The 283,823-nt window shown below is 41.8% G+C and overlaps 18 protein-coding genes across 29 annotated transcripts; 14 read left to right on the top strand and 4 right to left on the bottom strand.

Annotated features, from left to right (window-relative positions):
• Positions 1-2,252: 2,252 nt before the first annotated feature.
• On the bottom strand, positions 2,253-13,177 carry zgc:162171 (uncharacterized protein LOC565931 homolog). The gene is made up of 4 exons (XM_041964546.1): positions 12,524-13,177; positions 8,267-8,397; positions 7,201-7,350; positions 2,253-5,204 (listed from the first exon to the last, which is right to left on the bottom strand). The coding sequence occupies exons 1-4, from the start codon at positions 12,714-12,716 to the stop codon at positions 4,995-4,997; spliced, it is 684 nt and encodes a 227-aa protein (XP_041820480.1). The 5' UTR covers positions 12,717-13,177; the 3' UTR covers positions 2,253-4,994.
• Positions 13,178-14,684: 1,507 nt separating this feature from the next.
• rab39bb (RAB39B, member RAS oncogene family b) lies at positions 14,685-28,364 on the top strand. Of its 2 annotated transcripts, none has more exons than XM_041964548.1 (4): positions 14,685-15,098; positions 19,397-19,664; positions 24,053-24,197; positions 25,154-28,364. In XM_041964548.1, exons 2-4 carry the CDS (start codon positions 19,450-19,452, stop codon positions 25,397-25,399), a joined length of 606 nt encoding a protein of 201 aa, XP_041820482.1. In that variant the 5' UTR covers positions 14,685-15,098; positions 19,397-19,449; the 3' UTR covers positions 25,400-28,364. The 2 variants fall into 2 exon arrangements, with proteins under 2 accessions (XP_041820482.1, XP_041820481.1); XM_041964547.1 differs by having other exon boundaries at positions 24,053-24,233.
• Positions 28,365-31,875: 3,511 nt separating this feature from the next.
• On the bottom strand, positions 31,876-37,336 carry vbp1 (von Hippel-Lindau binding protein 1). The gene is made up of 6 exons (XM_041965245.1): positions 37,230-37,336; positions 35,385-35,509; positions 34,994-35,060; positions 34,716-34,814; positions 34,297-34,435; positions 31,876-32,746 (listed from the first exon to the last, which is right to left on the bottom strand). The coding sequence occupies exons 1-6, from the start codon at positions 37,308-37,310 to the stop codon at positions 32,670-32,672; spliced, it is 588 nt and encodes a 195-aa protein (XP_041821179.1). The 5' UTR covers positions 37,311-37,336; the 3' UTR covers positions 31,876-32,669.
• Positions 37,337-38,773: 1,437 nt separating this feature from the next.
• On the bottom strand, positions 38,774-44,691 carry LOC121626222 (E3 ubiquitin-protein ligase TRIM39-like). The gene is made up of 8 exons (XM_041964571.1): positions 44,554-44,691; positions 42,079-42,669; positions 41,786-41,881; positions 41,010-41,243; positions 40,518-40,665; positions 40,332-40,358; positions 39,845-40,020; positions 38,774-39,680 (listed from the first exon to the last, which is right to left on the bottom strand). Exons 2-8 carry the CDS (start codon positions 42,664-42,666, stop codon positions 39,309-39,311), a joined length of 1,641 nt encoding a protein of 546 aa, XP_041820505.1. The 5' UTR covers positions 42,667-42,669; positions 44,554-44,691; the 3' UTR covers positions 38,774-39,308.
• A 2,404-nt stretch (positions 44,692-47,095) lies between these two features.
• Positions 47,096-51,899, top strand: LOC121626223 (macrophage mannose receptor 1-like). Of its 2 annotated transcripts, none has more exons than XM_041964573.1 (6): positions 47,096-47,157; positions 47,905-47,943; positions 48,653-49,036; positions 49,962-50,276; positions 50,393-50,484; positions 51,720-51,899. In XM_041964573.1, the coding sequence occupies exons 1-6, from the start codon at positions 47,118-47,120 to the stop codon at positions 51,843-51,845; spliced, it is 996 nt and encodes a 331-aa protein (XP_041820507.1). In that variant the 5' UTR covers positions 47,096-47,117; the 3' UTR covers positions 51,846-51,899. The 2 variants fall into 2 exon arrangements, with proteins under 2 accessions (XP_041820507.1, XP_041820506.1); XM_041964572.1 differs by having other exon boundaries at positions 49,923-50,276.
• Positions 51,900-57,294: 5,395 nt separating this feature from the next.
• Positions 57,295-66,456, top strand: LOC121626281 (E3 ubiquitin-protein ligase TRIM39-like). The gene is made up of 10 exons (XM_041964698.1): positions 57,295-57,360; positions 59,634-59,868; positions 59,966-60,338; positions 60,508-60,603; positions 61,841-62,074; positions 62,198-62,345; positions 62,531-62,557; positions 62,787-62,851; positions 64,413-64,535; positions 65,784-66,456. Exons 2-10 carry the CDS (start codon positions 59,642-59,644, stop codon positions 66,168-66,170), a joined length of 1,680 nt encoding a protein of 559 aa, XP_041820632.1. The 5' UTR covers positions 57,295-57,360; positions 59,634-59,641; the 3' UTR covers positions 66,171-66,456.
• An 8,777-nt stretch (positions 66,457-75,233) lies between these two features.
• On the top strand, positions 75,234-79,322 carry LOC121626315 (zinc finger protein RFP-like). The gene is made up of 10 exons (XM_041964759.1): positions 75,234-75,339; positions 75,822-76,050; positions 76,141-76,522; positions 76,759-76,854; positions 76,954-77,187; positions 77,281-77,428; positions 77,538-77,564; positions 77,669-77,733; positions 77,950-78,072; positions 78,175-79,322. The coding sequence occupies exons 1-10, from the start codon at positions 75,324-75,326 to the stop codon at positions 78,574-78,576; spliced, it is 1,722 nt and encodes a 573-aa protein (XP_041820693.1). The 5' UTR covers positions 75,234-75,323; the 3' UTR covers positions 78,577-79,322.
• Positions 79,323-82,241: 2,919 nt separating this feature from the next.
• On the top strand, positions 82,242-86,073 carry si:dkeyp-74b6.2 (cerebellin-1). Its single transcript, XM_041965424.1, has 3 exons — positions 82,242-82,547; positions 84,544-84,663; positions 85,819-86,073. Exons 1-3 carry the CDS (start codon positions 82,242-82,244, stop codon positions 86,014-86,016), a joined length of 624 nt encoding a protein of 207 aa, XP_041821358.1. The 3' UTR covers positions 86,017-86,073.
• Positions 86,074-89,518: 3,445 nt separating this feature from the next.
• ripk3 (receptor-interacting serine-threonine kinase 3) lies at positions 89,519-100,480 on the bottom strand. 3 transcript variants are annotated; one of them, XM_041965636.1, is made up of 14 exons: positions 100,360-100,480; positions 99,742-99,821; positions 98,707-98,870; positions 98,461-98,629; positions 97,204-97,359; positions 96,462-96,610; positions 95,932-95,981; positions 93,951-94,112; positions 93,639-93,721; positions 93,453-93,516; positions 92,640-92,701; positions 91,672-91,723; positions 91,339-91,535; positions 89,519-91,043 (listed from the first exon to the last, which is right to left on the bottom strand). In XM_041965636.1, the coding sequence occupies exons 3-14, from the start codon at positions 98,862-98,864 to the stop codon at positions 90,828-90,830; spliced, it is 1,518 nt and encodes a 505-aa protein (XP_041821570.1). In that variant the 5' UTR covers positions 98,865-98,870; positions 99,742-99,821; positions 100,360-100,480; the 3' UTR covers positions 89,519-90,827. The 3 variants fall into 3 exon arrangements, with proteins under 3 accessions (XP_041821570.1, XP_041821569.1, XP_041821571.1); XM_041965635.1 differs by having other exon boundaries at positions 99,742-99,825; positions 100,360-100,476; XM_041965637.1 differs by lacking the exon at positions 100,360-100,480 and adding an exon at positions 100,010-100,250 and having other exon boundaries at positions 99,742-99,825.
• Positions 100,481-103,157: 2,677 nt separating this feature from the next.
• Positions 103,158-116,280, top strand: khnyn (KH and NYN domain containing). Its single transcript, XM_041965097.1, has 9 exons — positions 103,158-103,631; positions 105,488-105,764; positions 107,481-107,615; positions 109,184-111,024; positions 111,694-111,824; positions 113,258-113,354; positions 114,242-114,349; positions 115,317-115,418; positions 115,600-116,280. Exons 2-9 carry the CDS (start codon positions 105,525-105,527, stop codon positions 115,970-115,972), a joined length of 3,027 nt encoding a protein of 1,008 aa, XP_041821031.1. The 5' UTR covers positions 103,158-103,631; positions 105,488-105,524; the 3' UTR covers positions 115,973-116,280.
• A 5,043-nt stretch (positions 116,281-121,323) lies between these two features.
• LOC121626182 (adenylate cyclase type 4-like) lies at positions 121,324-138,635 on the top strand. 2 transcript variants are annotated; one of them, XM_041964499.1, is made up of 26 exons: positions 121,324-121,461; positions 123,549-124,919; positions 126,073-126,270; positions 126,403-126,564; positions 127,366-127,515; positions 128,264-128,418; positions 128,694-128,805; positions 128,905-129,032; positions 129,714-129,872; positions 130,019-130,178; positions 130,723-130,899; positions 131,272-131,303; positions 131,669-131,722; positions 131,986-132,049; positions 132,209-132,306; positions 132,582-132,666; positions 132,762-132,899; positions 133,013-133,090; positions 133,457-133,632; positions 134,186-134,270; positions 134,429-134,587; positions 134,964-135,110; positions 135,237-135,344; positions 135,446-135,560; positions 136,028-136,152; positions 137,049-138,635. In XM_041964499.1, exons 2-26 carry the CDS (start codon positions 123,984-123,986, stop codon positions 137,181-137,183), a joined length of 3,936 nt encoding a protein of 1,311 aa, XP_041820433.1. In that variant the 5' UTR covers positions 121,324-121,461; positions 123,549-123,983; the 3' UTR covers positions 137,184-138,635. The 2 variants fall into 2 exon arrangements, with proteins under 2 accessions (XP_041820433.1, XP_041820432.1); XM_041964498.1 differs by having other exon boundaries at positions 121,324-121,563.
• Positions 138,636-138,848: 213 nt separating this feature from the next.
• On the top strand, positions 138,849-149,848 carry si:cabz01101003.1 (ubiquitin carboxyl-terminal hydrolase CYLD). Its single transcript, XM_041964500.1, has 17 exons — positions 138,849-138,921; positions 139,167-139,387; positions 140,313-140,430; positions 140,729-140,886; positions 141,295-141,804; positions 142,111-142,216; positions 142,469-142,932; positions 143,484-143,649; positions 143,900-144,041; positions 144,451-144,573; positions 145,527-145,618; positions 145,806-145,869; positions 146,840-147,044; positions 147,160-147,268; positions 147,381-147,499; positions 148,030-148,237; positions 148,330-149,848. Exons 2-17 carry the CDS (start codon positions 139,223-139,225, stop codon positions 148,512-148,514), a joined length of 2,934 nt encoding a protein of 977 aa, XP_041820434.1. The 5' UTR covers positions 138,849-138,921; positions 139,167-139,222; the 3' UTR covers positions 148,515-149,848.
• A 614-nt stretch (positions 149,849-150,462) lies between these two features.
• On the top strand, positions 150,463-155,131 carry emc4 (ER membrane protein complex subunit 4). Its single transcript, XM_041965232.1, has 6 exons — positions 150,463-150,598; positions 151,413-151,584; positions 152,446-152,560; positions 152,880-153,033; positions 153,176-153,336; positions 154,279-155,131. The coding sequence occupies exons 2-6, from the start codon at positions 151,454-151,456 to the stop codon at positions 154,312-154,314; spliced, it is 597 nt and encodes a 198-aa protein (XP_041821166.1). The 5' UTR covers positions 150,463-150,598; positions 151,413-151,453; the 3' UTR covers positions 154,315-155,131.
• A 1,940-nt stretch (positions 155,132-157,071) lies between these two features.
• Positions 157,072-166,056, top strand: lpcat4 (lysophosphatidylcholine acyltransferase 4). Its single transcript, XM_041965104.1, has 13 exons — positions 157,072-157,532; positions 158,321-158,684; positions 159,900-160,012; positions 160,344-160,404; positions 160,692-160,750; positions 162,156-162,190; positions 162,644-162,698; positions 162,933-163,015; positions 163,765-163,890; positions 163,968-164,124; positions 164,407-164,499; positions 164,681-164,816; positions 165,385-166,056. Exons 1-13 carry the CDS (start codon positions 157,443-157,445, stop codon positions 165,552-165,554), a joined length of 1,542 nt encoding a protein of 513 aa, XP_041821038.1. The 5' UTR covers positions 157,072-157,442; the 3' UTR covers positions 165,555-166,056.
• A 5,778-nt stretch (positions 166,057-171,834) lies between these two features.
• On the top strand, positions 171,835-173,903 carry nop10 (NOP10 ribonucleoprotein homolog (yeast)). Its single transcript, XM_041965411.1, has 2 exons — positions 171,835-172,027; positions 173,488-173,903. Exons 1-2 carry the CDS (start codon positions 171,974-171,976, stop codon positions 173,626-173,628), a joined length of 195 nt encoding a protein of 64 aa, XP_041821345.1. The 5' UTR covers positions 171,835-171,973; the 3' UTR covers positions 173,629-173,903.
• A 1,104-nt stretch (positions 173,904-175,007) lies between these two features.
• Positions 175,008-198,715, top strand: LOC121626172 (solute carrier family 12 member 6-like). Of its 4 annotated transcripts, none has more exons than XM_041964479.1 (29): positions 175,008-175,131; positions 178,008-178,819; positions 182,489-182,583; positions 183,219-183,347; positions 184,853-184,999; positions 185,079-185,133; positions 188,812-188,942; positions 189,381-189,622; positions 189,719-189,846; positions 189,929-190,114; positions 190,252-190,416; positions 190,833-190,931; positions 191,243-191,300; positions 191,419-191,593; positions 191,727-191,845; positions 191,960-192,058; positions 192,142-192,261; positions 192,523-192,627; positions 193,524-193,692; positions 193,879-194,074; positions 194,191-194,360; positions 194,459-194,590; positions 195,076-195,183; positions 195,738-195,794; positions 196,530-196,553; positions 197,088-197,162; positions 197,306-197,541; positions 197,639-197,772; positions 198,317-198,715. In XM_041964479.1, exons 2-29 carry the CDS (start codon positions 178,606-178,608, stop codon positions 198,406-198,408), a joined length of 3,660 nt encoding a protein of 1,219 aa, XP_041820413.1. In that variant the 5' UTR covers positions 175,008-175,131; positions 178,008-178,605; the 3' UTR covers positions 198,409-198,715. The 4 variants fall into 4 exon arrangements, with proteins under 4 accessions (XP_041820413.1, XP_041820415.1, XP_041820416.1 ...); XM_041964480.1 differs by having other exon boundaries at positions 175,038-175,131; positions 178,005-178,819; XM_041964481.1 differs by lacking the exons at positions 196,530-196,553; positions 197,088-197,162.
• A 2,260-nt stretch (positions 198,716-200,975) lies between these two features.
• tox4b (TOX high mobility group box family member 4 b) lies at positions 200,976-211,528 on the top strand. Of its 4 annotated transcripts, none has more exons than XM_041965462.1 (10): positions 200,976-201,092; positions 203,305-203,373; positions 204,594-204,644; positions 206,163-206,450; positions 206,542-206,802; positions 207,047-207,367; positions 207,611-207,691; positions 208,549-209,187; positions 209,305-209,459; positions 210,209-211,528. In XM_041965462.1, the coding sequence occupies exons 1-10, from the start codon at positions 201,087-201,089 to the stop codon at positions 210,264-210,266; spliced, it is 1,929 nt and encodes a 642-aa protein (XP_041821396.1). In that variant the 5' UTR covers positions 200,976-201,086; the 3' UTR covers positions 210,267-211,528. The 4 variants fall into 4 exon arrangements, with proteins under 4 accessions (XP_041821396.1, XP_041821397.1, XP_041821394.1 ...); XM_041965460.1 differs by lacking the exon at positions 200,976-201,092 and adding an exon at positions 202,374-203,105; XM_041965463.1 differs by lacking the exon at positions 204,594-204,644.
• Positions 211,529-212,182: 654 nt separating this feature from the next.
• On the top strand, positions 212,183-225,563 carry supt16h (SPT16 homolog, facilitates chromatin remodeling subunit). The gene is made up of 24 exons (XM_041964844.1): positions 212,183-212,564; positions 213,724-213,816; positions 214,353-214,523; positions 215,614-215,766; positions 215,862-216,008; positions 216,821-216,972; positions 217,413-217,585; positions 217,726-217,816; positions 217,908-217,981; positions 218,094-218,206; positions 218,433-218,498; positions 218,854-218,952; positions 219,345-219,460; positions 220,551-220,704; positions 220,826-220,953; positions 221,092-221,354; positions 221,434-221,552; positions 222,393-222,631; positions 222,757-222,832; positions 224,155-224,324; positions 224,472-224,601; positions 224,689-224,815; positions 224,944-225,018; positions 225,336-225,563. The coding sequence occupies exons 1-24, from the start codon at positions 212,499-212,501 to the stop codon at positions 225,431-225,433; spliced, it is 3,093 nt and encodes a 1,030-aa protein (XP_041820778.1). The 5' UTR covers positions 212,183-212,498; the 3' UTR covers positions 225,434-225,563.
• The last annotated feature ends 58,260 nt before the right edge of the window (positions 225,564-283,823 follow it).

The raw sequence follows: 283,823 nt of genomic DNA, 5'->3' as shown, positions 1-283,823 counted from the left end.
TGCAGACGTATCTGAGGACCCACAGGTAGATGCTGCCGGTCAGCAGGACGGTCAGGCCCAGCAGCAGGAGGCTGATGAAGGACTGAGGGCTCATACTGAGCAACGTGACGCTGGAGGCGTGAATGGAGTCATCGCTGGATTTCTGGGCTGGAGAGAAAAAAGTCACAAAGAAGAGACTTTACTGAAGGCTGTTATGAGGTGAAGCAGGTGTTCTGGCGGAGGTCTGCATTCTCTACGATATATTCTGAGTATGACATCAAAGTCCATGTCATGTCCATGCCATTGTTGTTGACACGATTCACTCAAAAACCACATGCCATGTGGGCTCCAGAGGAGAAGGGAGGGAGTCATCTGGATTCATCATCTTGGTACCATGAATGTGTGCTGATGTTTGTGGCAATACATCACGAATCACACCCATCCATGGACCCGGAACATCCACCCAAATCCAAAAATCCACCCGATAATTGTTCAGTAATTTCACAAAAATGTGTAAATATCGGCCTCAAGATGGTGCTAGAGGGGCAGAATCACCAAACTCATTGTGGGTTCATCCCCTGGGGACATTAAAATTTCATTCAATCTATCCAGTAGTTCTGGAGATATTTGGACTGGACCAACTGACATCCATAGAACCACACGGCTGGCCAAACAGTTTAACCCTATAATGCCATGGGTATCATATTTGACACATGCATTTCTGAAACATTTTGCATTATCATATGGTAAAAACTTTGCTCAAAACGATACAAACAAAAAAACATACTTGCTAATATATATATTTTTTTAATTAATTGTTAAAGGGCAAAATAAAGTCTTCAAATAAAAAAAAATAGAATTTTCTGTCCATTATTTCTTGGGTCAGGCATTATAGGGTAAAAGAGCTGTGGCAGAAAGAGAGAGATGACAATAGCAAGAAATTCACAAAGAGAAGGAAGGAAAAAAGATTGAAATTGTTTTTATGCAGCATGTGTTGTGAATGCTACCATCTACTCAAGAGTGTCTGACATTCTTGGGGTGCGAGCACACAGGCCCTCAATCGCTGTATTAGAAAGGTACTTGAAGATAACTGTGCATACACAACTGGTCAAGTAGGCTTGTTTTTGCCCTGAGGGCCTCCTAGCAGGTTCACCTAGTCTTGTGATCTGGTGTTAAATAAGCTCTCACCAAGAGAGTCAGAGGCGACAGAAGACCGGTTTCTCAACGCTGCTGCAAAGTGGAAGCATGCCCGCTCATGTGCGGACATGCAAACACATGCAGACACTCTGGTTTCCCATTTCCTATTTCATTCTGCAACGTTCACAAAATGAACTAGTCACTAGTCAGAAAACGGAACAGGAAAAAAATAACGTTTATTCAAATGTGTTTTTCCTGTTTGATTGTTTAATAAAAGAAGAAAACGACACACGGCAGAACCGTAATTTCTAAAATAAGTATTTAACAGACCGAAGATGTTTATGGCACTGACACAAACCCTGTCGTTTGCCACTGACGCTTCAGAGAGTTGAATATCTCTCAGCTCCATCTTAGAGGAAAATAATTGCACTTTGTGCTGCAGGAATGAGAAAAAAATGCTCCCAAACAAGAAAAGTGACTAGAATTCAAGATTCATCGCAAAGGTGGTTCAAGTGCTTTTTTGTTAGACTGGTGGACAAGTGTTAATTTACATATAAACACACATTTCTGGCAATGTCAGTATCTCGACTACGATTGGATGGACTGCCATGAAAATTTGTGCTGACGCTGATGGCGCCTTGAACTTGAACGCTTGTGCTGCGGTGCCATTTGAGTGAAACGCAGGCGCAATTATATCCGCGGCTGTGTTACTGCGACACAGTGAGCACACGGACTTCTCGTCTTGAGCCTTTCGCTCATAATTAGCAAGCTAATAATCTTCCACCAGATCAGACACCTGGTGGGCGACCTCTCCAGAACGACCCGCGCTCTGAGCCACTCACCTCTGCTAGAGTGCAGGATCAGCAGCAGACTGAAGAGGATTTTAGCAGCAGCGGCCATCTTCATGGACTCAATTCACTGAGATAAGACATGAAACACTCAGGAAGAAGAATGGTTTGGAAAAGCAACAAATCAACCTGCTATGAATGAACTGAAAACCTGATTCTGACACGGTTTTAAGAGCAATTTGCAACAATTTTTGACAAATTTGTAATCAACAAACTTTTATTTAAATAGTGTAAACACGTGCATGTCATATACTGAACTAAACTGCAGATAAACACAACAGGGGAATAAGTAAAGTTATTAAAAAGTGCTTCCGTCTGGCACATGATGATAAACATATGAGGCATGAAAAACATCAGTTGATGATAGAAGGAGGATTTTTTCGGAATATCATCCTTATAAAAGCAGAATATGGAAAAGTCTAAACAAAAGGGAAGCACGACTGAAATTCAAACCACAGTTATTAACACACAGCTGAGAAACACACGACCGGCTCACTTTTCAAACACGCGATCATAACCAAGCCACGTGGAAAGTAAAGTGAAGATGCAAAAGAAAGCAAGATGGAAGTGTGAGAAGACGGATGGAAGCAGAAAAAGATTTTGCCCTTTTGTCCCGACTCACGGAAGAAAAGCGTGATTCCCGCGCTGCTGTCAAAGATGCAACAGTTTCCTCAAGAAGAAGGCAGCAGAAAAAGGCAACAGTGATCCGTTTCTTCTCAGGAGGACTGAAGGAAAAGCAGTTCTGCAGCCAGCGTCTGCACAGATACGGCGAGACCACCTGAGGAGACCCCCCCCTCCTTTCAATCACTGTCGTTCCCTGCTTGCCTTTTGCATCGATTTCACTCAACCTCGCTTTGCCAGTGGGATAACGGGAATCGGGAGGGGATGTGAGAGACAGCGAGAGGGAGGAGGGGAGCTTACATCCCAAAATAGAAGCTATTCAGCAATAACAGGCGTCACTGCTACACCAGGGGAGGGGGTGGACATGAAAGCAACATCCAAACATGAATATCTGCGGTAAATTGTCCTCACACACACATAGCAAACACAAATTTCAGCTGGATGTCACTCACTTTTGAGTGCTTGTGGCTCCCTCTACTGGTTCAAACTGCTCTGAAACGCAGCAGGTTGCTTTTCAAAAGATGACAAGCAGGCAGAGGTAACAACAATGCACATGTGGTCTTATTTAGGGATGCGGGGGCTGATGTTTACAACCTAGCTGCAGCATCTTTTGGATTGTAAAGTAAATATTTGAGGGTGAGGTGATGGCGATCCTGTTGGCTGCAATCTGCAAGCCGACCACTAGATGGCTCTAAATCCCACACTGGATCTTTAAACTGTAAAATACATAGATACTTACAGTATTGATGATAACATAATGTCTAGCAGGTAGAGCTTGTCTATGCTAATCATCTTGGTTTAGTGTGTTAGCATGCTCACATTTTATACACATAGCACAGGTGAGGCTGCTGGGAATCTAAGTGCTTTTTCAGGTATTTGATCATAAAGTGTCAGACAAATTGAAATTTTGACCTGATGATGGCGCTAGATGAACAGTGAAGGGATCAGCAAAGTCATTACAATTCATTCTGAGGGGAAACATGAGTGTCAGTACCAAATATCACTGGACTCTAGCCAGTCAATGTGGACCAACATTGCCCTCCTTAGAGCCGTGCTGCAGGAAAATATGAGCCTCACGTCTGTCTCTCCATCACGTATCAGGTCATTTTAACTTGATTCGTTTTCTGTCAGTCATTTCAAGCACACTTAAAGTGAGCCTTTTAAGACTGAGAAGGGCTGTGAGTGCATGCTGCGGCATGAATGAAGCCCATTGATGGAACAAACGGAAATTTCCCTGAGAAGGTTGGTATTGTGCAGATTCTGCTCCAGTGAATGGGAATATTCACATGGGTGGGCGCAAAATTATAGTGCAAACCCATCAGGGAAAACAGGGATAGAGACAACAGCTGAGCCGAACACACACACACACACACACACACTGAGAGAAACACATGCTGCTTTTGACAATGTTCCATATAATTAGGGTTAGTTTGCAAGCTTAAACTACAGAGTAATTATGGCTGTGAGAAACACATTCAGAGAACAAAGACAGCTTAAAAAAGGAACGAGAAAATTAAAATAAAAGCACGTTAAAATGAGGTTTGAAGGAGCTTTTTCTTATTCTACAGCTGTTGTAACTTTTGTTCCTTTTTTTTACAGCCAGAAGACGAGTGAACGATGACAGAATGAGCAAATGCTGGACGTGCGTGATGAAATTCCACCTTATGAAAACTGTGTTTGTGGCTCCAGCCATGACACTGAAAATCTTTCAGGTAACACTAAGCTGACACAACAAACTCTTCCTGGTGCTTCTCTGTCCAGATCTCACTCCTGCTTCCTGCAGCAACTCTCGCGAGACTTCGTAACGAGACTTCTCCTTGAGCGAGATTTGGTTAGACACAGGGTGTGCTGCAGGGTTCTCGATCAATACTGGACCAGTTTCAAAAATTACTGCCGCATTAGTCAATTAAATACAAAAACATGTTGAAATAGTCTCCAGCTTGAAGAAGTTTAAATTTAATTATGCTGTTTTGTACAAAAAAAAAGCATCAAAGCCAAAAAAAAAGACTTTGGAAATGTTCAGACAAGAGATGGAGAAGGTGTGACTAAAAGTGCACTTTTATGAATATCAACAGTTTTATAATTAGTTTGTTAATCTGATATTAAATGTTGTTATCAATATGTTATCAAACAAGTCCTGTAGACAAAATCTTTCAATACTTTCTTTAAAATCCATAAAAACATTCCAGTATCACCTTTTTCCACATTAAGGAAAAAACACAACAATTCCATTGTCCTATTAGGATTTTTCAGAAAAATCCCAAAGTGTTAAACTGTTTCCTCTAATGTCCCTGAAGAAGGGGAGGAAGAGGATGCATCCTTCAGTTAGAAAATATCAATCATTCAGAAAAAACAATCGCTCTCCTTTCGGTCTCCTTCCAGTCTCTTGGTTCATCCATCCGTCCTCGTTCAGTCGTCTTTGGCTTTAAGCGAGGAACATCCTGAACATCCACCGAGTTCCTTCTCCTTCCTGTTGTAGTCTAAGCGAGGCAGAACCAGGACGCTGCCTTCGGCTTCGGTCTTGGCGGCGGCGGCAGCGTCGCTCGAGGCTCTCTCCTCCTCCGCAGACATGATGTTCTTCACCAAGCAAGTGATGGCAGCGTCGATGTTGGTGTTGTCCTGGGGAGGGAGAGGATGGAGGCGAAGGGTTAGAGAAGGGTGATGGAGGTGGAGAGAGCTGTGACGACAGACCGAGCCTGCACCGAGCTAGCTACATTTGAAAACACTATTTACTGAACATGAGGGACTCAAACGCCCCGTGTGCACTGGTCCATCCATCATGGCCATCACTGACCCCCCAAAAAGGTGTTGAAAATAAATGTCACTGTTTTTGTCCAAATTATCCCAAGACAAACATCTTGTCCATATGCAGAAGTTAATGCCAAACATGCTATTGTTGTAAAAATAGAGATTTGGGGATTTGTTAAACAGCATTTAGGGCCACTTGTTGGCAGAGTGAGAAGTTGTAAAGACAACACTGACGTATTATCATTTTGTAAAGTTGATATGGTGAACATGTTAGCACACTTTGAGCAGATGCAGAGCAACATTAGCATTCATTTAGAGTCATGTTTCTGTCCATATGATGAATCTAAGTCCAATATTTACTCTCTTTTTAATTCTGTGCTCTCTTGGCTCTTAAAGGGCCAGTGCGTATGGTTTAGTGACATCTAGTGGTTAAGTTGCAGTTTGCAACTAACTGAATACCCCTTGCCCCGCCCCTTCCTTTCAAAGCGTGCAGGAGCAAGCCTGTCTACTAGAAATTACCTTTATATACAACTCATTTGCATTCATCGTTGTCATTGCTTGTTGATGTTTGTATAACGAGGTGATGATTAATTGTAAGATTGCTTATTTTGGAGGAAAACAATTGAAAAACGTTGTCAGTGAACATTTCACTGACATGATATGTTAAATATAAACATTTTTGCAACTTGCCAGATATGTTAATTATCATTCCCTCATTATGTTAATACAAAATATAATTTGGTCGGCACTACGTTTCTTTCAACACATACTTGCTTTAGCTAATTAGCTGTATGTACACATAATTTCTAGTAGAACGGCTCATAGAAGAAACTCTATTCTAAAGGTGCTCTCTGGAGTCAGTGTTTGGTTTGTCCATTTGGGCTACTGTAGAAACATGGCGGTGCAACCTGGCAGACTCTATAAGTATAAAGAGCTCATTCTCTCACCCTCTGCAAATTGATTATCTTCAGTTAAATGAAACATAATTAAGCTTAGCATGGACTGAAGTTATTGCTCCACCCAGTAGTTGTGCATAATCTATAAGTACAGTATAGTATAGACATTGGCTCAGATGACATGAGGCATTCAGGTTTCCCTCTTTTCTTCTTCGCTGTGAAGGAAGTTCCCTCTTTGCAGAAAGAGGACTAAAAAGTGACCAGAGGTCAGAAAAGGGTCATGAAAGCAGAGACAAGACAGCGATGCGATGAAGGTACGTCATTGTGCACCATGAAAAGCTTCCTCGCACTTCTCGTGCTTCAAACAAAGATCGACTGAACAAGTCGACGAATCGAATCTCGTCAGCCAAACACAAGAGATGCGCCACAATAAGCTCTTTGTGCACAAATCCTCTGAACTTCTCCGCGGCTCGTGGAGGTCACAAATGAAAATGCAGTTTACGGTTTACTGATGCTAATTTTAGCTGCAGCAAATAAATGCGTTGCTGCACATGACCAGCTGCAGGACTTCATTACCCAGAAACCAAGGAATGTGAGTAAAGGGCACTTTACTGGACGCTAAACTTGAGTTACTTTGCTGGCTGTGGTTTGGAGGCAACTTTGCTTTAATTCTGAAGTGTAAATGTGCTACTTCCTGTTCTAAAGACTCGCTGCTAGTGACCAGACCAGACAACAGAAATGAGTTTATGTCAAACTGTTGATTAGTGCAGCTTTTAAAGAGGAGAAACAGCCACTGAGAAAGAGAAACTGCAGTGAACATAGAAGGAAAAGAGGAAGCAAGTGAAGAGGAGGAGTGTATGAGACAGAGGGAAAACAAGTGTCATGGTGACAAACATGCAGAGACGTTTAAAGACGATTTACAGAAACAGGAGAAGAAGACGACGCTCAAGCAGACGACGACCACGTCTTACCTTGGCGGAGGTTTCGTACCAGCCCACGAACCCGTACTCCCTGGAGAAGGTCTCCAGTTTGGGCAGCTTGGGGCACAAACCGTGCTGCCGCTGGTCGCACTTGTTGGCCAATAGAACGGCTGGAACTGACCGTCCGTTGCTAAGGGCCACCTAGCAGAACCAGGAAGTAGACAGTTCCTCAGATCATTCAATCACTTACTCTGACGGCCTAGAAACTAAATACATTTACTCAGTACAGTTCTGAGGTACTTGCACTTTACTTAAGTACTTAAATTTTATGCTACATTACACAGCTACTCCATTACATTTTGAAAGATAATACATGTTTTACTTGTATTCAGTAAATTTAGTTACTAGTTACTTTACAGATTCATATTATAAACACATAATATTAATATCAAACAGTAGATGTATTAATGCATAGCTAATCCAGTTATTATATATTATTTAGTCTAAAAAGGACCCTTCTGCATACAGAGCTACTTTTGGTACTTCAAGTTTACTTTGATTCTAATACTTTTCTACTTTTAGTTAAGTGAGATTTATGTTGAATGCAGGACTTTTACTCGTTGCAGAGTATTTTTAGACTGTTGTACTCTGACCACTTCTGTGTATTTCCAGCACTGCTGCAGTTGGTTTTTATGATCATGTTTGCGTCTACACATTTAATTACGCAGGTTTCCATACTGACGGTTTCCCCTTTCAGAGACGATAAAGTCAGTAACTAAAATACAGTCAGTGGGAAAATATCCCAACAATGCATCCAACACCAGTTTGTTTTACTCTGTTCTGGTGTAGCGTGCAGGGAAACAAGTTCATCTTTGGTGTGTCGAGGTTATTAAAAGACTTTCCGGGTAATGTGGCGAATCATGACTGAAGCAGAAGTTGGCGAGTGATGAAACAGAACGCTCCATCAGGGGGGAGAGAGCTGCTTCATCCACCCAGTCTTGTCTCTCTAGGTTTAAAACGACAGTAAACCAACTGAGGACTGTTTTTTTTTTATTTCTCTTCACTTCTCTCCTTCACTTCCTCCTCGCGTCCTCCGACCTTCCTCTATCACGTTTACCTTCGAGTCCAGGTCTCCCTTCCACTTGAGGACGGCCTGAAACGTGGACAGTCTGGTCATGTCGAAGACCACGAGGGCCCCCACCGCCTCTCTGTAGTACACCCGGGTCATGTTGCCGTAGCGCTCCTGCCCTGTTAGAAAAAAACAGAGAAGTCATCGGGTTTTGTGAAGCATTCAGGAGCTCCAGAGACCAGAGTCCATCTGAGACGTCATTAAACCTGATTAGATTCCTGGAGATATTCTTATCCCTGAGCTAAACTTGATTACAGACCAATTTAGATACAAAGGAGACTTCTGCTAACTTGTAGAGAGCCTTTCATTCTGGGCTCAAAGTCAGCTGATTAGAAATTAATTTATTTTAAAGTTTTCTGCATTTGTGCCTTGATTTGACAGTGAGAGATGAAGGAAGAAGAGGTACGACGAAGGTCGCCAGCTGGAAGAGAACTGGTGATAGTTGACGCCATGTGGCACGGAACCATTCTGCAGCCAAGGCGCTCAGATTATGAGTTTTGTATCAAACAGAAACGAACAGCATTGTAATTCTTTCAGACATGACTCTTTGGTATCTTTGCAGCTTTTGAATCTGAGGATTTCAGGCGGCAACGGACAACAAATTTTGTTTTACTGTGTTTAAACTGTGGTTAAAATTCAAAACTATTTTACTTCACAAAATATGTAAATATCAGTCTGTAAGTCTTCAGTCACTGCAAGTTTTATTTGTGAACGAACCAATACAAAACTTCCACTGGAAATCTGCTAATTTAGAAATTCCTGAAACCCAAGGTAAAAAGTTTAAACCACTTGTTTTGAACCACTCAGTGATATTCAGATATGCCGAGAAAGCATCAGATCTTCACATTCAAGAAGCTAGAACAAGCATATTGTCTGGCATTTTTGCTCTGAAAATCCCTTAAACCATCATGTGATCGTGAAGACAGTTGCCCTTTACTTTCGTCGATCAGCTAATCCATTGATTGGCTAATCGCTGCAGCCCTTGCCATGTGTGCATGCAGAAAAATGTTGTTGCATGCAAATATGTGTGTTTCCACATATGAGTGTGTGTGTGTGTGTGTTTGTAACTGAATATATGAATAAGTCTCTATCCTGGACGCTAACTTCCTCCACATGATCCTAATACGGTGGTGAATCAGAGTAGGCGTCTGATACACACATACACACACACACACACACACTTGCACATGACCTGTGCAGCAAGACAACAGCTGACACAAAAACTGAAAACACTCAAACACACAGTCCGACAGTCGTCTTCCTAACAGCAGATTCTATCTTCGTCTGTCACTCACCAACAGTGTGAGACAAAGTCAAATCAGTCGTCACACACTAAAACAACACATAAGGCATCTGTACAATCAGCAGTTTTGTTAACTTCCTGCATGCTGGTGTACATGATGGTATCAACCTGAATACCAGTCAGCTTCACTCAGTGGTAAATTGGCCGATTTCCAATGGAAGTCTGGCATTGACTTGGGTTCTGGGTTTTTCACGAATATAAATATCTGCTTCTAGCGACTACACTTCGATTATGACAATTTAGTGCAATAAAATGATCTCCACTGATCACATCAAAAATAGACTTTTAACTATATTTGAACCATGCAATCAATTAAAGCTATAGAGTCGACATATCAACTGGCTAGATCAACATTTTGGTAAATATGGTTATTGCTTTCTAGCCAAGAGTCAGGTGAGTACGCCGATACCACTCTAATAAACATGCAGCTACTGCCAGGATGCTGTTAGCTTTGCTCAGCATAGGTTAGCTAGCCAGCTAGAATAGACTAGAAATGGGAAAACAGCTAGCCTGACTCTGTCCAAAGGTAACAACTGTAATTAAAAAAAAAAGAAGTTGTGATTTTATGGCGGGTTATGTGTGCTTGCCCCTGCCTCCACTCTTTATGATAAGCTAATAGCTAAATGTCTCCTGGCTGTAACTACATAGTGATTGTACAGGCATGAATGGGGTATTAATCTTCTCATCTAACTCTCGGCAAGAAAATTAACAGGCCTAAGTGTATTTTCCAAAGTGTCAAACTATTCTTTTAATATAAGCTGTAAAATATTATATATTTGTTTTACTGTAACTGTACTGTGCGGTATTTTGGGTTCAGATATCATCTTTCACCTTTTGGAGATTATCTTAAGATATCAAAATATGTGAACATCAGTTTGTAAAATACAAGCGACATAATGGTTTTCCAATTCAAAACCTCCATTGGAAATCAGCTAATTTAACCCTGACTGAAGCTAACTTACAGGTTTTACTGACAAAAAGATGTCAAAATGACTCGTGTTTTAAACAGCATCTCTGATTGTGTAGACAGACCTTTCATTGGTGCTTTTGTTTTGATGGTAGATAAAACTGACTTGACTTAATGATTTTATCTTGATACCTGCAGCTAATAAAATATATAAGATAATAGATAAAGACCCATTCTCTTACTCACACAAAACTGATGCAATCATCACTTTGATGCATTTAATCTGAACACACTGTGGCGTGTGTGCATGTGTTTGTGTGCGTAATACCCACTGACCCAGTTTAAAACCCAGTGTGACGTCATCACTGGTTACCGGTCTAAAGTCTAACTGACTAACAGCCTCAGCCGGATGTAAATGATAGATTTTATCACCCATCATATCGTTCAACACCCATATGCTGAGCCGGAGGAAGACAAACTACAGTGTGTGCTGATGTGTGGGAGGCAGCTGGTAGAGGTGCTTCCAAAAGAACATCAAATTACGTGCAATTAGGGAGGCCTGATGGGTTTTATAAGCAGAACACAACACGCTTTTTTTTTTTCATAAAATACCTAATCTGGTAGGTAATGGGATGCACTGAAGGAAAACCTGAACATTCATCGACAGAAAAAGAGGTTTACCACATTTTCTAGGCGGTCACTTCTTGTATTTTGCATCCTCATGATTGGATTCATCAGCAAGACGCAGCCAATGAGTGAGAAAATGCAGAATACTATATGTACTATACTATAGAATATAATGTCTTTTATTTTCACTAATCAAAATTCTAACTTAAGATCTCTCTAATTACAGATTAGCTGTTAAATGTGCTTAAAAGCCAGAACAGAACGGAAAAATTAAACATGCCTAATTCTGTTAAATTTTGAACCCAATCCATAGACAAGCCAAGCTTTTTCTTCCTATTTTTTGCCTAATTAATTGGTTAATAACTGTTAGTTGGAGTCCTAAACCTGACCCACATACAGAAGTATGATTTACGTGATTATAATCTCACACAATGTTTTGTTTGGTATCATATTTGAGTCATTCATGTGTGTTTCAACACATCAGTCTTGCGCAACAAGCCAGTGGTGAAATGTAACTATAATATAATAATAATAACTCAAGTACTCTGCATGAGTACAAATTCGAGGTACCTGCATTTTAATGAACTATCTACTCCGCTGCATCTCAGGGGCAAACAGCCTTTTCACTCCACATTTGTCTGACAGCTTTAGTTAACGATTACAATATTTCATACCCTTCCTGTCCAGTGAAAACCACGTATCTCCGAATTTGAATGCTTCTGATAAACTATGGCATGAAGTGTTTTAAACATGTATCTTGTATTTGAAAGCCTCTTGGATCAGCTGGGACAGGACAGCCACGGTGCAAACATATGTTGATCTTATAGAAAACGATGAATTGCTGCAGATTAAACCAGGCAACAGTATATAAAGTAGTTCAAATGAGCTCAACCTGAAGCATCTACAGCAGTAAAATGCGGCATTAATGCAGCAGTAATATTAATCCACAAGCATCAGATATGATAGAAAAACACTGACAGGAACATTTTACTGCAACATGAACACTTTTACTTTCATACTTTAAGTGCATGTTGCTGATAATACTTATACTTTTACTTACGTGAGGTTTTAAATGCAGGACTTCTACTATTTTCACAGTGTGGTTTTAGTACTTCTACTTAAAAGGATCTGAATACTTCTTCCACTACTGCAACTGGGCTGCAAGTACTGCATGCATGAACAGTGCCCACGAACATTTACCTGTGCACGTTCATAACCTTGATGAATAGTAATCAGAATAATAATTAAACCTAGTTTAAACATTATTGTTCTGACCTCAAACGGACAGTGAGCCACTGCCTCTGCAGCAGGTCCTATTACAAGACATTCTTTAACTGCAGGAGGTGTTTCTGGCCTGCAGGAACACACACTCTCACACACTCCGTCATGCAGCCACACTCTGACGCACCGGCGATGTCCCACAGCTGCAGCCGCACCACCGTCTTGTGATCCCAGCTGAGCACCTTGAGGGCGAAGTCCACCCCGATGGTGGCGCGGTAGTGCTGGGAGAACACCTGGTGCACGTAGCGCTTTATGATGGACGTCTTGCCGACCCCGAGGTCGCCGATGACCAAAACTTTGAGCAGGCGCTCGTGCTGCATCGTCACCGCTGCGGCTGAGCGCGCGCTGACCGGACGGCGCAGTGAGGTCTTCGATTAGCAGCTCCGGGTTCCGCGCGGAGAGGAGCCGCCACGCGCGCAGGGTTTGACCAGGGGGGGTCGCTCCGACGGCATGAGTGGAGGCAAACAGCTGGAGCACCGAGGGAAACGTGGAAGATTTGTTCTTAAATATAAAATAAGCCCATAAAGCTCTCTCAGCAGGTAAAAACGCTAAAAACAGTCCTGGATACAAAACGCGGCCACGCAGGAAAAGCTTGTTTAAACGTTGCACTTCAGGACGTTTTACCGTCCCGTGATGCGTTCAAGGGTCCCGGAGCTCCGTGCAAAGTTACCAACAGTGAAAAGCAGAACTTGCTGCATGTGAAGCGCCGTCGTGTCCGAGTCAAGGCGGGACAAGTGTTGTCTCTCCGGCCTGCAGTCTGCGTGCGCGGCCCCTCTGTTGCAGGTCCTCACAGGACGAACTGCGACCAGAGGGCTGATCAGCAGCTAGTGCTGGAGCTGACCACGCCCCCATGCTGTCTCTCTGTGTGTGTGTGTGTGTGTGTGTGTGTGTGTGTGTGAGAGAGAGAGAGAGAGAGAGAGAGTGCGTGTGTGTCGAGTTTATTAGGTGCACCTGCACTTCAATGAAAGCATTAGTGAATCATGTGGCTGTGTCGTGCTTCAGTTCAAAGTTTGGATGTTGTGATGCACAGAGGTTGACACAAGCAGAAACATTAGAATACGAGCTTCATTAAGTTTTTGTTTGTTGAAACGGCTTTTCTCAGCACGTGCAGTTTTCTTCCTTTCATGTTCTTGATAAATTACACAAGTTTTCGGGGTTTGCAAACTCCAGGAAGAAATTATTTGCTGAAATGATAAAGCAGATGTCAAACAGGAAATATGTGACTCGATTATTTCTCATTAGCAGAGTACAGAAAGTGTCTCCAATCGCGGTGATATGATGGCTGTTCCACCTGGCTGCACCATACAGGTAGATCTAATAAAGATATTTCAATTGTTAATGCATTGTCTGACCAGGTGTGTCTTTTATGAAACAGTATTAGGAGTGGTATTTTGTTGCTTCCACCGAATGTGTCCCTGATGTCAAGCATGATAATAATAAAAAAAAAAACAGAAAGATGGAGAAAAATGTGCATCACTTAAAGTAAAAAAACTTCAAACAAAACACAACGTCACATCATTCTTGAATATTAAACCTGTTTTTTGCCACTTTAGGAAGCAGGAAGCAGCAAAAAAAAACATCCTAACTTCACATCTCTGACCTCAGCTGGCCCTCACAAGCGCTGAAAATACAGCAGGCACACACAGGAGCCTACGTTCAGTGCCGCGCGCGTAGAAACTACACCTCCCACCACGCCGCTCGTCCGCTTCCGCTCCTGCGCACTGGCGCATGCGCGCAGGGGCGGCGCACTGGCGCAGTGAGTGTGCAGCTTCCGTCTTGTTGCTACAAACACAACAGCATCAATTAATAAAAAAAATTAAAAAATCAAATTATATTACTGACCTGAAGCAGAGCGTTTGTGTCTTTAATGCTTTTTCATTATATTCTGTCACCAAAGTCCGCTTTTATTCATTTATTTACTCAATTAAAGATACTGAAACACATTCAGGCCCTTGGCACACTCAGGTATCATGTCCCCAAAATCATACTATAGGAATTTCTATTTCTTTCTCCGGAAACTGACAACAACAACAGCAGTAATAATGAAAATATTAATAGTATCCACAATCTTCTTATTATTTCGTTGCACTGATTATTTTCTGTTTTCTGTCTGTTTCAGGTTGTTCTTCCGTGTTGCGCCTCTTCACGGTCCTTTACGGTAGTGGTACTGATGCGGGATGAGTCAGGCTATAGGATGCTGCTGCTCCTGCTGCCATTTCATCAGCAGCGACCCCCTCACAAACACACAGCCAGCCCAGAAATGAAACGGCGGGGTTCCCCTCCGACAGCCAGCATCCTGCCCCTGTGAACAGAATCTCTCCTCGGGGTGGAAGCGGAGACGAGACGCTCGCTCGCGGTTTTGCCCGCAGGATCCGCTTTTTTTCTCTTTTTTTGTTGTTTTCATCGCACCTGCTCTGGATGCGTTTTTCTTTCAGGTCTCGATCGGGCCCGACGCCGAGGAGGAAACCAGCCCTGACTCCAGGGCCTGCTGCCGCACACCGGCCTCTGCTCTCGGGGCTTTGAGACAAACATCGACTCCCGGAGGTTTTGAGAGAGTTTCGGTGGTTTTGCTGCGCCCTGCCGGATCGATCCAGCCAGACTCGTCGGTGCCATGGAGCCCACATCAGCCTGGTCCTGATCGGCTCAAGGAAGCGGCGTCAAGAGGAGCAGCCATTCTGGCCTAAACTCCACTCCTGCTCCAAGTAGGCTCATTTTTAGCATATTTATCATGTTATTAACCCTAAAAGTGTCTCCTCTAGAAAACATAAGGCCTGCTAATCAGCCATGATGTGTCTAATAATAGCCTGCAGTAAAACATCTCTGCTATAAGACGTTTATGTGGAGTGATCTTTATTAGACTCTGAAAACATCAATATTCATATTTATAAATGAATATTATCACACTGGATGCTCACAAACGCAACAGCGAGATTAAAAACAGGTAAATATCAGAGATGAGACAGACGTCCATGTGTGGACACATCGATGCTGGAGCTCCACACATCCGGTGTGGGAGCCCGTGAGGCTGCTATTCACCGGGGATCGGGCCACTAATGTTTGCATACCGACCGAGCGACGCAACCCGACTCCACAGAGGGGCTGATGGGAGGCTGCGTGCGTCTGGCCCCCTGCCCGCCTGCTCAGGCAGAGCTGGACCGTAAAGATTTACAGCTGGCACCATGTGTTGAATGGCAGCGCTCAGAAAACCTTCTACTAAGCAGAGAAGCACGCAGATCTTGTACTTACAGTAAGTACAAGTAGCAAAAATACTGTGTGAACAAGCAAAAACCCTGCATTCAGAATTGTACTTAAGTACAAGTACAAAAAATATTAAAACTACTAAACGTAGCAGCATTATATTTAGCCTTTTCCATTATTGAATAATACTTATTGATGCATTAATGTGTACTTATCACTTAAATGTTGCAGCTGGTAAAGGTGGGGCTTATTCTTTACTCTATACTCTGCTGTAGTGTGTGAATATCAGCAATACAATCTTTATCAATAATAACAACATCACTGTCAGATCTATAGTTAGATGACCCTTTTTTTAAGATGTTTTTGTGACATTTAAGACAACCTGATTAAAAAAAAGATGGGACACTGTGTGACACATCAATTATTTTTGACATTTTCTCAATTGAAAACAGCACAAAGTCAATATATTTAATGTTTCAGCTCATCAGCTTCATTGATTTCTGTAAATACCTGCTTAGTCTGAATCTGATGCAGCAACATGTTTCAAACAAGTTGGGACAGGAGCAACAAAAGACTGGGAAAGATGTGGAATGCTCCAAAAACACCTGTTTGGAACATTCCACAGGTAAACAGGTTGATTGGTGACAGGTGATAGTATCATGATTGGGTATGAAAGGAGCATCCTGGAAAGGCTCAATGGTTCACAAGCGAGGATGGAGCGAGGTTCACCACTTTGTGAACACAGTCAGGCTTGTATGTGAGCAGACTGCTGCACTTTGCCCAAGACAATGTCCCCTTAGCGACAATAAAGCTGATTCTAATGTATTTTTATATATATATATATATATATATTCTGTCTTTGTTTTGTTATTAATCTGATCTGAAGTAACTTAAGGTATCAGATAACTGTATCAGAGTAAAAAGTACAGTGAACGTCTCTGAATTGTGGTGGAGAAGAAGCCTAAAGTAGCAGGAAATGTAAAAACTCAAGTACAAGCAGTATAAAAAATGCACTTAAATACAGTACTTGAGTAAATGTTCTGGAAAATCACATCATTTCATGGGTTTCCTGGATCACAAACACAACCTTGGGTTAAAATGTCATAAATAAACTGATAAATCATTAATGTGAAGGGCAGCATGGCAACATGTAAGCTATATTTACCGTTTTCTATTATCAGAATCAGGTTTATTGCCAAGAAGGTTTTCACATATGCCTCTGTGCTTACAAAAAAAGAGAAAACGAAAGTACTGCAAATCAAGAAGCATAAATAGAAAAGTGACAATAAAACATGAGAAGTATTATAAAGACAATTACAACAGAACATTTTTATTTAAATGAGCACAATTTTGCAAAGTATTGACCAGGGAGCTTTTTTCATGCATTTTCACCTAAATGTTACGTTTTAAGAGTGCTTTATGTGGTAATGCTAGTGTCTTTTTGTTCTTAAGTAAATTAACATATTCTTTGAAGTATTCAGAGCCTTTACCAAAGTAAAAGTATACTTAGAGTACCAAAAGTAGAAGAAATGTTCAGAATGACCCCGTTCACATTCAAAAATTCTGCTACAGTCCAAATATGTAAGCAAGCCAACCGGGTCACACGTCCAAAAGCCAAAGTCTCGTATCAAAAAGGGGCATTAGGCGGCGGCCGTTAATCCAAAAAGCTGGCTTATTAAAACATCAATTGACGCCATCGAGTGACGAGAAAAAGCGTAAGAGGATTTTCTGATATCTCGTGGTTTTAATTGAATCACGCACCGAAAACAATGAAGCACAGTAAGCCAGTTATGTGTGTAGGAGGGGGATGTGTGGGCAAACAGCCAATTAAAGGTTATATTACAGTCAGTGAGTCAGGGGACGGCTAGTCCAGGAATATGTATTGTCTTAATATGTTTTGGCCCCTGTGACTCCTCAGGGTTTGGAGTCAGTAGTAACAGTGATGCTGCAGCAGGTTTGGTGTTATTTTGCAAAGAATATGTTTATTACTGAGGACTGAATGCACAGTCGAAGTCATGGGGATGTATGTTAGTGTTATAGCTCAGTGAAAAACAATAAAATAAAAGATTACAAGGCTGTAAAGTTATTATTAGTGGCCAAAGACGACCAGACTCAACGTGTATTCTGTAGGAATGTAATTGAGGTAGAGGACGCAGCTGAATTATTATTACAGCTATGATAGAAGATGCAGATCCATAAATCACTACATGTTAGAGTCACATTGCAAAGCTACTGCTTTACTGTATTGAGTTTTTTAGTTAGAGGGACATTATGAATATAAAAAAAAATCACCTAAAAGAGCCCTGAGAGCTCAGCGCACTGCAGCTAAAGGCAACACAAGACTGAAACAGACAAATCCCAAACTAAGAAAACGCAAAGTGAGAAAACAACCACATACAGAAACTCTGCAAGTTTCCGGGTGACGCTAAAAAGTGATGCACACGGCTGGAACATGCTTTGTGTAACTGGTGGTGGGACAACAAGCAGAGAAATATCATCAAACAAAGAGCACGTGACGGGAACATTCGGCTGCATGTTTCCTGTTTTTTTAATAGAGAGGTTACAGGAAATCATATGAATGTTAGGAAGTAGCATAATATCAACATTAAGTCACTACCACATGCAGTATAAATCCCTATATGGTTATGATATTATACACAGTGGTGGTGTAGATATATTTTAATGCTACAGCATAGAAGAAACACTCTTATGAATCCAAATCTGTGTAAGAATAAAAGCATGAGCATCAAAATATACTGAAAAGTATTATATGCAGAACAGCCCATTGCAGAATAACATATGCACTAGTGAATTCATACATGCATGTTTTCATCACTTTAATGTTGCAGAGCTCATTTTTATGTCTTTGTACACTGCTGGGTAGCTCAGTCTATAATAACACATCATTCACTCATCAGCTGATTAGACTGTATTAGTAATTTAAATGTACAAAGTAACTAAAGCTGTCAAATAAAAGTACTAGAGTAGAACTATGCAGTAGCATAAAAAGGAAACGCTCAACTACATGTAACTCAAAATTGTGCCACAAGAATAAAAGTTGGCCTACAGTTGCCTCGTAGCCGGAGTGGCATACAGTTTTGGTTCATCCAAGTATGCCCACCGTGCGTAAAGACGCACACAACTCATTCAGCGATACCGTTAGCTCTCCTCTAGATAACCATCTGTTTATAAAAATCCACCTGATATACACATGAACTGAACACACAGTCTGCACACCATGCCCAACGAGGCGCCATCGGTCTGCCCAAAAAATCTTCAATCCGTTTTCCGACATTTTGCCAGACAACCATATTAGGCCTAGTTGGAAACGTAATATTACAGTAAAGGTCTACAGTTTTTTTAATGATTAACTAAAAGAGCAAACTCATGCGCAGTGGCAAAAAGTCACTGGATGCTCTAGAAAAGTGTTGAAAACGCGCATGAGCCTCTGGCACATCCGTGTTGTTGAGTGAGTCGTGTGCGTCTTTACGCGCGGTGGGTACACTTGGATTAAGACCTGCCGTAGCTGCGTGTTAGTGGCCTACCTGTGCGCTCTAAGATAACACGGTTATCTCGTGCACCCGAATGAACCGAAACGTGGGAACGACTTGTATCACGTGCGCGCAGAACAGCACTGCGAGCGCTCGACGTCGTAAAACGTGGCCTCGAGATATGTTTTTGTCTCTGCGGCCACACCTTAGCCAAATATTAGGAGGAAGAAGATAAACATAGAGAGATGAATATTCTAATGCTGTTCGTGTCTCTCGCTCTCTCTCTAAATGCACGCGCTCACCCAACGCAGACAGACAGACAGACAGACAGCGGTGACGAGCGACAGACAGGCGCAGCCAAGTCATGGAGGCGATATGGCTCTATCAGTTCCGGCTGATCGTCATCGGGGACTCCACGGTGGGCAAGTCGTGTCTGATCCGGCGGTTCACGGAGGGCCGCTTCGCCCAGGTGTCGGACCCCACCGTCGGCGTGGACTTCTTCTCTCGGCTGGTGGAGATCGAACCGGGAAAGCGGATCAAGCTGCAGATCTGGGACACCGCGGGGCAGGAGCGCTTCAGGTGAGAACACCTTCAACAACGTGTTTGGCGCGGTGTTGTGAGTCTATACTGAGTTTAATGCACAGTAATACCTGAGGGTTTTACTTCACTGTATTACTATAAAATGCCATTAGTGGCCGCAGAGCATTGTGTGGTGTGCGTGGTACTATGTGGTGATTTGTTTGCATGATATGAGGTGTTAAGTGTTAAAATCCTTAAGTGAAAGTAACTGTAGCACACTATAAAAAATATTCCACTTCAACAGAAATATTCAAGTAAAGTACAAGTACCTCAAAACAGTACTTGCAGTTATTAGATGCATTTATTTACATCCCACCACTGTGCATGGGCACATTATAATATTATGTAATATTTCAGTATAAAGACATAGTGGCAATGTGCTGAAGACAAAGCAAACGTTTTATTTGCGTTATGCTCGGGAGGTTTGCAGAAACACGATGTTAAAGGTGGGCCGAGTCATTTCGGAGAAAGAACATGCAGTTTTTGTAGACAGCCCCGGCTCTGTGAATGGGAAACAAAGAGGCTCAGAGAGCACCGCACGACACCATTCCAGCCAATCAGCAACAGGTGGCGTGCATGCTGGTGCACAGGGCGACGGCAAGGGGAAATAGGGATGTTAGTATAGAAAATAGGAGGTGCTGCAGGTCTCTGCAGCAGCAGCAGGTATTCACAATATGCTGCTGCGCTGCCAGGTGATCTCTGGGAAAGGTAGTGCAGAATGAAGGCCTCTTAGCACCACAGATGTCCCCGGACACAGAGGGAAACGAGGAACTTGTGGTTCATCCCTTTTAAATCTGATTAATTTGGAAACCGAAAGAGTGAAATGCTTCCTCCCATCTTGTAGGCATTTAATCGAAAAAGAGTTAAGATTTAAGAAAAGAAAATCACGATTAAAAAATTTCCAGGAAAGATTCATGTGTCTGACGTAGAAGTGATGTAGTTGATATCTTAAAACTGGATGATTAGCACTTTATGTTAGGGAATACATGTGAAGTGCTTACAACTGAGCCTGGAGGTCTCAGAACTGGAATTACTACCCAGGACTCGCTTGCTCAACAGAAAGAGCAGTTATTCAAACGAGGCTCGGGGTGAGGAAACGACCAAAGGGGATGTTTCTCATGAGTAAACAGGTGAAGGCGCTCCTAATAGCGTTCACATGATTCCGCCTAAGGAGGAATAAAATAAACCCGTTTTTGGGGTTAAAGGTCTGAAGGGGAATCTTTATTCAAACATGGTTTTGTCTCACATTATTAAAATAAGTCATTTAAAATGAAGCGTTGGCGAGCCAATCAAGTTGCAGTTTACATCCATGTCTGTCCAGACTCAGATAATGAGCTGAACAAAAGGTATTGTGTATATTTTTTGGTGAAGTGGAAGTTCTCACCATATCGACTCCAGTGAAAAACATGCAGCACAGAGGGCTGATAGAGAGCGTCATCACATGGTGCAACAACAATCACCTGTAGATCGATATCGGCGGGATGCTAAACCCCGACGTCGTCACTTCAGAGTACAGGAAATGCAAATATGTCCTCACCAGCGTGCTGAGGGTGTGACACCGATGTGCATCTCAGAGCCTGAAAAGCATCTTTCACACATGCTCGCACACACGCCCACTCACGCTCGTCATCTCGACAGAAGGGGACCGGTCTCACCTGTCGGCATGGTTGGCGTCTCCATGGCAACCGTGACACCCCCGTTTCAGTTCTTTTTTAGGAGCGCTGTTAAATGACATAGCCACCATTTAGAGAAAGGCGGTATGTTTGATGTGACACGTAGGTTAAATGAGCTATCGTGTCGTCTGAAGCTTTAATATTCTTTAAAATACTATAGAATAAAATTACTTCTTGTCCTCTGTTGTAGTACACCAATAATTTGGGGATTTTTGGACGTTAATTGGACAGAATAAGCTTCATGAAAACATCAATTTGGCCTTGAGGAAATTATAAAAGCATCGTTCAGTTTTTTCTGACACCGAAAAGACCAATTGATTAAGCCAGAAAATAATCAGCAGTGATCATAACTTGCAGTTTGTTGAGCTTACCTCACATTTGTTTGAAGATGTCACTCTCGTCTTTATCACCCGTGAGTGTAGTCTTGATATTGGCCCTTTGGAAGAAAATATGACATTGGATATTTTTCTCTCTCCATGAAAAGAAAACAATGATTTGATTTTATCACTGAGCTGAATATATCTGATTCCTCTGTGCCATAGAGCTCCTTTGTTGCCCAAAAACTATTAAAAACACAAGTGAGTCACGCTGTCGCACTGGCTGATGTTGCTTTACTCCAAAAGTGTGTCAATCTGCGACGGAAAATAGTCCCCAAGTCCCCCACTATTCTACTAGTAACATTTGATCAAAAATTTTAGACATTGCTGAAAGCATCAAAACTACATATCTGTGAGCTGGTTTTAAAGATTAATGTCTTCAGTAGGAACAAACGGGCTTCGGAAAGCGTCGCAGAAAAGCAGATCGAGCCAGGCAGGAAGTCAGACACAGGAACAGCGTCGAGAATCCAGGAGATTTTCAAAATAAAACACCCTGTGCAGACTCCCACTCGTACATCAACAATAATAATAAGTTAACAACATTTAACTCGAACGCGGTATTTATTTAGTAGGGTTTAAAACTCCCAGCATGCTTTGAGCCACTGAGGTGGCCATTTTGACTCATGTACTGTAGCCATTTTGGGGAAGCATTCAAGTTCCAGTAGTAATGGCATTTTTTACGTATTTTTATTTATGACACTGCAGTGTTCCTCTCCACTGATCTGAATCCACCTCGTCTCCCCTGTCAGTTCTCGTCTCCTACTGACGACGCAGATCTCGTCTTCGTCACTGCTATTAGCTGTGTGATCCTTCCTTCCATAGCTGTGTGTGTGTGTGTGTCGAATCAAATGAATCACTGGTTCTAAATATTTGCCACCTACTCCTCTCTGACTGCTTCCTCTCCGTCGACTAACCCTCCCCTCTTCCTCTTTCGCGGCACGTCTCTCTTTCTGTCTCCAGCCGAAGTCTGTAATTTTCCTTCTCGTTATATTTGTGTCGACGCTCCTCTGTGAGGATGTCGTAGGAAGACAGACGCATCATCGGAGGGTCGGCGTGTCGGGGTGTCACATCTTGTCAAAATCTAGCGCCGCTTTTCCTCCCAGTCGGGCTCCGCTGATACAAGCTTTTAATGGCTGGCTGCTGCATCAACGTTGCCAATGTTAGCAGTTTTTGTACAGTTATTCTTTGTAGATGCATGTTGGACGAACAGTATTTGCCATTTAATTTATTTAGAATTAGTCAGAACCGCCAAGAATTGGTTAAACATCAATTAAAATCAAAATCAGGCCACTCAAACAACTTTTTAACAAATTGAAACAGCCATTTCAATAATTATAGTACAATAATGTGGGACTATTGTGCGATTTAAATCATCAAAACTGGTCACAACGGCTGGCACAAAGATCTTTTGGGCACAATCCTTCGTTCCGCCTACGTCTTCTCTCCATCTAATTTGATCCCAGCTTCTCAGCTCCACCGTTTGACACCTCCATCACCTCTGCTTCTTTCACACCCCCTGTCATCACCTCCCTCCTCCGATTAGCTTTTTCCTCTGGATGTATCGTGGCTTGTTCCTCTTCACATCTCCCCGAGCAAACAGTTTTTGTCTTTTCCAAAACCTAAAAACCTAACAGCAGAAGTGTAAAGAGTCCGTGTGGTTTTTGGCTGTCAGCTGCAAATGTTAGCACGGCCAGCTAACTACTGTTGTAAGCTAAGCTAGTGTTACCTCAAAGTTAATTCCAAGGTATTTTGTTTGCTAACAAAATGTTAAGATAATAAAACCTCCACTAAGAATAGCACATAGCTTAGCATTTCTCTACTGTGTGGATGATGGTTCTAGATGGACTAGCTGGACTAGATGGAGTGTAGGCTAATGCTAGTGGGTCTGTGCTGTTCTTTATTATCCTGGTTTTGGGTAAATTTATACTTCAGCATCTCGGTAAATGAAAAGTGGTAAAGTCTGAGCTTTAGCTTCAGTATTTTAGCATGATAGCATGTGTGCAACCGTCAAGTACATGTTTAAGAAAATTCTCGTTTTAAAACAATTTAGCTGGAAAGAGCATTTTCAAGGAGCTAGCGCTCAATTAGCAACATCTACAGCTGATGAGCCTTTTTTTGTTTATCTCTGAAATCAAGGGCTCATTGTTTGAAAAATTACGGCTGATTTTGAATGCTAAACCTGCTAACATTAGCATTAACATTGTAAACTACAAAAAGCTTCATAGGTGTAGCAGCAGTGTTAAGTAGTCATGGCTCAAATGGTCAGTTTGCCTGTCTTCCTTCTTCCTTGTATCTGGAGCTGATCTTCATCTTCCCCTCCGTTCTGCACCCTCTGCAGGTCCATCACCAGGGCTTACTACCGTAACTCGGTGGGCGGGCTCCTCCTGTTCGACATCACCAACCGCCGCTCCTTCCAGAACGTCCATGATTGGCTGGAGGAGGCTCGCAGCCACGTCCAGCCGCACAGCATCGTCTTCCTATTGGTGGGTCACAAATGTGACCTGGAGGCGCAGCGCCAGGTGTGTACAGTGTAAAGACGAATGGAAATGTCAACACAGCCGTATTCACAAGGCTTGAGTTGGGTTAAGATTCGTTGCTGGGGGCAGTGGCTGTTACGAATGTTGTGTAAGCCATAATTTACCAAAGTCTGCAGCATTAAAAATAACTTTTCGTTCACATTTAGATCAGCACACTTGGGATCAGAGGCAAGTTGTCATCGTTGTTTGAGCAAATCTCTTGGGGCAACTGGCAGACTGAAAGCGAAAATATCACCATTGAAATGTAGACATTACATGACAGCGCAAAACGCTCTGCACAACAGTGTGTCCACACTCATGCAATGTTGCAGGAGTCAAATAAACCAGGAAGTTATGTCGCCTAAGGATTCCCACCTTAGCTGCTTCGCTCTGATCTTGATCTGTTCACTCTCAGCACTTAATCCTGAGCTGGAAGGTTCGTTTAGAAGACGCTGCAATATTTGTAAGTGATGCTGCTCAGTCCAGGTGATTTGATGTTTTTGTTCAGTCCCGTGTGGTTTGGTTAAACTGATCTTTATCAGTCTATGAGTGTGCAGTCTGCCTTATTTCATCATAACCAAAATGCTGATTGAGACACTGTCTAGCAGCTTTGGAAGCAGCGTGGTCACGCACACGGTTCATGCATTACTGCACTCAGTGGTTGCAGGATGTGTTTCATTCATCTGGAATAAATACCGTTAATACCAATATTTTGCATGAAAAAAAGTGTTGATTATAGATTGTTTTGTGCAGGATCCTACTTCAAAAGAAGCTGTTTTGGCATGATTTTGCTTATAGTGGATATATCTCTGATCAAAACAACCACGTCGGGACCCTTTAAAGGGAAGTGGTCTTGGCCCAGTCGCAAACGAATTCTGGAGCAGTTTGAGTTGTGTTTCATCTCATCTCATTTGATCTTCCAGGTCACCCGTCAGGAAGCAGAGAAGCTGGCGGGGGCGTATGGGATGCGCTACGTGGAGACGTCGGCCCGTGACGCCATAAACGTGGAACACGCCTTCACCGAGCTGACCAGGGACATCTTCGCCCTGGTGCGGTCTGGCGATATCACGATCCAGGAGGGCTGGGAGGGCGTGAAGAGCGGGTTTGTCCCCAATGTAGTTCACTCCTCGGAGGAAGTGACCAAGAGCGACCGCCGCTGCCTATGTTGATCTGGGAAGAGTTTTGCGACTGAAGGTGGAAAGGGGAGGGATCCAGGAAGGATTCAGAGGGGAGTGGCTGTCGGACTGAGGTGTCAGCCCTGACTGAAACTGTTGGTAGCCCTCTATTGCTCTTTCTTCAGACTGGATACAGAGGAGTTTCAATGAAAAGACTGGCAGAAGGCGGAGAAGAACACCTTGAACGTGGGTGGACAGCTGAAGGGTTGTGCCCAGTTCTGTATACCTTTTATTTCTCAGAGAGGAGGGATCACAGATGCTCATTTACTCGTGAGGGCTCCCATGATTCAATTCCTTTAGTTTTGTTTTGGGCATCTTGCCTGAAAAACCATCCCTCCAAGTCTCAGAAAGGCCTTAGAAAGAGGATCCATTGTGGTTCTTCGCCAAAATACGATGATACTCTTGACTTGATTAATCCTTCTTTCTCCTGTCATCTCTTCCTTCACGTCTACTTCTCAACCTTCTCCTCCAATATGCAATTACATGATCACATATGAAACGATCACTTTTACGTTGGTGCCCGGCATCCTCCTAGCACATATCATAAAAAAAAAAACGTTTAGTCAGCACTGTTAGGTTCAAACGCCATCGTTAATAAGAGTTGTTTTTCTCTTGTGCTGACATTTTGCTCCACATTCCACCATCAGAGCTCAATGGAGGAGTCCTGGAGGCTCTAAATGTAACGAGGGGGGGGGTGATTTCCTTCCCGGAGCTGTGATTTTGTTGCCAGAGACCACATTATTTCTGTTTAGGCCTCCAGTGAGCTCAATGACATTGACTACATGGTTACGTCCACTATCATTCTGCTAAATACAACAAACCATCGTCACCCATCCAGTTCCTATTGGACTCCTTAAGCAGGAGGAGACAACGTGTACAGCTTAGATGACCGGGGCGGACTTGTTGGACTAGCTTAACACCTCCTAACTGTCTGCCTTTAACTGGGGACTTGTTAGGGTGGACCAGTAGGAACGTTGGATCCAGAAAGCACCTTAATAGCCAAGTCCACCTTAACTGTGGAGCCTCATTTGTGACTTTTGAAGGGTGCTAAACAAGTTGTAGATAATTTATTTGATGAAAGAGAAAGAGAGGGACCAGACCACGGACTCCACAAAAGAACCACATTATCCACAATGCACGCATAAGGACAATATAATCATGCAAAGAAAGTCCCGCTGGCAGGCATTACAGATCCAAGCACGGGGGGAACGACACGGTGAAAATCTGTTCTCAGCAAGTGATTTATATCCTTTTTATGTGTGTGCGCAAGTGTAATATCTCATCGAACCCTTATTTTCATTTTATTACACTCCAATGCTACAGGTCGATGTAACCGGCATAGCTAGTTGGGAATTTTCTGCCCTGGACGGTGGTTTTAGATGCTGAAAAGGTGTTAATGCATCTGTCTTGGAGAGAATTACACTCAGCTGCCAGTTTATTAGGTACACCTAGCCAAAATGAATGCAGTCTAGCACAACAGCCGTGCTGTAAATCCTCCTCGGAGGTCGTTATGTTCATTTTTTGCTGAAGCTGTTTTAGAAAGTTGTTGATTCAACTTTATGATCGTTTTGGAGGCTGCAGTTTGTGCTGCTGTTGAATTTGATTGCGTTATACTAAGAGCTGTTTCTGTTATTTAGCCTACGCTCTTGGATAAAATAGTATAAACACCTCCGATGCAACATAATTTAACAACACCACAAACTGTAGCCTCATTAAATTGAATTGATGCCGCTCTAAAACAGCTCCAAACAAAAACTGAACATTATGCTCTTTGTGAAAGTGGGATTTATTGCCGGGCTGTCGTATTAGTCTGCATTCATTTTAGACAGGCGTACCTTATAATGTGGATACCGGGTGTGCAAAGTCTTCATTCCTTCCCAGTGTGACTCTGTCTGAACAACAGTGTCCGTCCTCATTGGCGGCAATGAGCAGACCCAAACTGTGTCACATTGGACACAACACCACTGCTGTGGTAACGAGACGAGCAGCGAGGTCACAGCAGGTGTTTGCCATCACCAATTAAAGACATCGCTGTTCGGGCGGTGGCCAACATGCTTAAAGGTCTAAATCGCCACTTTCAGCCCTGCGTGGTTCTGTGTGCGTTCACCTTTTACTTTACTTTTGCTTCATTAATGTTTTCACGCTTTCACCCAAGACGGCAGACCAGTTAACTGACGTTTCTTTAAACCCCAAGGAGAATCAATCAGAGGCGGTGAAGGTCGAATGAGTCGGCCGGTGACGCGTCAGCTCAGCGGTAACACCTGTAATCTATCAGTAGATCCCCGTTCAAACAACATGTTCTCATGAGATTAGCGCTTCTCCAAATGTTTTATGTTTTCGTGAGCCACATCAAGATACTTATTACTGACAAGGAACAGAGACTTTTAGCATTGTTAGCAACTACATGTACCTTAACTTATCTACCTTAAGTACCTGGATGGCTTGGTGTAGATTCATATTTCTAAGCACCTTTTTTTGCAGAATCCTTAAACATTTTTTTTTCCGGATGGATCCAGTGTCGGATCCTTGCTTTGATCTCTGCCATATTTCTTGATTTTATCCGATGCCTTTCATCATTAAAGTCATCTGTAGATTAGCGTGGAAACTGTAAGTGCTTCATTTTCTCACGCTGTATGCCTTCTTTTTACACGTCTCCAAAGAGTTCTGCTTGTTTTGTCTTATTTTTACATGAATGTATCAGTGGGGTGGGGGGGGGGGGATTTTACACCGAGTTGTCATGTAAGAAATGTGTGAATGAGAAACATTTCCAGTCAAAGCGACGCACCCTTTCCTCTTTGTACTTCAACAAAGGTGATCTGTTTTGAGACTTGATGGAAATTATTCAAATGACAGTCCATTTACACTGCTGTACACACTGCGTTACTCCTAACCGAAATGAGATGTTGCCAGACAGAAAAGATTGATCTGCATCAATCCTTCCAGGAATAAAAAAGAAAAAAGCCTGACTTCTCCCCGATGGCCTTGTGTTTTTGAAATTGAGCACTGAAGTTATATTTTATCCCACAACCCCTTTAAAACACAGTCTGCTTTCCTTTTCGCTGCTCGCTGTATGGACAGCGTTGCTTTCTGCTGAGACACTTTTAAACGTTTCCAAGTGGCCGTCATGGAGTGGACGGTTCAGAAGTGTTAAGGTCTGTGTGGGCGGGTGTGGATGCAGTCTTGTGTGTGTGTGTGTGTGCAGATCCTGGTGGCTCTGCTCTGTTGCAGCCTGCAGCACCCAGTCGGATATCTCTAAGATCTGTACTTCTTCTTCTGAGATGTCGTCTTAAACAAATACAGTAGTTGGGAAATGTGCTTATTTGCTTTCTTGCTGAGAGTTAGCTGAGAAGATAGATACCACACTCTTGCCTGTTTGTTAAATATGAAGCTACTTACTTAGCTTAGCATAAAAACGTCTAAAAAAAAAGGGCTAGGGGAAAACAGCTAGCCTGATTCTGTTCTAAGGAAACAATATCTACTCACAAGCATATCTAAAGGTCAATTAACACTGTATTCTGCACAAAAACCAAAGAGTAAAAATGACAAGCCATGGTTTTACAGAGAGTCGTATGTTGGATTATTTCTGCTAGTCCACTGGTTTGCCTGGCAACCTTCTTAAAGCCATGTAAAACCAGGTTTGGTTATTGTACAGAACAAACGAGACATAACGTGTTAATTCTTTACCTTTAGATGTGCTAGTTGGTGGGTTAAGAGTTTTTACAGTAGTTTTTATGCTAAGCTAAGCTAAGCAGCTGTGGATTGTAACTTCATTTTTAGCGTACTCTTTTTAGTGAGAGTGGTGTCAGTCTCATCGAACTATCAGCAAGAAAGCAAAGAAGCATACTTCCCACTATTCATTTAAGTAGCCACAAAACAAAAAGCTTTTAAAATGTCATGTTTGGAGTTCACGTTTGACTCCCTCTGGACGTATTAATTTCACTTTGACACTTGATTCCATGATTTCTTTTTTTAAGAGATGAAATTACAGAAGTTGGCTTAAAGCACTCTGACAGAATGCAAAAAATATGCAAAAAAAAGAATGTGAGGGAGTGAAAAGGTGATTCAGATTTCCTTTGCACTTTTTACCCTTTAGCTTTTGGCTGCTAACCATCGCTGTCCACTAAAAACATTTATCCCCGAATTTGGATATTTTTTCACAAAAATAAAAGATAACATATCCCTCATGAGTTGAGAAAGCTCTGCTGCTTCTTAGGCTAAATAAACAGTTTTAAAAACCAGTTGGACTGTCTGAAAAAGCCTTGTCACAATACATGGTTGTATCAGACTGCATCTTTAATTTTCTTCAAACCAAATCTACTCAAATTCTAATCTTAATCTTAAATTTAAATTTATGTGTTTTCATTGAGTTTAGATGCATTTCAATTTCCCACTTTCAGCGCTGTTAGTGGTCAGCCAAACATTAAGCCCAAATGAAGTCTTATCTAAATAGTGATGAAGTGTCTCTTAATAACATTAAAATTATGGATTTGTGTTGCTTTCTGACAAAAAGATGCCATCGTTCAACACATTTTCTCCATCATCTCTCTGTATTGTGCTAAAAAGTGCCCTGAATGTGTAATATGGACCAAATACACGTCTTCTAACAGAGTCAATCAGCCAAGTCAGGCCGGATCCTGAAGCGTGTTCAGACAGCTTTCAGCCTATTCCAGTGAAACACGCTTCAAATCAGATGTTGAAAATGTCCTTCTAGAGCTTCAAGGAAAACTAAAAGTCCGTTAGAGGAGCCTCTTCTTTCCAGCTTCTGAATGTCTGGAAGTGGTTTTTACTTTGAGTGAAGCCAATCAGCTTTCTTCCCCGACTCCAGTGAGTCACATGACATGACTGGACTTGAAAGAAGCCACTTTGGCCGACTTGGCAGCCCACTCTGTCGAGTTTGTCCCATTTTTCACACAAGCTGCTGCAGTCTTGAATAGATCTGAGGCCTGGGCGCAAACAGACGAGGAAATTCAGATTTGCGGAGAAAGTCAACTCAGGACTCAGCAATCTGCTTTTTGGCTTGTTTGCAGAGAAATGAACGGGGTGAGTTACATTTCCTCCCAGGATGCTCGGCAGCGTTTGGCTGCTGTCACACACAGAAAGCACGAGACTGCTGGACTCAGCGAAGACGTCGCTATCAACAAAACTGCACCATCACCCGAGCTGGAAGAAGACTTCTGTCGTAATTCTGTTTGTTTCAAAGCACCAGTTTGACACTCACTTCACTCGGCGCTGAGGCATAATATTTGAGGAGTACACAACTATAAAAAATGCTGCTATGTGGATGCTGCATTTTACTGCTGTAGATGTTTCAGGTTGAGCACATTTGAACTACTTTATATACTGTTGTCTAGTTCAATGCATCATATTCTGTAAAATCATATGCTTGCAGCGTGGCTGTCCTGTGAGAACCACGTATCTCTAAAGCCCGTTTCCAGCTGATCCAAAAAGGCTTTTTAAACATCTTATTCAGCTGAAGGAGGAGGAGAATGTTCTCAGGCCATAAAGGAACATGCCTTAGTTTGTTAGGCAAATTGAAATTCAAAACTGCCTAATTCAGAGATGCGTGGTTTTCACCAGACAGGAAGGGTATGAAAAATTGTATTATAAAAAGTAACTAGTAACTTAAGTTGTCAGATAAATACAGTGGAGTGAAAACTACAGTATTTGAGAAGGATACAGTAGCATAAAATTGAGATTTTCAAGTAGAAGTACCTTTAGTTTGTACTCAAGTAGAGTAATTGAGTGAATATACTTATTTGTATTCCACCACTGCCAGCAGTCCCACTCTCTGTCTTATAGGTTTAGTTAGCCATGCGCTGCGCTGTAGTTCCACATATTGCCACTGGGTGGAAGCACCTGCCAGTTCCTCATGGCATAACTGCACAAATACATTCAGTTCCTCTACTCGCCGGTCTCTGTGCAAAGCTGGAGGGGGGGGGACGAGATGCATGGAAGGAGAACAGTCACAGTTTGTGGGAGGAGGGGAAAGCCTGAGACAAAGCTGCAGAAGGAGGAGGAGGAAAGGGAGGGATGAACTGAGAGGAAGAAGATCTGCAACACGTGATACAGCAGAGGTCAACTTCTTACTGCGCTGAAGGAGTTTATAATGTTGTTGCAGCCGCATATGGAGGACCACAAGTGCCACAGAAATAAAGAAATTACAAACATACTAATCCATCAATAAACAGGTCAAATTAAAAAGGGATTTATATAAAATAAGTCAATTTATCAGTTTAGTGATGTCATCTTTTTGTGGATTCATGCTTTCATAAAATGTTTTAATTATTCCTGTTTATTTTCCAATTAGTGAAGTGGTTCATAATTATTTATATGATACTTGTGTTCCTCCACATCGTCCATCTACTTCAGTGTGAACAGATGTTGCTCTTCTGTCCATTCTCCAAACACCTTTTCTAACTCGCCTGTTACGACATCTCATCAGAAGAAGAATAAACACACAGAGCAGCAGGTAAAGGTCTCACCTCTTTGCCCAAATGTTCTTCTTTTACTTCAGTCATCGTTTAATGAATACAGTGAGAGACAAATAAATACAGGCAGAACAGCGGCTAAAAGGGGAGGAGGAGGAGGAGGAACCGGAGAGGAGAGGAAGAGGTGGTTGAGTGTGGAAAGTCAAAGGGACGGAGGAGGAGGAGGAGCAGGTGTGGAGCAGGTCTACATTTGATCCCTCTGAACTCCTTAAAGTCCTTGTCATATTCTGCAGTCTTCTGTTGTGATCATCCTACAAGCCTGATTCTACAGAGTACGATGGCAACCGTGCGTTTCAAGAATGAACAACTCAAGTTAAAACTCAAACAGCTTGAGCTTGAGGACAAAAAACAAACCAACACAGTTGCAGGTCACTAAGGAGGGAAAATGCAGGAGAAGAAAAGACGAATGGCGAGAACCCTAACTCACAATCTGCCAAAGATAACATACTGAAATCATTAAAAAGAATACAAAAACTGCCTCGTTGTCTTTTGTTTTTTTTTTGTTAGATTTACTTGAAAAAATACTTTAAAAAGTAACAAATCAACAGAAAAGAGAAGTGGTGGAAGTCGACGGAGGGGCATATTTATAATCAAACACAGAATGGTGAAGTGTGCACGCGTTCATTCAGCCCACTGCGACAGAGGAGACCTCTGACAGGCGCCCTCCTGTCTGTCGAGCTCTGGCGTGAACATACACATGAGTTGGGGGGTCTGTCTGTTTCTGACTAAGGAGAAGATCGTTAGCAGGAGGGGACGTGGACGCCGTGCTGTCGATATTAAGACTTGTCTGCTGATTTGAGGAGGTTTTCTTTGCTCCTCCTCTTCACGTCCCAGTTGTAGACTCGCGCCATGTCTGAGGGAGCAGTGAGTTAAAGAAAAGCAGTAACGCTGTACTTGAACTGTAAAACTATCAACGCTGAACTCATTTATTTAACAGGTTAGCTTTATGCTTAAACATTTAACCGTGTTATTTTTGTTTTTCTTACCAGTTGCTGCGCTGACGTTTTATTACCAATGTCAGATTGGATAGAAACCTTGGAAAAGGTACGGAAGCCCTGAGACGTCAAGACGCGTCAACTTAAGGAATCACAAGCAAATAGACAAAACACAAGCAAACGCAGAAAACTTCTTCGCATGTTTGAGGATGTGCGCAGCACTTAGAAAAAAACAAATACGGAAACGCTGCATGTAGCACAGACAACAACAGACACTGTTTCCAGGGGACACCAAAAACTGATGCACACAGCTGGGACATGCTTGTTGTTGCCATGGTTTCTGACTCCTGAAGTTACTTAAAGGATAACTTTCGTTTTTTACAACCTGGACCTTATTTGTAGCATTAAATACGACCATTTACTCACCCAGACAACTTTGGTGGCATTTAGAGTCGTTTTGAAGAAATTAGCCCCAGAGGAGCGGCGCGTATATCCGTATAATGCGAGTACTCGGGGCATCCATGCACAGCCTCTATATAACGCATAATCTGCGGCGAAACTCGTTCATATTCCAATATTTTGTTATGATATGCTGGTGCTATTCCCCTCTGAGCCCGTGGTGGCATGTTATCTACATCTGGTGTCTCTAGACAACTACCTCTGACGTGGATGATGTCATTACCGAAAGCCGCGCGCTGCGAGCAGCCAGCCACAACACGGCTGACTCTGCGGCAATCAGCTACGAATACGCAATAACGAACCACAGCTGTGCCAAACTACAGCTAAACTAGCCGACCGCCGGCTCAGAGGGGAATAGCACCAGCATATCATAACAAAATATTGGAATATGAACGAGTTTTACAGCAGATTATGCGTTATATAGAGGCTGCGCATGGATGCCCCGAGTACTCGCATTATACGGATATACACGCCGCTCTTCTGGGGCTAATTTCTTCAAAACGACTCCAAATGCCACCAAAGTTGTCTGGGTGAGTAAATGGTCGTATTTAATGCTAGAAATAAGGTCCAGGTTGTAAAAAATGAAAGTTATCTTTAAAGTCAGCTCCATAGGTGACATTAGAAAACGACCTGAAAGAAAAGTCTTTTGGTGGGACAAGCGCATCCAGACATGCGCATTACCTTTTAGTGTCCCCTGGAAACAGTTTCTTTGCAGTTTATTTGCAGCGTTTCAGTTTGACTTGGTTCCATTTTCTCATTTTGCATATTTCTTAAATGCTGCGCTTGAGGACGTTCTCTTAATTTGCTTGTGTTTTGTCTGTTTGCAGTGCGTTGAGCTCCGAATGCCACCATAAGAACCAGTGATGCATCTTCATGTGATGTCTCAATCCGGCCTCGTTACATCATTGGAGGTCGTCACACACGCGTGCTCCCGAAAAGTGCAACAACCTTCTGTCACTCTGAATCCGCAGTGAGGCCGACCTGTGCGGACTACACGCTGGAAGGATACTGACTTCGGTGGTGGTGAACTGGTCTCGCAGGAAATCCAGATCGTCCTCGAGTGTCTCTAGGTTACGGGAGGCCGTGGATAGATTCTTCTCTAGGAGAGCCTGCGCTTCATCGATGTCGTACTCTAACATGACGTTAGCCTTTGGGGGGAAATGTTGGGGTGGGATAAAGATGTAAAGAGGACTGGAGTTATGGCCTTCACCCCCAAGATAGGAGTTTCAGATAAATGACAAAAACTGGCATGATGACAACTGATTTAGCCTGAGCATCACCGTTACTTCAGCCATTCTTACAGGTTCTTTTTTTTTGAAGGAAGTAAGAAAAACTTTATAACTTCTGTCCAAATATCCCACGCTTTCTACAATTTCACAAAGACTACAGACAGTAAATAAACCCGACTTTAACCTGAGCTCTACTTACCCCTAACCATAGGCAGACTTTGTCGGTGGGCGGCACTGAAGCCTTGCAGTAAACATTGTCAGCCAATACGAAGTGTGTCTCCATGGGCTTTGTGGTCTCCTAGGAAGGCAAAAACATTACTTAGCAAACTGGTTTTTAGCCCTATATCGTTCATTTTTCTATCAAACTCTGCATCAGGAATTTTAAAGGAATCTTTAAGTTAATCAGAAATACTAATTTAATTTATACTGTGATATGTATCAAGAAGGACTTCCAAGCTTTACAAAGACGATACACACCTTTTTCATCTGCATGTGTCGGAGGATTTCTAGTGTCTGTGTGATTTGTGGGATCTGGTTGTTCAACCTACATATCGATGGGAAGGGAAGGACGGCATTAATTACATCAACACAATCTCAATCTTTTTCTTCATGACACTAAAACCACACAGTCTTCTATTATTTCACAGTATACTTTTAGGTGTTTCTAGTGCTCATAAAGAACTTGAGCTCGAGACAAACAGCATCTCGCCGTCTAAGGGATGATTCAAAAACTTTCAAAATAGTTAACAGCCAATTTACTTCATAGTTGACAACTTATCAACTAACAGTTGCAGCTCTGACGCGTTAAAATCCAAAGAGACGCGGTGAACTCACTCGCCCAGGGGCACACCGTGTATACTGATGTTACCTGAGTTTCTTCTGAGACAGGTTGAGCTCCATGTATTTATATTTCTGGTACTGTTCGTCCAGCTTTCTCAGTGCTGCGTCTGCCGTCTCGTTGCCCGGCTGCTTCATAAAAGAGTCGACGTCCTCCTGTAAAATCCAGCAGAGGAGAGAGCACACAGTGAGCCGAGACATTAAAGCCTGAGCGATAGCTGAAATTGAGTAATGAAGATTCAATAACATTATATCTGCTTGTTTTTTTACTATAAACATCTAACATAAAACCTTTGATTAGGATCCTTTAAATTAAATTTTTTTAAAGAACCGTGGCAAATGCCTGGAAGCAGGAAAAGTAGAATTGTCAGTGCCCTCTGGTGGAAAAACTATGTTACTGCAACATTGTTTGTAAATTAACTCAAACATATCTTAGACATGTCTGTACTGAAAAATATATATCTGTCTGTGATAAGATAATATCGGGGAATAATATGAGCCCAGCCAATGTTTCGGTCTGGCTCTACATCACCAGCAAAAGTAGAAGCCTACATCAGCAGTTCACAACCTTTTTGGCTTGTGATTCCATATTTACATACTCTTTACTGAGGACTACAGGTGCAACTACTAGATAAGGTTTTTTCCATAATCATTTGGTCTATATGATGTCAAAATAGTTACATATGCACATCACATTTTCCTGCAGCCAAAGCTGATATTTTCTAGTTATATTGTCAGATATCAGATTATCATCACAGAAGATGAAGAAAACTATGCAAACATTCAATTTGATAAGATGAAGCCAATGATTTTTTTGCATTTTTGTCTAAAAAAAATGCGTCAAATGACAAATCAAATATGTTGGCTAATTGATTTAACTTTTGTGACAGACTCATCTACTCAATAACTGATTGATCACTGTAGCTTGACTGTCGACATCAGGTTCAAGTTCAACCAATACAAGAGTGATTTTTCCCTCTCGTATTTTTTACTCATTATTATAAACATGACTTGGATTTCTCTGATGACGTCTTACAAATGGCATGCTTGTACATGGAACATGTCAGAAAAAACTTCATCTTATTTAATTTCTTGGGTCGGACCCTCAGGCAGATGCTTAGGTGAGAACTATTAGACATTACGTGCTCACAAACTGACTAATATTGCTTTAATCTATATGGGACAAGACATCAATATACTAATCTCATACAAATAAAATTATGTTTTATTTTTTTAATAGTTGCTCTGTAATCAACCTTTGACCCCTCAGACTTGTCTTGAGACCCCTTACTGGGCCCCAAGCCCAAACCTGAAAAGGGCCAGAGGAGCATTATGATGTTAATAACGTATTTTTAGGGTCATTTTGACTCCGTGCAATTTGTGTGTTTAAACGAGCACAATATCCAACCTGTACTTGAAACACTAACATAAATTAGGCCTAACAGTCTGTATGCATTGTTGGACTGCGTTTTCCACAGCATTAACATTATTTCAATTAATTAAAGGGGCATGAGAAGAGGAGGCTAACGCTATTTCAAATGACAGCAAGAAATTTATTAACAAAGCAGCTCACGGCTAGGCCACCTGGCTAACGTGTAGCTTACTAAAACCAAAAAGATATAGGAGGCACCAATGTACACTGTAAATCAGAAGCCGCTAGCACAGACACTCTTATGTCCATACATGGACGTGAGCAGCCGCCCAGCCTGCACACACAGCAGGATTAAGTGAGTTAGCGCTCTTGCTAATTTAGCTAACTAGCTCGTAGCCTCTATGACGCGCCCGCACGCAGGCTACAAGTACAAATGTGTTTTCTTCAACTGCCTAATCTCATCGTAAACACGCGGTAAAGTGAGAACTGTCAATGTGTACGCACCACAAATACAGCTTCGGGGATCCCGAGGTGCTTTTTCTTTGTCGCCTGTACGGCATTGCTGTTGTCTATGGTCGCCGCCATCTTGGAGAGAGGCTACTCCTTCCTTCCTTACGTGCAAGTCTCAAGAGGAGAGAGGATGCTCGGCTGCCTCTAGTGGTCACAGGCCGCAACTGCTGCTGGTACGACTACTACCCGCACCAGCCCTGCTGTATTTGCTATACTTGCTAGAGAATGGTCCTTGGTTTAAGTTTTCGTTCAGTTTCAGTTTATTTTATTAGCTTATTTTTATTATACAGAATTGCACAATGAAAAGAAACTGTCGCACCCTCCAAATTACACACAAAGGAAATGTATAAACAATAGATATATAATACATTTATATAATAGATTGCATCTACAATAGATTAGTTCAAATAAAACAATAAAGGGGTTAGAAAATATGACAAATAACATAAAAATTAGAGCGTATGTATATACATGTATATATGTAAACACATATACACACAAATCATGCTAAACAAAAAGTACAAAATATGCATTATCACTGGGGTGCAAGTTCTCATGCATAGACTTGGCATCATCAGAGCTCTTAGGATACAACATCTGGACACCATGATTGTTTTGGCCTTGTTGATGAAGAAGTTTTTAGAGTTACAGATATCTTAGTAAGGATTGAGAGGAGCATCTTTTAGCACTACTGAATTGTAAAAGAATAAAAGAATGTATGAAGAAAATCACACACTGTTTATCTTCAGGGCAAATTTAGGAAAAGAAAGTAGCATCAGTCACACTATTATTTATTTCATCATCATGTAACTGTAATGATGATAAAATTCACCTGTGATGCAGAAAGCAGATTATCTCTAACAGAATCTGGAGGCAGTCTTTTCTTTTTCCTTTTGAACAACACAGCCCATCAACTCACTGGAAATTCAGTCCTGCATTCATGCTAATGTTGCTCTGTAACTGCAGAATGTGTAAATAGTCGACTATTTGCTAACACGTTAGCCATCACAACTCTATAAGGCGATAATATGTCAATTTTGTGTTTACAGCTGCTGCACTACTGCCCCCAGTGTTTATTTAAGTTGCTTGTCAAATGCTTCCTTCTCCATCCTCCTTGCATGGTTTGGAAAATGGCCTATAAGAATGCAAAGCACATGGAAACGTGGTTTGTCTGGACTGATGCAAAGTTTTTGCAAAACAGAAAAGATTTCTGGGCCAAGAGTAAAGTAAGTCATCCTTCCTTATTTCAAAAACAAATCACTTCAGAAACAGACGGACATGCTGGTTCAGCCATTATTGTTGTTTTTGATAGATCGGTAACATTAATTGATCATTGAGGATAAAGCTGTAACAAAATGTAAATTAACAGCCCCTAAATGCTTATGTAATGTCTAAATTCAGTTAAAAATCTGCATTGCAAATACAGGGTAAAGCTATCCTAAGCCTGTAGAGAAGTGTACATAATGGTATGAGGTGGGGTTGGGATGTAAAGGCTCCTTAAATTACAAAGATTAAAAAAAACAACACATCACTCAATGTAGTTTGATTTTATTTGTAGCTGCAATATTTTTCATTTAATTTGAGATTAGTCCAGTGCATAATAACACAAACAACCCTGCAAGACATTTGAAAAGTAAACCAGGCACACATCAAGACAAAAAAACAAAGAAACATACTGCTTTGAAATCTTTACTAATGCAATATTTTTTATTACTATCAAGACTATAGTGAAATACTTTAGGGAGAAGTTTTAATTATTGAAGCAGCTGCTGGTGTTTTAGTGTTCTGATTGTGGTTGGCTGTGTTTTATCAGGTTGTCTGTGAGTCTGTGATGTCGGCCTGATGTGAGCTGTACTTCATATTTAACATGGTTTCACTCTTTACTGAACCCCGATCCATCAGTAGCATCTATATCATGGTCACCAAAAAGGGTCAAGGCCACGATACCTTGTGTTGTGTGGGACATTACAGTCTTTGAGAACTGCTGGTGTATGTTCAGAAGAAACCAACATACTTTCCTATTAAATACTGGATCAGTTCTTGCAGTCCCCATCCAAAGGCTCATCCTCAAGCCTATGTCTCATGATTAACAGCTGCGATAATCAATGGCGCCTTATTCTTCCCTTCATCGCAGACACCCGGGCTGAAGAAGGGGAAGATCCTGTCGGAGAACAGACACCCAGTGAAGGTGTAGATGTGAGACCTGGCGTCCACGTCAAAGAACGACACAGTCCCCTCCTCGTAATCCGTAAACACTCCGACAGTCTGTGGCTTCTCCTTTAGGGAAAGAAGGACCGAGGGGGAGTCCAAAGCGCGGTACTCGTTGCCACTCCGCAACCGCACCGTCCAATAGCCGTTCTCCGGCTTGGAGGTGATCATCCCCTTCCTGTTGACGGACTCTCTGACGACGCCCAGGTCCCAGAATGTCTTTGTTCCCACCGTAACCTGATTGACGAAGCACAAGAAGATGAAACACTGAACGTGAAAACTTGAAACTTGAACACTTTCAAGTAATAACTTGATTCTGAACGCTGTAGCTGTGCTCCGGCTTCATCTCACGGCCACTGCGTTTTTTTCAAAATGAATCCATCAACAAACAAAACACTGACCTGGAAGTAGAACCTCCCAGACAGGAAGCCTCTCTTGCCCATAACGCAGATGACAGGGTCGAAGCGTTGGGGGATGTCGGGCACAATGTGCAGCAGCTCGCCGCGGCCCGCCTGCTTTCCGTCATCTGACAGGACGATGTTTGGATGGGCCGTGTCCGGGTCTAAAACCACGTCAACTAGGGAGATCACATGGAGAGAAGTTAGATTAATGCAAAATCTACAGCAGATACAAACATTCTACGTCCACGTCTGCCGCTACTGCTTGTTTCCTGATACTCGTGCATAGATCCCTGGTCTAGTCATATGGACTACAGCACAAGTGGTAATCCTGAATAAACTGGGATTGGAAGAGATTCATTTAGTCCCTGCTGGTTTGACCCCCTATAGGTAATTATTATTATTAAAATATTGCTGCAGCAATCCAACATACTTAAATGCATTTCACCCTAACTTTGAAACACAACAGGTATGTTGAAGGAGGTCTTACCTGCATATTTCTGCATCCTCTTCATCTCTGTCAGGAGGATAATGTTGTTAGTTTTGGCAGTTTCAATGGCACATAGAGAAGGCTAAATCAAAACATGTCTCATGTTCGGAGCAAGTGTGACAAGGTTAATATCCGATGATTAGCACGTGCAATCCGTGTCAATGCTACCCGGACAGCTCACTTCACCTTCCGTCTTCTGACTGTCCAGTGCATTTTTCAGGGTGCTGTCCACTTTGGAGAGTGCTCTCCTCACCGTTCCCACACAGAGTTCAGGGTGGACGCTGATCTCCATCCACTTCCGGGTGGGTGGAGGTGACATCAGAGAGGGCGACCTCTACGGAAGGGATAAACAGTGAAGAATCTGAATATGATTGTATGAATTTAAGTAGCATGTTGTTTTAGGAACAGGGCTGCCATGCATGTTAACATGCTATATACACATACAACCACTGCTGATATTTTTGTACTAAGGCCTAAAGGCTATATTTTCATGCATCTTTAACAGAAAGCTACAAATTAAAAAAAATGTATTCTTAATCATGGTGAAAAAACCATGTTAACAAAAGATGTATTTTTGATCTATTCTTTCCTTTAACCTACCTCCAACACCTTAACTAACCTTAAAGGCCTCATAAGTTAAAACCTCCATGGTCACCACTGTATAAGGTTGATTGTAACCTGTAGGAGGTGCAGATGGTCCTCAGTGTTCCTCAGCTCCTCCAGCTCTCTGTTCCTCCTCTGCAGTTCAGCGATTTCCTTCTGCAGCTCGCCAATGAGCTCCTCTGACCTCCTCTCGGTTTCCTTCTGCTTCTCCTTGATCTCTCTGCGGACTTCGGTTTGCCTCTCCTTGATGGAGCCGATCAGAGATACAAAGAGACGGTCGCTCTCCTTCATCTGCTGTTCTGCACTCGTCTGGGCGGGGATAAAAATACATAAACATGAATCTGCAAAATTAAAAAAAGAAATACCTTCAATTGTGTTCAGCTAGTTCCTTTGATCTACATTGTGTACTTCTCTACTCCATTATCTGTTCAGAGAGCAGCACTCTTCAGTCTGTGTGTGAGGATTCAGACTGAAAACAACCCAGCATTAAGTCAGGGCAATTTGCGATGCATTCTGGTCTGGACACAATCTGATGTGGCCAAAACTGGAAATATCTTGATGATGTCGCATCACTACATTTGTCCAGTAAAGAAAGAAGTGACTGTGCTTGCGTGTCTAACCGATTTCGAGCCTCTTAGCACGGTTGCTAAAACTTGTGCAAAAAGCTTTCAAAAGCACGCACTTCCAAATGTTTTTAACATTAGGTGCTGGACAAAAGTACACGTACAAATGGAAAAATAAAGTCTGCACACTAGATGATGCTCCCATGAACATTTATTTGCATACCACCATGTGACATTTCGGGCACAATCCCTTCAGACAAAAGAAGAACTAGGACCAGTAGGACTCACTGTGCAGAGCTTCAGACAGTTTTTGATCTCGTCCACTTTCCTCAGTCGTTCCTGGATCATCTGCTGAAAATCTTCCTCAGTCGTCTTCATGTGGACCTAAACAGGCGGAACAGAAATGACGACCTTCAGATGAAGACAGACTGTAGACATGGAATTAGACGTACACATGCATGCAGAAATGGGACAATATTTAGGATTTCATTAAATATCACACATTTTCCAGAGATAGATTGATTTTGCGCTCCAGAAACCATATTACCTAAGCCTTGTAATACAGAATATACTCAATGTACCTTTCTCTTCCCACTTTCGTCCTCTATAGAAACAGTCTGGTGATCTTTGTGCTCGGTCTCGGTGCAGAACTGGCAAACACACTTCTGTTCATCCCTGCAGAACATCTCCAGCAGCCTCTCGTGCCTCTTACACATCCTGTCCTGCAGGTTCTTCACCGGCTCGATCAGCTTGTGGAGCTTCAAGGTGGCAACCCTCTGGTGAGGCTGCAGGTGGGCTTCACAGTACGAGGTCAGACACACCAGGCAGGACTTCAGAGCCCTCACCTGCAGGGACGTCGCAGCACAGACGTCACACACCACCTCACCCGGTTTGGCTGCAGACAGCGGCGAGGCTGACGAACAGACTATCATGTTCCTAAATGTGTCCGCCAGCTCTTTGAAGGCTGTGTTGATGCTAATTTCAGGCCGGGGGGTGAATGATTTGTTGCACGTGGGGCACTGGCAGACCTCGCTGCTGTCCCACGTGCTCTGGATGCAGGCCTGGCAGAAGTTGTGCCCACAGGGAATGGTGACCGGGTCGGTGAACACTTGCTGACAGATGATGCACTGGAACTGTTTTTCCGGTAACATGTTACCTGAGGAGGCCATTGTCTGCGGAAGAGTAAAAAAATTTAAAAAGGAAGTTAGGGGATGAGTCGCTCAGGAGGATCTTTGAGAGAGGAAGCACAAAGATTTCTATCCACACAGCTAACACAAAAGAATTGTCTAAAAAATCTGTGATATTGTTCTGGCACATTTAATGAAAGGTAAACAAAGTAAAAGCACAGTTAATGACTCTCTAAGTCTTAATTATCTAATCCAATAACTGTGTAAATATGTGGAACTCTGCACATCTTGAAATTCAGGACTCATACACCCTGCACTTCCCACAGAAAATATCCGCATCATTACATGAGCCCATCCTCACCAGAAAAACGACCATACCCATACATGATTTACGTTTATTGTCAGGCAGCGACCTCTAGTGGCTGTAGTGCACACGAGGATGAATGGGTAAAGCAAGCACAAGACTTTCACGCAGGAGAAACCAAAAGCCAACATTGACCTGTTTTAAGTTACGTACTTACATCACGTACGTAGTAGTAACATCGCTCTTTCAACCCATGGTCTTATCTTTGACCCTAACCAAGTCTAGTGTTGTTGGCGAAACCATAACCAAGCATTCAAAGTACTTTTGGTGCCTAAGCCTGAGCAAAGTCAACTTTTTCACAAAGTTAATGACATGACAGCGAAGCCCCGCTACCTCGAAGGCAGACCTTTGTTTTGGTCATTTCGGCTGAATCACTCCAGAGCACCAATTCCCAGTTACCAAATTATAAAATGTTTAAAAGAAATCCTGTTGCGGGACAATAAAGATCAGATTTGGTTGTAAATCCATTCCTACAGCAAGTTTGTGTGTATCGTCTTTCTATCGTCACTACTAGCTAGTGATTTAATGAATCAGGTTGCATAAATGATGTGAAATGTTGTAGTAAGTCAAGACTTTAGTTGTATATAAATCAATTGCTAGCAAACATTTTTATGTAAACAAACAGCAAGCTACTTTAGCATCACAAGCTGTTACATAACTGCTATGTATTAGCAAGCTAGTGAAATTTTTGTCAGTTAGCTTACAGCTAGCTGCAGGTTACTGGGTGTAAATAACAACTAAATCAATAAAAGTGTATTTAGTGAAGTGTAAATCTCCATTTAGTAAATGCTAGTGGGGCAAATTATCAATGCAGAACTGGTGGAACTGCAAACATATGCTAGCTAGCTAACTGAACAGAAAGGCTCAGCTACAGAAAAGTGACTCTGGAAGTAGCCTTGCTCAAGGGTAATTCAACAAACAGGAGGCTGCTTATTCATTTCTCAGTATGAAGCCACAGCCAGAAGCCATTTATCTTAGCATAAATACAGAAAGCAGTGGGAAGCTAGCCTATTCTGTCTTAAAGTAACAAAATTCACCTGCAGCAGCTCTAAAACTCAAATATTAACACATCTAATTTTTTAAAATGTTAAAAGAGGATTTATTATAGTTAAATCCTTGCATAGATTCCAGTAAAAACAGAGTAATAAGGCGTAAGCCCTCACATAGATCTGATGCCTGTCCTGACTGTAGGACAGCGCTCATCATGCACTCCCACAATAACCAGGAAATGTGGTTTGTACAGTCTTATCAGCTCAACTACTGGTCCAAAGCTGCTGCTGTTCAGAAGAAAAACAAGTTCCCCAGCACAAAACTGAAACTGGTTTGATGCGACACTCACAAAATAGCGATCATAAAACCTTTTAGATTACCCTGAATGTTCGTAACATTTTAAAAAACTGCATACATTACATCAGTCTGTGTGTACATACACTATATTTGCAGTGCAGGCTGTCAGATATGTGGCAACCCATTCCCAAAGCTATTTAAATTGATTAACTTCACTAGCTTTTCTACAACACTATAGATCATATTATCAGCTCTTTTTGCATACTGCTCGCACTTACAGCCGCTTCCCTTGGGTGAAGCCGGTCAGTCACACTTCTGTGCTCAGTGACGGCAGATGAGCTGACTTCCCCGCTGTATGGATGAGTATGAATACATTACCGAGCTAGCTGTGAAACAGGAAAATGTAGCGTCAACACAGTTATTCATCAGCCCGGCCCTCCCTCTCCCGAGCACAGCGCTGGTATCTGCGCCTGTCCTTTGCCATAATTATCAGATCTTGAAATAATAGCATTTACGGGCACAACCTACTATTAGTTATTGTATCAGTACTATTATGTTCAACGTCGTGGCACAAACTTTGTGTGCATATGATCATGGGAATACATAACAGTAGCTCTCACGCAGGGTGTGTTTGCCTCATGGGTGTGGTGTCGGAGTCCAATGGTTAACATTTTCCAGTTATGACACACCTGTGTGGTGTAGGATATAGCCTGCTGAGGACACTAGCCTGACATAAGGAATGCTGCCGGTCTGCATTGCATTACAAATACACAGTGTTTATGGCGTTGTTAGTGACATGTTTGGCTTCAGATAAGAGCGTTATCAACACGCTGAATACGTCCGTACACTTGAATTGATGGCCACGAAGAAACACATGAGTGCACAGTAAAAGCTTTTCCCTCAGAGTTAAATGTAATCTTAAGTAGGAGTAGGAGTCGTCATACACCCAGTTTGCCTGTCAGGTAATACCTGGAACCAGATCAGCTGGCCTTGATTGGTAGCTCATTTGCAGATTAGAGACCATGTGACATGTGTGTGATGGAAACTTTTACAGGCCCACAAAGTACAAACAGGATGTGCAGTAACTGACTTTAGTAGCTGATGAAAATACACATTTAACTACAAAATGTGTGTACTTTACTACCCTACACTGCTACATTTAACCAACAAATACATTTCTGTACATTTAGAGCTATCGCACACCCAAGGTAGAAGCTGATAATATTGCAGCAATTTCCATTTTATGGTGCAGTCAGAAAGAATATAGCAAATAGGCTTTGACGTTTCACTCAATGTGAACATTTTATTGCTTCAGAGTTGAAAAAAGCACACACAGAACAGTATTTTATGCTGTAGTGATATATCTACAAACAGGGACTGATTAGCTGTAACATTAGCTTTGCTACTGCTAAAATTTATACGTGTTTTTGCCCTGTCTAGCAGCCGATGCTGTGGTGTAAGTTGGTATGTATACTGTGTTTTTACAGGGGCAATGCATATTGATCAACACACACTACTGTAACTGTAAATGTGTCTGTGCTAGCCAAAGGGCTAAGGCTGGGCTCCAGTAGCGGTTTTTGTAGAAGGATCGCGTTCCAGGTTGATAAAATCTCTAGATTAAGATAACAGGAAGCACTTTCTTTTTAGATATAAACAAAGCAGGCCTCTCACTTCTCGCAGACAACCATGGATTTTGTCAGATAAAATGCTGATGAGTCTTGCCAGCAGACAGATTTTTGAAAGTGTTGCTAGCTAAAGTAAGCTAATGCTAATGCTTAAACTCTGTGAGTCAGCTGAGCAGTTCGTCTCCAGCTGACGTTTTCTTGTGACACGTTTTAAATCCTGTAAAAGGGTCTGAAATATTTACTCCATGGCTGATATAATGCTAAAAGACTGAAGCTACATGTCTCAGGCACAACATCAGCATCTTCACCAGGTGTTGATCCATGTAGTGTATACAAGGATCAAGCTTTGTTTGTGTAGTTCAGTGTAGAACTAGTTCACCCCATAGCATCGTATTAAAAATAAAATGTAAAAATAATCAAATGTAAGCTAATTAAAATGTACTGATCTTGTTCATTGAGCTCTGATTGGTTCTCTCATTTGAATGTGCAACAATCCTAACCTGACAACCAATTAAAAGCATTAACAAGAAGAGGTCTAGATAATCCATCTAACCAAACAAAGTCAGTCTCAACAAAGAAGGCAAGTAAAGTGCCATGTGTACTGTAGATTTTGTTTCAAAGGTAGACTCACTTATCCAAACGAGGAACCAGACAGAACCTCATGTTAGCATGCTGTTTGCATCAGGTGAGGCCGCGTGGTTTTGCATCTCCTTTGCATCTTTGAACACAGCACAAGACCACAGCAACATTTTCTCAGCCATCCATGACCTTATCCAACACTGTATGAGCAGCACAGTTACCTTTACTTCTACCGCCTTGTGCTATAGTACAACATTTTCCTCAACTGTGGCTCATTTAAACTTGTAGAAACCAGTAGAAACACTGTGCAACATTTTTATAGAAGTAATATTTCACTTCCGGGAAGATCTGAAATTGTCAATCTCAAAATGAGATGTTGTTCTCTTGATAAATACCTCAAATCTTACTGTTATTCTGATTTTAATTCTCAATGTGATTCGAAGGACTGTGAGATGCAGGGATGGGACAGAGGCTTTAATCAATGCAAGGGCTATAAGAGGAGGTGCAACAGATCACATTACAGCTGCCAGGAGCTGAGATGGTCATTGCTTTGCATATCTTGGGATTGAAAAAGGGACATAAGAAGGCATGGTTGCAACATTTGCCCAGGTCGTACTTTGCAATTCGGCGAGATTTAGATGGACAAGATGTCACCAGCCTGCAGTCCAGTATGTCCAGGTAAGAAATAAGACAAGACTTTTTATCTTGAGATCTTATCTGTCTTTCTGTGTTTTATGTATCACTTCGCCTCTTGTGTGTTTAGTCCATGTGTTTTCCCTTGTTTTCAGCACTCAGGTCGTCTCCATTTGTTGCTTGCCTGTATTCTCGCCTCATCTCTTCGTATAAATATGGTTTATTCTTGCCTTAGCTTGCGTCCTCAGTTTATTTCTACATTATTATTATACTGAAACTTTTGCAGCTTACCTCACACTTATGCACTGCTTTTAAAATGTTTTTGGATTTGTACCTATATTTTATTATTTTATGCTGCACTTTGATTTATCATTATTTTTATTTTCATCCTTCTTATCATTATTATTTTATTAAGTAGGTTTTATTCTGCATCTTATTTTATATCTTTTTTTAATCTGTTTTTATGTCCATTCTGTCTTTTCTATGTAAAACACTGACTTGGTGCATGTGATTTCTTTCTTGTCAAGCACTTTTAGCAGCAATTCCTGTACAAAAGGTGCTATACAAATAAAGTTTATTATCAATATTATAGTAATATTATTATTAAAGCTTACATTTATCAAAACAAACTGGCTTTGGCTGCCTTATAACTAACTGAGGAGCAAAATATTCACATTATTGTTATTATTAGTTGAAAAACTGCATTGACTTTATGGCTAATTGTATTGGTCATCCTGCATATGTTAAACAGTTCATTTACAGTTTGATTTGAAGAATGTTTCTCATCCTCAGGTATTAGCAGGCCCATGTTGTTTGTTCTGCTTTTATCAGGTCAGTCCGCATGTGTATTCATGTTTGTGTTGTGTTTCATTTGAGAGAAAATGTAAAAATGGTGGTAGTGAAAAATCTTTAGGCTTCATCCACAAAAATAAAAAAACGTCAATCCAGCTGTGAAGATATTTTATAGACACATAGGTGTCCATGTTCAAATAATTCAGAATGTCAAAAGAAAGAAAAAAAGAACCAATAGACGAGGAAACTCAATCAACCGATAAGAGTCTTTCATTTCATTTCATTCAGCAGCTGTTTTTTTCGGGTGCTACCTGAAAACGCAGCCCTATTTGGCACTTTCTCACACAGAAAGTGAGAATTTCTGAAAATTTGACCACTGGACCTTTTGTACAGTGTTTATTTGACCCAAACAAGCATTACAGCAGCTGCACAGATGTGAGTTCGGTTCAGCCTCTGACTGAACTCAGTCCTCACCACAAACCAGTTCTGTCTTTCATCTTATTCTCCTTTTGGACCCATCTTTCCCCGTGGATTCATGTCTTTCCATTGACTTTATATGCGGCTGTGTTCGTCAAAAGTTTCCATGTGTTCTCTGAACACATTTGTGTGTACTGGACAACTCCGTAAAGTGTGTTTCCAACCAACAGTCAATGTTGGTCAGTCTGGACAGACATGGATGTAAATGCAACTTGACTAATTGGTGTCACCCTGCCGTTGATTACCATGAGAAATTTTCCTTTGTCTTCAGGCCTCTGTTCATGCCTTCATCGCTACCATTTAATTGAGGAACTGAAGACGTGGTGGGAAGCCCAGCAGTACTGCAGAGAAAAGTATAAGGACCTGGCCACCATCGACAACATGGAGGACATGGCACAGCTGATAGCGGCTGCTGGTAGTTATGAGGGAGAAGTGTGGATAGGCCTTCATGACAGACCCCTGAGCTGGACCTGGTCTCTGCAAGACTCTTCCTTCTATGGAGATACCGGGAGGATCTTCAGAATGTGGAGCGATGGTAGCCCACATACAATGGAAAACATACAATGGTTGTGTGTTGCTTTCCAGGAAGGTGTCTGGAAGGATCACAATTGCCATGAAAAATACCCCTTTGTCTGCTATAACAAAACGGTAGAAGGTGAGTGGCACATTGTGGGTCTTGGTGTGTTGAGTAAAAGTACCAATACTACAGTGTAGAAATACTACTGTTAGAAGTAAAAGTCAAGTTCAATTTCAAGTGTTTTCTCAATTGTCCGGTGTGTAGGATTTAGTGGCATCTAGTGGTGAGATTGCAGATTGCAACCAACTGAACACCCCTCATCTCACCCTCCCCTACTGTGGCCGTGAAAAACACAACAGGCCCACTTGCTTTGTTTGTCCATTCTGGGCTGCTGTAGAAACATGGCGGTGCAACATGGCAGACCCCGTGAAACAGGACCCACTTCCTCTGTAGATATATAGAGCTCATTCTTAAGTAACAAAAACACAACTCTTTATAAATAAGTAAATCCCCCTAAATCCTGCACACTGGACCTTTAAGCAAAAGTACTACAAGGTATTAGCATCAAAATATTCTGAAAGTACGAAAAATAAAGCACTCACGATGCAGAATGGCCCATTTCAGAAGAATGTGTATCATGGTACTGGATTATAAGGATGCATTCATGTGTTTGTCACTTTAAAGTTGCAGCTGGTAAAGGTGGAGCTAAATTTTATTGCTTTATATACTTAAACTTGTGAATCCCCACCCAGGACAAATAAAGTTTATCTTAACTTATAATATTACTTCATTATTTATTTTATGACTATATTTTGTAGTATTAATCTGACAAGTAACTAAAGTGAAATGTCTACTTTGATAATTAGGTGTAAATAGTAGTTTATCAAGCAGAAACGCTTCTAAAATGTGAAGATTTGCTGCTTTTCTCAGTTTTATATCACTGCAAAAAGGAATATTTGGGGTTTTACAATCTATTGTTTTTTATATGCAAATAATTCCAACTAAACATTCAAAATTCTTTCAGGCTTGGCGTCCATGTCCATTGAGAGATATGTTTTTATAGATGCCGAACAGACTTTTTTTGAAGCTCGGTCCTACTGCAGGAATCACCACTCAGATCTGGCCAGCGTGAGGAACCATACTGAGAACAGCAGGATCCAGGAGGCGGTACCGAAGAGACAGCAGGCTTGGCTCGGCCTGCACCGCGGATCCTGGATCTGGTGGTCAGATAACGCTCCCTACCTATTTGGAAACTGGGCAGAGGGACACCCGTTAAACATAAATAACAGCTGTGCTGCCAGTGTGATTAATGCCACTCACCCTGGAAAGTGGGTGGAAAAGCCCTGTCATGAAAAACTTAATTTCATGTGCTACAACGGTGAGTCCATCTCGCCTCTACGCATCGCATTGATCATGTGGCAGCATATTTCTAACCACAGATATATTCTAATCTATTTCTATTCCATTTTATCTTTAATTCTATTTCACTACCAGATAAGACGCAGTTGTTTACGATCAAGCTGACTGCACTGAAATCCACAATCGACCTGAGTGACCAAGCTGTGACAGACGCCATCTTGAATCTGGTAATTGCCGTGAGTGTAATTTTGCATCTCAAACCCGAAGGTCAGATGGGACATGCCGAGCACCAAAAAAAAAAAGATTTTTTGCAAGCATGTTTAAATTGTAATGAATGATTTAATTGGAGCACATAAAAATCTATTCCGCCCTCATTAAATGGATTTTGCATGTTTGCTATACTCACACATTTGCTCTCTGTCATCTTCCCGGATCTGTAAATATAAAATGATATGATACTAGAAATAATCTGGAAGGACAGGCCGTAAAACTGAGGTTGAGATAAGGAAGTGCGTGTCTGGGCACTTAGCACTTAGCACTAGGCTTACATTCGCATTTAGCTTGCGAATAGTAACAGACACATAGACCTTGATGATCTGTGACCTACTTTAACGAAAAAATGCTGAAAAATGAGGAAAATGCACCGAGTATAAACAGCCTGTGAAATGATCTAATTATTAGTTTTTTGATTTAATCACATTGGTTCCTCACGGCCAAACAGCAAGCGTTTCCTGGACCGGCACAGGTCCAAGGACCAGGTGTTGGGAGATCATTAACCCATTTCCAGCTCTGGGCAGAGGAACAGTTAAGCTTCACATAAAGAGTAATAAAATACTGCAGCCAGTCGGGAAAATTAATGAGTAACATCTAACAAGTTGGAGCAGTGAAGCTCAGTCAGTCAGTGTTACATTCAATGGAAACCGATCCGTCAAACACAAAAACCAGTAACCCTTTCGAAGGCACAAATCAAACATAACAGCTTAAAAGCATAGAAGCTTGTTCTTGAGTGCTGACAAATTAGTCGATCTTGTTATCTCAAGAAAGCAAAAGTCCGATTTCTTGAGCTCCAGAGATAATTTCAGTCGCCTCATTAAAGAAGACGATCTTGTTTTATAGCAGCCATCAGCTCCCATCTCTGCGCCAGCCAGCAGCTGCTCAGATAAAGAATGGCATAACAGCATGAAGACATTATTAAGGCTGTGTATTCACATGAAACAGGATCAGTCTGATGCATTGATCAATACTGGCTACTCCTTGATCTTTCTTGGTAACAGGTTGATTATGTCGTTATCTATAAAGAAAAAATTAGCGCATGATTTTGAGGCATTCTCGGCTTCTACGCTTCAATCAGTGTGTACTGACATTTACCAATCTTACAACGCTTTTAGCTGTGCTTTCATCCGTTTTTCTGATAAAAATCATAATCATCATTATTATTGGTACAAATGTCCTTGTTTTCCAGGTGGAGGAGAAGATGAAAGAGAAGGGAATTACGAGAGACTTCAAAATTTCCTGGATAAAGAAGCAGAACAAAGACATCTTTCACAAAGTGAAGGCGACAGTGGATTTAGTGAAGACGGACCTTTAATCTCCCACCTTGTTTACTGATGCAGTCCTACAGACTAATTATTATCTGATTTGTTACCGGATGTCAAACTATCATAGTGTATTTATAAGATATCTTGCTATAAATTTAGTTTTAAAGATTTGTATTATAGTTTTGAATGTGAATCAATATAAGAGCTATATTAGAGCATCCAAATAATAATAATGAAATAATAATAATAGTTAAAAGTGAGTCCAGATTTTATGCAGCACGTTTGAACATCCCCACATTTTACTGCCAAAGCGTGCTCATCTTTCATTTAACCTCTCTGTGCAAGAATTGATTCGTGAAGCCTTTCAGCTCTGTTGCATGTGCCAGATTTGTGCATCAGAAGCTCAACAGCTGCCATCAAAGACACAGGTTCACCACATCAGTCTTTAAGGCTCGCACATAATCCGATTGGTAAATCTTGCTGTCAATCAACAGATCAATAGCTTTGGTCCCTCTGAAGAAAATGAACCGGCACACTTGGTTGTAACCTCTTGTTGGGGGTTGTTGTCGGGGTCCAAGCATCACTTTTGGTGGTTGGCTTTTGGTAAATAAATCTTAAGACACAAGCAGTCCTGGTTATTCTGAAAAGCAACATGTGCAAGACTGTGGGAGGCTGATCAATGTATCGTTAAATTTATCTAGTAGAGCGAAAAAACTCTTGTTCTGGGACTGAAAGGGTTAAGTTTTCGTATATTATGTGAAATATTTGGTACTTATTTGTCTTGTGTACATGTGGCATGTCATTGGAAGTAAACTGCAGGTGTGTGTTTTGCTGTTATTTAATATTGTAGCTCTGTTAGATGTGTATGAATTCTACTAACTGCCCTCTGTGGTCATTAAAGTGAATTTCTACCTTCTTCTGTATATTTCACTGGCTGCACATCATAGTCGTCATAAATTAAAGTGTGGCTGACTTGTATCTGTCTCTTGTATCAAACCTCAAAACGGGTAATCATTCCTTAATTTATTATTATTGTTTTATTTGCAATTAGGCATTTAGTTTACGAGTTTCTATAACGTGCAATTAAAAATGTCAGAAATAAACAACTTCAGCACATTTTTCCTCCGTAATTTCTTTTCACCTATTTCTAAACTTACAGGATATGATATGAAGATATAATGATATTCTGTATTTTTGTGAATGACCGTGAATGAACCAAATGTGTATCAATCCACCGCTAAAAGTAGTCCCCAGCAAATACACTTTTTACCCCTGTCTGAGTAACGTTTGCTAAAATCTGCAGTGCCCAGCTTTCTCAAGAGATGACTGAGAGTCTTTAAAAGATGAAACTACATATTTGCTACCAGATTTTAAAGACTGATGGATTGAGCAGGAGCCAGAGCGAATAGTGAAGTCTGATAGAAATGAATGGCACTGCTGGTTTAAATGAAGCATGGATTGAAAGCTTTTTTTTTTCCATGATCCCAATGAGCATTGAGGATGCAAAACAGATTTAAAGCCATGCTATCATGTTTAACGCAAACTGACAAGTGTCTTGTTTTAGCACGAGTGTGCGAACCATAAAATAAAATACCTTAAAATCAGATTATACTAACAAATGTTCTGTCACAGGACTCTGGCTGTGATGTGAGACAACTAGTCAGTCAGAGAATTACAAAGCTGGTCTTATAAAAGAAGTATAAAAAGGAGTATGTTCAGAATTACCTTCCAAAAAACATAATCTAATTAAACACATTTTCATAGAAAGCATTTCCTGTAATGTCCTGACTTCTCCACTTGGGGACAATAAAGTACAAGGCAAGCAAGCGTATCTCTTTCTCAAACGACAGTCTTTAGTCTTCTGGTAAATTCAGGATAATTACTGAGAAGGGACGCCGAAATGTGATGTAATAAAATATGATTACTAGTTAATTTTTTTAAAAATCTCAGTGCAGATATCAGACAGCATACATTTAATAACAAGGGCATGCAGACAGTGTAGCTTGTATGTAGTGATAAAGGTTCAAACACTAGGAACTAAAAATAAACTTCAGCCAAGAGACACATCACAACACTGCTTCCTGTTAACTTGCATCCAACACTCAAATTTAGCTTAATATCATAATTGATCGTAATTAATGTCATACATTCGTAGCAGAATTTTCTTTTCTATGACATTTGCAGCTGCTCAGTAATCTCTCCTTTTGCATGTGAACACAGTATTCAGATCCCAGAGTTAAAGTACACTGTACACTGTGAAATTACTCTGTTGCAAGTAAAAGTCCTGCACGGAAAATGTTATTTAAGTAAAATTCTGATCAAAGTATAATCAGGAAAATGTACTTAAAGTACTCAATAGAGAAAACTGTCCCTCTGGGACTGTTCTACTATCACATATTGTATCCGTAGATTTCTATTACTGTTGGTTTTACAGTTGTAGTTGGTTGAGGTGGAGCTCAGTTTCATCAGTTTCGTGCCGGACTGCAACTATTGCTAATTTTCATTCTGGATCCATTTGCTGATTATTTTCTCCATTAATCGATTATTTTCTACATTGGTTTGCGAGAACAAACTTAAAATGATTAAAATAATTCAAACCGAAAATCCGGACAGCAAATATCGTGTCGTAAACAAGCTAACCATTAGCATTCTGGGGCTAGCGTGTTCCTAGTAATCATTATAGGTTAATTTATTAGTAAATAAATTACTGTAGCTTTATTTATATGCTAACTCAGTGCTAAATATCCGCCTCCCTCCTTGTAGTCTCGGTCGTGTTATGTCATACTGCTGAAATGCAAATGTACTTAGGAGGTGTAACATAAAAACATTAATTACATTTAATCTTAATCCCACATAGCATTGTTTTTGGCGTAGACGTGATGCTCGTCTGCAAGGTACGACTGTTAAAACTGTACGTTGTGAACGAGGATCTCATCTTTGTTAGCATTTAGCAGTCGGGCGGGACTATCTCCAGCAGAAGAATGTGATTCTTCGCTCGACAAAATGTTTACGAGATGATCTGCGATTCTTGCATTACTCCTTTTACAGCTGCAGGAAGTAGGAAAGCAGCACTTGCATCAAACGTTATCGGCTCACAGGACGCCAACAGGGCAGGATCATTTACTTGGATTTCAGTTTTTTTTTCTTTCTCACCTGAGTGCCTGCAGGACTTTTTTAATGATTAACTTCCTCCTCTGCACAGGCTGGAGATAGCGCCAGGCTCAGCGCAGGATGTGGTACTGTAAAGACCTCATTACAGGACTCTGACGCTGGGGTGCGTTTTGACTGATGTGCCCGCACCTAATGCAGTTACACAGTCGTAAATTTCTCTCATGTCCCACAACGAACTTGTTAAAAGTGTTTAAATCGCCCCTGCATGCGCTGGGTGATGTGTAGACGATGCATATTCCCCCCACATTATTTGACCCCCCCTGGCTCAGAGTGCCTTCGTGGAGCGCTCCTGTGTTCAATCAGGAAAAGGAAGTCGATTTACGAGCAGCGTGACTCACAACCTGCAGTAAGTGTCTCAGACTCATTATGCGAGCGAGCAAAAAGTGAGTCCTTCCCTGAAAAATCGCGGTCAGGGTTACGCGAGGTTGTTCCGTCGTGCACGAATGGCATGTTGGCGTATGTCCGTACGTGTCAGTGGTTCTCTTCTCAAGTGTCTGGGAAACACAGCTGGTATTTTGGCCAAGGTCGTGCCAGCTCTTTGAAGTCACTCAACATCACTGTTGTTGATCCACCTCAGTGCTATGCTTGAAATTCTTCTTCTTCTTCACTTATTTGTGTACATGTGCATGTATTTCTCCTTGAGTCCTAGACTGTGTCCTAGCTTCAAGGAGGGCTTCCTGAGGCCGGCGCTCACCTCTTAGGCAGGATGTTGGGTGAAAATGACACTGTAGATCGCGAACTCTTCAAACTTGTTTCCCACCAACGGTACCTTTGTTCTGCCAAAGCTAGAAAACAGGTTTTTCTACTGAAGGTGGTTTCCTTTCCTTTAAGTCATTTTAAATGTCTGTAGCAAACCAAACCTTAACCGTTGAGGCACCAGATCAGAAAATGCTCATAAAGATAATTTCGCAGTGATGAATGAGACATTTAGTCATTTTCAATGGAAGAATTGTTGCCAATATGTGAGCAAAGGGTCTAAAGCAGGCCTTCTCAAAGTCCACACATCTGGACCGAACAGCAAGTCAGTCCAGACCCAGCCCATATCACCAACTGGCCACCCAGTCACATCCATCCCACTGCATTCACAATGTCACTCACTAGTAGAAAAGGTTCAGTCCGTCCTGAGAGTGATATCTTACAACCCTGACAGTGAACAAAAAGTCTTCCGACATTAACAGCTGGACACAGCGTTGTGTGTGCTGTGTGTGTGTGTTCACACATTAACGCTACAGCAGAGAATTTGCTTTCAGCTCCGTAGTCACAGATACAGGATCCTTTTCTCTAATACACAATAACTTGTGTAAATGGTGTTAGAAAAATCTGTCTAAGTTAGAAGTAAATATGGACTAACTGTCTGAGCCTCGTCTGGCCAATCAAAACAGATGTGACTTTGATTGATTGATTGATTGATTGATTGATCGGTGGTTTAGACCTTGATGGCGTTTCACTCAAATTTGTGACGGCTTTGCTGACTCGGCATCCTGCACAATGAAAAGATGCAAAGCAACAGCCTAACTGTTATATTCCACTACTGCTTTTCACCAAAATCATGTTCACATATCACCTCTGCAATAAACAACATTTTTATTAGCAGCTTTAATCAAATTATATAGTTGTTTTCAGAAACTGTTATCAATTACAGCAAAAGTGGCATCTTTTCATTGTGATGATGGTGACACATCAGGCGATCAGATCTGATTGGATGTCCACTTTGATCCAGGTAGGCCCCAAACTCATACAACGGGGGTCATACCCAGGCTGGCGGGGTGCCAACGTCACCTTGCTTCTATGTTAGACACGACAGTCATCCATGTTCAAGAGATGGAGTTGTAAACAGATAAGAAACAGCCACTGTGCACCCCACTCTCATCCCTACCTGTTTATTAATTCAGCATCACACTGTCATGACGATTCAGTGTCTGCCAAGACAAATGCATGAGCCCCCAAACATTATATTGGTGTGTTTATGATGAAGTGACACATGCATGCTTGAGTTCAGCTAAATTTTAAATCTAGATCACATTTTTCGTGACATTTACGACAGACAAAAGCTTGAATAAATATTTGAGGCCACCAGAGGCGAATAAATGATTGTTGAATGAGGTAAAAGGGGACAAACTTATCACACGTTAGCTAGTTATCGTGTTACATGTTGCATCTCCATGTTTAATTAAACTGTAGGCAGGAGCTGCAGCGACAGTGAATGCCACTTGAAACGTAACGTTAAATCCTCGCGACGGCTGAGCAGGAGAACCAGAATTACCTGCTGAGCTCTTTTTGACAGATGTCAGTGTGGGAGGAGCTTACGACTAATTTATTTTGGGAAGAGTTTGTTTTGACCACAATCATACAACTGCTGGCAACACATCTGTTTCGGAGTGTCGATCCACAAGGGTAAGACATTTTTTATACTAAGCAGACAGCTTGAAGAGTGAGAACAAACTGTACACTATGAGATATCAGCAGATAAACTGACTTTTGCCATGAATGGAAACAATTCCAGCAATGTTTCACAAGAGGAAAATGCTCAGAGGTGAGACAGTCGAAGTGGGCATGATGGAAACAGCCCTTTTTTTTGTTACGCTGCTACTCTGGTAGTAAAGGAGGAAGTCAGGTGACATAGTGGCAAGAAAGTCCACATGTGTGATTTTCATGTAAGAAATGTACTCATCTAACATCACGTATGTAATTCAACTTAACTAACGTACTTATTTTAACCCAAACCTATCCAAGCAGTTTTTGTGTAAACCTAAACAAGCTGCAACTGTTTCACAAAGTTAGGGCCTGGTACGCAAGGCCCGTTCCCGGCACACCTGTCGCTGGTACCCTCCGATGTTCCTACGTGTATGTCCTTTGGGGAACGGTCGTATATGTTGGGATTCGGGCTTTGGGATTCGTTAGCAATCGATCTATTCAACCGTTTAGTTCTGAGGGGAAGTTGACAGCAAAATGCACCAAAAAATGCAGAGCATAAAATTTTGCTTTATCTATGTGAGGAGCCTGGAGTGGACATAGAGAGAAAATTGGTCTAGTTGGTGTTGATAGCATACCTGTGTGTTCAATGTATACTTTAGGATATACACTTATTTCATGTGCACGAATGAACCAAAACATGGAAATGGATTGCATCATGCGTGCACGCAATAGCATTTCAAGCGCTAGATGTATTAAAACATTACTGTTTTTATTTGAGGTACTTACATGTATTTTTATGCTCCTGCTTACAGTTTGTGTATCAGTAACAAAACAGTAGAGAGCAGACATGGGAAAAGTCACATGCAGCATTCCCATGTCACATTCAAACCTATAATATTACAATTACCTGGCACTGACCCATGCCAACGGCACCATTAGAGCACTCCTGTTCCTCATAAATGTTTTCTAAACTGCTTATCTGTTCTCACCTGTGCAGCAGCATTCCTTCACTATACATCTGATCTGAAGTTTTTGTCTCGACAAATCATCCGAGCCTGAGAGTCAGCAGGCTTTAATTCCAGTCAAAGCACCGTGATGGGCGAGAAAGCCTTTCTGGATAAAAAGGAAGTTGGTTGCTGTTCTTGCAGATGTGCAGAATTTACCGAAAAACATGAAGTTAGATTCTGCTGTATTAAAAATACAGGAGATCCTAAAGACCTCTGTAATATTTAAATGCTATTGAAGGGTACAGTCAAATATATAACATAATTTTTGTCACTACATTTATTTTATTGCTTATTAGTAACTCTTAGTAAATAAGTAACTGTATGAAAACTTGAAGGCAAAATGACAAATATGAAAACTTCTGAAAATTGACGAGGGCCAGACGCAGTTCGAATCAGTTAAACTTTTCTTTGTTGCAGATTTAAACTTTTTAATACGCCTGAAAATAAATGAAACTGTCATGTAAAAGATTTATTAAAGAAACCTATAGGTTCAAAGGGAGAAATAAAGTGAGTTCCCACACTCAGTGCTCAGATGGTAGAACAAAAATGACAAATTACGGGGACACATGTTATATTAGACGGAGTAATCTTAGTCTATTTTAGTTTTAATGTCCAGTTGAGTCTTGTGCAGGATTTCTAGTTTCGAGGACTTTTTGTAAATGTTTAATGTCTTGTTTTATACATGAAAACTATGTTAGTGCATATAGTGACACATATATGATAACAGCAGACATATAAGGTAAAAAGATGGGGAAATGTTAAAGCAATCGCGGGGTTTGGGGGTATTAAAAGTATTTGTTTGATACTTGCATATAATGACATATTGTTGTTGTTGCCCACTGCACTTATCCAGTTATTGTTCTGTACTATCATCACCGCATGGCCGCTTCCTTTCACCTCACATCATACTGAACAGTTTATTTGATTTCAAGGTGAAAATTCAATTTGGGATTAAGCCTGGCTATGGACCAATTTGTTTAATTTTAAATCATCTTGTTGGCTTGTACTTTTGTAAATTCTGGGCAAATCCAGTTCTTTTTTTCTTACCATCTTATTATAATGGATACTACTACCTTTGACAATTAAGCTAATGTAGGTTATGCAGGTATTTATGTATGAAATACTTGTACAGTAAAAATCTAAGAAAAAACTTTTTTTATTCAAAGGCATTTTACATAATATGTACAAGAAATCCACACAGTTTTGGGTGGATGGGTGTATAAATAAACTGATATGATTCTTCAGTCAGAAAAATGGCCTCTGCATTGTCCGAGGAACAGTTTCGGTGCAGCATCTGTCTGGATATCTTCAACAACCCTGTCTCCATCCCATGTGGGCACAATTTCTGCCTGGGATGCATCAAACGCTTCTGGGATACGAGACATAAGTCGGAGTGCCCACTATGCAAGGAGGTCTTTAAAACACGCCCTGAACTCAGGATCAACGTAGGCTTAAAAGACATCACGGAGCAATTTAAAAGGTCTGTGGATATATTCTTAAACCATGTCTTTAATATCAAATAACAGATCTTTTTTCATGTCTGACTTCAGTTATCCACATTTGTATTCAATCAAAAGGTCTCTGAAGGACACACCAAAATATAAGCCAGCTCCCACAAAGAAAAGAACCCCAAGACAACTTTCTGTGTCTGATGACGTTCCCTGCGACATCTGCAAGGGAGGCGAGATAATGGCGGTCAAGTCGTGCCTCGTCTGCCGCGAGTCCTACTGTGAAATTCACCTGACACCTCATCTGAGGGACCAGCTGATGACGAAGCACATGCTGACAGATCCGGGCACCTTCACCACCAGTCACCTCTGTAAAAGGCACGGCAAGCTCCTGGAGAAGTTCTGCAAGACAGACAGGGCGCCTGTTTGTATGAGATGCACAGAGAGGGACCACAAACACCACGAGATTATCCCCATGGAGCAGGAGAGCAGGAGGATCAGGGTGAGGTTTAATTTTATGTTTATCAGTCCATGCCCCTGAAGGTTTACGCTGCTGAGTCTGCCAATACACTGTATATTTTCTCCCTGTACAAATTATCATTATTTATTCGGTTATTCTAAGAGTTATATTACAGTGGTCTTGAAGATGTACTTGTTGTTCACATTTGCAGTCTCAGATCAAGAAGATTGGAACAGAGTTTCAACAGGTGATCCAGGCCAGAATCAGACAGTTTGATGAGATTAAGACGTCAATGCAGCTGACCAAAGTAAGTGTTTTATTTTCATGTTTTTCAGTTACAAGCAACAGACACTTGTGTGTTGCCCCCCTTTAACTGTAAATGCTCTGGCTCACAGTTATCATAAATATAATCTAGAGATATAATCCATAATGTAGGAGGAAAAGCAACAGTGTTCCCAGATAAAGTACACAATAGGTTACAACAATGCTATGCTTTTAGCCACACTAGCAATATAGCTGCAGGGTTGGCAACATTGTTAGCTTAACAAGCTAAGATGACGAACATGGAAAATATCAGCATGTTATCTTAACATGCTAAGACGACGAACGTGGAAAACATCAGCATTGTTAGCTTAACATGCTAAGACGGCGAAAGTGGAAAACATCAGCATTGTTAGCTTAACATGCTAAGACAATGAACATGGAAAATATCAGCATGTTAGCTTAGCATGCTAAAACGATGAACATGGAAAATATCAGCATGTTATCTTAACATGCTAAGAAGACGAACATGGAAAATATCAGCATGCTAGCTTAACATGCTAAGACGACGAAAGTGGAAAACATCAGCATGTTAGCATTGTTGTTTTTAGCGTGTTAGCATGCTGGCGTTTAGCTTAAAGTGTCACTGTGCTAAGTGCAGCTTCATGGCAGCAGACTTGTTTATAAAACCACCAAGGAGCTACACTGGTGAATCTATTTGCATCGCCCAACAGTGCCAATGAAAATCAAAGGTCATCATTTCTCATCAAAGAGGAAAAATTCTTATTACCCAAACAAGGAATTAATTTTGATTTAATTGCAAAATAATGATAAAAACAAATAAAAAATATTTTATTAAGGCCTGTGTGAGAATTCAGAGCAGTCTTCTCTTGTGGTGTCCTTGTTTGACACACAGGCCTAAATAATGGATTTTTATTCTAGTGTCTGAAGCAGTGCTGCTTCCTCCTGTGAGAAGAACAAACTCTCTTTTCAGTCCTTTGTGTCCTCAAATCTGATTTTTTTTTTTTTTTTATTAAAGATGAAAGCCACTACTGCGCCTGGATAACTGAATTCATGAATTTTGGCTCGATTTGTGAAAGTGCAATGAGTGGATGTCGTGAATATGAATGTCCTTGCAGTTTTAAAGACTGAGCAGGGACACTGTGATTATGCTCCAGGCCAACAGCTGACTGGAAAGTTTCCACAGTTCATTGTCATGTTGCGTTGTCTTATATTTGCATAATTTTACACAATAATTAACAGCGATTTCTGGATATCTGCAGATAAATAAAGAACGAGAGATCCAGACAAGTGTTAAGGTCACCAGCATGGTGATAAGCGCCATTGAGGGGAACCAGAGTTTGCTCCTCAGTGAGATTGAGCAGCGGCAGCAAGCAGCTGAGAGGGGAGCGGCCGAGCTTCTCAGCAAGCTCCAGCAGGAAATTGGTGACCTGCAGAGGGGACACGGCGAGCTGCAGCAGCTGGAGGACTCCGAGGACCCTCTTCATCTCATACAGGTTAGGAAGCCCTGAACACTCAAGTTATTTTTAAAAATTATGCTGAATTCATTTAATAAATACAAGCACTTAATAAATGTGCTCACAAGCAGTGTGTGTTGCTGTCGTCCTGTTTCACTATAGTGTTTCCCCTGTCTGAGTTTTCCACTGCCCTCCAGGGACTGGTCCAAGGTCACAGTCCACTCAGACAACTATGTAGGAACAGTGAGGAGAGCTTTCTCCAAGCTGGTGGACCTCTGCCATGAACTAGAAAACAAACTGTCTGCAGAAGGTCTGTAACTTCTGCAGCGTCTTATTACCTGTCGGATAAATAAGCATATCGTGTTTATATGTCGCAAAATACCAATATATATCCTCATAACAGCTCCGTACAGTTCTACTGCACAAGGGCCATTTGCTAAATGTTGTTTCATGAAATAAAATTAACAACTGACAACATTTTCTTTTCCTTTGTAGAAGTGATTAAAGCGACTCAGTATGCAGGTATGTGCATGAACTTAATAGTGTCACCAAGTTTGCCTAAAAATAAGACCAAAAGTGGCCATCTGTATTTTTCCTGGAAGAACTAAATAATCCAAAAATTACTATAACATCACTTATACAACCACTACTGGAACACATATATCACATATATTTTAAGAGATATGAAGGCAGAGGGACTGCATTGGTGTAAATATTATACTTCTCATCCATTTATTCTGTTCCTCGTTAGCGGACGTAACTCTGGATCCGATGACTGCTGCAGGCTGGCTGATTCTGTCCCCAGATGGAAAAGAGGTACACTGTGATCGTAAATTATATGATTACTGAATGAAATATGTGACAAAACTGTAAGCTGCTCTTTTTACAGCTGGTTCAGGTTATACCTCCCTGATGACACTTCACTGTTGCTGCTTATGGTTTAAAATCAAATCCTCAAATGGTTGACAAAGGTGTCCCTCAAGGATCAACATTAGGCTCACTGCTATTTACTCTGTACAAAAATATTTGTTTTCCAATTCAGCACTGTGATATTCATTTTTATGCTGATGACACCATCAAGTACCGTCTGTAGAAATTTCATAGCAATAGATAGTTCATGTGCAGCCAATTAGCAACAGCAAATATGCTTTGAGGGTAACGTAATGACGTAATTAACGTACCTCGCAAATCACATACAGTTGATAGTGAACGTTTGTTTACTGACAATATATTTCATTTGCCTTCTCCTTTGAAAATAAAAAAAACATTGTACTGTCCATCATAATTCAGTTCAATACACAGGACAGCTGCCGCAGTCAACACTGTGAGTAAGTGTATGAAAAGATCGGATGATTATCGTTGGCATCTTGAAGGCATCATTATACAGGTTGACTTTAAGAGTTCCTCATACCAACTCTGAACTGGGGATGGCCGATGATTTTCCGTGCTATGCACCTTACTACATGAATAATCTGCAACACAGCCTGAAGTCCTCTGAGAGGGTTTTATTAGATTATATTTCTGTTTTAATTGGTGGGGCTGTGCGTGTGATGTTTTTTTTTTTTTTTTTTTTGAATAATTGTCTTGCTGTCAACTCTGTGCGTAATTTGTTCTCTGGACTCTTTTGAAAAAGGGATGTTGAGCTCAATGAGATTTCCTGAGTAAATAGATCTTAACTAACTAACTTATGCAACACTGTTGTGGAAAAGGTCTGTTGTCTGGTTTGGTACCGGTAACACAACTGAACAAACCAACCCAACAAAGTGATCATGAAGACTACAGAAATCCATTACTTGAGTCAAAGTATAGATACTCCTGGTCAAATATTACTTCAATGCAAGTTAAAGTACTTGAGTACTTCCTTTTAAAAATACATAATATCTTTGAGGTCAACGGATTGTTCATCAAACAAATATTTACATGTCTCGACATGCTTTCTCAGGTTGGACACTGAATTCCTCCTGGCAATGCTGAAGTTTGAGTTAAACAAAGCAAGCATTTAAAACTGATTTGACTGTTCAGACGTGGACTTCAGATATGGCCACGGCTGCTCTGGTGGTAAGAAATCCTCGGCGTTATCCGCCGTTGCCATCGTCGCCACGACCAGATTCAAGTTGGACTGTTCAAAAAAAATGCAGGAAGCATTCTGAGCTGAACGATTAGTTTTTCCCCTGTGACGAATCACATTTTAGAAAATAGTTAATCTGCTGATACCAGAGCTGTGCTTCAAAATAAGGAGTAACAGGAAGTACAGCACTCAAAAAAATATACTTTGTTACTGTCCGCCCCTGATTATGTAAGAATGATGATTACTGATAATGTCCCTGATTCCATCTCAGTAGTTGCTGATGATGATGATGATGATGATGATCCACAGGTGAGCCTTGGCTGCCAGCAGAGGAAGCTCGCTGTCCCCGACGACCCTCGCAGGTTCGACTCCTGCGTCTCCGTTCTGGGGAAACAAAGCTTCACCTCTGGAAAACACTACTGGGTGGTTCAGGTAGGGAATCAGGCGCCTCACTCCAGTTAGACTTTACACTACTGACTCTACGTCAGCCGACCCCTCCTTACAAACTCGTGCTCGAAATCTGAAGCACAGCTACCTTTAGCCTTTAAATCAAAGTCAAGATAAAATGTGTCTCAAGATTCCCACAGTCTCGAATTTTTATGTATTTCAAATAATGACGCAACCATAAAAAAAGATTCTTGGATTATTGTAAGATGGGCATGGCTTTTATAATGTGACAGAATAGCAGAAACAGAACAGAAGCTTAGGAGAAAATGTTGGACTTGGGTCCACAGAACAGATCCATGAACTCAGAGCTTGGCCTTAGCGTTAGCCCCACATTGACAAACTGAACAATCTGGTGACGACTGGAAGGTCGAGCTGGGGTTTATACTGCAGGAGGAGTTGATGGGTTGCAGGGATAGCAGGAGGAGGAAACTGAGCGCCACGCCTACAAAAAACAGACACAGAGGGAACAAACAAGAACCACAAGGGAGGGGTAAACAGCAGGAACGCAAGGATGGTCCATGACGGACCATGACCCCAGGAGAAACTCAAATGGAATGTTTAATCTGAGACTACAGTGAACTAAAAGAACTAAACAAAACCAAGTTAATGCTAACAAGAGGCAGATGTGTGCACAGAAGGATGAGGGAAGTCTTAATGCCCCCTTATCCAAAGTGGATTCACAACTGCAGAACGCCCACAAGAAACTATACAGTGTCTTTAATGAGGCATAAAATGGACGTGGTCTTAAATTATCTTGGGGGGAGCTGGACTTTCAGTCAACATGTTTTTAGCAATGCTCATATTCCCTCTACTCTTTTATTATTAATGATATTGTTATGTCTTATGGCAACCAATTATCAGTCAGTGAGTTACAGTGAAAATGTTTTGTTCTGCTTGATGAACTTCCTGTACGTCAAAATCAAGGTTGCCAGCAGCTCTCAGCTGCAGGACTCGTCACGCCCCCTTGTGGCTGTAGAATGTGGAGCTGCAGTATGTTCTGCTGTGGTGTCCAACAAACACTAGAGATTACAGCGTAACACGACTCCATCAGTGACTGGAATCCTGTGAATGTGGATCCGACCTTGACCAAAATGACAATTAGGTCAACTCGCAATACAATTCCTGCTGTGTCCCAGACCGAAGAAAACAGCTGTTATCGGACTCTTGAACAGCAGCTCTTGATGCATCATTAGTCTGCTTGTCTAATTCTCTGTTCTGTATGATGTGCTCCAGGTTGGAGATAAAACAGACTGGGATCTTGGCGTGGCCAGGGAGTCCATCAACAGGAAGGGGGCAATCACGGTGCGCCCTGACAACGGCTACTGGGCGATCTGCCGGCGGAAAGGTGGCAATCTCAGCGCCTGTGCCGGCCCCTCCGTCGCCCTCCACCTGCAGGAAATCCCTCAGAAAGTCGGCGTCTTCGTGGACTACGAGGAAGGGTTGGTGTCCTTCTACAACGTAGACGCAAAGACTCACGTTTACACTTACAGCGGGTGCGCATTCACTGAGGCTCTCTATCCGTACTTCAACCCCTGTCTTCATGACAACGGGAAGAACACCGCCCCATTGGTTATCTGTCCTGTTGAGGTGTGTTACACTGAAGAGACTGTAGCATTTTGAATGGGAGACTCAGGGCACACTTGTCCATGCACATTTCCTTAGCTCTTGTGATGCACATTACATTCCTGTACAGTCTACCGAATCTCACGCATTTAACCTCTGTTGAGTAATTCAAACCTAGAGACTTTTGGGTACACGGTTTCACCTGGTTGTCATGGAGTAAAAGAACAGTGGCGTGCACAGACTTTTTGAAGGGCAGGGGCGGAAAGGAAAAAAACATATATAGCACACATATAGCGTGTCCTCGCCACTGAAGAGGGCACTTTGGCACCCGCTTTGGCTCCCAGGGGGCACTTTAGCGCGCGTTTTGGCGTCCAAGAGGGCACTTTAACACACGTTTTGGCTCCCAGGGGACACTTTAGAGCGCGTTTTGGCGTCCAGGAGGGCACTCTAGCGCGCGTTTTGGCTCCCAGGGGGCACTTTAGCACGCGTTTTGGCTCCCAGGGGGCACTTTAGCACGCGTTTTGGCTCCCAAGAGGGCACTTTAGCGTGCGTTTTGGAGTAAAAGAATGTAAAAGAGTACTGTAGTACTGTAAAAGAATGTACCTACCACCCAGATTCCAAAAAAGTTTTTTACCTGTGTTTACCAGCAACAGTTTTATGAAGTGTTCCTGAGCCGATGTATTAAAATCCTTTATGCAATCATGAGTTCACAAAGTGGTGAAGCTCGCTCCATCCTTGCTTGTGAATCACTGAGCTTTTCCTGGATGCTCCTTTCATACCCAATCATGATACTATCACCTGTCAACAATCAACCTGTTTACCTGTGGAACGTGCCAAACAGGTGTTTTTAAAGCGTTCCACAACTTTCCCAGTCTTTTGTTGCTCCTGTCCCAACTTGCTTGAAACGTGTTGCTGCATTAATGCAGCACATTAATCCACAAACATCAGATATAATAGAAAAACACTGAGAGGGAACGTTTTACTGCAACTTTTACTTTTCATTCTTAAAAGTTAATTTTGTTGATCATGCTTACATACTTTTACTTGTGAGGTTTTGAACGCATGACTTTCACTTGTGGCGGAGTATTATTAGTACTTTTACTTGAGTAAAGGATCTGAGTAAGTAAATTAAACTGAATACTGTTTGAATGAAAGATGTTTTCAAGAATCAGAAGATGTGAGTTAACAAACTGGTGAAAATGCTTTTTGCTTATTCTTTATTAGTTTAGATGGTAAAATACATTTTAAATACTGGATTGTACACTCTGCATACTTTCCAACAATGCAATGCACCTGCACTCTGGGAACAGATCGTTTGGCTTTTCCTGTTAGTCATCAGCTGTCACGTGTTAAGTGTTGATTTGCCAGACTTCACTCACTGCAGACAAATCCTGCCAACTAGCAGTCATTGTAATGTGAAACAGCTGTGAAGGATTGTTTGTCAAAGTGAGTCACTGTCTGTGAGGTATTCATGTTGTCTCTGTTTTCTGATGATGTTTTCTCTTACATATTTGAGTACAGAGTGTGGGTTTGTTTTTTAGCACTGATTATTGTAAAGTACTGCTGCCCCACAGCCAGGGCATCACTTGTTTTTTATTTGCTTGTTTGTTTGTTTTTACCTTTTTATCATCATTATTGTACATAATTGATTTATTCTTGCTTGCATGTGTGAAGAAAAGTGACAAATTACAACATGGTTTTTCGGAGTGTGTAAGCTTTCAGTGTAAAAAAGACTGTATATACTTTTGCTTTGAATAAATAAACCTTATAAAACAAAAAGAAAATATCATATTTTGTTTTTTTCTTAAACTTTAATTTGGTCTTAATGCCCTTATTTTGAAAAATGTTTTAAGACTGGTAAGGATTGAATTGAACTGTCTGAACTCTAACAACATAGGGTGCATCTCATTTCTCAAAATTGTCGTGTCCTCGCTCCTCGATCCTCGCTCGAACCGGAAGTACTTGCCGGCCGTCCCAAAGAGCATATTGCGGCCCTGAGGAGCGAGGAGCGAGGAGGGCTCTCCGAGGAGCCACGAGCGAGGATACATGAGTGCATCCTACCCGGAAGTCTGTCAACTGAACGGTATGAAGACTCCGCCCCCACAGCTGTCACGTTTGAACAAGGTGGAGGAGAAAGTGGCCTGTATCAGTACCCTGCAATGAATGGCTGTAATTCAGACGAGCCTAACTGAACACTACGTTCTCTAAAGAGCAATAATGCAAGAACATGAATAATGCATAGTGAGCAGGAACCATAGAAACCTGCTCACTATACATTATCCCGCTTACAACTCTGCTTACTACTAAAGCATTCAATAAAGTGACACAAAATAGTGATTAAAACATATTTTATTGATTAAAAATCTCTAACTCTCTAATCTCTCTCCTTGAGTGGTTTCCTTGTGGAAAAGGCGCAAGTGAAGGAAACGTGGATGCAATTTTGAGAAATGCGATGTGCCCATAGTTTTTATTTCTAAAATTGCATTTCTTTAAATTGCCTCTAGGAGTCACTAAAGTCAAACTTTACAAGCATAAACTGAGTTGACTGTGTGATTTCCAAAAGTGACAGGTTAGTGTTTCAGCTGCAGCCACCATGACTGAGCCCTATCTGCTGTGAATCAAAACGCTCACCAGGTGGCGTGTGCTATTAAAGAATACGTGAGCCATTTAAAGCGAAAGTTCTTGAAGATTAGTGACGGCGCGCTGAGCCTGGAGTTGGTGAGCATGAGGGTGAGTCAGGAACCGGTTGTGCAGCATCAGCACACAATAATGAATGGCGAGCACTGAGCTGTCAGTACTGCATGATTGATTGCATTTTAGACAAAGCAGCATTGCTCAGCCTTACATTTAACAGCGCAAACATGTTTTGGTTTCATTTCCAAATCCTTTGTTATCTTCTCAACACATTCTGGTGACCACCTGGGTGCAAATACCCATGTGACATTCCATTACTTTATGATTTGAGAAGCAGCGCCTAATTGCCGCATCAACAACTGTCTTGCACACCAAAGATTTTGAGGAACTGAGGGCTGCAAATCTGACATTCCAGTTGTTATAAATCTGGACAAAAGAACTCTGCATTTGGAGGAACCTTTGAAATGGGACATACCTCATGAGGCCCTGAACTGGGATGCACCAGCTATGTCTTGACTGGCCTGGAGAACTGGCTGGCATCAATTATTTAAGTTTAGTTTGACCCAGACTCAAATTGATTGAAACTGAAATTGTAAAAATAAATTGTAAAAATAATTTATGACTAAATTCTTGCAAAACTAAATTTCAACCAAACTCAGCTAAACTTCATGTGGCCAATTAGCAAACATTAGCATGCTCACACATTGAGCTAAGATGATAACATTTAACATTATAACATGAACATTAATCATAACATTAACATTAACACTGAACCGAAATAAATAACAGCAAATATAAATATCAGCGCTCTGGTACTGTTAGCATATTAGCGTGCTGATGTCAGCATTTACCCCAAAGCAACTCTGTGCTGAACTCGAGCATGACAGACTGCACAGCCACGGCAGCAGCACGGCCTCGTTTAAACTAGGTCACACTTACATCAGCTTTTCCAGTCATAAAGACAACACGGGTGCACAACAGAGGACAACTTCTAGTAACCAGCAGAACAGAAACAGAGGAAAAAGGGACAAAGCTGGACACATAAGAAAATGACTTTTACATCACAATGAAGAAAGTAAAATGGACAACAAACATTTAATAAAATGTCTTTTTATATTTCTGTTGGTCTGTTCCTAAACTTTGAAGACTGGTGCTTTCTGCTTCTCATATTTGGGTACGTGTGGGTGAGCACAGTGGTGGACGCATGTACTACCTCACAGCTTCCTGTGATAATATCAGGTGTGTCAGATGCTTCAAAATAAAAAATATATATATTAAAATATAAAAACAACAAAATGTAGGAATAAACTAAAATAAAGTTCAGGTAAGGCATCACCAGCTGGGCACTGTAAACGGGCATTTATGGGGGACTATTTTCAGCTGCGGATTAATACAGTATCCATGTTTACTGTACAGGAACAAGTCACCCAGTGTGTTTTTAGTAGCCTGACAGACTACAGGTAGCTAGGTTTAAGTATAATTTGTACCTAATGTGCAGCTTTTTTTGACAAATTTTGTTAGCTACGATGATTCTCCTCCCAAAATATGATGAATTCATTCTTTATACAAATGAAAAATGTGATATAAAAAAAAATACCAAATACCATATGCCTCACAGCTTTTGTCCAGTGCACTTTGCTTCATTCATGCCTTCATCAGGGTGCTGCCTGGGTTTATGTGCAGTATAAATACAGATACTGAGGACTTATAGCAACATTAGCATAATTAAAAAAAAAAAAGTCTTTACAAAATACCACATTGACTTCTCGCTGATGCAGAAATTCACAAGAGAGATAGAAATATGTTGTGAACAAAAACTGTATCCAGTGTAAGAAAAAACTGGTGAGGTAAAAAAAAAAAACAGGTTTTCCCCCTGACCTGATTAGCTCAGCTTGTTTTGATGCTGGTAGAAGACATGCTCGGCTGCAAACCCTAATCTGGATGTGGACATGATGTTTTCACACGTGAGAGTAGTACAGGTTTTGCATTCGTGTTGTTTATTTGATATCGATGTAGGACGCATCGCTTCCTTGCGTCTGTCAACTCAGGAGGCCACCGCACCATGAGGTCATGAATGCAAAGAATGCGTGCAATCTTGATACTCAGGACTGTGTGTGTGTGTGTGTGTGTGTGTGTGCATCTGGGTGGGTGGGTGTGCAGGTAGAACATGTTTCAGTGATGCCTGCGCAACCGAGACGTACACCTGTCAACAAAAAAAAAAAAAGACGCAATAAGTGATTTCGCTATCAACACTACATCAATACACTCCATTTAGCAACCATAAGAAACAGGGCAGATAAATACAATGAGACCAAAAAACACCACAGTCACGCTGTTCCAATAGAAACAGAAAGCTGAAACTCAGATAAAATAAAAGAAACACAGAACCAATATATACATGCAAGCTGGTGAAAGAATAGATGCATGTAGAAATATAAGAAAAAAGTTACCATGACCATCATCATACAGTGTTTACATGCAAGTGAACTGTTTCTGCAGACAAATGCAAATAGTGCAAAGAAACAAATATCAAATGCCTATAGTAATAGATTTATACGTGGTTGTGTGCATGCACATATAAGCATGGATATATATACATGTTAAAGCCCAGCATGTATTTGTAAATATATACTTTATAGTAAATGGTTATTATTTATAGGCACGAAAATTAAGGTTACTACCCACAACTGATGATACTACCCTTTAAACATGTTGCCTTCCTCTGCCTCCAGAGGAATGCAACGTCTTGACACCTGACTGCCTCACTGGGTTTCGTTCGTGTTGTCTTTTCGATCCAACAGGTGACCTCCCTGTTTTGAAAAGGGGAAAGTTTTTTGAAAAGCAGGTCTTAACATTTATCAGTCCCTTCAGCAAGGGATTAAGGGATTATTGAGGGAAATAACCACACACAATAGTGCTTATTGTCTTGGTCGAGTTATTGTCTGATGTGACAGCTGGATCACACGTGCCGGCTCATTCACGTGAAGTCGCTCTCGGAGCTCGTCAGGATGCGCCAAGTGAACGAACACATTCGACATACATTTAGCAGTGACGGGATGCCGGTTGTGTAGTTTAACATTAAAAAAAGGACTTGTTTAGATTTATTAAGTGACTTATATCTATCTTATCTAAAATGATAATGTAAAAATCTGAAACGTGTCATGCATAGTGATGGACTTACAGAGAATTACCACCCAAATCTGCAGCTCTCCTCCGTTTTGCAGAGCTTTATACCAAGTTTCAGCTCATTGCTTAGTTGTCCGCCACCAGCTTTATGATTTTGGCTCGCTCTAATCAGTCCCCACCACGTAGTGTCATTTTTAGCCGCAATATGAAATCGCTTTCAGTGGAAAAGCTCATAATGGAGTAATTAGCTGCTAAAGCGGTGAATATTTCTTTCAGAAGTTGGTGGAGACCAAAAACAGAGCTAAAAAAAAAGTGAGTATTGGGGACGTGACTCCAAATGATTGATAATGAACTTTTTGCTAGCATGTTCGCCATAACTTAAAGCGCGATTATGTCAGTGTCTTCTTTCCCCAAGTGGCCAAAAAAATCAGTTATTGCAGGTTGAAGTAGAATTTTGCGGTGGTCATACTTTACTTTGATTTCATGTCATGCTCCTTTTACTTCATTGCACATTAGTCGTGTTCCCACTAACATCTTGTTATGGGAATTTTGAAGCATCGCCAAAAAAAAGGTTGATGGAAACTGCAAAATTTGAAAAAAACTTCCTCAACTGACCCTTCGCTAAACCCGTCCTCCAAATAGCAACTATCCAGTCATAGCTTAGCAACTGTAATTTGGTGTGCATGAGGCTCGGTGTCACAAGTCTGGAGGGTGGCGTCTTTTTTCTAGTCTTTCAAAAATCCAAAACAAAGTGCAAACATGTGAGGAAGAGATTAAACCTTGCCTTCATCTGCTAGTAACGTAAACTACAAATGTTAGCTTGTCTGGCTAACCAACTTGCTAACTACAGTGCAGCACAAATCAAGGGTTATGCTTGTACGAATAAGATTTTATATTTGGCTTCTATCATATCTGATGTTTGAACTACTTTACATACTGTTGGCTGGTTTAATCTACAGTAATGCATCATAGACCATCATATGTTTGCAGCCTGGCTGTCCTGTGAAAACCACGTATCTAAACCACAGCTTTGTTTTGTGTCTGTTCGAAAAAGAGATGATGCTCTTCATGCCAGATGGGAACGCTTTTTCCAATCAAGCTCCCGTTTGCTAATCAGACTTCTATGTCCATTGGAGCATTTTTATTTTGCAGTATTCCCACTTTTGCATAAGTGAAGGAGCTGAATATTATGAGAGAGTCCGCCGAGGGCAGATTCTCAAGAGAAAGTAAAATGTCTGATGCAAAGAGGCGACATAGCCATATTTGGTGTGCTTCCTTCTGTACTGCACACCATGCATGGACTGATGTTGCACCATATGACTGGTCCTGATTGCGAGGTGTTTCTTTTTCCACTCTTCTGAAACAAAATAGTACTTCTTTCCTTATTCCTGCGTACGCTTCAGCACAGAGAAGCACATTCATGGGTCCACTCAGACAAAACAAGTAACTCTTATCAGATATCATTCAACACAATGCGAAGCTTTGGTCATTGTTGAGCGCAGCCCACACACGTTGTGAAAGAGTCAGAGAACAACGGACAAGGCTTCAGAACCTGATCGGCGTGTTTCTTGACAGCTTTCGCTGATAAGAGGCATCCGTGTACAGCGATGAACTTACACCTGAGACACGTTTTTACGTCTACACGACTCAGCCGTTATGACGTCATGTACGAAACAGAATTAAGCACTTTGATGCGTATCAAACAAATGTTTGGCCTTGAATCAGTTACATTTTGTCTTGTGCCATTGATGTTCGAGTGTGTGTGTGTGTGTGTGTGTGTGTGTGTGTGTGAATGGGCGCATGCGAGGCAAAAACTGTAAAGTCATATATACATGAAGCCAGTCACCGTCATCTTAAATTCTCTGGCCATTGAGGTTGGCTGATTAAAAAAGAGGGGAGACAGATTGCGTGAGCTGTGTAGTTTCGGAGAAGTGAAAGTGTGTTTTTCTATTACATCTGATGTTTGTGGATTAATATTACTGCTCTCATGGAAGAGTGGTAACTTTTCATCTCTCAAGAAGTGGTAGTGGTGGTCGAAGTATTCAGATCCCTGAGTTAAGTGCTAAACCACACTGTGAAAATACTCCACTACAAGTTAAAGTCCTGCATCCATAATCCTACATAAGTAAAGTATTTAAGTATTATCAGTGGCTTGCCTTTAAAGTATGAAAGTAAAAGTGTTCATGTTACAGTAAAATGTTCCTGTCAGTTTTTTTCATATCAAATCTGATGTTTGTGGATTAATATTGCTTTAATGCTGCATTTTTCTTTCTAGATGGTTCAGGTTGAGCTCATTTGAACTACTTTACATGCTGTTGGCTGCTTTAATCTACAGCGATGCATCATATTCTATAAGATCATCATATGTTTGCAGCCTGGCTGTCCTGTGAGAACCACACATCTCCAAAAAGTCAACTTTTCAAAAGTGGAACAGCCTGCTTTCAGTTTTGTGAGGGTTTTAAAATAGTTTATTTGGCCTCAGAGGTCAGAGAATTTTCTCAACCCATGAAGGAACACTTCATCGTTCAGTTAAACAGAACTTTTGGAGAATTTTTTGGAGATACATGGTCTTCACTGGACAGGAGGAGTATGAGTAAGCTGTACAGTATTTGCCTCTGAGATGCAGTGGGGTAGAAGTATAAAGTTGCATAAAATGCAAATACTCTGGGACAAGTACCTCGATTTTGTACTTGAGTGCAGGATTTGAGTAAATTAGTTACATTCCTCCACTGACAAACAGACAGACTTGTACCTGTACACTGCAGGAAGTCTGCCGTCTCTGCAGCTCATTGAATACCGAGCGGAGGAAACGAACATGAGCTAGAGCATTTTAACCTGTGTGAGGTGAGTCATCGGTATTTGACAACGTGCAATGTGAACGTGTTGAAGCGCTCGTGTGTGTCTGTGTATGTTCTTGTGTGGGTGTGTGTGTGACACAAAGACAAAGGTCTAATTCATTTATTTATAAGGGACACTGTATAATGTGGAATAGCTTCTGTCAAAGGAATTACATGCGTTTAATCCTGATATGCTCATGATGGTTCAGTGCACGTGGAAAACGCTTGTACCTGTTATTATTACATCAGGTGATTTTATATAAGTTTTATTTTTATGCACAAACACACTTATTATCCTGAGCAGCTGATCAGGTTTCGTCAGTTGTTGAAACAATTGCACAGTGGTTTATTATGCAAGGATCAAACCGCCAGGTACAGTATGTAGCGTCTGCGTTTGGTGAAGTTTTTTATAGGACACATGCCACAGTCAGTGCCAAAGGACCAGAAATACAAGAATTCCAGCGTGGCGAGGGCAAACAAATCTGAGCCCTGCAGGGAGGAGCTCGGTAATAATGAGCGGGTGACTAACCCAGGTGCAAACAAAGCGTCACTGCGAGTATTTAAACCTCCGCGCTACGTGCTGCATCTGTTGAGCGTGATCAGAACACTCAATATGACAACCCACCAAGGTAAGAGGGTTTCAACATTACTGCTACAACACCAAAAAAAAAAAAAAACTAAACAATGAGATCAATGCTGTGCAAAGCTGCTGCTCCTTCACTTTAATTCATGTTTTGCGGAATTTAAAACAAAACCTGATTTCAAATTATTCAAAAACAGATTTTGCAATTGAAAGCAAACTTTTTTTTGCAAAATGTACCAAAGATCTATTTACTGTTTGATGTATAATTCATGGCGTTGTTGTTAATGATGAGAAATAATTAAGAAATAACAAAATAAACAGGTGTTACGGAATTAGTTATTTTATTATTCATCAGTATGGTGCAATCCCGGAGAAATGTTCCTTTGCTTATGTCATTAGTCAGATGTTGCAAATCATTCTGATGCTATCACAAGTGAGTAATAGTGAGTATCAGTGTTCATGTCGTTTTTTATGTTTAATGCTGTGAAGCAATACTGGAATATGAGTAACATGATGTGTTTTTCTCAGCCAGAAACATGGCCTCTGTTCCGGTACAGTTCCGGTGCTGCATCTGTCTGGACACCTACACCGAGCCCGTCTCCATCCCATGTGGACACAACTTCTGCCTGGACTGCATCGAAGGCTTCTGGGATACGAAGGACAAGTCGGAGTGTCCGCTGTGCAAAGAGACTTTCGGGACACGGCCAGAACTCCGGATCAACCGAGGATTTGCTGATATCGTTGAATTCTTTAAAAGGTTTGAATCTTCTTAAAGCTTTTCTTTCAGTTGCTTTTAAACCATATCTGAAATATCTGAATTTAACTGAGGTTTAATTCAAATCAAAAGGTCTCAGTCGGCCTCTCCAAACCAAGAGGAGGATGTCGACGTTGAGAGCAACACAGACACCCCAAACCAACCTTTGGAGGCTGAAGAAGTTCTCTGTGACGTCTGCCACGGAAACAAGTCCACATCGGTCAAGTCCTGCCTCATGTGCCAGGCGTCCTACTGTGAACTTCACCTGGCGCCACACGTGAGGGATCCCGCTCTGCAGAGGCACCGGCTGACGGATCCGGCCACCTTCCCCAATAGCCACCTCTGCAGAAACCACAACAAGCCGCTGACGATGTTCTGCAAGAAAGACCAGATGCCTGTTTGCGTGAGATGCACGGAGAGGGATCACAAACACCACGAGACCGTCTGCACGGAGAAGGAGAGCAAGAGGGTCAAGGTGAGGAGACGCAACTTCCTTTCAACTCTGCCTAAAATTCATTTGTGTAAAGTTAGAAATTTCTACCTGATGTCCTCTTGTGCAAATCATTCTGTTTTTGGTTTTTAAGTGAGAAAATGAACTCAATCATTAATTCAACAAATTTTCTTTTAAAGCCATTACCTCTAAACTCTTGCTCTTTCTTGTATTTTCCACCTCATTATATTAAAGAAGTTGTATTTTTTTACCTATCGCAGGGTCGTTTGAGGGAGACAAAGGCTAACATTCAAGAGATGATCCACGCCAGACTGAGAAAAATGGAGCTGATAAAAAAATCAGTGGATCTAAGCAAAGTGAGTTTGGCACTGATGTGAGAACGCGCGTTTGTAAAGAGTTAACTGGTCTGCTGGTTTTTGTTGTGAACTTACTTGCTGTATCGTTTCAATTGACAGAAAATCACAGAGAGAGAGATCCAGAGCAGCGCTCAGGTCTGCACCATGCTGATAACCGCCATCGAGAGACAACAGGCGAGGCTGGTCGAGGAGCTCGGCGGGAGGCAGGACGAAGCCGAGCGGACGGCAGAGGAGCTGCTTGCCGAGCTGCAGCAGGAGATCAACGACCTGCAGACGAGGAGCAGCGAGCTGCAGCGCCTGGAGCTCCCTCAGAGCCCTCTTCACCTGCTACAGGTGACATAACTGAGCCGCATTTCAAAATTTTTGCAGTCCAGCAACATGTCAAGAGCTGTACTCATGAAAACACCCGTGTCCTCCCTATTCTAGAGTTTCCTGTCTCTGAGTAAACTCCCGCCCTGTAAAGAGTGGTCTGAGGTGGCGGTCCACTCAGATAACTGCATGGGGACGGTGAGGAGGGCCGTCTCTAAGCTGGTGGACGTCTGCCAGGACCTTGCGGACCAGCTGTCCGCAGAGGGTCAGTAATCTTTCAGCAGTCAGCTGCTTCACAAAACGACCAAATCTTTGACAGGTTATTGTGAAAATCAATGCATGAAAATAAACTTTTTTTTTCTCCCTTTTTGCAGAAGCAGACAAGATGAATCAATATGCAGGTATGTTCACAATCAGACATCCGCTGCTTGCGTCAGTAACCTACTTGGAGCTGGATTCGCCCCCTTTTTTTATCACCTGACTCACTGTTTCTTTGTTTCTGCAGTCGATGTCACTCTGGATCCCGAGACTGCTTCAGGCTGGCTGGTCCTGTCTCCAGACAGGAAGAAGGTACTGTCTGATTGTATGTTCATTGATTTAAAGAGAGCACAGTCCTTCTACTGGAAGCTAAAAGTTCTTCTTAAATCCTAATAGATAACGGGTTGTGAAAAACATGCAAGCATTAGGTATAAAATGAAGCTAAAAATGGTAGCAATGACAGTGTTGCTAATCAGGCGCAATATTCAATATGGTGAAGATGATGATGATAATGATGATTCTGGTCAGGTGAGCCTCAGCAGCCAGAAGAGGAAGGCCCCACTCCCAGACAATCCTCAGCGGTTTGACTTCTGCGTCTGTGTTCTGGGGCAGCAAAGCTTCACCTCCGGGAGACGCTACTGGGTGGTTCAGGTGAGAGCTCAGAGATGAGAGAAGACACTGAAGCAGATCAAACTAAATGTGTCGTCGCTCTGCTGTCGCCTGTCTGACTGTTTTCTGGCCGTCCTGTTCCAGGTTGGAGAAAAAACCGACTGGGATCTTGGCGTGGCCAGGAAGTCCATCAACAGGAAGGGGGCCATCACGGTGCGTCCCGACAGCGGCTACTGGGCGATCTGCCGGCGGAAAGGGGGCAGCCTGAGCGCCTGCGCCAGCCCCTCCGTCACCCTCCACCTGCAGGAAATCCCCCAGAAAGTCGGCGTCTTCGTGGACTACGAAGAAGGGTTGGTGTCCTTCTACAACGTGGACGCAAAGACTCACATTTACACTTACAGCGGGTGCGCCTTCGCTGAGCCCCTCCACCCGTACTTCAACCCCTGCGTGCAGGATAACGGGAGGAACGCCACCCCGCTGATCATCTGCCCTGTCGAGGGAAGGGTCAGGGAAGAACAGAGCATTGCCATTGAGTCAGATGTGTGATGTGTCATGAGAAAGGATGATCTAAACAGATATTTTAGCTCTTTTGTTCAGATCGGAATCATTTTTGAACCTGTTTTGGTTTATTTGCTTTCTTATTGCACTGCAACAGTTGACCAACACTGGCTTGCAACAAGCTCAAAATTCATGAGTTATTCCTGTTATTAAAACATGACACACACTCTTTAACTGTCTAAAAGGTGGCGGCAAGGCTTTGCCTGTTTCTCACAACATGAATTGTTTCCTTTCTTTCATTAATCTTCACAAACTGATACCAGACTCGGTGTATATAAATGTATATAAAACGTGTTGTTTAAGGCACTGCCAAACTTTATTCCATCGCCCAAACAGGCTGAATGTATAAACTGAGATACAAAATTGTGAAACTGAAAATAAAAAAACAGGTTTTGACACATAAAAAAACTGAAGTTGTGTAATTTTCTAAATAGAAATTAAAGTGCTGTCACTTTTAGTAGGATACGTATGTTTCAGGATGAACATGCACAAACTGGGCTTCATGGTCATGAGGCTCCAGTATTTCTTGTGTGAGGCTTGAGGCAGTGACGCTGACTTACATAACACAAACTCTTTCTCGTCATTCAACACCACACCTTTGCGGTGTACCGATGAACAACCAAACAATTAAAACCATGCACACCTCTGAAGAATGCTCCTTTTCACCTGTCCTCTGCGAAGTATGTGCACATTTTTCCTTTTTTTGTTGAATAAAATGTGTTTCTCAGCTCAGAGACTTTTGACTTTCAGAGTTGTGTCTGTTCAATTAAACCCTTCCCTTCCACTGCTAACCAATTACATATATATATTATGGCTCTTTCCCTTCTGGCCTAAAGCGCGCTTTGGTCTCACTGCTAAACCCAGACTTACTTGATTTTACTCATTTTAGACAAATCTTCAAATTAGCATTTGCAAAACTGATTCTGCTTCACTAATTTTTGAGTATTTCAGAAAAAGATCTTTAAGGAGGTCAAATTGGGTGTTAGTACCAATCATGTCACTGAAACACAGCTAATTAAAGTTGCCAGCCATTTCTCTGAGCTTAGTCTTCAACACCAGTGATCGCACAACAATGTGGACGCTACGAATTTGCAGCCTGGATTATGTTCACAGGCAACAACAAATGCTTAGTATTTAAAAACATCCTGCCTTGAGCTTTAATTCACTTTGGAATTTTTCAATACTCAACAAGACGGTGATCTTTCCCAAACCTGAACCAAGAACTGTGAGTGCCTTAAAAAGTTTCTGCTGTAGTTGCAACCAGCAGAAGAACATTCTTTCGGGAAAACAAATTAAACATTTTGCAGGTACGTTCTGTAAGAACATTTTTCAACTTTGCAATCAGGTTAATCAGAAACTTTTCCTCATTATCTACATAAAGAAACAAAATATGCTTTGGCAAATTAGCAGGTTGAGTATTCGCCACACCAGTGTGGGTGTATTTATTTATCCAGCCATGACCCTGACACACCTGCATGAAAGTCTGGGCTTTTTTTAAGGGAGTTTGATCAGCTAAACCTGCTGATCAAACCAAATTACCACCATGAAATTAAATGGAAACACTTACAATAACTGAAATTTTGCCACATTAAGCCCTCTCTGCAAAAAAAAAAAAGCCCAAGTTTCTCCCTCACGGAAAGGGAAAAACAGCAATTTGTTCTGGAGCCTTTCAGCTCCTCCATCCGTCGTGCAATATCTGAGGTAAAAGAGATGAGGAGGAGGGAGGGGAAACAGGGACGGTAGGGGGTTGAGGAGCCGGGAGAACAGAAGGGCCGCAATGCTCGTGATGTGATTAAACGTCTGCTCGAACACAGGGGTTCCCTGGAACAGAGAGGCAGTCAGAGAGAGAGAGATGGGGATGAAGAGGGATAAAGCTGAAGGGAGCGGGCAGCCGGGCTCTTGGGATGCTCGAACTTTACTGTAGAAAGCCGGTGAACCTCACTCCGTTTCTGTGTGTCGCTAACGCCAACGCTTAAAGTGAGAGGTGGGTGTTTTTCCTGGCAGTGTTTTTGAATAAAACCTAATTTCCTTATGCATGCTGCAAGGGCTGCTTTTGTGAAAAAAGGCTTGTACTGCTTATTGTTGGCTGTGTTGTTGGAGCACAAATGGCAGGGATTTGTCTAACTCATGTAGGATTTCCTGAACAATTTTTCTGAACTCTATTTCTAATGTCAGAAGAGTTGAGTCTTTTGATGGAAGGGCGATGCTGTCCTGCAGTGAGTGAGTGAATAAATGTTTACTGATCTGTCACTCACACAGTGCTTCAGCTGGTATTACAATATCTGCATTCATAGTGTGTGTTCGTGTGTGTTTGCGTAAAGGAAAGCAAGTGCAGAAACAGGGATTCAATTGGAAAGGTGCAGGGGGGAAAATAGTGGGAATGTTTACCCACAGATGGCCGCACGATGGTGGGATTGTGATAGTCCGCTGTCCTCCCCCCTCCTGAGTCCAGCTGGCATTACTCATGCAGGACTCTTCCTGGCCAAAACATTACCTCATCTCTTCGACATATTTTCATCTTCAGTATAATCATTTTCCACTCGCCATTGGACACTTGGGTCGGCATTTTGTTGCATTTAATGTTACAGCATTGTAGGTTTGAGCGCTGAGGACCCATTGTTAGCGATGTTCAGCCGAGTTATAACTTACAGGCAGGTTGAAAAGAGGAACAGAAAGCTAAAAGCATAATGCAAGTTTAGAGAACTGTGATAGAAATGCACTCTGTCCTTCACCGTGCAATTCAATCTAACATGTAGGCATTTGAACAGTGAAGGACTGGTTCAGTTTAGAGCTTTATTGCCCTGCAAGAAGAAATTCTGTTGCTGATACTCTACGCAAATTACCTATTTAATGCAATCACAGGTTCATGTGATAAAGGCAAAGAAAACAGCAACAAATGGAACAGAGGTACGATAAAAGCCACTTTATGTTGTATGAGACTTAAGAGCATTTATTGCAAATGGAAAAACATGAATCTGTTGCACCTACATTTTTGGAAACCTGTGTCTCTCACAACTTAACTAGAGGATTGTCCAGATTTACTCTGATGGATTAAGCCGATCAGTGAGTAGGACTGATTCTACAATCACAACTGTCATTACAGACACTGAATACATTAGCTTAATTATCTGAAATAATAAACATAATACCACACAGCTTCTTAAAGTAGTCAGGCTTCAGTCAAGTCAGTGTTTTCAGACAAAAATATGCAAGTTTTTTGTGTAAAATTGTGTCCTGTGATCTACTGTTTCAAACAGGCCTGAAGCCTTGACAGCCTTGGATTTGTGTGTCAGCGCCCAGCTGGCTGATGGCCATTCCCACTGTGGTGTGAGGATAACTTCCACCTGTACTGTCCATATAAGGACTTCCTGTCTGTTGTTATGGGAAGCTGCCATCTTGGTGCCAACTAATACTCCTCTCCAGTCCATCTCTACCCAATGTTGGCAGGACTTATAGTTGAGGATTACCTCATTTAATGTCCATTGGCTGAAGAGTGCTGCCCAGGTGAAATTATGATCCTGTTGCTAAAGTGAGGTGTACTCCAAGAAGACCCGATCTTTTTGAAGATTTGAGGTGGCCATACAGTCACCGTGCTGGGAGTAAAAACACCAAGCAAGCCCAAAAACTCCCAAAGTTCATCCTCATTTGGAACTATGCCTTGTTCATCTCCTCCCTCTCCACCTTGGCTTGGTCTCCACTCAGTCTTTTTCATTGGACTGCTGCTTCTGGTCCTTCGGGGGCCCTCAGAGGTCAGTTGCCAGAATGACACAGAGCCAATCGTGTTGGAGGGAAAGTGTCTGGTGGTGTGCGACTCCACCCCCTCTGCCGAACCATCGGGTAATGCCCTGGGAATGTCGGTGAGGTCAGGAACCGGCCGGGTGGCATTTTCAGCCATCCGTAACACCAACCATGAACCCTCTGAGATGAGCAACCGCACCATGACCATCTACTTTGACCAGGTAGGTTTCATTAGTTTGTGTGAAGAGAAAGTGCCAATATTGGTTGCATAACACAACAAGTAAGAGGTTTAGTCATCCATTCTGCAAAATGACAAAGAAGTTATTCATTGATCTGCTTCTTGTTGAACAGGAACAATGACTCAGTCAATTATTTTCAAAGACAAGTCTTAAAGGTCTGCTTGCTAGACTTCCACAGTGTCACAGGCTCAAAAAAGATGTCATTTAAAAAGGATGTACACAAAACACATTTATTCATTAATGGTTGAAATTACACTTCATTGTATCACTAAATCTTTAAATTCTAGCACAAAAGCTGTGACAACCAGGCAGAGATGCTGATCTTAGTGCTCATTCGTGAGTTTACTGTTTTGCACTCCATTTTCTATTTGGAAATGCTGATTTCATTGATCTTGCAATATCTCTGCCAGCTGCTTGATGTGATTTCAGGTGGTAAAGTTTTGTGGTCCTTCCCTCTGAGCTCAGGAGACAGCCAAACATCACACCCATTTGTGGTTGTTGAACATCTCATTTCAAAACCATGGACCATGGACATATGTTCCACACGATTCCACACAATTTTAGGTACCTGACTGAAGGGATTTTCGCCCCTTCAGAAACCAAATCATGCTGTTGGACAATAAAGCCGTTCATTGTCGTCACATTGTGACCACAGTTGAGGTCAGATCTCTGTGTAGGTTATGCGGGCATTGACATCTTGAAAGAGGTTACAAGACTACTATTGTTTAAAATGAAACTGTATTGGATAGAATTAAGATTTCCCTTAATTAGAAATAAGATGCCTAGTCTAAACCATGAACAGGGCTGTCTACCTTTGAAGCGTAACCACTAGCCAACCAAAGAATGTTCTCTTTGTTCAGTTGATTTTAGCAGCTAGTCTACAGCCATGCTAGCAGCTCTGTGGCACTTAACTCAGGTACAGCAGTACTTTGAGCTAAATGCTAACATTTGCATACTAATGCCAAGTGTCCACATTGGCAATGTCAATTTGCTGATGTTTGGCAACTGTGATATTTACCTTGTTTAGCATTTTAGCATATTTATTAGAGCTGGATACAAAGTTCAGATGTAGCTGATAGTAGTTTTACAGGTATTTGATCATAAACCAAATTACTGGACAAATTAAACATTGGACCTGATAATAATAAGTTATTTAGATTCATCCTGATCTATCATGGAAATCTATCCAATTGTTGCTGAGACCTTTCATGCAAAACCTCAAATGTAAACCTCATGGTGGTGCTAGAGGAAAAGTCAGGATCACCAAAGGTAATAGGATTCGTTCTAATGTCATGGCAATCCATCCAGTAGGTGTTGAGATATTTCCGTTTCAAGCAAATTGGTGAACCAACCAATCAACCGACGTTACCATCATGATACAGTTATCGTACAAAAAATACTGCCTCTTGCTGCTGTCTCTAAATAGGATTGATTCCCAGTGAGCACCCCAGATCCCTCATTGCCCAACAGTCTCTGTACACAATGTTCACAGAGAGAGAGAGACAAAGGAATTCAGTAACAAAGATCATGAGTCACTGCCAGCGTCTGAATCACTGTTATCACATCAAAACCACGTCACAAACACAGCGCTGCATGACACGTCTTAATCAGTGCCGGGAAAGTACAAGCTGTGACATACACAAAAAAGAAATTGATCATGAATAAATCAGACATGACAAATAATGATTTGTCATGTCTGGTTTGTGTCCTGCAGTTGGTTATCACATAACGAACATCCTGCCAGAACACCTTGGTCACATTCACGCTTCCTTGTTATCCTGAGAGACAAACTACTAAATTAGGCAAGAATTTAGCACGGAATGATTATCTTTTATGAATAAACACAATCCTGCTCAACAAACAGCATCACAAAATTACAGATTTTTTATCAAATACTCTAAAAATGTTATACATCATTAGTAGCTTGGCCGAGGGTCTGATTGTACCTTTTATTTTTGCTCTTCGCCTTCTTTTCTAGATCCTAGTAAACGTTGGCAGCCATTTTGATCCAGCGAGGAGTATCTTCGTGGCCCCGAGAAAAGGAGTCTACAGTTTCAGCTTTCATGTTGTTAAAGTTTACAACCGGCAGACAATACAAGTAAGGACAATTTGCTTTGTTGCTAAGACGTGGACAAATAAAATCAGAAATTTTAACATCGATCCCACTCTCGTGTCTGTACGCTAATGTTAATACCACTCTCGTCTCTGTATGCTAATGTTAATACCACTGTCATGTCTGTACGCTAATGTTAATACCACTCTCGTGTCTGTATGCTAATGTTAATACCACTGTCATGTCTGTACGCTAATGTTAATACCACTCTCGTCTCTGTATGCTAATGTTAATACCACTGTCATGTCTGTACGCTAATGTTAATACCACTCTCGTGTCTGTATGCTAATGTTAATACCACTGTCATGTCTGTACGCTAATGTTAATACCACTCTCGTGTCTGTATGCTAATGTTAATACCACTGTCATGTCTGTACGCTAATGTTAATATCACTCTCGTGTCTGTACGCTCATGTTTATACCACTCTTGTGTCTGTATGCTAATGTCAATACCACTGTCGTGTCTGTACGACAATACAATTTTCATGTCTGTTTGCTAAATCTGATATAAATACAGCCGTCTAGCTTAGCATAGTGTAAAGACTGTAAACAGTGGGAAACAGCTAGCTGGGTTCTGTCCCAATTAAGTAGCAAAATCCACCTATTAGCGCCTCTAAATCTCAGTAATTAATATGTTATAGCTTGAATGTTTGATCCTGATTGGAACTGGAACAAAGACGTTACTGGTCGCAGTCAATAACTCCCCTTAAAATAGAAAATGGTTTTTAAACTTTAGTTTTTGTATGTCTAAAACAAACTAAATATAACATGTTCATTAGTGACCCTGCTAAGCGGATTTCATAGCCAGGCTAAATTTTTCCACTTGTTTTTGGTCTTTATGCTAAGCTAAGATAACTGGTGGCAGTAGCTTCATATTTGCTGTACAGACACAAGAATGAAATCAATCTTCTAAGCTACCTCCTCTACCAGGAAGCGATGAAGTGTATTTTTAAACCTAATGCTAGACTATTTCTTAAAAAAAAAGTTTTAGGTGGCAACTGCAAAGTTGTTTACCCAAAAATCTGCTACAGCAGCTAGCTCAAACCTCTTCGACCATCATTTCCCCACAAATCTCTATAATTTCCCGTACTACCCGTCCCATCTGCTCACCTGCTCTATCTTCTCACCCATCTTCCTCAGGTGAGCTTGGTTCTCAACGGCTGGCCAGTGATTTCAGCCTTCGCAGGTGATCAGGACGTGACCAGGGAAGCTGCCACCAACGCCGGGCTGGTGATGATGGAGAGAGGGGACAAGGCTTACCTCAAACTGGAGCGGGGGAACCTGATGGGAGGGTGGAAGTATTCCACTTTCTCCGGGTTTCTGGTGTTCCCCTTGTAGACTAGGTTGACACAGGAGGAAAATCATGTTCTTGTCATTGTCAGGGGTATAAAATAAAGGTTGTTTTGGGGCAAGTGTTATTTGACAGAAAGGGGGAAGCATCAGCTGATGCCGAATTCCACGCTGAAGCTGTCGACGACATCAACCTGCTTTGATGCATCTTTGTATCAGGTGAATGGGTGAATTCACTCTGTGCCAAATAATCCTGAATGTAATTTCCATTTCCATTGCACTTTTATGGCTCAGTGTTAGGCTACTTACTACTGACTACTGTAATGTGTTGTCTATGCTTGCTTACACCAGGTGTCAGCCTGCCAGAGGTTTGATTTTTCCTTTAATGCATGAAATACAGAGTAGCAATTCTTGGTGGCAATAAAAAAAATTATTGTGTCTATTCTGCACCTCTTACCACATCTATCTATCTACTATTCTATCTGTCTGTCCATTTACCTATCAATGTATGCATCCATTTATCTGTCTGTCTGTCTATCATCCATCTATCTATCTATCTATCTATCTATCTATCTATCTATCTGATTAGTGGTCAGTATTTTCCTGATGAAGACGAGAGACATACACTTGAAGGTGAACACAATGTTATGAAGCATGGTGTCTGTGCTCCTTATTAGCAATCGCTGACTTTGTCGGTGTTAGCTTGCTAGCTAAGATGCTTTAGCCCTTTGGTTTTTAAAGTCCAAATTGAGACAATTGAACCATTATAGAACTACATTTCCCATCATTTGAGAGCTACGTAAGCAGGAAATATAAGGGTGGTTGGATAATTGTGCGCTAACTTGACCTCCTGTTTATCTTAGTATGTTTGTTTACATTTGGGCTAATTGGCCTCGTTGCTGCTGCATTAGCATTTAGCAGTTCGTGTTTGCAGTGTATCCATGGATGTAAAGACAACTATCACTCGATTACTTTGACACTGGGGAAAAGTTAAACGCCTGATGACTCTCAAACAAGTTCTGCAGATAAAAGCAGTGTGCATTTTCCTGTGATTTCAATGTGGATTATTTGAAGATAATGATATCCTGAAGAGGTGACACACAAACCCTGCATTATTCACTGCTCTGGACAACACCCATCTAATTGTCATATATGCTAAAGTAAAATTAGAAATGCACTGAAGAAAATGGTCAAAAGATGAATAATTCAACGTGTTCCAAGACCGAAAAAAGAGGAAAATTAAGGAGATGAAAAATAAAGTGGCCAAGTGAAAGTAAAATGAACTAGTTTTAATTTATTTTAGCAAATGGATGGTGGTGAAAAAGAAAATACAATTCTTTTTGCTTTTTTACCCACTGATTTGGGGTTAAAGGAAAAGTTTTAAGCTCTAAAGGCCCTAAGCCAAGCAGCCAACAACTAAGATAAGATATTGTGAAATTTGGGCATTACAGCAGCTGATTTTGAAATGGTATCATTATCATGCTTTTAGTTGCATTTGAACTTTCATAGTTTTGCTAGTAAGTGCATCCACTGAGGCCTGAGGCTAGCAAACTTGCTAACATTAAATAGTCCTATTCAAAACAAGAAAAGTCCACCCCAGCTTGATAACTGTCCTTAACTAACTATATATTGTGCAGACATTTTTTGTGCAGGTCATTAATCTTAAGTTTCTCTCGCAGGCTTACACACTGATATATCTGACAAGGATTTGCCACATGTCCTTGATTAATGCTGACACTATTATGTCCTCCAAACCACCTCTACTGCACTTAACTTTACTGTGCTCTATAAATCACTTGATGCAGACAGATGGTTGTTCTGAAAATAATGCTCATCCCTGCTGTGCCCCCAAAGGGTTGTATTTAGGGTAAGGGTTAAGGACTTATGCTGCAAAATTTTGACACCAGCATCTCCACACTCCACTACTGATGCTTGTCTCACATACAGCATCATGAGTAAATGTCATTTAAGCATCAGAATCGCAGATTCATTGTAAAGAGCTTAAACTATACATATATCCTTGTGCGAGGTTGTCATCCTGCTGACGCACAGCGGCCGTGCATCTCTGCAGTGGATCCGGTGGCAGATGGAGGATTGGCAGTGAAGGAAGAGATCCGGTGCCAGAAGCCTGCCGAGTTCACACTGGACCGTCACAACCGATTAGTCTCAACGCCCCGGTGCACAGCAGAGGCCTGTGTTAGCACTTTAGAGATTCGTGTCTGGAGTACAAAACAATGTGAAGACTGTGGCTCCAAAATTAGATAAACAGCATGTAAGAAATACAGCTCTTTGAAGTCAAAACCTAATACATGAAAATATATATGTAACAACAAAGCGAAACTATCTACATTTTTCCTGGTGAACTGGAAGTGATGAGTTATTTCAGCAGCAACAGGAGTGATGTGTTTGAAATAAATAGACGTGGGTAGATGTCAATTAAAGACACCACAGCTGAAAAGAGAAACAGGAGCGCCACCTGCAGACGCTCAAAAGTTCATCAGCAGACAACACGAGGAAAGTTACCGGCCACACTTGACATGACAGAGCATGAACGCCACATAGCACCAAAATAAAATGAAAAAAGTTTAGGCCCTTTACTAAAATGATTGGGGTGGTGAGGGCCCTTCTCAGCTGTATTAATATTTTCTCTGGACCATCCCCTCAGATACTGATTTGTTTGTTTAGATACTAAGGATTGTTTTAGGACTTTTCATATTTTCTTAATATGACTAATGATTGTTGTCGTTATGAATTTCTTTTATTGAGTAATAAATGATTCATTTGGACTCTAAAACATCAGAAAGCAGTGAAACCACATGAGTCCACGGTGACCTCTTTGTCTTGTTTTGTCTGACCAACAGACAAAGCTGCGAATACTCACATTCGAGAAGCGAGAACCAGAGAATTGTTCCTCATTTTTGTTTCAGAAAAGACTTAAACAATTAAGCGAGCATCAAAAAAGTGGACCATTAATTGATTTTCAGTCAGTCAACAAATTGTTGTAGCTCTGTGAAAGTCCACTAGCAGTAAATAACAGCTTGTTCAACCACAACATATAATACAGTCTACTAAGATATAAATAAGAGAAAAACAGCACATGGCAGCATCAATGTTTAGATCAGCTCCCTCTAAACATCGCCACCACTCTTCATGTTTGTCTGCCTGCGGGTACGAACTCCCGGGAAAATGAACAGCACCATTTCTATCTTTTATGTCTCCACCACAGACTGAATAAATGATTAAACTTATGCTTTTTCATCGACATTATTCTTTCTTCTCTCCTCCTCTCTCTTTTATGAAGTGTTGTTGATCATTTCTCGGGGTGTATCCTGTGTTTGACAGTGACACCACTTGGAGTGGACTGTGGGTGGTTGAAAAGTTGACTGTTTTCGGTTTAATGAATTCATCAATCATCAAAACAGTAGATTCATTTTCAAACGGAAAATAAACTCCTGCTGTGCCCTCGTTTAAACCGATTCTGCTGTTTGGAAATAAGAATTTGTTACTGGACCAGAAAAAGCACATAAATACAACACCCACAACATTTGAGTACAAACATAGAATTTATTAAGTTATCTGAAGCTTCATAAACCACTTTTTAGCTAATACAACCTCCAGGTTCTTAATATCATCAGAATTAAACGATAAGTCTGAAGATATTCTGTTTTTTTTCTCATAGTCAACAAATCCTGTTTAATGGATCGATGCTACCAATATTATGTATCCAAAGCCTGATATATCTTCCTGCTCTGTACCACTGAGCTCCATTCTTTATTTTGAGTCAATCCCCCATACACCGTCAGGCTACTCTAAACCCCCTCAACCACCAACCGCCTCTGAAAATAGTTCCGAGCAAAAGGCCCGATTTACTCCTTTTTGGTTAATGCTAAAAACTACAGAGCCCAAGTGTTTCAAGTTTTATCTCTTCATTCGGAGTCACTGGGCTTGGGACTGAGAGTCACAGACAGGGTAGGGAAGTCAGGAAGTCTTGAGAGATGGACTATCACTCTGTTGGTTTTCGTCTTTTTATGGGATTTGTTGACAATAGCAAAAATATTGAATGAGGCTAGCATTATCCTTTAAGATAAAGCAATTATTTTAACAATATGACATAAATACTTGCTTGTTCCAACACTTCATTGAAGCTACATCATGTTTCAACCAAGTGAAGTATTCAAGATGCCAACTCTCTATGGCAGCACCATTACATCAACTGCAAAGTTCTGGGTTTCTTGTGCATCGTTGCATACGCGCACATTTCTTTGGGTCTGAATATTTTCTTGGTTGCAGTTTATGAGTTCGATTCAGTGCAAGCAAATTATTCTTCGTGTTTGTTTTAACCTCCATGACATACCAAACAGGTGGAGATGCCACTATTCGGAGAAGGCTTAAAGTATTAAGGAGTTTCTGATATCTATCGCTCGTCTTCTGTGCACCTGGCACTCAGATTGATTAATAGTCAAGATGTTGTTAAGGCGTTTTTTGGCACCTGATGGTGAGCTGGCACTGTGACTGTGGATATCTGTTGACCACAGTTGGTGGAAAAGCAAAACCATATGACCAGCATTGGCTCAATTTTAATGCTGACAGAGCAAAAGGGAGGTGTGAAGTTTTCCTCATTGGTCGAAAATGTTCTAACAAAAGAAGCTAAATAAATAAAGACTGTTAAAAAATACCAAAGCGTAATACAGACTGCATGCTATTGAAAGCAATATCTGAATCCTGTCCAGATTTGAAAAGCAAAAACCGTAAAAGATTACAAGAAAAGAAAAACTCAACTCACTTACAAAACATGACCTTCCTGTTGTGCAAGAAGGGACAAAGCGAGCATGGAGAACTGTAAAAGAAAATTAGAGAACTCAGTGTGAACTCCTGCCCCCTGAATGTGGCAGCGGGAGGTTGACGCTAGATGGTGCCGTCGGGTGCCGTTTCCTCTCCACGCTGTCTGCGGTGTGGATGATCATGGTGTTGTTGTCGCCGTGCTGAAATCCGGTCACGTGGCTCAGGTGGATGTGGACGCTGCGTGCAGCAGGCGGAGGACGGCAGAGGAAGGTGTCAGGGCTGGAAGACTGACGCTGCAGATGCGAAAATGAAAAGAGAGAAAAACTTTAGTATGTGTCCAAGTGAATGGATTATCTTAGACACTGAGAACCATAAATGACACCTATACAGAGAGATTGTTCTGCTTTAAAGTTCATTTTGAATTCAATAAAGGGGAAAAACATCATGTTTCAATTTAGATGGGCATACAGTACAAACTTAATTTTAAAAATACCCATTAGTAAATTTTTAATGCAGTGTAGGAAGTTTTTGGATCACTCTCATTGTGGAACAAATCTTAAATGCAGTGATGTAAAGTCAAGAACCCACGTGGTACTGTGGAATCAGGTTTTGCCTCAAAGCCTGCTGGGAAGCTGTTGCTGCTCTGCTTTGAGGTGGCCTCCCGGTCGAAGGAAACTGTGATGACGATTGAATTGGGTGGACAGAGGACACTTTCACATTATGGTCTGTCGATGAGCGGCTCAGGTCAAGGTCGAACGCACTCGCAGGTCGAGGTGGAGGCGGAGCTGTAAGGGGAGACATTTGTCTGAATACATTAAGCCATGGTGGATGGTGTGTTTGTCTGAATTGTGGTCTTAAACAAAAGTTTCCCCTCCTACTCTAGTGGTTTCAATACAGCTTCGACGCCAACTTCCTTTTTACCTTTAGCTCTTGCATTGTCTCTTGGATACGCAGACCAACCGCCAGCCATTTCCTGCAGCAAAAGGAAGTAAAGTTCTCTCTGTTGGTTGTTTGTGACATACCACTCACATGAACACTAAGTATGAAGCTACTGCCAGCAGCCGGCTAACTTAGCTTAGCATAAAGACTGGAAACAGGAGGAAGCAGCTGGCCTGGTTCTGTAACGAAACTGACTGGGAGGAGTCTGCTTTCCTGGCAACTGGTCATGGCCAAGAAATGCTTCCAGACATAACTTCCCATAACAGTACAAATTGTTGTTTAAGGGTCTCATCTTTTGTACAGATTTAATAAACAAGTGGTGGTAGCCAGATTTTGTTACCATTGAACAGAGCCAAGATAGCTAGTCTTTATGCTAAGCTAAGATACCAAGTTGCTGGCTACAGCTACGTATTCAGCATACATATTCTTTCTAATATGAGAAATGTGTACTTTTTAAAATAAAATATCAGAATTAATAGAGTATCAGTTATAACACTCCAAATCTTGATTATATTGATATTTCCATTTTGTCATCGATTGCCCAACCTTGATTTAAACTGTATCCACTTCATCAAGGCTTTTACATTTGCTGCGTTCAACAGCCTTTCCTGTGTAAATTCCCCTGGTGCAGCAGGAAGTGATGCATCTAGTATTTGCCCATGGCAGCAAAAAAACAAGTGCAGTGCAGGAACACCACAGCATTGACCAATTTGTGGCAAAAAAAAGAAAAAAAAAGAAATAGTATCTCACAGACCATAACGTGAGTCAGTTCTTCTTGGGTTAAAAGAATATAAATTTTGTTGTCTGTGTTGTCTGCACTCCATGACAGATGCCCTGATAGTATTTTGGAATCTTTCTGTAAAGCTAATTTATACATTTCCTGAGTGTTAAAGACAAGAAGTGAGAGTCTCGGCGCACTGCAGCAACCATTTGTAATGTCTGAATCTCACCTGAATTGGTGGGCGCCCTGTCGGCACATTATCAACATTTACTGCTTCAACTCTGGTGCTCACTGCAAAAGAAACAAAACAAAACATAAAAACGCAAATGAAACAATGTGAATATAACTTAAAATACAGGCGATCAATACTACTCTGCTATCTGTATGCTAAATAATGAGCTACAGCCAGTTGGCTTAACATAAAGACTGTAAACGGAGGGTTTAATTATGATAATCAGTCAGCTTCAAAGGTGCTAGTAGAGGGATTTTTGAACTTTTGACAGAGCCAGGCTAACTGTTTCCCTCTGTTTCCAATCTTAATGCTAAGCTAAGTGTGTCCCAATTTTAGCTTCATGTTAGAACAAACAAATATGTGATTTCTGTCAAAAGCAAACAAGCATATTTCTGAATATCACGAGCTAATCTTTTAGTGCAGTCGTTCTACATTTTGGGAAATGTAGAACAAAATTAGGAGACTGATACTGCTCTCATATCTGTACGCTAACTTTGAGGCTACAGCCAGCAGCTAGGTAGCAGCTAGCATGCATACGAGAAGCAATTTAAGCAAACATGGTGTCACATGTTAACCTGTGTGATTTATATGTGCTGGCAGGAGGATTTTGTTGCCCTGCTAGTTGTTTTCAGTTTTTCTGCCAAGCTAACGTTAAGCTAGCCGCCTGCTGGCTGTTGTCTCAGAGTTAGCATACAGACATGAGAGTGGTATCTATCTTTTCGTCTAACTCTTGGGCAAGACAGTGAATAAGTGTGTTGCAGAAAAAACATGAAAAGACATGATTAAAAAAAATATATTACAGCAACAGACCTGAAGCCTGAGTGATCTGAACCGTCTCAACCTGCTCTGTTAAACTTTCTTCTTCCTTTTCATCCTGGAAAGAGGAAGAGAAAGAGAGAGTCAGGCAGTGACGTACAAAACAAATTGCTGCATCATTTAAAAAATTTCCAGCATCTCGACTTGACTTAAGTGCTTATAAAAAGATTTGATCTTTACCAGTTTCTTCAGCACTTTGTGGACAGCGTCAAGAATTGCATGTTTGTGCATCTTATACAGTTCTTCCGTCTCAGTCGTACATTCTGCAAACAACATAGATAGGTTAATATGCTTCATTGTGAGGGGGTCATGAATGTCTGTTGCAAATTTCATGGCAATCCATCCAATAGCTGTTGAGACGTTTTACTGACAAACAAAAATATAAGCGCTAGAGGAGAAGTCAGGGGATGATCAAAATCATCAAGATTAATGCTGGGGGAACATGAGTGTCTGTAAAAATGGTTTTCATGGTAAATGAAGGCGTTTTCTCACCATGCGAGGAGGGCCTTTGGTTGGCTTTTGCTTCCCAGCATCTCTCCATGAGGCTCATCAGTCCAGTCAACCCTGCACGCCCCGCAGTCTGGCTCCTGATCTCGTCCAGGGATGGACGGTCTCCCTGCGGGATGCGCAACCGCACTATGCTGGACATGGCATCTACAGTGGAGGATGGATTAAACAAGTCGTCAGAGTGGCCTTGAGGTTAGGAAGACTATGTCAAAAAACTTAAAAACAAACCCAGAGCCTTGCTTTCTTTAGATATTTCTTCATATTTAGGAACTTAAAGATAGATAGATACTTTATTCATCTCCAAAGACACATTAATCAATGTTTTTTCATAGTAACAACTGATTAAATGACGATGTGTAATATGAAAGGTGTTACTCGTAGTGACAACACCATTTTCACCCAACTCTACAGTTCATGTCAGCTCCAAAGAGCATTTTAGCATCTTTCAGCCTTTGTTTTGATTTTATGGGCAGCTTGACTGTTTTGGTTCAGCCTCGCCACCTCATCACGGACCCTTTTGAGGCAGCAGGCAGTTGTTTTCAGATCTGATAAACCCACTGTACCCTCCTAACTCAGCACCAAACAGCAGACCGAGCTAGATAGCAAACATAAGGGAGCATTTAGCAGCTAAAGAACCAGATATTTCCCTCAGAGGTTGGTGGAGACCAAAACAGAGCTGACAGAGAGTGAGTATTGGACATTCATCGGGAGGACTGAATGTTCCACTGTGTCTCCTGGATGTGTAAATAGGCAACTGTTTGTTCATAAATTTACCATAGTAACTTTATATGGTGATTCAAGTTGAAAGCCAGTATGTGTACCTGAGGAGAATGTGATATTACCACGAGGCGCCCCCCTGTGGTAGTGTTAAAATACTCACTGCTACCCCCTCTCCCTGAAGTTTAATGGGCTGAGAGCAACACTTGGAGTGCACCACTCATCACAGGCATTGTCTGACTTTTCTACAAGCAAACTCTTATGACATCAGAATAGTTTGGTTATCTCCCATACAGCTGGAGGGCTAATCTTGCTAAAACAGCAATCAACTAGATAGTCGTAGTCAGTGGTAGAGAAAGTATTCAGATGCTTTCCTGTTACAACTAAAAGTCCAACACTCAAAACATTACTTTAGTAAAAACAGGTGAGTATACTCAGGAAAATGTAGTTTAAGTATTAAAAGTAAAAGTGCAGAAAAACGTTCACTGTGACTATTACACGATTACACATTATATCATAAAATTATTATTATTCATGCATCAGTGTAAAAGCAGGATTTTACTGTTGTGGACCTTGTTTGTTTTAGGACTGCTACTAAGTGATTATTTTCATTATGTTGTCCGACCAACAGTCCAAAATATTTTTAAAAATAATCTAACATAATTAAAAGGAAAAGCATTTGTGAAGCTGGAACCATGAAATGTTTTTGCATGTTTAACAAAGTCGCTGCCAATTAGTTTTCTGTCAGTCGACTCATCATTGGAGCTGTATATACTGTGAGGTAGATTAATTTATAAGAAAACATCAGATTTTATGAGCTCTTCAAACACCTATGTATGCAAAAACCTTCATTTGTGAGGTAACTAGTAACTAAAGCCACTGTCAGTCAGATACATTTAATTAAGTAAAAAGTACAGTATTTACCTCTGAAATGTAGTGAAGGAGAAGTAGAAAGCAGCATGAACAGAAAAGTACAAGTACCTCAAATATTTGCCTAAGTGCAGGGCTCGAGTAAATGTACTCAGTTACATTCCACCACAACAAAACAGCCAAGAAAACAAATGCTAGGTCTGGTCACCAAAAAAAATTCCTGCCATTCTTCCAGCATGTTTCGTTCTGCCAAAACATAACAGATGACTCTCGCTCACATAAAAACAAAGAGAAAGGAAGACGTTGATTCGAGCTTGGAGGGAGAGAGACAGGCTGAGAAAGGCAGTGTGAGGAGGAGAGGGACACCACAGTCACTTACTTGCATATGGTTGTTTCCCTGTGACAATGGACCATAAGAGTATACCATAACTGAAAGACAGACAGAGAGAGTTTACAAGCCAGGATTAACACTTTTGTACTTGGCTGGTGTTTGTTCTCATCTGTGAACTGACTCTCATGTGACCACAATAATGCAGTGCCGGAATATTTGGAGTACAGAGGGAGGTGTTAGGCATTTGGGTACAGTTACGATGAAGTCACCTGACTTCCTTTCAGTGCACACTCCTCTGTGAACTTATCCGAAGGCATTTTCCTCATGTGTTAGAGGACTGTGCCACTGATATTATGAGCACATGTCAAAACATGTGTGCCTAATTTGTGATGAATCACCCTCGTTTTCATTTTAGTTTCACTAAAATTATATTATTATTATTGCTACTATAACCTATTTATATATTGCGTTTAATAAAAGTTAAACTGGTATGATCATGTAAAGCCTGTCAATCTATTCTTTATGATATATGATAAATAAAACACAGTTAGCCAAGTCCTGGTTCAGTGGTCTTGTACCTGTAGATATCAGAGGCTCGGGTCGGGCTGTACGACATGTCAAACGCCTCCGGTGGCATGTAGCTGAGGGTCCCCCCTTCCTCTTCACTGTCTTTCTTTGAAACCCGCGTGACGCTGTGGTAATATCGGGCAAGGCCGAAATCTGTTAGCTGGAGAGAAGGAGGAAAAAAGAAGAAAGCATCGACAGGAAGGAAGCAGTCAGCGAGGAGACAGCACAAAGGTCAAAGGTCACAAACAGGTTTTAAAAAGATTGAATGTGCATAATAACACAAAATGAGCACAGATAATCTCTGTTCATTTTCTGTTGTCTCTGCACCCTTTGAAATGTATTTAGGCTTGTGGTGCAGCTGGTGGGAGTCTTAGGATGTGGCAGAAAGCAGGGAAACATCAGGGATGGTCAGGCTGCAAGTCCGTCAAATGGTTAAAACAGCCTCTTGGATGGTCACTCAAGTTTACATTCACAGCTGCAGACTAATTAGCATCTTCGGTCAACTTGAGTTGCGTGTGGAAAGAAGCCAGAGCACCTAGAAGAAACCCAACTACCCAAAAAAGATTGAACTGAAACTGAAGAATGCGACGAAATTCTGAGGAAATGTATTTTTGTTCGTATTTGTACTTTTCTTAGGCAATTCCAGAAAAAGAAGTGCTTCGTCATTTCAGCAATTTCCAAACAAACATACAAGATCGTCTCTGGTTCCAGTTTTTCAACTGTGAGGATCTGCTGGATTTGCCTGGGACTCACCTTGGCATTGAGATAGGAGTCCAGCAGCACGTTGCTGGGCTTCAGGTCCAGGTGGAGCACGGCAGGGGACAGACTGTGGAGGAAGTTTATACCCAGAGCCACTTGGTGAGCCAGTCTGAAGATCAGTGGCCAGGGTGGAGTCCCACGTAAGGTGTCCTGACAGAGAAATCCAAGATTATTTCCGTAGGTATGGAGAGAACAGATCCTACAAAATAGTGGTGATTGTGTTGCATCACTGTTTACTATATGTAAAAAAGAGGGAACTAGGTAACAATATTGTTCATGATAATGCTAATTTACATATTGACATACATACATATAGCCACACTAACGGCTAATTGCTAAATGCTAACATAAGCACGCTAACATGCTGACAGAGACAATGTTGACATGCTGATGTTTAGCCGGCAATAGTTTTTGCCCTGTTCAGCATTAGCATGTTAGCATGCTAGCATTTTCTTATTAGCACTACATGCAAATTAAAGTTGATAGGAATGATATTAGCTTTCAGGTGTTTGATTTAGGTCGCTAAGCCCCGCTCCCCTTAGTTACTGTTGCTATGCCTGTCAAGCTCTCAGTCCTCTCACAACACATCTGCAGAATGAATGAAGTACAAACGTCAGTTTCACACAGAAGCGAACAAAGCAGGGATCTCATTCCTGGCGAACCTCCGTGGATTATGTCCCCTGAAATAACTACTGTATCGAGCTAGCATAAGCTAATGCTAACATTAAAAGTGTGAGCAAATTGAAAGATTTTCCAGCTGACTTTTTAATGTTTACAGCTGATTTTTTTTACAAGGAAAAGCCTGTAAAGGGTCTTATATATTAACTCAATAGCTACATACTGTACATACTGATATCCATCTAAAAGACTGAGGCTAAAGCTAAAGGAAAGAAAGGTTGTATCCTCACCAGCTGATGATCCATGTAGAAGAAAATGGAAATAAAGGAACAGTATTGTTACTTTATACTTCCACTTAAGTACACTTCAGAGGCATATCAAGTACTTTTTTACTCTACTACATTTGTCTGAGAACAATAGTTTCTAGTTCTTTTGCATATTCTGATTTCACATACAGAACACATGATCAGTTTGATGTAGATCAAGCTGACCAACAATGTGTCATGTAGACAAAATTAGCTTCACCTCAACCAGCCGTGTCGATGCATTAAAGTACATTTAATTCACAATACCTTTTGTTCTTATACTTGGGGAACATTTCAAATGCAAGCCTTTTACGCCACCATTGGTTACCTGTAAGGAGGCCAACGATCCCTTCTCCATGACCTCCATGACCAGACCCAAGTGTGTTGACATCCCAGAGGAGGGGAGTCGACCCCTGAAGACCCCGAGGACCTGAATAACGTACGGGCTGCTTCCCTGACGCATCATGTCGATCTCACGCAGCAGAGATGTGCTGGTCCTGCATGTGTTTTACATCGTGAGCGATTTGCAACCTCTTTCAATCGCAGTAAACGGAAACTCTTTGTAACCACTTACCCGTCGTCATAGTGAAGCAGTTTAATGGCCACATCGCAGCACCACTTGTGATGCCTGGCTTTGTAGATCTGTCCGAATCCCCCGGAGCCGATCACCTTCCAGTCAATCAGGCTGGAGTCTTCAATCAACAAAGGAGCTGGAGAGCTGGACAGTGCCATAGTTCTCTGCAGAAGGAAATGAGTCGTGAAAATTATACCCTTAAAAGGCCCGAAGACTGTTTCCAAATGCAATTCACTCTTAAATCTAAGAGGATCTTGTTAGTTACTCATAATATGCTTCCTATTTTTATTTTGTGCTCACAGGTGCAAGAATGTGTTTAAGATCAACTCAGTTTGGAAGAAAACTTCTGCTGGTGTTTTCATTCATTCTAAAGACACAAACTCAAAATGCCAAAGTACCGACAGAGTGGCTAAAAAAAAGCAACCACTGGGGACACCACGCCCTCAATTTTTAGATAACATTAAACTGCTTTTAGATATAAACTTAGCTCTAAATCTGTACTAACACACTGATTTGGCCACTAGAGGGAGGCAGCACAAAGAAGCTGCAAACACAAAAACACTGAACGCCTTTTAAGTTGAAATCGCAAACTTGTCAGTGGCTTATTTGTCATTTGGAGACATGTTTGTTTCCACCTGGGGGATGTAACTTCAGTATTCAGGCTCTGTTTTGCACTTCCTCATCAGGATCTTTAGCTGCGAAGTAATTGGCTATGCTCGCTGACTCGGTTCAGTGTTTGGCGCTGGGCAGTTTTCTTGCTTCTTAATAAGAAGGGTGAGAGTGAACTAAGACGAGGAAGTTGTGGCCTATTAAACCAAAGCAGCACGATGCTACGAAGCTCCTTTATTGTCTTTGGGTTAATCGTGTGGCACTGATCGGCCTCTTGAAAGAAATATTCCTTAATATTTTTCAATTAACTGATTGTTTGGTCTCTAAAAATGACAGAGAGTAGAGAAAAATGCTCCTCATTGCAGCGTCTTTACATCGCTTTTTTTGACCAAACGATAAAGCAGAGGAAAAACAGGAAATACTCACATTATTTGCCTTTTCTCTTCAAATCAAGGTTTAGAAATCCTTCTCATCTCCCCCTCCTAGATGTCATGCTGTAGGTCTTTCTATCTGGTCGAACAGGAAGTAAATACAAATGAACTAAAGTTAGTGGCCGCCGGGTCTGGGTGGGTGATAGATATCAGATTTTTCCTGCCTGTTTCGGCTCTTAACTCTTCAACGTAAAGGAAAAAAGTGCCTTCTGAGGACCTTGAGTTTTTTCTCTAAGGTCTGTTTTTTTAAATGTCACTTTTACCTCGCACCAGCACACACCACAGGAAACCACAGTCTTTGTTGTTCAGGGTACCTCACACAAACAGAAAAGGCCGAGGTGTGGACAAAATAATAAGTACACCTGCAAAATACACCGTTCCTGACATAATTACTGCCTCTATGAAGCAGAAAATGTTCACTTTTTCACTTTTTTTGCATCATGCTATAAGTTACAGGCTGCCTGCTGTTTTCTCCACCAGTTAAAAAAAATGTCCATGAACTGTGAACTCCACTTCATGTGTTTCAAAAACATCTAAAAACTATGACAACTTCCACATCAAATCAAATTACACTGACGCTTAAAACAAAAATAAATCCGGGGAAGCCACTCACCCTGAGAGATATGCTCTTCTTCCTCATCATGCAACCGTACCAAGCGAGGTAAACACTTTAAACCCCCTTCTGCTCATTCAGAGACTTTCTACTCGCAGCAGCAGCTCTTGTTCCACCTAAACCGGCAAAAGCAGAAGTGAAACAGCGCATCCCATGAATCTCTATTTTACTTCTGCTTTTGTGCTGCCTTTAGCATGTGAAGACAAGCCCTGTTCCTCGTCAGATTTAATGGATGCCTCTGTGGGTGCATTTTTATTTATGAATGGGGTTTTATTTTTGGTGATATGATTTCATTTATTAGTTATTGTAATCAATGTTCCTTTTTGTGAAGAAGTTGAATTAGGCTCTATTTGGTACCTGGCTCATATTTGAAAAGAAAAATGCACCAATTCCACAGCTGATTTTCTTGTTTTCTGGTGATAATTTCACTTTTTAATTACTTTTTCGTCCTTATTTGATAGTCAAGAGGCAGACAGCCTTATATAAAGGAAGAGAAAGATGTCAGCTGGATTTGAACCAGGGAAGCTGTGGTTAGGTGCTTATCTCAGACCACTAGTCCACCATGACACTAACTTTTATGGGGTTTTTTGATATCACAACACAATTACAAGCTTTTTATTGCCAAAATTGTACAAATGTTGCCACCAAGTCGATCTAGAACAGACTGTAAACACTGTTTTGAATGTTGCCAGCAGAGGGCGCAGTCTGCAAAATGACTTTCAGTAAATGGGTGGTTTATAAAAAATAGCTGACTAACACTGAGCCAGGATTACTTAATGCCTAACCATTCTGCCATTGGGTCTGCTTTAATGATCCCTCTAATGTACAGTTTTTGAACAACTCTGTCCTACAGGTGTCGATCAAATCATGTGTTTTAGTATTGAGGTCAAAGTTAGTGACGGCGTTGTGCTGGACTGCGTGAAATTCAGTGCACAACCTTTAACCTATTAAAACCTTTGTGTTTAATCAGAGAATTATCTCAACCTAACTGGCGTACAGCTAACTTGGGTGGAGCAGGGTAGCATGCAGGTGTAGACTGGTTACTGAAACTGGAACAAATCTGAAGAAGGGCTGAACTGCGGCCCACAGATCATTTTTACCTCCAAACGGTGAATCTGACTGTCACAATTAATTATTAGATAGAAAATATAGTGACATATATGAAACGTAATGTAATCCTCGGAGGAGATTAGAGTATTTATTTATATGTATTTGCAATCATGTGATAATGAACCCGAGGGTGTGTATGTGCTGATAGGGTTGCCACCCGTCCCGTATTGAAAAATTAAATGCTTTGTCACTTACTGAATGGACAGATGGGCTCAGGTCCTCTTTCACGTAACTCAGAAACACAGTAATAATTACCGGCAGTCATCAGAGTCTGATGTGGGAGGTTTATTGTGATTCACCGAATCCTGCTAATGTGGAGCTTTAATCTAAGCACACTCCCATCAACATTCACCTCTGACCCGTCAAGACGCTATTGTCTCACTTTCGGTGCTGAAGTTTACAAGCATCTACCCTCCTCAATGACTGATCATGGTAGTGGACATCAAACACACCTGTACCACTGGGTTCCAGACACCACAGTATCTGAAGGCACACTCACAGTATCAAACATCTCTCTTTCTGTTGGCAAATGTATCACAACAACATAAATCAGAAATATGGAATTATGGTGATAGTAAATGGGATCAATCAATATCTAATGATTGACCATGAACAGATAGGTTACATATTTCCCACACTAGGCTACCTCATCCTTTATGGAAGGTTTTTGGACTGAAGGTGACAATTAGATTTCATTTGTGAGGCGTATGAATTCTCTGTCTGTCACTTTATTTCCTTTAAGATCACGCAGGTGGTAGCAGAAGACTTTTAAACTGATGCATAAAAAAGCCACAGGGGGGTAAATCATCTCATGTGATGTCACTTGAGTCGGTTGGTGTGAAAATGAAAGAAAATCTGTAGGTGTGGAGGTAGAAAGAGGTGAGTTATCACCTCTGCAGCCCACCTCTCATCTCAACCAGCTCGAGGCTAAGTGGTACCAGCATAACACACCCAAATCTCAAGCAAAACTGTTAGCAGTTGCATTGTGGGTAATGTAGTCGCCAGGTTTTGGATCCTGTTTTTGTTTTTCCTCATTAACGTCATCCTGGCTTTGCTGCGGGACAAGCTCTCCCAGGTGAGTGTCACCTGTACACCAGCAGCTTCTTTGTCATTGTTCTTAATATTTCTCGACTTATATGCCTGTTGCAATGCAGAAAAACACCAAGGCAAATGGCTCACAAGTGAAAACCTACTTTTATATCAGTTCTGATCCTGATGAGAATAAGCAGTGAAGCTCATGGGGTCTATTTTCAGCTGTGGATGAATACAGCCCATGATCATGACTGTGTGGCTCGGTGATGTTTATTTCTAAACAGACAAAACTCGCCAGTGGGATTCATTTATGTTTTTTGGGTATTTTTTGACAGAATTTAAAGCACAGGATAATCCCAGACTGATCATTTAAATCACTTATCCACCAAACCCCAGCAGACGCAGGACGCACGGTCGAGGCTCACACCTCCCTTCCTGTCTGGGTCTCCTCTCGCCAATAAACCCAAGGACCCATGGAGGTTGTGAAACCACTTTGTAAATATTTTGGGGGTGGGAGGAATGTAAAGTGTTCCACAGGCTGCTCTTTAAAGCCTGTCTGTCATTGTCAAGGAAGAGTTAACAACCAGAAAGAAAGAAAGAAAGAAAAACCCCGCTTCTGACGTCAGTGGAAATCCCCTTTATCTCCTGTCTGACTCTGACACAAACCAACACAACACATTTAGAAAACGCATTAAATGCGCACTTTTACTTCACCAGGTGCGGTTATTAGCTCTAATGCTGGATAAAAGCGCCGGATCACTGTGTGGAGACACACTTTTGGCTCTGTGACATCTTTAAAATGATGTTTCTGGGCGGATCACAGCGACGCCACGGTGGTCGCAGTCAGACGGCCTCCTACGTGAAGCGAGTCGCGTCCGTCGTTTAGTTTCGGTTTTGTCTTCGGGCTCTCCAGCCAGACTTCCTCATCCGCCCCAGCGGGAGCGGCAGGGTCCGCTCTTCCAGGCTGATCCTCGACCCACCGAGGATCGATCACTTCGAGGCGGGCAGCGTGAGCTGAACTTCGGACTGCTTCATGTCGCCGTGCGTTTGCGGAAGCGTCCGTCTCCCCGTCTCCGTCGCAGCCTGCTGGAAACGAAACTTTGCATCGGGCGCAGAGCGATCGACCTCACGTAAGACACAGAAAGATGCTTATTTTTTCGCACTTTCATTGATTTTTCTCTGAGTATTTTCTGTCCTGCCAGGCGCGTTATCGGCTTTGCGTAAAAACGTGTTTCATAACACTCACACAGCTGCCAAAATATCCGATAATAGGCCATATTTCGTTGGCTGCTTATTACATTTCTTTCCATGCGCCTTGAAACTGCTTTACTACGGGCTGAGTTGCACAAATAGAGATACATCATAGTAATAAAACAGTGAAACAGCTGCAGATTATGAGCCTGTGAATTAATAACAGGGTATGAACAGCCTGCACATGTTGGAGTTTGCTCATCAGGTACAAACTGGTGGAGATATACTTGTACTTGACTGGAATATTTCCATTTTATACCACCTTGTACTTCTACTTCACTGTGTTCCACAGGGAAATATTCTACTTCTCACTCTGATACATTAATCTGACAAGTGTAGGTACTTTTCAGGTTTAGATTTTACATAAAAACATGAGCCCAACCTGTAAAGTGCAACGTATTGTTAGAGATTAAGTGGTTTATTGTGTATTATTTGTTATTGCCAGGCAAATAGAATTCAATCCATATTCAGACAAATTGCAATCAACAGTGTTTGCACTTACACTTCACCCAGTAAACACTTACATAAAAAATCCAGCAATCTCACTTCATCTAAAGATGCATATTGTGCCGCGAAAACACAGCAAACCTGTTTCATTTTTTATTTTCAGGCTTCTCCAACCAGTTTGGTTTGTGCTCCCTGCAAGCGTCACGTTTCTGATCTGATGTCTGTGGGTTGTTATCACAGATTTCCCATCTAAACTTTCCAGATGGTTTTGTTTAAATGTCTGTTGAATGCACAAAGAGGTGAACTTATCCAGTATTTATTCATAAAACAAACAGATAACAGGCCGGTCAGATTTGCTTACCGTCCCAGCTCGCTGCATATAAAATAGCTTACGCTTTAATGCATCAGAATTAACCATGTCAGTATTTGATGTTTGAGAGGCCTATTTTCTGTAGAATCTGTACTTTCACCACCAATTACACTTAAAAAGCATTTTGAACCCAGGTGCAAAGATGCGTTGAACATGATTTTGCACATTGTTGATATTTTACAGATAAAAATAGTTCATGCACACAGGTATGGAAATATGCAGTATAAACAGGAATACTTCAAGTTAGTGCATGTGATGGAAGTAAGACTATATTATGTGATATAACAGCAATCGATCCCAGAGAGTGCAGTCGTCCTTTGATACTGCATATTGTGAAATACACCACAAATAAGAAAGGATAAAGGCTCTAGTGTTAGCATGATGAAAAGAAAGAGTACACATAATACACAGTTCCTTCAATAAATACTGTATGTACAGTAAGTGCAGGCTAAATATGTACAGTAGGTTTCCACAGCACCACTCACACATGCTGAAATTGAACGCATCACTGTCACTCTGTAACAAACACTTCACACTTCACACGTGAAACACATCACAACTATGCAAAAACGGAAAATGTTGCATTTAAATTAAAGGCCTTAATTTAAATTATGATGAAGATTTATGATAACTTCAGCATTAACTATACAGAAACACAAGGATGTTTAACATTTGTTCCTGACCAATCATGTATTATTATTATAATTATTGATTTTGTTTTGTCGGGTATTTTATTGTTGTGTTATTTAAATTGTCTGATTTTACTTGCATCATTGCAAGTGTATTAATCCTGGTTGAACCCACGTAGAACACTTTGTTGCTTTGTTTAAATAAAGTTATTATTATTATTTACTTATACTTCATTGCTAGAAGTTCCGGTAGATGATCCATGCTTTGCTGTAATGTGTATTTTTGCAGTATGTTCAGCTCTTTGACACGGATTTAAGAGCAAAGGATGGATGGTGAAAGAAACGATGGGGGCGGCGGCGCCGGCGGCGGAGGAGGAGGACCGGAGGTGGTGGATGAGTTTGCGTGTGCTGGGATGTTGCGGGTATCTCTGACCTCCCTGCACAGCACCGTGGAGCGGATCTTTGGGGTGACGTTCAGCATCGGGGCAGAAGATGTGTCTCACGGCAACAACGGGCAGATATGGTTGAAACTACAAGGGCAGAGCAGCAGTGTGAAAGCGGCTAAAGTAAGTCACGATTTCCTGGTTTTATGGTGCCACAGTCCTGATCGTGACCAGTTCGTGAGCCTTCATTTGGAAAGGTTGCGTACCAGTGAACTTGTTGTCATTGCCGGTAGCTTTAATCTACAGTGCTCTTACATAGGAGGAGGTTTTCCTTGGAAATGACTCAACGAGGGTTTTTAAATGTTGAGTTTCGGTCGAAATATGTGATCAGCCTGCTGACACACTCTCAGAATGGTTGACAGCTCAAATGAATTAACTCACAAATGGAAGTCAGTGACTTAAAACTGAACCGCAGACTACATGAGCACCGTGGTGCTACTGAGCAACACGTGTCCCTGTGGAGTAACAAAACAATAAAAAACAGTAATCACATGATTGCCAAGTACATATATGAGATATATACGCTGTGAGCCACTTTAGCAGACTCAGCTCAGCTTGGCAGAGTAATATCTTGAATGTTTTCTCTCTCTTAAACAATCCCCTGGCCACCCTTTCGAATAAAATATAGAACTGATACTTATTTATATCTAACCCACCGTTGTAGTATCTCTGTCCTGATCAAAACACATGTGAATGAACAGACATGAAAAAGCACAATATACTAACTAAATAACTAAATAGACTAAATAACGTGGAAGATGTCCATTTGATTTATTTAACTCATGCAGCTGTAGCCTTGTGTTAATTTTTCAGTGCATTTTTGCATAAAAGGAGTTTGTGGATTGTGTTCTGCATCACTTTTATTGTAAGCATCTCAAGAATGGATTTTTTAATGGTCTGCATGAAGGAAATAATCACAGTAAGCAAGATTGTACCAGATTGTTAAAACATCTGATTTGAAGCTGCACATTGCATGAGTCTGCAGGCAGCAGGACACAGTGAAACTGAAAGGAGTTTTTTGCCTCGCTGAGAAGTTAGAGGTGAGCAGCCTGCAGCTCTTCGTCCAACAGCTCACTGTGGCTGATTGTTCTTCTTCCGTTACTCCCTGCAATTTTTCAAACTGACCCAAAAAATGTTGAAAATGCTTGTTGTCTTGTTTTGTAGATGCTTTATTGATTATCAGTAGCTATAACTGCAACACTCTCTGACTAACATTGCATTTCCTGTGACTAGTTCATGGTTAACGTCAACGTGGGTTTTGCCAGCTAAATGCTTTTAATGTAGAGCTGCTGCAGTAGGAAGTGTTGCATTTGCAGTAGCAGTAGCTTAATACTTTATATTTTTTCCAGGAATGGTGCCACAGACACCCAGTTCATAATACTCATACAAATATATAAATACTGCGAAACAGGCTGCAGTGGCTGCAACATAATCCTTGAGGGCAGATGCACCCATCAAAGTACGTCCACTAAAAGTGTTTGTTTTAGGTAGTGAGAGGCTTGCATTGTTGTTCTAAGTGTCAACATTATGGAAAGGATCCTTACAGAGAGACACCTTTTTGTTGAAGGCCATGTGATATGGTTGAAAGAACCCGAAGAAGCAAATAAGTGAATCTTGAGTGTTTTGTCAGCTGCTGTTTTCAATGCCAAGAGTGGACTGCCAACCTGAAACTGATCTACAGCACCATGTTTGACTGATATTATACCTTAATCTTAGATGCTTTTCTTCCCTAAATAGACACATGATATTTAAATTTTGTCTACTACTGCGCTATTTTCACCACTACTCCAGTAATAGTAGAACAGTGCAATAATGAGTCAAAATGTTTGTGTCTTGTAGTTGTTTGTGAAAGGATTTGTGAACCAGGAGGAGCAGCAGGAGGTTTCCTATCCCGGGGTCCTTCATTGTGTCTTCTGTGGAGCCAGAGGGCTGTTCATGGACTGCCTGATAAGAAGCACCTCAGCACATATAGTGGTGAGTGTTGCATTCAGGCTCCTTGTTTAGGCTACATTCATGCTGTTTAAATCTACAAAAAGAGAAGGTGACAAAGGGGATGTTAGGATGGGAACTATTTTCTGTAGCTACACAGAATAAAGGAAGAGAGCCATCAGAAGAGAAGATACAAATACAACACAAATATCAAGCCTAGTGCACTTCCTCAGGCAGCATCAAGGAGACATGGAGAAAGGGTAGGAAATGACATGATAAATAAGGAATAATGTAAAACTGTGAGTACAAAACAATAATGGGACACTGTTTATGAAATATTAAACATGTGATGTTAAACCATAATTACCTATTTCACACCAAAAACAAGTAAAAACTCAGTTAGCTGATCGCCACAACTTGATCTGCTTTTTTTCTTATATTTGTTAACATTTTGGCAAATTTTCACCATTAAAAGTATGCCGAATTAGCTGCTAGAAGTCCCTGTTTCAAAACAGATTAATTCCTCATTAATCCATCTCCTCAGTTACCTGCCTGGAGTTTACAAAATGATATAACAAGCTCCCTCATATTGATTTGCATCGTGTGGCCACATAGTGTATAAAGTCCTCATTGTAGAAATTAAAAGGCATAAACTACGAACCATTGCATAAGCCAATATAATAATTTTCTGACCCCTCACATCCTTTCCATGACAACAGTTGTATGTATACTATCACTCACTTCCTTCATTGAACAAATCCCCCCATCAGCACAAGTATTGACTAATAACTTGACATCTTCAGATTGCATTCTTGTTATTCTGGCAAGAAATTACATTATTAGTCAATATCACTGTTATGTCAGCAGATCGAAATGTGTCATACCCCGTATGTAGTAACACTATAATGTAACACTGTGGTGTTGTGACAGGGAATTTTTAACCTATTATTAACGTGTTTTGTTAAAACGCAAATATACAACTCAGGGAAATTTCATTACACTTGACAGCTTTCTTTTTCAATATTAGTTGCAAGTCACTGCTACAAATTTCTTGGAAATTCCTTATCAATTGCAATTCATTTCAAAGACGACACACTCCTCAAACTTTGTGCATCAAATTGTTGTACCAATACCAAGTACCAATTTTAATATGTGTGAAAGTTTTCAGCATTTTCAGGTCAGGTTAAGGCCATCGTAACCCCTGTGTGAGTGTTCATTCATCTGAATAAGGCCAATCGGGGTACCAAGCAAGGGGCTCAAAATGAAAATCACAACATCGTCTGCAAAGCACTTGCCTTGTCTTGTTGTTGAACCATGTTCTTCAAATAAACTCGCCTTGAAGCACCATCATCACGACAAACACCAACTGCCATCTTGTCATATCAAAAAGTGCCCCGCAGTGTTTTGGACTCTGCTGAGCCTTCAGACTCATGTATCTGTTACTCAAATGGGCCTTCTAGGATCATATCTATGTGTCTCAGATACCTGGAGGTACACAGCTGTTTGAATTATTTAAATGTGGGGCTGTTTTGGCTCAGAACGTCCGCTTATGTTTTCATTTTGCTGTCATTAAAAGGACTAAGATTAAAGTCATTGTGTTTTCTTCTCACCAGGTTGGCTCCACAGGATTCCTGCTTATATCAGGTCTTGCAGAGCCAGTGGTGCGAGCATATTCCCTTATCACAGACCTGGTGGAGAGGTATGAGGGCACTCAGTCCAGACGCTCTGAAATTGGGGACAGAGGCTCAGGCGAGTCTCTGGATTCCCGCCGGGCCTTCAAAACTCTAGTGGAGAAATGGGAGGACAGGCACATCCTGGATCTACTGGTGTTACCAGGGTCAGTGAAGGAAATCCTGCTGGATTTGGTGAAAGAATCGGCGCTTGGATCAAACCCCAGTCTGGTACTAACAGATGGACATGCAGGGGCAAGATCACATGGGGGTTCAGAGGGTAGATGGGACAGCACTACTGATCAGTGGGTTGAAGGAATGATGGCAGGTTCGGGTAAAGACTCTGCAACTAAAGACCCCTTCTTCCAGTCGCTCTCCACTGCTACTGGTGCCCGAGGGAGAGCAGAGGGTGCTGAGGAAAGACTCATGCGTGCTCCACAGGAGGTGGGAGAAGAGGAGCAGCTGGAGCAAGTGGCAACATTAAGAGCCAAAGTGACAGAGGGAGCAGAGCAGGAGGAGGAACAGGAGCTGCAGTTTTTGCTTCTTTTGAAGTTCTTCACAGCCATGGGGTACACGGAGGACGTCGTAAGACGGGTACTTGCCCGGACAGGACCCAAAGAGGCCTCACAGATACTGGACTTGGTTCAACAGGAGCAGGATCGCAGTGACCGGGAGCAGAGAGTTCAGCTTGGCCAAGACCAGAAAAATAAAGATGGTATTGCCTTGAATCAAAGCGAGAGGAACCGACCTTGCGAGACGGAGCACAGAGAAGATGAAGAAGTGGCAGGAGGTGGTACGGTGATAAGTAATAATGGAGAGGTGGGAGAAGTTTGTGAGGGAGAGGGGGATGGAGCGACAGGAAGCACAGGGCACTTTGAGGGAGAGTGTAGCGCCGAGGAAAAGGAGGAAGGACACGAGGAAGACTTTGTCTTGGGAGTAATGAAGAAAGCTGCGGCCAGCTGCGGGTACATGGAGCAGGAAGTAGCCAAAGTCTACAACATGTTGCCTGATCGATCCACCCACCAGCTGCTCCTGGAGCTGCAGAGAGAGGGGAGCAAAGAGACAGACGGCTTCAGGGAGGGACCGAGAGAGATGGATGATGTGGTGCTGGAGAAAGGAGGGCCAAAAGCTGGACCAGCAGAGGATAAAGCAAGAGGAGAAGTCAAGCTTTTCATACCCACAGAAAAGAAAGAATCTGATGATAAAGGATGGGAAGTAGTGCCAAACCTAACTGCACCTGTCGCAGAGCCAAATTTGTTTAGTTGGACGATGAAGCAGCCTGCCAACCAGCAGCCTGCCACGAATCAATACACCTCACAACCGAAGCAACACCAGCCTTCCACAAAGTCACAAACTCCACACCAAGTCATCCCTCCTGAAGTCAAAGGGCCACCCATGCCTACTTATTCCTCATCCTTAGATCCTCCACACACCAATTTCCAATCTAACAAACAATATGGCCAAACCAGCTTCTGGCCTAATCCATCCACCTCAAAACAAAAACAACCCAACCAAGACAACATCTTGAATCCAAAGCCCCAGTCTTCAAGCTCCTTAAAACGAGCACTCCAAGCCCCTCAACCCGCCATCTTAACTGGGAAAGACTCGTCTCCCACTAGAGCGAGGGACAGACGGGGCTTCGTGGCCGCCTCGTCGGTGGTGGTGACAGGGGAGCAGCGTTTCCTGGAAGGCCTGCAGATGCCCTTCGACCTTCAGCTGACAGACCAGCCCGGAGACCCGAAGCTGAGGACGATCATCATCGACGGGAGCAACGTAGCCATGAGGTGTGAATTGCAGATGTGCAGAGTGGGAAAATTGTGTATATTTTATATTTTAATTCATATTTAATTTTACTAGGGTCATTATGGGATGGAAATTTAGGTTGTATGTTTCCCATTTGCTCTTTGAGGAAAGTGCCTGGTTAAATGTAAGGCACTGTTCTGATGTTTGCGAAAATATTTACTCCATGGTTGGAGAACTACATCTTAATGTTTCTCTGCCTTCTGGAAATTATATTCTGAAAATGCAACATAATCGCATATTACACCACCCGACTGGTATAATATGCTAATTGCATCACCCATGTGCTCCCACGAATGAATGTGCATCCTCACACAAACGAAATGGGGACCCACTTGTAAAAACATTGCTCTATAGCACTTCTAGTGGTCAAAAACTCAATACGGTACCTTTAATCGCTTGGAGAGAGACACTTATGACACTGACGATGTTATAGTACAAGAGTTCATTTCTCAGAAAAAAGGTCAAACAAGCCCCACTTCCTGTACAGGAGGGTAGTTAAACAAGGTAAATACCTGTTGTTTAACTCTTAGAATACAAATTAAGTTTCATAACAGGATCACTTTCTTCATGATTTTGTAAAAGTTGGTTTCATCTCCACGACGTCTGATTTTGTTAGAAAGCTCTACTATGCGTACACTGTTTCCCCACAGTCACGGGCTGGGTCACTTCTTCTCCTGTCGAGGAATCGCTCTGGCCGTCCAGCACTTTTGGGACCGAGGCCATCGTCACATCAGCGCCCTCCTGCCACAGTGGAGGCAGAAGAGCGACCCCAAGACCAAAGGTAACACTTCCTGTTGCTTGTGGAGTATTTCAAAGTTAATATGGAAGGATCACAGCAGTTTGCATAGTGTAGACTTTAAAAACGTATTTTAATATTTATTTGTCTTTGATTATTTTCTTGATTGCACTAAATTTAGCTTGATCCTGAAAATGTTTGACTTTTTCTCCAGTCCAAGTTGGTGTGTTCAGAACCCCAAAATGATCAATATACAATCTTATAAGGCAAAGAAAGCAGCAAATCTCTATATTTGAGAAACTGGTACAAGGGAATCTTTGGTATTTTAGCTTAAAAAATGTCTTAAAATAGGAGTTGATTATCAATAAAGGTAAGGAATTAATTTTCAGCTAGTTGCTTAATTAACTCCAGAAATACATGACTATTTGCATTATTTATTTATGTATTTATGTAAATAAACTTCCATGATTTATCCCATTGAATACATGGAATGATGCGTTTACATTACTCGTGGCTATTTTTCAGCACATCCTGTTGTATATTTTGAATACAGTAATCCCTCGCTATATCGCGCTTCACTTATCGCGGCTTCGCTGCTTCGTGGATTTTTTTTACAGTGTTTTTTTTTACAGCGCTTTTTTTTTTACAGTGCATTGTGCTCTGAATCCTATTTGGCTCAGTGGCTTCACTGTTTAGAAGTGAAAAGTTGATATTTTTATGACAGTTTTCGTTTCTGCACATTCTGCCAAATTTGTTTGCAATTTTTCTCCTTGACAAAACCCACAATGTCGAAGAAGCGTTCTGCGCCGACAAAGGGGCCTCCAGACGCACCGAAGAGGCCGAGGAAGATGCTCACTATTACAGAAAAAGTTAAACTTTTGGACATGCTGAAGGACGGTAAAAGCTATGCGGCTGTCGGGCGTCATTACGGAATAATGAATCTTCAGTTCGTTACATAAAGAAGGAGGAAAATAAAATCAGGGCGACAGCAGCAATAAACTTTAACACGGATGCAAAAAGAGCTGTGACAGTCCGCAACAAGGCCGTCGTAATAATAGTAAAAATGAAGATATATCTACTTCGCGGATTTCACTTATCGCGGGTTATTTTTGGAACGTAACCCCCGCGATAAACGAGGGATTACTGTATTGTAATATACTTGTAATCTAAAGTGCATGAGTTTAATAGGAGAGAAGATGAAATATGCAAAAACATTACAGTACCAAGCATGTCATGGAAACAGTTGTCACGAAGTACTCTTTAATCCATAATGCTTTGTTTCTTTTTCACAGATATTAAAATTTGAGCTAATTTTACTTTCATTCTTGGTACCTCAGTTAAGTGTTGCTGCTAGATTTGACTCTGAGTCACATGGAAATGCAAAAGGAATCAGAATTTGACAAACACGTGACTGCGTGGGCGTGTGTTTCTCCCTTTAGTCGAGTCTGAACATAGTGTTGTGTGTTCCTGCCTCTCAGAGCAGCACTATCTAGGGGAGCTGCAGAAGCTGGGCCTGGTATCCTACACGCCCTCCAGAGAGGTCCAGGGCAAGAGGATCAGCTCGTACGACGACAGGTAGACGGACTCTGTTATTGTCCTGCTGCTGAAAAACGACTTGTGTTTGTGCTTTTATGGCAGGTGGCAACGGAGACCCTAGAGATTAGAGACACGAGTGTATGAACAGAAAGTTTCACTCACTGGCGGGTGAAATCTGTGTGAAAGTGAATGAGGAACACTCTCACCTCCCTCAGCTGCTGTTGAGCGTGCTGCTCCAGTGAAGCGGCTAAATGTTAAGCAGAGGGCAGCTGTTTGAAAAGAGCAGGCGACAAATAAAAATATTTTGGCTTGTAAAAATGTAAAAATCCAAGTGAAAAATTGATGCAGTCCACTGTTCAGTAATACTGTGTCCCAGATCTATACTAAATACTAATTTTATGCAGTGGGCTCCACATACCATTCATCATAGTGTACTGTTTTAGCATTGAGTAGCCAAAATTATTAACGTCAACATATTTTACCATTTAATACTAAGAGAAAATTCTATAATACATCTGATGTGAACTTTGGAAAGCTGCTGCCAATTAAACCTCAAAACTAGACCTAGAACTATCAGAATGTTTTTTCTGAAGATATAATGCTTATTTTCTTGTTTTCCAAGATTTTTTGTAGCTGTAAGCAGCTCCACCATTCCCCTTGTGCATTGCATTATGGGAGAATAATGAGCATCAACACCTCGTTCAAAAATTGATTGTAGTTAGTATGCATCTGTCTGCTTTGAGTGTACTTTCTTATGTCACTTTGAACAAACTGCATGCTCAACACCTGCTTAGAATCAATATGTAGAGTGATATTGAATTAGGATTTCAAGACCACCGCTGGACCACCACAGACTGTACAGGAATTTAGGTTCTATTCCAGGTTCCTTTGAAATCTTTCATTTCTCTTTTCACCTGTTTCCACAGATTCATGCTGCAGCTTGCACAGAAGACAGACGGAGTGATCGTTACTAACGACAACCTGAGGGACCTTTCAGATGAGTCCACTGTTTGGAGGGACATCATCAAAAAGAGGTATAAAAAGTCTCATATCAACCAGCAAGACAAATTTGTCATTTTTCTGTTGACTGAAATATATTTTGTTGTGTATTTTACAGCTCAGCCAACAGTTCTGCTTTTACCTCCTTACCCTCATAACATGATCTGTGAGAAAGCTAAATGATAGAAAAAGATGGCCACTACCTTAGCAAGCATCACTCAACTGCAGTAGTGTATTTTATAGGGCTGAATACACAGACAGGGCTAAATTCTCTCTAATTTTAACGTTGTAATCCTTAAGATTTCAGTCTTGGTTGATTTGCAGACACCTGTAGATGCAGGTGATAACAGTAGATGTGGTTTAATACTACAGGTCACAGATTTCTGTAGGCAGCAAAACAAGCTAGTCATTTTGATAAAGAAGCAAGGCAGTAATTGGCCTTTTTCCATCATTGTGTGAGCAACCGTGGTTTGATTTTATGCTGCGCACAGCCTGAGTCTGTAGGCAGCAGGGCACAGTGGAGCAGAAAGGAGTTTGTTACTTGCTGAGAAGTTGGAGGTGTGCAGCCTGCGGCTCTGTAGCTCACTGTGGCTGCTCTACATGTCTGTAGTCTTGTTTTGTAGAGGCATGTTTGGTTATTGATAGCTGCAACTGCAAAGCTCACTAACATTGCATTTCCTACTTCATAATAAAGTCATGTTTTGACAGCTAAGTGCTTTTAAAGTGAAGCTGCAGCAGCAGGAAATGTTTGGTTTGCATCAGCAGTTACTTAACAGCATTGTTTTCCAGGAATGTCCACACAGACACGCAGTCCATAATACTACAAATGTATTAATATTGCAATACTTTCATTGGGTCATAGGCTCATTCATCATTGTTACCTCATTATGTGATAGAGACTTAACAGACATCACAAAATCTTTCATATTCTTACTTTAAGTCACCTGTCTGAGAAGTACTTAAAGTGCCAGTCCACTAATTACAGTGGTGTGGTCTCCCCAGACTTCTTCAGTATACGTTTGTTGGGGACCACTTCATGGTGCCGGATGACCCTCTGGGCAGAGGAGGACCTCACCTGGACGACTTCCTACGCTCAGAGCACAGGTATTAATGGAGAGACACACTTAGATTTCGAATTGAGCTTTGCTTTGCTGCTTTTTCTGCAGGGTGGCTGAGAAAAAGTTGACCAAATATTTGTTTGATTTCGGTGGGGATCAAGATTTAGGATATCATAAGAAAATAACTCCATATAATGCTGTGTTCTAATTTCTGTATTTCATCTCAGGACTCCTGATCCAGGAAACCACTCTTTTGCCTGCGTAGCCACCACTTTCCCTTCCTCCAAGCCTCCACGCTCCCAAACGGAGGTCCTGAACTTCCGCGACAGAACTCTGGGCGGCGCTCTGGACGCAGCTGGTGGAGGGAGCCGGGGAAAGGCGAGAGGACATGGAAAGGGATGGGACGTGGGACACCAGCAGAGGCAGTTAGGGGCTTCAGGTGCAGACAGGAGTCAAGAGGAAACAGCCAACCTGAGAGAGCAGCTTTGTCAGGTGTTCGCGGGTCAGGACAGCATGGTGGCGCTGGTGCTGCAGTGCAACCCGGCAGAGACGGACATCAACGTGCTGTCTGATCTGATCCTGGAGCAGCAGAAGGACTAGACATCTTTTAGTTTTGTGGTGTCTCTGAGATTATTCAGACTTTTTTTAAGATGAATTTTGCTCTGGTTTAAGCGATATAACTGTGTTTCTCACCAAAGCAGCTACATCAGATCACACTGGCTAATCTGCATTAAGAAGGATTTCACAAAAAGATCAACTCTATGTTGAGAGCCAAACACGAGCACAATTTAACTATGATGCATTTGAATGCAAGTTCTTTGTCTCATGTATAGCTTTTTCTGTCAACTGTCTAATAATTGTGTTTTAAAAGTAATTTTATAGAATATATTAAAGTTAGCTTGTCACTTCCCCCCTGTTCTGTGAATACTTTTATATCCAGAAAGAAGATCAAAGTTTGATTCAGCAGCAGAGCTATGAATTATGCTAACCTGGTTAGCTCTGCCTTATTTGTAATTTTCTAGGAAAATTAGCTTTCAAGGTCTGTTAAGCAGGGTTTCACTAGAGTTCAAATAGGCTACCAAATATGAATCAGTGTAATCCGCCTGCTTGTTGTTGGAGACAAGATTTGACCACTTGTGTCTTCCCTGTCCGAACCAACCATGACTCCTCCTCATCCTCCAGTGACCAGCATTCATCCTCCCCCATCTACCTCACCTGCATCTTCTCTGCCTGCATCCCTCTCCTCTCCCTTAACATCCTGTGTGGATCCTATTCATGCGAAAGGACCAGACTGCAAAATAAATTAGAATAGACAGGACAGGTGGACAGAGATTCAAACAGCTGCTAGCAATGGCCACCAGGACCCAGAGGAGATGGACCATGTGGTGCAAGAGAAACACCACTGAATTATCCCCTCTTCTCACTTCATCTGCAGACTGTACAGACACCTTTTCCACATCTGTATGGATTTCCCTTTAAACTTAAGCTAAAAGATAATGGGTTTTTGTCTGATATGATGGACTCAAAGGTACCACAGAGTATCCTAGTCAGGTTTTTAGCCATGCTAGCCATGCTAATATCAGTCGTTTGGTCGACCCCAAAGGGTGAAATATCTCAATAACAAATGGATGGATTGCCATGAGATTTTCTAAAGACACCCATGGTCCCCAGACGATGAGTCCGATTGTATCTGATGATCCCCTGACTTTTTGTCTAGCGCCACCATCAGGTCAAATGTTCATTTTGTCCAGCACATTGAGTTATGACCTACCTGCAGAGCTAATAACATTCCCATGAGCTTCAGCTGTACAGCTGTGTTTACTGCTAATTAGCAAATGTTAGCATAGCAGGTTAAAGTAACACATGGTAAACCAGCTAAGCATCAACATACTAGCATTGTCATTTTGAGCGTGTTAGCATGCTGGTGTGAGCAATTAGCTAAAGTACTGCTTCATAGAGCTGCTAGCATTGCTGTAGACCTTTTGGTCTTGTTTGATGTATGTTCATATGGTTAAAAACATGACAAATATGTAATGTTGGCCATCAAACATCCTCCTCCTGGTTGTTTTAGCAGTTTGATGTCACTGGATCTCGCACCTCTTGGAAAATTGCTGTGCAGCTGCATTGGTTGTGCTTTTCATCATGCAGACATGTTAATAGAGTAATTAATTTGCTCTCTTGCCTTTACTGTTGTTTTAGAGTTGAGAAATTTATAAAATGGGCCAACTTTAGGAGCCCTTTTTAGAACAAGAGCAATATAAAGAAATCTATGTTTCCTGTTGCTATTCTGAATTTATTGTAATCTGCTAAAGTTCACATTTTACAGCTGCCTGTTTGGTTAAAAAAACTGTTGCAGACAATGAGGTGTGGGAGGCTTACAGGTAATACTGAGCAAAAGTGTGGATGGTTGTTGTACGAGATGGTGTGGGCAAGATTTGTACATTTGCACCACCAGCTTTGGGGGTTGGATGTCTTTTTGCCATGCTAGAATAATACTAAACCAATCCTACAATATTCTAGTCACTCAGTTTTATATATTTTTTTAACTTATTTTAGCCAGGTATGATGTTGTCATGACTGTAGTTTTGAGCGTAAAGTCATGTAGAGTGGACCTGGATGTGGAAATGGAGGAATAATCTTATCTGTATTGTTTATATGTGCACATTTTAAGACTTTGATGCTGAGTTCTGCCTATGTTTCTGCACTACAGTGTGTCAAAGGATAAAAAATTTGCAGTTGGTCTTTAAAGTAAAATACTCTGTGTTTCCGCATGTCTCTGTCCTGGAATCCGCAGATTAAAATAATCTCAATCTAGAAAATTGAAAGTACAAGACTAAACCTACTTATTCCTATTATTATTATTATTATTATTATTATTATTATTATTATTATTATTAAGGGGTTAGCAACAGCCCTGTAAGCATTAATTCGGTGATTTTGAAGGTCAAGAGACAAAAATGTAGATAAATTTGAAATTCAGATGTTAAGGTGCCATTTATTCAGAATATGGATTTTGTGAGAATAAACAGCTGTTTGTGACACTGTCCACCTGGGGGCGCACTTCACTAATATTTATCTGGACATGTGGGAAGAGACTATGATGTAGTAAATAATAAATAGAATATTTTAAATGAAAAATGACTTTAACCATTGTCAAAATAGTTGCCAATTAATTTCCTGTCAATCGGCTAATCAATTAATCAAGTAATCATTTCTGATTTATTTTTATATACTCTTGGGTAGTTTAACTTACAACAAAATATCATATTCTATAAGGTCTTTGTATGTTTTACATGTAAAAATCTTTATTTCTAAAGTAACTACTAACTACAGCTGTCAGATAAATATAGTGAAGGAAAGAAAGAAAGTGACAGAAAGAGAAAAGACTCATGAAGTGAAGTACAAGTACCTCAGATGAGTACATCTTGGATAAATGTACTTACTGCGCTTCACCACTGGTGTTAAGACAGAATCTGTAAAAGCTTATTATGATGTTCCTGCCTCCATTTAAGTGCAACATCCAAAAAAGCAATCAGTATGTCCTCTTAGTTCCTCGTGAACAGCCTTTCTGAGTTTATTACACCCTTTAGAGCAAAGTGATGCAATAAAATAACTCATTATTCACTTACATATTATCAGAAAGCTTGACTTTGGAGTGAAGTCTGCAGTAAATTAACACAGACAACCTCTTGCATTCCTCGCCATCAAAGCACCCGAACTAGTCAACGTAAACAGCTCAAATAAGACGAGACTGTCGGTACCCTGGAGGGGATTCTTCTCAGGTGAGGTTTTCTCCAAAAGTGCAGAAAAATAAAGCGAGAGGAGGATGCAGGAGCAGCTGCACCTGCAAAATGTTGAGAATGTTGTTCTTTTTGTTGTTATTTTATTTTCAGTCATGCTTTTCTGTCGCCCTCTTCCGCTTCCTCCTGCTATTGTGGCTTTTTTGTTTTGTTTATTTGGAGCCTATAAACAATGATGACATAATGCATATATGATGCACAGGCACATAGACTTGAAGCCTTAATGTAGGATGGCTCGTTTCTTTTTTGGACTTCACAGAAGAGGATTAAGTCTCCTCTTTCCGAGAATAGATGGATATTAAACCAGTTTGGCGAGTTGTAAACAATAGTGAAAATAGGCAGCACGTCTATTTTGGGAACATCCTGAGCGAGACAGAGAGAATATTCACAGGAGGCTTAGTGGACTCGCCCAGTCAGTAATAGATGTCTGATTCACCTCTGCAGGAGTTTAAATTGAAGTGAGACACAGTGGGCGGTGGCTGCAAGTCTGTTCTGCCTTTGTAATACCAGTTTAACACATTTGCATGTCATACGGTAATGGAGAAGTAAGGGCAGTGAGTGCATCGGAACGTTACAGGAAAAATCAAATATCAAGGGATAAGACAGATGTTATTTATAAAGCTCTAAACTGCATGATGTATATATGTCCAAATCAGAAAATAATAAATAATTTAGCATTCCAGCAGGGTGGGTGTAGTGGAAAGCCTCCCAGTATGCACCAGTGCTACAGATGTATGGACACCAGTCTGTCTGTGCATGTTTCTGCAGTGTTATGCTATTGCAAGTGATGTTGCACGCAGGTCTGGTCAGATGTGAGTGCACAGATGGACTCTAGCTTGTCACAATAAACATGCTGTATGTAATGAAATGTTTTTCTCCAAAATCGCATTGTCAGGGATTTGATGTGTTTGTAAGTTGCATGATGTCTTATCTAACTTCAGTTTGGTGTTAAGTGTTAGGTTAATGGTAATTTCAGTAAGGACAGACAAAGAGGTGAAGAGAAAGTGAAAGTGAAGTGTGTGGTGTATTCTAAACTATGAATGTAACACCATGTTGTTCACTCTTGTTTGTTTACTTAATTTTCCTTCTGTTTCAATTTTGCTATGTCTAACTGTTGGCAGTCTGTTCTTGGGTTATATCCGGATTCCCATTCTTTTGCATTTTTCACACTTCAAAATGCTTCTTTAATTTCTACCATCATTTCTGTGAATGCCCTGTCTGTGAACTATAGCACATTGTACAGTAAGTTACTTGAAGTGGAGGAATTAACATAAAAGGATGAAAGGTGTACCTCTGAGCATCACGCAGAAAACTAATTGAGAAAAGTGGTAAATACTTTAACCTTTCTGGGCAAATCACAGCTATCATAGAGGAAATCTCGCAATGAAACAATGCATCACGATTACGACGAAACGTGGCTTCCATTTGGTACTGAAACCTGCAGCTGCACCATTTTACAACAGTATGTGTGTGAGTGTGTGTGTCTTTGCTGAAGTTGTAAAATTGGCTGTTTGGCAGAATAGGGAAATATTACTACACCAATAAACATGCTTGATTTGAAACAACAAATAAGACAGAGGGGGACAGAGAGGAGAGAGTTTATGAAACTATTCATACAGGGTAGGTTAGTTAAACAAACTGTAGAGTGCAGGCTCTTTACAGTACTGCCCCTTTGTTTTTAACTTATTCAAACTCTTGCTGGTGAAACCGGTCATGTGGCAGAACTGGTGAGAGATTGTACTTCTGTACTATAATTAAAAGAGTGTATCCTCTTTTTCATTTCAAGTGCTACCAGCAAGATACTGTTTTTATAACATATGCTCTTTATCACTAATTTCTTCTTCTGCTTCTATCCTTATTCATTTTAAGGCAATAACAGCGCAATGTTCCCTATGTGCTGAAAATAAATCACTTTGTGGTTATACTTACATACTTTTACTTAATTAACATGTTCCCTGCGGAAGTATTTTCACAGTGTGGTATTAATACTTCTACTGTAGTAAAGGATCTGAATACTTCCTCCACCGCTGCTGCAGTGTGACCTTTGACCTGCCCTTCCTCTCCATCTCTCTGCCTCCTATTTGCATAGCTGGACCAGGGTGCTCGTGCTCGCGTGCGCACGCCCCCGCACTTGCTTCGCGCTCGTGCCTCACAAGGTCGTGCGCCGAACGAGACGGGGACTTTTTAACTACCTGTTTTTGTACAGAAAGGACGGTTTTAAGAGGATATTTTTTGACTTTTTAAAGGTTATAAGTGTTAGTGGCAGCCATAAAAGGATGTCGGAGGAAGGTGAGCGACAAAGACGCAGAGGGAAATTAACCGTGTGTGTTTGTGTGCGCTGACTGACGTTAAAGGGAGCGACGAGAGACGTTAACGTTAATAAACTATGAGGTAACTTTAATAAAATAATTTTAACGCTATCTCTACAAACTTTAGGTTCTTGCAAAGTAATTTTCGTGCTTCAGTTTTAATGTTATGTCACACAGTTACTTTGGCCCCTCGAACTCTTTCATTAAGTTAATTAAGTTACTGAACCGATAAAATTGATTAACGCTAAAAGAACTGTTAAGCTAGCTAAAGCTAGGTGTTTGGAAACGTCGTAGTATTGCCATACAAAGTAGACAATAAACGATGACTTACAGGACAAAAAAGGCTATAAATGCTGTAGTTTGAAGTCTTACATGAACAGTATATGTTATTTTTTATGATGAGAGACGATGCTTTCATCTTTAAGCTATAATTAAGTGATCCGATTACTAAATTGACTTTTATGAAAGCATAGCTAAGTTGCACCTGCTATGCTATCATCCGTTACGCTTCAGATAAAGCTAGTAAGATTTTAAAGATAGCTTTGTCAAGACAGTCATTCATTTTTCGCCGTTGCTGATAGCATGTGTTGCCATAACACAATTCCTCTTTCAAATTCCGCAATTCAACATTGTAGATGTTGCCATTTGTTTTATTTATTATTATATCTAAAAATCTCTTGGTCCACTCTGACCGAATGAGACAAATAACTGTATTTACCCTGAATTGGAGGACATCATGCATGTAAAATACATGTTTATGACGAGAATCACTGGAGAAACTGGATCATATATGTAATATTCAATATAAGCAACTGGAGCTGAAACAAATAGTCAATTACTTGATTAATCAGTAAACAGAAAATTACTTTTTTCAAACAAAAATGTCAGATATTTGCTGGTTGCACTCTCTCAAATATGAGGATAACCTTAATTTTATTGGGGTTTCAAAGTGTTAGTCTAACAAAAACCAGTAATTGGAAGACTTCATCTGGAGTTGTGCTCTAGGTTAAAGTACGTTGAGAGATGTTAGCCAGCGATTGTAAATTAAAAACATGTTATTCATCTAAAAGTGACAGAAAAGAAAATAAACTGGGTCCAACTTGATCTTAATTAGGGAAAGCACTGAAGAAACTCACTTTTTGTGAGTTGAATTTGGAAAACCCCTCTTCTTTTTGCAAAGTGCTTTTCAGACAAACAGATCAGAGTAGTGAAACCAGTAGACAGGGAAAATGATACCAGTTGAACAGCAGTTCACAGAAGTTAGAACAATAAATGTACTGTCTTTACCACACAGTGTCACAGAAGTGTTTAAAGGCTTTAAACAAGACACACAGTACCTCATTTGTAAGAGTGTAGAAAAGGAACCAGATTGTTGTCATTTAATGTAAAAGGGCACGGCATAAGGTCAATCGGAACGGTGAACGGATGAATCAGATGAATTACTGTTAAATCCCTCCATGACTTTGCTATTAAATCAGATGTGTACCTGTAGCAGAAGAGCCAGATTAAAGAGAGATTTTAAATCCTGGAATTAATGTTGACGTTGGAGCAGACAGTGGACCATAGTCATGACATTTTGCATTCTGGTCGGGCACGGTCTGTACAGTGCTATGAGATGCAGTGGTGTTTTTGACAGTGTCACATGGGAAGAAGAAGCTAAACAGGAAAGAAACATTGATGCAGGTCAGACTAAAACACTGAACGTAGGTGGTGAGTGGAAAAATGTTTTTAAAGTGCACTGGGTGCGTCGCTGACATGTCATTCTGGTCCACACCTGAACAGTGTGTACATGTGCCGTGCATGAGCATGTGCCACTGGGGACGAGCTCGCAGCTAACCTAACAAGTTTTTTGCATAATGGGGAGTGAGTTTGTCATTGAACTGGCATTAAAACCATGCACAGGTATGACTTCCTTGCTGTCATTATTGGACTTTGTTAGTGGCACAGACACAAGCACAGTCTCTCTGCTGGTCCAACAACAGTTCAGCGGTGAATCTGTGTGTTTATTCTTTGCTCTATGCTGATTCTGCCCTAACGTTTTTTAATTCTTCATCTGTTTTTTGGCAGTGAGACTCTTCTTCCATCCAGTATGGATCAGCACTCATCGAAGGAGATTACACCATGGTTTAAGATTCCTTGTCAGCGATCTTTGGGACCTTAGTGGATCTGTATAACCTCAGAAAGAACGTGTGTGATGCATGTCTTCATCATCGTCATTATTGTGTATTCAAAACAATGGACCTGGACTCTCACTGGAACCATCTCAAAACTTCCAGATTTTTTTTGTTGTTGTTTTCATTTATTTAATCTGACACACAGACATATTCAGGAAGTTCTCCCTGCTTCACAGACCAAAACAACACCTGACAAAAAAGGGATAAAGAAGAAAACACTATTCTGGTGTGCGCTTATCATGTAGGTTAGCAGACAGACAGAAAGCCAGAAAAATCAAAGTGACAAGTTGATAGACGGGTGACATCCCTCATACTAGCACAGGTCACAATGCCAGACGAGTCACGAGGTCTTCAGGAAAAGGGGAGGCCTGGAGAAGAAGCCTCACAGGTGTCTTTGGTGCCAGACATAATGGTCGTCTCCAGTGATGGGAAGGGTATAACCACTGAAGGTGATATCCTGGAGCTTGACGACTTCAGTCAAACAACAGACAACATAGATCTATCGACACATAGCAATGACATTAACATTTTGCAATCACGACTTGGTGAATCCCAGGTTTCTGTCGAGGTGGGTGTGGTGAAAACAGTGCCAGCCCCTGAACCTCTCAAGGCCAATTCTTTGTTGAAGGGAAAAGGTGTGACCCTGCAGGCTATGGATCACGATGCCCCAGTCAACTCATCCTCTGACATTCTACAAACTGACAACAGCACTTCATTGCAAATAAACTGCTGCAGCGACTCTGACTACAGCAGCACAAAATCCAGCCCTGGCTATGTTTGCACCAGTTTCAGCACTGACCTCTGTGATGAGGTGTCACCTGAGCTCGATTTAGACTCCTTTGAAAAGACAAACAGTATCTCTCCTGTCAATTTCTCTGAACCCAGTTTAGACGCTTCTCAGTCAAACAGAAACACCAAAAATAGTCCAGACGATGACAGAGATGATTCTAAAACAGCCTTGACTGTTGGACCAAAAGCAAGGAACTCATTCAGTGGCAGTTTGCCCCCATTCCCAGACGTTTCATTCAAAGTCTGCCAAGCAAGGGACAGCATTGATGTCAGGTGGGACGAGGAGGACAGAGATGAGGACAGGCAAAGCACCCAGTCCAGGCGGACTGTGAAAGAGGGGATGTGTTGCTGCTATCAGGCGTTCCACAGGGCCTTTCTGCAGTGTGTCGAGGAGACTCCGGCCATGCTGTCTGGACTCGTGCTGTCTTTGGCATTCTGTGTGGCCATCATCGTCCTCATTCCCACCACAGGAAGGGTGAGACATTGAGTGTGTGTGTGTGTGTGTGTGTGAGGGGTATGTTGCATATGTACACATATAGACTTTTAAACTTCACATTTACTTCACAAACTTCCATGTGTCTGTTTGACAAATACATATATGTTTTGATAGTTAATAGTTAACATTCACTTGTGCCAGCTTCTCAAATGTTAGGATTTGCTGTTTTACTCATGTCATTGTAAATTCAATATTTTGATTTGAAAGTTTTGTTAAAAGTAATTTGAAGATTTCACTTCGGTCTACAGATGTAGATCAGATGTGTACAGATTATTATACAGGTGTGAAATTGTAGTTATACACTGGAACTTGTGCTTTTTTTATGATGATGAAAAACAATGTTCTTACGTTCCACTTTGGTTCCTCAGTATGTCATGATGTTCAAGCAGCACAGGCTTCTGTGTTGTCTAATAATCATAAAAGTACAAAAGGCTGGGTTGCTGTTAGTTTGCCAGCCAGTGACACAAAGTTTTATCCTTTTTTTGTAGAAGCATTAAAATTAAGCCACTTTTGTGCTCAACCGTAGTCAGTATTTTATGCAAATATTCACTATGTTTAAATGTATTCAATTATTCAGCTCTGTCTTCCACATTTTAGGGATTTCATGCATCAATGAAATGAATTTGTTAATAGGTCAGTGCATTGGAAGTCAACAACAACAGTCTTAATTCCCTGAAACAAAAAGAAAAAAAGTATGACACATCATGTCCCATTGTAAAAATTAAAATACCTTTACTTCACATGGCAGGCGCAGATTAAAAACATTGCACCAGCTGTTCAAAGCTCAGCCTGGCTTTCAAGTCTGATGAATAAAGGCATTTTAATTTTAGTGTAGAGCAGACAGGTGCTTCTCGGATATGGTAAACAGCTGAGTCAAAATAGGGCAACGCAAGGCAGATCTTTGCAAATGCATGGTAACACAAAGTGCTCCTGTGCTTCTGTGTCTGCTGATTGATTGTAGGTTTAACACTGATTGTCGCACAGCATCTGGACAGCGGTAGAGAAAACCTTTGAAGATATTACTGCTTTTAAGTCGAACTTTTGCTGCTTTTTCTTTTGAGATATTTCAGGTGCAGCGTCTTTCAAAAGACATTAATGCGCTAATTTGCACTTTTCGTCCATCCCTGCACAGAACATCGATGTCCATGTAGCCGCACTGTCAGTGGTGTGCGTAGTTCTCTGTCTGAGTACCATGCTGCTTGTGTGCTTACCCTGGCTCGCCACAGTGAGGCGCTGTGGCGGAGCCCTGGCCCTCTTCGTCTGGGGAACACTTTATGTCACGGCCATAGTCTTCATCTTCACTGGAGGACCTGTCACTACGTGGGAACAGGTGAGAGGGAACCAAAATGAGAAAGAAATGATGAGTTTTTAAATTGTAAATAAGTTGTTAACCTCTAACTCGCTCCATCTTTCTTCACATTTCTTCTTCTTCTCCTTCATGCTCCCTCACTTGCCTTCTCAGGTAGCGTTTTTCCTCTTCCTCTCTCTGAGTGTATACACAGTGCTGCCTCTCTCCATGGCCTGGGCCATCATGGTTGGGATTGGGACCAGCGTCTCGCACATCATCATCATCAGTGTCTACGTCCCTGTGACAAGCCCAGAGACACCAGACCTAGCTTTTCAGGTAAAAATTTGATGTGTTTGAATACATTGAAGTTAACAGTTTGACACTTGTGAAACTTGCATATTCAGTTTCTTGCCTTCATGTCTGTAAGTTAAATATGAGGCTACAACCATGAGTGGGGTAACTTAGCTAGGCAAAAAGACTGGAAAAGGTGCTAAGCAGCTGGCCTAGCTCTGTTCAGAGGTTCAAAAAATCCACCTAGGAGCACCTTTGAAGTGCACTAATTAACATGATATAATTTCCCATTTTCTTTTCAATTTCAACTTTTCAGTCATAGTCACAGCTACGTTTCTCCATGCTAGTACATAGTTTAATATCGAGTGGAAAAACAAATATCTGCACATAATAAAAGCATCAAAAGTACGTACAGTTAATGTAGGCAAATATTTGCAAATGACCAGCCTATGTAAACAGTCTTTTTGCAAAATACCATCCAAATTCAAATATCATATGTGAAGCTTAGGTCAGCCTGCACAATACTGTTTTGTGGTTTGTGACCAGCAGAGTTTACAGTCACACTGGAAAAATAGGAGTGATCTGCATCACTCTTTGTTTGGTTAAATCAGAAGTCCTAAACCTGGTCTTATATAATGTTGTTTGTCTTATGGTACATAAAAGAGGATGGCTTTCAGTGAGTAATAAAACACATTAATAATGAACACAAATTCAAAGTAATAATGTCCAAAGAATAACTCTCTGTCACTGATTGATTGATGTATCACAGTAGTGATGCAGCTACTTTGTTATCATTGTGCATAATTAACAAAGTATAAGTAATCTCACGTCTGACGTCATCCTCAGCTGGTGGCGAATGCAGTGCTGTTTGGATGTGTGAACTGTGTCGGGATTTTCCATCTGTGGACGACTGAGCACGACCTCAGGATCTCCAATCAGAAGAGAGAAAAGTTCAGCGCCATACGCTCCCAGAAGGAAATAAAGAAATATCAGCAGGTTAAAACACAGACTTCAACTCATTAGACAGTTCAAAGTTCATTCAAATATTTTTTTTTTTGGTTTTATTGTCATTTTCATTTGACATTTATTTGCTCTGCTTGTTTTACTTCATTGCAGTTCAGGTCACTTCTCACTAGAAATCTGTAATATTGACGAGCCATGGAATTCATTTATTAAAACAAATGAAGACTGACAGACTCTGTTAGTTACTTCAATTACTATGACACAAAATTGGCAGCTTTTAAAAAATATCAATCATCACTTGATCAAAATGATTTGATCATGTGGACCTACCTTTGCAGTGCAGAAATTCAGTCTAGGTCTCTTCTGTGCATCTTGTTTTTAGTTACTCTGAATTAAAATTCATTAAGTGTAATCATTCTCATTCAAGGGCTCTTTACCTGGACAGCTTTACCTGGTTTGGTTACTGTATGCTTTTCTGGCTATTAGGTCAAAAGATTAATCATTCACTTTTCTGAAGCCTAGCAGCAATAGAATACGCAAACCCAAATGGACACTATTCACGGCGAGTAAACAAATAGATGAAACGTGAACCACTAAGTAAACATGGCATCGCTTCAAAGAGGTTTTTGATGGCCGCCTATTTCTTTTACAGCCTTTCTGAACAGATCGTCACTTCTGTAAGACAGAAATCCAGTGACCCAGTCTACAAGGTCTCAAAACTAATCACCCATGGTCTCCACACACATTTTAACCCCCATCCTCTCTATGTCCTTCCCAACAGGAGCAGCTTCTCCTGTCAGTGTTGCCACGGTACATTGCCATGGAGCTAAAAACAGAGGTGATAAAGAGACTTTCCAAGCCCAAGAGCAATGAGGAGAATGAATCCAACTTCCACAACTTTCACAGCCTGTATATACGGCAGCACAAAGACGTCAGGTGATGATCAAACTTACATTATTCTACATTTTCTCTCCTTCTGCAATTATTGATTATTACATCTCAGAACCATGTGCTCCTCACAGTACACCTGATTACTTTTAATGAAGGTGACTTCGAGATTTAACTTGCATCTAAAAAGTGTAAATATTTAAGGTCTGAAGTGGCATAAATAGGACTCAGATTTTGTCACTCCTATTATTAGTCTTTGTCTTTGATAATGACGGATAACCATGCTCTGGTATTTACAGTTTTGTCTGTATGGGTTTGTGTAGCATCCTGTATGCAGATATTGTGGGCTTCACAAAGCTGGCGAGTACCTGCTCACCAGAAGAGCTTGTCGCTGTACTAAATAAGCTGTTTGGAAGATTTGATGACATTGCCAAGGTGAAAATACCAGCACATCCAATTTCTTCACCATTTTTTGTGTTGGTTATGAACCAGCTAACTCTCTATCTCCCCCTCTCTCTTTCTTTTTGTCTGTAGAAGAATGGGTGTCTTCGTATTAAGATCCTGGGTGACTGCTATTACTGTGTATCTGGTCTACCTGACCCCATTCCCAGCCACGCCAGGAGCTGTGTTCAGATGGGGCTGGACATGTGCACTGCTATCAGGTCAGTTTATCTGAATGCATCTATAGTTTTTCCCCAATGTTATTTGATGTGTTTTTTCAGCCTTTGAAATAAAAGCCATTCACTGCTCTTAATTTGCATCAGTTGTAACTGTTCTCTGTACAGCTTCCTTGTAGCCTGTCTGGCACTTTGATTTCACTAGTCGTTCCTGACTAAATGCCACACAATATGCTGTATATTATAGCTCAGAACACATTATTATAGGTCAAGTACCATGATGATGATCTATTGACCATCATATTCTCAAACTGCACACATTTTCATTGAGGTCCTGTTGTGTTTGCACCATGTAGACCAAATGCAGAAATGTTGAGTTCTCTTGCATTTAAAGGGGATTTTAGTGTTCAGCTTTATGGAATTTTTAACAGACTCTCTTTGAATTTATGTGACATACTGTGAGATTTAAGAGAAACATATTGTGTATAAATCCTTAATCTCTAGCTTTGTTATGCAGATAGATCTGCACCATATTTTCGTGTCATCTGTCACTTAGATGTTACATCTGAGCTAGAATTTTGACTGAAATTTGTATGTCCCCAAACTAAATCTTAGGAAATTGGGACATTTAAAACAGTGTGAGATACACAGTTTATTTATAGGTAGTATCACAGACACTTATTAGACAGTTGTTCTGATTTCACTTACACTTTTGTCTCCCTTTAGTAAACTTCGAGAGGCGACAGGGGTTGAGGTCAGCATGCGGGTTGGGGTCCACACTGGCAACGTGCTCTGTGGTGTGATTGGCTTGCAGAAGTGGCAGTACGACGTGTGGTCACATGACGTTACGTTAGCCAATCACATGGAGTCTGGAGGTCTTCCTGGGTGAGAAAATATTTAAATCTACTCAGAGATGATAAAATTCTGAGTTGGTGTAGATGATAGAGGATGCATTTTGAGTTTTGCTGCCTCTATACATCATTTTCTATATATTTTTTAACCTATTTTGTTTATACTATTATTGTTAATAGGCGAGTCCACATCACAGAGGAGACACTGCAGCACTTGAATGGAGCATACCAAGTGGAGGATGGGGATGGGGGGAGTCGGGATCCTCTTCTTACAGGAAGAAAAACCTACCTGGTGATTGATCCCCACAAGCCGGACAGCATTTCCAGGAGACCTAAATTGGTAGGTGTACACATATGTGAAGTGCATGCAGGAGTTTTCAGAAAGCTGCTTTGGTGTCTCATTTGCGCACATTTTCAGGTGTGTGCCGAAAAAGACACAGTATGTTATCTATACAGGATTATTTATTTGTTTAATTGAACTTGTGCTTCCGAAAATGAAACCTTATGAAAGAAAAATAACAGTAATGGCATTTCAATTGTTTTAAATTGACAAGCTGAGATATTGAGTTTAAGGTTAAATAATCTAAGTATGCAGCTTCCTGACAGAGACTGTATATGTGTTCAAGGGGAAGCAGGTTAACCTTAATTTTGAATGGCTGAATGAATAGAGGCAAGAACATCTCGGTTTGATTCCTGAAAACAGGAGGTGGGAAAACTGTATTTTTATGTGGGTATCTCCAGATCCTGCAGATGTGCTCTAAATCGCTCTGATTACTCTCTGTCGTTGTCTTGGTTTGGGGAGGGATGTACAGAAAAACAAATAAATTAAAGTTCCTGAGTGAAAACGTAAAAGGACAATAAAATAATCTCCATCTAAATTTCAGGCAAACACTCTTGCGTCAGGGGAGACCAGGCAGCGGGCGTCGGTACGGATGTCTCAGTACCTGCAGTCCTGGCGGACTATCCACCCCTTTGCAGACCTAAGCAACCCTGATGCCAAGCCATCCAAGAAGCCGATCATCCCCAGTAATGCTGTAAAGAATCAATCACAGCTGTCTGCAGTATGTATTTGTGTTGTTCCCCTTCTTTTTGCTCAGTGTCTTTCACAATTGAGCTGTGCACAGAAGTGAAAGTATATTTATGTGGACATACATAGATGGAGTACATATGCAGAAATAACATAAATCATGCTGTCTCCTTGTTGTAAGAATACACATTTTTTGCAGAAACAAAACAACAACACATGATCTTGATAATGGTTAGTCCTTCAGCAAATATTGCACACCACCTGTGGTCCTTTGTCTCTCTCTCACCAGTGTTATCTTCTGTCATAACGTCGGTATTGTATATTTGAGAGAGGTGATAATAGGTCATGCATTCTGTTGCCAATATATGTGTGTGTGTGTGTGTGTGTGTGTGTGTGTTTGCTTCAGGAAAAACCAACCTACCAGGACAGCCCCTCCTGGTGAGTTCCCAGATATATTAAAAGCACATGAGGAAAAATATGCTAAATACACCATTTTTATTAGTTTAATAGAGTAAGAATAAAGTTTGCAGCTCCTTGCATTAAAGCACTGATAAAGTCTGTCCTCCAAGGTGAATAATCCTACAACAGGCATAAGTAATTTGCAAATAAGGAATTTGATGCATTTTCTTTTTGGATGTATAGCAATTATATAGAGGAGAGCTCTTTCACAGTGATATTCTAATTTCTAGTCCTAAATTGAGGTCCTGGAGTAAAAGATTGTTTCCCTGAAACCCACCAGTTGGATCAATAGAGTTTATTGTTGTGGTTAAAGCTGTTCCTAATGTGTTCTTGTTTTGTTCCAGTTTGGTTGTGGATAATGATGTTAGGGGATCACTGGACACAATGGACATTGCAGGGTAAGTTTTCATCCAAATTCTTTTCTAATATTTCTTTGATTCTGTTGCTTCTGTGTTAGTTGGTAGAAACTCATAAGGACATTAAAAAATGGTTGGCCTTTAAGCAAATTTGTCATTAGAAGTTGTAATATAATATACTGATTACATATTTCAATTGTTTTGTCCCTTATCTTATATCCAGACATTTGTGATTTTTTTTCAAGTGTGTACGTACGTTTTTTCTGATTCTATTATGTTTCCTTTGATTTTTATTTTTCATTAAGGAGGAGATTAAAGAAGCTCAACTGTTTGACTCTGCTGTTTAACGACCTGAGCCTGGAGAGACAGGTAGCTTCATTCTCTGATTTAACCTTCGAAAAGTAAATAGTGTCATACATGCAGTAGTATGTATGCATGAAAGAGCAGAAAAAAGTATGATGTGTGCCTGTGTGTGTTTGCACATCAATTATTTCTACAATATGTGTCTACTACATGTTTGTGTTCCAGTTCCGCCTCTCAGAAGTAAAGGGTTTACACCAGTCAATGAGCTGCATAGCCCTGATCTTCGTTACTCTTTTTGCCGTCCAAATGCTCGTCTCTAAGAAGTGAGTGGCAGTCACATTCACACCTGCAACCACACTTAAGTTTCACACGTTCAAACTCATTATGTTCAGAATTAAATCAAAGAAAAAAGAAAAATAAACCTTTTCCTTATTTTTCCCTTTTAATGTTGACTGTGATTTCACTGAGCACTCACTAATTAATTAATTATTCAGGTCTGCTCACTCAGTCTCACCAACACAGATACATAACATCTTAATTCGCCCATTCTTGAATGAGAGAAAATCATTGTAAATGATTTGTTTTCACCTCCTCCCAGTAACTTTGAGATGGCTGTGTCCTATGGTGCAACCTTCCCTGTGCTGGTGCTGCTTCTGTCCATCGCTTTCACTGGATACTTGGAGGTGAATGAACACTTAGTGGTCTGTTTGTAGTAACACTGAACAGCATCGGCGCAGAGTTTCATGTGTTAAATGTTTAAATGTGTGTTTCTTTTCAGAAGTGGCGGTCTAAGATGCCATTGAGTGTTCAGTGGATATCAGGGCTGTCTCGTGGCGTCTCTACCAGGGCGGCGCTGCGACTGTTTGTGGTCACTCTTTGTGTGCTCATCACCCTGCTTATGGCTATCCTCAACTTTGTGAGTTCCTCTTCTCCCTCACAGTAGTTTTATCAGTTTTTTTGTCGTCCAGATGTCAGCTTTCCTGTCCTTCACAGATAAATTTGTTGTTCCATCAATAAATTTTCTTTCAGGTATTCCTTCCAGGAAACAACTGCACATCAATTACCAACAAGACAGAGCTGGAGGGTCTCAAACTGTACACTGTGCCTGTAAGTACCGCCAAATGAACATTTATCCATGTTTGCTTACTGATGCTGTGGAAGTCTATTGTTTTGAATGCAACTTAATAGCCTCTTTGGCCATTAATTAGGATTTGATGCTTTAGTTTTTCTGTTTTACTATTGAAAGACGATCCAATATTTAGCCTTCATTCTTTCTTCATTTATAAAGGAGAAAAGTAGCCTTAAGTTCTCTCTACTGTCAGTAAAGTAGTCAAAGACAATTTCATTACTGATTCTTTAGAGCTCTTGAATGTTCAGAGCTTCAGCACAAGCTATGAACATGACACACAGTATAAACATATCATAAACCCACATTTCTTCTCCTCCCCCTCTCCACTTTGGTCAAACATCCAGTACTACCTGTACTGCTGCCTGCTGGCCATGCTAGGAGTAATAGTGTTCGTCAGGACGTGCATGACTGTGAAGGCGCTGCTGCTCACCCTGGCTGTGGTGGTTTACCTGGCCCTCTTCCTCCATGTTTACGCCCCGAGGTCCTACTGCCTCGTTGACATGCTTTACAACGACACCAAGTGAGTGACTCTGCAGATGCAATTTAAATACCAGCTGTTTAATGTAACTTAATGTGGCTGAACATGATTTTAGAAAATTAAATGAAGCAGGAGCAGAATAGCTCCGATTTTTGGTGATGTTGGTTGCCTTTTGTTGCACAAATAAAGTTTAAGCTTGCTAGCTTCAGCCCACACAGACTCACAGACTATACTAAGTAATCCTGATAAAGTTCACTTTCAACTCATCTGCATTCATTCTCTGCTATCTGTCGTCATCACGCTGTCTGACTTGCTCAGCCAAAGGTGGTAAATTTCCTGCCTTTTGTCTGACACTCAAAAGCCCAGATTGTGAATCCTGGTCTGGACTTTCAGATCACCATCATTTATTCAAGAGTTTTCTACAGCTAGAGGCCTGCCAGGGGGTGCAGGCCCCATTGACTGTGTGATACAAGGAATGTCTGAGGAATTTTGTAAAGGAAAGAAAAAAGAGTGATGGTAGTTCAGTAGTCCAGATTATGTGACAGTGAGCCATACTTAAATATGGTATCTAAATATGGTTGTGTTTTTCCTACAGGCCTGGAGTGCTGAAGGACCCTCAGATCATGTCCGGGCTTTGGCTGGTCATCTTTTACATCTTATGCCTCATACTAGCCAGACAGGTACTGTATGTGTGTATAAAAATGTTTATACAGTATGTGTTTTCTGTCATTTTTGTCTGTCATGTTGCTCATGTGCAAATAAGTTCTTCCTCATTTTGAAACAAATCAACTTACATTCAGATCTGTTGATACATATTTGCACTCTGTCTTTCTCGCAGGATGAGCTGGGTTGCCGTGTCGACTTCCTGTTGGAGCGTTGTTTCCAGATGGAGAGAGAGGAGATGGAGACCATGGAGAACGTCAACAAGCTCCTCCTTCAGAACGTGCTGCCGCTCCACGTGGCCTCCTTCTTCATGGGCAAAACTATCCGCAACCAGGTGAAGAAAAGAAAACACAGCAGTGATGTACAGGAGATTATCCATTGTATCTGGGCGTGTTGGTTTAAACAATGAGACCTGAAAGCATCGATTAACACCAAAATATTGACATTTGGGGGGAAATTGTAATTCTTGTTTTTAAGTGAGAATATTCTTCTATACCATCTCAGCCATTAACCAGTTTGAAAAGATTTATTCCAACAATAGATATCTATATGTAGAAGAGACTAACACTTAGAAATGAATGTTGGCATTGAGCTCATGGACATTCATGTACAAAAAGTAGCTGAACAGGTTTGACTCATGTGGCTGCCACATTTGCAGAAAGCATGTTATGTTGGAGTTAAGACTTTTACTTTTACAAACTGTGTTTCAGGACCTGTACAGTCAGTCATATGACTGCGTGTGTGTGATGTTCGCCTCGGTGCCGCAGTTCAAAGAGTTTTACAGTGAGAGCAGCGCCAACCGGGACGGTCTGGAGTGTTTGCGCTTCCTCAACGAGATCATATCAGACTTTGATGAGGTATGAGGGAGAAGATACGATTATTATACTGTCAGTATCAGCATCACCAGGTTGGAAAATTTTTCTGTCTGTGACTATACTTTCTCAGTCTCGCTTTCTCCTCATTATCATGTCTCTGTCATGCAGCTTCTCTCTAAGCCCAAATTCTCCTCAGTGGAGAAGATTAAGACTATTGGCAGTACATACATGGCTGCCGCGGGGCTGACACACTCGCCTCTGGGGGATGAAAGAAAGGTGTGCTCAGTCTCTCATAATTCTGTGTGCAAATTCTTGTCCAATACTCAAAGGCAAAAATACCCAGCCTACATTAACATGATCTCTGGCTCCCTCTACAGAAAGTTGAGATGTCCTACAGTCACGTGCGCTCCATGGTGGAGTTTGCCTTTGCTTTGATGGGCAAACTGGAGCTTATCAACACACACTCTTTCAACAGCTTCAAGCTCAGGATCGGTGAGTTTACTCTAGAATAATACTGTTAGGGTAGAAGCCACGTACTGAAGCCTTGTTTCTTTGTCCTCAGATCTCATTCTACTACCCTCAGGGTAAAAACAATTGTGAATGGTGGTATCAATAATGTCATTTGCATTGACTGACATTTGATCTATTTGATACTGACTCAAAACCTCCAGCTGTGTTTTCTTTATCATGATTTTCTATTTCAAACAGTCACATACTTTTTACACCTGTGCGCCTTTTCAGTGTTTGAGTCTTACAAACAAATGTTAAAATATATTTAAGTTTAAGATGAAAGAAAAACAATTACATTGGCAAAGAAATCACACAAATATTTTCTAATCTAATAGTTTCTGTTGCATACAAAACTGTCAGTAAACCTCCAATGAGGGACTTTAAGAAAGAGTAATTTGTGTTTTATGTTCATGAACATTTAATTATCCCTCCCTGTTGTTTACTTGCAGGAATAAACCACGGTCCAGTGATTGCAGGAGTGATTGGAGCTCATAAACCACAGTATGATATCTGGGGGAATTCTGTTAATGTGGCCAGCAGGATGGATAGCACAGGAGTGCTGGACAAGATACAGGTCAGAGAATAAGAGTCAGAAGAAGGACAGGGGTGGCTTATATGGGGAAACATATCCTACATCTTGTCTCAATAAGAAATACAAATTCAATTAAAAAAAAAAAACTGCTTCTCACTCTCTGAAGCTTTGGGGATTTATGTTTTCTCATCTTTACCTGCATGTGAGCAGACATTATATGACAATAGTATATTAATGTATATAGAGAAAACAAAAATATGGGATAAAAATGTTATGTTCCCATGGGAAATACATGAATCTAAGGGAGCAACATAAAATATCTGTACAATATGCAACATTTCCCTTAAAGGACAGGTTCACAATCTATCAAGTCAACCTGACTGTTGTTTTAAAACAGACTTGAAAAATTGTGAAGCTATCAATTTTGGAACCAAAATTGTGGAGCTGATCAAAAACAGATCCATGGGAAACCCACCTGAACCTGACGGTGTAAATACATATATATTTACACATTCATACATATCAAGGGACCTTAGGACATTCAGACCTGATCAGAATAAACCTGTGGATAATTAAACCCATCCTAAGCTGTGGGTGTCCCAAACAGATACAAATAGGAAAAGAACGGCAGGAAATAGCAGTGATATGTATCACCCGAATACACCCACGCAGTGAGACTTACTACAATCTGGAATCAGCGGAGAGCCCAGTGGATCCATGAAGACCTTTGAGAGGGGGCAGCTATTGTTTATCCATGTCCTTTTCTTCAGTTGGGCACATTAGCATTAAAAGGGTGTTATTGTTCGTTCACTCACACTTCTCTTGACACTTAATGCTAAGGATCACACATTAAATGTTAACTGACACATGTATTAATTAGCTCTGGGGCAAGAATCAAATACTCATTCCCTCTGTAATTCTTCTGCTTCTGCTCCCAGGTGACGGAGGAAACAGCCCAGATGGTCGAGAGTGTGGGATACAGCGTCACACTCAGAGGAGTAGTAAACGTCAAAGGCAAAGGGGAACTCACCACCTACTTTGTTAACACGGACCAATCGTCTCCTCATATCTGACCTCCACCGTCAAACCTTGAACACTTCACTCAGACCTGTGTCTAAACCTCAGCTGCACATGCTTGCTAGTGTCTGGTGTATCAAATGCATCAGTGTTTTTGAACAGTTAAACTGACAATACATGAGACGAGCACATGGACATGATTCTGGTTGTCCAGAGGTGGACACAATCACTGGCAAGGACTTGAAAATACTACTCTATGTTTACTGTAATCATCATGAGCATCTGCACTGACTTCATGCTGAAACACAGATGTAGCAATACAGGATACCACCTGTTGATCATCTACGGAGGAACTGCCTTTGTCTTTCGGATGAGACACTAAATACAGTCCGGACCAGTTAAACCAAGACTTCGACTAGAATGGAAGCAGAGAGCTTTCTACTCATGGACCACTTCATGGAAAACCATGTTGCCTATCTCTATCCGGGTTGTCATGTGAAACTGCACTAGGTGGCTCAAGCCCCCATATCTCTTCACTGTATTATTCTGAAAACATTTAATCGGAATTATTGTTTTTGGTACACTTAACATGGCTGAATCACATGCACTGTCCAACAGTGTTCATGTATGATTTATTTATTGGAAAAACAAGATAACCATCTTAGCTGTAGCAAAGATTACTGTGGTTTTATGAAGGATGTTGTAGAAGTACCTTTTGTTTGAAATAAGCAAATACTTTTCTGCTGTTTATCTTAGGTTGTTTTTTTTTTCTCACAGCATTCTTGTTTCACTAAGCTACAAAACAGCATTTACATTGTAGCTCAGCTTTTTTCTGTCAGAGTATATTGATACAGAACATTCTGTCTTTAAACGTAGGAAAAAATAAGGCAGTTTTTTGTGTACTTGAAACAGCTCTGTGATACTAGTTGGTCTTTTCCAGGTGTTCCCCAACCCTCGCAAGAGGACGAGATAAATTTGAGGGGTCAAGAGATAGTTCACAGCATAGAAAAGAAATGTTGTGTTTTTTTCCCATCTGTTTTCTTTTATTGTGAAATTGTGGATAATTTTACCCATTAAGCCCAATGAAAGAACCTGGGAAGTGAAACTAACAGTTCAAAGTTCTCACACCCTATCAACCTGTTTATATAGACACTGGTTTAAAAAAAACACTGATTAGTGTTGGTCACTGCAGGAGCAAGAAAGATTTACTGTAGCCATGTGCATTTAATTATGGGGTTCCTATTCACTACTGCCCAAAACTGACACTTGATGCTGTAACACATTTGCACCCAGGCATAATTATGTGCCATGAAAAATCGGATAATGCACATTTGACGTTGCACTTTCTAATATGTTGTGTTTTTTAAAGGGAGTTCTGCATTACGATCCAGTGTTGATTGCACAGAATATTTCTCCGTTTCTTCTTAGTATGTATTTCTGTGAGGGATGATGTGAAGTGTGGATGTAAAAAGGAGCTTGAGTACGTTCAGTAAAGGAAAATATTTTTATATTCTATTTATAAACTGATAAAAAAATGTTGGTGTGTTTGTGTGTGTACCAGCTTCCTCCATGAATCGTTAGTACCTTGCTCATCGAGAACTGTGGAATTTCCCCCGTCTCGGTAACGCCCACCTGCGCTCTGATTAGCTCAAGCTAAAGCTGAACTTCTCTCACTTGCTATTGGCTCCCACTGGTGTCAGTCAGGCTGCTTCCTGTTTGACGGTAGGTTTGTTATTAAAACGTTGCTCCGTTTAAAGTGACGGGAAATGTTGACGATGGGAGTGGATGAAGTAGGTGAGTGTTTAAAAAACTCCTACAGTTCTTATCAGCGTTAACTTCGTGGTTTGCTAGTCGACAGTATAGCGGAAATGTAACTTGTGTTGTTTATTTCATAATTTTAATTCTGTTCGAACATGAATGAATAAAGTTTAAAAGTGAAGTTAAGTCGTTACCTGGTGTTACCGTCGCTCGAGGTAAAGGGACACACTTCGACCCTCTTGGCGTTTGCTTGAAAATGATAATATGTCTTAATTTTACAGGGAAATGAAGGGTTTAAACCTTCTGTGAAATAGTTGCATATAAAAAGACAAGTAAGATGTCAGGGGCCCACGACCCACATAGGAAGCGCCGCCCCCCCAAAATGTTCTTGATCGCGACCGACCTGAAGGTCCAAGACCAGCTGGATGGAACCATTCGGCTGCAGCGGGGGTTCATCTGCCAGGAGCAAGATAAGAGCAGAGGCGACAGCCTTTGGGTCAAGGTATTAACACACATTGACTTAAACTAGTTTTATATGATCAGAGTTAGCACGTGGCCCGACCACTCAGGGAACAGGGACATTTTGATACCTGGCTACAGGTACCACAACTTTCTATATAATGCAAGGAGAAGGAGGGACAAGTTATCAACTTAATAGGATGAATAATTTATTTTAATTGTTAATTCTGAGGAGCTGGGGCGCTGTGTAATGCATTAACAGAATATGATAATTTGCTAATCATTTTTGACATGCTCAATTGAAAACAGCACAAAGACAATATATTTAATGTTTGACCAAGCAAGTTGGGACAGGAGCAACAAAAGACTGGGAACTGTTGTGGAACGCTCCAAAAACACCTGTTTGGATCATTCCACAGGTAAACAGGTTGATTAGTAACAGGTGATAGTGTCATGTTTGGGTTTGAAAGGAGCATCCTGGAAAGGCTCAGTTGTTCACAAGCGAGGATGGAGCGAGGTTCACCACTTTGTGAACACATGATTGGATAAAGGATGTTACTACATGGACTCAGAACACTTTGTAAAACTGTTGTCAGCAAACAAAGTTGGTTTGCAAATGACTGATTCTGTTTTTATTTACATTTACACAACATCCCAGCTTTTTTGGAATCAGGGTTGTAGTTTCACTCATTTTTCAAGCAAAAAAACAGTAACCTTACTGACCACTTTGATTAGTTGCAACCCAAATTTATCTTATTTACTTTCAGTTGTATTTGTACATGGCTTGTCTGGACCATTACTGTGGCTAACCCATCCTAAAATGTGTCACCTGTCATGGCATTGTGTTCCAGTGTGAATGATACACTTTGAACTAATTTCACACCTTCTGAGTGCTGTACTTGACCCTCATTTCTTTCCTCTTCCCTCCCACACATTTGTCTCTCTCTCTACCCATTGTTCTCCCGCAGGTGTTGGATAATGACATCATGTTAAAACTAGAGAGGAAGTCCCTGCATGAAATCCCGGCTGAACTGAGCGGCCTGTTGGAGCCTGTGTCTGATCCAGAGGCCCGCCTGAGACTTCGAAGTAATGCATTAATAGTTAATTAGTAGAAGTAGTGTTTTAGGTGGGAAGAGTAGTAAATATCAATAAATAACAAATAGCTATTTGCTCACAGTATGTACTCATGGTAGTATAGCAGCAGCAGTAGTACCAGTAGTATGAATAAAAACAGGAGCAAGAGCAATAATGATAAAATGCTAAAATAGGAATAATTGCAGATATACAAATATTCCAGGGATTTTTGTGGTGTTACATGCTACTATACTCTTAAATACTGTTACTTGTACTCCTCTGCAGTAACGTTTTCGTTTGTATTTTTCAGGCAATCCCGGGAAGCTGCAGCAGTTGGCTTCCTTGCCTGTCGATGCTCCTCTGTGGGTACAAATAGGCCAACAGGACGAGCTGGCAGAGGCAGACCTTAAATACGTCGGGCCGCTGACCAGAGGGAGCAGCGCTGTGGTTTTTGGGGTACAGCTCAAGGTAAACCTGAATGGAGGATTTCAGTATAAGCCACTTCTGCATTGGCTTCACTTTTTCAGACCTGGAAGCTTCGACCACTTACGTTTCCCTCTATGGTGCAAAGTTAGTGAATTTAAATCCAAGACGGAAATGGTGAACTCTGCCACTAACAATAAGAAAGTTTTACCATATATAGACGTAAATATAGATGCAGTATTTACAGGATGTACATGGCTAGTCCTGAAAATTGTGACCAGAAATAGAATCAAAAATGCAGTTTGATTTGATAAAAATCTTTATGTGACCAAATAAAAATATTTGTATCCGCAGCGAAAATGCATGTTCTTTAGACGTGGAGGCACACAGGCTCCTGTGATTGGTCAGTTTACCTGTGAATACCTTATTTTCCTCCCTCCGCCTCGTCTGCAGGGTTCAGCGATAGGAAAAGGGATGTGCAACGGTTCCTATAAGGGCCATCGGCTCTTCAGCTGTCCAGAAGCCTGCGGCCTCTTCCTCCCGGTCAGCCACATCAGATTCCGCCACTGGTCTCGCGGCAATCGCTCCGACGCACACGAGCGAGCCCGCGAGCGAGACCACCACCGCAGCGGCAATTATCACCCCAGCAACGGGCACCATAGCAACAACGAGCGTCCAAACCATCAGCAGCAGCACCCCAGTCGTCACATCAGCTTCCACCAGCATCATCCCAGCGGCCCTCCTCAGCCACTCGCTGGTGGCATCCTCCCTCGAGCAGCGGAGTCAGTACCCGTCACAGTTCAAAACCAGATCCAGGTCCGAGGTCCCGCGTCACCTCCGCCCTTCCAAGTTGGCCAGCGTGTGTGTTTCCCTCTGGAGGACAATGTCTATGGAGGGGAGGTGCGGTTCTGTGGTCTCCTGCCTGGCCGATCCTCATCAGGGACGTATGTTGGAGTCCTGCTGGTCAGTGCGACACAGGAGACAAAACTATCATCAGAGACATTCACAGCTGCTTTTACAGAAGCACAGAATCAAGACAATTAATCAATTAACCTTTGTTGTACATCAGTCTCCATCTTAGTCTGCCCTCATTTTATTGTCTAGATGATAAAAAAGCATTGTCTTAATGTATAAAAACTTTGCTTGCATGTAGCAAATTACATTTAAACCACTCAGCTAAATTCTTTTTCACTCATGTGTTTATTAGGTCAGTTTACTCTAAACGTTAACTTCGTCTCTTTGTGTTTGACTTTGTGTCCCACGTTACAGGACGTTCCTGTGGGTAACTGGGACGGCCTTTATAAAGGAGAGAAGCTCTGCCACATTCCTTCCCCTCTGTATGGACAACTTCTGCCAATCACCAGGGTTTCCTCAGGTACGGCGCAGATTGACACAACGATGGTTGGCGGTAACGATGTTTACGTGCACAAAATACTCCCACTAAGCTGTTTTCATATTTCACTAATCTTCCTGTTGACATGCAGCCATGCATGTTTCAGTAAATAAACACAGCCTCCTTCTTTCATTCATTCAACCACCTTCCTGAAAAGTCGGCGCTGCGGTATTTGCACATATTCAAAAATCTGTTGATATCCTCATTAAAGCAGCTGTTTCTGTTTTCTCTTAGAGCCGAAATCCCTCCGTCACAACCCTTCTTTCCAACTGCCCAAATCCATCCTGAAGCCAGTACCGCCCCCCGCCTCTAAACCAGGCCCCACGTCACCACCCGTGTCTGCTCCCAAGGTCGCCCTGATGCCCCCCTCCAAGCAAGCACTTGGACCCCCTCCGCTGCCGCCACCGAAGCCCGCCCACAAACCCCTGCCTCTTCCCCCTCTCCCGCCTCCCAAACCCCGCAGCCCGACGTCGCCGACCACCGCCGACCAGCTGCAGCACACCAACGGCGTGCACGGCCCCCCTTCGCCGCTGAGGTCTCCGGACAGCGGGGAAGCTGCAGGGGAGGACGGAGAGGCGGGACTGGATGAGCTGGAGGTGGGGTCGATGGTCGAAGTGAACGACCCGCCGCTTTTTGGGGTTATTCGCTGGATTGGATGGATCAAGGGGATTTCAGAGCAAGTGGCAGGAATTGAGCTGGTAAACTTTTCCAGGTCTTTCGTAACCATGTAGTTTCTCGTACATCTTGACATTAATGGTTCCGTTTAACCCAAACGATGACATTGACTCACTCCTCTTTATGTCTCTTATTTCCTGAATATTCAAATATGTTCCAAATGTCCCTCCAACATATTGATATGAAGAATCTAAATGATAAAAACAGATGACAGGGAACCACACACAAATGTAATCAAAATCATATCCAAGCTACTACCGGTATTACAGTGTGCTACCGTTATGCGTGTAGTTTGTCCAAATGGTGTTGCTGTACTGCAGCAGAAAGCATTGCTTATAGACTCCATCACTGTGGATTGTGATATTTTTTGTAAAATCTAATGAAAGTCATTTTAGCATAAAAGATGTGAATTTAGTAGCACATAGTTTCTTAGAGATCCACTTCGTTTTTATCTTAAAGGTGCAAAGGAAATATGCAAAATCTTAAATCACATAAAAATATGCTAATAGCATCAATGCACTGACTCATAATATTGTAAAAAACTGATTAAAAAAAACCAAACTGTGTGTGTCAGGACCAGGAGCTGTCTGCAGGAACAGACGGCAGTTACCTCGGTGAACGTCACTTCCGTTGCCCGGCCAACAAGGGGCTGTTTGTCAAGCTTCGTAACTGTAGGCGGGACTCCAGGTTTCCCGCCCCTGAGACGCCTGTCAATCAAGTGGAGCGATGCAACTCTATAGGTAGGAAAATAATGTGGTAGCTGCTGCAACCGGATAATCTGAACTTCGGAAAAGATGCAAAAAATGCAAGTCGACTAAATTTTGTAAAAAAAAAATGACCTCTGCAGACTTTAGGACCAGTGGCAGCTATTAGAGGAACTGAATCTAAATGCACGTCAGGAAGTACATGTGAGTTTGTGTGTGTATAAACATGACTGTATTGTTTTAATATGTGTTTTAACTCTGTCCCCTGTGTCCCTGTGGCTCCCAGCCTTTGCAGAGTGGGGCAGCGAGCGCGTGGAGGACCACACTCCTCCTTTGGATGGGGACGAGGCCAGTGAGCTCTACCAGGGCTGGAAGAGGGGCATCCAGGGTCACCTCAACTCCTGCTACCTGGATGCCACGCTGTTCAGGTAAAATCTGAGGCTGTTTGCATGCTCTGTAGTCAGAGAGCATTACAGGATCAACATGAAACCAGAAACCACTCAAGACCACAGCTGACTGATGCTTAACAGGTCATAAATATAGATTTAAAAGTTATAATTTAAAGAAAATATGTATCAAATCTTTGATCTTTAAGAAAAAATGCTTCATTAGAAACATATTTGCTTCTGTAATAGTGATTGAACTTGTGAACTGTCGTGGTTCACAGGAAGCTGTGGTTTTATTATGCATCCGGCTCAATTTTAGCATGAGTACAAGGAGTTGAGTGCTGACTTGCTCCCATGATGCAGTCGTTTGGGTACGAATGATGCTGAATTCATCCGTAACAAATACAAGTGTGGCTTCCTTTTTAATTCTGTCTGTCATGTCTCTCTGCAGTCTGTTCTCCTGCTGCAGTTCAGCAGACTGGGTTTTGTTTTGGCCGTCTGACCCGGAAACAGACCAAAACTCCAGTCAGGCTCAGGACCTGCTGCGCTGTGAGATAGTCAACCCCCTGCGAAGGTGTGTAAGTGTGTGTGTGTGTGAGAGAGAACAGGGATTGTTTTGATGATACACTACTACAACCAATCAGATCAATGATGCAGAAGGAGAGCAAAAAAAAGGGAAAACATCTTTTCCAGTGCCGTTCTTTGCTCTTCTTTCATTGAAGAGTCTCCAGCTGCGATATATCTAGTGCTGCGGCAGCATCTATGCTAACCTCTTTAGGAGCCGCCATGTTGTTTTCCAACGAACATGTGGTGTTGTCATACCTAAACCACACCTGTAGCTGCCAGTAGTTCCTCATAGGATTGGTCTGAACCACTGTGGTTCAGCCACAAGTGGCTAACTAGAAGGCAGGCTGATCTCCTGTATCTCCAGCTGCCTCGCAAGAGAAGTCGACTATGGCTCAGAGGCAAATGCTATATTTTTTACACTTCTATATTTGTCTGACTGGTTTAGCTACTAGTTAAAATCAGTTATCTTCAAGTTAGGTGATTTGATATTTAATTTTCTGACGGATGAAGTCTTCCTTTATGTGTTCTCCTCCTCCTTCAGCTGAATAAACTGTTTAAAAAGCCTCTTGGATCAACTGGAAAGTGCATCGTCACAAAGCTGAAGACATCATCATATGATAGTCTAATAGAAAACGATGCATTGCCGTAGATTAAACTAGCCAAGAGGATGTAAGGTAGTTCAAATGAGCTCAACCTGAAACATCTACAGCAGTAAAATGCAACATGATTGCTTATTCCAGCACTGTTGTGTGGTTGGATATCACAACTATAACATGTAATGAGATGCTAAATGTGTCGTTACAGTCATAAAATTGTTAAAAATTAATAGGAAAGACTGGCAGCGACTGGGTCAGAAGGACACAACACACACGTGACACCCTTGTTTAGTGTTTTTTTAGTTGTTTTTTTTTTTACATTGAAGGCATTCCTCAAGTGTTTGTGTACTGGTATGTTTCCAAGGTATGGCTACGTGTGTGCCAGTAAGACCATGGCCTTGAGACGACTGCTGGAGGCTGCAAACAGCGACATGGGCTTCACCAACCAGGAGAAAGGTAGGTGTGTGTGTGTGTGTGTGTGTGTGTGTGTGTGTGTGTGTGAAAGCAATGCATGCCTCTGGATTCCTGTCGTAGCCCTCCATTATCGCCCTGCAGGCGTAGCTGCCATGACAAGCATGTGTGTGTGTGTGTGTGTGAGCACACTGAGGAATGCTGTCATGCTGCTGTTTTTTCTCTCCTTCAGATCCTGAAGAGTTCCTCAACAAGCTTTTCCAGCTCCTCCGAGTGGAGCCGCTCCTTAAGATCAGGTAACCTCGCCGCTGTCTTTTTGTTTCCGTGGTCAAAGGAAGCCAGTCGGCGGCGCATCACACTGTGTCTCATGAGGCTTCAGTTCAGTTAATTTTTTTGGCCTTTACCTGCATCCACCCACACACACACACACTCAACTCAGCTTAGGCATTTCCTTGCATTTTGATGTTAGAACATTATTAATAATAATGATGATAACTTTATTTAAATAGCGCTACAGCAACAATGAGTATGTGCAAATAAAATCCAAGACATCAAAGGGCAGCAAGGATTAGAGTGATCTGGTCGTGTGTGTTCAAAGCCTGGCAGCAGTTTTTTGTGTAAGTGTCAGTTGTTGGATGTTTTGCCTGCTGCTACCTGCGTGAAGAGTGTTGCGATAGTCTGCAGGAGATAAAATCATGGCTGACCTTTCTTAATCTGCAGAGGAAAGGAATGACCTGATCTTGCTAAAATGTCTCAGCCGGACAGAGCAGGACTTGCGACACCAGTTTAGTGAGTCCAAAACAACACCCAGGTTACAGGCCTCTTTTTTAACATTATTCAGTAAGGCACCCAGACTCGATGAGAGATTTTTAATACTGCAAGTGTTGGGCCTGCAAAGGACTGGCTTTATTGGGATATACAGCTGTGTCTCATCTGCATAGCATGTAAAATCAGTATTTTGTCTGCATGATTTGCAGCACTAGCATGAATATATCGGAAATAAAGGGGGACCCAGGATAGACCCCTGAGGGACCCCACAAAGGAGAGTAGCAAGAGAAGAGGAAGGAATCAGAACAGTAAAGAACCAATCCAGAGACAGATAGGGTGAGATCACACCTGCAGGTAGCTTTCTTTGGTCTAAACCATCACAGAAATGTTTACCTGCTTGTAATTTAGCTCTTTAGTTGTTAAGTGTTTCCTTGTACACTGCTCTCTTCCACCACTCGTGTCTAAAATTTATCCTTCCTCTTTACCTCTCTCTTTCAGATCGATGACCCAACAGCCTCAGGAGTGTCACCTCTACCAGCTCTTCCCCCCTACCCTCCCCCCCTCTCCCTCTTCACCCTTACCCCTCTCCCCAGCTGACTCTCCCATCCCTCTCGCCTCGCCGTCGCCCAGCCGGATGAGGGTCGCTAGCGTCCAGGCGCTCCTGGAATCCTCCTTCCTCCACGCCGGCCTCAAGTTTGTCGAGGTAACAGAAACAAGTTTCAAGATTTCATGCTGTGGTGGTTTTGGAGCTAAACTCGGCTTATTGGAAAAAATAAAAAACCATACAATATCAAATCATGCATTGATCACCCCTCCAGGCTCCCTCCTGCCTCTTACTGCTCATGCCTCGCTTTGGAAAGGACTTCAAAATGTTTGATGCCATCTTGCCCAGCCTCAGCCTGGACATCACAGACTTGGTGGACGACAGTAAGCACACTCAATCTGCATTTTAGTTTATTTTTGGTTTGGTTTCATGTACTTTAGTGTTAGCCGTTACTGCAGTGTTAAGTGTAGTTTTTGTGTCTCCTTTGCTTTCCAGCTCTGAGACAGTGCAGCATCTGTCAGGCTGTAGCTGAGTGGGAGTGTCTTCAGTGTTATGAGGACATGGACATCACTCCGGGACGTCTCAAACAGTACTGCCAGACCTGCAACACACAGGTAGCCACTTCTTACTCTGGACCAGAGACTAATTCTTAACCTTGACAGACTTCACCTAATGTTGTCGTTAGCAGGGTTTTTATCCAAATTTGTCCAAATTTTAACAGAATTTTGAGAAAATCGGCAAAAGAAAATGCAAATGAATGCTCGTTTCCATCCTCTACTGTTACGCCTTTGTTTGGAGCTTGTTCATCAAGAGGAGCAGTAGGTGGCGCCTGTTCTCCAGTCAGGATTTACATTATATTATTACAGAGGAAGAGAGCACAACAAGATGTAGCAAACATGTTGGAAATATGACATTCCTGTTTGACTCATGTATTAACGTGAGTAGTGTTAATTTTGTCAGCTATTTTTTTAATTTAGTCAACCACATCCTGTTGTTTTTACAGCATGGTTGACTAAAAATAAAATGACTTGGGGTTTAAATGAATGTGATAATAATGTACAGATATAGGTCTAATTTTCTGCCTCTTAAGAATCAATGTCTGCTCTACTTATCGACTCTGTTCATCTTTTCTATTGATCGTCAGGTCCACAGTCACAGGAAGCGGGCGTCCCACAGCCCGGTGAAGGTTGCTGTCCCCGGGGGACCGTGGACCGGCCCTCTGCACTGCGCCCGCCAGCGGATGTCTCTCTTTGCGGTGACGTGCATCGAGACCAGCCATTACGTGAGCTTTGTGAAGCACGGGCCCCTCCCCACCGACTGGCTGTTCTTTGACAGCATGGCAGACCGGGAAGGTGAGAGGCCCTCACTTTAGTTTCAGGATCAAAACCCAAAAACAAGCACTGTTATTAAAGTGCTCCGTATCTCTCTGTGTGCTTTCCTACAGGCGGCCAGAACGGCTTCAACATCCCGCAGGTGAAGGCGTGTCCGGAGGTGGGCCGCTACCTCAGCCTGTCAGAGGAGGAGCTGAGCAGGGTTGAGCCCGCCTCCTTACGGGAGCCTGCCCGCCGCCTGCTCTGTGACTCCTACATGTGTCTGTACCACAGCCCCGAGCTCAGCCTCTACAAGTGAAGTGGACACACAACACACACACACACACACACCTGAGTGTGGAGCAAGATACCGTCCAGCTGACAAACATGTAGCCCTCAGGTTCTTACCTGTCAGGTTAAAACCACGCACGTCCAGAATATGAACTCTTCAGTTACCAGGTCTTCACTTAGTCCAGTAGAATATGAAATGTTCAGAAACCCAATAGACAACAGAGTGTTTTCAGCCTCTCAGGCTCTGCTCACACTGGCAGTAAAATGCATCTTGGATGATCTTAGCCTCTGTTTGGGCCTCTCATGCTTTACCATTACATTCAAGTCACAGAGCTAGACATCGGTTTTCCTGAAAAACAAATACCTGGTTGCCAACTGAATTTGTCAAGCTCAGTTTGTACAATTCAGAATGTAAGTAAGTGTTGTTAAACGACCTGCTGACAGTTTCAAAGATTATTTTTCAGTAAGTCTTAGCTCTGTGCCTCAAATACTATAATAATACATGAGAGGCACAAACTGAGTAAGGTGACACTAAAACAGCTCATCAGCCTGACTGCTACAATGAGAGTTTGTACCTTAAGCCACATTCAGTATAGTGGGAGTGCAGATTAGATCCTGGGCAGTATCGGACAGTATTAGTTATTAGTTGTATCCCTGATCAGGTTGAAAGAGTGCCTGGTCAACGTGCATTTAAATCGCAAACAACTTAGACGAGGTTTTGAATTTGTGCCCAAGCCAAGCGACTTTCATAGCTTAGATGAAATGTTAGTGTTTCTGTGTTTCAGCTGTTTTCGCCCTCAGAGACAAACAAATGTGAGCAAGATGTAACTTCTGATCACACTCGAGATGCATACTGCGCCAGTTTAACCTGGATCAAGGCCACATCTGGTTGTAATAATTGCCTTAAAACAGCTGAACAGTGCCTCAGAAGTACATGTCATTTAAAATGTGACAATCTGCTAAATGTGAGGACAACAGTATGACCCATGTTGTCTAACGTAGCTAATGAACAAACAGCCGGAAGTGTAATGGGTGTTAAGAGTTTTGTGCACTCATGAACTTAGTGGTTAACTAGTCTGATGGGTGGCAGCACTCGTCTTTACACCTGAGTTTACCTGTGCTAATAACAATATCGCTCACACACTGTACAGAACCACTGTGCCTGTAACAAATAACACACTTTACAACTCAATTTGCACTGCTTCGTTTACATGTCAGTATGTGTATATATAGTCTCTTTGCCTTAAACTGACTGTAAAGACTGCACACAGATGTTTAAACTATTGTACTGCTTACGGGTTGTTTAATATAATACAGCTGCACACGTTGGGGACTAATATCCCAGCTAATAAATGCTTTGATACTCTCCCAGCTTGTTTATATTTGTGTGTTTCTATTGAGCTTCTTTAAATGAAAGGTGTCCACAAACATACAGATATCACTCAGTAGCTAGATGCAAACAACATTAACATCACTCTAAATTATATGGAATTTCTGAATAAGTAATGAAGGCTTTGATTTGAAATAATATTCAGACATTTACCAAATAACAGGGAGTAAAAGTAAAACCATCTTATTTTTCATTAGTTTTAAAGAATGTATAAATATGCAATTTTTATAACAGTTACATTAGGAGCAAAAAAATTACCCATTTTGTGATTTAACTATGACTATCTTATAATTAAGGCAGACATAACAAGTAACAAATAACACACCTTATGTATAAAACTTGATTAGAACTTAAATACGACTGGGGACAAATATGATACAATAATAAAAAACGTAAAGCTGTCTGAGGTGTTTTATGTTTCAACACCTCTTTTTAGTACACATTTGGTCAATATATGAAAAAAGAACTGAGAGCAGGAATATTATTCATATTCAGTAAACACAAACTTTTTTGAGAGGAATTGACGGGATGCGTAGTAGTACCGGATGTGACGCAATATCCGCATCGGCTGCGTAACTGCGTCATCATTGCGGGCCCCGGAACCTGAGAGTGTCGAGGGGTCGACTTGTTCCCTTCTTCGGCACAGCGAGCTGATTTCCTCTCATTTCTGCAAAAAATAAGAAGCAGAAACCAGGCAGCGGTCGTTTGGATGTTTCTGTAAGGTAAGATGAATGTTTCCTGACGGCGTCTCGTCGTATTTAGAAACAACGTTACGTCTGAGCCGCTGAACAGCGACGTCGAGTGATGCTAACAGCGACTGCTTTGCGTCGTGTCGGGTCGTTTTAATTTTCTGCTTTTCTGTTTGAAATTTGGTGCTGGCGCAGCTGTTACTCGCATAGGAAAGGCTGTGCGCTGTTTCTTGTTGCTACAATCAAAGTGGCTTGTTTAGCAGTCGGTAACATTTGCGTACAACTGCCTCCTTCGGGCTTTTTATGCCGTTTAACTGGGCGAGATTTACCAGACCGTTATTATAGATGGCGTTTAAAAAGGGGACACTGAAACCGTATGACTACCTTAGCTAATCATGTTTTTTTTAAAGGCATGCACTAATGTGATCTTATAATGGATAAAGTCAGTACTCATTATTGAGTCCTGGTTGCAGGTGCAAGAATTGAAGCATTTCCTCAGTATTTATCTTGAAAGATTTTAGTTGAGACAAGTGTATTTGTCATTCAGCCATCAATAATGCTGGACTGTTCTTTCTGTCAGCATCAGGGTATAAAAACTGACTTAAAATGACATAAAAACAAGAAGATTTGGTGCACCTTTTTGACTCTGGCACTGTAAAAGCAGCCATATATGTTACTGTTACTCTGGTTTTGAAGCTCTCAGCTTTTGTTTTGGTTCACACTTTATGTGTGATATTATATTCTGATGGTTTATTGACCGTTTATTGGCAGAAAGACCAGAGGCTGCTCCATCTATGCTGGCAGACACTCTGCCCATCTGATTTCTGTTGTGTCTTTATCTCTATAGGTGCTTTCTGCCTCTGAGGTCCAGCAGTGCAGTCGGTTGCCATGGCGTCTCCAGGGAGACAAGGACAAGGACAAGGAGGAGGAGGGGGAGGAGGAGGAGCTCTGTCGACGAGAGGAGGCAGCGGCGCCAGGAGGATGAAGTGGGCTCTCGAGCTGAGTTTGGGCAACACCAGGTAAACAGAAACAGAGAGCATCGAAACACTGGTCACAAGCGTCTACATGCAGCCAATGTGACAACCTGGAAATCTAAAAGTCATCCCTGTGGCCTGGTGGTCTGAGGTCAGAACGTCCTCATTCCCGTTGTGGTTTGGGACCTTTGTTTCATGTCACCCTCCCTGCCTTCTCCCCACATTTCCTGCCGTTCTCTGCCATCAGCTATAGAAAGCAAAAATGCAGAAAAACAATCTCTCAAAAATAGGTGCAGGAAAGTTGCTTTTGACATCATGCACTGTATATACAGAATCAGAATCGGCTTCAAAGACCAAGTCTGCGTACACCTAAAGGGAGTTTGACTCCGGTTTTGATTTGGTCTCGATGTTCCACACAGCTCCAGCAACAATTTTAAGGATGATTAAAAATGCACATCCAGCTAGAAACGTGGACAACAAAGCTGAACACAGATGGGTAAAATTTAACCATAATGTACATACAAGTAGGTAAAATAAATGTATACATATATAAATATATATTAAAAAACAACAACATAACATATAATATATACGGTAAATACAAGTCAGACTGTTTCTGTGCCAGAGTAAATATTGAGTGATTAATGTAATCGCTTTCTACACATAGTAGGTGGATACTTACAGTATATGCATGTGTATATATATATATATACAGAATAAACAGTGTGCTTAGATATATATTTAACAATAATGATCATGATGTATATAGATGTACATATAAAAAAACTCAGTGTATTTAAACTTTAAAACATGTCATTTATAATTTGTAGTTACAGTAGATGTTTATGTGTAACTGACAGTGACGACAGCTCAAGCTGAACTCTTTGTGTCGCTTCTGTGCTGCAGGAGTCGTGGTGACCGGCAGGGCGGTCAGGGAGACGTCGTCTACCCCATCGGCTACTCTGAGAAACCCGTCCCCGACACCAGCATCCAGGAGACGGACAAGAACCTGGTGGAGAAGGTACGCAGGCAGGAGATCCTTTACTTTTGCATTTTTACATGCATTTTTGTTAATTTGGGGTGTTTTTGGTGTGATTCTCCTAAATGAAGCCGTTTAGAATAACCTTCCATAGAGATTAGAGTGCGACAGGATGAAATGTTGAAGCAGAAATAAGGACTCCTCTATTATGACAAAATCATAATCACGACGATTTCGGTTAGTATTGAGATCACAAATGTTAAACATTATGATGATTTAATTAACGAGTAACAGAAGATTTCCTTGAAATTTAAATATAAGTCTTATATATCGCTCTGTCTCTTCTTCCTACACCGTTCAGCGCTGCTGGGACGTGGCTCTCGGGCCCCTGAAACAGATCCCCATGAACCTGTTCATCATGTACATGTCGGGCAACACCATCTCCATCTTCCCCATCATGATGGTCTGCATGATGGCCTGGAGGCCCATACAGGCGCTCATGTCCATGTCTGCCAGTGAGTATCTAAACTGTGCATCATCCAGGGTTTTTTTCCCCCTCGTTTGGCTGAGAGGCTGTTATGGGATCAGTTTCACAGTCAGCTCGCATCGAGGTCATTCCTGGCCTTTCATTCAGTCCTTCGTTCTCTTGTGTCTCAGCCTTCAAGCTGTTGGAGAGCTCCAGTCAGCAGTGGCTTCAGGGCCTCGTCTACCTGATCGGTAACCTCCTGGGCTCTGCGCTGGCCATCTACAAGTGCCAGTCTATGGGACTGCTCCCGACACACTCGTCTGATTGGCTGGCTTTCATAGAACCGCCTCAGGTAAATGTAGAATTTAGTTTTGAACTAAACCGCTAATAATTGTGTTTCTGGTGTTTTTCCACTACCAGTTGACCTTCTAGATTGTTGCAGATGTTGTTCCAAAACCTTTAACTGAATCAAAGTTTTCAATTTATGGGGTTTTGACTAATCTGTGGTCTGATCCTCATAAATCCTGCCAGTGTCTTGTGTGCTGTTCACTCACGTTTAGACCAGTAGAGGGCAGAATCAGCCCATGTTGTCATACATACATTTAGAAATCAGAAATTTCTGTCCTAAATCCTAAGTGTGTGTGGTAACTGATTTATAGCAATAATTTGACAAAGTGCATGCTTGTCAGATTACCCTCTAACATTGATTGTTTCCAAAAGCAGTGAGTTTCATCATTCTTTAAAAGAAGTAACAGTCCAAACAGAAACCTGCAGCAGCGTGCCTCTCCTGACCGACACCCCTTCATACATTTAGACTAATATCTAACCCAGGGTTTCGAGCTGCTATTTAGCAGAGGTGGAAACCACTCAAATCTTCACACATCTCATGATCAATTTAGCCACTAGACGATAGCCTTAAAAATAGTCGCATTCATAAGCAACATGCATTTTCTCTGTGAAAGAGCACCTCTGGTCTTTTCCCCTACAGGCTAAAGTTTTGTTTGATAAAGACGCTGCAGCTCCAGAAAACGTCTTCACCAATTTGACTGTGTGTGTGTGCGTGTGTGTGTGTGTGTGTGTGTGTGTGTGTCTGTCTGTCTGTGTGTGTGTGTGTGTGTGTGTGTGTGTGTGTGTGTGTGTGTGTCTGTGTCTGTGTCTGTGTGTGTGTGTGTGTGTGTGTCTGTGTGTGTGTGTGGACCCCAAGAAGACTAGCAAGCACTTTGTGGAAGCTAATGTGGAAGAATTAAGAATTTTCAAACAGATGTAACTGAAGCATTTTGTTCCTTGCCAACAGAGGATGGAGATCCTGGGTGGAGGGATGGTGTTGTGAAGAGGGTGGAGGAGCGTGCACATACCAGATTCAGATATTTACAGAGGTTATATACTGTACATTCTCCACCTGCGCCATGCAGCCTGGCTACCTGTTCAAAGCTGTCCAGCTCTCGTCCACAACACATTCGACCTCCGCGGGGGCAGTTACAACAGGCAAGACGTTGGTTCGATCAGCAGCAGGATGTGCGGCACAGCTTTCTACCCGTGCCTCGTCCGCCACACACACACACACAAACACACAACTTGTTTGCCTTGTTGACAGAAACATTATAACATGACTTCAGCCTGCTGATCTGCTTCATGTCTCTGTTGTTCCCCAATCATCTTTTTTTGATTCTTTTAATAAAGATTTAAAGGCCAGCAGATCATCGTGTTAAACTACTGTATTTTTCTTTCCAGTTCAATTTTTCAACAGAATTAGAGGTTATTTACATGGTTATTTTACAGCATACAGAGTTATACCCAGTTTTGGTGGTCAACTTCATCAAAACAGAACTTTATCGACCAATAACTTCGAAAAATGGAGGTAACAGTCGGTCAAATGTTTTGAGTTGGATAGGATGTATTACAGTAGAGTTTTCCTTTTTTTCCCCTATTCTTTATTTTCTTTTTGTTTCTCAGTTTGTAGTGAAACACTTCATTCTGTCAACATGAGTTCAGCAAGCTAGCCAGCAACATTTACTAACCTGTTTAATTTATAGGTCTGTTTAATTTATACTGATTTGCTCTATGAAAATGTTCTATAAAATAAATCCTTATTGGCTGAATTAAAATGTTTTCAACTGTATCAATAAATGCGTTGGATGAAAAACTTGTTAAATGTTGTGGTTCATAAAGGTAACAAATCTTCAGCCTTCAGTGTAGGCAAAGTAGACAAATAAAATAACAGTCAGACAGGTCTTAAATCTAAACTCGTCATTATTCTAGAAAGTGGCTGTTGCTTAACACATGTATGGTGTGGTCAAATTAAGAAACTCTCCTGCCCTTTCGTTGGATTTGTTATGTTAACGGCCACGGGAGCTTTTTTTCTTACAAGCTGGGTGTGGACAAGTGTAAATTAAACATCTGTTTATTTGTTGTTAATCCACTATAACATTGCCAGTAATCAAGCTAAGACAACATGCATCAGCAGCGAGTGTTGTTGGACTGTTGGAAAAACCATGAATTTGTTTGTACAAGATTGTTTTTCAGTCACAGCCACAAGAAAACCAGGTGTGATGTCTCAAGATAAGAATATGATTAAGCACTTCATGTAGGATTGTGCAATATGACAAAACATACCATGAATCATGGCTAACTGGAACATTTTGTGGTGTGGTGTGATGTGGTTAATTTTGCATATACTGTTTATAGATTCGCACCAATGGGGTTTTTTTTCAGGTATTTTATTTATTGGACTATCCAAAATCAGACATTTTGACCTGCTAAATTATAATATATAATAATGATAATAATAATCTAGAATTATATATATATGTATTATTTTTAAATAATGACACAGTGATTCACAAATAGGTTCAATTCAACCAGAAATAAAAAGCAGTGAGATTTCTGCAACTTTCTGCGACTTCTCTGGACTTTCCTGGTCCATCTCTCACCTCCTCTCCCTCCTCCTCTTGCCTCTGGTCTTTCATGTTCTTCTTTGCAGGTGTGTGTGTTTGGTCTCAGTATCAGCAGCAACACCCTGGAGGAGAACAAAAGCAGCGAGGTAGGGCAGAGGGAAAACTTGAGAGGCGAGTAGCAGGGCGCTGATACAGCTTTTGTTCTAGTCGTGGATGAATAGGTGTGTGACAAGGTGGATGTTCACATGGTCTGAATTTGGTTGATAGATGTTTGCATATCCAACACACGATCGCTGTATTACTCCATTTAAGTTTCAAGAAATTTACCTATCTCTATTCTGTATGTGCAGTGTATGTAAGGTATACGGCAATAACCTAAACATTTCTTCCTTTTGTTTTCCTCTCTTATGCCAGCTCAATTCTCCAAAGTCAGCTGATGGCACATTCATAAAACAGAAATCTGTGGACATGAAAATGTTGCATCTTGTTGCTTTAAAATAAAGTTATATCACAGTGGTAAAATGTAACTAAATACATTTACTCAAGTACTGTGCAAGTATAGTACTATAGTATATTACACTCCTTTTCCCCTTTTTGCACCACCATATTTATTTGATAACTTACTTTGCAGATTAAGATTGCTAATACAAAAAACTTTTACTATTAAAGGAGTTAGCTACAATTAGCGTCATCATTGCTAGCTGCAACATTACTGATGCTAACACATCACTTTTATGATTATCCAGTAAATTAATATACATATATATTATCTGATTTTAAATGCAGTGCTTTTATTGCAGAGTGTTAAACTTACAGCTTTTACGTAAAAGCTGTGAATACTGCTTTCATCACTGGTTATTTTATCATAGTTTTAATCTCATGTTGGGGATGTAGCTAGCCATATATTTCTGATGTGGCTACAGATAGCTACCACAGGCTAATTGTCACTTATCTCATACCTTTCACTTAGCATCTTTGCTTTTTCACTTACCATGGGTTCATTTATCTTTTTTTATCATTTGACATTTCGTCAGTTGAGCTTCTTAATCGATTGGGCATCCTTACATAAGGCACTTGGCTTCTTCCTGTCCTCAAAGGTCCGCAAAGCTGAGTTTCAGGGACCGGTTTGACTTGCCTGACCCACCCCTGAGTCGCGGTGGGCCGGCCTGTCAGTCCGTGAAGGGGCGGGACAGGTGAGGAGCGTGTACAAGAAAGAAAGGATGGACGGTTTTCCTCGGCGTGTGCGTCTCGATATGTGGAAGCAGGAGGACGTGGACGGTCGTTTTTAGCTTGTTATCGCGGTCTGTTGCTCTTTGCAGTGTTGTGACCGGAGTGAGCAACGTTAACGTTTCTTCTCACGCGAGCCGTTGGCTTGTTTTAGCTAACGTACTATTTTTAAATCTGACTGCGCGAGACACTTTAACGGTTTTCAGAAAAAAAAAACTTTCGACCACACTTTTAAAACTTTTTTTTGTCTGTAAACGATAACGGAGTGCGAATTCATATTTCTTTCCCGTTTTTAAAAAGTATTTTTTTAGTTGTCTGTCAGGTTTGACCCGTCGCCATGGAGAGCTACGACTGTCAATCAGCGACGCACGAGTACCCACATCCGTTCATTCACGAGGTGAAGCTGACCAGGGCGCAGAGGATCAGGGTAACGTTCAAAATTAACGTCTCCATATTTGATTTCATGGTTTACACGGGGCAGAGGGGCAAACGCAGCCGGTAATAATTCAGTAAAGTTTGCCGACAGAAGTCAAGTAAGCGTCGGATGAGTCTCATTCGACCCCCAAAATCTGCCACCTGAAACTAATCTGGTGGTAATTTGACTGGCAAGAGCTGTGTCCTCAATAGACTCCTAACTTCTCAACACAAGATCATGAAATGTCAGGAGTCTATGAGAAAGCTGCTGTATTTATAAAGTTTTGTCCTAAATCTGAAGTCTCCTTCGAGGGTCTCTTATCAAGTCGTCTGAACTATTTTCTACTTATTTATGTTTTCCTTTTTTTTTTTATTCGAGTCTGTCCCAGAGGAAAACAAAGAGGCGTTCACGGTCCTCTGTCTGACTTTGGTGCCTAAGCAAAGCAGACGAGTCATAAATGTTTGTCATAGACGGGCAAGACAGATGATAACCACATACCGCAAAGTTGCGTAACTGTGTGACATCAGTGGGGCTTGGCATCATGGTTGAAATTAGCATCATCGAGTTCATCAGTAATTGATTGATCAATATTGACAAAATATTGAACAATTTATTTTGTTTTTAAAGTGGATATACAATCAAACTGAATTGATATACATCAGAAGTCAGCATAAATCATAACAACTTTAGTGTTAAAGCCATGGAGCATTATTATCAGCCATGTGATTGTACAATGTCTTTACCCCTGCGTGCTTCAGTGATGATTTAAATATCCCCTTTTTTCCTCTTCTGATCCCCAGGGCATCATTCTGGGCAGCATCCTCTTCCCTCTCCGCATCACCCTGGCGACTCTTTCCTTCATCATCATGTGGCCTCTTGCCCGGCTACGTCTGGCCGGCCTGTCTGAGGAGGAACGCTCTCGGCCCGTGGAGGGCTGGCGCCGCTGGCTCTTCCACCCGATCATCTGGTTGCTGAGCCGAGCTGTCTTCGTCTCCCTGGGCTTCCTGTGGGTGAAGGTCAAAGGTCGCAGGGCGGACCTGAAGGAGGCGCCGGTGCTGGTGGTGGCGCCTCACAGCGGCTTTCTGGACATGCTGGTTCTGTGTCCGGCCCAGCTGGCAACGGTGGTGTCGCGGTCGGAGAACACCAGCCTGCCGGTCATAGGAGGTGAGGGGCTGTGACTCAGTTAATCAGACACACATAGATCACCTGACCAGTGCTGACATGATCAGTCGCTTGGCAGAAAATGCATCAGCAAAAATGGTGGTGGTCAGATAATTGTCATTTATCAAGCAGAAGTACAGAACATCAGCTTGTTACAGCATCTCTAATCTGAGCATTTGCTGCTTATCTCTGTTTCGTATCACTGTAAATTGAATATTTTGGGGTTTTTTTTTAGTTTTGGTCAGACAGCACACAATGTGAAAGCATCACCATGACCTCTGGGAACTTGTGACAAACATTTTTCAAATATCAGTCCGTCAGAACAGAGCTGAAACAAAGAGTCAAGCAATTGGTTAGCCAACAAAAACTGCATTTTATTGTTTTATAAGCTAAAATGCCAAAAACCTCACTGGCTGTAGCTTCCATTCTTTCAAATTTGCTGCTCTTCTTAATGCTCAATAATAACGACGACAACAATAAATGTTTTAATGCATTCACTCAACAATGAGCTGGTAGTAAAAAATACACACTTCACTTTTTATTAAATTCCTGCATAAGCTTCATTACATATATAACGAGTCTGGACAGACATGGATGTAGATGTAAATTAATTTTCCGTATTTTTTCGGTGGTGTTTATTAGGAGTTCAGTGAACTTAAAAGCCTCAAAACTGTACCGAGGAGACAGGAAAGTGAAAGTCTGAAGGGTAACTGTGGAGAAAGAAGTGGAAAATCAATGTGGGCAGACATGATAGAAGGCAGGCAGAGGAAAGGGTAAAATCTTACTTTGGTGAGTGAGTAATGGAGTATTCGCTGAGCCAAAAAATGTAGCTCCAATCAGACAGGATTTAGTCATTTATTCACATCAAACGTGTCTGCGCAGCGTTCAGAGTGCCTGCATGATGTAATGTTTGCCCAAATTTGTTTTTAATGCCAACTGGAAAAAAAAATCATTGTTCTGTGCTTAACTGGAAGGGCACAGTGCAACGTCCTACCCACCTATTATGCAAGCAGCCAAGAGTACTATTTGGAAAAAGAGGGGTCGAGGAAAATAAAAGTATGTAAGGAAGTCGAAAGATAAACAAATGACTCACTCCTTTGGCTTCTAATCTGCTCTGCCTGCTTTTGCGCTTCCTGTCTTGCTTTCTTGGCCATCTTGCTCTGGATCCTGGTTCTGATTTTTGTTCTTGTGCGACCGTTTTGTTTTTGTGTGTTTCAGCTCTGCTCGAGTTCAACCAGTCTGTGCTTGTGAGCAGAAAGGATCCAGAGTCGAGGAGGAAGGCTGTCGCCCAGGTTACAGAGAGGCTGACCTCCAATGGCTACTGGCCTCAGGTGAGCTCAGACTTCTATTGACAGAAGATCATCACCGTAACAACAACATAGCAAACCTTACAGAAACAGTTGAGTCTTGGCTTTAGCATAAGAACACAGAACAACACACTCTGCTGCCTCCAGAGAACACATTTCTTATTGCATCCTTAATTACAGTTTGGACAGTGCAGAAGTAACCTCAGGTCAGGCCTTATGCACATTTCACTGAGTGTGAACAGAAGGTGAAACTTGTCCCTCTTTGCACAATAAACCAGATTGGCCTGAAGATACACTGTCAGTAGACTTATTCAGGCTGTTAACTCATAAGTCACATTTCTTCATTCTTAACCAGATGCTGATGTTTCCTGAGGGAACCACAACTAATGGCAGCGCTCTCATCAAGTTCAAACCTGGTGAGTACTGAGCAGTGAGTCCTTTCTTGTTTTTCCTGAAGTGTGATGCAGCACATACCCGTTTGTCAGCGTTTGTACCAATTATGTACGAATGAGTGGCATGAGAGTGAAAGGAGGCATGAAGGGAGGGGCTGGGATTTTTTTGGTTGTGTACCTTTTTAAAATGTAGCTCACTCTTGCTGGTTTCTCAAGCGTTACCAACTCCGGCTTCATCTTCTCTCTTCTACAGTGTTGCTCCTTCTCATTTCAGTCTCTCCACTCTCTCTCTTTTTTCTTCCTGTCATCAGGTGCCTTCCTTGCTGGAGTCCCAGTCCAACCTGTTCTGTTGCGTTACCCCAACAAGCTGGTGAGTGAAGTCAGGTTTGTCAACCTGACAGTGTAAAATAGGGTCAGCTCATAAATTAATATTAAAGCTGTTGTCATCCAGGGTGACTGAAGAATGAATTGTCTTGAATTTAAGCTGTTTTCAAGGTCTCAGAAAGAAAACACTGAACTAGCAAGGTCCCTTTAACGTTGATTTGTGGTTACAAGCAAATGTTTGTTCAACATTAGAGTAAATCTTTTCTAGCTGTTATTTATTCACTGATTTAACACAAAGCTAACAAAAGCTGTGCTCCCTTTATAACGCCGTCCAATTCACCCAGCAAGATCTCCACAACTTCTAGAACAGAAAACATCTCATTTAATATTTGATGGAAGCAGATTAAGTAAAATGAGTATTTGTATGGTGAATATGAGTTTGGAGGTGTAAGCTGCATCACTCATTGACAAATCTTCAGACTTGTTCCCACTTGTTTTAAAGATGGCCAACTGCCTCTCACAGCTTCACAGGTTTAAGAAGAAATGGTGTTTGAACTGTTTCCTTTCCTACATGAAGCCGTGCAAAGCTGGTCATCGGAAACAAACAACAACAATTTTAACCCCACCTCTGCCTTTAGTTTAAATCTGCATAACCTTAAATGAACCTCCCATGTTTGAGCATTTTAATTTAGATTGTGGCTAAAATGCAGCAGAGCAATCTCCACAAGAATTAAATTATGGAGCCAATTTAACAGCAACAGATGTTGACAAAATCTAATTAAATAATTGAAACAAAAAAATATATCAAACAGATTAATTTAAAACTATTTTATTTTTATACTAATTATTAGGAGAATCAACTATTAAGAGTGAATGAATTCCTGAACAAATCGAGGCTCACTGCTTTGAGGTACAGAAATGTAAAAAGTCTTTGACAGTTACTAGGTGATTAAAACCGAAACTGTAAGTTAACTTTGTGTGTTAAAGCAAAGGGTTAAAAGTTTTTTTACTGCATGCAAAAGGGTCGAAGGTTTAGTCGATGCAAATATGAATTTTAAGATGTTAAGGAAGAACAGCTGTTCTCTTTGTCGAAGCTGAGCCTGCATGCTCTCAGTGCAGGCAGCTCAGTGAGAGGGATGCTTTGTTCTGTTACTGCAGTTTGTTTTACTCATTTGTATCAGTCATGTCTTCCTTGTCACGTCCCTGCCCACAGATCAGCGTGTGAAGCACTATTTGTGCATTTTATCAGGCTGTAGTTATGTTCATGAACATGCTGTAATATTTGTCCAGGCCAGTATGTTTGCATACTGGTTGCTGTCGGGGTGTGTAGTAGAGGAAAATGGCTAGAATACACATGCAGTAAAAAGCTCTCCGCCCTGTCTTTTACCCTGGATTTCCCACCTGGTTGTGTTGTCCACTGTTTGATTAGTCTTTTTATGACTCCTCCTCAGGATACTGTTCGCTGGACGTACAAAGGAACGACCTGGTGAGTTCTTCCACCTGCGGTCTCCAATCTAACTGTCTGGTTAATGTGAGAGCGTTGGTTTCATTTCATCACATAGAAGCTGTGGCAAAAACACTGTAATTCTATAAAGGAAGGAAGCTGAGTAAGCCTGGAAAATTAATTTAACAACTTACAACTTCCTAAAGTCTGTTCAGTAACTTGATTTTTAATCCTGAGGGATCAAGAAACACCTTGAAAAAATGTACTGTATTCAACTCAGAACTGGGTGTGCTGCTAAAGTTTACCATTGTCTAGCTAGTGTTTGGTGACAATAATACAGCATGAAAGTCAATTTAAAGATCTCATTTCATGACCGGGTGTAGCTAGCCAGGACTTTGGGAAATAGTGATGTATTTTATTCTCAGGAATCGCAGTAACACATCGACTGCATTGATTTTTCTACATGAAATCTAACATTGACTCTTTGGCCATCAGGATTGAGGCACTGTGGCACACGACCTCACAGTTCTACACCAACATGACCGTTGAGGTAAGACACAAACTACACGATGATGATAATGCTCGTGGCACATTTTGTTCTGTGTCTTTAAAGAGTAACTTGGCACAAGCTGAAAACCTTGTTTTTGACCTCGGTGTTAGTTACCTTTTAAATGTGTGACTATTAACATCCGATGTGTGTGTGTGTGTTTTTGCTGTTCAAAACTTTATCCTGTTCCACCTTTGCGTGCTACTGTGACTTAAAACGGCTGTTATTGTGCTGCAGTTCCTGCCAGTTTACAACCCCTCCCAGGAGGAGAAGAATGACCCCAACCTGTACGCAGACAACGTCCAGAAGCTCATGGCCAAGTAAGCAGCAGAATATGCATTTGTTTTAGATTTATGTCACGTATTATTGGCTGTCTGCTTGTGCTTTAGTTATTTTGTTTAATGTCAGCCGTTCATGTGTCATGTTTCATGGCTGCTGAGATTTCAAAATTTCTCAACATGCTGGCCAAGCAATGCTCTAAAATCCCAATTTATAAACTGTCAATCTGGAAGAAATGAAACAAACATTGGGAGTTTGGGTGTACAGTTTGTAGATGTTGTTGTAGTTCCCCACAGCTGCCACTAGATGTTAGTGAAGAGCCGTGTTTATTTTACACATTTTGCTGTTTTGGTATTAATTCGCAGTGACAACGGGTTGAGAGTGCATGCAGTATTTTGTGCACTTCACTGACATGCATGGCTTATCTTCGTTTGCCCACATTACAAGTGAACCAACATCACATTGCTCACAACAAAGCTTGTGATTCGGACAAAGTTGTGTCATCACTAGACCTGGCTCTGAGCGCAGCTGCTGTATTTTTAGATAAACATGGCAGACTTGTTTTGATGGTTGTGAGCTTAAACCTTTGATTTTGGATTAATCTCCTCCAAAACAAACCAAAATGCATAATAGAAACCTGTGTTACAGTCCACATCTGATGTCAGACTACACTGATCAGGAATGAATGACGGGATTAAAAGCTCTCAAGTTTTAGCACATGGACTTCAGGAGGGGTTACATGTTGTGATGTCTGATGTTTCTCATGATGCATTTGTCTGCTGTGCTTCAGGGCCCTTGGAGTCCCTGCTACAGATTATGTGATGGAGGGTCGAGTTCCTGTCAGTAAACTGGGTGGTCTCTCTCTTCCACTGGAGTCACCTGCCAGGGAAACTCTCTCGCTGTTGCATAGAAACGGGTGAGAAAAGATCCATGGTCATGTTTAGCTCTTGGCCTCTTTTTTTTTTTCTCACCATCTTCGTCTCTCTCTCTCAGTCTGGGGGCACATGAGGTGGAAGCAGCACTGGACAGAATGATTGACAGGTGTCAATCAGGAGCTCAGGGGTCAAAGGCCAGCGTGGAGGAGCTCGCCTCTATTCTCGGGCTGACGGATCGAAGGACAGCCGTCACTATCTGTGGCTTCTACTCCAAGGTAGAAGCAGTTTTTGTGTGTTTGCTAAGATTGACTGCTGGACCGTTCTTCACTGGTGTTTTTGTCGATGACTAACAGCTGTATTAAGTATTAAATGTGCTCTGGACTTTAATGGTTTTGATAGAACTGCTGTGAGAGGACATGCTGCTGGAAAAACAGAAGAAAAACACTCAGTCTTTCAGTGGTGTATTGATCAGCAAATGAGTTTCATATGTCAGTGTCTGCTCACATTGTCTAACAAAAAAAACAGAAAAACATGATATATTACTGATGTTTTTCCAGGATGAAATTGTGGACCTCAGACAGATCTATGTGAGCGTTGCTGCTCTGTCCGGGTTTGTCAGCTTCAAGTCACTACTTCACACAGCTTTTACTGTAAGTCCTATTGGTTTATTCACAGCTTTTGTTTTCATTTTTTCCTGACTTGAGAAGATCTTTGATGCAGAAGATCCTGTGTGTCACAATCATTTGGTCAAAGAGCTCTGCTGTTGCTGTTATCTTAGTCCTGTATTATTCCAAGTTCTGTTTTTCTGAGGGCACTGTCTTTGTTTTTCAGCTGTTTGACAGAGAGAATAGAGGCAGTCTGAGTGCAGAGGAGCTGTCTGACCTCATGGGGGCGCTGCTGGGTGTTCCCCAGCACAACACTGCTGAGCTGTACACTCAGGCCTCCAATCACGGCCGGCTTACTGAAGGTGAGTGTCTCAGTAATGAGTTTGGCAGCATAGCTGACGTTAATACTAGTCAGGCAACAAGCAGCTCAAAGACCTCTCATTTAGTTATTTTTGGTATAAAGGCTCAGAAATGACCTTTGTTGCTGTGTTGTTACTGGACATGTGACACACCAGCCTCCATGAGAATTCTGTTTGATTTAAGGTTACTGAATTGTCATCTCTTTACATTGAGATGTCTTCAATATTTAGCTTTATTTAGGTTCACTCATTTTATTCAAACAAGGATTTTTTTATAGGCTGCGCACAAACTGAATGGAAAGATTTTCAAAACAATCTGAAATGGTCAGTCTCACATTTGTCTATTTAGGATCATTGTGTCTGTACCTTGATAAATGCACAAATACATGACAGAACAGCTCACACAGTTTCCAACTCTAATCTGTGAAAATAATTCTGAGTTGCAGCTCCGACAGTAGTGTACAAAGTTTAAGAGGTGATTTGGTTACTTGATGCATTTGTGTTTCTTCATGTGAAAATTTGGTGTCGCAGCACATTCAGAGCCTCATCACATCGGCTTTGTTTTCCACAGAACATCTGCTGCGAGTGCTGACGACCCACCCGACCTATCAGAGAGTGGTGAATGAATACCTGCAGCCCGAGGAGGCGGGCTCTCCGCTGGCCAATGGGAAGGCTGTGAACAACAATGGAAACATGCACAACAGCAATGGATCTGTCCATTACAACAAAAAGTTTGAATGAAGACTTTTTTATTTTTCTGGATTTTTTTTTTTTTCTTTTTTTTTACAGGCTGTTCAGTCAAGTTGGTTGTCCATTTTGCATCCACATGGCAAACTGAACCAGAATAAGCATTGACAAAGGATTGTATTTTTTTAAACTTTGGTGCCTGTGTGTGTGTGTGTGTGTGTGGATGTGTGTGTTTGGATGTATTGGTGTATTTTTACTCTGTTGCTGACCAGGTCCAAGACCAAGTGTGGAGGTCTTGAGGTCCTGTTCATGTTTACCTTTTTAATCACACTCAACTTTTTGTATGATAGTCACGTTTTGTTGGACTCACTTTTGTCATTTGAAGCCCGAAAATGTCTAATTTATAGAATTCCCTCTTTTGTGTATTGAATTTTGAAATATGTGCAGAAAGAGTCTGAACACTCTGTATATGGAAAAAGTTTATGTAAATGGACACTTCTTACATTTTTGTGTGAATATTGTTTATATTTAACATTTAATTAAACTGTGAATTCTTTTAAGGAGGTTTTATTTCCCACTGTCACATTTCTGAACTTATTTTCTTTCTGTATCTTGGATGTGTCTTTGCGACTGCACCTTCCTCGTAGTAGAGAGTTCATTACAGTTTTCTGAGCAGTTTTCCTTTCCCCTTGTCAAGCTGCTGTTTGTGTCCGTTTCTTCTGTACAAGATGAAGTCTTTATACTTTGAAGGTAACTTTCTGGAACTCCGTGTTGGTCTCTTACAAGGAAAATGTGGGGCGTGGTTTCCCTCACGGCTCGCTCCGATCTCCATCGCGCTGTTTTTGCCGCCTCCAGAAGTTTCCTGTCCAGCTGATAAATTTAAGATCTTATCATCCATCACCTTTCTGTTACTTATTGTTAAAGGTGGGCTTGGTTTGCAGCCGGAAGCGTCCACCTCGTGCCGTGTCTCCTCTTTCTTGTTCCATGCCAGCTTTTGCTCGTCTCTCTCCGTGTTTACCTCCAGTCCGCTCGACCACCTTCTTCTTTTCATTGGACTTGAGCTCATCAGTCCTGTTTCATTTACCCTTGTCTCACTCTCCTCAGAAGAGCCACCTTCACGCCGGTGTCTTCTCGTCGGACTCCATATGAGGCTTGGGCGTTCTGTCTTTTCATTCATTCTTTGCTCCTGGCTGTCCACAGCAGCTCTCCTGTCTGGACTCGGTTTGGGCTTGGATGAGTGATTCATTTCCTCTGCTTCCTTATTCTCTTGAACCCCTCTCTTATTCACCGTTTCTTTTGACATGTTAGGCCTCTGACTGCATCTGATGTAGACTTTGTTTGTCGTTACCTTGAGTTTGGTCTCATCCTCTTTATTCTGCTTCATCCTTTCATTCTTTCTAGTCCCTCCTTCTTCTCCTCCTTCTATAGCTGTTTGATTTTGTGCCATTGTCCCAACACCTATTCCCAGATTTTTGTCACATTTTCTGTCCGTTTCACCCCACGCTCCACAGGAATTGCCAGGGGATGCAAACTCTCGACCAGCTTGCAGTCCTTTTGGTGGCTCCACTGTTTGTTTTTCAGGCACAGTGTCCAATAAATTGCCATCAACTTGACGATCGACTGGGTTGTTTGTTGTTGTGGCATCAGGTGGTAGTGGTTCAAGAAGGATTAAAGGACAGAGAAGGAAACATCTAGTCCAGTCTTCCTCTGACCCACTATCCCTTGTATTCAGAGGTGCATTTTGTTCATCATGGTCTTGATTTGTGTCAGATTGGGCGCCTGGAGGATCCAAAATGGTTGACTGAGCTCTTTGGAGTGGTGCCTCGACATGTGATGTCGCTGTTTCTTCAGGCGCAGGAGTTGCACTGTTGGAGTTGGCAGGAGGTGGATGTAAATGCTGCTGCAGGAGGAAAGAAGAGAATGGGAGGGGGGAAAAAAATCATTGGCCTGAAAATTCACATTATTTTTTAACAGTTCCTCCTCCTGTCGTATCAAAGCAACAAATCACAGCCACAAAACTGCAAATTTTCCTTTAGAGGATTATCAGGCTCTGGATCTGAAGAAAGAAGGGAATCCATGTACTCTATATTCAGTGTCCATGCCTGAGAGGAAGATATTAAAGAAAGAAATAAAAGGGGTACTACAGTGATTTATTATTGCACTTCCATAAATTCTGGGGGGCAGATTTTAAAAAGTATTGTCAGAATCAAAGAGGAAGAGGCGGAGATAGCCTGGTGTTTAGTCTCTAGCATGAGCCACACAACCCGGTCGTGTGAGACCCTCCCTGCCTGATAAACGCCCTGGTCTTCTGAACTCCACTTTTTTTTGCTGCAAGTGGGCTTCAAATAAAACATGAGGTTCAATAAATGAACTGAATGATGACGCAAGTACTTGGAAACACACCGGAGATGTTCCTTCAGGCACAGGATCCATACTGACGTCAGCAGAAGGTTGGTGCTCCTGCAGCATCGCCCGCTAAGTTAAAGAGAAAACACAAAAAAATACTGAAACTGCCTTGCTCTCAAAGCTCACGAGGCAACAAAGCATTTACAGCACTTATTATCATGCTACCTCGTGCTCTTCATTTTCCAGTGAGAGAAGGTCAGTGAGCTCCAGGTCTGCAGAAAAGAGGGAATCCAGGTACTCCATATTCAGCACTGACTCCACCTGCGAGAAAGACATGAGCACAGAGTTTAGTACACAGTGTCTGGGGGTTTTAACAGCTGTTTCCCCGAACTTTTTAGTAACGGCCATCCAGAGTGAAGAAGAATATTTTTACTCAGCGACATGGTCTAAACGTTAATGCCACTGATCACTCACATTTTTGACGAAGTCCTCGTCACTGCACAGTTCCTCCAGACACTCCAGAAATGAGGCGTTTTCTGTCTTTGCCTTTTTCCTCTCGTCATCCTCTTCTTCTTCATTTTGATTGTCATAGGCCTTCATGTCCTCATTGATCTGAGCGAGGTCAGACAGATTCAGGCATTGACAATGCTCTAGTTTGACAGTGCAAACGTTTTGTTCCATAAAGAAATATTTTCCGTTTGAATAAAGCATTTCATAAAATGTATTTTTTACATAATGTATATTTGTGTGAGTATAAAAGAAGTCTTATGGTGTGAAATCCTTCTATACACGTGTAATTGATAAGATTTCCTAAATTTTATAACTAATATTCGGGGACCTCGAGGCTGAGGGAGTCCATGATCGTCATGTATTCCTCAAAGGCTCGTTCTGCCAGAGAGTCTTCGTCCCAGGAGGGAGATCCTGGAGAAACCTTGGATTTTGTTGTTTCATTGTCTGTGTTGTTTGCTTGGAGTTCGTCCTCATCGGGTGCGTTATTCCTCTGCTCTTCTTCTGTGAGGAAAGACGATGAAGAACTTAGAAAGGGCAGAGAAGAGGAACTAAAACATCAGTTCAACTTTTGATGGTTTTCATTCCTTTAGCAGGCCTTTTTCCAAGATCTGAAAATAAGTAGGGACAAATGGGTGAAAAGCACATTTCTCAAGCCAACTTAACAAGCGTAAGAGTTACATAGACATACTTGCAGCCAGCAGAAGGAGTACTCACATCTTTTACTTAAGTAAAAGTATAAATACCACAATATAAAAATTTCTGAATTCATTCTAAATGTCCTTTAAGTATCAAAAGTAAAAATACTACTGCTGTAAATGCCCTCTGAGTTATATATAATTATGTACAGTATGACATTAAATTTATAATACTGATGCATCAGTGCATGAGCAGCATTTTACTGGTGTAGCTGGTCAAAGTGATGCTAGTTTACAGGTAGTTCCAGCGGTTCCCATTATGTCATATTTCAGCCTGGACCAAAGTGGCGGACCAGCCAGTAAAATGGTTAAAAATAGACTTGCACTTTCATATAAACCCTTGACCTCTGACCTTCTGACTTGGCCTGCTCTCCGTTCTGGTCTTTCCCTGACAATGCAGACTCTGGTGTTACGTTAAACTGCTCTCTGACCTGCTGAGCCGCTCTTCCCGAGACCCTGAAGTCAGATGCAGATTCATAATCTGGATTCAGTTATGTTTATAATTCTGGTATTAAGGTGTCTGCTGCGTATGACTTACAGGTCTGGTCTGCAGGACTGATGGACGGGCACCGTCTGTGCACAGCAGCACCACCTGGGACGCTCGACAGGCAGGAGGAACAAAGAACTCGGAGGTAAACATGGGCCATGGCAGAACCTTGCTGGGCAGTTTTGTGTGGAGGCGACGGGGCTCATATTCAGCCTGCTGTCTGGATGAGAGCAGGGCGTACATTTGAGCTCTGGTGGCATCAGTACAGGCTGCAGCGGGGCAAGGGGAGATAAAGCCAGGACGCTGGCTGGAACGGGACAGTCCTGAGCCTGTGGGGAAGCAGAAAACAGTGTATGACGACGTGGCGAATAAGAAAATGCTGACTGAGCGCAATCATGCTCTTCTCTGTCATTTAGGATCAGCTCAGGCGGCGCTTTAACCTCTTTTGCTTGTAACTGTCAAAAGAAAGTGAGACTATAATGAAGGTCAGTCAAAATTTGACCAATTCCACCAGCAAATTTGAGCAGTTAACTCAGCATGTTGGTTACACATGCCCTCACAGGTCTGCCTGAGAGCATACTGAAAATAACAGCCATATCTGAAAATGTGTCAACCTGAAGAACCAGCCAAACTACTGCAGGAAATGCTACCATATTTGTTGACTCTGTCACTTAAACTATAATAGAAGAGTGTAGAATATTCTGCAGAGAAATGCATTATGGGCTCTGCTCTGCAGTTTCAAATAATGCACCAGTAAAACTACAGAAGACATTTAAATGCAATAGAGAAATAAAAAAAAAAAAACGTAACAGAAATAGAGTACTCCATGCATAATCCCTTGGCCAGCCGCACCTTTAAGCATGTCTTTTTATATATGAGCTTTATACACATTGAACCACTGCTAAAATCCATCAGTTGGATGTGATCGCACATGTCTAGGGTGCACAGAGTTGTACATTTGACAAGCTCTGTTGCTGTTAGGATTTCATCCATGGATGAGAGCTTGCGTTTCAGCAGGGCTGTCTTCATGACAGACGAACACACTGACTCCACTGAATGATGGAAATTGTGTGATAACGTTGAAAAAAATCTAGAAAAAGCTGCTATTGTTGCCTCATTTATTATCATTATTCATGGAATTCAATATATCTGTTCACACTAGCTTATATAACAGCATACATTACACTGCAGTGAAATGATGGCTTCGTAATCAGGCTCATATCGTACTGGATTTATACAGTATCTGCTATATTTCTTGATGTACACGTTTTAAATGAACAATTGAATGAAAAACTTTCTGAAAGGACAACTTTACTGAGCATTCACAGGTTTTAAAACACTCTCACTGCTGTACGAATCAACTGACACTATTTACAGTATTTTTTTCAGTATTACAGCACTCTTTCCATGTGAAATTATGAATTCATAATTGAATAAAACTTTGCCCTTTTTTTTAGGCATGCATTTTTTTAGGCAGAAATTTCAACATGTTGTAAACTCTGACGGCTGAATCAAAGTTCTGTAGATAAGACCTAAAGTGAGAAGCAGGGCAAATCAGTGCAAACAACTGAAGTGGCATACAATGAACACTGTACAAGTTGATCTAATAGATCTCAGAGGGCCTACCTTTCTTGCTGGAGATGTTCAATCTTCATCAGTTGCAGTTTGCATCTGCTGTATATTTTAAAAATAAATTTAAATCAGGCTGATTTGTTTTCTTCCAAATGAAAGTTCCGTACATACAAACATTCTAAACTTCATAAGTGTCATACATTAAAATATAAGACTAGTACTGTTTTATATACAGTATATATATGTTTATATGTATTTATTTTACAGTATAGTTATTATATTCTATAGACTGTGCACTGATTCAAATAGGTTACTGTATTTGCAGGTGCATGATAAAGTGACCAACAAGTCCTTCTTATGCTTGTGCTCAGTAATTTTTTTTTTTAGTTGATTGTAGACACAAATTAGGACTTTTTAATTTGTTTTTTATTAAATAGCAGAAAATGCTCAGTTGATAGGACTGAGTTGGAGAGGAGCCAGTTAGCCTAATCAATCTTTTATTTCATCCATTTCTTCCTGTTTTCTTAAGCAGGCGAAATAAAAAAAATCATTTCGTGATATTTTATTGACATTAGTATTATATTTAAAAATCTACATACTTACTTCTGGGGCATTTAATTTTTTTTATTCAATAGTACTTCGGAACGTTGCGCAAAGTGTTATGATTAAAAACCCAATATCCCAGGATGCTGTGCGCTCTCACTTCTTAACCGGATATCCGCCCTGCTATCAGAACGAGGAGAAACTTCGCTGCACGTGGAGTTTGGAGGGGCAGTTGCGTGTAATTCGCAAACTTTGAGGTTTTTCGAAATAGAGATTTTTTTGTTGCTGTTTTTAAAGCTTTAAAACAAGTTACCGTCGACATGTTTCTGCAGTTTTACCTGAATGAGAACGGGGACAGAATCTACACCCTGAAGGTAACGATAACGTTGTGTTTACGTTCTTTATATCTAACGTTCTTCCGTCTAATTATTTTGTATTTCCTTATTAAAGTTGCTTAATTTTAGTACATTGTATGTTATGGTTTATTTGATGTGATAATACTTACTCTAAACTCTAACACAATGTTAATACACGTTTTTTAAAAATTAGCTAGCAGCTAACGCCTGACACTAGATGTGTAGCTTACCGCCTTATCGTATCGTTTATTTTCAACTTGAGGGAGGAACGAAACTTGTAAATAGTACGGTTATCAGCTATTTAAAGCTCATCACCGGTTCTTACACGCCTTCCATTTAATCTTTTTCAGATGGCAGGAAGTGTTAACGTTAGATAAACTTACCTCAGACAGTCAGATAACTGGGGCTGCAGCTTGATTTAACAATGTGAGCAGTCCCGTTCCAAATGTTTTGTTTGTTTTCACGTCCTAAATAAAGGAATACCAATCACAAGTTAGCAGAATCCAAGTTTGTCTTCTCAAAAAAAGCATCACAGAATCTATTAAACTTCTTTCATAGTCATTGCCGTCATATAGAGCCACTAGATCTCAGCGATTTATTGATATTTCTGGTTTGTTGACTTCTATCAAACCAGGGTGTCTTGCAGGATTTTGGACCTGAGGCAAACCACATGGACTGAAATGCAGATCCCATTTGCTAACATCACAAGAACTTAGTACAAATTTATATTTAATGTGTGTTGCTATTGTTAAGACTGTGATTTATTGATAAAAGATGAGTTGTGTCACGACTTGAATCTTCAAAACAATTTCACAAAGGAAATCTGGCATAAACATAACACATAAAATATACAGAGAAAATAACAGCATTGTGACAACAATACACAAACGAAATGAACATACTATAAATAGCATGTAGTACAAACAAGGTTTTATACAGCAACTGAAGCTTGTCACAGGATTAAACTCTCTATAGTTGTCCTGACTTGCTCAGGACAACTTTTGCTGCATTTCAAACATAAATGGAAGTTATGACATGCCAACTGAGTTATTTTTCAACAACATACAAGAGCTGAAACTATTTATCCATTCATATGAATTTGGTCTTTAGGAATATATAATAGTATGATTGATTAATCATTTAAGTCACTTATCAAGCAATTTTGCCAAACATTATGTTTCCAGTTGCTTTTTTCTTTATTTCATGTCATTTTATATAAAATATATTTGAGTTTTGTGTTATTGGGCTTCACTAAAATTATTTTAAGTTCACCTCAAGCATTTGTGACAGGCATGTGTCTCTTATTTTCTTCAGTCTTGTACTTTAAACTAAAATAATTCATTAAATGGTAATGAAAATAATTGTTAGTTTCAGTTCTACAATTGGAGATATTATCTAAAAATGCCTTTTATCATATAAATATTTCCCATTAATCAACTGAGCCGTGTGGCTTTCTCTTTCCATCTTTGTCACCACAGAAGGTTTGTCCTGATGGGCAGCCCACCAGCTCGGCCCACCCGGCCCGCTTCTCCCCAGACGACAAGTTCTCCCGACACCGGGTGACGGTGAAGAAACGCTTCGGCCTTCTGCTCACCCAGCAACCCAGACCTGTTCTGTGAGAGTGTGGCGGAGAGAGAAGCGAGAGATGGAGGGATGAAGGCGAAGATGGGACTGTAAAGCAAAAAGTAAAACACACGTTTAGGATCCCGGCTTATGAAAGTGTAGCCAGGGCCTGTCCTCAGTTTTACCCAAAGCTCCTGGCTCACATTTAGGGGACTGTTCATGCGCTGGATATCAACTGTTGGCCTTCTTTTTATGTACCATAATTCCTTGTTATTCATTTAAGGTTAATGTTCTAATTTTGTTTTAATTCTGAATAAATGTTTAGTTAATGTTTGGTTGACGGTTTGTAATTGGTTGTCTCTGCATGTATAAAATCAAGGTGGGTGACACATTGAAACTTAAAACCTGAAAAAAATGAGTGGAGAAGCACAACAGATGCAGATGCTTCCATACGTGAGAGCTCAATGAATGGTTTGAGTGTGAAAGTAGTGTGAATCACATGTTGTGGCCTTCACGGTCAGCAGATTGCAACCCAAATGAACACCTATGGGAGATTTTCCGGCAGTGCTCTCCATCACTTAAGTCTGAATTAATTTATGATGAAAGGCAGAAACTGATGTTATATTTAGAAAACCTTCAGACTTCCTCCTGGATGAATTTCTCCAATGGAATAATGTGTTTTAAAAAAATGTGACTTGCTGATCCTCCTGCTTTACTACAAAACTGTTCTCCTCAAATTACATTTTCCATTAAATAGGCTTTTCTTCCTGAACCTCACAGCCAATGCACATCCAATAGTCAAACAGAATTTTAAAAGTTTTTCATCTTAAGAATGCTAACAAAGAGTCTGCAAAAAGAAACACTTAGTATCTCAAATTAAACACACAATACTGTATATGTACACTTTTACATTCTGTGAATGTCACAATAATGGGAGAACTAAAATCCTTCACTAAAGTAAAAATATCAATACAGCAATGAAAAGATACTCCATACAAGTAAAAGTCCTACATCCGAACCATAGAGTGAAACTATAGAAGTATTTTAGGAAAAATTACACTTTAAGTATTAAAAGTCACAGTACTGCTTGTCTGAAAATTGTCCAAAGTGACTTATGATATCACATTGTTAGATTTGTTTATACTGATGCAACAATGTGTAATATATGAAATAATAGGACATTTAATGGGAATGCTTAAGTAAAGTACAAATATGTAAAAATTGTACTTAAGTTCAGGTTTTTTAAACGTATTTGAATATTTTAAGTTTCATTTTAAATCGATAGCACTGAGAAGCTGGTGTGGGACCTGATCAGTTGTCTGGTCTTTAAAGACTACACTTCCCGGTCAGCGTTGTGAACTTATTCATTGGTACGCATGCGTAAACCGTTGAAACGACGGCAAGGGAAACGGGACCTTCCAGGCTCACTCGCATGTTTTTTGTTGGGTCGGTTGGACAAAATAAAGTGCCGAGGGAACTGGGAGAGGAGCCAAATCTTTCCAGATGTAACGGAAAACAGCCATATGATGGAAGCATTCTTCAAAGGAAACTTGAGCCAGGTATGCGCTTTATGTGACTAATACGCGTGGTGGGAATTTTTCAGTTGGCATTCGTCGCTGTTAGTGAAATAGCTGGAGGTTCCGCAGAGTTAATCAGCGGCATGGCTAACCTCTGGCTAATGCTAGCTTCGGCTAGCTGTGCCGAGCGTAGCGAAACGGCAGCGACCACCTCACCCGACACAACCTCCGTGTACCTGTAGCCACCGAGGTGATGGCTCAGTGCTTGATACACTGCTGTTCATCATGTGATGATTAATTCAAACGGAAACAACAACTTTGTCAATAACAGGCTAATGACTCCACCGGTTTATCCCAAACTGCGCGCCTTTCCGATTTTAGCCGGTTTCAAAATGCGTTTAATTGAACCCCGAAACCGCAGCTTCAGACAGATGCCGCATTCCTTTTGTCACGAAAAATGCTGTCTAAGGTTTGGTCGATACGACATCTGCTCATAATTGTATTAAAGCGCCAGCTATGTCAGTGTATTAATATCGGGAAGGTGTTTACCGACCGGTTCAAGCCAGAATTATTATGGCTAGCTTAATTGGCTTAGATGGTATCTGAGTGGCGGTTAGCAAGCCAGCATCACCGTCAGCTGAGCTTTCTTTAAGTTGCTGGTTGCCTCTAATTAAACGATATTTGTCCTAATTGATTAAGGCATGTTTGGCTTTATATACTTCTTCCTGGATTGTATTGATTACAGCTGCAGTTACGTGAGCCCCCATGGCAGAGGCTGACAGCAGCACATTACCTCGTTATTTTTGCTTAATACTTCGTTATTAATAGTGATTGCTGCATTTTTTTTTTACTGCAAGTCCGGGTGCTTTAATGTGGTATTTTAAATTATAGGGGCTGGTGATTCTCCCCTGATACCTTATGTTGAAAGATTGTGAACTCAGTGTTAAATGAGCCATTTACTGATGATTAAATTCAGATAAAACTTTAGAGAATTCAGAAAATCATGCTACCTACATCATTTATACAGCCTTTAGGGAATGTAAAAGGTAGTGCTTGAATAACATGTGACAGGTGATATCAGTTGCATATCATGATATTGATTTTTACATCAGCTAGGGACAGTGGGGTATTTATTAATGAGATCTGGGGAATTGAACACTTGAGAATTAAAGTACCACAGCGCACCGTGCTGATTCACTGCTCTGCAGCTGCTCAAGAGACAAAATACAGCATGACGTCTGTAACAGTGAAGAAAACTCTTGCATGCAAAAAGAACCACCTAAAAAAGCAAAAATCAGAGCTAAACTGCCAGAAAGGAGAACAAAGTGTTCTGCACCTTGCTATGCTCTAATATTTGTGCTTGGACTGAAAGTGGACAGAGAAGTGGAAACTTAAGTTTTATAGTAACCAAATCTGCTAAAATAGCACATAAGTAGCAAGATTAAGGGAGCAAATGTCTGCAGTAAAAAAAGGAAACACCCTTGCCTCAGTGTCACAGAGAATCTGCTGCGATCTCTGTACCTGTTCATTGATAACATACTGTGTTTAGCTGCAGCAAATTATATTACTACATTTGTATATGATAGGAAGAGTGCAGTGTGGTTATAGATCTGAGGTGTTTTGGGAAAATGTTGGGTTTCAGCATTTTCTGCTCATGTGTCTAATTGGTCTCCGCTGGTTTCCTTGCTCATTCCATAGAAATGCCAAATTGTATTAAAGATTCCTAATTGTCTGTAATTGGGAATGTGTTTGTCTAGACTAATGACCTCTCTGGGGTGTTTCCCAAGCCTTTTACACAATGCATGCTGGGATGTGCCTCGGCTCCCCCGCTGAGTCGGCCAGATGTGGTTTGAACTTTGTGAAAAGATAAGGTTGAACGTGAAAGACGAGTAATCTTGCTGTCCCCTGTCCATCTGTGAATGTGGACAGACAGAGCGTGCGAGGCGGCAGCATTGTGAAACGGAGAAATGTGCCGTGTCCGTGCATGCACAGTGGGGGAAAAACAGCCAGCAGCTACTGGCACAACCGGTTGGAACCGCTCTCCTTTAATGATTAAATTATGAACTGAGGTAAAACAACAATTCGGCTACATCCACCTGTCATGTCACTTTTTTCTCCAGGATGACGGGAGTAGATTGCGTAGTTGACTTTGCACCTACAGTGTGGTTCAGACTGGTTATTGTTTTACCGCGCCTTCATTTAGGGAGATGTCATTTGTTGAAGGATAACCCCCCTGTCAAAATGTCCCTAGAGTTGGTTTAGCGTTGCTAATTCACTGTAAAAAGACATGCACTTAATGTGACATTAACATAAAGGAAATGATGAATATTTGGTAAGAAAAGTGGATGAAATCTAAGGTGTAGTCAGAGTAGTCACTTGTTAGTTACCTTTGCATTGTGCAGAAAGGCACGTTGAAGCCTGCATTTGTTGATTTTAGAGCACATGATTGGACTTGAGACAAAGCTTCCTTTTTCACTTTTCTACAGTGCATGAATTTTTTATGGTACTCCAGAGCAAGCATTGTAAAACTGTGTTAAACTAGCTACTTTTACAAATAACCACATCACGCAAATGCTGCTTGGTGATTACTACTACCGCTCTACCACAAGATCTAATGAGATTTGATGAAAATGTGAAATGCAGACTACACGTGGTCGATGCAATTACATGGAGATTAGTGCCACATTTTCTAATTTTGCTTCACCATGCATGTAGCATGCTTACATTTTGATATTGTGTTCCTTTTCCCCAACATTTAGCCCGGTTATTTGCTGTATAACTAATTCCAGCTTTATTTTGTCTCCCTCTATCTCATTTCTCTCCCATCCTCCGTCCTCTCCCTTACTGCACGGGTAACTTTTCTTCCCACCGTGCCACCCCCCACCCTGGTTGTGACCACCAATGGGTGCTATAAGTAGAAAGACATTTTTTATCTCCGAAGGGCAGTCAGGCTAATTTTGGTTGTGTTTACTTGAGAAACGGCAGAGAGGAAAACAAGTTTAACACGTTATGCGACTGCTATCCTGAGCCATAGTCCATATCAAGACATAGTGTAGGTAGAGTTCGCTGCAGTTTGATGGGAAGAAGGGAACAGATTTAGCTTGAAAGAGACATCATCAACTGTTTGTGTATGTGTACTTATCATTGAAAGTGGCACATTACACATTCACACATTTATATTAAAAGGATCTATATTACTGTGTATCATCACTTATAAATCCACTATATTTCGAGCTGAATCAGAAAGATTATTGACATTGGTAGGCACACAAAGAGGCCTGTTTTCTTTCACATGCCCAGTGGCAGCCATCCACTTTGCTTCAATGGAGAAGAACAGCAGCAAAAGAACAAATTGTAGAGGCCGCTGTCACCTCAGCATCAGCTGGGAGATAGCCTAGCTCAGCTCAGGTCAGCACAGCCCCGCTAGCTAGTCCTTGACCACACCCCGACCCCATCCTTCTCTCCCTGCATCCCGCGAAACACCCGCCCTCTTCTACTTTTTCCAAGTGAGTCGCCATGGCATCGGTGCGCTTCACGGTGACGCCCACCAAGGCGGAGGACCTCCCGGGGCTGTCTGACACATCGCCCGACATCAGCTCCCGGTCCGGCGCTCGCGTGCGCTTCGGCTCCAGGGAGAGCGTCAATCGCAGCGACCCGCTCAGCGAGGCATCGGGGGGCGTGACGACGGGAGCAGGGGCTGACACGCCGGAGCACAGCAGTGTGGACCAAGGTGACGAACACACACATCCGGGTAGACGTAATGTGTTGTAACTGTAATTTGAAGATGGATTGAGTTTACGTGTTGAAAATATGCTTTGCTAAGAGTGTTCTGTATGGCGAATGAAATGCATCTTGCGTGGAGAAGTAAAAAGCAGATCACACACCCAGTCTGCATACCAACCTGTCACTGTGATGTATTTAATCCCGCTACTTGGAGTAAAGACAGTGAATCCACTGTTTAACATGTTTGAGACCTGTCAGCCTGCCACTCCTCCATCATGACAGGTTTTCGTAGAAAAAGCATGTAATGTCACACCTTCCTGAACAGCCGAATCTGCTGAACTTTTCAATGTCCGTTTTACAGATGGGCTGTATTTTGAGTGGCACGTAGCCATTCACTTTCCACTTTGTGCGGAAAAAGAGAGGTTGTATTTTTAGATGTATCCTCGTGCATGTCCCAACTTTAACAATGTGTTTGTAAATGTGTTTTACGGCTGTCTGGGTCAAAAGGCTTTCCATTTGTTGTCTGAGTGAGAGCCTCGCTCCTTTAGGGGGCTCCGCAGCAAAATGAGCAACAGTTCGACTGATTGCACTCTGCAGACGGCGTGAACAATAAGAGGAGTGTCATGTAAGCCTATTGTGAGCATGATGGAGGTTTCACTTCCCCCACTGCTGTCATCAGGCCGCCCACAGAGCAGATGCAGTGATTCACTTCTTTACTTGATGATAGCTGACAACAGGAACCTTTTCACATGGACTAACAGATTACAAATGTACAGCTAGTAAGTCTAGTTTGACATGATGTGGGAATGCAGATCATTAATTGGAGGAAAATTGTAAATAGTTTTCTTCTGACTGCAGTGACTGCGCAGTTGTCGTGCAGTAATTCACTTTCTGGAGGTGTTCAAGAATAGCTGCACTGATTCACAGGATCAACAAGGGGGATATAACTGTGGAGAGATGTAACTGTATTAGCTACGCTGATCCACTTAAGGGCTTGCATAGTAGTGAGGATGCCCCACGTTGTTTAATAAGCTTCCATAAATAGAAATCGAGACGGTTAATCCGATTGAGTTTCGATCAGGCTGCGTGATGCTGCGGTTGTTTATACAGAGAAACAAAGAGGGAGATTGCTGGAGACGCGACCGCACAGCAGTCGTCTCAGCTAAAATAGAAGAACGGCGTGCTGACAAGAGAAATGCTGTTGTCGAAGTGAATGAGTCAAGATCCCGAAAGGCGATGATGAGGACAAAGAGGCCGGAAGAGTGGAGAGTTATTTTCAGAAAGGTCAAATGCTCTGTGATCCATTATTTTTTGACACCAATAAAGTTAGCTATTGAATTTGACGTGCTTACAGCTTGCAGTCCACACACACACACACCTGGTTCCAGTAGCTTTCCGCTTCAATGGTTGTTCACACACACATAAAAAGGCATCGGACTCAGATGTGGTATTCTCAGGTGGGGGACTTCTCTCAGGGAACACAAGCACACATAGACAGCTGCGTTCCCCTTGTGTTAAAGCTGAGGTATTTACAGAGGACAGGACGGTTATGTCCTCTGCAGTAATAACTAAAAGATGACTTTAAAAAAAAGAAAATCACATTGTCAAATTTAGCACAGAGGTCAGTGCATCAACTATCCAGTAAATAACAGCATAAGCACTGTTAGGATCAGGCAGCAGAACAGTCAGACGGGCTGAGCACAGGCAGTCTGAGCAGTTACGAAGTGTCGGCGTTCTGTCGATGCTGTCATTGCCTTTTTGATTCCGGATTGTCCTGATCAACAGGTTAGGCCTTGAACATACCAGGGGCAGAGCCCACGAGTATATGTGCTTGTCGACATGCACAGATGTATATCTGTATTTACCCAAAACGCCTTGGTTTTTTGTTTTTTTAAGATGCAAAGGGTGCTGTCATTATTATAATTAAAATTAAGCCTTAATAGAGCATGTGTTGACAAAGGATACACAATAAATATGTTGTGAGAGATCAGCCAATCAAAAAGTTTGAAGAACAAATTAGCAAAAGTAGCTTGTTAGTTAATCTTTTCCTACCATGGCAGCATGTTTCAGTCACTGAATATTAACAGGCAAGTTGTTTTCGCTGGTGTGGAGTCAGTTTCACACTCGCTATCTTTGGCCAAATGAAGGACGGGATGGGAAGTTGCCACCCACAAGCCAAATGCTGTTTTTTTTTTTTTTTTCCTCTTTACATGGCTATTGACTTTTTCTCAGCGTGTAACCAGCCGATGTTTGCTGGTGAGATGGTGGAAGTTTGCTGTTGCAGTCTGGGATTTACCAGCTTTCTGACTGGACTAGTCTCGATTCATCGTTATTGTGTAAAAAAGTAGAGGTTCCCAACCTTTATGTCTTGCGCCCCCTTCAAATGCATTAGAAAATTATGCTTCTACCCTCTCAACACAGGTTATAGAGCAGTTTAGCCCATTTGAAGGATTTGTCACAGTCTTGCAGAGGTGAAATTAAAATGGAATCAGTCTGCATTGTGTCTGCTGCATCAACACATGACTGTATGATATTAATTTTCACTTTTAATCGTCTGATCAGGCTATAGAGAGGTGGGAAACACCTCAGAAAGACATGATAGCAGTGTAGCAAAGTTATATTTTAACACAACATTGCATTGCTGTTGTGCGGGTCAATCTATATTACATACACATACATATTCTTTTCACAAAATGAGCTGTGCTCATTGGGTCCAAAGTCACGCCACGCGAAAGTGTCCTTGTGTTGAGTGTGACGTTGCATGTGGCCGTTCGCTGGCGTTAGTGTGAGCGTGGCGGTGCAGGAGGGAAGTGATGTTGCTGACTCAGGCGCTGCTGATGCAGTGCTCTGTGCTGACTGAAGCGGAACTGAACTGGCGACACGGTTGCCGTTGCATCAAACTGTGTGTGTGTGTGACTGTCTGTGCGTGTGACGCCACCGAAGCATGGTGACGGTGGTGAAAATTGTGTTAAAGGATAGGTTCGTGATTTTAAACAGTCGGGTGCCTGTATGATCTTTGACACGGTTTTCCACCTTATTCTAGTGTTTCCTCACAAACTGCTTTAATCTGCTCACCTTGCTTTTCCCTCTTACTGCACTCTCGCCGACTTGCCTCGCCTCTTTCTCTTCCTCTCTCCCTGTATGTGTTTGCACCGTTGACTTTCTTCGTCAGCTGTAATGTTATTGAGTTTATTTTTTTCGCCCATTATTCTGTTTTCACTGCAGCAGGTGAGCCGTGTGGCGGAGGCCTGTTGTTATTGACATATCGAAACCAGCGTGGTACCGAATGACCAACCAGGAGACGTCGCACCACAATCAGTGCATTTATAGGACTAAATTGTCAGTGCACATGAGAGTTAGAGTGAGGGGAGACTGTCTGCGGGTGACGTTGTTCTCTCGGATGGATAAAATGTTAAAAATAAAAAATGCTAAAATGTGTCGCCAAATATACTTTGGCGGCCGTTCATGTACCTGGGCTGCGCGCCCACGTAAAGTCTATGTGTGGGGAACAATGAGGTGCATTAAGAGAGGATCGCTAAATTGCTAGTGTGAACCGGAGGGATGGTTACAGCAAGAAAACGCTGTTCCAAACGTCATATAGGAAAAACTGTGTACCTGTTCTTCAAAGGTGATTTCCTGCTTTATTTTTATTAATAATCTCTCTCTTTGTGTCAAGGTGAAGGAAATTCCAAAATCTCCAGCGTGTACATCAACAACACTCACGGGGTGGATGACGATGACTTCTACGACAGAAACTTGGCTTTATTTGAGGTTCGACGCGCATGTTTTTTTGAAATTGTTTTTTCTCATAACGGTGTTGTAAGCATCCTGTAAACGTTGGCCTGTATCAAAGGTAGAAAACACCCGTGGCCACGTTTGCAGCCTTTCTTGTATTGTACAGCACATGGATAAAAACAGAACGGCCAAATGGTGGCTGTGTATTTGCCAAAGTGTCTGCTAAACTAGAGCCAGAAATAAACCAGCATTTGGCTGGTGGGTGCAGATCATCTCAGTTTTTTATAGATATTTAAGTTCCCTGCAAACAGCGCTGTCTTCTCCCACTTCTTTAACGAGTCATTCAATATGCCTCTTTCTGTCTTCAATTTCCTCTCCTTTTTCTCTCTTATCTGTGCTTGTCATCCCTTCTTTATCCCTCCCTGCCTGCTTGTCATTTCTGTACCCTGTCCCTGTTCTTTCTCTTCTCTCCTCCCATCCTTCTCTCTGTTCCTCTCTAATTACCCCCTTCTTCCATATCCCCTGGCTATCTCACTCCTCCCCTCTGTCCACCTCTATTCTTTATCTCTTTCCACCCTATTTCTCCCTTCTCCATCTCTCCCCACCACCCTTCAAACCCCTCTACCCCCCCCCCCCCCCCGTTTTCCCTCTCCCTTCTTTCCACACCGCAGGAGGAGATGGACACTCGTCCGAAGGTGTCCTCTCTGCTCAGTCGCCTGGCCAACTACACCAACCTGACGCAGGGTGCAAAGGAACACGAGGAGGCAGAGAACATCGGCGAGAAGAAGAAAGCCAGCAAGGTATACCACAGTCCCACCTTTTTAAACTGACAATGAGACTTTTAAACCCATAAATGGGTTTTGGTGTGCAGTAAAAACACCCTGTAAACAGAAAAAGCACATAACATACTGTTATATAAGAATATTTGCCGATCCAACTCACAAGAACTCATAATGACACCAATATATTGTGAGATCTGTTTTGGTGAAATTAAATACTTCTCTAGAAGATTAACAGAGTCTTCTCAGTGAAGCAATGTGCCGCCTGCACAAAGCTCATATATGCAGTTATTTGACAGCACCCATGCGTAGTATACGATCCCAGATGTACTTTGCCTTACTGTACAATGTTCTCATGCTACAGCAATCATAACCCAGATGGTGATTATGGGTACAATGGTGGTGTAACAGCTGCGCAGTTGATATGATCATGATCACTGTAAGAAACGTCTCTCTGTAACTTTTATATGGTTGCCAGTGCACATGTTTTAACTGAAATAATATGAAGGAATGAACAAGATGAAAGAAATTCATCATCCATCCGTTTAACAAACGCTCTTCTGTAACTGTCACAGACACATTTTATCTTCCGCTATCGTCCTCTTGACTCAGCGTCTGGAAGCGAATGTACAGTAGAACGTGACCCTGATCTGCCCTGCAATCCTCGCTGACAAGGAGCCAGCTGGCCTAGATAAGACAGTCTGTTGTGGCGGTTCAGAGTAATTTACTATTTCCACCCTGTCCCGGCTGCACGTTTGCAGGATCGGACACATTTGCCAACAGACGGCTGGGAAACCACAACATTTTTAATCTTCCCTTCTGGCCACGCAGTGTGTTCAGTATAAGCATCAACATAAGTCTGGTGCCGCGGGGTGGCGGAGGGCAGGGATTCTCATCCGACGTACATCTGCAGTGCCAGGGGGTGTGAGGAGAGATTGTGGAGCAGCTCATTTAAAAATATTTCAACAGGCATTTTCGTATTTATAAAAAATGGAAGTAGGATTGCAAATTGGTGCATTGCTGAGCTTTAGCAAATTTATTTCACAATAGCCACCTGCTACAGTAGGCTTGAAGCAGTTAAATAGATAAATGCTTGAAATGCATAGCTAAAAGTCATTTATAACTAAAGCTAAAGAGTAATTGGTTCGAATAGTCAGTAGGTGCGATGGATGGATGATTGAAATAATTTGCATAAAGCAATTGAAATAATTAGCTAATGTAGTGGATAAAAGGTTGGTACAGATTATTAAATGTAATTTAATAGTGGTTGACACACAGTAGGTAGCTAAAATAATTAGATTAATGTTTGAAACGTCTGGCTTCTACTCCTCCAGAGTGGTAGTAATATGAATGCGAGTGTGACATTTATAATTCTATTGTATAAAAAGCCGTCTTGGCAATAAAGACTTTTTAAGTGTAAATCAATCTTCAGTTTAAAATCAGTGGAAATGAATGTATTAGACGGTGGTGGTGTGGATGAAGGAGTGCGTGCGTCTGACTTGATTTTTGTTCCCTCTACCTTCCAGTCGCCGCAGATGGGCACATTTATGGGTGTCTACCTGCCGTGCCTCCAGAACATCTTCGGCGTCATCCTGTTCCTGCGGTTGACCTGGGTGGTGGGAACTGCTGGGGTTCTGCAGGGCCTCTGCATTGTCTTCATATGCTGTTGCTGTGTGAGTATTTGATTGTGCAGCTCTGTTAGAAGACTGGCATGATGAGACGAAACTGAAATCTCTCTTTCTGTCTCCGCAGACGATGCTGACTGCAATATCCATGAGTGCTATCGCCACTAATGGAGTTGTACCAGGTATTCCTCCACCTTTCTCTCTTTCTCTTTTATCCTCTCCATACAGGTGGATTAATCTGTTCCACTAAACTCAAGTCTTACCTTAAGCGTCTGATAATTTTGTGACCTTTCATGCATCAGCTGCTGAACATGGCTGCAATAGATACCATCAGTGATGTAACTCAGGAGGTCATTAATTGTGAACAAAGGATTAGAAAACTAATGACTAATTTTAGTCAATTTGACTAATTAATGGACTATTATATGAACCATAAAGTTTATTATCAGGTCAACATATCAAGCATTTGCATGTAACACCTTAAAAAGGCCAAGTTCAGGGTGCTTTTCTTTGCTTCATGTCTTCATAAAATAATATTTTGTATAATTATATATATATCTAATTATATTTAGATGTTTCTTTTCTGCTTGCTGATTTAGTGGGAACATTTATCACTTCTTAATTTTAACAAATAATCCAAACAACATGGATTAGTCAATGGCATCAGTGGTTTTTGATCTATTATAATTGTTAACTTTGGTTGTTAAACTCACATGAATCAGTGATAAATTTAAATAAGTGGTAATTTAGATGAAGTGTTGCCATTGCATAATCAGTCCACCAGCACTGACAAGTTTATCCTCAACTTTTAAAATATGCCATTGAGTAGGGATCTTGGCTGCAAATGTTTAATAAATAAATTGATGTGTTCATTTTATGTAAATTTTATATTTTTATGTAAAGGGAATATCCAGTATTGCTCATTCTACAGTAGTTACCTGCACGTACGAGTATACAACTGAGATGCTGAGATGGAAATGTTCGTAAAATCCGATGGAGAGACATTTTCTAGGTCAAATACAGTCAGCAGAGGGTGATATCTGTTTTAGGTGAATGCATTGAAACAAACACTTGACAAATCACGATACTTCATCACATTGATGTAATAATCCTGTAAAGCCAATACTGATGAATCGATGTCATAGTTGTCTCACAGTGCTGCAGACTGTGCCTGTGAGCTGTCGCTTATAAGTTATCGTCACTCTCATAAAGGTTCACAATGTCCTCTGTGATTTAAGTCAGTGTTCTGGGCGACATTTTAACCATCCTGAAATAACAGGACGTGGTCTGTGATAGTTTTTGTGATTAATATTTAAACTGTCCGTGTGGATATCAGTTCTGTAGGACAGCTGTAACAAAATGGATAAATAAAAGTGAGCGAATCAAGCACTCCTGTTAAAATCTCCCAGTAGTGTGCTGACTGGGATGCTGACAGTGACACAGCGAGTGAGTCACGTTAGGTGTTCATTTATTTTCTTAAATGTGATAAATGTGACGTTTTTTGCAGGCGTGCAAAGTGTAGATGAATAGATGAGTACACACAATTTTTAAAATTGGTCCTGTATTGAGCGAAAAGCCAGCAGCCTGCAATGTAATCTGACCAGGGGTTTGTGCACCGTCAGTGTGCAGCTGCTAAAATTGTTTGTTGTTGTCACTGAAAGGCACAAATTGTTGTTCTAAGTGTCTGACAACATGCCTACATAGATAGACCTTTTTGTCAAAGAGTGAGAAGCAGCTGCTACATCACTCTAACAAAACCACCAGACTCCATTTGCAAAAACAGTGATTTTATTATTGTGAAATGCACTCAATTCAAGCTAAAAAAAACCCTCACCCAAACCTTCTCGGTTTTTGTGATTAAAATATGTCAGACTTCACACACGCCAGCATGAACCAACATCTTAACAAAGCGACAGTGTGACCCTCACACAGCTCGCTGAAGCGTTTTTCCACGATAACCAAACGTTTCACGGCGACCGTTTTGAGTGTTTTCCTGCTCGTCTTCCAGCTGCGGCAGTTCTGATAAAGCACAAATGTTTTTCTAATGAGTGTCATTTCTGTTTGTCCTGTCTCTCCCTCTGTCTACCTCTCCCTGTCTGTCTGTACACGCATTTAAAAAAAAACCCAGGATATTTATCCGCCATCGACTTTACCTTTCACTGGAACGCCTCTAGACGAATATCCCAAATGTCAAAGTAGTGTGCTATTTCCACACGGCATGTGACATTTCGATAATTGAATGTAGAATGAAAACCCCTCGGTAACATAGAGAATTACTCTAACACGTCTTGTTTGGCATCAGACATTTCATTCCATGCTGTCTTTTTCTCACCGAGCAGCTTCGAGCTCTCACGCTTTCTCACCATCTACTCTCAGATGGTAGTTGATACTGTCTGTATGTAGTTTACTGTGGTTAATGTAAAGGAGTGATCAAAAGTGTTTGGCTTCCCAAATACAGCTCAGTCTTCCAATCAGCGACGTGTAGAAAGCTTTCCAGAGCCCGGCCATGCAGTTTACCCGTTACACATGTTTAAACCTGCAGCATCACATTCATTTGCTCATTTTTTAAAAACGAACCACAGTTTTGGTGTGTTTGTCTAACGTACAGGAACGAGGTGCTTTTTTGCTCACGGGTCGTATTTTGGAAACCAAACGCTGAATCCTGAGCTCAGAGCCAGTAGTGAATTCGTAGTTTCTCTTACTGTATGATTCCCCCCATGTGCTCCGTTTAAAAACTGGTTCAAATTGTATCAGCAAATAATGCTTACTGTTTGTTTGAGCTCACTCGGAGTACCAGCCGTGCGCACCAGGACATTAAGCACATTTAAAAAAATAAATTAAGTAAAATTTTCTATGCTTTTCTACGCTAAAAGGTTTTTCTCCTTGATTCTGCCCAGTTAGAGAAAGGATTAAGGATGTGTATGTCACCTTCCTGCATTCATTAACAACAACAAGTATTGATGAGATACAGGCAACTCTTAAATCGAAAATATTTCTTAGATTAAAACTAAAAATACATCAAGTACTGCTTCTATCAGCAGCCACTGCAGCTTCAGAGCTGCCTGAAACTGATGGCAGAATGTGGCTCGATAACTGAAATAAAACAAGAAACTGACTAACGTGAACACAACACCAGGCTGAATGAAAAGAGTTAATGAAAATGTAAATTCGGCCCAATTGTGAGACTACTTTTTTGATACCTTACTTATTTATTTCTTCTCTATATATTTAAAACAAAATAGGCCAAAGTTCAGAAATGCAGCCGAACTTTGCATGAATGAAATTGCAGGATTGTTTTTTAGAAATCAGGAACAGCAACAGGAAGTGAACTCAGGTGTTTGAAGCCAGATTTCAGCACAGTCCGTTTTTGATTTTTGCACTGAGGTCTGACGGCCGACCCTAAAGACAGTAACGAGTTTCTCTGGGATGCAGTACTTGTACTCCGAGTGAGGCAAGAAACAGTAAAGAGCCGTTTGCAGATGTGATCTGACCAAAGTTCTGCTCTGTCTCCTTACTCCAGTGTGTCATGTAGAACAATATGCTTATTTCTTCAAGCATAGGATGACTTCTCTCATCATCTGTCCTCTTTTCTCTCTCTTTACCTCCTAACGTGTTACTAACATCCATCCCTCTCTCTCTCTCTCTCTCTCTATTTTCATGTCCCATCTCCTCTTGTTGTCCATCATCTCTCTGTCTGTCTCTCTTTCTCCATCCGTTACAATCTGTCCCTAATTTCCCCCCTTTATTATTCTCCCACCACCCGACTTTACCCTCTCTTCCTCTCCATTTCCACTCTCCCAACCCTGATATACAACCTGCCCCGCTCTCTCTCGCTGTCTCTCTCTCTCCTCCCCCTCCAGCGGGAGGCGCCTACTTCATGATCAGTCGCTCTCTGGGCCCAGAGTTTGGGGGGGCGGTGGGCCTGTGTTTCTACTTGGGCACCACCTTCGCGGGAGCCATGTACATCCTGGGAGCCATCGAGATCCTTCTGGTTTGTCTTCACCTCTTTCTCCAGGGTTTCATCCACAGTTTTCATTTTGATGCAGCAGTGATGATTAAGGACAGATTCCTCAACTACTGATTGCTAAAGTGCTAAAATATGGCCATGCCTGTTTATCTCAGCTTCTTTGCAGCTTTGATACGATTTCTTTTGGGGTTTAATAGACGTAAAATAACCAAAAACATCCAGCTGTCGGAGTTTATGATTTGACCCACCTGTCAGTCTTATGGAGGGCAAGAACTTTAAAGTTAGTGTTACTTTCTGGGTGTTTAATAGTTAAAAGGCAGAACATTATAATAGCGATTGACCACGGTGCAGCTTTATTGGGCATATTAGTCATAATATCGGACATATTAAATACCTGGCAAGTCAAAATACTTGATCATCACCTCTGTTGCATTTTGTCACACGTCTCCCTCCCTTCTCCAGATGTACATAGCACCCAAGGCAGCCATTTTTGAGTCAAAGCAGCCTGAAGGCGAAGGGGCTGCCATGTTGAACAACATGCGGGTCTACGGCTCCATCTGCCTCCTCCTGATGTCCTTGCTGGTCTTCGTGGGCGTGAAGTACGTCAACAAGCTTGCCTCCATTTTCCTGGCCTGCGTCATCGTCTCCATCATCTCCATCTACATCGGAGCGCTCGTCTCCGCCTTCAAACCTCCGGATTTCACGTGAGTGCTGATTGGGCGTTTTCAAAAAAACGCAAGGCCGAGCGATCCTTTTATCTCCCGTGCTTTTGACCGACCGACGGGCTTTTCCTTCCGCAGCGTGTGCATGCTGGGAAACAGAACTATCAGCGGCCATGCAATAGACGACGACGAGTGCGCCAAAACCGCCCTGCTGCAGATTAAAGAGCCAGCGGAGGGCGCCGACGCCAACTTCACAATTATTTATGGTAGGAGTGTATTCTACTCTCACTGGCCTTCTCAGTTACACCGGCTCAGTTTTTTAAAAAAAGACTGTATTCTCCCTGTCAGAAAACATCACTGTGGGCCCGACTCTTGACCCCAGCCTTGCTCCTGCTCTGGTGGAGAAGACCACATATCTTTGGAAGCAGTTTTGCGAGGGGCCGGAACTCAACGCCTCCTGCGACAAATACTTCCAATCCAACAATTTTTCCAAGATTGAAGGGATTCCCGGTCTGGCCAGTGGCATCATTTCAGGTAGAGTGTGTGTTTGTGTGATGTGGAACACGGGGTTGGGCGATAGATTGGACAAATAGATCGGCTGTCCACTGCCTGATGATTTTATTGTGATAATTTAATGGTCTGTAACGAGCGTTTATTGAATCTCCTCACAGAGAACGTGTGGAGCTCCTACCTCAGCAAAGGGGACGTGGTGGAGAAAGGCTCCATGAACTCCTCTCTTGTTGCACATCCGGCATCCACTCATCAGCCTTACGTGTTTGCTGACATCACCACCTCCTTCACACTGCTGGTGGGCATCTTCTTCCCCTCTGTCACAGGTACGGACTTATTTTTGGCCCTTCCTCGAGGGCTAAACCAGCTGCCAAACACACATTAGAAATGTAAACATAACAAAAGCACAGTGATATTGATTCTTGCTCATGGTTGAGCTGTGGTGTCAGATCCACCACATCATGTCTTTGCTATGGCATCTACAGTACTATATTCTTCTTTTTGCTCAATACAAAAGAAATGAAACTCAGTTCTGCTCAGTTTGGTTTGATTGACAACCTCTGAAAACTCATTAGATACATTTTAAACGAGCATGATATTCAAGCTAACATCAAGGGTTTCTTCACGTTTAAAACCTTGACCTGTAATGCTTTTAAAGCTATTCATAATAATAATACCATAAAGTAATACTCCTGGTAATGCTCGTGTTACATAATCTGAATGATTTTCTTCCTCTCCTCAGGAATCATGGCTGGTTCCAACCGGTCGGGAGATCTGAAGGATGCCCAGCGCTCCATCCCAATTGGAACCATTCTCGCCATCCTCACCACCTCCATCGTCTGTATCCTTTCGTGATTTGTCACGATTCAGTTTCCAGGCGCTCGAATTCAGCTCAAAGCACCTTTCACACATTTTTGTTCCAAATGGGTTTACAGTCGCAACACAGTGTTCCAGAGAATTATCTGCTAAACGAAGTGTTCAAGCAAAATCATGGGGAGTCATCTATGTTGGGTTTTTTGGCCTCGATTGATGATTTTAACTAAACTGACTGCTTGTTTTATGGTACTTTTTATGTCGAAAGAAACTAAGGACACATTTGATTTGATTTGATTGGATTGCTGAGCGTTGTTTTCCTGAGTGCTGTCCATCCAGACCTAAGCAGCGTTGTTTTGTTCGGAGCCTGCATCGACGGGGTGGTCCTCAGAGACAAGTCAGTACTGTCGTATCTGCTCTTGTATCTGACTATTTGTGTGTTCTGTGTGAGAGAAAAGATAGTAGCTGTAGTGTTTTTGTCCGCTCTTAACGCTTTTATTTTTTGCCTCCTGCAGGTTCGGAGACTCCGTTAAAGGCAATCTGGTGGTGGGGACTCTGGCGTGGCCCTCGCCCTGGGTCATCGTGATTGGCTCCTTCTTCTCAACGTGTGGCGCAGGCCTCCAGTCGCTGACTGGCGCTCCCCGGCTCCTGCAGGCCATTGCCAAGGACAACATCATCCCCTTTCTGCGGGTTAGAGCTGATAACATTTATTTTAATTACAGGGACCCAAAATTGACATAATTGTTACAAACAAACTACAACTAGATTGGAACTATGTAAGCTGCTTTCAGTTTAAAGTACAGACTGTGTGTCTGCCTGCCAGGTGTTCGGCCATGGGAAGGATAATGGGGAACCCACCTGGGCCTTGCTGCTGACAGCCCTGATAGCCGAGCTCGGGATTCTCATCGCCTCTCTGGACCTGGTGGCTCCCATCCTCACAATGTGAGACATGGCAGCCTGCGTGTGTGTGTGTCTGTGTGTGTGTGTGTGTGTTTAGTGCGTATCTCTGTGGGAATTTGTATTAGGCTTCAGTTTTAATTTACTTCCTGTTTTTAGGTTCTTCCTCATGTGCTATCTGTTTGTCAACCTGGCCTGTGCCCTCCAGACCCTCCTGAGGACGCCCAACTGGAGGCCACGCTTCTCCTATTACCACTGGTACTACTACACACACACATGCACACTCACACACACACATATATATATATATAAACACTGATCTGTGCCTCTGGTGTGTCCAGGACCTTGTCATTTTTGGGGATGACTATCTGCCTGGCACTCATGTTCATATCCTCTTGGTACTACGCAATCGTTGCCATGGTGATCGCCGGCATGATCTACAAGTACATTGAGTACCACGGGTATGTTACCATGGAGATGTATTCCCTCCACATGCTGTACATGTACAGCATGGTCAATAGTGGTGTGTGTAAAAGTGTGTGTTTAGTTTTTTGCAAGTATCTGTGTCTATTTTCTGTGTGTGTGTGTGTGTGTGTGTGTGTGTGTGTGTGTGTGTGTGTGTGTGTGTGTGTGTGTGTGTTTGTGTGTGTGTCAGTGAATGTGCACAGTACATACCTTTTATATATCCCATGTTTCCCTGTCTGTTTGTGTGTGTGTATCAGAGCGGAGAAAGAGTGGGGGGATGGGATCCGTGGTCTCTCGCTCAGTGCTGCCCGCTATGCCCTCCTAAGGTTGGAAGAGGGACCACCGCACACCAAAAACTGGAGGTACGGCACTGAAGCCTGCTTTTTCCACAAGCAGCCACCAAATTCATGATAACTGCACCACCATCATAAACTCCATCATACCTGCCGTTCATTAGATAGAACTACCTCACAGCCCCTTGACATCTGGCTCTTGAATGAATGATAGTACTTGGGTTTTGCAAAAAACAAAATGCACAAATGCTCATAAGAACACAATCATCTGATATCATGAATATACTATAGAATAAACTATAGAATAAAAACACTCCAGAAGCCACAGGACTTGATGTCAAACACAAATAGGAGAAAGAATCAGGCCTGGAGATAACATAAGAACATAATAGTATATTTTCTTACACCAAAATTACATTTGAATTAAACTTATCAGGGACAGGATAAATGCTGGAGGCGGTGCTGTGTAATTGTTCCATATTGGAGATTGTGAAATAAATATGTTTAGAATAAGAGTTGATTGCTTTTTTGTAACATTATACCTGGATTATACCTTTAAAATACTCTTGGCTGCAAGCAAGAAAGCCGTCTCATGGAAAACTCTTACAGCAAAGGACGACCGGACTGCATCTTCAATTAAATAAACCTTAAAACTGCGATATATAATTAATATGTGAAATACTGGAATAAAAAGACTGCATTCAGGATATATGTACATTTGAGATGGGACCCATTACACATGCAAACCTGCATTAATTGAGTTTATTGATCATTAAGAGACATTGCAACAAGCTGCAAACACAACACTGACATATTGTCATCTTATAAAGTTGATATGGAACATGTGTTAGTGAAGAGTTGCCTGTTCACACATCAGCACATAAAAAAAAACATTAGCATTGATTTTGATTCTTAAAATCCACATTCATTAACACACATTCGTCTTCTCGCCCGTTCCTCTCCAGGCCCCAGGTGTTGGTCTTGCTAAAACTGGACGAGGACGCCCACGTCAAGTCTCCTCGCCTGCTGACATTCGCCAGCCAGCTGAAGGCGGGAAAGGGCCTGACCATCGTTGGCACAGTCGTCTCCGGCAACTTCCTGCAAAGCTACGGCGAGGCCCTCGCTGCTGAGCAGGTGGGAACTTCTGTCCTGGCAGCGTTTCTGAGTTTGTGTTCCGTGTGGAGGTTTGTCAGGCTCCGGGTTCAGTTACCTTCAGTGATGACAGGAAACACTGTTACTCATAGATCAGTCCTGGAGCGTTCAAAGCAGTGATAGAAGGAGACTATTCATAAGCCTTTTCTCCTGTTCGTCCCATTGCAGACTCTGAAGCACCTGATGGATAAGGAGCGTGTGAAGGGCTTCTGTCAGTGTATCGTCGCTCAGAAGCCGCGTGAAGGCATCAGCCACATGATCCAGTCCAGCGGCCTGGGAGGAATGAAGCCCAACACTGTGGTGATGGGCTGGCCTCACGCCTGGAGGCAAAGCGAGGACCCCCAGGCCTGGAAGACCTTCATCAGTGAGTCGAAGAGGATCTAATTTGTTGGAGAGGAAATGTTTTCTTTCCCCGATCTCATAATTTCAGTTTTTGGTTCAGAATTCGCAGGCTAACAGCGCCCCCTCTCTTCCTCCCAGACACAGTGCGGGTGACCACAGCAGCCCACCTGGCCCTGCTGGTGCCCAAAAACATCTCTCTGTTTCCCAGCAACAGCGAGCCCTGCACAGAGGGCTACATCGACGTCTGGTGGATCGTCCATGACGGCGGGATGCTGATGCTGCTGCCCTTCCTGCTGCGCCAACACAAAGTAAGAGCATGTTTTTCTGTGTTTTAGCCCATTTTTAAATGTCTCGCCTTCATCGCTGCATCGCTAATCGCTCTGTCTGCATATCCTCTCCTCCTCAGGTGTGGCGTAAGTGCGGGATGAGAATCTTCACGGTGGCCCAGATGGAGGATAATTCCATCCAGATGAAGAAGGATCTGGCAACCTTCCTCTATCACCTGCGCATCGAAGCTGAGGTGGAAGTAGTTGAGATGGTACGCTGCTGACACTGGGCTGGTTTATCAGGGCATTTTCATTCGTTTCAGGGACATAGCTTGTTCTTGTGCATGTTTTCCCCCCTACATGCAACATGCAAGAAGACCAAAACTTAATTAAAACATAATTTTTAGGCCTACATGTGCAAGACTTTGAGCAGAAATAATACAAGAACTCCACTCCACTAACTATAATGATTTTTCAAAATTACTGTAATCCCATACATCAGTTATACCTGTATGTTCCTCTTGACATCAGGTTGCTAGCTAGCATCAGCTACCCGGCAGATAGATCAACAAAAATTCAGAATACTTGATTCAATATACAATATAATATTCAATATATCTTCCAGTCACAGCGTTAATTCACACTGACACAACTAGCTGGCCAAAACAAATTCTGAGGCATTCACTTTAACTGTCAAACTGTAGCAATCATCTCTATGCTCGTCTTTATGTTTCTCTTCTCTCTCGTCTCCTCTCAGCACGACAGCGATATCAGTGCATACACCTATGAAAGGACCCTGATGATGGAGCAGAGGTCTCAGATGCTCAGACAGATGCGACTCTCTAAATCAGACCGGGAAAGAGAGGTAAGCGTAGATGGTGTATGAAGAAATGGCGTAGGGTTGCGAGGGATGTCGACGACTAATAAGATTGCTGAATTGCCTCCAGTAGTTTTTTTAACAACCTACGTTTCCACTAGATGTTTAATATTCCTAGTTGTGGATGTAAAGTTTTGTTAAAGCAACATTATGTAAGTATTTTACCTTAGTTTCAAAGTGTGTTTTGTATGCCCCTTTCATTCCCACTCTGCACCCTGAACATGTAACTTGGGTTAAGTGTGTAACACTTTATGGCACGACGTCACACATCAATAACTATAGGTCTCCACTGAGCTGTCAGAAGCTAGCTAGTGTTCTCAGTATGGACATCGTGGCAGAGGGAGGAAGCAAAGAAGAGACAAAGAGAGAGTGATGGAGCAAGAGCAAGTCTCAGGCTGGCCCGTAGGGACAAATTCTTGCATAATGTTGCTTTAAATGATTCCTCTGCAGTATTTGGGTCATTATTAACATCAGCTGTGTGCAAGCTCGGCCATGACATACCCGTCTGATTTACTTGTGATTGTCGTGCATCATTTTATCAGGGAAATCCTGGTAGCAGCAGCAGTAGGCCAGAGGCAGGTGGAGCTACAAGGTCTCAGGTGAGGTCAGTGGTTATGGCCAGCTGTGAGTTCGTGAGTTTTATTTTAAATTGTAGAGGATGTTGTTGAGAGCATTTTTAAAGATAGCCGTAGAAGGAATGCTCTGTATGTGTGTTGGTCAAAGCAAAAGCACACTTTTGTTGTGAAATTGTTCTGACAGTGATTTACTATATTCTGCAAATGCCTTCAAATGGGTCGTAGTTACTGTGCTCAGGACAAGAGTCCAAATGAACCCCCCCTTCGTGCTGTATTCATGACCTCAGAAGCCCCAGAAGTTCATTTTTCAGTGCATGGTAAATTAATACGTAGTGTTATAGACATTTTCTTTGTAATTTTATAGTGTGCCTGAGGAATAAATAAAATTTTATTGCAAGACTCTTTTGGCGACCGTGTTGCTGTTGCCTAGCAGCCTTGTTCTAATGACTTGTATGCCGAGCATATCGCGCACAGGCCTTCCCATAACCACCACGAGCTCACAGGCTCCATTTGAAGGCAGCAGAGGATCGAGTTCTGTGAGAGCCACTTCTGATTTGCCCCTGAGAGCAGAGGATTTATCAGTCAAATATTTTACACATTAGAGGACGATACTGACCATTAACACTCAGTATTTAGCTGGTAAAACCACATCCAGGTGCATTACACCCAAGTGGAACATGAGAAAATATGAATAGCCTCCCCCCGTTCACCTTTCTTATTAAAATCCATGTCTTCTTCTTCTGCCACTGGTCCCCTCAGCGGGTACGCTGGAGTTTTGATGATGTAAGTTTACTGGGTACACAGTAGTACAACATCAGCTGTCTGATGTAGAGCAGCTTAGACATAGTGACCATAGATCAGTGAATTCCTCCCGAATCCTTCGGAAAAAGACAGAAAATCTGGTTGTTTTTGCGAAGCTTTCAGAGCTGATTTTAAACTTATTTTTGAATCCATGGAATGCATCGCTGCACCAGTAAATGCACGTCTGGGTAGAACATTAGCACAGTGAATTTGGAGACTTTCTGACACTCACTCCTACCTGAAAATGTCAGTTCTTTATCTGAAGGATTCAATTAAGAGTTTGTCCAATAACAAAGTTAATACATGCCGATCTGGGTCAGATGTGCCTTTTTATCATGAAACCGTCTTTTCTCGTCTCCTTCTTTTCACGCCTTACTTCTGAGTTTCAGTTGGGTTTGACTCGGGTCCCCTCACTAATGCCGTCGCGTCCCTGTAGTTAACCTCCAGTGCTTCTGCTAGAGTAGATGCAGCCTGTGATTTGTGTTAGCAAGTTAGGTGACCTTGTGTTGTCTGTAGGTGTATCTTTCCCCCAGGTACAGGAGTACTGCAGTCCACACTTCCAACACCTCCAAAGGAAACAGAGACAGACAGGTACAAAGAGACAGAGAGGCAGGAGTCAGGAGTCGGGGAAGGGAGAGCAGTGGTGTAGAAGAGGGAGGCATCGAAATAAGGTAGAAAAAAGGGTGAGATGAGATGAGAAAGAACACGTTTTCTGTGCTTTCGTATCAAACCAGGCCCAGCTGGTGAAAGACCGCAACTCCATGCTGCGGCTGACGAGCATCGGATCGGACGATGACGACGACACCGACGGCGGAGAGCGAGACAGGCCCGTGAGCGGCGGCGGCGGCAGCTCCGAGCACCACCGACGAGTTCAGATGACCTGGACCAAAGAGAAGACGTCGCAGTACAGAGCCACGCACTCTGGCTGCTCCACGCCCGAAGGCTTCAGAGACATGCTCAGCATCAGGCCGTGAGTGGAAATAACACAGTCACATGAGGGAGGGCGGGGTCCTCTCTGATTGTCCTTAATATATCAAAAAATTGCGTCCTGTTTTCCTTGTTTCCAGGGACCACTCCAACGTCAGGCGGATGCACACCGCCGTCAAGCTCAACGAGGTCATTGTCAACAAGTCCCACGATGCCCGGCTCGTCCTGCTCAACATGCCAGGACCCCCCAAGAACACGGAGGGAGACGAGAACTGTATCCTTAACACTGAGGATTGCACTTTTTCACTTATTTCACCAAAATATGCCAGCATCACTTCATCAGAAGTGCTCGTCTGATGCTCGAATAGCTTCAGAAACACCTGGTATTACAGTCACATAACAATCAAAAGTGAGCACAATTTAATCTGCTGTATGTGGTTGAATAGTGTCCAAAAAATGGTGCAATAAGCAACTGTTTTTGCCACTGACGTACTCTGATTGTTATTACAAGTGTCTGACAACATTACGGAAAAGATCCATGCAGAGACAGACCTTTTTGTTAAAGAGTAAGATCATTTTTATTTAACCAGAAACAGCAGCTGCATCACCATCGCCAGAGCCACCAGACTCCATTTAGAAAAACAGTAATTTTACCATGGCAACACACATTTCATTCAAGCTCGACAGAAACAAAATAAAACGCACCAAAACTGTTGGAGCAGTCTTATTCTGAATTTACAAGATACAACAGCTAACAGACGAGACGGTCACATGTAGCAACAGTTTGTTTGCAGAAACCCTCCTGAACGTCTGTCCAGACATGGAGTTCCTCGAGGTTCTCACTGAAGGATTGGAGCGCGTCCTGTTGGTCAGAGGGGGAGGAAGTGAAGTCATCACCATCTACTCCTGATTGGACAAACAACGTTAAAGAGGCAACTGATCACGCAGAAGTGAAGCGAAGGGAGACGGTGGCTGGGGGCGGGGGGGGCCTGTGAGCTCCGGGGGACACGGGCCCCAAAAAGAGAGACTATCATTGGCTGCAGCGTCAGTCATCATGCCCAACACCCCCCACTTTCCTTTCATCTCTACACTCTTCTGTCATGACGAGGGTTTCCATTCCACCTCCCTAATGTCGAGCTGCAGAAATGCCAACACAATTCCACGAATAAGCAAAAAAGAAAAAAAAAAAACGAAAAAAAATCTAGAGCGATCGCCTGTGTGTGTGTCTGTGTGAACGTCATCCACCTGTAGGAGGTTTGGTTTGTCGGAGAAAGGGACCAGTGTTGTGTGTTTGGGCGGTGGACCAGCGAATGAGAAGAAAGATCCAACGTAGAGCACGAGAGGCTGTGAGCAGTTCCACTGACGAGACTCAGGGTTGCTTTTTGTACAGAATGTATTCTGGAAGCAGGGGTGAGTGTTGTGAGAGGAGGCTGAATGTCTGAGTTGAGTGGTTTTGTTGTTGTTGTTGTTGTTGTTTTCTGTCCTTGAAGACAAAGTTAAGTTTATTCCAATAATCTGTGAGAACTGAGAAAGTAACACTGCATCCGACGAAGCGAGGAGCCTCGAGTTTTAAACCTGCTCCGTGGTTCGTGTGCTGCGATGAAAGGAAAAAACATGGTTGTCTCTCAATTGCGTATCAGTCGTTGTTTCCTTTCTGACTGACTGTTTCACAGTGAAGTTCAAAATGACACCAAATTATTAGCTAATGCTCGTGTGTTTGGCTGAACTTGCTGCTGTTTCTCAGAATCTGTTCTTCTGTATGGAGGCCCATTATTGCCAGGCAAAGCAAAGATAAAGCGAAATGAAAAGGCTCAAAAGTTTTATTCACTACTGCTGCCACTCTTGAGTTTGGCTTGTCTCATAATTTTGATTACCAAAATTAAAATTATGACATAAAAATCAATAAATAGAGATAGTGAGTAATTATCAGCCTAGATTTCTAAAATTTGACCTGCTAGGTCAAACTTGTTCTTAGATGAAGTTGTTTTTAACATACTAAGACAAATTTAAAAGATAAAAAGTCAAAATGACTTTGTAAACCAAAAAATTAAAATGTTTGACTTTCTACTACAAAATAATTCAGTATGTCAAAAGTATTAGAAAATTACAAGCTAATTTTTTTGACGTAAAGTTAAAACTATGACTCAGTAAGACAAATTTATCAGATCAAAAGTCACAAGTATGAAATATTCAGTATGACTTTTTATTTGAAGTCACCATCTTTTTGTCTTTCTTAGTAAAATGGGCTTCCATACAGCTGCCGCTCCATAATCTGATGAACACAAATGATTTACAACTACCTACTGACACATATCTACACCTGCTAAACCGTGAAACACCAGCAGGGCGCTCTGCTCGTGTGATGGGAAGAACGCGGCCGTCCTCACGCACCACATGTATGGACCTGATGTCAACCAAGATCCCAGGAAAACCAAAATGAATCCAGTGGTGAGGAAACCGTCAGAGGTCTTCTCTGTGCTGTGCCATAAACTGGCCCCTGGTCGGACCGCGTGAGGGTCGTCATGTCAGTTTGTTAGAGTAGACAATGGCAGCCTAGACTGTTTGATCACTTGAGAAAGGCCTCAGGTTGGGAGGGTTGCAAAGACTGGAGGAATTTTGAAAATCAGTATTGTTGACACACTGGACCGTCGTGGAGAGGACCACTGCACTGCATGCTGTCAAAATGTCACTTTGAATGAAGTGTGTGTGTGTGTGTGTGTGTGTGTGAGAGAAATGTATGAATGACACAGTATATGGTGTTTCCATTCCTTCTAATGAGAACATTGGCTGCGCTGTGTAGTGTGAGCTTATGCCCTGAAACTCTCCACCTCACCACACCCCTAAACTAAACCTGATAACATCCTGGTGTGTGTGTGTGTGTGTGTGTGTGTGTGTGTGTTGCTAAAGTATGGAGCTGCAAACTAGAGGTGTTTGATTCCACTCTAATGCTTTGGTTCTTTCTTTTTTCTTTTTTTTCTTTTTTTTTTTTACAGTGTTATCGTGCAGGGATTCTTTTATGTTCATTGTTATTTCCTAAACATTGTTTTCTTGCTTGTTCATAAATAAAAAAAAATCCCAAGTTTTATCTTTTTTTAATTACATTAATATAAAAAGGAATTCTAAAAAAAAACTTTGCTTGAAAAAGTACGGGAATAAATAAAGCAATTTTGAAGGAAAAGTTACAATGCTCGTGATCCTTTTTGTTTTATGACATGATAATGACCAAATGTGTCTGAAATTGGGACTGTAATTTATAAGGATTTATTATCAAGCTACTTAGACTAATGTGCCTCTTGATGATGCGCATTCCTCACTTTTTCAACACCACACACCTGAAAAATCCTTATAATAATATAGTACAGTATAATATATAAACCTCACATTCATGAACATAAGCTGCCACACGGTGCTGGGAGAGAGACGGCTTTTATTTTGGAACGTCCAATTTCTGCGTGATGAGGTCACTTCCACTTGTACGTACAATCCGGAAGCCGGTGCCCTGTAATATTTGAGGAAATCAGTTCTGGGCGAAGTTCACTTGCAAAAGTGGGATAAAAACAAAACTATAATCAGATTTCGGGGGTGAGCATGGAGGTAAGAGTAGTTAGTTTTAGAAACTTTTTGGCAAATAAAAGAGTCACCTTTGTGTTCATATGTTGATGATCAACTACAACACACGATCTCTGGTTGTCACAAACACAACAATGATGGCCTTGTTAAGAGCGGATCACCCGGCTGTCTCATTAATCATCCCTTTAAATCGGTGAATTTAACCTCACCTCACCTATTTCCACCTTTAGAGGCGGTTAGTCCTCTACTCCTGGTTTGTGAGTCAAACTTATTGCTTCGGGTGTAAGTTTATAATCATACGCTAATGTAAAACGGTTAAAGCTCGCACCCGACAGTCAAACAGCTTGTATAGACGTTAAACATCTGCCCACACAATGTAATTGTGTCGTTTATTCAGTGGATTTAGTCTTTAGGACGTTGTTTGTTCTTCCGTTTAGCATGAGGATTGAATTGGACCGAACCATTGGAAAAGAATGGGGGTAAGATAAGCTGCCAGGCGGTCGTTAAAAGCTAAATTAATGCGTTTTTATTCGCCAAAATAGCAGTCTTTTCTACGACATCGTTGTTTTTTTGTGTTTTAGCTGCACTCCGCGTCAGACACAACATATTTTGCTGAAGGTACAATTACTGAAGCAAAACTAATTCCTCGAGAAGAGCATCGTGACAAACGGCTTCCTGTGAAAGCTTTCAAAGTAAAATCAGGACTCATAAAATTTGGAAATGAGTTGCTATGTCGATTTGATAAATGCCCCTTTATATTTGGGTGTCAAAGCGTTGTGACAAATATTACAACAAATATATAAAAAATGAATTTTGTATAGTCAATTGCACTAGAATTTTAAAGAGTAACAGCTGTCAACAGGAATATAACTAAAAAAATCAATATGAAAAAAGCCAGCCTGTAAAACTAAAAACACAAAATTGAAAAACAAAACAGAAGTAAAATGTTTTTAGTAATGGAAAAAAAAGATAGTGGTATTGTTGCAGTTAATGTCCCTGGTATTACTTGAAGTCAGATCAAAGTTTTTGGTATTGTCCACTTTTATTGGGGTGTGTCTGTGTGTCACCTGATGAACAGGTTTATCAGGTCATGGTTATGATACCCATTTTGTGGGTTTCGCCTCACGGGTAGTATTGTACTGCGTTCCCATTACTTTGTGTGTTTACATTATAACACAGTTGTAACCAATACGAAGTCAGTGATATGATCTTATTTTGAAACTCGCGTTGCTCAACATCCGGCGTTCTCCTCGTTTAGCTTGACCCTTTCCGCTTGTCCCATCCGTGATCCGTGGCTCGGGTTCCATTGAGCAGCCTGGCCCGGGCCAACGCGAAGCAAACCAAGAACGGGGGATTCGGTCAGCCTTCCTACCCTGTCAGACACATTGAAAACGTTCGTCGCCGTTTTCCGGAGCTCTCGGTCAGCATTAAGGGTCCGTTAAATGTAGCTGTCTCGCCTAGCTGCGGCCATTGACTGGATGTCAGGTCTGAGGTCCGACAGACAAACGGGCGCCGGGCTGGTCGTGAAGTGAGGAGCACTGCAGCCTTGCGTCAAAGCCAGCTAAAGCTAAACCGTGGTAGGACAAGTCAGCATTATAGACCGGTACCAGCCACGTTACCTCAGTAGCTAGCCAGCCAGCCGGCAGACAGGTTATTTTTGGCACGGTTGCTGGCCCACACATGCTCCGCTTTAGCTAACGTCAGTCGCGTGAGCTAGCCCAACATCTGTGGAGAAGCTGTCAGTGTCGGCAGATACAAAAGAAATAACGTCGCCGCTAATCCGGACTCGCTGCCACTCAGCCGCCATCAGAAACCACTTTAACCACACATTTTCAAGCTCTGCTGCGAAATAGGAGATTTCGGTTAATTGCGTAACGTCTTGAATTGAAGAAGGGCCTCATAGCTAACATATGAGGCCCAGTTGAAAAGATGGACCTGAATTTTTATTCGGATTTAACGGACGGCACCGGGCAGCACGACGGTGATCCAGAGTTCTTGGATCCGCAGTCTTTCAATGGATTTGACTCTGACAACAAGGTGACTCTATCTCATGAATGGGCCAAACCTGTCTCAGTGCTGCTTGTTTTTGCATGAGCTTAGTTACTGAACTGACTGAAGGCTGCCAATGAACGCATCACAGTGTGTCGATACTGAATAATCGTTGCAGTTTACTGGACTGTTGTGGCCTTTCTGCCTCCCTGTTGTCAATCATCTCTTTCCTACCTTGATGTTTCAGTTCCCTGGAGGCAGTGACAACTACTTGACAATATCTGGGTCCGGCCATCCCTTCCTGTCCTCCTCAGAGGTAGGCCTTAACACCTTGATTTATATGACATTGAATTTCTGTCTGCCAGGTATGTTGTTATTGCCCTGGAGCCCCCTGTGTGGACAGATGTTTTGGCCTACAATCACACAGAATCACACCATTGATTGTATCACCATTCAATGCAGTCACAGAGCTGATGCTGCTTTCAAGTCACACCTGAGTTAAAGTGCTTTAGAGTTTCTGACTTGAACGCACGCCTCACGTCAACATCCAAGCTGTAATTACAACAATAATAATAAAAACACGGATCCCTCAAATTAGCCCAAGTCCTCTGTTCAAACCCAGATTTTATCATCAATGCTTAGTATTTTAATCCTCGCAAGATAAACTCTGTAATCATACAGCTGTCTTGATGGCATGAATGTGGCCTAAACATTTGTTTTTCCTGAGAGATAAATATCTGTAGATTTTTGAAAAACCCTTAAAGTTGTTCAACAACACTCGCTGCTGTTCTGAAGATGCTCCCAGAGCTGCAACTCTGTTTCCTAAACCAAGAAGTTGTCCATTCATGTACAAGAAAAACACATTAAGCACGATCAACTTCCTTGTTAAGCATCTTGTGACCCCTTTGGGGACCCGGACCCCCCACGCTGGAGATAAAATGAGTCAGGATTTGTGTGGTTTGGCTTCCCAACTCACATAAACAATTTCCGGCGGGGCAATTGTAGCTTGCTCAGTTTGCGCAATCTCAGGCCAAAGGGGGGAAAAATCAGTAATGGATATATTTATCAAGATTCATGTTGAATTTCATTGATTTATAATTTCATACATTACAACATATGTATTTTTTTTAAGTTGTTTACTACATAAGCAAGGGGATATGTCATTTCTGTCGACTTGTGGTTGTCGTGCAGCAGATTCTTTGACAATTCTGGAAATATCTTCAAAATTATGGTAATTATTGATAATTGACCTTTTCAGTTTTACAAATGTCACCAGGTCTTTAATCTTTCAGAAAAATGAATGCTTGGCTCTGTGACTTCAATGTAATGGTATACATTAGAGGCACAAATCAGCCTCGACCACACTACAGCCAGACTTAGGATATATGATGTGTGAGTCATATAAAGTCAGGCTTTGTACTGTGTGTGTAAACCATATAATGCCAGTGCCATGAGTACATTAAACAGTTTTACTGCCACGAATGACATTTGTAATCTACTTCAACGTGCATTTACTGACATACTCACATTTTTTAGTGTGCCACTAAACCCATTGACCTCTTCAACCTCGCTGGATCTGCTGGTGGAGTATGAATTATTTATAAATACTTTATATTTTACACCCCTCCTGCTTAAATTCAGACACCCTTTTTTAAAACAAGGCTGTCACGCAGAAAACAAGCTTTTTACAGAGAGCGGATCATCAAACGCTGTCAGGATACAAATCGAGCAAACGGACTCATCCAGAGTTGGTCTAGTGATGGGATGATGGAAGGGATTTGAGCTGCAGACACATGATGTGTACATGGAGGTGCTGCGTTCGAGGCCAGCCTGTTGCATGCTAAAGTATACTTGTACATCTTTCTGTGCTGTTTTGTCATCAGAAACATTACGTAAACAGGAACAAACGTCCTCAGTTGTTCTTGTGTTTGTGTCGCTGATATCACGTCGGTTTCAAGCGCCGCCGTTCTGTCAATCAGCTAAGAATCAGTCGAGTGGAGCCGCGGCAAACCATCCGGTGGAAGTGAGGCTTAAATAACCAGGGTCTAAATCTTTTTTTGCACATATGCTTTCCAATAATATTGCGATCATCAGCATTCCCACCATCTGCTGCCTGATGTTCACCCTGCAGCTCACTGTGCAGCTGTGAGTGATGACGTGCTTTGACAGTTTTAAGATGTTTCTCTTTTTTTTGGTGCATGACCAGGAGCCTGTATCACAAATCAAGTTCAACACACTCTTACACTCTTTGAGCTGCCTTGTTTCACTGAGCCCACATTTCTCAGCTGGCTTCACTAACTCAGGGTTTTACTGTCCAGCTATTAGCATGTTCAGGTGAAAGAGGCCTCGTTACGACCACGTGCAGCAGCATCAGAGCCATGGATGGAGGGATTAATACAACATCAGATGAAACGGTGATCCCTGCGGTGAAATTAGGTTATATCAGCTAGAATAACAAGAAGCTGAAGAAGTGGGAGTCATGATTGACGTTTTCAGTATGTTCACTAATGTACAGAAAGTACGGACACTGAATGGATTATCCATAAACGATCTATACAAATGTCAGGATCCTGTAGGAACAATGACTCGTGTTTTTTCCAGTGATCTGATTGGTCAGCAGTTGGGCTGTTTAAGCAGGTTGATCTGATCCTCTGAAGTCAGCCTGCTAACTGGAGCAGGTTAGCCGCGCAGCGCAGGATACCGTGGTGGTCCAACACGGCCAAAAGCATGCCCGAAAACCTGAGTTAAGCTCAAAGACCGCAAGCTAACCCGCTAATCTTGCTTTGTGACACACGCCAGCAAGTTTCCACACATCGATCCCTTTTGACTGTTTTAATATTTCAATTTAGAATTTTAGAAAATGACTCTTCTGATGTTTTTTTTTTTTGTCAAAAATAACAAAACTTAAAAAATCTGTAATAACTGACTGTAATCTTCCCCCAACTTTCTTGTGGCTCTCTTTCCTTCCTTTCCAAATTGTTGTTTACTCCTTTCCACCCTAATTTCTTACAAACTTGTATTCTCTGGCCGTCCTCCATCCTCGTTATTCCTTTATTCTTCTTTTCTTCCATTTTCTTCTCTTTCTCGGCTCCATCTGCTCTCCAGACGTTCCACACCCCCAGCCTCGGCGATGAGGAGTTCGAGATCCCTCCCATCTCTTTGGATCCGGACTCGGCCCTCACCGTGTCCGATGTGGTGTCCCATTTCGGGGAGCTGTCGGACACCGGCCCCTCCGACAGCGTGGTGGTACCCGGCAACGCTGTGGTCGAAGGGGACGACCCCTCGTTCGCCTCCACTTTCGTCAACGCCCCCTCACAGGGGCTGGAGCACCTGAGTCTGGGGGTCATCAACCAGTCAGGAGGAAGTGCTCTGTTGGGGTCGTCGCTGGGAATGGTGAGGAGCACAGGAGGTTTTAACCATCTTCCAATCAAACACGAGGATCATTCACTCACGTTCTCCGCTCCCGTCTTCTTTCCGTCCACAGGATCTCGGCCATCCCATCGGCTCTCAGTTCAGCAGCTCGTCCCCGGTCACCATCGACGTCCCGCTGGGTGACATGAGCCAGGGCCTGCTGGGGTCCAACCAGCTGACCACTATCGACCAGTCGGAGCTCAGCGCACAACTGGGGCTCGGCTTGGGAGGCGGGAACATATTGCAACGCCCCCAGTCGCCCGAACACCCTCTGTCGGCCACGGCGTCGCCCACCAGCTCGCTCCAGGATGACGACATGGACGACTTTAGACGGGTGAGTTTTGAGGGTCCCGAAAACCTTTGTGGGCTCATTAGGGTTTGAACTACGCAGGTTATTTCACATGAAATATTGAGCTTTGTCTTTGCTCTTCGCACTGGTTTGTGGTGGGAAGTGCAGCAGTCCGAGTGAAGCAGACAGATTGACTTTTCTTCTAACTTGATTCATCCTCCTTTAACGTTTTAGAGAAATATTTGATATCTTTATTCTCAAATGCATCGCTCTGTTCCCCTCCAATCAGAGCGTCCTGGTGGAATCTCCGGTCTCCCTGGCGGTCTCTCCCGGCGTCATCTCCCTGGATCCCTCCCTGTCCGAGTCCCCGCTCTCGGCCCCCGCCTCCAGCGTCTCGCCGGCTGTTGGACGGAAAGGAGGAGCTGGAGGTGGGAAGAAGGGGAAGAAGAAGAAAGACCCCAACGAGCCCCAGAAACCCGTCTCGGCCTACGCTTTGTTCTTCAGGGACACGCAGGCAGCTATTAAGGGACAAAATCCCAACGCTACATTCGGAGAGGTTTCGAAGATAGTGGCCTCCATGTGGGACAGCCTGGGGGAGGAGCAGAAACAGGTGAGAGGAAAACGGAGGAAACTCTCGCCAGGATTCCTGCAGTCATGGAAAGCCTTGAATCTGTCTTTCCGACATGGAGGAGTTTCCAGTTGTTGAACTGATCATATGTTTACTGTGACTCAGGTAGATTGACTTCAGCTTAGCGTGGCTGTAAAGTTGTCTGAAAGCAGACCTGGGTTTCATGACATGGTGAAATTTAAACAATCTGAATGTCAGTGCATAATTTACACCTTTTGTTTTCAGGTTTACAAGAGGAAAAACGAAGCTGCAAAGAAGGATTATTTGAAGGCGCTGGCAGAGTACAGAGCCGGACAGATTTCTCAGGTGAGGGGCTCTGATTGGCGAGACCTGATCCTCCATTTGTCAAACAGTATGTGCAGCTTGACTGGAGCGTCTCGTTTGACGTGGTCAGGTGCACGTTCGCTTACAAAGAGAATGGCAATGCGTCAAACAGGATCATTACTTTATATCAGTGGATATCGATGTACGTCACGATTAAGCCGTTATTTCTGTTGACTTTAAGATTAAAATGACCTAAATGACCAAATATTGTATGAGCTGCAAACTTGTGTAAATAAATAAACAGCAACTTTTTCTGTGCTTTACAAAAAAGCATGTATGCTCGGGAAGTACGTGCACAGATTATGGAAAGAATGACTTTTCATGAGCCGAACAGCCCTGTTTTTAAACTTCCACATGTTTTTCTTTTTAAAATGCAAATTTTTCTCAGCCCGGAAAGGAACATTATCACTCACATCATTCGCCCGTAGTCTCTGTTCTGGACTGTCTTGGTCACTTTGTGGGCAGCTGGGGCTTTAAGTAGCCACGACATCACCACACCACCAGATTTCTTTACGTTTAAGGCCGTTGTGACACGTTTCCACAGCGAGGCCTCGTCTCTGCCGTCTAATCTAACTTTCATTACCAAAACCACAACATGTGGTGTGTTGAGCTAATGCAACCAACCCTGCTGGGCCTGTTTTTGGGACGTGCTCTCCTAAAAGATTGTGATTGGTTGGAAATAGCTTCATTATTGAGTTGTGATTGGCTGTCAGTAAAACTCACTCTGGACACCGTCTGTATCAGGCAAACATCCACAAAACATCATCAGTAAGAGTGTCATCATATTCTACATAACAGTTTCTTCTTTGTCTTTTTGTGTCCAACCGTGCTCTCTTCAGGCCCCTATTGAAGTCATGGACACCGCCCCATCACCCCCACCTCCAGCCCCAGCTGCCGCTGTCACAGCCACACCCATGACCGCCGTAGCCGCTCGCTCCACCAGGTCACAGCATTACAACCCCGAGGAGAACACCATCACCAACATCTGTACCTCCAACATCATCCTGGACCTGCCTCAGGTCACCACACGCTCCCGCACCGGCGCCATCAAGCCCCAACCCCCGCCCGCTACCACCCCCCCGAACCCCCCCACCGTCACCAAGATCATCATCAAGCAGACGCCGCTGCCTTCTGGCGGCGTATCCGTCACGGCGACGGCCGCCTCCTCGCCGCGCCAGCCGCCGCCGCTGCAGCAGATGCAGAGCACCCCCCCTCCGCCTCGGCTGCAGCAGATGGTGCACGCCCAGGCTCCTCCACCTCTGCAGGCCAAACCACGAGGCGCTGCCACCGCCCCACCTCCGCTACAGATCAAGGTCGTCCCGTCGTCACGGCAGTCGGATTCAAGCGCGCCGATCATCGTGACGTCGAGCGGCGAGACGCCCACGTCGGTGTCCTCCTCCTCCGGCCTGACGGTGCAGGTGGGACGGTCGTCTGAAGTGGCGGCGGGAGGAGAGGAAGTGGCGGAGGCAGAGGAAGGGGTAAACCCACACTGCTGACTCGCTCGCTCAGTGTTTGTTGTATATTTTGACCTGCTGCTTGTCTTTCAGCAGCAGACGGTTCGATCAATACCTTAAATGTAAACGTCTGTCTCTCAGATGGAGGTTGAGGTGAACGTCGCCCCTGTCCCGAGTGTGACCCCCGCCGCCAGCCGCAACATGTGCGTACGCGCCGGCTGCACCAACCCGGCCGTGGAGAGCAAAGACTGGGACAAGGAGTACTGTAGTAATGAGTGTGTCGCCACACACTGCAGGTGTGTACACCAAACCTGGGTCCTGGAGAGGTTTTCAAATTACTTTGGATTCAAACAGTTGATCATCAGCTGATGTGTCACTGCAGTGCTGATTTCCTGAAGTCGCAAGTGTTATTGAGGGATTTTTTCTTTCTTCTTTGATGAACTGAAAAGCCTTTAATAACTTGCCGACAGTTTCTTGGTGAAACGTGTTTTTGTAGCAAAACGTTTTGATTCGTATTCGCGTTTTGATTATCAGTTAGTATGCAGATACTTTTTAGACTGGATGATCGTCTGATCTATAAAATATCAGTAAAGATATTTGTTGTTTTGCCCAGACTAGAGAATAGCATTTTTGATTTAAAAATCAATTGTTTCTGCTCTAATACAAACTGAGCGTACACAGTTTGCATGCTAGTAGTTTATAGTATTCAGACACCGCTAAAGTGTTTACAAGCACACTCATATCCTGCTTATGTTTATTGTTTTGGAGTGTTTTGTTATCTGTGGTGCATTTCAACATCAGAAGCCCCTGGGTACTGTTATAATTACATATATATATATCAGGGAGCTGAATAATTATGTTCCATATAAGCAAAACAAAAATAAGGGTCAAAACAAGGCTGTGCACAAGGGAATTAACAAACTTAATATACAGCTGGATTTAATTGCATCTTGTCCAAACATTACACCCTGCATTCAGCACGTGTCATAAATAGACTAAAATAGAGTGAGAATGATCTTTTTCCTCCATCTTTCCTCCTCCGCAGAGACGTGTTCATGGCCTGGTGCGCCATCCGAGGGCAGAACTCCACCACGGTCACATAGGGAAAGGACACGTCTGACGGAGGAGTTTGCTCCACGGAGAGAGAAGGACAAAGGACAACACATGAAATGCAAGCGAACAGAGGAAAGAATGACTGAATGCTAGGCTCAGGTATCGGCACATCACAGTTTGTTTCATCACGTCATCTTGACGGCAAGAACAAAGACGAGACAACTGCAGGAAAATGCCTGAAAGTCAGTTCAATTTGTTTTTCTGTGATCGACATCATGGCTCCCAGCAGAATAAAACTGAAATACTGCAGCAGGAGTGACGGCTAATAGTAAGGACTGCTGGATAATACTGGAAAAAACACAGAAGAAGAAACGACTCCTGCCTCTGCTCTCGATCATCTATTGTGAATCTGAAATATGGACTTGATAAAAAGAGAACATTTTCTATGGACTTAGTGTTTTTAATTGTTTTGAAAAGGAAAAAAAAAGTGCAGAAAGGAAATCATGATCTCGCAGATGAATTCAGTTAATTTCAAAAATTCCACCTTAAATGTGTATGCTCTTCCCTTTATTGTTCCACTGAGGACAGATTGATGCGGATGAAGTCTGAGGAGTTAATTTTATTTCATTGTTTGTCAGAAACGTGCAGGTGCTTTGGCTTTGAGGGGCCTGCGGCTACTTCCGAGATTTGATGTGCAAATGAGCAACAACTGGGCAAAGCACAAAGAGTCTTAAAGGTAGCCTGGAGTTGTGCAAGAGGTTAAAATGTTTGTGAGAAGCCATTTTGGGACAAGGTGGCAATGAATCTGCCACCAGCCAAATGCCGTTTGTCAAGGGGGTAAAAAAAAAACTACCATCATGCAAAGGATTTTACTTCAGACATTTTACAACAGGTGCTACAATTCAGGAAAAGAAATAGCTCGAGTGTTCTGTTCTCCTCTCCTGCTGAAATCCCGCGCAACGTAAGAGCTTTTTAAATACATGGTACCTTTTTTTTTATGAGGAACATTTGTAGTGAAATTTGGTGTTAGAGGGAAAAAAATGTATTGGAATGAAATAAACACACCAGCTCTGACAACACTACTGTAAGGGGAAAGGGAATACAGTGTAAAAGCTTTACTTTTTAACATTATTGGTGTTTAATTTAACAAATTGCTTTCAGGTCTGTTGAAAAATCAAAGGCGACTTCCAAAAAAAAAAAAAAGAAAAACTATTCCCAGTCAGATGAAATGATGCAGTGGCCGATCTGGTTTATTGTAGATATCCTGGAAATGTTTTTAATGGTGAAATAAAATATTTTATGTTTTATTATACATTTGGTGATGTATATTTTGGCCTCTTAGTAATAGGTGAAGTGGTATTTATTTGATTAATCTCACAGGTAATACCATGTATTTCTTTTTTTTCTCTTCATTTCAGAACAGGAACAGAACAAATCACGCCAATATGTATGCACATATTTATCTCTCTGTCTACATATATGTAGATATATACAAATGTTAGTCCGGAATAAAGTGTCACAGGGAGGCAGAAAAATGCAACTTTCACCCAAGTGATCTCATCGCTGCAGTTTCTATCGCGAGACTGACGTCAGCACAGGCGTTTGATGACCATGGCGGGAAACCCTCCGTGGCGGGAAAAAGCAGCATGGTCGACGTAAGACAGGGGGCGCTGTTCTCCGGAGCAGAGCTATAAATCCACTAAAATGCGCCACAAACCATCAAATAAAATTAGCTACAAAGTAACAGAAAGGAAGACAGGAATCCACCGAACATTGAACCGTCGCTTCATTTGTATTTTCCGCCAAGCGTTTTTAATAAAATCGATTAAACAGGTTGTGTTAGGCGCCAATGGTTTTAAATAACGTTTGTTTATTATAAAAGCTGATATGTGAAGACACGGAGGGGGAGGGAGAGGAAAAAGAAGCACAGGAGGAAGGAAAGGAGGAGGAGGAGGGGGGCTGAGGACTTAATTATAACAGATTGGTGTGTGCGTGGTTGTGAGTGTGGCGAAACGCCAAATTATATTACATTTTAATAATATAGCGTATTTTAATCGAGTAATTGTTTGTTGAGATTAGTGCGTGGTTTGTTTTTACATGACTCCTCAGTGGAAAAGGCCTCCGTGGTGACATAAGGGACGCAGCAGCATCTCGTAGTGGTTTGTAGATCCCAGCAGGCGTGGAAAGAAAGTGCGTTATTGTTAGTTGACACTGATCATCATCATCTTCCGGCCTGCTGAGAAGCGAAGCCGGGAGCTGGAGTTTGCATCACAGGACTCACCATGGCGGTAAACCTGGACAAGGAAGCGTACTACCGCCGGATCAAGAGATTATACAGCAACTGGAAGGTAAAATTTGAGGGATCTGAAGCGTGTGCTGGAGTTAACACGGCTTCTGGAGCTGATTTTAACGTGGAGAAAGTGGGCTGCTGGAAGATGCCAGCCGCTAAGTTAGCCGCGTTTTTCTGCCGAGCGAGTTGACTCTGTTGTCGGCGTGAGCGGTGATGTTTCCATGCCTGCATCCAGCGCCCACAACGAGGCGGAGGACAGGCCTCAGTCTGCACGATGTGACTGGTGCTGTTCTCACTGATACTTCTTTCCAACTGGACGTGTTTGGTCCTCTTCTATGTTTCACCAGTATATCGTATCAGACAAACAAGCTAGCTAACTCATGTTAGCACACCAATCATCCCATTCACCACGTTAGCTAGCCTGCTAGCTAGTAAGTTTGCTACGGAGCTAACTTACTAGCCAAGAAGCGAAATGTGTAGTGGACCAGCGGCAATTTGACGAAAAAAGTCGTCTTAAAAGTGATATCACAAACATATTTTACCACGTTTGTGTACTTGACATTTGCCTGCCAAGCTGTTAAACGTTACTGTCAGTTTGCACTAGTAACGTTCGCTACATGCTAATTTTAGCAGGCTAATTAGCATCTGAATAACGCCAGCATCCAAGAAACATGTGCAGGATGCCCGCAGTTCTTGGAAATTACTTTCTATAATGTCTTAAATGTTTCAGAGCGCTTTGCATGACGTCGTGACAAGTTTTTGTGTGTGAAAATCATCATCAGAAGTTTTATTTTGATGTTGCTTGGTGACTTTTCTCTTGCTGTTGCAGCCCAGTCACCCAGCAGCCCGATAAATGGGTCCCATTAACGTTAAGCAACGTTAACTGTTACGAAAGAACGCTTCATGTGCGTTATAACTGACATTAAAATACTTTAAAGCAGCTTTGAGACTGCCTGCCCCTATGTGCTGCCAGGTGATGCAGCATCAGGTGCTGATGTGGCTGACGAAGTGTTACAAATCAACTTTTCTGTGATGCTAACAAAATTAGCTCGCTTCCTGTCTTCACTCACCAGGGTTAGGCATGTAACAACCGAAACTGGCACTCTTTGCCTATAACTGCCAGAATCTTCCTGAAGAGGAGCACCTCAGTCTGGTAGTTTGTTCTCTCATGCATAACAGTAATTTGTGTGTGTGCTTGTTTTTTGTGTGCTTTCCAGAAAGGGGAAGATGAGTTTGGCAGAGTCGATGCCATTGTGGTGTCTGTGGGAGTGGACGAGGAAATTGTGTATGCCAAATCCACAGCCATACAGGTAAGGCCGCAGCGGCGTGGTGAGATCACTGAGGGTGCCCCTGCACAGGCAGATCAGTTTGCATAACAGCACTTCATGCTCTTTGCACAGTCAACTTACTGGCATTTATCACCATCTATGGAGGCTGTGTGGGTCTAAGTTGTTCATTTTCTCTGGCTGTGTCTGGAGTATACTTAAATAAAAATGTCGACTGAGCAAAGATTTGACTGACCTGTATGTACCTGTACTGTGAGGACAGGTCACTTTCTTCCTTGTTGTTAACTTATATTCTCCATCTTGATTTAGATTAATTTACTTATGGTAATGTTTTAATGTTTATTGTAAGTGGAGCACTTTGAGCTGCATTCCTTGTATGAACGTTGCTATAAAAATACGTATTCCTTATTAATATAATTAGTATTATTGCCTCTCAAATATGGCTGCACATGCATGTGAAGGGATATAGGGATGAATTGTTTACTGCATATGTTTTGTTCAAATGTTTTCACATCACATTCACATCTTTTTTTTTTTTTTCTCTCCTCCTTTTCCCTCAGACGTGGCTGTTTGGGTACGAGTTGACGGACACCATCATGGTGTTCTGCGACACCAAAATCATCTTCCTCGCCAGCAAGAAGAAGGTGGATTTCCTCAAACAGGTGGCTGTAACGAAAGGCAACGAGAACGCCAACGGTGTCCCGCCCATCACTCTGCTCACCAGAGAAAAGGTAACCCGTGTAAAGACAGATGTAATTATCTCCACATTATTTGAAGGTATGAGGGTGTGATTTGTTTATGATTGAGGGCTTGTCCAAAAGAGGAATCTGTTTTGTAGTCGAGGTTGTGAAACAAGATTTGCCGCTTCTTCCTCTGTGATTTATTATTTATTTATTGCAATTTTATGTTTATATTTATTTATCATAACTTTATCATTTTTTTCGAAAACATTTTGCTGAAAGTTCGCCCTCATAAAAACCTTTATTACAAGCCTCTCAAATCACCAAGACAAATAATTGTCATCATATGCTTAGTTAAAATCAGGTTCTTAATTTTACTATAGTGTTAGCTGTGCAGTGTTTAATCAGTAAACTGCATGCCTCGCTGTGTGGAAGAGACCAGGATTATTCTGTAATGTGGAAGGCAACATCAGGCTTTACTTGAATTTGTTGAAAACAAAATGTAGTAGATAAGTACATAGATATGAATTTGCCGAACTGTTATTTATTGAAATAATAATGCACCAGCAATTTGGTAAAAAAAACAAAAAAAAAATCTTCAGAATTAACAGGAACTACCATTAAAGTAAATCCTTTTACTGCAGCAACAAATTGATCAGGAATTAAAATTCTTGTATAAAACTATACAACTACATCAAATGAGAACAGAATGTAAGCATGCCAGCGAGCTGTGAAGTTGTCATGTTATCCTCTGACCATTGTGGGGCGCTGTGGGATTATGGCTTGTGACACTTAAGTTCTTGTTTGAACGTTACCGTGTTGTTGATAAAGTTTAAAGAGGTCTGTGTGGTGGGTATGAACGGCCACGAAATGCATTGATAATGTAGTCTGGATAATGTAAAGTTCTGGAATACTTAGCCAGTATATCTTTAGCATCTTCAGCTACCAGCTAGGGATGCAGAGACACTCTTAGCATCTCCACGACAGGTGTGCATACTTTGCATGGCCTTGTTGGTGTCAGCCTGCATTTCCCATCATGCATTTGGCACGCTAGACTGAACAGCTTGCTGCTTAGTATTCCAAAATTAAACGCTATTTTTTTGATTAATGAAAAACATTTATTGTCTTTGTTGTCTCTCAGAATGAAAGCAACAAGGCCAACTTTGACAAGATGATCGAGGCGATCAGAGGCAGCAGAGAAGGCAAGACGGTGGGAGTCTTCAGCAAGGACAAATTCCCCGGAGAGTACATGAAGAGCTGGAGCGACACGATCACCGCAGAGGGGCTGGAGAAAGTAAGCCGCAGTCCAAAGTTTTTAAGATCTGCAAGCTGGAATGAAGAGCAGGCGTCCTATAACACCTGTCCCTTTGCATTGCGTTCTGCCTGCAGGTGGACATCAGCGCCGTGGTCGCGTACACAATGGCGGTGAAGGAAGACGGAGAGCTGGGCCTGATGAAGAAGGCAGCGGCCATCACCAGCGAGGTTTACTCCAAGTTCTTCAAGGAGCGCGTCATGGAGATCGTCGATGCAGATGAGGTCAGATGAGGATTCTAGTGATTTTAATACAGATTTGCTATACAAGTGCTGGTAGTTTGGACGGGAGTTAAAGCTGATTTTTGTGGCATACTATTTGTAAGCAAGTTTTTATGGCCTGAGAATATGATCTGCATGTGGCTCTGATCTCTCTTCTCTGCTGCCGTGTGCACAAAAACCCTTTTGTTGCACTAACCTGTGTGCTGAAAGTTGCACTTCTGATCACACTCGGCTGAAACAAAATTTCAGCTGCCACGACGATCATTTTTCAGCCTGTGTTTGATCACTCACACGCTGCAGTAAGTCCTGTGATTTAGACGTAATTACAAGCAACCAGAGGTGGAAAAACAGTCCAAAAATGGCAGAAACGCAACACACAGACCAGCTGCTGCAATTTCCAATGGGTCAAAACTCAAATTTCCCAGTGTGCTTAAAAATACAGCTGCCACTAGGTGGTGCCGTTGTGTGCCAGGTGTGAGGACAGCATGAGACAATCTATATATATTTATATTTTTGTTTTATTATATTATTAGTTTGAAGAGCAGGAACAGCTGAATAGTTTCATTCTTTCTATTGTACATTTTATTTAGCATCAAGGAAAGTTTCATATGTGAATGATAATTTAAAGTCTCACATTTGTGCTCTGTGCAGTTTTTAGGGGCTTTATTCATTTTGGCAAAACATCTTATTTTTCTTATTTCCTTTCATGAGCAGGATCAGCTAAATATCGCAGCTGCAGTCGTAAGTCATGCTTATTTGCAGTAGTAGGCGCTTGCGTTGACTTGTTCCCGTCTCGCTCCTCCTCCACCCAACAGAAAGTGCGTCACAGCAAGCTGGCCGAGTCGGTGGAGAAGGCCATCGAGGAGAAGAAGTACCTGGGCGGTGCAGATCCTTCCACGGTGGAGATGTGTTACCCTCCTATCATCCAGAGCGGAGGGAACTACAGCCTCAAGTTCAGCGTCGTCAGGTAGCGGACGTCACCTCAGCAGAGACACGGTGACACGTTTTTAGTTAAAGCTGTTGGTGGTTTTCTAGAAATGAGACATATTGTTTCAGTTCAGCATGTGTGGAGAAAAATACTTTACCTAATTTAGTTGGAACTTAAATGAAAAATAAATAAAGAAAAGCATAAAATCTGGAACTGGGGCATTTTTGGTACTTTGAGGATCGACTAGTTGGTTAATCGAAGAATAACTGTTTCAGGATTTCTGGAAAGATGAATCTAGGAATTTGGGGAAATGTTATTTAGATGAGAAGATTGATATCACTGTCATATATGAAGCTACAGCCACCAGGTTGGTGAACATAGCTTAGCTTAGCATAAAGACGTAAAGCAATCAAAGAGACAATGATGATCAGTTTTCACTGATCGTCATTCTAACTGATGCTCTTCCTTCTCTGCTCCAGCGATAAGAACCACATGCACTTCGGTGCCATCACGTGTGCCATGGGGATCCGCTACAAGTCGTACTGCTCCAACCTGGTGCGCACCCTCATGGTGGACCCCCCTCAGGAGATGCAGGACAACTACAACTTCCTGCTGCAGGTGGAAGAGGAGCTGCTCAAGCAGCTCAAACACGGTGGGTTCAGGAGCACGCTGGGAGCGTGGGAAACCTCGGTTACTTGTCAAAGCCAACAAAGAGTGACGCTAGAAGAAAAAGCGTGGTCAAGCATGCTTTTGTGTGTCGCTGTTTCTAAACGTCTTCTCTGTCCTCCACAGGTGTCAAAATCTGCGACGCCTACAACACTGTCCTGGACTACGTGAAGAAAGAGAAGGCAGACCTTGTAGCGAAGCTGACCAAAAACCTCGGGTAAATGTACACAAATGGCACCTTCTTTTTTCCCCCCATGCACTCAGATGCATTTACACACATGTCTCATATCTTTTGCTTTTCTTTGTAGCTTTGCAATGGGGATTGAGTTCAGAGAAGGCTCCTTGGTTTTGAATGCTAAAAACCAGTACAAACTGAAAAAAGGTGAGGATTTGTCCGTGTTAAACAGTTACATTACTGCTAGTAATTAGTATTGCTTCACTCCTAAACATATGTATCCTAGAGAATAACCAAAGCTTGCGTGCGCCTCCTCCAGGTATGGTGTTGAGCATCAGTTTGGGCTTTGCCGACCTCGTGAATAAAGACGGGAAGAAGGACGAGCAGAAGAAGTACGCCTTGTTCATCGGTGACACAATACAGATCAATGAGGTAAGATGCTCTTTCCCTGCTGAAGAAGCCGCAAAGCAAAGACACCTGAATGCAACTGCTTTAAAATCGGAGCTGCTCAGGGCTCCTGCTCTGTGTGCATTCGTAGCCATTAAACCGATAACCAATTTTGCATATTCTGCATCACATGATTGATTTCCACACTATAACCAATAAGTGCCACAGCACCCAATTCTAACACATTACAACTGAAACGTTTGTGTAACAGGAAGAAGCTGCCACGATACTCACACCAGTCAAGAAGAAGATCAAAAATGTGGGAATCTTCTTGAAGGTAGGCGTCTCCGCTCCCTGTTTCAAATCGAAGTCATTTTACAAGCCTTAAACCGCCGTTTGCGTATTTGCGGCCGCTCCATCGCTCAATGAGAAGAGCACAGAAGAAGAATAATTTCGCCGACTGCGAGGTGAAGCAGCCGTCATTACGACGCACGGCTGCGGCTGTTTAACTCACCACGCGTCCCTTTAAACGATTATCACAGTGCTGTTTCAGTCATCAATGAACACCAGATGATCTGTGATCAGATACTAAAGCTCACTTTACAAACAGCTGCACAATTCATGATCACATTAAAAGATCCGTCCTATCTTCTCTACCTGATTTAACCCGTCTCGTTTTTCCCGTTTCGCAGAATGACGACGAGGAGGATGACGAGGAGGAGGGGGACGATGCCGAGGAGCTGCTGGGAAAGGGAGCTCGCAGCGCCGCCCTGCTGGCAGACAGAACCAGAGTGAGTGTGTGTGTGGTCAAATATGTGACTGGTGATCAGTGTTAATTTGCCACCTTGACGGAGTGTCAATAACTAAGAGTGTGAATGTTTTTGTACTCTACCAGCTACTTGGGAAGGTAAGTATTCATTGTTTTTTCTCAAACCTCATCGGCTGAACTGGTTCAGTTGTAAAAATCCACTTGCTGATGGGAAAAAGTTGTCGTCCCTTTTTTAATTTCAGTGAGTTCTTTTTTTTTTTGTGTTGTGTTAATTAAATTTTTTTGACCATCCAAAGCCATGTGACACATGTTCATATTCTGCATGTGTGTTACCCCCCCCACCCCCCCATTCTTTGCTTGCCCCATTCTGGTGTCTCTGTGTGATCACTCAGTTGTGTCTGTTGTTGAACTCAGAACGAGATGACGGCGGAGGAGAAGAGGCGAGCCCACCAGAAGGAGCTGGCCAATCATTTGAATGAAGAAGCGCGGCGTCGCCTGACGGAGCAGAAAGGAGAGCAGCAGATTCAGAAGTGAGTGGATGCTTAGGGTCAACGTCTTACATCCCAGTGTCTGTCAAATGAGCGGCGCTGTAAAGGAAAGGGGCGCGCCAAAATCTTAAAGTTTGATTAATAGTCCGCAGTCATATTCAGCCTTCGTGCTTTATCATTTGTGGGTTGACGTGTGTTTGTATGTGCAGGTTTAAGTTGTATGCTTGAGGCTGGACGCCTGGCTTTGTGTTAACAGGGAAAATGCAACTTGTGCACGATGTTTATTGTGCTGTTCCACATCGATATTCAACAAATAAACCTTTAGAAAGACATTAATGGTGGAGGAGCAGTTGTGCTTAGATTCTGGTGTTTGTTTGTGGAAGTAGATTTGAGGAATTTTCCTTTAATCCTCTGAACCCCAAGTAGTCTAACTAGTGTTTTTTGTTCCTGTCACACATTTACTGACCCCGGGCTCATTTTTCACTGCATTATTAGTCCTGCATCTCTATGGAAACTGCACAATCATCTCTAGAAATAGGAGTCAAATGTCTTTTGTGCAGAAAAACACAAATTAAATGGCATAAGTCTTAAAAAAAAGCCATTTGATTTATTTTTCCCAGAAGTTCAAACAAACATTGGAACTGCAGAACTGGGGGAAAATGCAGCCTCCACATGTTCCATATATTGAAATATTTCCATTTATACCACCTGAACAGTCAATTTTCTCCCCCTGGCTGCTCCTCCTGCACTTCAGTCGACTTATCACTGAATTGTTGTGATGTGACTGTTGGTCGTTCAAGGCTTCCCAGTTGCGCTGGGGAGTGCACAATTTGCTCTTCTTTTACAGCATCTGGTTCGTGCAGACGGTAAACTAGAATAAAGTAATCTGGGTTTGATTTATGGTTAGATTTGGTTATTTTGGAATTGTATTTAAAAGTTGACACTTGAACCTCTTAACGCAGTCACTCACAGTGGACCTCGACCTGTTTTATTGGACTTAATATTTCTGAACTGTAAATGACCTCATGACTGTTTCTGATGACTCCCAACGACAGCAGCAGGCAGCAGAGCCGTGGATTCACTCGTGCAATCAAGTTTCTGCTCATTAATTGAGTCCACTCTCTCCCCCCAGGGCCAGAAAGTCTAACGTGTCCTATAAGAACGTCTCTCAGATGCCCAGAGAAAAGGACATCAGAGAAATGAAGATCTTCATCGACAAGAAGTACGAGACCGTCGTCATGCCCGTTTTTGGTATCGCCACGCCGTTCCACATCGCCACCATCAAGGTACACCGAGGTCACCCCCGACTGTCCGCCAGCCTCAGAATCATTTTTTTGTTTGTTTATCCCCGGCTCCTCTTCTCATACTGACTGACGTCTTTGACCTTTCCTTCCTTCACCTGGCTAGAACATCAGTATGTCTGTAGAAGGAGACTACACCTACCTGAGGATCAACTTCTACGTCCCCGGCAGCTCTCTGGGGCGACAGGAGGGAAACATCTTCCCCAACCCCGACGCCACGTTTGTTAAAGAAATGTGAGTCTTAACAATTCGTGACGTGATCGGTGAAGATTTTGGCAGCAGATAGACAAAGAGTGACCCAATGATTTGTTTTTTCTTTAAAAAGTCATGTTACTTCTAGGCATCATTTTAATGGTTTTTGTGTCCACCCAGCACGTACCGAGCGTCCAACCTGAAAGCCCCCGGCGACACGTCGGTGCCCTCCACCAACCTGCAGAACGCTTTCCGCATCATCAAGGAGGTACAGAAGCGCTACAAGACGCGAGAGGCCGAAGAGAAGGAGAAGGAGGGCATCGTCAAGCAGGACTCGCTGGTCATCAACCTCAACCGCAGCAACCCCAAACTGAAAGACCTCTACATCAGACCCAACATCGCACAGAAGAGGATGCAAGGCTCACTGGAGGCACATACTAATGGTGAGAAGGCGGAAATAAAATTCTTACTGGGATCAATAGGAGTCTGGCGATGCCGAAACCATGCTACTGTTTTTCACAGGTTTTCGCTTCACGTCAGTCCGCGGTGATAAAGTGGACATCCTTTACAACAACATCAAACACGCCATCTTCCAGCCATGTGACGGGGAGATGATCATCGTCCTGCACTTCCACCTCAAGGTACGTTCACTCGTTCTGCTGCCACAAACTTAGGTGTTGACCTTTGTCGGGAATTTGCTTTATTTGAGCCGGATGAGAAGATCGATGCCTCTCTGTTTGTGGATTAAACATGAAGCTGCAGATGGTTAGCTTAGTTTAGCACAAAGACTGGAAACAAATAAATAAATAAATCTTACAAATCTCAAGCTCATTAATTAACATTTTTAATTCTGGTTTGTTTAATTTGTACAAAAACCGCAGTGTAAAAACTGTGGTTTTACCTGGGAGACATGCTGGTTGCCAGGCAACCAGCAGGAAGTCACTGTGCCTGGGGAATCAAATAATAAAAAAAAAAAGTTGTGAAATAATAAAAATAAGTGTGCCCACCACAAAACAAGTATGTTTTGTTACCTTTGAACAGAGCCAGGCTAGCTGTTTCCCCTCGTTTCCAGTCTTTATGCTAAGCTAACTAGCTGCAGGCTTCATATTGAACAGGCTCATATGAGCATGCATCCAGTTTTCTCACATAAAACTCTGCAAGAAGGTGAATAAATATATTTCCCAAAATATTGAATTGCTTTCAGCATCCACCTTGAAATAATTTCGGTTTTCTTTTTTTTTTAATCCGAATGTGTACAAATTCATTAAAGCTGCGTCTGATTCATCAGTTCAGTAGCATGTTTTTGTTTTGTTTTAAACGTTGTTCAGGTATTAAATTGCGTTCTATGTGGTATTAAAAAGATCTTAAAGTCTAAAGTTTAACTCTCTGAACCCTGCAGAAACTGCAGTTTTACTCTGAAATGGTCACAGCAGTAAGTGTAACTTCAGCGTTTGATTTCCTGTGTTGCGCTTTCACCCCAGAACGCCATCATGTTCGGTAAGCGACGCCACACGGACGTCCAGTTCTACACCGAGGTCGGGGAGATCACCACAGACTTGGGCAAACACCAACACATGCACGACCGAGACGACCTGTACGCCGAGCAGATGGAGCGCGAGATGAGGCACAAGCTCAAGTCGGCCTTCAAGAACTTCATCGAGAAGGTGGAGACGCTGACTAAAGAGGAGCTGGAGTTCGAGGTGCCCTTCAGAGACCTGGGGTGAGCAAATCTGATGCGATGAGGGACATGAATGTAAAATGAGAACAATCCGGACAGTGAAGGAGAAGATGCAGCCTGGAAATCCCGTTAAGCAGGTGGACTGACTGTTGTGGCTTTGTTTTTAGGTTCCAGGGCGCCCCCTACAGGAGTACCTGCCTGCTACAACCCACGTCCAGTTCTCTTGTCAATGTTACTGAATGGGTGAGTAAACCAGCAATTTAATTTAAAATGTTTTTATTCATGAATGTTAACCCAAGACTTTTCTTTTACTTTATTTATTGAGTTGTTTGTGCGTAGAACCAAAAGTTTTGTGTTTAAATCAGGCGTTTTTTTTACCACCAGGAAGAAAGAAAAAGAAAATAAAGCTGACAAACTTAAGGAAAACAGTCTTCAATTCAGTATCTTGACATTTATGCATCAGTTAGTCTGTAAACATTATCCACGGTGTCGTAAATCATCCATTTCCTGACAAAAATGTTTCACTCTTAAGTCCTTTTTTTATAGTATAAATCATTGATCCCCATCTCGTGGGCTGCGGCCCACTAGTGGGCCGTGGGTCATTTGGTACTGGGCCGGACAGAAAGAAAAAATAGTTTCCATTATTTTGTTTTTTCACATAATTTGTTTGATTTATTTTTTGATTGATAATGACGTTTTATTTTGAAAAGTGGCCGGATTCTCTCTGTTACATCCGTTTCGCTTGACGACACCATAAATCACATGATATATCCCGCTGAATTAAATCCCAAGCTAACAAAATGAACAACAAACAAAGTTCTTTAGAAAAAATTTTGCAAAGGGGAAATGGTCCAATGAAGGGACAGAAGAGGAACCGACACCTGCTAAAAAAGGGAAAGCTCCGAACAGGCAGTATCAGGAATCCTTTTTAAAATATGGATTTATCGCTACCGGTGATTCCCATGCACCAAGCCCGCTGTGCGTAATATGCGGCGACCGGCTTTCTAATGAGGCGGTGAAGCATTCAAAGCTGGTTCGCCACTTGGAGACCAAGCACCCCACAGTAAGAGACAAGCCTTTGGAGTATTTTCAAAAGAAAAAACACAGTTTTTAATGCAGATCTTATCATTTTATTTTGTTTTTATCTGCTACACCTTTAGACTGGGCCGTGAAAATATTGTCAGACATTAAACTGGGCCATGGTACAGAAAAGGTTGGGGACCACTGGTATAAATCACAATATCTGACCATTGTTCTGTAGCAGCAGGTTCAGTCTTATACCGGTTTCTTGTTCGCCTTCTTGCTTGTGATCAATATCTTGTTTAAATATCATTATCTATCATAGAATCCTTTGTTTCCACAGTACGTAACCTTACAGTCCTTATATTGCATATACCACAGTGTCCTTAATTGTAATGTGTAATTAATGGCATTTTCACAAAACGTGTGTGGATTTCCCCTCTTACCACAGATCTGCCAACATGTCTCCATCCAAACCCTCTCCATGTCTTTGACTTTGTCGTCGTGTGAACCCCAAAACATTTTCTTTCCGTCTTTGTCTGCAGCCGCCGTTTGTGGTGACTCTGGACGAGGTGGAGTTGGTCCACTTCGAGCGCGTCCAGTTCCACCTGAAGAACTTCGACGTCGTCATCGTCTACAAGGACTACAACAAGAAGGTCACCATGATCAACGCCGTGCCCGTCAACTCCCTCGACCCCATCAAAGAGTGGTTAAAGTAAGGGATCAGTACGACGGGATGTGTTTCTAATGAGATGAGCTTCATGACGCATGAAGTCTGAAGTCTGACTGCTTCTTTACAGATGACACCTCACAGGTTTCTCTGGTTTTCATGTCTTAAAATGCTTCCTGTGTCTTTTCTCAGCTCGTGTGACATCAAGTACACAGAGGGAGTCCAGTCCCTGAACTGGACCAAGATCATGAAGACCATCGTCGACGATCCCGAGGGCTTCTTCGAGCAGGGAGGCTGGTCTTTCTTGGACCCGGAGAGCGAGGCACGTTTCTCCTCTTGGTGATCCCGCTAAAGCAAAAGTTCTCGTCACTCATAACTTGAACAATCAGCGGTCTTGTTTTTGTCTCAGGGAAGTGGCGGAGAGGAAGACTCGGAGTCAGAAATGGAGGATGAAACCTTCAACCCGTCTGCAGATGAAGAGGAGGAGGAGGAGGAAGACAGTGATGAGGACTACGACTCGGAGACGGAGGACTCTGGTACGATTTTAACTTTATCAGTGTTCTTTGAAATGAATTTAACAGTTCCAGCATTAATGAGTTTGTCCAGCTCTTCTCGTCACATGCACACACAGAGGTCTTACCGTCTGTCCCGCTCTGTCTGGTAGATTACAGCGCGTCGGTTGGCAGCGAGGAAGAGAGCGGCAAAGACTGGGACGAGCTGGAGGAAGAGGCCAGGAAAGGTTTGTATCTGGAGCTGGTTCACGCGCAGAGGTGGAACAGTCGGGTTGCTGGACATTGGAATTATGGGGCCACTTTCGCATGGGTGGGGGTCAGTTCCCTTTAACACACCACGAGTTACAACACACGTAACCTGCACTTGATGCACACCCAAAACCCCTTCACAGCCTCGTTTATCCCATAATTCACCAGGGTCTACTGCACATCACCTGCAAACGCATCCTGTGAGACAGTACAAGTACAATTTAAAGTCTCCTTCTACTGACTTTGCAAATTGTGTTTGTTAAAAAGGCTCCTCTCTCCCTCTGTCGCCCTCTAGCGGACAGAGAGAGCCACTACGAGGACGAGGACACCTCCTCGAAGAAGAGAAAGGTCCGGTCATCAGCCCCGCCCAGCAAGAAGAAGCGACGGTCCTAAATGTCTCTCTCACACACACACACACACTTACTGCCGATCCTAGTTGACCCTTGACCTTTCCTTCTACCCCAACTGGCTCTTTTGACTCGTACACGACACACACACACACACACACACACACACACACACACACAGTGTATATAGACGTAGAAGCCCCTTATTTTGGTGTTGGTCAGTGAAGTTTCATGTTGAATGGTAAGAAAGAACCAGCAGGACAGTCTCTCTCTCTCACACACACACACACACACACACACACACACTTCATTAGCTGTTTTTCCCGCCTCATTCTCTTTTTTGTTTCCACTTCCCAGCTCAATCCATCCATCAGGGTTTCATGTTTGTGTGTCTGTGTGTGTGCGCGCATGTGTGCTCAGATGAGTTTTTATTGCAAGCATTGTTTATTTTCTGTTAAAGAATACGAGTTTCTTAACTAATGGATAATAAAAGACAAGTCTTGACACATGTTCTGCCAAGTGTTTTATATAAAACCTAATGATTGACGCTGATCCTCTGTCCTCTCCACCCCCTTGTCTGCGTTTCACTTTCCCCTCATGTTTTCTTCAGTGTTCGTTAAATTGTGCTAATAAGATGGAGCATTTGTCTTTTTTGAGGGGGGGCGGATACATTTTCTGATTATTTCTTTTTTAAAAACGGGGTTTGTAAATGCACACAGGCACACACACACACACACACGAACACACCTCTCCTCTCTGTTCCCTTTTTTTTTTTGTTCATTCTCAGTAGATACGTTGTTGTATTGTTAATTCTGAAAATCCTGTTTTTGTAATAAAATTAAAAGGAACTGTAGTTTGTTTTGAATGGTCTGGTTTCTTTCTAAGAGCTGGAGCGGGCTTCAGTCTGCACATTTGGAAGTATTCGTGCCGTTTTCAGTTGTGTTCACGTAACCTCTGGAGCTTTAAGGAGCTGCAAGCGGCACAGACGATAACGGAAACTGTTGCTAGGGAACACTAAAAAGTGATAAACTTGGCCGGGGCACGCTTTGGTTTCCGACTGTTCCCTGGCTGCAAATCAGGTTTCCGGCACGATCAGGCAGTGACTGTCTTTTTCCTGATGCTTTGCAAATCAGAAGTCGATGGTTCAGAGTCGAATTGATTGCAGAATGAGTCCTTAACATCATTCCTTGACCTCATGACGATTGCCGTGGAGATCATGGAAAAGTGTTCAGGATAAGACTCATAATCTCAATCAATAATGAAACTACACAGTGTGCAGAATTATTAGGCAGATGAGTATTTTGACCACCATCCCTTTTTATGCATGCTGTCCTACTCCAAGCTGTATCGGGTTGAAAGCCTACTACCAACTAACGATATCAGGTGATGTGCATCTGTGTGATGAGAAGGGGTGTGGTCTAATGACATCAACACCCTATATCAGGTGTGCATAATTATTAGGAAACGTCCTTTCCTTTGGCAAAATGGGTCAGAAGAGAGATTTGACGGACTCTGAAAAGTCTAAAATTATGAGATGTCTTGCAGAGGGATGCAGCAGTCTTGAAATTAGCAAGCTTTTGAGGCGCGATCACAGAACAATCAAGCGTTTCATGGCAAATAGCCAACAGGGTCGCAAGAAAAGGCGCAAAATAACTGCCCGTGAATTGAGGAAAATCAAGTGCGAAGCTGCAAAGATGCCATTTGCCACCAGTTTTGCCATATTTCAGAGCTGCAACGTTACTGGAGTGTCAAAAAGCACAAGGTGTGCAATACTCAGGGACATGGCCAAGGTAAGGACTGCTGAAAAACGACCACCATTGAACAAGAAACAAGATAAAACGTCAAGACTGGGCCAAGAAATATCTTAAGACTGATTTTTATAAGGTTTTATGGTCTGATAAAATGAGAATGAGTCTTGATGGGCCAGATGGATGGGCCCGTGGCTGGATCAGTAAAGGGCAGAGAACTCCACTCCGACTCAGACGCCAGCAAGGTGGAGGTGGGGTACTGGTATGGGCTGGTATCATTAAAGATGAGCTTGTAGGACCTTTTCGGGTTGAGGAGTCAAACTCAACTCCCAGTCCTACTGCCAGTTTCTGGAAGACACCTTCTTCAAGCAGTGGTACAGGAAGAAGTCGGCATCTTTCAAGAATACCATGGTTTTCATGCAGGACAATGCTCCATCACATGCATCCAAATACACCACAGCGTGGCTGGCCAGTAAAGGTCTAAAAGAAGAAAGATTAATGACATGGCCCCCTTGTTCACCTGATCTGAACCCCATAGAGAACCTGTGGTCCCTCATAAAACGTGAGATTTACAGGGAGGGAAGACAGTACACCTCTCTGAACAGTGTCTGGGAGGCTGTGGTTGCAGCTGCGCACAATGTTGATCATGAACAGATCAAGAAATGACAGAGTCTATGGATGGAAGACTTTTGAGTGTCCTCGTAAAGAAAGGTGGCTATATTGGTCACTGAATTGATTTTGTTTTGCTTTTTGAATGTCAGAAATGTTTATTTGTATATTTTCAGTTGTTATATTGGTTTACCTGGTGAAAATAAATAAATGAGATGGGTGTGTATTTGGTTTTTATTAAGTTGCCTATTAATTCTGCACAGTAAAAGTTACCTGCACACACACTAAGCCTCCTAAGATAGCTCAAACTAAAAAAAGCCCCACTCCAACTTCCAGAAATATTCAGCTTTGATATTCTGCGTCTTTTGGGTTCATTGAGAACATAGTTGTTGTTCAATAATAAAATTAATCTTCAAAAATACTACTTTCCTAATAATTCTGCACCCCCTGTAATGGTTTGTTGGGCGGGGGGGTCAAATAAATCTAATCTCTAAAATGAACAATTTAATGGAAACATCCTTCAAATTTGGTCATTAAAGAATTGTCTAGAACACGCAGAACCACATTTTCTCACTTTGTCTGCAGTTTGCTTACAACCTACAACATGGAATCGTATTTCTGCACTGCAGTTTCTGATGTGTGTTGTCATATATTTCTAAAATAAAAGGAACTGATCGGAACAAAAAATAAGTGTATGGTTACACTTGTAGACTTTGAGGCCATGCCCAAGAAAAAATGAAACCTTAACACAATTTATAGGAACACTTAAATTAGAACCTGCACCAAAAACAGTAGCAGTTCTGGTGTTAGCATGCAAAGTTCAACCTCGTTCTGCAGTGAGAATAGGGGTTATAGTCGGTCGTCTGTCATGGAGTCGATTCACAACGAACAGATGGCACGGTGGAAGTCAGCTTCCAAGGATCAAGCTGTACGAGCAGCCTTGACCTTGTTTCCTGCTGAGCTGACCAGTCTCTTGATAGACTATAATACACTGACTACACTTGGAGATGCATCAAACCAACAAACCACCACCTGAACAATGCAGAACTCAGTCTGGTCCAGATGCCATCTGACACCGCCAACAACCATCAGGAGATGTCTCGCAATCACAATCCATAGAAAACATCGTGCTGCCCATAGACTGAATAATCAGCGTATATAATGGCATGTTCACACAGCCAGTGTTAGTTTAAATTGCGCTTAGTAGCTGCAGTTTAATGCTATTTAAACAACAAATTGCCTGCTGGGGTGATCCACGTCCAGTATGTTCTCACATTGGGGGGAATTACTGTGCTGTAAATGTGGACACGTCAGCAGAGAGGTAATGTCCAGGGATGCAGTTTGAATGGTTTCTTTGTATTGTATTTATAGCACCAACTGCCATGTAATTAACTCTGTAGTATGAGATAAGCCTAGCCAAGAACTACACCCATTTATCCTTGACACAGTGACCTGGTTGAGAAGCTAAAAGCCATAAACTCATTATCCACTTGTGTTTTTATGGACAGGTAGGTTTGACCTTTTGACACCAAATATCTTGACAGAAAAAGCTGCTTTTAATATGAGTAACTGATGTAATTACAGGTTGTAGCTCATCTCCTGAGTGTTGGAAGTGACCCCCTGAGGCTGTGCCATACAACCAGAACCTGTTCTGCTTTGGTAAGTCATGTCATGTCACTCAGTGAAACTTGTCTGGTCAGACTGTTTCCCCCACTTAAGCAAAAAAAAACCTTCTCTTGCATTGTGTCCTGCTTCTGTAAACACAGTTTAGTGACAACAGTGTGTCTTCGTGATCGGACAGAAGAGTAAAAAATCCTGAGACAAGAACGACTACGAAGAAGCAGCTCCGGGTAAGTGAAGGCTTTCGTTCACTTTAAGTGTAATAAATTGTTTTCTGCCTTTTATGCTTTAATTTCAGCAATTAAACAGCAATCTGCAAAAGCTTTAGTGATATATTGATACAAGTTCATAGTTACAGCACAGTGTAATTCCTACTATCTGTGATTATAGATAATAGATTATTTTCTGCAATATTTCCTACGAAAAGAATCTTTTATCTTTTTTCCAGACATTTAAGCTTGCTATAATAATAATAATAATATCCTAATTATATCATGTTTCATGTGTGGGAAAAGGTTAAATGTTGATGTGTGTGTGCAGGAAAACCGAAAGTGAAGAAAGCTGACCTGACATGACCTGGAGGCTGTCTGCCCTGTTCCTTACAGGTAAATATTATTTATGTCTTTCAAAAGACTCATAGTGAATTTATTGGTATTTGTGACACCAGTGGAATACAGGATGTACCTGACAAAGAGCCAGTTTGACCTTGAAATCTAAATGTAACCCATATTAAAATGAAGTAATAACAGGAGCATTTGATAGTGATGTTTTTAGTATATAGTTTAATATTGCTAAATGCAGTCTCCCCTGTGGGATAACTTGTGAACACACTGACTTGAATGTTGTAGCCACTCACAGTTGTTGTCCTGCTGGTTCTTCGGCTTTTAGGCCTCAGGTAGAGGTGGACTAGAACAGACCAGAGGTTCACAGCCTCTTTGAGCTGTTAACCTCAAAAGCTAAAACAACTTCTACTTGCGATGCCCTGTCAGAGGTTGTGGCCTCATCATGGACGCAAGTTTTGAGCAATTTAGCGATAAAGTGATTGTTGCTTGCCAGATTTTTTTTTAACTCAAACAATCTTCATTGACACAAAGAGGTAAAAGTGTTCACATCCTCAAAGAAAAATTGTGAAACACCCCATAAAAAGCTCCCTGTATGCATTAGGCCAACTGAAATCAATTTTCAAGATGGCGCCCCCTAGTGGTGCAATGCTTCATAGAAGGAGACCTTTCTAAAGTCTCTTTTGTAGCCAACTTACTACCAAACGAACGTTGGCTGGCGAAAAGTGCACTGCTAATGTGAGTTTGCAACTCGATAGAAGCTGATTAGCTCTGAAGTTGAGCTAATTGGCTGCTCGGCTGCAAATGTCACTTCGGTCCAGTGGTGTGGACCTGACTCTTTAAAACCACTAACAGTTTCTTTACTTTGTCTCCGGAAGTCTGCTGTCAATCAAACACTGACATGCAAAAGCTTTTCTGATGCTTCCCTGAAGACCGTTTTTTTTCCATTAAGTAATGAAGAAACAATTAATAGTACATTCAAACAATATGTTGACTTCAGGAGGACTTATGCACATTTTCAGGTTCACGTTTTATTTTGGATGTCTACTGGAAAATGTTCGCAAGCTTTAATGTTCAAAAAACACATTAATTTCCTTGTGGTGCAGGTGATTGATAGTGCCTGTCTCTTTAAGGGTGGTGACTATACAGTTGTGACATCACAACCTTGGAAGTCCTGATGGCTCGTTTAAAGGCACAGTTCCTGAATATGTGCGCGTTTACTAAGTGGATTGAGCATTTTGATCCATCCACAGTATTTATATAGCATCTAGACCTGCTTTATCATCACAAAAGATGCAAAAATGTACTTTCTCCAGTATGGGCCTTTACTGTTTCTTGATAAACCCTCAAACTGATCTTGGGAACTCCTCTGAAAGTGGTCAGTGTCCTCCATCCACAGGGCTGTGGTCTCATACCTGCTGCCTTCCTCATCAGTACCACTTCATTGGTACCGCCCAGCCCTGGTTGAAGGCCCAGACGTACTGCAGAGAGCGCTACACTGACCTGGCCACCGTCTTCAACATAGAGGACATGAACCGGCTGGTGAACACAGCTCAGGACTCCACTGGAGGCTTTACGGGGAAGGCCTGGATCGGGCTGTACGATAACCTGACCAGTTGGAGGTGGTCTTTTTCAGGCAAGCGACTAGAGGGTGACTACACTGGGAACTGGGATGTTGGTCAGCCTGACAACTTCCTCGGAGGCCAGATGTGTGTGAAGATGTGGAGTGGAGGAGTGTGGGAGGACTCGCGGTGCTTCCTGAGAAACCCCTTCATCTGCTATGATGGTCTCAGTTCAGATTTTCTAAACAGATTTATAGAGGGACACATAAATGGTTTAATGTGTTACCCCTTAGATATTAAAGATTCGTGATGGTTTTTCCCTGATCTCGGTTTCTTTTCTTCATCAGGGACAGCAAGCACCAATCAGCGTTTCATTTTTGTCAATCAGGAGTTGAGCTGGTCTAATGCTCAGGTGTACTGCAGGAAGCACTACACAGACCTGGCCAGTATTAGAGATGAGAAAGAGAACCAGGAAATACAGCTGTTGGCCAAAAACAGGAGCGTCTGGATTGGCCTCTACAGGTCTGGAATATGGGTTGTGTCGCATCGTTTAAAGGATGGTTACTTACTTGGCCTCATGAGCGAACCTCCCAACAATCCTAGCATCATATTTTTATTCTTCCTGTTTTAGGTTATTAAACTGACAAAACGTCATTCTGTGCAGGACGCGGGAATGGTCTGATCAAAGTGTCTCCAACTACCGCTACTGGAAACCAGGACAGCCTGACAATGTCGGAGGGGAGCAGCACTGCACTGCCACTGATCTGGGCAATGCAGGCCTGTGGTCAGATGAACTCTGCAGCAGGGAGCTTGTTTTTATCTGCTACGGAGAAAAAAGTGAGTGGGTTTTGGTGAAAGCCATGATGGCGTCCACTGCTCATGCTCAGTAGTTCTTCATTTTTTTCGACACAAACATAAATAACGTTGCCAAAATCAGTGGATAGCTTTTTCAAGAGGCAATTAGAAGTCGTTCCAATAAACACTGTTCACAGCATGGTCTGTTTTTCTTTTTTCTATGTTGCAGACAAAACGCCAGACGAGCCAGTTGTGTCCACCACTACCACAATGACCCCAAGCAAAAAAGCCACCACTGAGGGAGACTCAATCAGGACAAAGATTACCTCCAGTATGTTGTTGGGAGCCATAAAGCTTAGCTTCCGTTGATGATTAAAATCTTAAAAACTCATCTCTGTTCATCAAAATTACATATTTAATTGTTATTGTTTTTCCATTTAAAAATCTTAAAAAGGCTTAGGTATAGCTCCACACCTTTAGTAGGCGTGTATCTTAATAGTACCCACCCCTGTCTCCACCAGCTGCCTTCAGCTGGAGCATACTTGCTCAACAAACACACAAACCTCTGCTTGTTTTCTGGGTTGTAGCTACTGTATGCTACACAATGGCAAGTGGTGATACAGAGGTAATTCAGCCATACATGTGCAAACCAGAAACCAATTCCAAAAAAGAAGAACCCCAAAGTCTTAAATCCCTAAACCCAGTCTCTGCTCTCCTTTTGAAAATAGTGAAACTAAGTTTGCAAAATACCGATACATATCTACACCTGGCTTCTCCTCTGATGCCCCACGTTTCACCCCACAAGTTGATGGGATTGGTTCCTTATTGGTTCCTCACGTATGTGACATATGAAACCATGACTACCTGAATCTCTGTTTCTGAGACTGGTATGCTGCAGGTCAAAGGTGGAAATGTAATGACATGCCATTGACTGCGTATATTGCTCACGATGATAAATGGCTCTTTTATAGTCTTATGACGACTCAAAGCACTTTTACAACACAAGCTTGCATTCACCCATTCACACAATGGTAGCTAGGCCACCTGCTCATTATTAGCATCAACACACTCACAAACTGATGGTACAGCATTGGGAGCAATTTGGGGTTCAGTATCTTGCCCAAGGATACTTGGACATGTAGGATGCCGAGGCCGGTGATCGAACCACTAATGCAGCATATAAAAAACATCATCATTGTTTTTTATACGGCTGTATTCATAGTTCTTCTTCTTGTTCTTGTCCACCATCACAGTGACCCCAAATACAAGAACCACTGCTGATACTGAATCAACCACGGGTTATCTCACTACAGGGGTCAACTCATCTGAGCAACCTTCAACTGCAGTGGTGGACCAAACAAGACCAACTCAGTTCAGTTTGAAGAAAGAAACTTTCAACAACTCATTCATGTCCACCACCACAGTGACCCCAAATACAAGAACCACTGCTGATACTGAAGCAACCACCGGTTATCTCACTACAGGGGTCAGTTCATCTGAGCAACCTTCAACTGCAGAAACTGACCAAACAAGACCAACTGAGTTCAGTTTTACAAAAAAAACTCCCAACAATTCATTCATGTCCACCACCACAGTGACCCCAGATAAAAGAACAATCGCTGATACTGAATCAACCACCGGTTATCTCACTACAGGACCTAGCTCATCTGAGCAGCCTCCAACTGCAGAAACTGACCAAACAAGACCAACTGCGTTCAGTTTTACAAAAGAAACTCCCAACAACTTGTTCATGTCCACCACCACAGTGACCCCAAGTAGAAGAACAACTGCTGATACTGAAGCAACCACCGGTTATCACGCGACAGGGATTAACTCATCTGAGCAGCCTTCAACTGCAGAGGTGGACCAAACAAGACCCATTCGGCCCAGTTTTACAAAAGAAACTCCCAACACCTCATTCATGTCCACCATCACAGTGACCCCAAATAAAAGAACAACCGCTGATACTGAATCAACCACTGGTTATCTCACGACAGGGATTACTTCATCTGAGCAGCCTTCAACCGCAGAGGTGGACTTAACAAGACCAACTCAGGTCAGTTTTACAAAAGAAACTCCCAACAACTCATTCATGTCCACCACCACAGTGACCCCAAGTAGAAGAACAACTGCTGATACTGAAGCAACCACCGGTTATCTCACAACAGAGATTAACTCATCTGAGCAGCCTTCAACTGCAGAGGTGGACCAAACAATACCCATTCAGTCCAGTTTTACAAAAGAAACTCCCAACAACTCATTCATGTCCACCACCACCACAGTGACCTCAAATAAAAGAACAACCACTCACACTGAATCAACCACCGGTTATCTCATTACAGGGATTAACTCATCTGAGCAGCCTTCAACTGCAGAAACTGACCAAACAAGACCAACTGAGTTGAGTTTTACAAAAGAAACTCCCAACAACTTGTTCATGTCCACCACCACAGTGACCCCAAGTAGAAGAACAACTGCTGATACTGAGGCAACCACCGGTTATCTTACCACAGGGGTCAATTCATCTGAGCAACGTTCAACTGCAGTGGTGGACCAAACAAGACCAACTCAGTTCAGTTTGAAGAAAGAAACTCCCAACAACTCATTCATGTCCACCACCACAGTGACCCCAAATAAAAGAACAACCGCTGATACTGAATCAACCACTGGTCATGCCTCATCTCAGCAGTTTTCAACCCCACATATGGACCAATCAAGACTCATTACTGGTGAGTAAAATTCTTTTTATTGTTATCATCTTGTGTTTCTGTCACAGCATATGAATTTCATGTCTCTCCGTTTTGCAGCTGAAACTCCAAACCAGCCAGCTCTGTCGACCACCAAAATGACCACTGTTGATGGAGACCCAACCAGTGCAGAGGTTCCATCTCAGCAGTATTCAACTCCAATGGTGGATTCAACAAGAAGTCTACCTGGTGAGGGAAATCATAGTTTTTGATGATACTAAAGTAGGCAATGCTCACCATCTGCCACTTATTTAAATTACTCTTCCATGTGTCTTGGTGGTGATATTAAAAATTATTGCATTAATTTTGTGACTCTGGTGTCTTCAAACGTAAACCCACTTCTAGGCTCAAAACAGCCCATCAGAAACCTTCGTGGGATGTCACACTTCACTGTTGATTTGAGACTGTGCATGTGTGCATTTTTCATCAGTGCAATTAATATTGTTTGTTCTGAGCAGAACATGTGATTAACCTGCGAGTGAAATTCACCTCTGAGATGAGAAGTGAAGAGGACGCCAAAGAGCTGGTGCTAGTGCAGGTGAGATACATGTCCAAAACACTAAATGTCCATTTTCATTCTTTGTTCAAAAGATGGCCCCTTCCTTAAAGGTCCAGAGTGTAGGATTTCATGGCATCTAGCAGTGAGGTTCCAGATTGCAACCAGTTGAAAACCCCTCACATCACCATTCCAAGCATGGAGGAGAGCCTACGGTGGCTGCGAAACTCAGGAAAAGTGCGAAAGTGTGTTGGTTGCCTGTTCTGTGTTGAAACATGGCAATGCAACACTGTGGAAAAGGACCCGCTCCCTCTCTCAATATAAAGAGCTCATTTTAACCCCTAAATTCCACCGGGCTCGTCACGTTTGTGTGACATCTGTCACATCCGATGGAGCTGATTGTTGCCATTCTAAACAATGCAATTCCATCTGGCAAGTTTTGTCTCTGTTTCGGAAGTATTCCAGTCGTGTATCTCCACTGTGCTCCGCGGAGGATACAAGTGTATTTTTGAGAGAAGATGCATCAATCTGTACAGGACAGCGCAAACAAAACAGGAAGTCAGGCACAGGAACAAAGTAGAGAATCCAGTAAATTTTCAAAATAAAACCTCTTGTGCAGTCTCGCTTCCAAAATGTGCCCAGTGGGGTTTGCAGCCACGTGGAGGACACAACAAAAACCTGTTGCAGACACGCTGTCCCGCTGACATGCCCAGTGGAATCTCGGGATTTGGTAAATAAAACATTTCAAGTTATTATACACTCATGAAACATACTCATTGATAATATATTAAATTTCTCTCAGTAGATTCCCATAAATCCTACGCACTGGTCCTTCATCACAATGTAATTTTGTCAGATGCTGTCACACATAGTGTTGAAGTCTCCTTTCACCTGATTTCAGGGGTTAGGGTCCGTTACAAAAAGGCCACCTGGACAACAATAAAATCGCTAAATTAAACTATTTGCACTTTGTCAGCTTCACAGTCTACTGATGGAAATGGGACTTCCTACGAGCATCAAGGTTGGCTTGAAGAGACCACTGAAATAATGAGAAACGAAATGATCTGAGATGAGGGGATACATGACGGACCATTGAAGACATGAAGAAGGGAGAGGCTGAAGTCCTGAAATGGATGTTGAGCTTAAACTTTTGTATTTTTCTGCTTTGCCAAAGCAAAAATTTATTCAAGACATATATGCTTCCTAATCCAGCCTTGCTGCATGCACTAAATGAGGGTAAATGAAAATTTGAAATATGTTTGTATGAATATTGTCATGATTTGGCACCACAATTGCAAATTATAGCTGTTTGAATTCAAGAAGAAACCGATATGTAACTGCAAATGTTTGCGACACTTGTGTTGGTGGAGGGGTTTGCGTGAACCTGGGAGCTGTGCTGGTGAGGGCAGTAGTGTCTGCCAAGGTGAGTTGGTCTATAGGAATAGAAAGCAGCAAAATGCAGCTCGTTGTTCATCTCATCAAAAGCTTTTTCTTTTCTACTGTCAAACATATTGTTTGAAAATACAGATAATACAGAATAAATCTGACCCCTGTCTTGCTTGTCCAGATAAGCTAAGCATCTGTTTCATTTTAATATATGAGATTTCTAAGGGTAGGTTTTATAAACTTGCTCGACAGTGTTGCTATTTTCCATGTCCTCTGCATTGATCATCAACTGTGAGGATGCTAGCTTCTTGCGACCCGTTAGCTTTAGCCTCTGTATCATGTATGTGGCCATCAAGTGTATATTTTAAGTTTTACAATGAGTTGGAAACAGCTGAAAACAGTAAAAAAAAAGTCAGCCAGAGTCAGCTTTTTCAACCAACTCATGGAGCTAATGTTGTGTTAGCTAAATAATTAGCTGCTAGGTACAGCTAGCTAGTTCATGAAGCTATAAATTCTGGCAGTGGCATCTAGCCAAACCGACGGTTGTCATCTCTGTCGACATGAGAAGCCTGGTTGTGTCCACATCTGTCTGAAATCAATCAAGGACCCTTTGCTAACTGCTGCCGAAACTGTGCTTTAGGGTTTCGGTGCTGGTTGACGTCCACATGTCCTGAAAGATGTCCCAGACAAACGGGAGAATTTCTGGCCAAATATTATCTGTGTTTATGGACTCAATTTTCCCATGTTTCTGTGTTCAAGTGACCAATGGAGACAATAATTTTTAAAACTGGTGCAGTATTGAGTGAGAAAGCTGCAGCCGGCAGCTGCTACACAGGCTCCAACGTAATCCATCTGAGTATTTACGCACCGTCAATATACATCCACTGAAAGTGGTTCATTTTGATTTTGATTTTTGCCACTGCCAGGTGGCTATTATTATAAGTGTCAGACAACAAAGTTAAAAAGATCTGGCTTTGTTTAGCCAAAGTAAGATCCTTTTTGTTTAACCAGAAACGATTAACGTTGCTATAGCTAAAGCCACCAGACTCCATTTCCAGAAACAGTACAAAAATCACCAAAACTTTCTTGGTCTGTCTTCCCACTGTTCCGTCAATCTCCACGAACTCTGGTTTGGTCAAAATAAGCCCTTCATTTCATTCAGTTCACCAAATTTGGAGTCCAGCGAAACAATGGGTGGACACGGAAGTGCATGGCTGTGCAATAAAGTTGCATCATTATCTGTATTATGGTTAAATGAACACATCACATCCAACACGCAGGCAGCTCTGCCACTGCAGGAAGTGACGAAAGCAAAAACAGAGGCGTGGTGATGAGGGTGGCAGAGACAGGTGTGAGGTGCAACGTTTTTCTCATCTCTTCTCAGGATTCAGACTACACAGGTAAGACAAAACAGACTTATCTCTGTACCTTTGTTTCAGAACTTATCTTAATCTGCCTTAACTTATCTTAACCAATGATGAAAGATACAAAGTCACTGATAACTACAGTTATCACGCAACTGGAGTAAAAAGTGCGATATTTGTCTGAAACGTAGTGGAGTACATGTATAATGTAACATAAAATGGAAATACTCAAGCACAGTACTATTCAGTTTATGTAAAAAGGAAATATAAAATCACTTGTTGTACTGCCCTGTCCAAAATAATCAATTACTTTAGCCAAGTGAATGGTCAGGTAGTTTGAGATGTTGGTCACAAGCTGAAGTCACAACCGGTAGTCACAGCTTGTCGATAAAGTCCGGAGATGTGCGTTGGATCAGGGATACTTGAACACAGACACTTTGTAATGATAGCCCTCGCTGGTCGCATTATAGCCACATTATTTTCCATTTGGGACGTGGGGACCTGGGGGGTCAGCCTTAACATCTTTGCCTGTGTCTTCCAGGAAGGAAAGCGTTTCATTTCACTTAAACCTTTATTTCAACTTGAAGAACCACTGTCCTCATTTACGAAGATGTTTAGTCACAGACGAAAGATTTAGGACAAAACACAGCAAATGACTTCAGAATTCAGTCAATCCAGTTACACACTGAATCAGTGAGGTTTGTGATCATGGTTTTAAATTGTCCGTGGGTTAGTAAAGGATTGATTTTTAGTGTGTGTTGAAGATCATTCCAAGAATTTGGGGATGTTAAGGACAAGGCTCACTTTCAAAATTCGGACTGTTCACCTTAGGGGAACCTTGAGCAAAAGCCAATTTATTGAGGGAGTTTGACATTGACGAAAGTTCAATCAGTATCATTAAGGGTGGTATCTTTCTAACAAAGGCTTTATAGATAAACAAACACTTTTTTTTATCATGTCTTTTGTAAGATTATTGGTCAGTATCATAGCTATCACCAGTAATAAAACTGAGGACAGAATGACCAAACCGAGGGGATTAAGAGTGGAAGGTGTGCCACTGTTGTAAATGACATGTCCACAGTCATAAACTGAGCAACAATCCTGACTTGGCATTTCTCACAGATGATGTGCATTTATTTCTAAGATGTCTAAGTGACATGACAGGCTCAAATCTACATCAAATTATGAATTCAAACTGTAGTTGTCGTAGGCTGGGATGGTGTAGATGATGTCATCTGAGTGACAAGATTAAATCAAGACATTTGTCTCTCCTCCAACAGTTCGACAAAACTAGTCAGACCACCACATCATGAAGAACGACACCCATCTCGTCAGCAGCTGGTCCTACTTCCGGGAATCAGACCGCCTCCTGACAGCAGGCGTTGCTGGAAACCCGTATTTGGCTGCAGGCGTTCTCCTCGGCTACTCCCTTCTGGGGCTCATCAGCTACATTGCGGTTTTCTGTTCACGTCGAGGCCAGCTCAGAGACAGCATCAACCTCTGTGCTGCGCGCCGCCGGTACCGCATTGTCCGAACTGTCTACGAAATTTTTCCTGCTCTGTTCTTGATAGATGTTGCTGTTGTGATCATAGAAGTCACACTGGCAGTCCTGTTGGCTACTTCCATCTGCACCGATACACTCACCTGTGTCATAGTCTACAACATATGGTTCATGTTGAGACACTTAGGAATAGCTTATCATCTCCTTATCGCCCTGTGGTCTGTCCTTTTCCTTCGCCACCTAAAATGGGAAAGCAAAATGCGGTGTATTGTCGCACTGCTACTGGTGCTGCTTACAGTGTGTGTTATTATTTATGTTTTCGTCAGTATGATTGTGATGTTCGTGGTAGCAGCTATCATCTTTGGATTGGCTTTGGCCATCCTTGCAAAATGTATAACGTCAACTGTGGTACCCTCTGCTGCTCGTTGGAAGAAACTGATTGTTCTTGTCGCCATGATCCAATTCTTAATAACCTTCTTCCCAAGTTTTGTTCTTTACTGCCTAATAATGAGATCAACCAACTATGAGAATCCAAATGACACCTATATCACAATTTATGCAAATGTTCAACTTTTCACAAACTTAAATGTCTTTTTGGATGGACTCCTGTGGTTTTTTATCCTGAAGATGCCTGCTGAAGATGAGGAACAGCAGCAGCAGCAACAACAACAGCAACTACAACAACAACTACAACAACTACAACAACAAATACAACAACAACAACAACCACAAGTACAACAACAACTACAACAACTACAACAACAACTACAACAACTACAACAAGAACTACAACAACAACCACAAGTACAACAACAACAACAACAACCACAAGTACAACAACAACTACGACAACAACTACAACAACTGCAACAACAAATACAACAACAACAACCACAACTACAACAACAAATATAACAACAACAACTACAGCAACAACAACAGGGTTTGGAACCCCCGAGCTATGAGGCTGTTGTAAATGTAAAACCTTAATCTGAAATATTTGTATGTAACAACATGAAAATTGTCATGATTTTATGTCACAATTGCAAATGACGGATCTTTGTCTTCAAGGACGAAACAATGTGTAACTGTGAATATTAGCATCACTTTCACTGTAGATCAAATTATTTGAATGTTTTTTTAATTGTGGTCCCCCACGTCTGACCATTTGCTTCACTCTGATCCTGAACAGCATGTATCCAATCATCAGCTAAACAACTGCAAGTAGGCACAGCGAGCCTGTCAAGCTTCGTATTCTCCTCCAGGCTGTAGTAAGACCTATACTCTGTACAGAAAGAGAATCACCGCCTTGTGTTGGTGGAGGGGTTTGTGTGACCCAGGAAGCTGTGCTGGTCAGGTCAGTAACTCCTGGTAGGGTCTGCCAAGGCAAACTGTCGTATTTCGCTGCTCTGCACTAGTTTCCTGTAACATTCAGAACTGATTTTAAGGTCCTCCTCCTTGTATACAAAGCCCTCAATGGGCTAGGACCAGGCTACATTGCTAACTCCCTCATAATGGAGAGTACGCACCAACAAATAATAATATCCATTTTTTTAACAACTCCTTTGTACATAAAGCACCTTTTCAATGAACATTTTCCTGAGACTAATATTAATTAATGGTTATAATTCCTAATAAAGATTTGAATGAAAGTGTACAGTTGAGTGCAGTGTGTCATGATGTGACGTAGCTGTGTGCCAGCATGTTTGAACGTTTATTCTTTATGTTTGGGAGCCAGATGAAATTGAAAGTTGGGGAAATATCAAAGGTAAATGTGAGCCAGATAAGATTAAAAAAAAACCTTTATTAATCCCCAGCCATGGAAATTCATGTCACAGCAAAGCTATTGGTTGTAATTGTAAGTCAGTCTTAACCTTGCTGTCAAACCACTCGTTTCCTTATCGCTCCCAAATAAATTATGTTCATACTCCATTTTCTCTTTTTATATCAAGAAACACACAAGTGGAACTAATACTAGAAATAATGGCTCTGTCCCAGCGAGTATTTCATCCTGATGCAGGGACCGATTAATTAATTTTCCACAGATTTCCACCAGGTCATGTGCGTCCTGTCTGCAATGTGGGTCCACCCTGATGTCGTAACTCATGGACCAGTGCTCTCTGTGGCCATGCAGATAGACGAGAATACAGTGGAGGTGACTGGAATTACTTTTATGAAGCTCACAGGAGAAAAATTGAATATTTCTGTGTAATTTCCATTGCTGCTTTAGTTTACTGACTTTCCGACTCTTCTGTATTTGTGCCGCCGTTGTCCTGCGTTTTAGCTCATCACAGAGGTTTGATAATCATGCTCTTTGGTTTAATTGCTCAAAACACATGTTTCAATTTTAGAGTTTTAGGGGACGATTGTGTGTCAGGGATGGAAAGACATTTTGGAAGTTTGCTCGTAGGCAGTAAACCACTGTGCAATAAAGTTGCATAATGATAATATAATATAACGTAATCTGTTTCATGGCTAAGGGAAGACGTCACATGCAGCACACTCCGCCTCCGCAGGAAGTGACGAGAGCAAAGAAAGAGGCGGTGATGTGGGTGGCAGAGACAGGTCTAAGGTGCTGCATTCACAAATCCAAGTTCAGAAGTAGAGAGACAGATCCTGATGTTTTCAACTTATCTCTTCTCAGGATTCAGACAACACAGGTAAGACAAAACATCAGATTTATCTCTGTACCTTTGTTTCAGAACTTATCTTCACCTGCCTTCACTTATCTTAACCCATAATTAAATTGTTGATTATATCTTTTAGAAAATAATCTGAATCTACAAAGTCACTGGTAACAACAGTTATCACGCAACTGGAGTAAAAAGTGCAATATTTGTCTCTGAAATGTCGTGGAGTAAAAGTATAATGTAACAAAAAATGGAAATAGTCAAACACAGTGCAGTACTTGCAAGAGCATCAGTATCATTAATGTGTAGGGTGGTATCTTTCTAACAGATAAACAAATACCATTTTCATTATGCCTTATATAAGATACATTGGTGAGTATCATTTAAACCCTCATTTCAACTTGAAGAACCACTGTCCTCATTTACGAAGATGTTTAGTCACAGACAAAATTTAGGACAAAACACAGCAAATGACTTCAGAATTCAGTCAATCCAGTTACACACTGAAGCAGTGAGGTTTGTGATCATGGTTTTAAATTGTCTGTGGGTTAGCAAAGGATTGATTTTTAGTGTACGTTGAAGATCATTCCAAGCGTTTGGGGAAGTTAAGGACAAGGCTCACTTTCAAAATTCAGACTGTTCACCATAAGGGAACGTTAAGCAAAAGCCAATTTATTGAGGGGGTTTGATTGGGTCCAAAGATCAAGTCAATATCATCAATTTGTAGTGTGGTAGCTTTCCAAGGGCGTTATGGATAAACAAACACCATTTTTATTATGCCTTATGTAAGATACATTGGTCAGTATCATAGTTATCACCAGTAATAAAACAGAACAGAACGGAATGACCAAACCCAGGGAAGGAGTGCCACTGATGTCAATGACATGTCCACAGTCCAAAACAGATCAACAGTCCCCTTCTATCAACACAGAGAAGCTGGTTCTGTATCCGTAAAATAAATATTTTTGATGCAGTTTGCTGACAAGAATGCCAATATGATATTTAAATGTAAATTTGTCAACAAACCAAATGGCAACATATTTAAATTCAGTAACTCCCTCCATGTTTGATCCATTCACAGTGGACAAACACCATCATAACAAATATCTCACGCTCTAGTAAACAGCATGACCTTTGCTTGTTTTTGCATTAATGTTCAATCAGCATTCAAGATGAAAAACAATGCAGGTTCTCAGTGGCTAGTTGTACAGAATCATTCGTATAAATGGCAAAGAGGACAGGACCCAGAACCGAACCTTGTGGAACACCTTTCGTAACCGTCAAGAAGAAGACTGGACGCTCCCCCGACCATAAACACTGAAGACTCCCAGACAAATTATTCTGAAACCAGTCACAAGACTTTCTGTGAAAGTCAATACTGCATCACCTTTGTACGAGCAAGGGATCATCAACTGTGTGGAATGCCACAGACTGACAGATCTTCAAGAGGGCTCTAAATCCAAATTGGTGCCGACTTGATACAGAGTGACTTGACAGAAGTGCCTTGAGATGGTTATTTGCCAAAGATTCCTGGATTTTTTATCTATTTTTGCTGCACTGTGACAAATGGAGCTCTGTAATAAATGGAGCCAACAATCTTTCAAAGATATGAACCAGTTTGTCCTGTCCAGCTGAACTCTTGGTATCAACGTTTGGCAATGCTTCAGATACATCACGAGGAGAGAAGGGCTGAAAGGTAAACTGAGAACTTGGTTCCAGTACACAGACAGTCGTTATCAATAAGAGGGTGCTGATCCTTTTCAATTAAATGCCCAGCATCAGCAGCTGGGATTTCAGACGTATAGTGTTTGTCGTTATGGAGATTGTTAATTATAAAGTTTAATTAAAATACAAATGACGATTTCTGTGAGTGCTGTTTCCTGGTTTGCATCCATCCGCTTCGGTACCTGGTGCATGCTCGCAATTCCATCTTTGTCACTGGCTTTGTCGCTTGCATGTCAGTGTTACCTAAACCACCATGGGATTTAGCATGTCCTGCGCATTGTCTTCTCACTCTTCTCCATGACCACCTTTGTTGGACGTGTTAACATAATCCAGGCTGTGACTGTGTTTCTTACCACAATGTAATTGTGAATTGAAATTGTAATTGCAGTGGACTGGGTTGGTATGGATGTTATCTGAGTGACAAGATTAAATCAAGTCTTCTGTCTCTCCTTCAACAGGTCGACCAAACTAGTCAGACCACCACATCATGGAGAACAACACCCGTTCCGTCAACTTTCTCTACCTCTGGGACAGAGGCTACAACTTGACAGGAGGTGTTGTTGGAAACCCTAATTTGGCTGCAGGTCTCCTCCTGGGCTACTCCCTGCTGGGGCTCGCCGCCTTCATCTGCGTCTTCTGCTGCCTTCGCAGCCGACTCAAAAATTTCAAAGAAAACATCATGACGTCCTGCTTTCGTTTCCATGCAAAAAATACGTTCGACGTTCTTACTGCTCTGCTCATCACAGATGCTGTGGTTATAATCACAGCAATCGCCTTTGCAATCCTGCTCACTACTTCCAGCTGCCCCAGTGTCATTGATTGTGCCATTGTCTACACACTATGGTCCCTGTTTCGATACTTTGGAATAGTTTTACATCTCCTAGCTGCCCTGTGGGCCGTCGCTTTCCTGAGCCAGGTACAATGGGGTAATAAACTGAGCTATACAACCACAGGGTTGGTTCTACTGGCCGCAGTGATACTGGCTCTTTATGTAGTATTGGAGATTATTTCGATATTCATGCTGTCAGCTATTTTGTTTGGATTGGTTTTGGTCCTCTTTATAAAATGTGTAACACCAGTCATGTTTCCCTCTCTTATTATGAAGAAACTGATTTTTTATGTTGCCATGGCCACATTCTCACTTACCTTCGTCCCTGACTTTATTTTTAGTTGCCTAATAATGGGTTTCCGCAGCAATGGGAATCCAACTGAAACCTTTGTCGTGCTTCACCTGAACGCTCTGATTTGCACAAACATAAATATCCTATTGGATGCACTCCTGTGCCTTTTAATCCTGAAGATGCCCGCTGGAGAGGAGGAACTGCAGCAACAACAACAACGGCAACAACAGCAACTGCAGCAACTACAACAGCTACAACAACTACAACTGCAACAACTACATCAACTACAACTACAACAGGGACGACCAACACCACAACAAATACAACAACTGCGACTACAACAAGCTGCATTGCTAACTCCCTCGTAATGGAGCGTCCAACAAATGAACAACTCCTTTGAATGTGGAGCACCTTTTCAATGAACATTTTCATAATTATTATATTAAGTCATAAAAATAATTCCGAATAAAGATTTGAATGAAAGTGTACAGTTGACTGCAGCGTGTCATGATGTGACGTAGCTGTATGCCAGCATGTGTAAACGTTTATTCTTTATGTTTGGGAGCCAGATGAAATTGAAAGTTGGGGATATATCAAAGGTAAATGTGAGTGTGTTATGCCCCGGTCTAGGGGAACCTTTGACAAGACATGATGTGGTGCACCCCCAGTCTTCCCACTCCAAGAAAGCCAGCAACAGCAAGTCAAGTTCAAAAATAAGAGCAGTTTTATTCGCTTCAGAGGGAGAAATAACAAACAAAACCACTCTAGATGGCCCTAACTTACCTAACCAAAAGAAAAGGGAAATAGATAAACCTACCTCCTATAAATAAGGAAACAGGAAAAAACTGGGTTAAATCAAAAGGCTTCTCCCTCCTACTACTGCTCACCTTTGCTACTTAAAGAATTTAACAGAGTTTGAAAATCACCACGATTCTCACTGAACACGCTACAACAGGATTCTATGATGCTGCCGATCACGATGATGGCCTGGCATTTCCTGGTGGTGGAAAGGATGGAGAGGAGGAAGAGTGCAGTCCGCGGGCTGTTCAAATAGGTCAGGGGATCCGCCCCTTGACCAATCAGGCGAGGCAATCAAACCACACGCTCCTCGTTCACACATTCATTAGGACACGGACACACACATACACACACACACGTACATACACACACACCTAGGAGAGAGGGGAAACTGCAACAGACAGAACTAAAACATGAAGCACAGGGTCATAACAGAGTGAGATAACATAACATAAAAAAGGGAAATTCAGGTCACAGCAAAACTATTGGTTGTCATTATAAGTGAGCCTTAACCTTGCTGTAGCATCAAACCATTTGTTGCCTTATGCCCAAATTAATTATGTTCACACTCCATTTTCTCTTTTTATATCAAGAAACACAGAAGTGGAATTAATATTAGAAATAATGACTCTGGCAGGGACTGATGATGTTATTGTTATTAATTTTCCACAGATTTCTGTCATGTCCTGTCGTGTTTGTTGAGGTTTTGTCCACTGTCATGTTGTGTCTAGCACTTCCTGTTTTATTGTGAAACCTGACTTCCCTCTCATTTCAGGTCCTTGACTTCCTGGTGTGTTTCCCGCCTGTCTGATTGTCTGCCCCACCCTGATTGTCTCCACCTGTTGCTTGTTACCTCGTGTATATATTGTCTGCGTTTCCCCTGTCCTGTGGCAGATTGTCTTGTATGACCCATGGTTCACGTCAGTCCTGTCTTTGTTACCTTGCCTTTTGCCTTGCCTTGTCGACTTTGAGTCATTTTTGTTTCGTGTTACCTTTTGAGAAATATCCTTAGCGCTTTTGGTTATTTTTGATCACAGAACACTTTTTGTTGTATTTTTGTAAACTGAGAGATTTTTCATTATTAAACCGGCTTCAAGCCTTTTTGTTTTCCTAAAGTGTCTGAGAGTCATTGCTTTTGAGTCCAGCCTCCTTGTGCAATGTGGGTCCACCCTGGTGTCGTAACTCATGGACCAGTGCTCTCACTGGCCATGCAGTTAGACGAGAACACAGTGGAGGTGACTGGAATTACTTTCATGATGCTCACAGGAGACATAAAATGCGACATAAAATTTAATAGAAGGAGATAACGTTTGTCCTCGTTGCTGAATTCAACACACTCATACTTGGATTTTGCTGCTACATCCTTACTTGGTCTGGTGTGACCAGCAGCAAACCTTAAATACTTCTGTGTAATTTCCATTACTGCTTTAGTTTACCGACTTTCCGACTCTTCTGTATTGGTGCCACTGTTTTCCTGCGTTTTAGCTCATCACAGACCTTTGATAAACACGCTCCTTAATACAAGACTGTGTTGATGTTGTTTGACAAATTAAGCTCAAATCCATACAGTTTGTGCAATATTACATATCATTGACTTTTTTTTGTATATTTTATTCTCTGTGCATATTAGTAACACTATTTATTATTTGAATCTGGAGGCAGCTTACATTGCTCTTTTCCACAGCTATTGGGGCAGTACATTCTATTGACATATTTTTTATATATTTTTTCTACAAATTTTATATTTCTTATCTACATATATAGTCTACTTTTTACTTTGTATTTTGTTTTTTTTCGAATGTTCTCTACCTCTGCTGCTATTTTCCTTCCCACTGCTATCACATGCTACCGTAATGCCCAAATTTCTTATCTTATCTTATCTTATCTTTAGTTTAATTGCTCAAGACATTTCACTACTATGCCTCAATTTTAGAGTTTTAGGGCACAGAGATGGAAAGAGATTTTGGAACTTTGCACGTAGGCTCAGAGCAATGTTTAACAAGGGAACTACTGTGCGATAAAGTTGTATAATGATCTGTTTCATGTCACATGCAACACACCCCACCACCGCAGGAAGTGACGAGAGCAAAGACAGAGGCGGTGATGTGGGTGGCAGAGACAGGTGTAAGGTGATGCGTTCATAAATCCAAGTTCAGAAATAGAGAGACAGATCCTGAAGTTTTCAACTCATCTCTTCTCAGGATTCAGACGACACAGGTAAGACAAAACATCAGATTTATCTCTGTACCTTTGTTTCAGAACTTAACTTCACCTGCCTTCACTTATCTTAACCCATAATTAAATTGTTGATTATATCTTTTAGAAAATAATCTGAATCTACAAAGTCACTGGTAACAACAGTTATCACGCAACTGGCGTAAAAAGTGCAATATTTGTCTCTGAAATGTCGTGGAGCAGAAGTATAATGTAACAAAAAATGGAAATAGTCAAACACAGTGCAGTACTTGCTCAAATGTACTTACTTTCAACTGCTGGTTTTCAAACAGTGCTACGAATTCAGCATAAATGAAACCTGAGCGTCACTCGTTGTTCTGCCCTGTCCCAATATTGTTTGACCTTTCTATTTTTCGAGACAAAACCTTTAAAGTAATCAATTCCTCTTGCCAAAAGCATCAGGACCATTAATGTGTTGGGTGATATCTTTCCAACAAGGGCTTTATCGATAAACAAGTACCATTTTTAATAAGCCTTATATAAGATTATTGGTAAGAATCATAGCTATTCGGACAGAATGACCAAGGCCAGGGAAGTAGGGATGTCCACAGTCCAAAAAAGATCAACAATCTGCTTTCGATCAACACAGCGAAGCTTAATCAAATCAATACTTTTGTCTCTCCTCCAACAGTTTGACAAAACTAGTCAGACCACCACATCATGAAGAACGACACCCATCTCGTCAGCAGCTGGTCCTACATGCGGGATTCAGACCACCTCTTGACAGCAGACGTTGCTGGAAACCCGTATTTGGCTGCAGGCGTTCTCCTGGTCTACTCCCTGCTGGGGCTCGTCAGCTACATCCCGGTCTTCTGTTCACATCGAGGCCGGCTCAGAGAGAGCATCAGACTCTGTGGCACGAGCCAGCGGCAACATGCTGTTCGAAACGTCTACGACATTTTTCCTCTCCTGGTCTTGACAGATGCTGCTGTTGTGATCACAGCAGTCATATTGGCAGTCATGTTGGTGACTTCCACCTGCACCTATACATTCAACTGTGTCATAGTTGTCATCATATGGTTCCTATTGAGACACTTAGGAATAGCTTATCATCTCCTTATCGCCCTGTGGTCTGTCCTTTTCCTTCGCCACCTAAAATGGGAAAACAAAACGCGGTGTTTTGTCACGGTGCTGATTGTGCTGCTTCCAGTGTGTATCATTATTTATGTTTTCATCAGTATGATTGTGATGTTCGTGGTGGCAGCTATCATCTTTGGATTGGCTTTGGCAATCCTTGCAAAATGTACAACGTCAACCGCGGTACCCTCTGCTGCTCGTTGGAAGAAACCGATTGTTCTTGTCGCCATGATCCAATGCTTTATAACCTTCTTCCCGAGTTTTGTTCTTCAGTGCCTAATAATGAGTTCAGGGATCTTTGAGGATGTTCTTTACACCTATATCACAATTTATGTAAATGTTGTGCTTTTCACAAACTTAAATGTCTTTTTGGATGGACTCCTGTGGTTTTTTATCCTGAAGCTGCCTGCTGAAGATGAGGAACAGCAGCAGCAGCAGCAGCAACAGCAGCAGCAGCAACAACAACAACAACAACAGCAACTGCAACAGCAACAGCAACAAGAACAAACGCAACAACAGCTCCAACAGCAACAACAACTACAACAACTCCAACAACAAATACAACAACAGCAACAACTACAACAACAGCCACTGCAACAGCTCCAACAGCAACAACAACTACAACAACTACAACAGCTCCAACAGCTCCAACAACTCCAACAACAACAGCAACTGCAACAGCAACAACAACAAGAACAAATGCAACAACAGCTCCAACAGCAACAACAACTACAACAACTACAACAACTCCAACAACAAATACAACAACAGCAACAACTACAACAACAGCCACTGCAACAGCTCCAACAGCAACAACTACAACAACAACAACAACAACAACAGCAACTGCAACAGCAACAACAACAAGAAGAAATGCAACAACAGCTCCAACAGCAACAACAACTACAACAGCTCCAACAACTCCAACAACAAATACAACAACAGCAACAAGAACAACAGCAGCAACAGCTCCAACAGCAACAACAGCTCCAACAGCAACAACAACTTCAACAACTCCAACAACAAATACAACAACAACAACTACAACTACAGCAACTACAGCAACAACAACAGGGTTTGGAACCCCCGAGCTATGAGGCTGTTGTAAATGTAAAACCTTAATCTGAAATATTTGTGTGTAACAACATGAAAATTGTCATGATTTTATGTCACAATTGCAAATGACGGATCTTTGTCTTCAAGGACGAAACAATGTGTAACTGTGAAAATTAGCATCACTTTCACTGTAGGTTGACTTATTTGAATGTTTTTTTAATTGTGGTCCCCCACGTCTGACCATTTGCTTCACCCTGATCCTGAACAGCATGTATCCAATCATCAGCTAAACAACTGCAAGTAGGCACAGCGAGCCTGTCAAGCTTCGTATTCTCCTCCAGGCTGTAGTAAGACCTATACTCTGTACAGAAAGAGAATCACCGCCTTGTGTTGGTGGAGGGGTTTGTGTGACCCAGGAAGCTGTGCTGGTCAGGTCAGTAACTCCTGGTAGGGTCTGCCAAGGCAAACTGTCGTATTTCGCTGCTCTGCACTGGCTTCCTGTAACATTCAGAACTGATTTTAAGGTCCTCCTCCTTGTATACAAAGCCCTCAATGGGCTAGGACCAGGCTACATTGCTAACTCCCTCATAATGGAGAGTACGCACCAACAAATAATAATATCCATTTTTTTTAACAACTCCTTTGTACATAAAGCACCTTTTCAATGAACATTTTCCTGAGAATAATATTAATTAATGGTTATAATTCCTAATAAAGATTTGAATGAAAGTGTACAGTTGAGTGCAGTGTGTCATGATGTGACGTAGCTGTATGCCAGCATGTGTGAATGTCTATTCTTTATGTTTGGGAGCCAGATGAAATTGAAAATTGGGGAAATATCAAAGGTAAATGTGAGTGAGATAAGATAAGATAAGACTTTATTAATCCACAGCCATGGAAATTCAGGTCACAGCAAAGCTATTGGTTGTAATTGTTAGTCAGTCTTAACCTTGCTGTCAAACCACTTGTTTCCTGATCGCTCCCAAATGAATTATGTTCATTTTCTCTTTTTATATCAAGAAACACACAAGTGGAACTAATACTAGAAATAATGGCTCTGTCCCAGCGAGTATTTCATCGTGATGCAGGGACCGATTAATTAATTTTCAGATTTCCACCAGGTCATGTGCGTCCTGTCTACAATGTGGGTCCACCCTGATGTCGTAACTCATGGACCAGTGCTCTCTCTGGCCATGCAGTTAGACGAGAATACAGTGGAGGTGACTGGAATTACTTTTATGACGCTCACAGGTGACATAAAATGCGACATAAAATTTAATAGAAGGAGATAACGTTTGTCCTTGTCGCTGAATTCAACACACTCACACTTAGATGTTGCTGCTACATCCTTAATTGGTCTGGTGTGACCAGTAGCAAACTTTCAATACTTCTGTGTAATTTCCATTACTGCTTTAGTTTACCGACTTTCCGACTCTTCTGTATTTGTGCCGCTGTTGTCCTGCGTTTTAGCACATCACAGAGGTTTGATGAACACGCTCCTTAACACAAGACTGTGTTGATGTTGTTTGACAAATTAAGCTCATATCCATACAGTTTGTGCAATATTCCATATGTCCTTTTACATTTTGTGCAATATTACATATCATTGACTTTTTTTTGTATATTTTATTCTCTGTACATATTAGTAACACTATTTATTATTTTGAATTTGAGGGCAGCTTCCATTGCTCTTTTTCCACAGCTATTGGGGCAGTATATTCTATTGACATATTTTTTATATATTTTTTCTACATATTTTATTTTTCTTTGACATAGTCAAATTCCATTTTGTTTGTATAATATCTACATATATATATAGTCTACTTTTTACTTTGTATTTTGTTTTTTTCGAATGTTCTCTACCTCTGCTCCAATTTTTTTTCCCACTGCTATCACGTGCTGCTGTAATGCCCAAATTTCCCCGGCTGGGGACAAATAAAGTTTTATCTTATCTTATCTTTAGTTTAATTGCTTAAAACACTTCGTGACTACGCTTCAATTTTGGAGTTTTAGGGGACAGAGATGGAAAGACATTTTGTTTAACAAGGGAACTACTGTGCGATAAAGTTGTATAACGATCTGTTTCATGTCACATGCAACACACCCCGCCACCGCAGGAAGTGACGAGAGCAAAGACAGAGGCGGTGATGTGGGTGGCAGAGACAGGTGTGAGGTGCTGCGTTCATAAATCCAAGTTCAGAAACGGAGAGACAGATCCTGACGTTTTCAACTCATCTCTTCTCAGGATTCAGACGACACAGGTAAGACAAAACATCAGATTTATCTCTGTACCTTTGTTTCAGAACTTATCTTCACCTGCCTTCACTTATCTTAACCCATAATTAAATTGTTGATTATATCTTTTAGAAAATAATCTGAATCTACAAAGTCACTGGTAACAACAGTTATCACGCAACTGGAGTAAAAAGTGCAATATTTGTCTCTGAAACGTCGTGGAGTAGCAGTATAATGTAACAAAAAATGGAAATGCTGGACATATACAGTTTGTTTGAACCCTATTCTAGTTGGTGAACCTACCTAAATGTATATCTATTGTATGTGCTACAGAAAAATTAACAAACTCCTCTTAATTTAGGATCAATTTGAAAGCAAAAACACAAAGAATTATTTTTTGAATATAATTCTAAATAAATTCAGGCGTTAAGGGGTTAATGTATTGGGTGGTAGCTTTCCAACAAGGGCTTTATCGATATACAAGTACCATTTTTATTAAGCCATATATAAGATTATTGGTGAGTATCATAGCTATCACCAGTAATAAATCTGAGGACAGAATGACCAAGGCCAGGGAAGGAGTGCCACTGATGTCAATGACATGTCCACAGTCCAAAACAGATCAGCAATCCCCTTTCAATCAACACAGAGAAGCTGAATCAAATCAACAAGATAAGATAAGATATACTTTTATTGTCCCCGTGGGGAAACTTTTCCTGGACTCCTTCCAGCTGCAGTTTACAGGTGTAAACAGAAAAGAGAGAACCAAACAAGAAAGTGCAGCAGCGTCCTACTTCACAGAAGTAAATATATATATATATTCATACAAACAAAAGTATATTAAAAATATATAAATACACACACATATATTTATATACATACATACATATACACACCGATATACAAGAGAGATATAAACAGATTATATTGCACGGATCGGAATTTATTGCACCATGTATCTTATTGCACTAAGAGGTACTGTTGGTTGTTTAGCAGTCTGATGGATGTTGGCAGGAATGAGTTTTTGTAGCGGTTCAGCCTGGTTCTGGGGACCCGAGTCTGGGACTCATGGTGTAAAATGTGAGTCGGGTCAGACACAATTTTCTGTGCCAGTCTGGTGACGGACTGCTCATAAAGCAACTGGAGGGGAGGATGATTCCTGACCCCTATGATCTTCACGGCAGTCCGCACCAGACTGGCAATCTGTGACCTCGACTGCACGTTCAGGTTGCCGTACCAGGCCGCAATGCCGTATCTGATGATACCAGTGGCGTGCACAGACTTTTTGAAGGGCAGGGGCGAAAAGGACTTCACTTGAGCACGCGTTTTGTTGTCCAAGAGAGCACTTTAACATGCGTTTTGGCATCCAAGAGGGCACTTTAGCACGCGTTTTGGCGTCCAAGAGGGCACTTTAGCACGCATTTTGGCTCCCAAGAGGGCACTTTAATGCGCGTTTTGGCTCCCAGGGGGCACTTTAGCACGCATTTTGGCTTCCAAGAGGGCACTTTAGTGCGCGTTTTGGCTCCCAGGGGGCACTTTAGCACGCGTTTTGGCTTCCAAGAGGGCACTTTAGCACACGTTTTGGTGTCCAAGAGGGCACTTTAGCGCGCGTTTTGGCTCCCAAGAGGGCACTTTAATGTGCGTTTTGGCTCCCAGGTGGCACTTTAGCACGCGTTTTTCAACAATTGGGCCACGAGGGGGGGCGGTTGCCCCCCCCGCCCCCCTCTGTGCACGCCACTGGATGATACTTTCCAGTGCAGCCTGGTAGAAGAGCAACATGATCTTCTGCTCCACTCCATAGACCCTTAGTCTCCGTAGAAAGTAGAGACGCTGTTGGAGTTTGGAGCAGAGGCTTCCAACATCTACCTTCCAGCTGAGTGTGTTGTCAATGTGGACCCCCAGATACCTGTATGAACCTACCTGACTGATGTGTTGGTTGGACTTTGGGTATCTACTTCCCTCCTGAGCAGAGTCACCATCATCCTTTCGAAACACTTCATGACTATGGCGGTTAGAGCCACAGGCCTGAAGTCATTGTTGACCACAGGACAGAGTTTTGTAGCAACCGGAGTGATTACTGATTGTTTCCAGAGACTGGGGATGGTGGCTGAATCCACAGATCTCTGGAAGATGGGGTTCCAAGCTGTTGTAAGCTCCTCTGCACAGGATTTGAGCAGAAAAACAGATATCCCATCTGGTCCTGTGGCCTTTTTGGTGCAAACCTTAACATGGATTGGACCCTATGAGGATGAATCACCAGCTTTGGGTCCTGCACAGTTGCTGAAATCAACCTCAGGACCTCATCACATTCAGAGGAGAAGTCCTGGGTTTCAAATCTTAAATGAAAGTCATTCAGCTCTGTTGCCCTTTGCAGGTCATTCAGGGTGCTGAGACGTTTTTGAGCAGGAGTCATGTTGGTGATTCTCCCCATAGTGTCCCACATTTGTCTGGAGTTGGTTGCAGCAAAGCTTTTTTTCTATTGTCTCTGTCTCTGTCTGTAATACTTTTGTCTCTCCTCCAACAGTTCGACAAAACTAGTCAGACCACCACATCATGAAGAACGACACCCATCTCGTCAGCAGCTGGTCCTACATGCGGGATTCAGACGACGTCCTGACAGCAGGCGTTGCTGGAAACCCGTATTTGGCTGCAGGCGTTCTCCTCGGCTACTCCCTGCTGGGGCTCGTTAGCTATGCCGCGGTCTTCTGTTCACATCGAGGCCGGCTCAGAGAGAGCATCAACCTCTGCGGCACGAGCCAGCGGCAACATGCTGTTCGACACGTCTACGACATTTTTCCTCTCCTGTTCTTGATAGATGCTGTTGTTGTGATCACAGCAGTCATATTGGCAGTCATGTTGGCGACTTCCACCTGCACCTATACATTCAACTGTGTCATAGTCTACATCGTATGGTTCCTATTGAGACACTTAGGAATAGCTTATCATCTCCTCATTGCCCTGTGGTCTGTCCTTTTCCTTCGCCACCTAAAATGGGAAAACAAAATGCGGCGATTTGTCACAGTGCTGAGTATGCTGCTTCCAGTGTTTATCATTATTTATGTTTTCATCAGTATGATTGTGATGTTCGTGGTGGCAGCTATCATCTTTGGATTGGCTTTGGCAATCCTTGCAAAATGTACAACGTCAACCGCGGTACCCTCTGCTGCTCGTTGGAAGAAACCGATTGTTTTTGTTGCCATGATCCAATGCTTTATAACCTTCTTCCCAAGTTTTGTTCTTCAGTGCCTAATAATGAGTTCAGGGAACTTTGAGGATCTATATTACTCCTATGTTGCAATTTATGCAAATGTTCTGCTTTTCACAAACTTAACTGTCTTTTTGGATGGACTCCTGTGGTTTTTTATCCTGAAGATGCCTGCTGAAGATGAGGAACAGCAGCAGCAGCAACAACAACAACAAGAACAACAACAACAACAACAACAACAACAACAACAACTTCAGCAACTCCAACAACAAATACAACTACAACAACTACAGCTACAACAACTACAGCAACAACAACTGAGTTTGGAACCCCCGAGCTATGAGGCTGTTGTAAATGTAAAACCTTAATCTGAAATATTTGTGTGTAACAACATGAAAATTGTCATGATTTCATGTCACATTTGCAAATGATGGATCTTTGCCTTCAAGGACAAAACAATGTGTAACTGTGAAAATTAGCATCACTTTCACTGTAGGTTGACTTATTTGAATGTTTTTTTAATTGTGGTCCCCCACGTCTGACCATTTGCTTCACCCTGATCCTGAACAGCATGTATCCAATCATCAGCTAAACAACTGCAAGTAGGCACAGCGAGCCTGTCAAGCTTCGTATTCTCCTCCAGGCTGTAGTAAGACCTATACTCTGTACAGAAAGAGAATCACCGCCTTGTGTTGGTGGAGGGGTTTTTGTGACCCAGGAAGCTGTGCTGGTCAGGTCAGTAACTCCTGGTAGGGTCTGCCAAGGCAAACTGTCGTATTTCGCTGCTCTGCACTAGTTTCCTGTAACATTCAGAACTGATTTTAAGGTCCTCCTCCTTGTATACAAAGCCCTCAATGGGCTAGGACCAGGCTACATTGCTAACTCCCTCATAATGGAGAGTACGCACCAACAAATGAACAACTCCTCTGTACATAAAGCACCTTTTCAATGAACATTTTCCTGAGAATAATATTAATTAATAGTTATAATTCCTAATAAAGATTTGAATGAAAGTGTACAGTTGAGTGCAGTGTGTCATGATGTGACGTAGCTGCGTGCCAGCATGTTTGAACGTTTATTCTTTATGTTTGGGAGCCAGATAAAAATTGAAAGTTGGGGAAATATCAAAGGTAAATGTGATTGAGATAAGATAAAAAAAAACCTTTATTAATCCACAGCCAGGGAAATTCAGGTCACAGCAAAACTATTGGTTGTAATTGTAAGTCAGTCTTAACCTTGCTGTAGCATCAAACCACTCGTTTCCTTATCGCTCCCAAATAAATTATGTTCATACTCCATTTTCTCTTTTTATATCAAGAAACACACAAGTGGAACTAATATTAGAAATAATGACTCTGGCAGGGACTGATGATGTTATTGTTATTAATTTTCCACAGATTTCTGTCATGTCCTGTCGTGTTTGTTGAGGTTTTGTCCACTGTCATGTTGTGTCTAGCACTTCCTGTTTTATTGTGAAACCTGACTTCCGTCTCATTTCAGGTCCTTGACTTCCTGGTGTGTTTCCCGCCTGTCTGATTGTCTGCCCCGCCCTGATTGTCTCCACCTGTTGCTTGTTACCTCGTGTATATATTGTCTGCGTTTCCCCTGTCCTGTGGCAGATTGTCTTGTATGACCCATGGTTCACGTCAGTCCTGTCTTTGTTACCTTGCCTTTTGCCTTGCCTTGTCGACTTCGAGTCATTTTTGTTTCATGTTACCTTTTGAGAAATATCCTTAGCGCTTTTGGTTATTTTTGATCACAGAACACCTTTTGTTGTATTTTTGTAAACTGAGAGATTTTTCATTATTAAACTGGCTTCAAGCCTTTTTGTTTTCCTAAAGTGTCGAGAGTCATTGATTTTGAGTCCAGCCTCCTTGTGACTGAGTGCTCTGATAATTTCCACCAGGTCATGTGCGTCCTGTCTGCAATGTGGGTCCACCCTGATGTCGTAACTCATGGACCAGTGCTCTCTGTGGCCATGCAGATAGACGAGAATACAGTGGAGGTGACTGGAATTACTTTTATAACGCTCACAGCTGAGAAATTCAATGCTGTTTAATTTCCATTGCTAAAGCAGCAATGGAAGTTTACCGACTTTCCGAATCTTCTGTATTTGTGCCGCTGTTGTCCTGCGTTTTAGCACATCACAGAGGTTTGATAATCATGCTCTTTGGTTTAATTGCTCAAAACATGTTTCAATTTTAGAGTTTTAGGGGACGATTGTGTGTCAGGGATGGAAAGACATTTTGGAAGTTTGTTCATAGGCAGTAAACCACTGTGCAATAAAGTTGCATAATGATAATATAATATAACGTAATCTGTTTCATGGCTAAGCGAAGACGTCACATGCAGCACACACCGCCAACACAGGAAGTGACGAGAGCAAAGAAAGAGGCGGTGATGTGGGTGGCAGAGACAGGTGTAAGGTGATGCGTTCATAAATCCAAGTTCAGAAACAGAGAGACAGATCCTGACGTTTTCAACTCATCTCTTCTCAGGATTCAGACGACACAGGTAAGACAAAACATCAGATTTATCTCTGTACCTTTGTTTCAGAACTTAACTTCACCTGCCTTCACTTATCTTAACCCATAATTAAATTGTTGATTATATCTTTTAGAAAATAATCTGAATCTACAAAGTCACTGGTAACAACAGTTATCACGCAACTGGAGTAAAAAGTGCAATATTTGTCTCTGAAATGTCGTGGAGTAAAAGTATAATGTAACAAAAAATGGAAATAGTCAAACACAGTGCAGTACTTGCAAGAGCATCAGTATCATTAATGTGTAGGGTGGTATCTTTCTAACAGATAAACAAATACCATTTCCATTATGCCTTATCTAAGATACATTGGTGAGTATCATTTAAACCCTCATTTCAACTTGAAGAACCACTGTCCTCATTTACGAAGATGTTTAGTCACAGACAAAATTTAGGACAAAACACAGCAAATGACTTCAGAATTCAGTCAATCCAGTTACACACTGAAGCAGTGAGGTTTGTGATCATGGTTTTAAATTGTCTGTGGGTTAGCAAAGGATTGATTTTTAGTGTACGTTGAAGATCATTCCAAGCGTTTGGGGAAGTTAAGGACAAGGCTCACTTTCAAAATTCAGACTGTTCACCGTAAGGGAACATTAAGCAAAAGCCAATTTATTGCGGGAGTTTAATTGGGTCCAAAGATCAAGTCAATATCATCAATTTGTAGTGTGGTAGCTTTCCAACAAGGACTTTATGGATAAACAAACACCATTTTTATTATGCCTTATGTAAGATACATTGGTGAGTATCATAGTTATCACCAGTAATAAAACTGGGGACAGAATGACCAAGGCCAGGGAAGGAGTGCCACTGACTAATTAAATTGTTGATTATATCTTTTAGAAAATAATCTGAATCTACAAAGTCACTGGTAACAACAGTTATCACGCAACTGGAGTAAAAAGTGCAATATTTGTCTCTGAAATGTAGTGGAGTAGAAGTACAATGTAACATAAAATGGAAATGGTCAAACACAGTGCAGTACTTGCTTAAATGTACTTAGTTTCATCCACTGGTTTTCAAACAGTGCTACGAATTCAGCCTAAATGAAAACTAAGCATCACTCATTGTCCTGCCCTGTCGCAATAATCATTTGACCTTTCTGCTTTTCCAGACAAAACCTTTAAAATAATCAATTCCTCTTGCCAAGAGCATCAGTATCATTAATGTGTTGGGTGATATCTTTCCAACAAGGGCTTTATCGATAAACAAGTACCATTTTTAATAAGCCTTATATAAGATACATTGGTTAGTATCATGGCTATCACCAGTAATAAATCTGAGGACAGAATGACCAAGGCCAGGGAAGGAGTGCCACTGATATCCATGACATGTCCCCAGTCCAAAACAGATCAACAATCCCCTTTCAATCAACACAGAGAAGCTGATTCTGTATTTGTAAAATAAATATTTTTGATGCAGTTTACTGACAAGAATGCCAATATGATATTTAAATGTAAATTTGTCAACAAACCAAATGCCAAACTTATTTAAATTCAGTAACTCCCTCCATGTTTGATCCATTCACAGTGGACAAACACCATCATAACAAATATCTCACGCTCTAGTAAACAGCATGACCTTTGCTTGTTTTTGCATTAATGTTCAATCAGCATTCAAGATTAAAGAGTGTTGAGGGACAACTGCAGGTTCTCAGTGGCTAGTTGTACAGAATCATTCGTATAAATGGTGAAGAGGACAGGACCCAGAACTGAACCTTGTGGAACACCTTTTGTAACCGTCGAGAAGAAGACTGGACGCTCCCCCGACCATAAACACTGAAGACTCCCAGACAAATTATTCTGAAACCAGTCACAAGACTTTCTGTGAAAGCCAATACTGCATCACCTTTGTACGAGCAAGGGATCATCAACTGTGTGGAATGCCACAGACTGACAGATCTTCAAAGAGGGCTCTAAATCCAAATTAAAACTTGATACAGAGCGAATTGATAGAAGTGCCTTGAGTTGGTTATTTGCCAAGATTCCTGGATTTTTGTGACAGTTTTGAGTTGGGTCTGCAATTACAGATCATTTTTCATCACTTTCTTTATGTAATGGAGGTACGTTAGCCCACCTAAGACTTGGTAATATGCCTGTTATGAAAGAAAGGTTGTCTATGTTCGCTGCACTGTGATAAATGGAGCTCTGTAATAAATGGAGCCGACAATCTTTCAAAGATATGAACCAGTTTGTCCTGTCCAGTTGGTATCAGCAGTTGGCAATGCTTCAGATACATCACGAGGACAGAAGGGCTGAAAGGTAAACTGAGAACTTGGTTCCAGTACACAGACAGTCGTTATCAATAAGAGGGTGCTGATCCTTTTCAATTCAATGCCCAGCATCAGCAGCTGGGATTTCAGACTTATAGTGTTTGTCGTTATGGAGAATGTTTATTATAAAGTTTAATGAAAATACAAATGAAGACTGTCTGATTTCTGTGAGTGCTGTTTCCTGGTTTGCATCCATCAGCTTCAGTACCTGGTGCATGTTTGCATTTTCAGCGGCGAGTGTGTCCTCAGAGCTCCATGACCACCTTTGTTGGATGTGTTAACATAATCCAGGCTGTGACTGTGTTTCTTACCACAATGTAATTGTGAATTGACATTGTAATTGCAGTGGACTGGGTTGGTATGGATGTTATCTGAGTGACAAGATTAAATCAAGTCTTCTCTCTCTCCTTCAACAGGTCGACCAAACTAGTAAGACCACCACATCATGGAGAACAACACCCGTTCCGCCTACTCGATCTACCTCTGGGACAGAGGCTACAACTTGACAGGAGGTGTTGTTGGAAACCCTAATTTGGCTGCAGGTCTCCTCCTGGGCTACTCCCTGCTGGGGCTCGCCGCCTTCATCTGCGTCTTCTGCTGCCTTCGCAGCCGACTCAAACATTTAAAAGAAAGCATCATGACGTCCTGCTTTCGTTTCCATGCAAAAAATACGTTCGACGTTCTTTCTGCTCTGATCTTAACAGATGTTGTGGTTGCAATCACAGCAATCGCCTTTGCAATCCTGCTCACTACTTCCAGCTGCCCCAGTGTCATTAATTGTGCCATTGTCTACACACTATGGTCCCTGCTTCGATACTTTGGAATAGTTTTACATCTCCTAGCTGCCCTGTGGGCTGTTGCTTTCCTGAGCCAGGTACAATGGGGTAATAAACTGAGCTATACAACCACAGGGTTGGTTCTACTGGCCGCAGTGATACTGGCTCTTTATGTAGTATTGGGGGTAATTTCGATATTCATACTGTCAGCTATTGTGTTTGGATTGGTTTTGGTCCTAATGGTAAAATGTGTAACACCAGTCATGTTGCCCTCTCTTCTTATGAAGAAAATGATTTTTTATGTCGCCATGGCCACATTCGGAGTTACCTTCGTCCCTGACTTTATTTTTAGTTGCCTAATGATGGGTTTCCGCAGCAATGGGAATGCAACTGAAACCTTTGTCGTGCTTCACCTGAACGTTATGCTTTGCACAAACATAAATATCCTATTGGATGCACTCCTGTGCCTTTTAATCCTGAAGATGCCCGCTGGAGAGGAGGAACTGCAGCAACAACAACAACGGCAACAACAGCAACTGCAGCAACTACAACAGCTACAACAACTACAACTACAACAAGTGCATCAACTACAACTACAACAGGGGCGACCAACACTACAACAAATATACCATCTACGACTACAACAACTACAACAGCTACAACAAATACAACTACAACAGCAACAACCAGAACAACCAGAACAACTAGAACAACAACTGCAACTACAACAACTACAACTGCAACTACAACAACAACAACAACAACAACAGGGTTTGGAACCCCCGAGCTATGATGCTGCTGTAAATGTAAAACCCTGATATGAAATATTTGTGTGTAACGACATGAAAATTTGTCATGATTTTATGTCACAATCACAAATGATGGATTCTTGTCTTCAAGGACAAAACAATATGTAACCGTGGAAATAGCATCAGTTTCACTGTAATTCAATTTATCCAATCATCAGCTAAACAACTGCAAGTAGGCACAGTGAGCCTGTCAAGCTTCGTATTCTCCTCCAGGCTGTAGTAAGACCTATACTCTGTACAGAAAGAGAATCACCGCCTTGTCTTGGTGGAGGGGTTTGTGTGACTCAGGAAGTTGTGCTGGTCAGGTCAGTAACTCCTGGTAGGGTCTGCCAAGGCAAACTGGTAGCAAGAGACATATCTTGGTACTGTAATTTAAAAAAAACAAAAACAAAAAAAAAACTGTGTCAAGGCCACACCTGTATGTAATCAGAGTTTAGAGCAACATCACTGACTCTGTCCTGCTTTGGATTTGTGGAAGTGTACACTCTAACAATCAAGCCGAACTTGTTATCCGAGATAACAAAAACTGCTCATTAGAAATGCGTTTTATCTTATATTGTTAAACACACACAGAAAATACAAATAATAAAGAATAAATCGGACCTCTGTCCTGCTTGTCGAAGTAAGCAAAGCACATGTTTTGTTTTTCCTCATGCTGTCTATGTAGCCCCTGACAGACAAAATAAAGGGATTAAAATACAATTACTTTTTATGAAGGTAGGAAACAATGTGAACCCCAAGTTGTTTTAAGTTTTGTTTTAATTAAGAGACAATTGAGTTAATATAATGCGGGATGTTATAGTGTTAAGGCTGTAATTTAGATAAGAAGTTAAGTATTGCAAGAGTACACACGCCATAATCCTGTAGTTTTGTTCTGTTGTTTGATTGGTCAGACAGGTGGTCAGTTTTGATTCACCTGTGGTGATTGGCAGTGGAAGTGAGAGAGGGAGACTGCGTGAAAAAAAGCCTCCAGGATTTTTTTTTTTCAATAAACTTTATTGTGAACATGAACACAGAACGAAGACATGTACAAGAGACTGTAAAATGCCAGGGAGTGCATCAAATTAAAGTATTACATTACAGGTCATCATTTGGTTAATCAAATGAATGAACCAAATTCGAGCCTCCGAGCAGAAAAGTCAACATGAAGGACATCCGGCTGAGAAAACCCAGCATCCTCACGGTAAGAGAATCAAATCAAGGATCAAATGTCTTGTCACCTGTCACCTGGGCGGACAAATCCAGGACACCGCCTGCTATGAGACGGACAGCGGTGTGTGCACACGTTCAGACACGGCAGTGTTATAAAAACACAAAGTGATCTGAAAACATGTGAGGAAAAGCTGAGACGAAACCAAACCTGCCTGACCGTGCATGTGCACACGCACACACGGGCACATGAAAGAAGAAAAGAACCAATCCTGGCCTGCGCTGGTCCTCATATGACATCAAAAGTTTTTACTACATTTTTTAAAATAAATTTCTGCACATTTTGTGTTAATTTGCAGGTGATTAAAGGGCATTGAGCTGCTGAATGCTTAATTTCAGGTTGTAACACTGTACTTGTTATAATAAATATAATATTACTTCTTTGCTGTAAAGAGTAATATACTACTGTAAACGGTTACTTAATGATGTGTTACAACACTTTACAATATTAAATAATGTAACATGTGGGTTGTGCAATTTTAATTAAAATGAAACTATTTTTTGTGTTCTGGTGTGTTCATGCAGCTGTTTCGCCACTTTCAACTATTAGTACAAATGCTTTCCCGCAGTGAACAACTCCATTTCTTCTGTGCATTGCATCATGGGAGGAGAGATTGTACATCATTTTAGCACATTTAGTTCATCTTAGTCTGCGTACTGACTGTTCTGAGTAGACTTGGTAAGGTGCTGTTCATGTTTTGCGATGCATTTCCAGTCCATTTCCATCCAATGAACTGTCACCAGGCTTGACACTACAAGACGAGCTGCTGCCGCCCAAATTGGCAGAATTACTAGAGTCACACTCATGCATATTATAATGTAAATGGAGTTTGCATTTATTTGTCTACAGGTCAATTCAAATGCACATCACAGGAAGGAACAGGAACACCCGACATCAGCAACTTAAGCCGTTTTGTAAATTAAAGTCTGGACATCATAAACACGTTTTGTGTTTAAGATCATTTCAGATAGAGGTTTTAAAACATGCTGTGTTATACTATAATGTGAAATTATACACAGATCATGGACTGGAGTTGGAAATTCGTTTTTATTTGGGGTAAGTGATCATCATGTGTTTTAAATTAGTGGATTTTGTTCAAACTTCAACTGCAAACACTCTTTCGAAGTCTAATGTATTTTTTTGTAAGATAGAAGCCCGCTCAATTCCTCAGGGCTCATTTAGAGATTAAATCTTACATGTAAAACCTTGAATTTATTTTCTTTTTCCTAAATTAAAACATTAAGTTTTGTCACACACTGGGCCACATTTTGAAGCTAAAGTCATTTTTATTGTTAAGGCACAAATAAATGGCTATAAAACCGTAACAGCTGAGTCTGTGTGCTCAATTGCTCGTAATTATGTGATGAATAAGTTTCATATCAGTGTTAAACTGTATCTGCAGGCTCCATCCTTCTCAGTTTGAGGATTACTCACCAAGTAGGTAAGAAAAGTGCAGAAGTACTATGAATTTGCTTAAAGTTTCAAAACTAAAGGACCCATTCTGCAGTCAAATGTCCTCTGTTAGTAATTAATTTACACTGATGCATTAATGTGTAAGCAGCAGTGGGACTTCTGTGAACTTAATTACTTTTTCTTCGTCAATATGAATCCGTTTTTCTGCTTTTTAATGAACAGCTGGAATGACAGTCTTTCATAGAGTCAATAAGTTAATGTCACAGTATGTTTAAGCCTCTCATCAAATGCTTTCCTGCGTAGACATTTTGCGTATTTTGCACAGTAAACGTGTGCTGCGCTAACTCTCCAGCTAACGTGGCTCTGGCTGGAGTGGCTGCTCAGTCGTCATCGCGGGACTCGAATCTACCAAACGTGGTGATTGATGGCAGCCCTGTTTCAGACTACATGAATGGGAGCTGCTCTTCCACATTGTGGGAGGAGAACCCCTGGTGGAGATTGGACATGCGGGGTCTGTACAAAATCTCGTCAGTTGAAGTCATCCGGAGATCAGACTGCTGCGGCTCTGAGCTGAACGGGGCTGAAATCCGCATCGGGAACTCCCTGGAGAACAATGGCAACAACAATCCCAGGTGATACAATGGATTCAACCACACCGAACCGCCATTTTCACCTAATTATTCACACCGATTTTGTGTTCATGTTGGATATTTTAAGTTTGGGAAAATGATTAAATTGGTAGGCTGGATTTATGGCTGGGGGTAGCATTCAGCTGCAAATTATTAAAACTCATGTTACTATATATCCAGCTTCTTGATGTTTGTGACAAATCTGCATTAACTACATTTTTATGGAGGTATGAATCAATGGTTTAGTCTTTCTTGCTGTACTTTCTGTCTCTTTGCCGCTCAGATGTGCAGTCATCACTGTCACTGATAACGATACCATGGCCTTCAGCTGCAACCAGATGAAAGGATATTTCGTCAACATTTTTCTCCCTGGGCCACAAAGGAGGCTTCAACTTTGTGAGGTCAAAGTTTACGCCACTGCTCATATTACAGGAGGTAATGCAGCACTGAGCAATGGCACCTGTAGTTCATTAAGTTATGTGGTGGTTCCTGTGTGAACATAATGAAATGCAACCCCGATTCAGCTGTGTTTACGGACATCAGTTTTACGAAGTGTCCCTGAGCCCATGTATTAATCTCCTTTATCCAATCATGTGTTCACAAAGTGGTCAACCTCGCTCCATCCTTTCCAGGATGCTCCTTTCATACCCAATCATGATACTATCACCTGTTACAAATCAACCTGTTTACCTGTGGAATGATCCAAACAGGTGTTTTTAAAGTGTTCCACATCTTTCCCAGTCTTTCGTTGCTCCTGTCCCAACTTGTTTGAAACACGTTGCGACATCAAATTCAGAATAAGAAGATATTTACAAAAATCAGTGAAGTCGATGAGTTCAAACATTAAATATATTGTCTTTCTACTGTTTTTAATTGAATATGAGTTAAAGAGGATTAGCAAATTATCACACTCTGTTTTATTTCTTTCCATTTTTTTGTAATCAGGATTGTAGAAATTGACTTAATGTTATTTAGTGTTATTGACATTTAGATTTAGAAAATATCTTCAGTGACTAAGGTGTGTCTACCTTCACCTGTCTGCTGAATTTAGAAGCTGTTTTCGTTTATTTATAGTTTCCAGTCTTTCTTTGCAGTTTAAAAAAATGCTTAAATTTGTCAAGGTTCCCCAACTTCACGTTTCTTTGTAATGTGCCTCTTTGTCGCTGCGCTAACTCTCCAGCTAACGTGGCTCTGGCTGGAGTGGCTGCTCAGTCGTCATTGTGGGACTCGAATCTACCAAACGTGGTGATTGATGGCAGATCTGATTCAGACTACCAGAATGGGAGCTGCTCTTCCACATTGTGGGAGGAGAACCCCTGGTGGAGATTGGACATGCGGGGTCTGTACAAAATCTCGTCAGTTGAAGTCATCCGGAGATCAGACTGCTGCGGCTCTGAGCTGAACGGGGCTGAAATCCGCATCGGGAACTCCCTGGAGAACAATGGCAACAACAATCCCAGGTGATACAATGGATTCAACCACACCGAACCGCCGTTTTCATCTTATTACTCACACCAATTTTGTGTTCATGTTGGATATTTTCCGTTTGGGGAAAATGACTCAATTGGTAGGCTGGATTTATGGCTTGGTTGTAGCATTCAGATGAAAATTATTAACTCATATTACCTTCTTCTTCATGTTTATGTTAAAAAAACTGTATACATACCGACAAATCTGCATTAACTATATTTTTGTGGAGGTATCAATGGTCTTTCTTCCTGTACTTTCTGTCTCTTTGTCACTCAGATGTGCAGTCATCACTGTCACTGATAACATTGCCATGGCTTTCAGCTGCAACCAGATGAGCGGACGTTATGTCAACATTTTCCTCCCTGGAGCAACAAGGTTGCTTCATCTTTGTGAGGTCAAAGTTTACGCCGTGGCTCAGATTACAGGAGGTAATAAAGCACCGAAAAATGGCACCTATAGTGCATTAAATTCTGTGGTGGTTCCCGTGTAAACATAATGCCTTGATCATCAGGTCAAATTTTCTTTTGTCAAATACTTTGGTTTATCTAATGGATTAGTTATCTTTACCATTATGCCCTTAAAGAGCCTCTGGAGTGACTGTAGACTTGTTGCTAACTGATTCTTTTCATTCATTTTATTCACAACTGCTAGCGAACGTGGCACTGCGAGGACTAGTTACACTACCTGCAGACTCACCTTCTGCTCCACATGTGGCCATTGATGGATACCCTGGGCCAAAGTATCCACAAAAAAACTGTGACTCAGTCCCACAGCAAGACAACCCCTGGTGGCAGCTGGACCTAAGGAGTATCTATCGCATAACTGCCGTGTCCATCGCCGGCGTCAGAGATTGCTGTTCAACGGAACTGAATCGTGCAGAGGTCCGCATCGGCCTCAAGAAAGACACCAGCAACCAGAGGTGATGCTAGCAGCAACCAAAGAGTATTTACTTGCTCTATTAGTACAACCACTTTGAGCCTGAGCTGTACTTCCTCCTTCTGTCAGGTGTGCCATCGTCTCCACTTTAGAGGGACAGCACAGGTACAGCTTCCAGTGCGGGATTATGGAAGGTCGCTTCGTCCACGTTGTTCTTCCTGGACTACAGAAGAATTTGACTGTTTGTGGAGTACAGGTGTATGGCACTGTGCTTGGTAAGCTCCACACACCACCAGCAATGAAATTTTCCCCCACTAAAATCAAGATAGATTTCTACTACAGAGAGTTCTGGCTATGAGAGCTGAGCTTTATTCACTGGGCGTGCCATATGGGCAGAACAAGAGCCGTGACAACAAAAAATGGCAATAAAAACCTCAAAACCGTAGGTTCTCCTACATGCTTGGTGATGGAGGAGTGAGGCGAGGGGTGTTCAGTTGGCTGCATTCTACAATTCCAACCACTAGATGCCACTAAATCCTTCACTTCGGTCCTTTAATTTACTCCGTAAGGGAAAAAAAAAGCATAAATTTGAAGTGTAACCACACAAATACACAGGAGTGACATGTGCAAAACAAGATCATGAAACTTACTCTGCATGTGTTGTTGTTCAGCTTCCAGTTCAGAGTCAAACTGTATAAAATAGCAATCATGCAAAACCACAAAGTCAATTTCAATTCAGTTTTTATGTGTATAGTTTAGAATGTCTTATCAACATCAAAACTTGCTATAGGCAGAGAAAAAACAGATTTTTGTTATATATATATATATATATATATATATGCTTTCTTCTGTTATAAGCTTACACCACTGGCTCTTTGGACTTTTATTACGAACCTAGAGTCTATTGTTCAATTGGGAATAAACAAAGACCCTCGTTTTATTTCTGCAAGTAATAGTTGATTTTGCAGTTGTTGTTTTTTTTTTGTTAAAGAAATGTTAATGATCTTTTTGGACACTTTTCTCCTCACTAGAAAACGTGGCTGTGAGAGGAGTGGCTTTTCAGTCCTCTTTAGGAAAGAAAGATAAAGGTCAAGCTAGCAGAGTTATTGATGGCGGCCGGTTCTCCACCTGCAGCATAACTGAAGATAAACCCGGTCAGTGGGTGACAGTGGATCTGCTGGTTCCCTACAATGTGACTTTCATCCAGCTGGCCTACGGCGAGGACCGCGTCTATAGTGATAAGGTCCAAGTGGACAACACAAGGTAAATACACAGTCGGATACGGTCGGGTGAATGCATTGCCCTCTGCTGTAAAGTCTCCCAATATGAAAATAGTCAGAAGAAGCGTCTGATGGGTCATATCTGTCTCGTCATCTTTATTCAAAGCACCAGGTAGTGAACGGAGACATCTGAAGAGGGTGTTTCAACTACAGTAGCATGTCACCAACTTGTCATGGGCTTTGGTTATTTCCTGTTTTAAGTTGAACGAGTTACTCCTCATGTGTCGTGTTCTGTTTTACTTCCTGTCTTTGTGCGTTTTCGGTATCACCTGTGTTTCATTAGTTCATTAGCCTCTTGTGTGTTTAGTCCCTGTGTTTTCCCTTTTGTAGCTGTCGGGTAATTTGTGTTCCCGGTTCGTTTCTTGTCTGCTCTCCTGCCTGTTTTCTTCACGTCACCCCCGTTATTAGTTTAGTCATCAGCATTTCTCTTGAGGTTTTCGAATTACTGTGACAACATAAAATACATCCCAAACCTGCGTACCCAAGAGGACATGGCCTGCAGTACATCTCTTGGGAATTTGGCCCATTGGTGACTTCATTAATTATCTCAGTTTGACAATAACCTCCTTCTCTGTTTCTTTTCCAGCTGTTGGGTCGTCTCCAGTATATCTCACTCTCTGGTGACCCTGGATTGTGGTGGGATTGTGGGTCGCTACGTGACTGTAGTCCGTTCTGACGCACCACCGCGTCTGTGTGAGGTGGAGGTCTACAGCACTTGGGAGGATCCTGAAAACAGAAACCGTCAGCTGCCTCCGCCCAATGGTAAACGATGAAATGTAGTAAATCTAAAACTAACTGCTGAAGCTGATGTGGTGGTGGTGGCTGATTTCACACTGACGGTGCATTTTCCATTCAAAAATGAAAATTGCCATTTCAAACCTTACCACCGTTAATTAATTGAAGTTGTTCTCTTTGATCTGTTATTGATTTAGTCAATCCTGACTGTAGAGACTTGCAACAGGCTTTCATACCAGCCCTTCACAGCCACATCATGCGTTCACAAGTTATTGTGGAATTGTCTTTTTTGTTGCCGATAGATTACTGCACCCTCGCTTCCTGCAGCCGGGAGTACAGTCCCATCCACAGGGAACCTAAAACATGGTTTGAAGCCCAGGCCTACTGCAGAGAGAGGTACACTGACCTGGCCACCATCAACAATGCTCAGGACCTGAACAGGGTCATTGACAAAATGGAGAATAACCTCTATGACTTTTGGATTGGGTTGTATGAAGATGTCGTAACCTGGAGGTGGTCTCTGCCAGGCGGGGCTCACTATGGAGACGGTGAAGCTGAGTTCATGAACTGGGATGTTGGTGAGCCCAACGAAAAGAGGGGCGTCCAGCACTGTGTTGCCATACGACACACGGGTGAATGGAAAGACCTGGACTGTGACTTACTTCACTACTTCTTGTGCTTTGACGGTAATGTTGTGGAAAACATCATTTGCATGCATTCACGTGTGTTAAAGTATCTGAAGTTGATGAGCTGGTTTCTGTTGTCACAGTTTTTGAACGTTTTATACCATCAAATACAAATTGTAAAGAAAGAGTGGAGTAATGGCATCCTGAGCAGAGACGATGTGTTCTTGCCCCTAAATCGTCATATACGGACGCTTGGTCAGGACCTGTTGGCGTCCTTTTTTTAAGGTACTGTGTAACACGTGCTTAGCACGTAGAACAAAGAAAAAAAACCTTGGTTTTGGGTCAAACGCCGGATTTTCACCCCAGAGACCTGCCTCGCTCCTGTGTGAAGCCAAAAGTGAGGGTTGACTTCTTTTGTAAGTGAAGTAACGTATGTAAGTAACAGTTATTTTAAAGCTAAACCATGATACCAAACCGTTTTGGTGCCTAAACCTCCCCAAATTGTGACTGTTTCACAAAGTTAATGTTATTATTCTCTAATTCTATCTTGAAAGTGCGACTGGACATCATATGTTTTAGTATTGCTGATATGATGGCGGAGCCCTGCACGTTGAAAAAGTCACGCTAAGGGGTCCTGACCAAGTGTCAGTATGTGACGAGCTGGTGTTAGCATTTAGCCTGAGAGAGCTACTCGAATGACTCTTTGTCTTGGTAGACTACAAAGGGGGTGGAGTTCCTAATTATTACTATTATTAGTTTTAAGGTGTACCTGTAAGGTGTGTACAGTATGTGTAAGACATGTACATGTAAAGCCATTAATGTTGGACATTTTCCTAATTATTAGAATGACCACCACACTAAAGACTACTACTTTCCCAGAAGCTCTCATATTGGGAATCAGATCTTTATCCAGAGGGGTCCTGTGGCTCACCTGGTAGAGCATCTATCATGTCATGATTGCATAATACAAAGGCTGCCACACTCATGAAAGCTTTCATCAAACAAAGCACAAAACTCTCAGTGTACAGTGACAATAAGCAAATGCTCTGACTGATCCTTCACTCTTACTGAATGTCCACATTCTCAGCTAAACAAGCTAGATCACCACCTCAAGAGCCTTTTAAAAAAGGATATTTTCAGTATGTGTTACTGCATCATGATTATTCTGTGGTCACAGCAGACGGTGCGCCGGAAACAAAGATTCTGGTGGAAACCCAGATGAAGTGGGCCGACGCCCAGCGCTACTGCAGAGAGCACCACACAGACCTGCTAAGCCTGAGGAACCAGAATGAGAACCAGGAAGTCCTGAACGTGGTGCCGGCGGGAAAGCTGGCCTGGATCGGCCTGTTCGGAGACTCCTGGAAGTGGTCCGACGGGAGTTACTCCCCGTTTAGATACCAGTGGCAGGGTCCACCGGACAGCTTAGGAGAACCGAGCTGTGCTCATATCGACCACAGGAAATGGAGCATAAGATCCTGCAACACCAAAGCCATGTTCCTCTGCTACTGTGAGTGTTATGCAAGCTTATGTAAGATTTAAATTAAGTTTTTTAATTTACAAAAAAGTAATTTAAGCAAAAACGTCCAAGATTTGCTGATTTGTCATTTTTTGAAAGCATTTTTTTTACATGGGTTATTTATCTCAAGCAGGTTCTTAGTTAATCTATTTTAAATTTATATGAAAATTAACCTGAACCAAAAGCTGGAGGATGGAAAATAAGTCTTAAAACTCACTTTTTGCCTTAAAAAAAACGAGCAGTAGTGATGCTGCAAAAACATGCCAAACAACCAATGTGCCAGCAAGGCAGTCACATCAGCAACTGTTTTTCAGACTTCAGGAAGAGATCCATGTTGAGGATCAGGGCCGACTTTAACATGAGCGATCCGGTCATCCAGCAGCAAGTCTTGAGTCAGGTGAGGAAGAGGAGGATCTGGTTTCATATGTGCACAGAGAGTCGTGTGTGAAGGCTTGTGTGGAAGGACAAACTTAGTTAACTATAACTCAACATTTCATTTGTAGAAAGCCCAGGTTGTGATCACCAGACGTCTGTAGTAGCACGACTTCTTATTATCAGTGATAATAAATGTAAAGACTCATTTTTGTGTGTGCTTCCCAGCTGGAGGCGGAGTTGAAGAACAAGGGCATCAGTGATTTCAAGATTAGCTGGAGGACGAATGGCACAGAAACAGGCAGCACAGTAAGACTTTCAGTTAAAAAAAAGTGTTTAAGTGGCATTTATTAAATCTTGAAGGATAACTGAAATGTAAATTCTTCCCACTTTGTTTAAGCAAACGCTACAAAGATTCTGCAGCTATTGTGCAGAATTTTCCCTTTTTTTTTTAAAGATGATAAAGTTGTTTTCTGTATATTCATAGTGGAAACAACGTTTAAGCATTGGCTAAGAACATTTAAAAGTTATATTCTTTTTGTCAAGTGCAGCTTGGGCCAAGTGAAAAGGAAAAGAAAAGCAAAAATAAACTCTAGTTACACTAATTACACTTTCAAATTCATTCATTTTATTCGTCTTTTTCTTAATTTAAAAACTTCATATTTCATTGTTGTGCACTCAGTTTCCTTTTTCTGTTTTAAAGAGCTTCATAAATAGAGTCTATATATCAATCTATTGATAGGAACCTATTCCATTACAGTGGAATTATAGTTAACTTTAGTTTTTTCTATTCAGTTAAATATATAGCTGTCTAGGCCCAAAGTGTGTATTCTCTGTTGTGCTGTTCTACATGTTTACCTGTAGAGGGAGTCAGAGTACAGAGTGTGCCTTTTGTTCTGCAGGTGCGTGCCACAGGTGGGGGGTGAAAGTCCAGCCACTCTCACTGCACTGAAGTTGAAGAAAGTGGACTGTGTGTTTTTGTTTAAAAAAAGATGATTGTAAATGTGTTTTGCACGTTCATGTCATGATATCGTGGTTGCAGCATTACATGAACGGAAAAAGACAATTTGGACATTTTGGGGAAATGTGTTTATTCACATTCTCGCCGGATGACACTCTCATGTCTGTACAGTAAATACGAAGCTGCAACTTGCAGCTGGTTAGCTTAGCTTAGCATGATGACTGAAAACGGTGGGATACCCCTAGCCTGGCTCCATAGGTAGCAAAAGCATTGGTTTGGTTTGACTATGGTAACATTTCTGAAAAGATGCAATCCAAGGTGAGAAAGTCGTATCTGTTTGCCATGAAAATATTCAGAAAACTGATTGTGAATAAAATGAATACATTTCAAAAGCAAACCTCACTAGCCCAGTTAGTCATCCTGTGCACTGCTGTTTCTTGGTTTTTCCATTTTATATCCAGAGTTTGACATAAAATTAATCTTTCTTATGAACGTTTTACAGTAAAATTTGGAAACAAAATGTACCTGAAAGTCTATATTCTGTTGTATTTATACATTTATTTCAAGGCTGTATTCTGGTAGGTGCTTGGCAATGCTAATAGCATCAAATGTGTACATGTGTACACACTTACTAACAGCAACATGTAGTATAATTTTACTGTGGTATTACTACACACTAAGACAACTTTAGAATGTAGGAACAGGCATGTTCGCCGCTGACAACCCAAACACACAAGGTGGGCAACCAAACGAGCTTGTTCAACCACCACAGTGTCCAAGGACCACTCCTAACCAAATCTGCACATGTTTCCTCCTCACTGCTGGCCTCACTTTGCATGACATGACATGTAAAAGTACGAAAAATTTCCATGAATGTTCCCAACACACAACCTGAGCTCCTCAGTTGGGCTTGCAGGGGTCCCAACAACAGAGGTAAGTCCATGTTAAAAATCTATGTGCTAGTAATTTAAATCATTCAATGATGTTGAATATAAACCAATATGCGTGCTGTAATCTAAAATGATTTGATTATTGTTGTTATTGTTAAGTTTTTTATTCTTATTTCTCACAGATAAGATGTGGCTGCACAGTGCTGTCCCCTTCATTGGTAAGCGCAGCTATTGTAATAACTTATTGGAGCAGCAGTGTTGACTGATGGTAACATGATATGCTTTGTTTCACAGGGATTCTGGTTTTGTTTCAAAGAACCGCTGCTGAGCCGAGTAAGTACACAGTCAGCAAACATTCATTTCACATCCTGGCCTTTCATTACTGACGGTGTGCGACAGCTGCTTTCCAAAACACTCCAAAAAAATGCTGCGTATTCGGAAGACAGCGGTGCCACGCTGTCTGCTTTGATCAGCATATGGTAGAAGTCATTTTGATGCTGAGTGGAGGTTTAGCTCCTTTGTTAGCCGCAACCAGCGGCTCTTGCAGCCACAGTTTTCAGATGGATTCACAGACCAGCTCGAGCCTTTGTGGAAAGGTTGGTCATAAACCAAAGGGCAGCTGATTAACTGTTCATTCCACGTGAAGGTGTGTGAATGCACGAGCATGACGGAGCATGCTATTACGAATTTGCGCTTGTTTTAGTCACCATTAAACTAAAACTCACTCAGTTTGTGTAGTGACGCATCCAGGGACTTCGTGACCTTTTTGATTATCCCCTCCTGGAGTGTCGGCCAGCGACTCGTCTCTGTTCTCGTCCACAGATTGTTGTTGCGGATCTTGTCTGGGGAGTGGATGTTAAGAATTCTCCTTACGCAGTTATTGATGAAGGTTTGCACTTTGCTGATTGTGGTCTTCATCATTCTGCAGGTCTAAGTGCCAAAGCAGCACTGATTTTACATTAGAGTGAAAGATTTGTATTTTGGATTATTGCTGTTTCCCTCCTGAGTGCCAGATGTTGACATCTGCATCTGTACCTCCCTACTAGTCAGTGATACTCTGTTGGGTAAAGGACTACTTGTTCGGGTCTGCTGCACTGGTTGCATTCATCCTTATGATGTTAAGTCCCTCAACCTCAACAACATTCTAACATTTCTTACCTTGACTCTGCTGATGGCTTCTTTTTGTGCACCACTGGGTGGTGGTTTGAGACTGCATGTTTGCATGTTTGTCAATATTAACGATTCTGCATTTCTTGAAAGACCTTGAGCTGTTCCGCCTCATCAATGAGTCCCTGACCTGGCATGAGGCTCAGAGGTTCTGCAGAGTAAAGTACACCGACCTGGCCACTGTGAACAGCATGGGTAACAAGAACAGGCTGGACCACACGCTGGGCAGTCACGTGACACGCAGCTGGATCGGGCTGCAGAGAGGAGGGACCCGCAGGTGGATGTGGTCCGACGGCAGGGGCAGACCGCGCTTCACCATGTGGAATGACGGCGAGCCCAATAACGTCGCAGGCGGCGAATGGTGCGCAGAGATGTCTGAGACGGGCCTGTGGAATGACATACCGTGTGAAGAGGAAAAGGGTTTCGTGTGCTACGGCCGTGAGTAAATGACAATTAAAATGTAATGACATTCAAACTGCTGCTATCAGTCATGGATGGTTAGTGTGAGGAAACAAGGAATAGAATGTCCAAACACAGGTAGACAGGAAGGTGCTGTCAGGTTCATGTGCAGGTACAGGTTTCAGGGGGACAGGTTTTAGGATTAAGGGTAAAGGGTAACAGGTGGCAGAGGCCAGAAAACAGCACTGAACCGACAAAGCAGCTTGGACGATCTGGTACTGACTGACTGGGGAAAAAGGCTGGTATCCTGGTATCCTGCAGGACCAATGAGAAATGTGGGAACGTGTGTCACTGGCCAGGTATGTCAGGTGACTGCAGGGCAGCAAGTAGTGGCTGGAAGCAGAAGTGAGAAAAGAGAAAAAGTCTAGGGACATCTGGTGGACAGCTCAAGGATGGCAGGTCTGACGGCACAGAGGAAGTACACGGCCAGGGAGGAGCGAGCAGGGGATGGAGGCAGAAAGCAATGCAGAGGATGAGGGTGAGAGTGTGGCTGTCCTGTCCACAAACCACCAGGTGGCGATATAACCATAACCGGCCAGTCAGAAGCCTGAGAAAAATCAATTTCCGGTGGACTGAGAGGCTGTGAGATGGTTATGTGGGACACAAGACAAGAGTAAACCAAGTTCAGATACAGATGGTGAACTTGGGGGGGAATTTCTCTTTAAAGACACAACAAGCTTTTATGCACTAGAAAATATCCAAAATACACATTTGATTTAGTTCAGATTTGTGTTCTGGACTTTTATACATATTAGTGCATATTTAATTAGATACGGTCTCGTTTGCACAGCTCAGCATGACATTTTAGAAAACTTGGAATACAAAAAAAAAATATTGTTTTAATGTAAGTAATCAGCTGGGGGAGTTTCATGGTGATGTCTATTAAGGTGATAAGGGTAAACATTATCAGCTAATTTTTAGTCATATCACCTGCAGTGTCTTGCTTTAAGGAAAATGTCTCTTTGTTGAAATTACACATTTTACTAGCTAATCATGTTCACTCTCACCTGTAATGAGGTGTTCCAGGTAAATGCTGGTTGATATACTGTGCCACGACATGAAAAGGTTGGGAACCACTGTATACTAACACACCAGCATCACCAACTTCAACTGGAATTCAAACAAGATAGAATTATGCAAAAGTGGACATTTTCCCTAAATTTCCATACAATTTTCCTCCCTACAAACCACCGAATGATGTGAGAGGACATCCTGTTTGCATACATGTCCCTCTATTCTGGGAGCATGGACATTTAAAGTAATCTTTTGTGTGAATTCTCTGCTATTTTTCCTTACGCCTAATCTCTTGCTTGACCTGTGCTCGTTTTGCAGAGGAAAAAACTGAAATTCTCCCTGTTTGTCTCTTCAGGTCAGCGGGGTGGTGAGGAAAAGTATGTGTTTTACCCAAAAAGTGAAAGCTGGGCGAACAGTCAACATTTTTGCAGAACTTGGCACACTGACATGGCCTTTGTGAGCACCGAGACCGATAATTCCGACATTGCCAATTTAGCCGATGTGTGGAAGGGCATCAAAGTGTGGGTCGGCCTGTTCAATGACGCCTGGATGTGGTCGGATGGAAGAGAAGCCTCCTTCAGGTACTGGCTGAGCAGCAAGGAGGGTGGAGGAGACTGTGCCTCTGTTGCAGTGTCACAGCAGGGACGCTGGGTTGGTGCTGACTGTCACGAGAAGGCCACGTTCGTCTGCCAGGGCGGTGAGTCACGTCAAGTGGCACATTAATAAATGAATTATGAATGCTAATGCCGACTGCTAACCGATTGCTAACAGGTTCAACACACCAACTTTCAGGGACGATTATTTGTCGTAGTTGTGTTTGTTTGTTTCCACTGCCCCCAAGTGGCCAACAACAGATTTAAAATGATGTTTATTGATACTTTGTGATTGGTGATGTCTTTTTTGTCACTTAAAAAACTATGAGATGAGTTGAAAGCACTTCACAGCAGTACAGTAACATCAGTGATGACTAACATTATGATTCTGTGCTGGGACGCTGCAGCTCTCAGAGTAAAAAAAATGGTAATAAGGATGAAGGTGCGCTCTGATGTGGATCTCATGGACTCATCTCATGACATCAGTGATGCACTCCTGAAAAAGGTAAAATAACTGATAAAGTCATACTGACAATAATATGTGTATATGCTTCTGCGTTAGAAAGAGAAAAATGTTTATTTCAGATATGTACATTTTTTAAAATTTTCAGCTTTATAATTATTTAGCGATACATTAACCTCAGGGTTTAGCTGCAGGTGTAACTGGATTGCATGACGTTGAAAAAAGGGTTGTTGTTTCCCTCAGTTAGAGGTGGGCCTAAAACATCAGCGGGTGACTGATTTAAATATCGGCTGGCGACGTGACAAAAATGGAGTCATCTTCCAACGTGAGCCATTAGTGGTCGCAAAGAAGATAGGTGAGTGTAACCCCTCCCGATAAAAAGGGCGACTCCAGACACATTTCAACTAGCGCTGATTGTCAGCCGTCATCAGACCCACTGACGACACAACGGTTTGATAAAGTTTTGTGTTGAAACAAACTACTCACCTGTCTGTATGTTGGCTGCAGCTAGCAGCTAGTTAGCTTAGCTTAGCACAAACAAATGGAAATGGGAGGAGCTGGCAAGCCTGACTGTCCAAAAGCAACAAGATCCTCCCACTAATTTTGAGGTACTTGTACGTGAGAACTTTCATTTTCTGCTACTTTATACTGACAAATTCAGGGGTAAATTTTGTGCTTTTTACTCCACTACATTTATTTGACAACTTTAGTTACTCTTGTTATCTTGTAGTATCTTGTAGAGCATGTTAATAAGTGAACTTCAGAGGTGCTGATAGCCAGGCTAGCTGTTTCCCCTTTGTGCTAAATGAAGCTAAGCTAACTACCTGCTAGCTTCAGGTTTAGCATAAAGACATGAGAGTGGTACAAATCTTCTCTTATATCCCTTAAAAAAGTAACTCTTCCTCTGAGAAGATAATAAACTTGAATCAAGAAATTCAATTATTTTTTTTGTTATAGCACAAAATCACACAAACAGAAGTTATTTTTCATACAGAGCAGGTACGGCACAGGTACCATATATCTACAGAGACCCAACAATTCCCTCATGAGCAACTATTTCTTCCTTTTCACAGGCAGAAACCTCAAGCAGAACTGAGCTCATGATTAAAAAGTGGCCCTTTTAGTTCAGTCAGTGGTCCTAAACAAAAATATCTAAAAAAACCCCCCCAATGATTTAACCATATCAAGTGCTGGTACACATAATGGCCCATATTTGGGCAAAGGCAATGTCATTTTCTCATTTGGACCAACATTCAGTATAATTGTTCTGTGCTCATTTAAATAAAGTACTTTTCTAAAAACCTGTTTTTTTCTCATTACAGGATGCTAATTGTTAAGCAGAGGCGCCCACATTGCTTCAGCGCTGAAGGGGTTAAAATGGGTTTAACTGTAGTAGAAGAAGAAGTGATCGTCTCATGTTCAGCTAACTTCTTTGTATTCATGTGCTCTGTACTCATTAATGTATCCTCCTGAGACTTATTACCCTTATTAGCTTCTGCGTGGACAATGTTGTGCCGACGAAATGTGTCGAGATTCTTCCAAAGGATGAACGTAAAAATGCAGAATTGAAAGCAGCACAGAGGAAGGAAAGGCAGGCCTCACAGCAGTGGGGTTGGTGCACCGGTTAGAGTTCTACAAAGGGAACGAGCATGCACAATGATAGGATGAAGACAAAGAAACCATCTGCAGGTAATCGCGGGGATGACTGCAAATGCAAATGAGTTAAACAAATTCTGTGGAAGGTTTGATACATCAGACTTCAACACTGAGCGGGATTTGATAAGGCAGCTCCTCGGCCTTGGCCAGGATGGTTTGATAACTTTCTCCCATAACATAATACCATAAGAAAGGTAGCTGGTCCTGATAGATTACCTGGTACTGAAGGGGTGTAGGGAGGTGCCTGTTCCTGAAAACTTCAAAACCACCGCTCTGAAATGATTACCGCCCGATTGCCTCGACATCTATTGGAATTGAGAGAATTATGTTTGATTGTGTTTGAAGTGTCTTTCGTATGCAACTGAAACCATCTGTCTGCACTAAGTTTAGACTCTGCATCTGCATTTATTACAGCAAACGTGTCTTTTACAAATATCTAGAGACAGTAATTGATCTAAAACAAGTGTAAACCCGTTATGGATTGTGATATAGAGTCACTGTATTTTGACAGCTGGCCATGTTTTGTCGCTGTTGAACTTCACTACCATCTACTGGATTTTCAGACGCTTTTATTCCACATTTATCTCACAATGTTAACTAAAGTGAAAAATAATTCACGCATCCGCCAGGTGATTTGGATCTGCTTTGAAACTGAATGGCTTCCTCTTTGGCCCATGCTGCACCCCTCCACCAAGTTTCATGAAAATTTGGCCCGTAATGTCTCCATGATTCTGCTGACAAACAGATAAAGAAACCAACAAACTTGGCCGAAAGCATAACCTCCTTGTTTGAGGTAATAATAAGTGTATTTATTTTTGCATTGTATGTTTAATTAGGACCTCTTTATCTAGTTTTAGGACTTGAATGAAGATCTGGTCAGGTCAGAGTCCAGTTAATATGTCCAGTAAGATCATGGTTCAGCAATAACGCAGTAGAGGGTACCAGCTTTGTGCACAGTTAAAAGCTTCACTCAGACTGTTTTTGAGGCCGACTGTGATGGCGTTTCGGCAATATTCATGTTCAGTGCTCAGGTTTATCAGTCCTAAAGCATTTGTTAATAAAGAAAAATATAAAAACAAAACCTTTACTTCATCCATGTCTGTTTTATTGATGTTTGTGTTTCTGCTGTGTGGTTGCTGATGCTTTTGACCCCAGAACCCCCCGAAACTGTGACCTGAGAGTTGAAACAACAACAAAAGGTAACACTTAATCTAAAATAATTTTCTTAATCTCTGAAGTGATTTATAGGCTTTAACCAGACCGTGTCACCTTAATCCTCCTTAATCCTGACGGAAATTTGACTCGTAGTCAAATGCACGTTGATGGCACCATCACACGCTGTGGTGCGTTTGCATACAGTATAAATCATTAAAGCCTCACATCCCTATAAAGTGCAGGGCTAGAGTGGCGAGACACAGACGACGCGAAGCATCACATGAGGTACATGTATAACATTTTTAAAAATCATTTTCACTGCTTGTTACCTGTAGACGTGATACAAAAAAAGATTTTAAACTGTTATGCTTTTCATTTCCAAATATATACTCTCTCTGTATACATATATATATATATATATATAAATATGTGATTTTTTGAGTCCTGTCCTTGTGACAACAAGAATGTGGTTCTGGATCCTGACTCTTTCATCTACATTTGCAGCCATGGATCCTGGATCCTTTTTTACAGGTAAAACTAACTTAATTAAAATCTCTGTTTTCTCGTTAAAGGAAAACGACACGTCATTAATATTATGCTGTTTCAATACAGTCATCAATCTGTTAATTACGAGAAATGTTCATGATTCTATGTGTTAAAGACTTTATATACTTTTTGCCCACTGAACACTGACAATGACAGGAATTTACACACCAGAGTGGAAAGTAAATGTTTGAAATTTGCTTTGCAGCTAGTTTTCAGTATGTGTAGTGTGTACATTCATTTGACTTCATGTTAAAGGACATTTAAGGCCAGTAGTGAGTGTAACAACATGCACCAACTTTGACCACAACATTAACAATATCAGGTGTCACCACCTTGGTCATGGACTCTGTATTGTGTTATGGAATTTCATTTTATAATTACAAACACTTCAAAATGTCCTGATATCTGGTTGCAACTATAATACGTGATTAACCATTTATTACGTGCTTGTTTTTTATATAAATGATAACATTAAGCACTCGATTTGGTGGAGATATGGTGCAATTGGCATCTTCAGGTTGAGAAATTATCAAAAATATTTTGATATACAGACAAAGTGCATTTCAAATAATTGAAATAACTTGTTCTTGCAAGTCTGGTTCATTAAAGCACAAGAAAACCTAATTCCAAACATAGAGGGGATGTATACAGTATAATTTTGAACTGCTGTCAGTCAAATACAGACACATTTAACATCTTTAAAACAATAGATGGAAACAGTCTGAAAAATTAAGACACAGAAGCTAAAATGTGCATATTTGAGTTTCTAACAGATGACTGTAACTGCATTTCCCCCTCAGATTTAATAGACTAACAATACTTGAATTGCAGGTATTTTCCTGATGCTTTTGATGGCTGTTATCAACACTGCAGAAGCAATGTCAAGTACCACAGGTAGCTGAGACTGCACTGCAACACTCAGTCACAATCATGCTTTCATTAACGTTGTAACTGTACCGCTGATTTTAGGAGCAATCCATAACTGGGCTCACAACTAGAATATTTAATTAATGCATTTTATAAATGTTAAATAGTTAAGTGTTCTAGTTATAGACTTTGAACAGTGTGTGGGATGTTTTATTTGTTGGAAATCTAAATTCCTACTAAATATCAAACTCTGTATAGCCCCTAGGACGTGATATGCCGCCTCTTTGTGTGACATACTTCCAAACCACTTGAAGCATTAATGAACTGAGAAATTAATGAACACACGGGGGGATTATTTTCAATTTTAAAATTTCAAATTCTGTTTTGCTCCACAGTGCGTCAGTACCACTTTGTAAACACCCCTGCAACATGGAGTGAAGCTCAGAACCTCTGCAGAATTAACTACGATGACCTGGCGACTATAGACAGCATGACGAAGAGCGTGCAACTGGTGGAGAGCATCGGCAATGCCGATGTGAGCCGCCTTTGGATCGGCCTGGAGAGAAGAGCTACTGAGTGGTGGGTGTGGTCTGAGGGCATTGGGGAGGTTACGGTTTTCAACTGGAATGTGGACAAAGCCTACGGCGACTGTGTGTATATGAAGCCAAGCATTTACTGGTACGCCAACCAGTGCAGCGACCTGAAGGCTTCTCTTTGCTTTGAATGTAAGTCGGAACAATGATTGGTGCTTGAGTGCTGTTTTCTACCACTAATACACACATTTGTGAATCTACGTGCTTTGCTGAAGGTTGCATTTGATGACTAACCATTTTTGTTGATGCCAAGAAAAAAGTAAAAAACCTGGTTAGCGACCTTCACAGGCGACGGTATTCATGTACCCGACAGTAGAAAAGTAAAACAAAGTGTAGTTTAGTGCAACAGAAAAGACAATAGCTTCATTAAGTTCAAAGGGTTTGTCCTAATGGGAGCATTAATATTTGAAATTAACAAAATCTGCTTAGTTTATGAATTACAGCCTCCTCCAAAATTTAGATTTTAGGCTGAAGAGTAATAAAAATGTCCAGAAGGGTTCAGGTTCATCCATTGGGGAGCATTAAAGATCTCAGTAAATACCAATATGATATGCCCATTAGATTTTGATAATTCTGATAGTTCTTCTGGATATTTTGGTCTAACAGTGGCACTAAAAGACAGGTGTCGCCAACAACAGTCAGATTCATCCTCATGGGATGATGATGAGCCACAACAAATTTCAGACAACAGATTTCGCCATTCTGGAGAGTAGTTATATATTAAGTAGAGATTGGATAGCTGAACTGTCTCTAAAAAATCTGTTTTAATTACTTGAATTTTTCATCTTGTATTCAATCAGATAATTTCTTCTCTGTCAAAGCCCTTCTCCACAGTGCTGGGAATACAGTTCTGGTGGGAAAATACCAAATCCTTATTCATTTATTTGTTGGTTGGTCTAAAAGTGCTCTAAAAATACTGGAACCAGCCAATCAAATGTGCACCATGTGTTGGTGATATGGATTTTTGTTAAAATATATAGAAAGTAACCTCCCCACTGGTTGCTAAAACCCACCACATTCCCAGAAAAATACAAAAGACATGACCTCAGCAATCCTGAATGGTTTCAAAGAACT

This window comes from Chelmon rostratus, chromosome 23, assembly GCF_017976325.1.
Source record: "Chelmon rostratus isolate fCheRos1 chromosome 23, fCheRos1.pri, whole genome shotgun sequence".
In the NCBI taxonomy this organism is placed as follows: Eukaryota; Metazoa; Chordata; class Actinopteri; order Chaetodontiformes; family Chaetodontidae; genus Chelmon; species Chelmon rostratus.
Note: the sequence above shows the minus strand (reverse complement) of the source record. Positions and strands in the feature narration are given on the sequence as shown.

Coding starts and splice junctions, on each gene's coding strand:
- zgc:162171 (XM_041964546.1), bottom strand. CDS start 12,716: ATGCAGCACGAGCGCCTGCTCAAAGTTTTGGTCATCGGCGACCTCGGG. Junction 8,398..12,523: donor GCAGCTGTGGGACATCGCCG/GTGCGTCAGAGT, acceptor TTTTTCTAACAG/GGCAGGAGCGCTACGGCAAC. Junction 7,351..8,266: donor AGGGAGACCTGGACTCGAAG/GTAAACGTGATA, acceptor TGGTTCTGCTAG/GTGGCCCTTAGCAACGGACG.
- rab39bb (XM_041964547.1), top strand. CDS start 19,450: ATGGAGGCGATATGGCTCTATCAGTTCCGGCTGATCGTCATCGGGGAC. Junction 19,665..24,052: donor GCGGGGCAGGAGCGCTTCAG/GTGAGAACACCT, acceptor CACCCTCTGCAG/GTCCATCACCAGGGCTTACT. Junction 24,234..25,153: donor ACCTGGAGGCGCAGCGCCAG/GTGTGTACAGTG, acceptor TTGATCTTCCAG/GTCACCCGTCAGGAAGCAGA.
- vbp1 (XM_041965245.1), bottom strand. CDS start 37,310: ATGGCGGCGACCATAGACAACAGCAATGCCGTACAGGCGACAAAGAAA. Junction 35,510..37,229: donor TCCCCGAAGCTGTATTTGTG/GTGCGTACACAT, acceptor TGGATTTTACAG/GAGGACGTCGACTCTTTTAT. Junction 32,747..34,296: donor GTTCACCACCACCGAAGTCA/GTATCCTTCCAG, acceptor CTGCTCCCTCAG/ACATGGCGCGAGTCTACAAC.
- LOC121626222 (XM_041964571.1), bottom strand. CDS start 42,666: ATGGCCTCCTCAGGTAACATGTTACCGGAAAAACAGTTCCAGTGCATC. Junction 41,244..41,785: donor ACTGTCTGAAGCTCTGCACA/GTGAGTCCTACT, acceptor ATCCCCGCCCAG/ACGAGTGCAGAACAGCAGAT. Junction 39,681..39,844: donor CTGGGAGGTTCTACTTCCAG/GTCAGTGTTTTG, acceptor TTCGTCAATCAG/GTTACGGTGGGAACAAAGAC.
- LOC121626223 (XM_041964572.1), top strand. CDS start 47,118: ATGGACAAGATGTCACCAGCCTGCAGTCCAGTATGTCCAG. Junction 47,944..48,652: donor GTTTGTTCTGCTTTTATCAG/GTCAGTCCGCAT, acceptor CTTTGTCTTCAG/GCCTCTGTTCATGCCTTCAT. Junction 49,037..49,922: donor CTATAACAAAACGGTAGAAG/GTGAGTGGCACA, acceptor AAATTCTTTCAG/GCTTGGCGTCCATGTCCATT.
- LOC121626281 (XM_041964698.1), top strand. CDS start 59,642: ATGGCCTCTGCATTGTCCGAGGAACAGTTTCGGTGCAGCATCTGTCTG. Junction 60,339..60,507: donor AGGAGAGCAGGAGGATCAGG/GTGAGGTTTAAT, acceptor TCACATTTGCAG/TCTCAGATCAAGAAGATTGG. Junction 62,852..64,412: donor TGTCCCCAGATGGAAAAGAG/GTACACTGTGAT, acceptor GATGATCCACAG/GTGAGCCTTGGCTGCCAGCA.
- LOC121626315 (XM_041964759.1), top strand. Junction 76,855..76,953: donor AATCAGTGGATCTAAGCAAA/GTGAGTTTGGCA, acceptor TTCAATTGACAG/AAAATCACAGAGAGAGAGAT. Junction 77,429..77,537: donor GGACCAGCTGTCCGCAGAGG/GTCAGTAATCTT, acceptor CCCTTTTTGCAG/AAGCAGACAAGATGAATCAA.
- si:dkeyp-74b6.2 (XM_041965424.1), top strand. CDS start 82,242: ATGCCTTGTTCATCTCCTCCCTCTCCACCTTGGCTTGGTCTCCACTCA. Junction 82,548..84,543: donor TGACCATCTACTTTGACCAG/GTAGGTTTCATT, acceptor CTTCTTTTCTAG/ATCCTAGTAAACGTTGGCAG. Junction 84,664..85,818: donor ACAACCGGCAGACAATACAA/GTAAGGACAATT, acceptor CATCTTCCTCAG/GTGAGCTTGGTTCTCAACGG.
- ripk3 (XM_041965636.1), bottom strand. CDS start 98,864: ATGGCACTGTCCAGCTCTCCAGCTCCTTTGTTGATTGAAGACTCCAGC. Junction 98,630..98,706: donor CTGCTTCACTATGACGACGG/GTAAGTGGTTAC, acceptor AAACACATGCAG/GACCAGCACATCTCTGCTGC. Junction 93,722..93,950: donor CCAAAGGCCCTCCTCGCATG/GTGAGAAAACGC, acceptor TGTTGTTTGCAG/AATGTACGACTGAGACGGAA.
- khnyn (XM_041965097.1), top strand. CDS start 105,525: ATGGATGGTGAAAGAAACGATGGGGGCGGCGGCGCCGGCGGCGGAGGA. Junction 111,825..113,257: donor GAGCGACCCCAAGACCAAAG/GTAACACTTCCT, acceptor CCTGCCTCTCAG/AGCAGCACTATCTAGGGGAG. Junction 115,419..115,599: donor TTCCTACGCTCAGAGCACAG/GTATTAATGGAG, acceptor ATTTCATCTCAG/GACTCCTGATCCAGGAAACC.
- LOC121626182 (XM_041964499.1), top strand. CDS start 123,984: ATGCCAGACGAGTCACGAGGTCTTCAGGAAAAGGGGAGGCCTGGAGAA. Junction 131,304..131,668: donor TACCAGGACAGCCCCTCCTG/GTGAGTTCCCAG, acceptor GTTTTGTTCCAG/TTTGGTTGTGGATAATGATG. Junction 132,307..132,581: donor CAAATGCTCGTCTCTAAGAA/GTGAGTGGCAGT, acceptor ACCTCCTCCCAG/TAACTTTGAGATGGCTGTGT.
- si:cabz01101003.1 (XM_041964500.1), top strand. CDS start 139,223: ATGTCAGGGGCCCACGACCCACATAGGAAGCGCCGCCCCCCCAAAATG. Junction 144,042..144,450: donor CTGGATGCCACGCTGTTCAG/GTAAAATCTGAG, acceptor GTCTCTCTGCAG/TCTGTTCTCCTGCTGCAGTT. Junction 148,238..148,329: donor CAGCATGGCAGACCGGGAAG/GTGAGAGGCCCT, acceptor GCTTTCCTACAG/GCGGCCAGAACGGCTTCAAC.
- emc4 (XM_041965232.1), top strand. CDS start 151,454: ATGGCGTCTCCAGGGAGACAAGGACAAGGACAAGGAGGAGGAGGGGGA. Junction 151,585..152,445: donor CTGAGTTTGGGCAACACCAG/GTAAACAGAAAC, acceptor TCTGTGCTGCAG/GAGTCGTGGTGACCGGCAGG. Junction 152,561..152,879: donor ACAAGAACCTGGTGGAGAAG/GTACGCAGGCAG, acceptor TACACCGTTCAG/CGCTGCTGGGACGTGGCTCT.
- lpcat4 (XM_041965104.1), top strand. CDS start 157,443: ATGGAGAGCTACGACTGTCAATCAGCGACGCACGAGTACCCACATCCG. Junction 160,013..160,343: donor CCAATGGCTACTGGCCTCAG/GTGAGCTCAGAC, acceptor ATTCTTAACCAG/ATGCTGATGTTTCCTGAGGG. Junction 163,891..163,967: donor TCGCTGTTGCATAGAAACGG/GTGAGAAAAGAT, acceptor TCTCTCTCTCAG/TCTGGGGGCACATGAGGTGG.
- nop10 (XM_041965411.1), top strand. CDS start 171,974: ATGTTTCTGCAGTTTTACCTGAATGAGAACGGGGACAGAATCTACACC. Junction 172,028..173,487: donor ACAGAATCTACACCCTGAAG/GTAACGATAACG, acceptor TTGTCACCACAG/AAGGTTTGTCCTGATGGGCA.
- LOC121626172 (XM_041964479.1), top strand. CDS start 178,606: ATGGCATCGGTGCGCTTCACGGTGACGCCCACCAAGGCGGAGGACCTC. Junction 194,591..195,075: donor AGGTGGAAGTAGTTGAGATG/GTACGCTGCTGA, acceptor GTCTCCTCTCAG/CACGACAGCGATATCAGTGC. Junction 196,554..197,087: donor TACGCTGGAGTTTTGATGAT/GTAAGTTTACTG, acceptor TGTTGTCTGTAG/GTGTATCTTTCCCCCAGGTA.
- tox4b (XM_041965460.1), top strand. CDS start 202,998: ATGGACCTGAATTTTTATTCGGATTTAACGGACGGCACCGGGCAGCAC. Junction 203,374..204,593: donor CCTTCCTGTCCTCCTCAGAG/GTAGGCCTTAAC, acceptor CACATTTTTTAG/TGTGCCACTAAACCCATTGA. Junction 206,451..206,541: donor TGGGGTCGTCGCTGGGAATG/GTGAGGAGCACA, acceptor TTCCGTCCACAG/GATCTCGGCCATCCCATCGG.
- supt16h (XM_041964844.1), top strand. CDS start 212,499: ATGGCGGTAAACCTGGACAAGGAAGCGTACTACCGCCGGATCAAGAGA. Junction 218,499..218,853: donor ATGTGGGAATCTTCTTGAAG/GTAGGCGTCTCC, acceptor CCCGTTTCGCAG/AATGACGACGAGGAGGATGA. Junction 225,019..225,335: donor GGAGGAAGAGGCCAGGAAAG/GTTTGTATCTGG, acceptor GTCGCCCTCTAG/CGGACAGAGAGAGCCACTAC.